The 255,694-nt window shown below is 47.5% G+C and overlaps 86 protein-coding genes and 2 non-coding genes across 88 annotated transcripts; 41 read left to right on the top strand and 47 right to left on the bottom strand.

Annotated features, from left to right (window-relative positions):
• Positions 1 to 6,098: 6,098 nt before the first annotated feature.
• F9C07_2086801 (putative transporter) lies at positions 6,099 to 7,924 on the top strand (the record flags this gene model as incomplete). Its single annotated transcript, XM_041294996.2, has 5 exons — positions 6,099 to 6,147; positions 6,202 to 6,651; positions 6,703 to 7,027; positions 7,078 to 7,375; positions 7,432 to 7,924. The coding sequence occupies 5 exons, from the start codon at positions 6,099 to 6,101 to the stop codon at positions 7,759 to 7,761; spliced, it is 1,452 nt and encodes a 483-aa protein (XP_041150686.1). The 3' UTR covers positions 7,762 to 7,924.
• Positions 7,925 to 8,272: 348 nt separating this feature from the next.
• F9C07_2281261 (putative beta-galactosidase) lies at positions 8,273 to 9,552 on the top strand (the record flags this gene model as incomplete). The annotated part of the gene is made up of 2 exons (XM_041294995.2): positions 8,273 to 9,005; positions 9,217 to 9,552. The coding sequence occupies exons 1-2, from the start codon at positions 8,583 to 8,585 to the stop codon at positions 9,550 to 9,552; spliced, it is 759 nt and encodes a 252-aa protein (XP_041150685.2). The 5' UTR covers positions 8,273 to 8,582.
• Positions 9,553 to 11,263: 1,711 nt separating this feature from the next.
• F9C07_2201210 (H+/oligopeptide symporter) lies at positions 11,264 to 13,235 on the bottom strand (the record flags this gene model as incomplete). Its single annotated transcript, XM_071509503.1, has 10 exons — positions 11,264 to 11,472; positions 11,559 to 11,593; positions 11,642 to 11,729; positions 11,757 to 11,911; positions 11,977 to 12,086; positions 12,114 to 12,163; positions 12,222 to 12,497; positions 12,528 to 12,739; positions 12,793 to 12,973; positions 13,016 to 13,235. 10 exons carry the CDS (start codon positions 13,233 to 13,235, stop codon positions 11,264 to 11,266), a joined length of 1,536 nt encoding a protein of 511 aa, XP_071367131.1.
• A 357-nt stretch (positions 13,236 to 13,592) lies between these two features.
• On the top strand, positions 13,593 to 15,981 carry F9C07_13383 (uncharacterized protein; the record flags this gene model as incomplete). The annotated part of the gene is made up of 5 exons (XM_071507991.1): positions 13,593 to 13,730; positions 13,817 to 14,630; positions 14,681 to 15,107; positions 15,165 to 15,450; positions 15,514 to 15,981. The coding sequence occupies 5 exons, from the start codon at positions 13,593 to 13,595 to the stop codon at positions 15,979 to 15,981; spliced, it is 2,133 nt and encodes a 710-aa protein (XP_071367130.1).
• A 566-nt stretch (positions 15,982 to 16,547) lies between these two features.
• Positions 16,548 to 18,973, top strand: F9C07_1908357 (putative ankyrin). Its single transcript, XM_071508473.1, has 3 exons — positions 16,548 to 17,689; positions 18,085 to 18,183; positions 18,238 to 18,973. Exons 1-3 carry the CDS (start codon positions 16,852 to 16,854, stop codon positions 18,735 to 18,737), a joined length of 1,437 nt encoding a protein of 478 aa, XP_071367129.1. The 5' UTR covers positions 16,548 to 16,851; the 3' UTR covers positions 18,738 to 18,973.
• Positions 18,974 to 20,620: 1,647 nt separating this feature from the next.
• On the top strand, positions 20,621 to 22,111 carry F9C07_2220235 (uncharacterized protein; the record flags this gene model as incomplete). Its single annotated transcript, XM_071509717.1, has 6 exons — positions 20,621 to 20,791; positions 20,872 to 21,010; positions 21,082 to 21,190; positions 21,256 to 21,362; positions 21,414 to 21,693; positions 21,775 to 22,111. 6 exons carry the CDS (start codon positions 20,621 to 20,623, stop codon positions 22,109 to 22,111), a joined length of 1,143 nt encoding a protein of 380 aa, XP_071367128.1.
• Positions 22,112 to 23,019: 908 nt separating this feature from the next.
• On the bottom strand, positions 23,020 to 23,740 carry F9C07_1908270 (uncharacterized protein). The gene is made up of 3 exons (XM_041294984.2): positions 23,421 to 23,740; positions 23,265 to 23,342; positions 23,020 to 23,207 (listed from the first exon to the last, which is right to left on the bottom strand). The coding sequence occupies exons 1-3, from the start codon at positions 23,516 to 23,518 to the stop codon at positions 23,078 to 23,080; spliced, it is 306 nt and encodes a 101-aa protein (XP_041150680.2). The 5' UTR covers positions 23,519 to 23,740; the 3' UTR covers positions 23,020 to 23,077.
• Positions 23,741 to 24,446: 706 nt separating this feature from the next.
• F9C07_2281253 (amino acid transporter) lies at positions 24,447 to 26,986 on the bottom strand. The gene is made up of 9 exons (XM_041294983.2): positions 26,652 to 26,986; positions 26,529 to 26,599; positions 26,361 to 26,474; positions 26,287 to 26,314; positions 26,178 to 26,232; positions 25,748 to 26,128; positions 25,658 to 25,681; positions 25,281 to 25,606; positions 24,447 to 25,209 (listed from the first exon to the last, which is right to left on the bottom strand). Exons 1-9 carry the CDS (start codon positions 26,820 to 26,822, stop codon positions 24,766 to 24,768), a joined length of 1,614 nt encoding a protein of 537 aa, XP_041150679.1. The 5' UTR covers positions 26,823 to 26,986; the 3' UTR covers positions 24,447 to 24,765.
• A 128-nt stretch (positions 26,987 to 27,114) lies between these two features.
• F9C07_2281252 (uncharacterized protein) lies at positions 27,115 to 29,371 on the top strand. Its single transcript, XM_041294991.2, has 5 exons — positions 27,115 to 28,028; positions 28,083 to 28,187; positions 28,250 to 28,477; positions 28,529 to 28,671; positions 28,716 to 29,371. Exons 1-5 carry the CDS (start codon positions 27,840 to 27,842, stop codon positions 29,221 to 29,223), a joined length of 1,173 nt encoding a protein of 390 aa, XP_041150678.1. The 5' UTR covers positions 27,115 to 27,839; the 3' UTR covers positions 29,224 to 29,371.
• Positions 29,372 to 30,674: 1,303 nt separating this feature from the next.
• F9C07_2281251 (uncharacterized protein) lies at positions 30,675 to 35,250 on the bottom strand. The gene is made up of 4 exons (XM_071510491.1): positions 33,444 to 35,250; positions 33,173 to 33,277; positions 32,108 to 32,890; positions 30,675 to 32,035 (listed from the first exon to the last, which is right to left on the bottom strand). The coding sequence occupies exons 1-4, from the start codon at positions 33,447 to 33,449 to the stop codon at positions 31,124 to 31,126; spliced, it is 1,806 nt and encodes a 601-aa protein (XP_071367127.1). The 5' UTR covers positions 33,450 to 35,250; the 3' UTR covers positions 30,675 to 31,123.
• A 2,529-nt stretch (positions 35,251 to 37,779) lies between these two features.
• Positions 37,780 to 39,842, bottom strand: F9C07_13391 (SAC3/GANP domain protein). Its single transcript, XM_041294981.2, has 3 exons — positions 39,537 to 39,842; positions 38,235 to 39,483; positions 37,780 to 38,179 (listed from the first exon to the last, which is right to left on the bottom strand). The coding sequence occupies exons 1-3, from the start codon at positions 39,607 to 39,609 to the stop codon at positions 37,963 to 37,965; spliced, it is 1,539 nt and encodes a 512-aa protein (XP_041150676.1). The 5' UTR covers positions 39,610 to 39,842; the 3' UTR covers positions 37,780 to 37,962.
• Positions 39,843 to 40,097: 255 nt separating this feature from the next.
• F9C07_13392 (putative vacuolar protein sorting protein) lies at positions 40,098 to 41,985 on the top strand (the record flags this gene model as incomplete). Its single annotated transcript, XM_041294990.1, has 3 exons — positions 40,098 to 40,198; positions 40,259 to 40,394; positions 40,459 to 41,985. The coding sequence occupies 3 exons, from the start codon at positions 40,098 to 40,100 to the stop codon at positions 41,983 to 41,985; spliced, it is 1,764 nt and encodes a 587-aa protein (XP_041150675.1).
• Positions 41,986 to 42,194: 209 nt separating this feature from the next.
• F9C07_1904523 (alpha-glucosidase) lies at positions 42,195 to 44,556 on the top strand. The gene is made up of 7 exons (XM_041294989.2): positions 42,195 to 42,675; positions 42,735 to 42,833; positions 42,886 to 42,959; positions 43,004 to 43,103; positions 43,160 to 43,581; positions 43,660 to 43,783; positions 43,886 to 44,556. Exons 1-7 carry the CDS (start codon positions 42,403 to 42,405, stop codon positions 44,435 to 44,437), a joined length of 1,644 nt encoding a protein of 547 aa, XP_041150674.1. The 5' UTR covers positions 42,195 to 42,402; the 3' UTR covers positions 44,438 to 44,556.
• Positions 44,557 to 44,596: 40 nt separating this feature from the next.
• Positions 44,597 to 51,133, bottom strand: F9C07_2147166 (chitin synthase A). The gene is made up of 8 exons (XM_041294980.2): positions 50,576 to 51,133; positions 50,302 to 50,515; positions 49,756 to 50,195; positions 48,567 to 49,696; positions 48,118 to 48,480; positions 45,847 to 47,764; positions 45,628 to 45,794; positions 44,597 to 45,576 (listed from the first exon to the last, which is right to left on the bottom strand). The coding sequence occupies exons 5-8, from the start codon at positions 48,351 to 48,353 to the stop codon at positions 44,676 to 44,678; spliced, it is 3,222 nt and encodes a 1,073-aa protein (XP_041150673.1). The 5' UTR covers positions 48,354 to 48,480; positions 48,567 to 49,696; positions 49,756 to 50,195; positions 50,302 to 50,515; positions 50,576 to 51,133; the 3' UTR covers positions 44,597 to 44,675.
• On the bottom strand, positions 49,126 to 50,720 carry F9C07_13396 (uncharacterized protein). The gene is made up of 4 exons (XM_041294979.2): positions 50,576 to 50,720; positions 50,302 to 50,515; positions 49,756 to 50,195; positions 49,126 to 49,696 (listed from the first exon to the last, which is right to left on the bottom strand). Exons 1-4 carry the CDS (start codon positions 50,583 to 50,585, stop codon positions 49,485 to 49,487), a joined length of 876 nt encoding a protein of 291 aa, XP_041150672.1. The 5' UTR covers positions 50,586 to 50,720; the 3' UTR covers positions 49,126 to 49,484.
• A 250-nt stretch (positions 51,134 to 51,383) lies between the features above and the next one.
• Positions 51,384 to 52,442, bottom strand: F9C07_13397 (3',5'-bisphosphate nucleotidase; the record flags this gene model as incomplete). The annotated part of the gene is made up of 1 exon (XM_041287321.1): positions 51,384 to 52,442. One exon carries the CDS (start codon positions 52,440 to 52,442, stop codon positions 51,384 to 51,386), a length of 1,059 nt encoding a protein of 352 aa, XP_041150671.1.
• Positions 52,443 to 52,580: 138 nt separating this feature from the next.
• On the bottom strand, positions 52,581 to 52,959 carry F9C07_13398 (uncharacterized protein; the record flags this gene model as incomplete). Its single annotated transcript, XM_071507992.1, has 3 exons — positions 52,581 to 52,603; positions 52,657 to 52,871; positions 52,925 to 52,959. 3 exons carry the CDS (start codon positions 52,957 to 52,959, stop codon positions 52,581 to 52,583), a joined length of 273 nt encoding a protein of 90 aa, XP_071367126.1.
• A 131-nt stretch (positions 52,960 to 53,090) lies between these two features.
• F9C07_13399 (cytochrome P450 monooxygenase) lies at positions 53,091 to 54,914 on the bottom strand (the record flags this gene model as incomplete). Its single annotated transcript, XM_071507993.1, has 6 exons — positions 53,091 to 53,225; positions 53,288 to 53,377; positions 53,432 to 53,879; positions 53,928 to 54,151; positions 54,206 to 54,571; positions 54,645 to 54,914. The coding sequence occupies 6 exons, from the start codon at positions 54,912 to 54,914 to the stop codon at positions 53,091 to 53,093; spliced, it is 1,533 nt and encodes a 510-aa protein (XP_071367125.1).
• A 1,437-nt stretch (positions 54,915 to 56,351) lies between these two features.
• Positions 56,352 to 62,624, top strand: F9C07_2147054 (polyketide synthase module). Its single transcript, XM_071509210.1, has 2 exons — positions 56,352 to 62,377; positions 62,436 to 62,624. Exon 1 carries the CDS (start codon positions 57,029 to 57,031, stop codon positions 62,327 to 62,329), a length of 5,301 nt encoding a protein of 1,766 aa, XP_071367124.1. The 5' UTR covers positions 56,352 to 57,028; the 3' UTR covers positions 62,330 to 62,377; positions 62,436 to 62,624.
• On the bottom strand, positions 62,625 to 65,274 carry F9C07_2281241 (putative aminopeptidase). The gene is made up of 3 exons (XM_041294977.2): positions 63,967 to 65,274; positions 63,164 to 63,910; positions 62,625 to 63,104 (listed from the first exon to the last, which is right to left on the bottom strand). The coding sequence occupies exons 1-3, from the start codon at positions 64,147 to 64,149 to the stop codon at positions 62,871 to 62,873; spliced, it is 1,164 nt and encodes a 387-aa protein (XP_041150668.1). The 5' UTR covers positions 64,150 to 65,274; the 3' UTR covers positions 62,625 to 62,870.
• An 832-nt stretch (positions 65,275 to 66,106) lies between these two features.
• Positions 66,107 to 67,437, top strand: F9C07_13402 (R3H-associated N-terminal domain-containing protein; the record flags this gene model as incomplete). Its single annotated transcript, XM_041294988.1, has 3 exons — positions 66,107 to 66,527; positions 66,647 to 67,163; positions 67,224 to 67,437. The coding sequence occupies 3 exons, from the start codon at positions 66,107 to 66,109 to the stop codon at positions 67,435 to 67,437; spliced, it is 1,152 nt and encodes a 383-aa protein (XP_041150667.1).
• Positions 67,438 to 68,539: 1,102 nt separating this feature from the next.
• F9C07_t80 lies at positions 68,540 to 68,612 on the top strand. The gene has a single exon. It is a non-coding gene; the product is annotated as a tRNA-Ala (tRNA).
• Positions 68,613 to 68,992: 380 nt separating this feature from the next.
• Positions 68,993 to 69,065, bottom strand: F9C07_t79. Its single transcript has one exon. It is a non-coding gene; the product is annotated as a tRNA-Ala (tRNA).
• A 2,719-nt stretch (positions 69,066 to 71,784) lies between these two features.
• On the bottom strand, positions 71,785 to 72,030 carry F9C07_13403 (uncharacterized protein; the record flags this gene model as incomplete). Its single annotated transcript, XM_071507994.1, has 2 exons — positions 71,785 to 71,838; positions 71,926 to 72,030. 2 exons carry the CDS (start codon positions 72,028 to 72,030, stop codon positions 71,785 to 71,787), a joined length of 159 nt encoding a protein of 52 aa, XP_071367123.1.
• Positions 72,031 to 72,908: 878 nt separating this feature from the next.
• Positions 72,909 to 74,186, top strand: F9C07_13404 (uncharacterized protein; the record flags this gene model as incomplete). Its single annotated transcript, XM_041294987.1, has 2 exons — positions 72,909 to 73,948; positions 74,009 to 74,186. The coding sequence occupies 2 exons, from the start codon at positions 72,909 to 72,911 to the stop codon at positions 74,184 to 74,186; spliced, it is 1,218 nt and encodes a 405-aa protein (XP_041150666.1).
• A 2,562-nt stretch (positions 74,187 to 76,748) lies between these two features.
• Positions 76,749 to 77,316, top strand: F9C07_13405 (uncharacterized protein; the record flags this gene model as incomplete). The annotated part of the gene is made up of 3 exons (XM_071507996.1): positions 76,749 to 76,803; positions 76,872 to 76,931; positions 77,123 to 77,316. 3 exons carry the CDS (start codon positions 76,749 to 76,751, stop codon positions 77,314 to 77,316), a joined length of 309 nt encoding a protein of 102 aa, XP_071367122.1.
• A 1,398-nt stretch (positions 77,317 to 78,714) lies between these two features.
• Positions 78,715 to 80,641, bottom strand: F9C07_2062115 (major facilitator superfamily domain-containing protein; the record flags this gene model as incomplete). Its single annotated transcript, XM_071508661.1, has 8 exons — positions 78,715 to 79,032; positions 79,088 to 79,155; positions 79,201 to 79,408; positions 79,461 to 79,879; positions 79,950 to 80,052; positions 80,106 to 80,228; positions 80,364 to 80,522; positions 80,579 to 80,641. The coding sequence occupies 8 exons, from the start codon at positions 80,639 to 80,641 to the stop codon at positions 78,715 to 78,717; spliced, it is 1,461 nt and encodes a 486-aa protein (XP_071367121.1).
• A 729-nt stretch (positions 80,642 to 81,370) lies between these two features.
• On the top strand, positions 81,371 to 83,195 carry F9C07_13407 (queuine tRNA-ribosyltransferase; the record flags this gene model as incomplete). The annotated part of the gene is made up of 8 exons (XM_041294975.2): positions 81,371 to 81,577; positions 81,655 to 81,905; positions 81,983 to 82,066; positions 82,133 to 82,453; positions 82,523 to 82,580; positions 82,628 to 82,705; positions 82,772 to 82,959; positions 83,009 to 83,195. The coding sequence occupies 8 exons, from the start codon at positions 81,371 to 81,373 to the stop codon at positions 83,193 to 83,195; spliced, it is 1,374 nt and encodes a 457-aa protein (XP_041150664.2).
• Positions 83,196 to 83,455: 260 nt separating this feature from the next.
• On the top strand, positions 83,456 to 84,457 carry F9C07_13408 (thymidylate synthase/dCMP hydroxymethylase domain-containing protein; the record flags this gene model as incomplete). The annotated part of the gene is made up of 1 exon (XM_041287318.1): positions 83,456 to 84,457. One exon carries the CDS (start codon positions 83,456 to 83,458, stop codon positions 84,455 to 84,457), a length of 1,002 nt encoding a protein of 333 aa, XP_041150663.1.
• Positions 84,458 to 84,547: 90 nt separating this feature from the next.
• On the bottom strand, positions 84,548 to 85,827 carry F9C07_2146959 (uncharacterized protein). Its single transcript, XM_041287312.2, has one exon. The coding sequence runs from the start codon at positions 85,737 to 85,739 to the stop codon at positions 84,807 to 84,809; it is 933 nt and encodes a 310-aa protein (XP_041150662.1). The 5' UTR covers positions 85,740 to 85,827; the 3' UTR covers positions 84,548 to 84,806.
• Positions 85,828 to 89,699, bottom strand: F9C07_2281232 (histone deacetylase HosB). The gene has a single exon (XM_041287311.2). It carries the CDS (start codon positions 89,569 to 89,571, stop codon positions 86,236 to 86,238), a length of 3,336 nt encoding a protein of 1,111 aa, XP_041150661.1. The 5' UTR covers positions 89,572 to 89,699; the 3' UTR covers positions 85,828 to 86,235.
• Positions 89,700 to 90,316: 617 nt separating this feature from the next.
• On the bottom strand, positions 90,317 to 91,389 carry F9C07_13411 (uncharacterized protein; the record flags this gene model as incomplete). The annotated part of the gene is made up of 3 exons (XM_071507997.1): positions 90,317 to 90,419; positions 90,840 to 90,927; positions 91,296 to 91,389. 3 exons carry the CDS (start codon positions 91,387 to 91,389, stop codon positions 90,317 to 90,319), a joined length of 285 nt encoding a protein of 94 aa, XP_071367120.1.
• Positions 91,390 to 94,158: 2,769 nt separating this feature from the next.
• On the top strand, positions 94,159 to 95,595 carry F9C07_1907894 (alanine racemase family protein). Its single transcript, XM_041287317.2, has 2 exons — positions 94,159 to 94,164; positions 94,419 to 95,595. Exon 2 carries the CDS (start codon positions 94,519 to 94,521, stop codon positions 95,365 to 95,367), a length of 849 nt encoding a protein of 282 aa, XP_041150660.1. The 5' UTR covers positions 94,159 to 94,164; positions 94,419 to 94,518; the 3' UTR covers positions 95,368 to 95,595.
• Positions 95,596 to 95,686: 91 nt separating this feature from the next.
• On the bottom strand, positions 95,687 to 98,739 carry F9C07_13413 (vesicle coat complex AP-2, alpha subunit; the record flags this gene model as incomplete). Its single annotated transcript, XM_041294964.1, has 4 exons — positions 95,687 to 95,794; positions 95,856 to 97,783; positions 97,840 to 98,174; positions 98,288 to 98,739. 4 exons carry the CDS (start codon positions 98,737 to 98,739, stop codon positions 95,687 to 95,689), a joined length of 2,823 nt encoding a protein of 940 aa, XP_041150659.1.
• Positions 98,740 to 99,865: 1,126 nt separating this feature from the next.
• Positions 99,866 to 100,321, bottom strand: F9C07_2229982 (copper resistance protein Crd2; the record flags this gene model as incomplete). The annotated part of the gene is made up of 3 exons (XM_071509853.1): positions 99,866 to 99,951; positions 100,013 to 100,108; positions 100,162 to 100,321. The coding sequence occupies 3 exons, from the start codon at positions 100,319 to 100,321 to the stop codon at positions 99,866 to 99,868; spliced, it is 342 nt and encodes a 113-aa protein (XP_071367119.1).
• A 1,276-nt stretch (positions 100,322 to 101,597) lies between these two features.
• On the bottom strand, positions 101,598 to 103,517 carry F9C07_2063677 (uncharacterized protein; the record flags this gene model as incomplete). Its single annotated transcript, XM_071508688.1, has 4 exons — positions 101,598 to 101,977; positions 102,036 to 102,682; positions 102,739 to 102,876; positions 102,937 to 103,517. 4 exons carry the CDS (start codon positions 103,515 to 103,517, stop codon positions 101,598 to 101,600), a joined length of 1,746 nt encoding a protein of 581 aa, XP_071367118.1.
• Positions 103,518 to 108,857: 5,340 nt separating this feature from the next.
• Positions 108,858 to 112,619, bottom strand: F9C07_2281228 (nuclear matrix protein; the record flags this gene model as incomplete). Its single annotated transcript, XM_071510490.1, has 8 exons — positions 108,858 to 109,465; positions 109,531 to 110,685; positions 110,747 to 111,060; positions 111,113 to 111,262; positions 111,317 to 112,000; positions 112,051 to 112,169; positions 112,224 to 112,302; positions 112,335 to 112,619. 7 exons carry the CDS (start codon positions 112,617 to 112,619, stop codon positions 110,259 to 110,261), a joined length of 2,058 nt encoding a protein of 685 aa, XP_071367117.1. The 3' UTR covers positions 108,858 to 109,465; positions 109,531 to 110,258.
• Positions 112,620 to 112,731: 112 nt separating this feature from the next.
• On the top strand, positions 112,732 to 119,031 carry F9C07_2146929 (DEAD helicase superfamily protein). Its single transcript, XM_071509209.1, has 12 exons — positions 112,732 to 113,098; positions 113,155 to 113,254; positions 113,316 to 116,796; positions 116,865 to 117,847; positions 117,910 to 117,988; positions 118,095 to 118,113; positions 118,197 to 118,243; positions 118,309 to 118,380; positions 118,456 to 118,498; positions 118,551 to 118,616; positions 118,752 to 118,764; positions 118,826 to 119,031. The coding sequence occupies exons 1-4, from the start codon at positions 112,863 to 112,865 to the stop codon at positions 117,314 to 117,316; spliced, it is 4,269 nt and encodes a 1,422-aa protein (XP_071367116.1). The 5' UTR covers positions 112,732 to 112,862; the 3' UTR covers positions 117,317 to 117,847; positions 117,910 to 117,988; positions 118,095 to 118,113; positions 118,197 to 118,243; positions 118,309 to 118,380; positions 118,456 to 118,498; positions 118,551 to 118,616; positions 118,752 to 118,764; positions 118,826 to 119,031.
• On the bottom strand, positions 117,781 to 118,952 carry F9C07_13418 (uncharacterized protein; the record flags this gene model as incomplete). The annotated part of the gene is made up of 8 exons (XM_071507998.1): positions 117,781 to 117,847; positions 117,910 to 117,988; positions 118,095 to 118,113; positions 118,197 to 118,243; positions 118,456 to 118,498; positions 118,551 to 118,616; positions 118,826 to 118,866; positions 118,922 to 118,952. 8 exons carry the CDS (start codon positions 118,950 to 118,952, stop codon positions 117,781 to 117,783), a joined length of 393 nt encoding a protein of 130 aa, XP_071367115.1.
• A 181-nt stretch (positions 119,032 to 119,212) lies between the features above and the next one.
• F9C07_13419 (RNA polymerase II transcription initiation protein) lies at positions 119,213 to 120,782 on the top strand (the record flags this gene model as incomplete). The annotated part of the gene is made up of 3 exons (XM_041294973.2): positions 119,213 to 119,342; positions 119,404 to 119,491; positions 119,558 to 120,782. 3 exons carry the CDS (start codon positions 119,213 to 119,215, stop codon positions 120,780 to 120,782), a joined length of 1,443 nt encoding a protein of 480 aa, XP_041150654.2.
• A 546-nt stretch (positions 120,783 to 121,328) lies between these two features.
• Positions 121,329 to 122,996, bottom strand: F9C07_2062373 (uncharacterized protein; the record flags this gene model as incomplete). The annotated part of the gene is made up of 1 exon (XM_041287313.1): positions 121,329 to 122,996. The coding sequence occupies one exon, from the start codon at positions 122,994 to 122,996 to the stop codon at positions 121,329 to 121,331; it is 1,668 nt and encodes a 555-aa protein (XP_041150653.1).
• Positions 122,997 to 124,440: 1,444 nt separating this feature from the next.
• F9C07_2229975 (DNA topoisomerase I-interacting protein) lies at positions 124,441 to 128,101 on the bottom strand (the record flags this gene model as incomplete). The annotated part of the gene is made up of 4 exons (XM_041294960.1): positions 124,441 to 125,492; positions 125,543 to 127,666; positions 127,719 to 127,956; positions 128,015 to 128,101. The coding sequence occupies 4 exons, from the start codon at positions 128,099 to 128,101 to the stop codon at positions 124,441 to 124,443; spliced, it is 3,501 nt and encodes a 1,166-aa protein (XP_041150652.1).
• A 326-nt stretch (positions 128,102 to 128,427) lies between these two features.
• Positions 128,428 to 129,542, top strand: F9C07_13422 (3-hydroxyacyl-CoA dehydrogenase; the record flags this gene model as incomplete). The annotated part of the gene is made up of 3 exons (XM_041294972.1): positions 128,428 to 128,556; positions 128,615 to 128,714; positions 128,812 to 129,542. 3 exons carry the CDS (start codon positions 128,428 to 128,430, stop codon positions 129,540 to 129,542), a joined length of 960 nt encoding a protein of 319 aa, XP_041150651.1.
• An 84-nt stretch (positions 129,543 to 129,626) lies between these two features.
• F9C07_1893998 (uncharacterized protein) lies at positions 129,627 to 131,075 on the bottom strand. The gene is made up of 3 exons (XM_071508469.1): positions 130,617 to 131,075; positions 130,032 to 130,559; positions 129,627 to 129,978 (listed from the first exon to the last, which is right to left on the bottom strand). Exons 1-3 carry the CDS (start codon positions 130,913 to 130,915, stop codon positions 129,711 to 129,713), a joined length of 1,095 nt encoding a protein of 364 aa, XP_071367114.1. The 5' UTR covers positions 130,916 to 131,075; the 3' UTR covers positions 129,627 to 129,710.
• Positions 131,076 to 132,116: 1,041 nt separating this feature from the next.
• On the bottom strand, positions 132,117 to 133,708 carry F9C07_13425 (actin-like protein arp6; the record flags this gene model as incomplete). The annotated part of the gene is made up of 4 exons (XM_041294958.2): positions 133,202 to 133,708; positions 132,430 to 133,138; positions 132,313 to 132,375; positions 132,117 to 132,255 (listed from the first exon to the last, which is right to left on the bottom strand). The coding sequence occupies exons 1-4, from the start codon at positions 133,692 to 133,694 to the stop codon at positions 132,117 to 132,119; spliced, it is 1,404 nt and encodes a 467-aa protein (XP_041150649.1). The 5' UTR covers positions 133,695 to 133,708.
• Positions 133,709 to 134,528: 820 nt separating this feature from the next.
• Positions 134,529 to 135,665, top strand: F9C07_13426 (uncharacterized protein; the record flags this gene model as incomplete). The annotated part of the gene is made up of 1 exon (XM_041287316.1): positions 134,529 to 135,665. The coding sequence occupies one exon, from the start codon at positions 134,529 to 134,531 to the stop codon at positions 135,663 to 135,665; it is 1,137 nt and encodes a 378-aa protein (XP_041150648.1).
• Positions 135,666 to 135,933: 268 nt separating this feature from the next.
• F9C07_2229970 (leucine-rich repeat protein) lies at positions 135,934 to 138,879 on the bottom strand (the record flags this gene model as incomplete). The annotated part of the gene is made up of 1 exon (XM_041287309.2): positions 135,934 to 138,879. One exon carries the CDS (start codon positions 138,877 to 138,879, stop codon positions 135,934 to 135,936), a length of 2,946 nt encoding a protein of 981 aa, XP_041150647.2.
• Positions 138,880 to 140,526: 1,647 nt separating this feature from the next.
• Positions 140,527 to 143,065, top strand: F9C07_2146910 (uncharacterized protein). Its single transcript, XM_041287315.2, has one exon. The coding sequence runs from the start codon at positions 141,089 to 141,091 to the stop codon at positions 142,526 to 142,528; it is 1,440 nt and encodes a 479-aa protein (XP_041150646.2). The 5' UTR covers positions 140,527 to 141,088; the 3' UTR covers positions 142,529 to 143,065.
• A 330-nt stretch (positions 143,066 to 143,395) lies between these two features.
• Positions 143,396 to 144,978, top strand: F9C07_2281217 (60S ribosomal protein eL13). Its single transcript, XM_041294971.2, has 5 exons — positions 143,396 to 143,462; positions 143,577 to 143,610; positions 143,706 to 143,752; positions 143,855 to 144,013; positions 144,129 to 144,978. Exons 1-5 carry the CDS (start codon positions 143,460 to 143,462, stop codon positions 144,564 to 144,566), a joined length of 681 nt encoding a protein of 226 aa, XP_041150645.1. The 5' UTR covers positions 143,396 to 143,459; the 3' UTR covers positions 144,567 to 144,978.
• On the bottom strand, positions 144,979 to 147,302 carry F9C07_2146907 (uncharacterized protein). Its single transcript, XM_071509208.1, has 2 exons — positions 146,194 to 147,302; positions 144,979 to 146,143 (listed from the first exon to the last, which is right to left on the bottom strand). The coding sequence occupies exons 1-2, from the start codon at positions 147,027 to 147,029 to the stop codon at positions 145,144 to 145,146; spliced, it is 1,836 nt and encodes a 611-aa protein (XP_071367113.1). The 5' UTR covers positions 147,030 to 147,302; the 3' UTR covers positions 144,979 to 145,143.
• Positions 147,303 to 147,345: 43 nt separating this feature from the next.
• Positions 147,346 to 148,161, top strand: F9C07_2063499 (oxidoreductase-like protein; the record flags this gene model as incomplete). The annotated part of the gene is made up of 1 exon (XM_071508685.1): positions 147,346 to 148,161. The coding sequence occupies one exon, from the start codon at positions 147,346 to 147,348 to the stop codon at positions 148,159 to 148,161; it is 816 nt and encodes a 271-aa protein (XP_071367112.1).
• An 855-nt stretch (positions 148,162 to 149,016) lies between these two features.
• On the top strand, positions 149,017 to 149,970 carry F9C07_2229965 (uncharacterized protein; the record flags this gene model as incomplete). The annotated part of the gene is made up of 3 exons (XM_071509852.1): positions 149,017 to 149,436; positions 149,491 to 149,773; positions 149,873 to 149,970. The coding sequence occupies 3 exons, from the start codon at positions 149,017 to 149,019 to the stop codon at positions 149,968 to 149,970; spliced, it is 801 nt and encodes a 266-aa protein (XP_071367111.1).
• A 742-nt stretch (positions 149,971 to 150,712) lies between these two features.
• Positions 150,713 to 152,367, top strand: F9C07_13431 (putative ATP-dependent RNA helicase; the record flags this gene model as incomplete). Its single annotated transcript, XM_041294970.2, has 3 exons — positions 150,713 to 150,937; positions 151,000 to 152,118; positions 152,182 to 152,367. 3 exons carry the CDS (start codon positions 150,713 to 150,715, stop codon positions 152,365 to 152,367), a joined length of 1,530 nt encoding a protein of 509 aa, XP_041150643.2.
• A 329-nt stretch (positions 152,368 to 152,696) lies between these two features.
• On the top strand, positions 152,697 to 153,526 carry F9C07_13432 (uncharacterized protein; the record flags this gene model as incomplete). Its single annotated transcript, XM_041294969.1, has 2 exons — positions 152,697 to 152,878; positions 153,016 to 153,526. 2 exons carry the CDS (start codon positions 152,697 to 152,699, stop codon positions 153,524 to 153,526), a joined length of 693 nt encoding a protein of 230 aa, XP_041150642.1.
• Positions 153,527 to 153,637: 111 nt separating this feature from the next.
• Positions 153,638 to 156,799, bottom strand: F9C07_2281213 (flocculation suppression protein). Its single transcript, XM_071510489.1, has 6 exons — positions 155,998 to 156,799; positions 155,805 to 155,903; positions 155,680 to 155,747; positions 155,272 to 155,615; positions 155,127 to 155,196; positions 153,638 to 155,059 (listed from the first exon to the last, which is right to left on the bottom strand). Exons 1-6 carry the CDS (start codon positions 156,354 to 156,356, stop codon positions 154,245 to 154,247), a joined length of 1,755 nt encoding a protein of 584 aa, XP_071367110.1. The 5' UTR covers positions 156,357 to 156,799; the 3' UTR covers positions 153,638 to 154,244.
• A 669-nt stretch (positions 156,800 to 157,468) lies between these two features.
• Positions 157,469 to 159,164, top strand: F9C07_2103972 (F-box domain protein; the record flags this gene model as incomplete). Its single annotated transcript, XM_041287314.1, has 4 exons — positions 157,469 to 157,539; positions 157,625 to 157,790; positions 157,851 to 158,230; positions 158,291 to 159,164. The coding sequence occupies 4 exons, from the start codon at positions 157,469 to 157,471 to the stop codon at positions 159,162 to 159,164; spliced, it is 1,491 nt and encodes a 496-aa protein (XP_041150640.1).
• Positions 159,165 to 159,691: 527 nt separating this feature from the next.
• F9C07_2146895 (uncharacterized protein) lies at positions 159,692 to 161,715 on the bottom strand. Its single transcript, XM_071509207.1, has 7 exons — positions 161,487 to 161,715; positions 161,329 to 161,412; positions 161,186 to 161,258; positions 161,029 to 161,128; positions 160,415 to 160,960; positions 159,966 to 160,356; positions 159,692 to 159,866 (listed from the first exon to the last, which is right to left on the bottom strand). Exons 1-7 carry the CDS (start codon positions 161,538 to 161,540, stop codon positions 159,732 to 159,734), a joined length of 1,383 nt encoding a protein of 460 aa, XP_071367109.1. The 5' UTR covers positions 161,541 to 161,715; the 3' UTR covers positions 159,692 to 159,731.
• Positions 161,716 to 162,240: 525 nt separating this feature from the next.
• Positions 162,241 to 163,457, bottom strand: F9C07_2103970 (short chain dehydrogenase/reductase; the record flags this gene model as incomplete). Its single annotated transcript, XM_071508964.1, has 5 exons — positions 162,241 to 162,610; positions 162,664 to 162,758; positions 162,812 to 163,137; position 163,414; positions 163,455 to 163,457. 5 exons carry the CDS (start codon positions 163,455 to 163,457, stop codon positions 162,241 to 162,243), a joined length of 795 nt encoding a protein of 264 aa, XP_071367108.1.
• A 2,794-nt stretch (positions 163,458 to 166,251) lies between these two features.
• F9C07_2062113 (C4-dicarboxylate/malic acid transporter) lies at positions 166,252 to 167,869 on the top strand (the record flags this gene model as incomplete). Its single annotated transcript, XM_041294968.1, has 4 exons — positions 166,252 to 166,618; positions 166,674 to 166,989; positions 167,048 to 167,458; positions 167,521 to 167,869. The coding sequence occupies 4 exons, from the start codon at positions 166,252 to 166,254 to the stop codon at positions 167,867 to 167,869; spliced, it is 1,443 nt and encodes a 480-aa protein (XP_041150637.1).
• Positions 167,870 to 168,397: 528 nt separating this feature from the next.
• Positions 168,398 to 169,734, top strand: F9C07_13438 (phosphoribosyltransferase-like protein). Its single transcript, XM_041294967.2, has 5 exons — positions 168,398 to 168,559; positions 168,780 to 168,886; positions 168,946 to 169,258; positions 169,330 to 169,442; positions 169,499 to 169,734. Exons 1-5 carry the CDS (start codon positions 168,527 to 168,529, stop codon positions 169,545 to 169,547), a joined length of 615 nt encoding a protein of 204 aa, XP_041150636.1. The 5' UTR covers positions 168,398 to 168,526; the 3' UTR covers positions 169,548 to 169,734.
• A 370-nt stretch (positions 169,735 to 170,104) lies between these two features.
• Positions 170,105 to 170,751, bottom strand: F9C07_2281208 (dolichol-phosphate mannosyltransferase subunit 3-like protein; the record flags this gene model as incomplete). Its single annotated transcript, XM_041294954.2, has 3 exons — positions 170,476 to 170,751; positions 170,336 to 170,404; positions 170,105 to 170,266 (listed from the first exon to the last, which is right to left on the bottom strand). The coding sequence occupies exons 1-3, from the start codon at positions 170,521 to 170,523 to the stop codon at positions 170,105 to 170,107; spliced, it is 279 nt and encodes a 92-aa protein (XP_041150635.1). The 5' UTR covers positions 170,524 to 170,751.
• A 642-nt stretch (positions 170,752 to 171,393) lies between these two features.
• Positions 171,394 to 173,741, top strand: F9C07_2229955 (GTP-binding protein; the record flags this gene model as incomplete). The annotated part of the gene is made up of 6 exons (XM_041294966.1): positions 171,394 to 171,805; positions 171,860 to 171,994; positions 172,059 to 172,178; positions 172,226 to 172,360; positions 172,415 to 173,589; positions 173,649 to 173,741. The coding sequence occupies 6 exons, from the start codon at positions 171,394 to 171,396 to the stop codon at positions 173,739 to 173,741; spliced, it is 2,070 nt and encodes a 689-aa protein (XP_041150634.1).
• Positions 173,742 to 173,841: 100 nt separating this feature from the next.
• F9C07_2063515 (uncharacterized protein) lies at positions 173,842 to 175,247 on the bottom strand (the record flags this gene model as incomplete). Its single annotated transcript, XM_071508686.1, has 3 exons — positions 173,842 to 173,923; positions 173,996 to 174,873; positions 174,930 to 175,247. 3 exons carry the CDS (start codon positions 175,245 to 175,247, stop codon positions 173,842 to 173,844), a joined length of 1,278 nt encoding a protein of 425 aa, XP_071367107.1.
• Positions 175,248 to 175,805: 558 nt separating this feature from the next.
• F9C07_13444 (putative ubiquinone biosynthesis protein) lies at positions 175,806 to 178,049 on the top strand (the record flags this gene model as incomplete). Its single annotated transcript, XM_041294965.1, has 3 exons — positions 175,806 to 176,348; positions 176,435 to 177,774; positions 177,872 to 178,049. 3 exons carry the CDS (start codon positions 175,806 to 175,808, stop codon positions 178,047 to 178,049), a joined length of 2,061 nt encoding a protein of 686 aa, XP_041150632.1.
• Positions 178,050 to 178,959: 910 nt separating this feature from the next.
• Positions 178,960 to 180,056, bottom strand: F9C07_13445 (holocytochrome c synthase/heme-lyase; the record flags this gene model as incomplete). The annotated part of the gene is made up of 3 exons (XM_041287307.1): positions 178,960 to 179,209; positions 179,278 to 179,918; positions 179,973 to 180,056. 3 exons carry the CDS (start codon positions 180,054 to 180,056, stop codon positions 178,960 to 178,962), a joined length of 975 nt encoding a protein of 324 aa, XP_041150631.1.
• A 118-nt stretch (positions 180,057 to 180,174) lies between these two features.
• On the bottom strand, positions 180,175 to 184,269 carry F9C07_2146829 (uncharacterized protein). The gene is made up of 4 exons (XM_041294953.2): positions 182,414 to 184,269; positions 181,937 to 182,265; positions 181,709 to 181,833; positions 180,175 to 181,655 (listed from the first exon to the last, which is right to left on the bottom strand). The coding sequence occupies exons 1-4, from the start codon at positions 182,778 to 182,780 to the stop codon at positions 180,920 to 180,922; spliced, it is 1,557 nt and encodes a 518-aa protein (XP_041150630.2). The 5' UTR covers positions 182,781 to 184,269; the 3' UTR covers positions 180,175 to 180,919.
• A 1,313-nt stretch (positions 184,270 to 185,582) lies between these two features.
• Positions 185,583 to 186,660, bottom strand: F9C07_13447 (ubiquitin-protein ligase; the record flags this gene model as incomplete). The annotated part of the gene is made up of 3 exons (XM_041294952.2): positions 186,504 to 186,660; positions 186,373 to 186,452; positions 185,583 to 186,312 (listed from the first exon to the last, which is right to left on the bottom strand). The coding sequence occupies exons 1-3, from the start codon at positions 186,528 to 186,530 to the stop codon at positions 185,583 to 185,585; spliced, it is 837 nt and encodes a 278-aa protein (XP_041150629.1). The 5' UTR covers positions 186,531 to 186,660.
• A 165-nt stretch (positions 186,661 to 186,825) lies between these two features.
• Positions 186,826 to 189,991, top strand: F9C07_2229949 (surface antigen-domain-containing protein; the record flags this gene model as incomplete). The annotated part of the gene is made up of 6 exons (XM_041287306.2): positions 186,826 to 186,858; positions 186,934 to 187,050; positions 187,179 to 187,365; positions 187,418 to 188,614; positions 188,957 to 189,336; positions 189,389 to 189,991. 6 exons carry the CDS (start codon positions 186,826 to 186,828, stop codon positions 189,989 to 189,991), a joined length of 2,517 nt encoding a protein of 838 aa, XP_041150628.2.
• A 195-nt stretch (positions 189,992 to 190,186) lies between these two features.
• F9C07_1893830 (ubiquitin fusion degradation protein UFD1-domain-containing protein) lies at positions 190,187 to 194,024 on the bottom strand. Its single transcript, XM_041287304.2, has one exon. The coding sequence runs from the start codon at positions 192,776 to 192,778 to the stop codon at positions 190,382 to 190,384; it is 2,397 nt and encodes a 798-aa protein (XP_041150626.1). The 5' UTR covers positions 192,779 to 194,024; the 3' UTR covers positions 190,187 to 190,381.
• A 465-nt stretch (positions 194,025 to 194,489) lies between these two features.
• Positions 194,490 to 197,281, bottom strand: F9C07_1895830 (uncharacterized protein). The gene is made up of 6 exons (XM_071508470.1): positions 197,205 to 197,281; positions 195,324 to 197,068; positions 195,213 to 195,260; positions 195,044 to 195,136; positions 194,924 to 194,981; positions 194,490 to 194,827 (listed from the first exon to the last, which is right to left on the bottom strand). Exons 2-5 carry the CDS (start codon positions 196,932 to 196,934, stop codon positions 194,931 to 194,933), a joined length of 1,803 nt encoding a protein of 600 aa, XP_071367106.1. The 5' UTR covers positions 196,935 to 197,068; positions 197,205 to 197,281; the 3' UTR covers positions 194,490 to 194,827; positions 194,924 to 194,930.
• Positions 197,282 to 198,458: 1,177 nt separating this feature from the next.
• On the bottom strand, positions 198,459 to 201,071 carry F9C07_2281198 (proteasome regulatory particle subunit Rpt6). Its single transcript, XM_041294950.2, has 3 exons — positions 200,596 to 201,071; positions 199,852 to 200,527; positions 198,459 to 199,757 (listed from the first exon to the last, which is right to left on the bottom strand). Exons 1-3 carry the CDS (start codon positions 200,828 to 200,830, stop codon positions 199,499 to 199,501), a joined length of 1,170 nt encoding a protein of 389 aa, XP_041150624.1. The 5' UTR covers positions 200,831 to 201,071; the 3' UTR covers positions 198,459 to 199,498.
• On the top strand, positions 201,072 to 209,068 carry F9C07_2281197 (calcium/ hydrogen exchanger). Its single transcript, XM_071510488.1, has 5 exons — positions 201,072 to 204,020; positions 204,075 to 205,010; positions 205,072 to 205,235; positions 205,308 to 207,707; positions 207,838 to 209,068. Exons 1-4 carry the CDS (start codon positions 201,975 to 201,977, stop codon positions 205,564 to 205,566), a joined length of 3,405 nt encoding a protein of 1,134 aa, XP_071367105.1. The 5' UTR covers positions 201,072 to 201,974; the 3' UTR covers positions 205,567 to 207,707; positions 207,838 to 209,068.
• Positions 204,658 to 209,068, bottom strand: F9C07_2281196 (ribulose kinase). The gene is made up of 3 exons (XM_041287303.2): positions 207,838 to 209,068; positions 207,147 to 207,707; positions 204,658 to 207,072 (listed from the first exon to the last, which is right to left on the bottom strand). The coding sequence occupies exons 1-3, from the start codon at positions 208,060 to 208,062 to the stop codon at positions 206,014 to 206,016; spliced, it is 1,845 nt and encodes a 614-aa protein (XP_041150622.1). The 5' UTR covers positions 208,063 to 209,068; the 3' UTR covers positions 204,658 to 206,013.
• Positions 209,069 to 209,180: 112 nt separating this feature from the next.
• On the top strand, positions 209,181 to 209,859 carry F9C07_13455 (uncharacterized protein; the record flags this gene model as incomplete). The annotated part of the gene is made up of 2 exons (XM_041294942.1): positions 209,181 to 209,725; positions 209,796 to 209,859. The coding sequence occupies 2 exons, from the start codon at positions 209,181 to 209,183 to the stop codon at positions 209,857 to 209,859; spliced, it is 609 nt and encodes a 202-aa protein (XP_041150621.1).
• An 802-nt stretch (positions 209,860 to 210,661) lies between these two features.
• Positions 210,662 to 215,272, bottom strand: F9C07_2201146 (uncharacterized protein; the record flags this gene model as incomplete). Its single annotated transcript, XM_041294949.2, has 5 exons — positions 210,662 to 211,548; positions 211,610 to 212,213; positions 213,828 to 214,055; positions 214,155 to 215,124; positions 215,217 to 215,272. 5 exons carry the CDS (start codon positions 215,270 to 215,272, stop codon positions 210,662 to 210,664), a joined length of 2,745 nt encoding a protein of 914 aa, XP_041150620.2.
• Positions 215,273 to 217,603: 2,331 nt separating this feature from the next.
• F9C07_13457 (cytochrome c oxidase assembly protein cox16, mitochondrial) lies at positions 217,604 to 218,067 on the bottom strand (the record flags this gene model as incomplete). The annotated part of the gene is made up of 2 exons (XM_041294948.1): positions 217,604 to 217,684; positions 217,744 to 218,067. 2 exons carry the CDS (start codon positions 218,065 to 218,067, stop codon positions 217,604 to 217,606), a joined length of 405 nt encoding a protein of 134 aa, XP_041150618.1.
• Positions 218,068 to 218,216: 149 nt separating this feature from the next.
• Positions 218,217 to 222,186, top strand: F9C07_2281192 (nuclear pore complex protein An-Nic96). Its single transcript, XM_041294941.2, has 5 exons — positions 218,217 to 218,943; positions 219,014 to 219,668; positions 219,715 to 220,696; positions 220,761 to 221,503; positions 221,602 to 222,186. The coding sequence occupies exons 1-5, from the start codon at positions 218,507 to 218,509 to the stop codon at positions 221,926 to 221,928; spliced, it is 3,144 nt and encodes a 1,047-aa protein (XP_041150617.1). The 5' UTR covers positions 218,217 to 218,506; the 3' UTR covers positions 221,929 to 222,186.
• Positions 222,187 to 225,792, top strand: F9C07_2146763 (riboflavin-specific deaminase). Its single transcript, XM_041287305.2, has one exon. It carries the CDS (start codon positions 222,422 to 222,424, stop codon positions 224,333 to 224,335), a length of 1,914 nt encoding a protein of 637 aa, XP_041150616.2. The 5' UTR covers positions 222,187 to 222,421; the 3' UTR covers positions 224,336 to 225,792.
• Positions 225,793 to 226,159: 367 nt separating this feature from the next.
• Positions 226,160 to 229,501, top strand: F9C07_2281190 (putative Ran exchange factor Prp20/Pim1). The gene is made up of 2 exons (XM_041294940.2): positions 226,160 to 227,107; positions 227,156 to 229,501. Exons 1-2 carry the CDS (start codon positions 226,361 to 226,363, stop codon positions 227,978 to 227,980), a joined length of 1,572 nt encoding a protein of 523 aa, XP_041150615.1. The 5' UTR covers positions 226,160 to 226,360; the 3' UTR covers positions 227,981 to 229,501.
• On the bottom strand, positions 228,377 to 229,338 carry F9C07_2062246 (chromosome segregation in meiosis protein 3; the record flags this gene model as incomplete). Its single annotated transcript, XM_041294947.1, has 3 exons — positions 228,377 to 228,916; positions 228,976 to 229,027; positions 229,118 to 229,338. The coding sequence occupies 3 exons, from the start codon at positions 229,336 to 229,338 to the stop codon at positions 228,377 to 228,379; spliced, it is 813 nt and encodes a 270-aa protein (XP_041150614.1).
• Positions 229,502 to 229,947: 446 nt separating the features above from the next.
• On the top strand, positions 229,948 to 230,742 carry F9C07_2229935 (putative NADH-ubiquinone oxidoreductase 21 kDa subunit; the record flags this gene model as incomplete). The annotated part of the gene is made up of 5 exons (XM_041294939.1): positions 229,948 to 230,007; positions 230,064 to 230,080; positions 230,131 to 230,336; positions 230,394 to 230,596; positions 230,659 to 230,742. The coding sequence occupies 5 exons, from the start codon at positions 229,948 to 229,950 to the stop codon at positions 230,740 to 230,742; spliced, it is 570 nt and encodes a 189-aa protein (XP_041150613.1).
• Positions 230,743 to 230,782: 40 nt separating this feature from the next.
• On the bottom strand, positions 230,783 to 231,926 carry F9C07_13463 (cytidine and deoxycytidylate deaminase zinc-binding domain protein). The gene is made up of 5 exons (XM_071508002.1): positions 231,778 to 231,926; positions 231,610 to 231,714; positions 231,230 to 231,438; positions 231,083 to 231,180; positions 230,783 to 231,028 (listed from the first exon to the last, which is right to left on the bottom strand). Exons 1-5 carry the CDS (start codon positions 231,826 to 231,828, stop codon positions 230,967 to 230,969), a joined length of 525 nt encoding a protein of 174 aa, XP_071367104.1. The 5' UTR covers positions 231,829 to 231,926; the 3' UTR covers positions 230,783 to 230,966.
• Positions 231,927 to 232,278: 352 nt separating this feature from the next.
• On the top strand, positions 232,279 to 245,747 carry F9C07_2281186 (protein kinase). Its single transcript, XM_071510487.1, has 26 exons — positions 232,279 to 232,961; positions 233,008 to 233,663; positions 233,728 to 234,035; positions 234,090 to 234,476; positions 234,528 to 234,680; positions 234,740 to 234,836; positions 234,942 to 235,421; positions 235,475 to 235,717; positions 235,781 to 237,010; positions 237,079 to 237,613; positions 237,669 to 238,143; positions 238,206 to 238,509; positions 238,568 to 238,665; positions 238,715 to 238,807; positions 238,870 to 239,031; positions 239,111 to 239,207; positions 239,260 to 239,454; positions 239,506 to 239,788; positions 239,855 to 240,052; positions 240,104 to 240,228; positions 240,291 to 240,373; positions 240,428 to 240,550; positions 240,611 to 240,698; positions 240,756 to 240,840; positions 240,899 to 241,017; positions 241,070 to 245,747. Exons 1-26 carry the CDS (start codon positions 232,388 to 232,390, stop codon positions 241,259 to 241,261), a joined length of 7,383 nt encoding a protein of 2,460 aa, XP_071367103.1. The 5' UTR covers positions 232,279 to 232,387; the 3' UTR covers positions 241,262 to 245,747.
• F9C07_1902515 (uncharacterized protein) lies at positions 241,378 to 243,217 on the bottom strand. Its single transcript, XM_071508471.1, has 3 exons — positions 242,279 to 243,217; positions 242,109 to 242,214; positions 241,378 to 242,051 (listed from the first exon to the last, which is right to left on the bottom strand). Exons 1-3 carry the CDS (start codon positions 242,609 to 242,611, stop codon positions 241,516 to 241,518), a joined length of 975 nt encoding a protein of 324 aa, XP_071367102.1. The 5' UTR covers positions 242,612 to 243,217; the 3' UTR covers positions 241,378 to 241,515.
• On the bottom strand, positions 243,086 to 245,395 carry F9C07_13469 (P-loop containing nucleoside triphosphate hydrolase protein; the record flags this gene model as incomplete). Its single annotated transcript, XM_041294945.1, has 2 exons — positions 243,086 to 243,814; positions 243,863 to 245,395. 2 exons carry the CDS (start codon positions 245,393 to 245,395, stop codon positions 243,086 to 243,088), a joined length of 2,262 nt encoding a protein of 753 aa, XP_041150610.1.
• A 474-nt stretch (positions 245,748 to 246,221) lies between the features above and the next one.
• On the top strand, positions 246,222 to 247,173 carry F9C07_2201138 (uncharacterized protein; the record flags this gene model as incomplete). The annotated part of the gene is made up of 2 exons (XM_071509502.1): positions 246,222 to 246,405; positions 246,464 to 247,173. 2 exons carry the CDS (start codon positions 246,222 to 246,224, stop codon positions 247,171 to 247,173), a joined length of 894 nt encoding a protein of 297 aa, XP_071367101.1.
• A 611-nt stretch (positions 247,174 to 247,784) lies between these two features.
• Positions 247,785 to 251,286, bottom strand: F9C07_13470 (putative rab GTPase SrgA; the record flags this gene model as incomplete). Its single annotated transcript, XM_071508003.1, has 5 exons — positions 247,785 to 248,107; positions 248,174 to 248,441; positions 250,053 to 250,185; positions 250,235 to 250,963; positions 251,252 to 251,286. The coding sequence occupies 5 exons, from the start codon at positions 251,284 to 251,286 to the stop codon at positions 247,785 to 247,787; spliced, it is 1,488 nt and encodes a 495-aa protein (XP_071367100.1).
• A 1,207-nt stretch (positions 251,287 to 252,493) lies between these two features.
• On the top strand, positions 252,494 to 254,196 carry F9C07_2281182 (C-4 sterol methyl oxidase). Its single transcript, XM_041294937.2, has 4 exons — positions 252,494 to 252,767; positions 252,822 to 253,068; positions 253,121 to 253,206; positions 253,264 to 254,196. Coding segments are annotated over exons 1-4 (900 nt in total). The 5' UTR covers positions 252,494 to 252,765; the 3' UTR covers positions 253,829 to 254,196.
• Positions 254,197 to 255,694: the final 1,498 nt, after the last annotated feature.

The raw sequence follows: 255,694 nt of genomic DNA, 5'->3' as shown, positions 1-255,694 counted from the left end.
AATAAGAGAAATTATCTTTCTCCTCTGTATTATATTTCGAGTTATCGCCCTACCGTGAAGAGAGATTTTTAGTATAAGAGCTCTAGTGTGTTACAGGTCAAGAGAAAGATAGTGGATCTGTGACGAATGTGACGTTCTGGCGAGAACAAGAGGAGATCGGAAGACATGGGACTAGCCTCAGACGTTGCCATTCACGGGTGTCTGCCTCAGTTGTCTTTTGGCTTGCTTTGAGGATGTTGTGTACTTAAATCCTCTCTCCCTGATCTGTTTTCCTTTCCTTCTTCTTTCTCTCTTCAGTATTGATACCTTCGCTGAATGGTACAGTTTGATTCTGATCTTGCTCTTGACCGTAACAGGATCGAGCCGTACCATTCAACGAGAGTATCAAGACTGAAGGGGGAAAGAGGGAGAAGATGGAAAGCAGGAATCTAAATACATACTGGCTCTTTCGTCAAACGCCTCAAAAATGCATCTAATGAAATCTCCTTCTTCCTTCATGCTTTTTTACCTGATCTTTCATATCTCTCATCGTCTCAATCGTCACATAGCTAGTTATCCACGATTACCGTCCAGTTATCATATATAAAGTTAACATAGTGGTATATCTCCTGTGTTACATTAGCGATTTAGATCATTTCGGAAGGAGACGGTATACCTCTAGACACTGTACTGATATCTATCCCCTTAGATATAATAGCTTAAGTAGTTCCCATAACCCTATGGATGGTAATAGTCTATTAAGGGTTCCTTGAACCCGCCTGGAATTCTTCTCTAAGCGGAGAAGCCCTTTTGCAGAATCTTCACTAGGTCTCCCTCTCTATTTCTGTTCTGCATCTATACCCCCTGTTACAGGTCAATCGACAAGAAATCAATTTCGGTACCAAGGACGAAAGTATCAAGACTGGGGAAAGAAGGAAGGAAAGATCTATCTAGTGGGGGATGTTGTTGATAAACCCAAACAAGCCAATCTGGCCATATTTGCTCCCGAAGCCGGTTTTGATATCAAACCGACCAACTCATCGATCCTTCCAATCCTATCGCCTTCAAGCGTCTTACGCGTAACACCCCCAAGCCTCTATTTTATTCGAATATACCGATAAATATCGATATCGCAGTACGGTCGAGCATTTCGATACTCCTCTCGAATGATCGCCTGTGCTTCACACTAGAGTCTTATTATGATGTAAGTACTAAGACGTCTGGCGCCTTCTGCAAGCTTTAGTTACCTTCACAGTAAAATTCGACCACCCACTATTTATCATGGGGAAATCCGTCTGCAGCAAGAAGGTGGTGTTTGCCGTGAAGGAAATTCAGCTCAAAGTTCTCCGGAAAATTAACGAAATGGAATCGTGACTGATTATGTAGTTCGGTTGGGTTAAGACCTTACTCAAAGGTCTATTAAATCACAGCTTTGCTAACCAAGGCCTTCACAAAATTATCAGCATTGAGGCGAATATAGCCTTTGGTTTTAAAAGTTTCGACCAGGGAGGCAATATGCTTCTCCCTGATAGTTCAAGGCCCAGAGCCACTCCAATCGAAATTTCTCAAGTTGACCTTAGCTCTTCATATGTAGAGGCGTTTCCTTTCCGAGTAAAACCGCTCATCTATCCCTACGGGAAAAATTATGGATAAGAGAGAGTTAGGACGGAAGGAAAATTAGAGGTGACTGAAATTAAAGCAAGGGAAAGTTAGGAAGGGATAAAAATTAGGATAAGAGGAAAACTAGAAGGGAGGGATAGAATAGCGGAGAAATTATCTACGAGGTAATATTTGATTAGAGGAAAATTTGAGTAGTTTGAATTTTAGAACTATGATAATTTTCAGTTTGGCTAAAATTAAGAGTAGTTAATCTTCCTCTTCACATAATTTTTATCTGTCGGGGAAAATTCTAGCTGCTCGGTTTTAACGAAGACAAGGCGAGCCAAAAGAAAAAAAAAAAATTATTGGCAGCATATGCCAAAGCCAGATGTGATAGCTAGTATAGGCGTTTTGCTAGAGTATAAAACGCAAAAGCACATTTCTCTGACGCAAAGCATAAAGGATGATTTAAGCGTTGTCGTTCCTTACCCCTACGACGTTCCTAGTTGGGAGACTCGCATTATTTATTCGATCTTTCCTTCCGATGATTAGTTAGCTGCTAAGTAAACTTTATTACGATTTGTGTAATAGGCTAATGCCTAGTAAAATGTACGGTGAGATTAGATCAGAGAGGAAGGAAGAGGATAGAAATTATTGTGGCTGGGCTGTGAGTTCACGTTAGTGGCGTTGGCTGCGATCGTCGCCTACGACCTGGCTGAAGGCGTTGGTAGTGGACTATTAAATTATACTTGTATGGCTTTGACTTCCTTGTGGAGCTTCCGGTTTTATTTATAAAGGATATTCTGGGCGTGTCTGATCTCCTGCAACTCAGCTTTAGTAGATTCGTTGAGTGCAATTTAGTGGTGGATAATATTCTTCAGCTTGTCGATAAGCTTCCGTACTTACCGGGTGGTGACCCATCCAGAGATCTCCCCAGGAGAATAGTTCTTATTATACTGTCCTCTCTTCCTTGTAACTCGCGTTGAGATGTCGTTCACCCTAAGCTAGAGACCCTGGACTGAGAAAACAGTAGTCTCATGCCGCAGGATACACACTATGATCGATAAGACTTTGCTCGAAGCTTGTGTCTCTAAATATTTATGGGCGAGGCCTCGGTAGGCCCCGCGGGTAGATCCGCCATACCATCGATCCGGGATTAGCTCCTGCTCGGTATACAGCAATTTTTATATCTCAATAGATAAACGACAATCGCCTCAATCCCAACAATATATCTCTTGGGGATCCTGGTGCCTCAGACCAAGCTGCAGTTTTTCCTCCAAATACAGCAGTGACCGCAATCGCCTTCTATATCGGCAATATATAGATAGAATTTCAAACCCTAACCACATAACCAGCTAACTCAGAAAGATTCGCAAGTAAATTACAGGTTTTATCTATATACAGTAATCACCACTCTTATATAAGGCTTCATGAAAGATACAGTGGGTATTCCATAAATTCAAAACCCTCGGGTCCTTATTACCTAGTTCTCCGTCTATACATTAACCCCGACTTACAAGAAATCTCGATACAATCAAAGCAATGTATTGTTGAAAATCTATTGAAATAGAATATAATTTAGGTATCGGGACGTATTCTCCTATCATGACAAACTTGCAGTGACTTACTGCTAACGACTGATGGATAATATCCCTTACTTAGTGTAAGAGTTCTAAGGCTGGGCTGCGGCTCCAGTGTTCTCCAACTAGACTGAGAAAGCATCGATCTACATAAATCAATTAATTTTTGCTTTGGAAGCGTAAACGCTGTTCATTTCACTGTATGCACGGTACCTAGCTAGTGATACCAACAATAGGTAACCATTTTCTTTTCGTAAAATCTATCAGTAGTTGAAATCCCGAAGATTGGGTGGTCGGCAGAAAATTATATCATTACTACAGGGTTTCAAACTTATGAAACCTCACTCGTATAAGGGCCTAGTCTTAAAGGTGAGTAAACTAGTCATTCACAATCGGGCAAGTTCTCGTCTCCGTCTCTCAGTTGAGCCCGACAAGCGAATATACATGAATTGTCAACCATTTTAGATCTGTGCAGTACCAGTACGAGTCTCCCGAGAATTCCGATCAGCGTGAAATAGACTCGATTTTGCTGCTTTGGGTAATACCTTGAAACTAGGTTCTACACGTCGCTTGATTTAGCGTTATTCTAGTAAATGTTCGATTGGCTCCTATCTGTACGCTGTGACCTCAAGTACGGTGGAGTTGGCAGTTTCTGGGCCCGATTATGCTCCGATGTGGCTGAAACAGTTTTGGCGCCGACAAAAGCGGTCGTGCGGAGTGAAAATCGGTTCAGCCCCGAGTAATGGCGAATTTATAGGTAGTACTCTCCCTCTGTGAGCTACGTAAAGAAACCTTTTAGACTTCATCTTCAAGCTGCACTTTCCTTTTGTCTTTACCACGCTTATATCTATATCCGCTCTATCATAGCGATGGTTGAGCTTGCTGGAGTGGTTGCAAGCGCTGTCACCTTCGGGACTGTTGTAGTATAGCTCACAACCTCTATCACTTGTCTAAAGGGGTTCTGTGAGCAAATTCGCAATTTGCCTAGTGATATTAATTAACTTCTGCGAGATATCGAGACAACTACTCGGTCTCGTCTTAAGTGATATTGACGCCAGCGCTTCAGGGATATTCAGGACGTTCAGGTGAAGGGGCCTGAAGGGGCTAAAGAATAAAACGGCAAGGGCATTCGTCCCAACGAATGGGAAAAAACTAATGAACACGGACATACAACAGGAGGGATTCGCTGGTGGTCACCCACCCAACTACTAACCTCCCGGCGTGTGGCTTAAGTACGGCTGAGCGGACGGGAAGCCCTGTTCTCCACACCCTATGGTCGTATGTATCTGTTACTTTTCAGTAGTAGATTATCTAGTAGCCATGCTATATTGTATTTAGTCATACAAGCAACAATCCCAAATGTCTGCGTGACTACTGGCTGCGCTTGGTATAATGAGATGCGCCTCTAGAAGCTCCTATTGCTGATGCATGGTTCAGAGAGAAACATGTTCATCAGGATTCAGAAGAAAGCAACGCGGCTATAATGCGTACTCGACATGAACAAGGTGGCATGGTTGGGACGTCTTGTATCGAATCTATATACGAGACCATCTAAGCTGTAGTCGAGCCTGAGACCATGAGGTAGAGAATAAATCAGAGTCGATGTGTCCAACCATCCGAGGCCAGAATCTGAGAATTTATCTAGCTGGTTTGACTACCGAACTCGATTTCTAAATTTGCCTGTCCTCGCCTGTGTCCCGCCGGCCCAGAAGGCTGGTGCGTGATAAGGGTGGCGTCGTTTTCACGCCGAGTTCTCTCTCGAAGCTCTGTCCAGTTTCTCTCAATTCTGAGTTTGGAACGGGGTTCCTCGGCATCGCCCACCAACGCACGGTCCTGCTGTGCACTTAGCAGGTCTAATTCCCTCAGACGGTCTTTTATATTGTTTCCTAGCAGCGTAAAATGGCATGTTACAGTCATTTAATGCGGATCTCTCCTTTCGCGGGTTATATTTCACGATATACGGCAATTCCGCTTATCAAAAGGATTCCTGTCCTTCACTGGATTCTGTCCCATTCAGGGGCTGTGGTCGAAATTGACACACTCATCTTCTGAAGGAAAACATGGCACGATAGTCTAGCAATGGAAGCATGTATTGTGCAGCAATATACCTAGATTATTTCGCCTTGTGGCTTATCGTAGATATTCTCCATTAGGAGGATTATAACCCGGATCGTAACCGCCATAAGCAATAATTTGCCAGCACACTAATATTCGAGGCCGCCAGTAGTAGGGCTATCTATCCATATGATCGCCCTCAAACATACGGAGGAACCACTGCACAAGACCTACTTATGTCCACTCCGGGTAAGGTGAGAAGTGTATCTTTGCTGGGGGACATGAATGCACAGAATGCAGCTTGCTTCTCCAGTGTATCAGAAACTTCTAGCATTTAGGAAAAACGGATTTCACTGTTATCAGTACCATGGGCTTCATAAAAGCCGTGAGTTCTGAAGTGCGTTTAGCTTCCATGCCGAGGGTGACTTCGTTGGGACAGGTGTAGGGTTAGAATCCGGGCTAATTTCAGAGCTAGAATTAAACTCTTTCCTTCGAGTGCTTCCAACTTCCTGTCGGCTTGTTATTTCCCGAGACCCTGTTGATGAACAGCAAAACGTGACTCCATCCACATGTCCATGAGGCAAGGTAACATCCCAAGCTCTCTTTCTCTCCACTCTCTGCTTCGAATCACTTCACCTTTACCGTAAAGGATAGCTCTGAGCCTGACATACTAGCTGAACTCTATAATGTGCTCGGGCTAACAATTTCCGTAAATCCCCGCATTTGTGCCCACGAGGCGTCAATTCATCAAAGCCATACTCCGCATACACCTTTGTGGGGACATAGCCTCGGTGGTATATAAGACCACTGAGTATGTTATGGATACCTTACGTTTTGTTTTAAGATAGCTCAACTATCTTGAGCCCCAGATATTATCATCTCGCCATGTTGCCTTTCAAGACCCTATTCTCCGCCATTTTCTTGGCTGTAGGAGGTTGGTCAAGCGTTCTTACAAAACCCCATTCGCCATACTTATGCTCGTCTTTAGGTTTTCTCTTCGGCTATGATAGCGGTATAATTACCTCCACGATCTCGCTACCCACATTCCAAGAGTACTTCACCAACCCCAGTGACACCGTCACTGGTGGTATTGTTTCAGCATTCCAGGGAGGCGCTATTCTCGGTACAATAGTGAACATGGTCTGGGCTGATTGGTTAGGTCGAAAGCGAACAATCCTGACAGGTTCCGTTATCTCCTGTCTCGGCTGCGCATTACAAGCTGGTTCCGTGAATATGGCGATGCTTATTATTGGCCGCTTCATTGCTGGAATGGCCGTGGGAATGCTCACAGCTACGATCCCTATGTACGCGGCTGAGTTATCTGAGCCAAAATGGCGTGCTACTCTTTCTGGGTTGCTTCAATGGATGTTGAGCTGGGGCTTTCTTGTTGCTCAGTGGCTTGGATACGGTTGCTCCTTCTCCTCTTCAGAATTTGCATGTAACGTCTCACCCCTTAATGAGATCAACGAAACATACTGATCAATTCTAGGGAGATTCCCTCTTGCCTTTCAGAATATACCCGGTCTAATTCTAATTACCGGCATTTGGTTCCTCGACGAGTCACCTCGTTGGCTGATGGAGAAGGACAGACATGACGAAGCCAAGGTGGTCCTTACACGGCTTCGAGGAAATTCCTCCCCTGACCTGATAGAGCTGGAATTCCGCGAGATTCGAGACGTCATCGAGGCCGACCGTGCTGCTGGAAATACCACTTGGAAGACAATTGTGACGAAACCATCCTGGCGCCGCAGGCTGATTCTTGGTTGTGGTGTGCAGGCATTTGGACCTCTCTCCGGCATTAATGTCATTAATTAGTACGTATCCAAGTTACTCGACATGGTGAGATCAGTGCTAACCATATCAGTTACGGTCCCCGGATTTACCAGATCTTGGGCATCGACAACAATCAGACTTCCCTCATGATCATTGGGATCAGTGGAGCGCTTTCCATCGTGTACTGCACCATCTGTCTCTACCTCGTGGACAAGGTTGGACGTGTTAAGCCGCTGATTGTTTCTGCTGCATTTCTCGGGGCGTCTTTGCTCGTCAACGCCGTCCAAGCCCAATACATGAACCCCAATAACCCACATCAGCTGCGGTCAATGGTCGCCATGAATTTCGTATTTAGTCTCTTCTACACTCCCTTGGGCATCATTTCCTGGGTAGGCATTCTCCCCTGCATTCAATGCCGGACCCATTCTGACTCACTATTTCCTAGGTCTACCCTGCAGAAATCTTCCCCGTTGAGGTCCGCGCGCTCGGCAATGCCCTCACCACATTCACTAATTGGACGGTCAACTTAATCTTCGCACAGTTCACACCAGGCGCTCTGTCCTCGGTAGGGTTCAAGTACTTTTACCTGTTCTTCGCGCTGAATCTCATCGCGATGCTCTGCTACTACTTCTTCTATCCAGAGACCAAAGGGCGCACTCTGGAGCAGATCGATGAACTGTTCGGCGACCAGCTCGTACCACACGCCCTGGAAGATCCGGAAGGTGCACAAGCAGCCATGGAAAAGGAGGCACAGGTGGCCCATGTGGAGAACTGAGGGGTGGAACTGACCACTGACCAGGCTGGAGGCTAGTGGGAGGTAGTATGCAGTTCAGTGGGTGAATATGGCGAGGGAACTAGATACTTAGTATATCGTTCGAGACAGAGAAGCCAATCATGCCACTCTCCTCTGTTGGCCGAGTATTGTATCTCATCTAGGGTAGGCCAGTGAGAGAGGAAGAAAAGAGTGCCAAGTCAGCTGTGCAGCCACTGAATATTAGCGGCGGCGATAGACCAATGGGCGTCCGAGAACGCCGCCGCCCAACCCTAAAGTGATATTGATACGATCACGAAGATCTTTCCTTGTAAAAAGTGTCCTCCCTCGGTAGATACATTGTGGGGATAATGTGGGGACCGACCCATGGGCAACCGTTTGCTCAATGATATTCTTATTCGAGCCGAAGAGAAGCTGTATGCATGGATACCCATGTACCCGGACCCCAGGGACGCCGGGGTAGTCTCAAATTGGCCTTCCTGTGAGTGTGGAGTGATCAACCCTGGCGACCCTGCTTGATTTGTTTGAACATTAACACAATGGTACTTTTTTATATGCATATTCTGTGAAGTAACCTGCAGAGGAAGAACTATTTGGAAGGCCAAACGCGCGTGATGGTAAGTTGATAACCAATTGCTGGCATGCACCATGCTAGTCATGAAGACTGCACATGAAGCTTCATCATTTACTGCATGCGCTCGCTCTAGCGTCCCCTGTTCTCTCTACCATCACTTTCCACCCCACGAGCTTCGAAACCTACTTCCCTACAGGATATTGTGACGTACGACGCAGACTCTCTCTTTGTCAAGTGCGAACGTATCTTTATGCTCGCGGGAGAGTATGCTCCATCTCGTGATCCTGTTCCTAGTGTGTGGCTAGACGCCGTTGAGAAAGTCGGTCTCCTTGGGTGGTTGCAGAGAGTAAAGGACATTTTGCGCACTACTGCTCCTAACCTTTTGTCTGCCATTGATAACTACATGTCTCACGTGTATAAGATCATTGCCGACGCACAAATAACAAACGGCGGGCTTGTGATACTTCTGCAGGCCGAGAATGAGTACTCCATGTTCGAGGGAGAGGCATTGGGTCTAGATAGACAGTACATGCAATACTTCATCGATAAAGCTCGCGATGCTGGTATCGTCGTCCCTATAACTAGTAACGACGCCAACAACAACGGTTACAATGCTCCGGGAACTGGCTTGGGCGTCATCGATATCTACGGTTATGACCAATACCCCATCGGAGTGGGGTGTTACAATTTATACGACTGGCCGGCTGGGTAGTTGAACGACAGCTACTGGAATGCACGCCTTACATTAAGCCCGAGCACTCCACACCTCATCACGGAATTCCAAGCTGGAACATCCAGTGGATGAGGCGATCCTGGGTACAAAAATTGTACCCCAGTTAATAACGCGTAGTCTTCAAGCATATCTATGCTTCTGGTGTCAAAAGCTTAGCCTCTACTCCATCGGAGGTGGCACGAACTGGGTAAACCTAGGATACCCAGACTTTTATGCTAGCTACGACCTTGGAGCTATAATTGCTGAGGAAGGCACTGTCACCCGCGAGAAGTATTCCGAAGCCAAATCGCAAGGCCAATTCTTCAAGGTGGCACTAGCTACTACCCTTCACGGCCTGTCAAATCAGATTCAACCACGGTGTTACCACCCAGCCTATGAATATGTCCACTCGCCGTATACCTCAGCCAAGCACCCGATGGAATTGAAACAAGCTCCTACAAAGGTGACGTTTCAAGCTTTATTCCATGACATACATGTCTATCGATGAGTTCGGTATTAACTGCGCGAATTTCTATGGTAGCCTGCCGATTCGGAATTTCACTTTTCAGCTTCTATCAGATCTACCCCCGAGCAATTACCTCATGCGTGGGGAGCACTTTGGGTTTTACCAGGCTGGGACATACGGACAGTCTCAGTTTTACATCAACTGTGCACAATTGACCGTCATAGGAGACGGCATTGGAGCTCCCAGTCCCACGGTCAAGATTCCAGGGGTTTATAATGGATATGAACTTGGTATCCTTGTAGATATTGGTAACCATGTTCCAACAAGCTATACTGCTCCTGGGCCTGCGAAGTGCCTCAGTAAATGTGAGGATGGAACACCTAATCTCGTCGGACAGGTCAGTGATGGTGACTGCAGAGCGTAATTCCACAATTTACACTACATCTTGCCATCCTTCAGCAAATGCCGAATCGAGTGTTATAGTTTTGTCTGATCCTGTTAGGAGGGCCTTGTTAGCTAAGAACTCAACTCATTCATTTTTAGATTAAACCTTTCCTCAATGCACCTTGTCCTGGAAGGCCTTGAGTGCCAATGTACCTACTCAGTCTACCCTTGAATGTGTTATGGGTTCAAGTAGTTGACCTCCCTCTGTATGGCTTACCTGTGCTACATCATCGCTCTTTATTAGAAGCACTCAACTCATTCTATGATTGTTCTGTGTTCGTATAAGCGAAGCACACTTATGAGCCTTGTTCGTATCCTCCGAAGTCTGGGTTGTCAGGCCCGAGCCCGAGCTATACAAGAATTTCTCACTATCCTCTATTGTTGTACACGCGAGTCTTGGCTTGTAGAGACTTTATACCCATTCTTTGTAACTTCAGAGAGAGAGGTGTCTATCGACTTCTGTGTACTGTATACGTCAAGGGAGCATATAATTGAAGTTCAAGAATCCCTCTTACGAATCTAGCAGCGCCAAATGACCGGGACTCATTCTTATATGCGATTGGGCAGAGATACAGACCATACTAGGTTGAGAATCAAATGATCTTATCCAGATTGTTATATCTGATGGTTCATCTTATTTTTCGGACACTCTGGGAAGCTAAGCAATGAACTCACAGACTCTTATGCGGATGCGGATATTAGAGGTGCGGGCTCTGTCAAGGAAAAGGGACTTATGAGCTTCAAGGTGATTGACAAGAGCAGGCCAGACTGGAACTTTTGCAAAACATCTCTCAGTGGAAGCAATGCTACATCCATTCATCTATGTTTCCCTCAGACTAACGTCATATCCTCCGACCTAGTATCTGGAACGAATATCTACGCTATAAACTAGCAATCGTGTGATGTTGATTCTTCTCATATTCAACCGTTGAACTATCCGGCGAATGGTTAATCCTACATACCTTGCTTATAAATCCATTGGTATGGGTGAGAGGATTCTTAGAGGATCATTTGTCTATGAATGGATCGGATATGTTATTTTTTAGTGCCGGGGTCTAAGATATCCGTCTTTAAATTACTCGCTCTTGACCTTAATGTTGAATAGGGACGGCAAATTTATTTAGCTTACCGATCACAGCATTCAATAGAGATTATCCTGAGTACGGTTGCATTGATTCCCGTGTATAATCGTGTCCCTCCCTGTCAAAGAGAGAAGGAACAAACACAACCACTACCTGCCTCCACTTTCTACCTTCATGTAAAGCTTCAGAATTCCCTCAATGTTTACCAACCGCTCGTGGGGCTTTAGTCATAGAAGGAGGGTCTTCTCCCTATCGTGCTTTCCAAAGAATGCCCCGAACAAAACCGTTGTCACGGCCATGACGCCCGCCAATGACGAATACATGATAACCAGATGAGGGTCCTTGGTTATTGGCGTAAAAGCCATGGCCAGGCAAGCTCCAACTCCAGCGGTGGCCATCCCCACCGATTGAACCATCGATTTCATCTTCTTTGGGGCTTGGTTGTAGGCGTATTCTGTCCCCGTGGTGAAACAGAAGATTTCCGCAATTGCACTGAGGACGTAGATTGGCGTTTGCAGGAACATGGAGATTTGATTGGGAATCTGGCCATGATCTGACTCCGGGCACGTCAGGGGATGGTTGTAACAAGGGCCCGTGGAGTAGACTAATTTCTGCAGGATCGCGGTGTAAACCATAGCGAGGGTGAGAAATAGGAATCCCATGGCAATCCGGGCCATGGGCCCGAATCGAATCCTGCGCCGGGTCAAGAAAGGTATAGACCCTTTGAGGCCACTGGAGTCAGGATAATGCTGGCAATAGGGTTGGGTGACTTGATGGTGTCGTTCGGAACTCCGGAATTAACCATCTGTCCGGCCTGGGAAATGAGGTTATTGAAGGTTTGATTCAGGCACAACCAATGAACGGGAAAGAGGAGACTGAAAGAGGATATCATGTCAGTTGTCCATGCCTTTAAGTTGACATATTCACACTGGGGGCGTACAAAACCCGACATGCGAGTAATCCACTCTTCAACTCGTCAATGAATGTATCGGTCCAGGGCACCTGTCGGTGGTGCTTCTCTTGTTGTTTTTCTGGCTTGGCCTCGTCCATCTAAACCCCTTCGCGTATACCATACACCATTGCTCTACTGGCTTGTGGCAGCACAGAGCCACTTGGTGGGCGTTGGACTGATCGCGGGAACAGTTGGCATCTATTTCTCTGGCGTCGGTGTAAGGCATCACTTACCCAGCGTATGTCGCCACGCCAGCAATGGCACAACCGATAGAGCCATCATGCACAAGGGCACCAGGTACGCGACCCAGTATCCAACATACTTCTCAAGAATTGTGGTCATCAGGGCCGACAGTCCACCCACATTCACCATCCTAGCCCGAGGTGTCAACAGTGCTAGATGTCGAAACGAGGCACGAGAACGAAATACCAGTAGTACACATTGTAGATATATTGAATTGTAAGCTCTCGATCTGTGATGAGCTTTTTTCCGTTCTTTAGTACCTTGACCTTGGGGTTTATTTCAGTGTACTGCTCCGCTATGGCCGGTCAGCTCGAAGAGGTTGTCAACTCCAGGCAACTGGTGCTTCCATTGTGACATACCGATAAATGAAGCGATGGAGGATCGCACGCCTCCTGAGCCTGGAGAGATGAGCACGATAGCGGTGGCTAATCCACCTTCTGCGGCACCGGCTTGAACGGCGCGAGGAAAGGAGGTCCCGAACAAAATCACAGAGCCGCAGAGTTGGAGGCTGTCTGATGATTAGCCTTGACGAGCGTGGTAGCAATTCAATCAAGATCATACAGAGCAGAGACCAGAATAGTTCTATAGCGACCCAACCACATATCAGCCATGACTGCTGCTGGGATCGTTGCGAGATAACCGGCAGCCATCATCGCGTTCACAATATTGGTTGCCATCGCTTCGCGCAGGCCCAGTACGCCGGGAATCTTGCTGGAAGGAGAATGCTGGATGTAATTCTTTGCTTGAGATTAGAATTCCTTGTCTAGCTTCAGAGTCAATCAACAGAAAGACTCGTGCAAAGGGGTGGTCGGCCCATACCAGGCGAAACGCTCGGCAGCTCCCACGAACGCGATCAACCATACTGGGAAGGATACGTCGTCTACCACAGGAAGTAAATCTTCTTCGTCATGCGCACTTACTACCGTTTGAAACTGCTGTGGATCCCCTTTACTTTCATTGGATGTGGCCACTTTCTGTCCTTCGATATCGTCTCCTGTGCTCATTGTGTCTGACGGAAGTCGCTATGCTTGCAGCTTGGTACCGGTGGAAAGTAGAAATCAAATCGAAAAGGACAGATGGAATCAGGAGGCATTTGGTTGAAAGAAATAAGCCAAAAGATTTTGGCCGCATATCCATAGACTTAAGAAGTAACTAGTATGAATCCGTGATGTATTTATTTCATTCCGATAGGGCTCGGAATACAACCCCAGATAACATATGGTTCGTCCCGAGAGCGGAGTAAATCTGCGATTAGTAACCGGCAGGAACTCCGACTCTTCTTCCACCTCCTTCACCATATTCACCACCGACAAGCTGGGAATACGAGAATAAGGCGATGCTGGATTATAGATCTAACCACCATGAAGAACATTTCTAGGGACATGGTCCGGAAAAATGGTAAGCTAGTCTCCTGTGAGCCGTGTCGCATCTCCAAAATCCGGTGTGACCATCAACAACCGACGTGTAGACGATGTGATATTAGGGGTTTAAGTTCTAAGGTATGTACAAACTCCTTTGATTTTCAAATCCGATCTGAATCTGGACACGAACCCAGAGCCTGTAAGTTGCGGACTGACAGTACCAGTGCTACTATCATCCGGCCCCTTTAACTCGACCACGGAAGAAGAGACAGGCACCTCGCAGCGTTTCTCCTGCCAACCCATCGCGCGAAGATGAGGTCTTCGATGTCTCTTCCAGCCGGGGTGACAGCATCGCACCAACTGGGCCTCAGATGGGCGTGACGTCTGCCTCCCAGCCAACTTACTTGGGATCCACCAGCTTTATATCTGCATTTGACCATGGTCAACAAGATATGTGCCTCTCAACACCGAAAACAGCACATGCATCCACCCTGCGCAAGGCATGGAGTGCCGACTTCACTCACGTGTTTCCCCGACTGGTGCAGCTTCTGCGTCCCCTGAGGCTCTATGAAGATTTAGTGACCGACAAATACTATCGAAGCTCGTTCACAGTCATCCCAGCTCCTCTTGTCCTTACTCCCTTAAGGCTGCTTCGAGATTACTGGGACAGGGAGAGATGGCCGCACGAGGGTTTAGGATCCCAGATCACTCAGAACACGGCTACCCAATCGATCAAGGTGGAAGCGAACATGACAACGGACCGGTTTTACAATTTGTTCACGGGTGCGAATCTGCGATGGGAGTTTGTCGGTATCATCTTCGCTATGGCGGGACTCGGTGCCAGCGTGTCGTCTTCCTCCCCGTTGTTATCTCTGAATGGCAAGGATGAAATCAGTTCAGACGCCTTTACCATGGAGATGGCAGCTGCAAGTCATGCATGTCTTGAAATCTGCAGGCAGTACGACAATGTGAATGACTTGGTGGTTTGGCTGAACTACGCGTATTTCGTATTGGCATCAAATATAATGGGAGAGACAAGTAATGCCAATGCACTCTATAGCGCAATGCACAAGGCTAATAGAGAATAGGTCATCAGATTTACACCCAATTTGGGGACCTTGTCTCCTGCATCCATGCCATGGGCCTACACCGTCCACATTCTCCTGAGTCCTCCATTCCCTTCTTTCTCTCGCAGACTCGCAAGAGGGTTTTTGCAGCATCATATCGCACCGACAAGAATCTTGCTACTTTCCTGGGAAGACCGCCTCGACTTCCCTACCATTACTGCGACGTGGGACTACCCTTGGATCTCGATGACTATAGTCTCGTCCTGGATAACCTTTCCCTCGACAAGGCTGTCAGGCAACTGACATCGGATGGGTGGGGCACGTGCAACGGTGGTCTTCGCCCTGCAACAGTCATCCGGCTGCGATACATGATTGCGAGGTTGCGAGAGCAGGTGATGGAACTGTCCTTGGGGCGGGACTCGGTTGGTTCTAGACAGAATGAACTTCAGTAAGATGAACGGCGTAGACTTCTCTCTCAATACGTGGAATACTAATATGCTTATAGCATTACTTATCAAGAGTGTAAGCGATTGTGGGATAAGGTTCCCAATGAGTTTCACTACAGCAAGCACACCTGGGAGGTTCTAGGCCCGCACCTGTCCATAGTAAGTCTGGTTATCCATCTGGAATACCTCTATACGGTGTTCCAAGTCGAGCGTATTCGTTGCAGTGAGAGTCTCGATGCCATGACCGATCTTCTAGACTCGGCCATGCAGATAGTCTCGGTAGTCACGGACTTTACAAGGCAACGCGATCAAGAAGGCAGCATTCGGGAGCAGTACACGTGGATTGTAAGTCATTGTAACCTGTTTCCATGTCTATCCCCTATCCTCTAACCTGTCGGGGTCAACTAGTTTCTCTTTTATGCTCTCCCGGCGGCAGGCGTTGTTGCTACCGAACTCCATCGCTGTACGGTGTCCAGGGTGCCACTACCATGTTCCATTCCCAGGTCCAGAATCATCCGTAATCTAAGCTTACTTGTTTCCTGGTTCGAAAGTGCTAACCCACCGAACAATAGCACACACCAGGCGTGTGTGGAAGTCACAAAGGCCATGATCAAGCTCTTAGATGATACTTTGGATTACCCGTCAGGTGGTCAGATGGCAGATGGACCACAACCCGGCACAGGCAATCGGCCTGCACCAAACAACAGTGATCGAGTCGGGGATAGTTCCCATTTGATCGGGATGTCCTTAAATGCCCACGAACAAGATGAGACAATACCGAACGTGGATACTCTTGAAACCAGTGAGGACTTCTTAAACTGGCTGGACGAGTTGGGGTTGGACACCAGCGTGCCTGAGTTCTTTCGGTGGCAGTAGATGCATTAGCCATCACCGAGTTCTACGTAAGCGCTGTACGACAGGATATGTAGGCACGTTGATTAGATATGTTCTTTCACTATTGTCCAATACAATAATGCTAGGTTCGACGGCTTCAGTCTCCGTGGGAAAGGTCCAAACGGTGTCGTGCTGTTGGTCAGCATGGGACTGCGACTGGCTGGGGCTGAGTATAACCCGTCCAGAGAAAAGGCATTGCTCTGATGAAATCACTGCGGATTCTATGTCTCTGTTAATTGACATTAAATTGAAATTGAGGCTATGATCAATTGTACCTCATCAAGTCAACCCTGCTCTAACCAACATATGGATAGCCCAACATCATGCAGCAGTCATTCAATCGTGTGACGCCAGTCCCGTCGAATAATAGCCATATTACGCAAATGACCTCCTCGTACCTTCTCCGAACGGATCAGAGAGAAATCCCATGGTTGGTGCGTCCGGACCCGGCACAAAGTCTCCTTTGGCAAACAGCTCTCGTCGCAAGAGGTTATCCATGATTCCGGATGCTCTTCCCTGAACGTCTCTGCAGGGAGATGTGAGGACTCCTCCTCGCTCCAGAATAACTAACATGAGTGCACTCTTGACGCCGCTATTGACCCCATGAATGTGGAATTACTTCTAAAAATCAAGAATATTTTATCTTTAGAATTAGCATATTACATATAGACTTCAAAGGTGCAATCCTCGTTATCTTGATATAGTAAGAGTCACTTAGCCTATCCTTTTAGCTCTCTATGGTAGTCATTTGAACACGTTGCTTGGTTGTGATACCTGGTTATGCACATAATGATAAGGCACAGCACCTTCGGCATAGTATGTATACTAGTCAGGTGATCGGGGAGAGTTCAGATGAGATCATTCCTCTCCTCTCTCCTTTCAAGTTTCATCTACCCTACGCTGGATAAATCTTTCGTTTTTCAATCAGGAAAGCGGACAATCCTTGTCAATAGATATTGCAAAAGCCTCTCGGTTGCTATACTACTTTGCGTCTTCGCAATGTCTCTCCTCAATCTTCCAAATGAAGTACTCCTTCTGATCATCGAAACCCTATCGAGTCAGAAGGACATTCTATACTTTTTGATGACGAGTCGCCGAATCTATCATATTCAACAAGTGGATCCGCTCTACAAATTTAATATCAAGTTTGGTGGAAGCTCATCCCTGCGATGGTACTCACGAAAGGGTTATACACTACCCATAGAGGCACTGCTCAAAAGGGGCGCTGATCTGGAGTGCACAAATGAGCGTGGTTGGACACCACTGATATATGCCGCTCTCTATGGGCACGAGGAGGTGGTGAGATTATTGCTTGAGAAGGGTGCTGTTCTAGAGTGCACAGATGAGCGTGGTTATACACCACTGATATATGCCGCTTCTTTAGGGCATAAGGATGTGGTTAGACTATTACTTGAAAATGGCGCTGATCTTGATAATGATGATCATCCGTATGGGCGCACACCAGTGATATGGGCTGCTATGAATGGGCACGAGGATGTGGTCGGACTACTGCTTGAAAAAGGTGCTCGTCTTGATCTTGTCGATAATGAATATCATCGCACACCAGTTATATGGGCAGCCAAAAAAGGAAACGAGGGTGTCGTTAGGCTGCTACTTGAAAGGGGTGTTGACCTTAGCCACGGAGATGGGCAAGGTTACACACCATTAGCATGGGCTGCTATAGAAGGACATGAGGGAGTGGTCAGAGTATTGCTTGAAAAAGGCGCTGATTTCAAGAACAAAATTGGAGGCAGCCGTACACCAGTGTTATGGGCTGCCAAAAGAGGACACGGGGGAGTGGTCAGAGTATTGCTTGAAAAAGGTGCTGATCCCGAGGAGAAAGATTCACTCGACCGTGCGCCACTAGCATGGGCTGTTATGAAAGGACATGAGGATGTGGTCAGACTATTGCTTGAAAAGGGTGCTGACCTCGAGACTGAAGAAAAGTTCAGTTATACACCACTAGCATGGGCTGTTCTAGAAGGACATGAGGGTCTGGTCAGACTATTGCTTGAAAAGGTGCTGATCCCAAGCACAGAAGCTTTGACGGCAGTACACCAGTGGTATATGCTGTCACAACAGGACATGAGGGTATACTTAGGCTGCTACTTGAGAACGGTGCTGAGCTGTGGTGTGTATCTAAACGGGGTCACACCATATTAGCAGAGGCTACTATTCATGGACGTGAGGATATGGTCAGACTATTACTTGGAAAGAGTGCTGATCTCGAGCACAAAGATATCGAAGGATGTACAGCAATGATGCGGGCTGCCGAACGAGGACACGAGGGTGTGGTCAGGCTACTACTTGAAAATGGTGCTGAACTTGAGCACAAAGATAACGAAGGATGTACAGCAGTGATGCTGGCTGCTAAAGAAGGACACGAGGGTATAGTCAGGCTACTACTTGAAGGGGGTGCTGATCTTGGGCACAAAGATGACGAAGGATCTACAGTAGTGATGTGCACTGTTCTACAGGGACATGAGGGTGCGGTTCATGTAATCAGGCTACTGCTGGAGGGGGGTGCTAATCTACACTGTGAGGATAAGGATGGCAACACACCACTGATAATCGCTGCTGAGGATGGATTCCAGGATACAGTTAGGCTCCTGCTTGAATATGGTGCTGATCTGGAGTGCAAAAACCAGCATCGCGAGACGGCACTTGCACGTGCTCAAGAGAAAGGGCATCAGGAGGTGGTCAGTCTGCTGCTTGAACATGGCGCTAAGCAAGAGTAATGTCTATAACTACACTTGCAAATATCATCATATTCTCCCTTATATATGTATCAAAAAGTTGTGAATCCCTCAAATGCATCATATCCCCTTGAACCGGCCCCCAGTTGAGCAGGACATAAATCTGTTGATCGCGGTAACACCTCCTCAGATCCTCAACCACCCAACGACAGATTTGCCAATATGCCACTGTTGCACCAGCTAATCACCTGCACCATGAAGCTTTCCAAGACGGGTTGTCTGTGACAATCGAACGGGCCAATGAACCCTGTTGCATGGGCACTGATGAACACCACAATACCATTTTAACCGTGGTGAAATCGAATGTTTCAAATACTGGGTTGGAGGTGCAGACACCTCATCGGCAGAGGACTGGGGGAGACTGAATCGGCGCTTCTAACAGTCGAGCATTTAGCGTTGTCGAGTGAGCAGTTCATACAGTTAAAATAGGAAACGCAGATACTGTCTCTCCGGCATGGAGTGGAACTCCGGTAAAGTCCCTTGGGAAGCCATGATATCGACGACGGTGCCCTTGCTTGTAGAATGGACTGTGGAGATGGATGAGAGCAAGTCTGGCTGCAATGTGAGTGAGACACGATGCCCAACCTCTCCGCAGGACTTGCTAAGAACGGAATTTGTTAGTGGCTATTTATATGCTATATTGGGGTTACATGGCGGACCGTGGCTGTCAGTACTCTAGATATGAATATTGGACATTCGGAATAGAATCCGATAACTTCCACTCCGCAACCAAGAACTACACGAAGTATACTAGTAAAGTAACGCCTAAACGAGACTCGCGAAGAGTGAAGAGTTATACAAGCGTCTGTTATTGAGCTACATTGGAGTTATGGGCATACGTCATGTTAGTTCGGTACTTTCGGTGGTTATAAGAAGACCGGCTGAGTGCATTATTCTAGGCAGCTCTGACAGATGACAGCAGTAGCCCTAACTAAGAAGGTTATTTTGATGAAAGAGCGCCTGATTCGGCAGGCCTCGGTCCAGCGTTACTAATACGGAGTGAGTAATTGATTGATACACAGTCATTCCGAGGGAAGACGGAATAGATACATCTTAGGGATAGATTCAAGCCTGTCGCGTTTGGTCGGAATTTGTATGACGAAGGTCAAACTCTGACCACCAGGATGCAGCCAACTGCTTGGCAACGTGGATCGATACCATTCACTGACTGCATGTTCGGTCATCAGAATGCTGCCATCTTATATGACTTCAGTAAACCTGATGTTGACCATGCTCAACGAACAACGATGTTCACGCATTTTCCTTGTGATTTTCAAGTAAGTCTACGCGCAGCACCATCAGGAGTCAACAGGCCGCCAAGGCATTAACCAAGTGCGCTTCCACTAACTCCACATGTAGGCCAGGATCTTCCCGTTGCCCCCACTGGGTTAAGACAAGAACGGATGTAACATTCCCTTGGAGACAAAGACTGGAACTGATCCCTGGAGTCGGCTGTTGGAGCATCTGTGTGTTGCTAGATTTCCGCAGTTTGTTCTAGTAGATCCCTCCCTTCCAGAGAAGAATCCGCGAGCGTCTGCGCTTCCTGTATGGCCAGAAGAGGTCATCGTACCGACGATGTGGGCATAGTAATATCGACGGAGGGTCGTAGATGAAATGAAACGGAAGAATTGAAGGTTATCTATGTGGTATTAACATACTCAGATGAAGTAAACACCAGTGCTTGAGATCACATGCCGCGGGCGAACTCTGGTCACATCCTAGGATTTTTACGGCCATTCAATGATCTTACTAACTATCGGTATAAATAGACTCTACTAGTAAATACTACCTGAAAGCCTTTGTTCTTTACTTGTTCTTTCTTGTTCCCACCCACATTCAACCATCCAACACTAAAACTTGACAAAATGTCCTCGAACAACTTCCGTATCACCGAGCATACCGTACCTGGTTGTCACATTCGGGAATATGCTGGCAGTACTGCTGGTCGCCAGGAAGACGTGCTGCGGCTACATGTCAAGCAGTATACGCCTCTAAACCCACCAGAGCCGCTCTCCCCAGAGGCCGTTACGATCACGGTGTTGGCCTTGCCAAGGTATATCCATGATTACTCGCCGTGGTCCCCTCCCAAGGTTAGCTAGTGCTAAACTGACTACAGGAATTGTATGAGCCGCTGTGGAATGAAATATTACAACGCGCCGAGCGAAATAGTTTCCAGATTCGCAGCATCTGGGTTGCAGAAGCGGCAAACATGGGAATGAGCGCTATTTTTAATGAAGACAAGCTTAGTATTGGTTGTAAGTTCCACAACATTCCCAGGCAGCTGTTGAGCTGGGATTTAACTCCTTTTTTTGGTCTGTTAATATAGTTTCCTGGATGGACCATTATTGTGATCTTCTCTTTATGATCAATTACTTTCGTGACGAGATGCCCCGGCCACTGGTTGGACTGGGCCACAGTTTCGGAGGAAACATCATGTACGTTTGAAATCCGTGTACTTGACTCGATGCGAGACAGTCTAACATGACTTCGACTGACCTAGAACTAATTTGGTCTTTCTATATCCGCGGCTCTTTACTACTCTTATCCTCTTGGATCCGGTGATCCAATTGAACCCTCTACCCATGGGTTTTGGATCCGACCCCCTAAGTGCTATTAATTTTACATTATACTGTTAGGACGTCTGGCTAAATTGTCAAGCTGCTACGGAAGTCTATAAAGAGATGTTCCCTAAGATGGACCCCCGCTGTGTGGATCGCACGACGAAGTTTGGATTTCGTGACCTCCCAACGGAACTGTATCCCGAGTCCTTGGAAGGGAGTAATCCTGCCAATCCACCTGTGACTCTAACTACTTCTAGGTACCAAGATATGATCGCTCAGATACGTGAAAACTTCTCTGCACGCACACTAGACGGTCGAATTCAGATTGACCGTTCAACTCATGCCGAGATGGACCCCATTGCTGCTTTTTTCCCTATGTATTGCCCGGAGCCACGCGCGACGTTCTTTCGTCTTCCAACCCTTCGACCGTCGATGATATAGGTTCTGGGAGAGAAAAGCTATCTTCGACTCGATGAGGTCCGTGAAGGGATCAAAATATGTGGTCACGGCATTGGAGGGAGTGGAGGAGACTCGCAGGGGAAGGTAAAAGAAGCCGTGATACCAAAGGGCAGCCATCTATTCCCTTTTGAAAATGTGGCCGAGGCCGCTGAAATTAGTTCCGCATGGCTGGGGAAAGAAGTCCAAAGCTTTGCCATTGCGGAGAGGGAGTGGGCTGAGAAGAGACAGTCAATGGATAAGCGCGATCACCTTGTCCTTGGTGAAGAGTGGTTCAAGACTATCAAGCCTCTCGGCGCGTTTCGCTCTGCTAGAAAGCCGGGCAAAGAGCGATTATAGCTTTCCCGTTAGCTCTAGTGGGGTGTACTTGAACCTGACTTCGTTTATTGTGTGGTAGATAGTGGTTAGTGCGGTAATCTCTTCTTCTATGATACATTGCTTCATACAGCTGAAGTTGGTAAGTTCACCTTAGGTTTCCTAAGACTGTTAAACATAGATTGAGAACAGTGGATCTTGCGGAAGAACTAGATAGAACCATAGAAACTAGTACTTCTCTCATTCTTCGTGTTCCCAAGCCCTAAAGCCACTTGTGATTATGTTGTATCGGTCCCTCATTGTCTACAGTGAAGTTATCCCAGATTTTGTCTCCGCCCTCAGGATGGAGTCCCATCTTATTCAGTTCCTGGAGCAAGTCAGTGCGTGGTCAGGAAAAGCACAGTATCTTAGAGCACAGTTCACTGCATGACTTTGGGTTATGCTGGTCTTCTAGCGATTCTCACCGGATACTACTTGTCGGCATATAAGAGGTGGGCATCATGGTAACCTACAATGATAAGACCAAGAGGAAGGCCTAGCAAAGCCTAGAAAGTTAAGACAGGGAGCATGAAGAAGAGCAAAATTCCTAATTCATATGTTAGAAATATCCAACCGGGGTTGGGTATCAAATGAACATGAAAAAGAACAGTTCCTTCATACTGAATCTCCCGTATATGCCAGTCCCATGGTGCTTTGTGTAGATATAATATAAGTTATTCTACTTCTTATATAAACCATACTGCACTGCAAGACAGCTCAGAATATTTAATATAGCTGTGGTAGCTATAGCAAATCCCTCCTGTTGCATATTATTTTATCTTTGTATTATCAGGTTAGACTTCCATTTTATTCGAGTAGTAGAAAAGTTTCCTTGAATTCTTCATGCGTCCTCGAGTACCAGGAATTCTAATCTATGATCCCACCAGCAGCATACCAGGGCCAACAGGAGAGCTGATAGATTAGCTGCAAATGGTATCCGGATGCACAGCACTATGTATCTCGCGATTGTCCGTAAATCCACCAAATTTCCCTCCCCAGCTGCTGGATGACATTGGTGTTTTCGCTAATAGGCCACTCGCGGCGAGGGGTGGCGATTGCACGTCCGAGAGAGCAGATTCCCCTATCGGAGTTTAGTCACAATGGTGAAGGCAGGCAGGATAAAGGACACCTTCCATACACTTGTAAGCCCTGTCTGTCAAGGATAACCTTACTGGGGTCCCCCAGGGTATACGCCCGGCCCCGTTGCCTCAGTTCCCTGCCGAAGCCTCCGGGATTAGCAATCCGATCCTCACGAACTAGGGCGCAACTGATAGGTTAGTTGGTCTTTACCTACCTAACTATCCGCAGCACTTCGCCTTTGGCATAATCCACCTCCCACGGCTCAAGCTGGCCTTGAAAGAGATCCAGCGGATAACCGGGAAGCCGGGTCATAGCCACGATGTCCAGCACTCCCCCAGGATACTCAAATTCCGGGCCTTGCACATCGCTGCAACGTTCGAGAATGTGTGGGAGGCCCTTCACATCTTCCCCTGCCTCGAGTGCTTTTATCTCAGCCTCGATGGCGGTACGTCCGAGCCGGCAGAAGATGCGCCGGCGTATGTCCACAGTGGCGAGAATGGGGTGTTGCCTACGGTTGTCTCTCGGTTAGCTTCAGCATGTTTTAAACCTTTGTTTTTCAAAGGAAATAGGGAAGATTCTGGAGCTGCACTCAATAAAGAACTTGATGATGGCCTCAAGGCTGTCACTGGCCCTAGTCGCCCAGAACACTGCGCGTCGCTGATTGTAAGAGACGTTCATGCTTTCTCCCACGAGACGGTCCAAACGATACTCTTTAGCACCGACGACATAAACCTTTCCTTCTATGTGCCGCAGTGTCTCTTCCTCCAGTTCGGGGTAGCCCTCAGGTTCAGAAGCCGGTTCATTCATGGTGTCAGGTTTACGGTAGTAGGTATATGAGGCTATGGAGAGAAAAGCGAAAAAGAAAAACGAGGATAATATGAAGGGAGAAGTGTAAGAAGGTAACAGGTGATGTCAGGTGATGGAATTGTGACGATCCAACTGGTTAAGCTGAGTCTATCATTCTCAACCCTAACCCGACAAACCCAGGGACCACCGGCAATGAAGGGCTTTTCAGCCTTCGTCAATTTAAGTGAGAAGGCAACTGGTACTAGCATACTATATCAGCGTCAACGGTATTCCAGAGGTGTACAGAGGTAGAGCAGACAACAATTGTTCAGGGTACAACCGTTGTAACTTTCCACCTATTGAAAAGCGGAGGCCCAGTACCTTGTGCCCGGTATGATAATAAAGGACACGCACTTGAACTCACGTTGAACCAGACCTGATAATCATATCGATGGACAAAGTCTCTATCAGGTAATTCACGGTAGTCATCCATAAAGGCTTAGAGGTGGTGCAATATCAATCTCAATGTTTGTTCAAGGTGCCATTGACCCTAGTCTAAGTGTGATCTTACAAAAGTAGCAAAACATTGAACCAGATTACAATATGATAAAATTCAAAGAAGAAGTGAAGAATAAGAAATAGAAAGGAAAGAAATGTGCATCATACATCCACCACCAAAAAACCTTTAATCAAGAGCATCGATATCAGTTCATGCACCCGTCAATATAGCCAGACCTCCGTAGTTGTGAGACTGGTCCTCACCATTAGAGAGACTACTGGAACTTCCTTCCCTCCACCTTAACCACCGGTCCATCATAATGCTTCCTCGCATATGTCCAATACACAATCGTTGAGATTCCCATCAGTCCCACGAACAACACCGACGCCCAATTAAAATTCTCAGCATTGACATCGTACGCATTGGGCCAGAAACTCCAGAAGAAAGACCAGCTGGCATACACCATGGCCAAGATGTTAACGGGCATGCCAAAACGTCCCAGCGTCCATCGGGAGGGTGGAAGTGGTGGGTTGCAGGAAATACGACGAGCAATAATGCAACCGATAGAGATGAGATAGGTGGCCATCAACGCAGTGGTTGATAAGGAGAGCATGGCGTTAAACGCGACGGTAGAGCCGATGTTGATGAGAGACATTGCCATTGAGAAGAGACAGGTGACAATGATAGAGTTGACCGGGATATGTAGTCGTGGGTTGACCTAGAGAATGCTACGTGTAAGTTATAACGAACAACAACCGGACATCGGACTAGGAACTTCATGGAGCCTACCTCTCCTAGCCAGTTTGAAAAAGGTAGGCCATTATCACGAGCAAAAGCAAATGTCTGCCGCGAAGCCGATGCCAGAGAGCTAATCGTGATCATGACAATCAATACAAGGACAATCACTACAAGTATAGTCGCACCGGCAGTATTGTTAACTGCCTCGCGGAAGACGTGGATAAAAGGGAAACCCGTGGGAGAGTCGAGAGCGCTTTGCACGTCGGGCATACAGAACAAGTAGGTAAGGAGCAGACCAAACGCGAAGGGGATGTTCAGGAGAAACGCCCAGATCATCGACTTTGGAACGATGACGCTGGCATTTTCAATCTCTTCCGCTACCGATATGTCAGTAAGAAGCTCTGTTTGATCTAACAATCCTCACTTACACATGTGTGCGACAGAGTCAGAACCTAGCAAGGTGGAACATGCGTATTAGCTACTACATAAACTCTGATACTCCAAGATGTAGGTCTCACCTAGCACGACAAACATGCAAGATACCTGGCCGACCATGACCGTCCATGAGACAGATGGCCATCCGGACCCATAATCTGTAAACCCAGTGAAAACATCTTCTGCCTTGGCCTTCGGAGCGAGCACAAGCAGGGTGACGATCACGGGAATGAAAGCGAAGAAATGACAAGTAACGAAGATTCCTTCCGCCAGGGGCAGATGCTTCGCACCGAAGATATTGAATAACGACATGCCGATTGCTGCAGCAAAGACAAGCAATGTTCCCTGCCAACGCGCCGGCGTGTAACCGTCGTCGTTCAATGAGATGAGGCCTTGCACTATCGTTCCAGCCAGGTAAGCATCAAGGGCGACGATGCTCTGCCAGGAGATCGTTGAGAGCCATCCTATCACACTCAGTATTGAACATAATGAGGAACATCTGCATGTACTTACCAGAGGCATAACTGAGGAACTTCTGATAGGCCCGAGGAGCGAATTCGGAAACCCACTGCCCAGCATGTCAACAAAGTCCAATGAGTTACTCTTTCTATACGTGACTTACATGGTACTGTCCTCCCGCTGTAGGTGCCCTAGACATGGTCAGATTACAATCCCAAGAGCAGCAACCATGCTTACATGGATGACATCTCTGCCATAGAGAGCACGATGAAGAACTGCCCGCAGTATGCCCATACTAGGGACCAAAACAGAGCAGGTCGTCCACCAGCTGTCAGACCAGGGGTGTTGGATCTGGCTTCGGGTTAGCCTTCGTACTAGATCAAACGTGTAAGACGGGTAGTATACGTCAATAAAATCTCCCATGTCCCCATGACGCAAGTCGTGAAACCGATAGTGCTGGCCATGCGGAAGTTCCTCTAGATGCTGAGTCAGTACTGTCGGAAAACCGTAGACCCCAGATATACAGACCCGTAACTCCTGCTTCTTGCCCATGCGCTGCATATCCCGCTGGTCATTCACGGTGAAGCCTGCCTTAACATCGTCGGACAAGTCGGGGTCAAGAGAACCATTTCTCTCTTCTACATGTGGAGAACGCGCCGAGCCGATATCCTTCAGTTCCAGCTGTCCACTGGATAGCATATTGACGAGAGAGAGAGAGAGAGAGGGCTACAACGAAGGTAAGGTAAAGGGGGGGAGTTGTAGAGAGAGGGTGTTGTTGAGTTTGCTCTTTTTCACATTCTTCTCTGACCGTTCTAGGTTCAAGTCACAACGGGGCTAGTAACATGTACGTAAATAGTGCAAGAGACTACAAGTAACGATGAAGGGTTTTGACAGGGGGCTATAGTGGACCTTTTCTGTTAAGGTTGCGCCAAAACGGTTTTAACAGTCTAGGCCGGCGAGTTAGGGCACGAATGGGCTCACTACCCGTATAACGTTGCATTTAACTACTAATAGATACAGGATCGCCCCGCCACGAATGGGATCTGCCGTGCAAACTCTTCCGAGCCAAGATCCTAGTGACAAATGTGTAACTTTCGTCAAGGTAAGTCTCTTTCTGGCATGGGGGCGATTTCGTTGTGGATTGTCTCTAGTTCCAACAGCCGTCGTTACGACTCCGTGTCGGCTTTTGCATATTGACATAATACCACTAAAGAACAAGAGGAAAGAGATCAGAAAGACAGGAACTTGTATAAAAATGGCATTGAAATGATGACAATCTAGTACAGTTTAAGGTAATGTCCATAGGCTAAGTTCATGCGCCTACTGCCGACGGGACTGGCAGTGTTAGGGGTATTGCAGCTATTACTATACAGATGCAGGGATTAATTCCTTCGGTGAGCATAAACCAAAAGAGTTACATCGAAAAAGGGTCCCTATTCACGTTAATTTCAATCCCACTCGACTAAAACCCAATTGGCACTTTAGTCGTGCGTTGGACCCAGTATCCAACAGTTAACACAGCCCGATGCCGGAGGACCGCACCAGAGAAACTTCACTAGTATAGTTCTCTTTTCCCTTATGGAATGTTGGACGATATCCCCTGGCTCAGAAGAGGCGGCCTTCATAGAAATAGATAATGCTTTCGTCTGGCTCTCCGGGTCTTCATTGCAAGATTGATCCTTTTGCTTGACTCGACTCCGGGAATGTGCGTTCCTGATGTCGTCCGGCAACCCAGATGGAGACTCCTACGTCCAAGTGACACCCGATGACCATAGCGCCTTCATCATTATTGCGGCTCTGATTGGCCTGAGCTGGTCAATTCTCATCATTGGCATCAGGGTGTATCTCCGCTTGAAGCTGAATCCCCCCTTTGGCTTAGACGATGTAGCCGCCGTATTCGGGACGGTAAACATCACATTCTGCAATCTAGTCATTGCCAGCTGACGAGATGATACTCAGATCATCGGGACCGTGCAAACAGCCGTGATTCTCCAAGCCGTACGAAACGGGATCGGTAAGAAAGAAGCTTTGCTCACCGATGATCAAGTCGAATCTGGACTAAAGGTAAGAAAGCCAAGTATCTGTGGACCAAGTTACTTGGACGACTGACTTTGGCGTTCTGTTAGGGCATCTACGTCGCCTGGCTCCTGTATCCCGTCGTCGTCTGTTCGTCCAAGGTCTCAATCTCCCTCCTCATCGCGCGTCTTACCAGAACGAAACTCCATCTAAAAGCGAGCCAACTTCTGACTGGATTCATCCTTCTCTGGGGAGTCATCTCGCTGTTCCTGATTGCATTTCAATGCAAACTTCCCATGCCATGGAACGTCGGGGCAGTAGATCATTGTGGCAGCATGGTATGATCATTGTCTTCACCGAACAAGGGCCATATCTAACAATGCTATCAGTTTGCCCAATGGACGGCAGTTGAGGCGGGAAACATCTTCATTGAGCTTCTCCTTCCATGCATGGTCATTCTAATGGTGTGGGATCTACGCGTGGCCTCAGCGACCAAGATAACCGTGGTGATGGCCTTTTCGCTTCAGTTGCTGTACGTATCCATGATCTATAACCTGTCACTACTAACCGTCATAGAGCAACAATCCCCATCATTGTGCGTCTCGTACTCCTCCAGCAAAGCACGACAGCAGACAATGCCGCCAACCCGACGTTCACAATCACCGACACCGTCGTGGTTACAGAAGTGGCAATGCACTTTTCCCTTATGTCGGCCACATTTCCGTGCCTTCGCAAGTTCCTCCAGGTATTCGACTTGAACATGGGTGCCACAACGCACATGGACTGTGAGCCAGGTGGCACTTACTACAGTCGGTCTCGCTCGGCAGGGAGCTATGCGCTCCAGTCGATGGAGCGAGGTTCCCGAGTGGGAAATGAGGAGCTGCCTGGTGCAAAATCTCGGTTTAATTCCAGAGGGCAATGTCAGACGGTCACAACAGTATCGGGGGGCTTGAGTGATGGGGTCAATACACAGAAGTCGCATCAGAATCGTGCCCTTGACGATGCTGAGATGAGGAGTATCGACAGTGATGGAAGTCAGCATGCGATTATCAGGCGGACGCAGTGGGAGGTTAAGGTGGAGTGATTTACTGCGTGTTTTGGTGGCTGGTGACTTCGATTTGGTAGAAGCGTTATGATATACTCTTAAGGCTCTTTATAACATATCAATTGCAGTGATGAACTTGTTCTCGAAGCTTGTGTATATGTAGACCGAGTGGAGTTTATCTAATCGTACAGCACCAACACATCTACAATCGAAGTAATAAGGTCTATAGCATAGAGAGATATCTGATTATGTTCATTTTTATATTTCCTGTCAATAAAGATGACCAATTGCTGTGAGAAGTATTTTGTCCTTTGGTACAATCGCCAAAATGGGTACTATACAACTCTCGACAAGCTGGGACGATATCACAAATGTTACCAAGTCTTCCAAAGCTGAATGATGTTGAGCTCATGTACTATATAATAGTGCACATGCCTTGGAACACGTTAATAAGCGGCAAGTCCGGATGTTAAGAAGAGAGTAAGTTAGCTTTCCTGGTTTATACCCGATTCTGCGATCGATATTCGACGGCGGTTAAATCGAACACATATAAACCATTCGATGCGGTTCATCTGAATACCGCACATGAAACGACTTTCAATGCTTCTGCACGCGAGGAGCAATACTCTATATAACGAGGCCTAACCCTTGTCGTCCCTTCGTTTCAAAGGGAAACATCCACGGCTTGAGAAGTATCAAGAATATATGGCAACTTGACTGGGCAGAAAACATATGCACTGGATGCGTCCAGAAATATGTGAGGTCTCTAGAGCCAGTAAGCCCTTCGTATGAATATTGACCTGCTCCATCCTTGTATCAATGGTAAGATGCATATCAGCAAAGACGAGAGAGTTCGCTCCGCCGTAGCCCGAGTCTAATTCAAGATCACCATGTGCAGATTGTGGTCTTAACAAGTCCTTTGAGTGAAGGACAAAAAGTAAACGCGTTACTTTCCGGCGGATCTTACTAGAAAGATGTATCTCTGTGAAGCGGGTAATGAGACTTTTAGTGCGTACAATTCTTGCCTTACCTTTACCTGCTTAGCTGGTCATGATTTAAGCCTTGCTGCAATTGTTGGTGATGGGACCCGACACCATTCCCAGCACACGAAGCGTTGGTGCCCGTGCTTGCCGATGTATATGAGACGCCAAGATGATATCTTGGTTCGACTGGTACGTCTATCGAGGCATGAGAGTAATGGAGTGATCCCGCGAAGGACAATTTGCCTCAGGCACGCCCAAAGGCGTGTATATGAAGTTGATCCATAACCGTTCAATGGCGCGGGAATCATTCGAAATCCCCTTCAATGTAGTGGCCTGGCCGTCTGGAACGCACCCTTGACCATGATGTCGTTTGGGCCTCGAGTTGAAAAGCGTTCGGTGACCATCAATCGAAGCGGATTTGCTGCTCCAGAGCTTGTCATTACCCTGATAAAGGAAACACATCGATCACTCACCGACCAAAATCACACGGAGCAAACTGAGCTGTCTGTGAGGTTAGCTTCATCCAAATGCCCATCACATGATGAGTCTACGTCGGCGCAAAGAAACGGAGTCAATGGATAAACAGTAGGTCATGAAGCCTACAATATGTATATGCAAAACACGTTATGTACAGGGGATCGACTGTGCATCAAAAGGGTATGAGAAAATCACAATCAACCATGGCCCAAAAACCAATGCAAGACAACAAACACGATAAGAGATACATAATGGCATAAACATGTCGGACATCACATTCTTATCATCCATCAGCCTCCGGGGGAATCGACAGATGGCTCATAAGAAAAAGGAACCATAACACCGTTGCACCGTGTCCACCAGGCACCTGGGGAGGTCGAAAAGAAGAAAACAGGCATGTCAATGCAGATAAAGCAACAAATCTATCGCAAAATGCCCACGGGAATCAAGTTTCTATGGTAAATCCGGAAAGGAGCTCCTCAAACGAGCTCAACGAATAGCGTCAGTTTGGAATTGCGTTGGATGGCCGTGTCGAGATCGCTGTCGCTGACCAGATCCACATAGGCGCCCGACGGCTCGTCCTTGTATTGCACCGCGATTTCATTGTTGATCTTCAGGCGATCCATGAGCTTCTCCCGCAGCTGCTGAAAGCTAATGTCGTTCGGGACCCGAATCGCGATGAGATCGCCCTGGAAGGATACCTTCACTTTCAATGCGCCGCTGCTCGAGCTGGAGACCTGCGTCAGAGAGCTGGCCTGTCGGTTCATCGGGGGAGGCATGCCGTTGCCCTGCGATATCGACGCCTGGGCGCGCTGGTGCGAGTTACGGTCGTGCGAAGGGTTGATCTGGGCCTGCGAGGACTGGCGGGAAGCGCTGCGGGGGGGCTCATGCGCGGAGTGGTGCGACCCACCGGAGAACCGCGCATCTTCTCCAAACGCGCTGGGGTCGATCTCGAAGTCGCCTGCACGAGGAGCAAACAATTCCCGGACCAGCTGACAACGAGAGATGTGAGGAGGCATGCTAAGCAGTTTCCGAATATACTCGTCCAAGTTCTGGCGGCGGCCGTTGGAGATCGCATCGGTAACGTGGGTAACGGGGCCGGGCATGAAGGGCAAGGTCCGTGGCTTGCCTCGGTTCCCAGCCTCTTCTTCAAACTGCGTCAAGAGCGCGATCTGAAAGTCATAAAAGTCATGATAGTATCGGGAGAGCTCCCAGCAGCGACCGTCCTCCATCTTCGCCTCGATGATGTACCAGTATTTATCGTTGTCGAAGCAGTAGCGCGGAATGGACGCGGCGACCGGGGCCACCAGGGGCTGGTGGTAGCTGTGCATCGATTGGTGAGACATATGCTGTGCGAGAGAACCCTTGCTGGGATTGCGATGATGGTAGCCCTAACCGGACGGGTTAGCACGGCGATCCCGGGGATCCCGAACGGGGTTGGCAGGGAAAGCGTTGCGACTCACATAGGAATTGCCGTTTTGGCTTAGATGGGAGGTACTCTGGTGGCTCATGGACATCTTTTCCATGCCGGAGGTCACCGAGTTCACATTATTCGCCGCCGCCGCAGCGGAGTCGATCTTGCCCAGCGTGATACTGCTATTCTTGTAGTCGGCGGTCATCTTCTTCCATTCCTCCACCTTGGGTACTCCGGCACGTCGCACGGCGTCCAGGGGATCCGTCACCGCTTGACCCGACTGCATGTCCCTTAGTTCAATGAACGAGACTGGAATGAGACCGGGGCCGCCCAGGCGACCGATGGGTTTGGCGACAAACCATTCCGGGTTGGACTGGGCGATGACGATGATGGCCTCGCCGGCTTTGGCATCTAACTCATCGGGCCGCTCGGCCTGAAAGTCGTATTGGACGACCCCATAGACCATGGGACTCGAGCCCTTGCCCAGTGTTGACATTCTCGGGAAGGCGGGGGGAGGGTTGTGTTTCGGCGAACCGTTGACAAAGTCGGGACCGGGGAAGGCAGCTGGAGCTCGATCAGAGAAACCGGAGTCGTGGGATTCCTTCTTCTTATGAAGGTCCAGCGAGCCGGCGCTATTTCTTTCGTTCTTGCCAATGACCTCGAAAAACGACACAGGTACCAACCCCCTAGCGGTAGGGATGAGGGGATTGCACGCTTCGTACCAATCTAAATCGTCCTCCCTGCTGATAACGTGAAAAAAGTCGCCCTTGCTGAAGGCCAATTCCTGCGTATTACCAGGATCTGGTTGGTAGTCGTAAAGAGCTTTGATGACCTGCGCGCCACCCAGGGGGGTGGTTGATCAATTAGTCGTCTTTTATTTATTTATTTATTTATTTTATTTTTTTGGGCCAAGGAGGGGGGGGGGCCGATCCGACTAGTAAAGCCGAGGGAAGGACGAAGAGGAGAGAGAAGGGGGGAAGAGAAAAAACAGAAAGGCAGGACTGGAAATGAATGGCAAGAACAGCGCAAACCAAATATGGCCATTACCGGAATGTAACGAAGAGTGTGAGAAAAAAAAAAAAAAAAACAGATAAGATTAGAACGAGATACACACCTTTTTCGGGGGCAGGATAGCGATGGCTGACTTGGGCGTAATGGAAAGATGGTGGTGGTGGTGGGGTTTGGGGTCTTTTTCCCCTTTGAGGGAGCGTCGGATGGCCTAATGAATGAATTAATTAATTAATAAATCGATCGGAGATTCCAATGACCGACCCAAAAATTGGGTGACAAGCGATAATCGAGATAAACGAGGGGCGGGAAAAGAAGAAGCGCGAGCGAGAAACTTGAAACAAGAAGGGGGGAATGTGAGATCCATCAATTCATACCTTCATGGCAGTCAGGCGGACCAACTAGTAAATCCGATGTGTAGGAGGTAAAGTTGGAACAACTTTAACCCAAATATTTCCCGTTCAAATAAAATAGAAGAAAATAAATATATAAATAAAAAAAAATACAATCGTCGTCCAGTAGTAGGGTTGAAGGCTGCAGAAGAGACGAAGATATACAACGGATCTGCCTGCTATAAAACCCAATCTGCGCCACCAGAGAAGGAAGGACGAGAGGCGATGGCGACAGACGGTCGAATACAAAGAAAAGGAATGTGTGGGGGGGCGAGAGTCGGAGACTCGGAGGAGGGAAACTCGAATGAATGAATGGAAAGAGTCAAAATAATGATAATGATCTGGAGAGGGAGAGTCGGAGATCAAGAGGGGAATGCGAATAATAAAAAAGAAGACTAAGAAAAGGCGAGTATCAATCAGTGAGCAAGAGAGAGAGAGAGAGAGAGGCACATGTACTGTAAGTATGGAGGTATGGATGTATGTATGCCTATCGTATGGTCTCTTTTTCCGTTCTATTTGGCGACTTTCTGCTCACTCAACACTGTGTCTGTCTCTCGCTCTTCGCCCGCTTGTCAGATCTTACAACCGCCGCTGGGTGAGCCAATCTGAATGGACGTTCTGGATTGCGACGACTCCGAAAAAGCAGCGAGGGCCCGCTTTGTGTCGCCCGCCCCTGATATTACGGAGTCGGAGGAATCTGGATGGGGCGAGTAACAATGAAGGATGGAGCTGACAATCCACGCGTGACAGCTGGGTTTGTCCTCGAAAGCCCCAGACTGGAACCACTTTTTGTTTGTCTTTTCGATTGTTATTCTTGGTATCCTGCGTTTCTCTGCATAACCCAAGGGAAAGGAACCTGGTGGCTGTAAATCGATTCAAGGTGGATGGGGGGGGAAGAGAAAGGGAAATGAATGGGACCGTGGGGTTCTCTGTTCTGTATGCTGTTTGAAAATTTCGTGGGTTCGTAGTGGCGGGAATTTTCAATCCTCCGGCTGGGTTGACAATCTGGATCCTCTTTCTGCAAGATGTATGTACGGGATGTATATAGATCGCAAGCAGGAAAGGGAGAAGCAGGGAGGGAGCTCTGAGACCTCCCAAAATAAGAGTCAAGCTAAAATCGAAATCAAGGAATAGGAAAAAGCAAAAGAAAAGAAGAAAAAAAGAAAGAGGGAAAAGCGAACAAAAAGTCTGTACGTCGACAGTCGACCACTACAGTACTACTGTTAACACATCTGCAATAGGTGGTACGGTACTGTATGGAATATGGATCGACTCTGTCGGGTACAGTCAGTGTGGGAGGGTGGAGACGTGGGATCCGTTTGGCAAAACTTACTGTACCGTATGGATGAGCAACTTTTTTTTTCTTCCAGAAGGAAATTCCATGAACTTTAAAAACTGGGAATCTTGGTTTCTTGAAATAAAAAATAAGTATAAAAAAAATCAAAGAGGCAAGAAATCGAAGAGAAATTCGAGGGAAGGCTAAGAGCAAATATCCTACAGGGGAATATCGACGGATCCCAAACCGAAAAAGAAAAAGTACATACTTCATCAATAATGCCTCAAAAATCCAACCGAGACCGTTGCATGCCTAAAATTACGGGAGAGACTCCCCGTGGCTCCTGCTGCATCAACTAAACCCACTAGTGTGATGTCGATACTCCCAATGCTGCCTTAGTCTGCTTCCCTCCAGCCCTGCTGGTTTCACTCGTCCTCGTACGGAGGACGCCTCTTTGAATTATTCTTTTTGTTTTGATTTTATTGCTTTCTCGGACAAGGGAAAGAAAAAGAGGAAAAAAAAAAAAAAAAAAAAAAAAAAAAAAAGGAAAGAAAAAGAAAAAGAAATAAAGACGGTAAACCCTGGGATCAACGCGGTTGGGCAGCGCTCCTTGTCCCCGATCATTCTTCCTTGGTTGGTTGACCGTCCAGAAGTTTACGCTTTTCTGGTGAAATGTTGGAACGGACGAATATACTAGAAAAGAAGGATCCGTACCAGAGTTGAAATCTCTGGACGCTAAGAGCAAAAGGCAGTTGCGTACCGCGTGTTCAGATGGAGATCCCATGTGGAATTGCCACACCCTCTTGGAGATGAACCAGACTTATGGCGGCGGGGGTCAACTTACCAAAGTTGTCTTTACTCCCATGGGTGACTTCTCCGAGTCGTCTGTGCTTTCCCTCCAATTCATTCATTCATTCATGTCAATGATCGAGGCTATCAATATAATCCCGATAGATGCCCGACAAAAGAACGATGCTCGCAAAAGTCAGCCCTGGTCAAGAGATGATATGATCGACACGTATCAATCTTCTGTGCCGACACTAGAGATTCTTATCTCTTTCTTTCAGCTTCATAGTCGCCAATTAAGCTCACTTAGCCTCAGCTTCTCCAACTCACCGTCTCTCCATCGTCCTTTCTTTGGGTCCAATCCCTTTTTTCCCACTTTAAAACATCCTCCCGCATCTTTTTAACTTTTAGACGATGTAAGAGGATAACCTAATTTGGTGAGAAAGAGAAAAAAAAAATGAAGAAAAAGGGAAACTAAGGTCCGGGATTGACGTTCGACTTGAAGCCGCACCATCTTCCCCGTGCAGCGTACAGCTGGAGATGCATACCGACTGGATCCCATCTAGATCTATCTTAGTCAGGAACCCTGGTCCAATCCCGTAGCCCAGAATAGTTCAACTGATGCAGGCCCAACTGGAACGACTCCATACGGTTCTCGTAGGTCGCATGCATAGCTCCCTCCCAGCGCAAGCTTCGTCTATGCTTCCGATGCAGGCCCTGACTCATTCCGGCGATCAGCGCCCTTGCAGGGCGACTGCAGACCGGCCAGTTGGGTTGTTGGTTATGAAGACTTTTGCCCATCGATCATGGACACAAGAGCTGAGGAACACAGCCCAGCCCAGCGGCCGTGGATCATGATTTACGTTTGGCAAAGCTACTCGCGACACACTGCCCATTTAATGATGTCAAGGCCCAATAGACTTTGTACTAGTGTGTCAAAAGCGATCGACTCTACCAATCTCGAGGGAGTTTACTGGTTTATCCCGGACCACCCAAGCTGAAAGGCAGGCGTTGGTCTCCTTCGACTGACCGCCAGGTGCGAATCACTGACAAAGTACCACACAGAAGAAAATCTCTACACAGGCCCCACTGGCTCCTTGTCCAGTACGCCGAGGAAGATGGAGGTACTGAATAGTAAATAGGTACACACTTGATAGGTCCAATTTGGGCGTCATTAAACTTATTGCCTCGTGCGGCTGTCAGACCCATCTATCTCGACTTTTTTCACTTGGCATGACTCATGGGAGATCAAGCATGTCAGGGCAATGGAATCGATGTATCAAATAAATGAAATCGGATCGGAAGCTCAGCCCTATCTTCACCAGCACATACCTTAAAATTCAACTAGATCAAGAGCAGAATAGACTCAACACTAGTCGTAGGTTCCTTGGTCGACGCCATTTCCCATGAAACGTGGTGATTCAACTCAGGAAGCACACACTCGGAGATGGTTAAGAGCAAAGCGACTGTACCGGGACTGTAATCCACCGATGTGAAATGATTCCAGAACAAAAATCAGACAATGTGTACATGCATCGACAAGGATCTGGCAGCTTACAGCCCACATATCCAGGTACGAACGTGCTGAGTCCTGACAGTGGACGAATGTTGACTCGTCATTCTCCAGAAGACGTCCTGGTAATTTCTGTTGACGGACTTTGTCCGACCATGTGGGCCGGACACGTTCGAGAACCTCGTTGCGGGTCCCTTGTGTACTCCTTATGTTTGAGCACAGTGTACACTGTTTGTGAAAAACCGGGCCTGCAGAAATCTGGCATGTAGAGCTAAGTGACCAGGATAACATGATTCGGTGTATGTATGTATATATATATGTATGTGTCTCACGACAAAGGTAATGAAACCACTCCTCCCGTACGGACAGAGATGAGCTTCCCGGCAAAAGGTCGATAGCGGCGTCTGCCGATGTTTCTCGGGGACCCGACGGACCAGACATTCGGCGGCCCACTCCCTCGCCCGGTGGGGCCGCCTCCACGGTCATCGACGAAAAGAGGGCATTTAATCGATCTTATCTTCTACCATCCTTGCTTACAGTACGCCCGGGAAGGTATACACGCCAATCGCCTTGCTATTTATTCTGATTGCTAAGGACTAATCGAATCCGGTGCCACATATCATCCGTGCCCTCCAGCTCCTGTCCAAAGATAAAACATCGCCTAGTCGAATTCAGCAACACTACCAACGCTTTTGCGGTCGAAATGGGTATAGATCTCCTGAAGCTGTAAAGATATAGACGCAGGGACGCTCCAAAAAGAAGAGCCGATCAAATGATGGATAGAAAAGAAAAGAAGGGGGAAAGAAAAGAAACCCAGAACGGGGAAAAGGAAAATGAGAACCACCAAGAGCAGATATAAAAAAGAAGTGGTTATAGGGTGATTGACATGCCGTCTCCCAATTGTGTGTCCTATGGGCTATTCAAGAGTTTCATATCTGACCCTTGATGTCGACTATCCGATGAGCATCAGCCTTGGCAGCCTCGAAAAGCTGTGCGGCTTTCGCTCCCGTAAGCAGCCTCACGGCTCCATCTTTTTCCTGGAGCAAGTCCTCCGAGGTGTGGTCCAGGATGAAGTGTGCGCTCTGCTCGTCAGACTCGAAACCAAGTTCTTCAGTAATGAAACGGATGTTTACATCGGGCTTGTAACTGTGATCAAATGGTCAGCGTGCATGTGGGAGAATGTCAACGGGCTAACACATACGCTTTACAAATGGCTGTCAGCGCAGACAGTCGCTCTCGGTCCACGAACATGTCCATCAGGTAAGCTCCCATATTCGGGGTGTCCAGGTAAAGTTGAAAGAAACGGTGGTAGTTTCCAAGCGCAAGAGCTGAGCGGACATCTAAGGCATGTTTGACAGCAGGGTCTCGCTTGTCTGCTGCTGCTAGATCGGCCAGGGCATCGTTCATGGCCGTCCAATTGCGGGTGTGGATGAAATACAGAATACGGTACGCCTTGAATTCCGTAGGGTGGCCCCCAAGTTGCTGTGCGTACAGCGCGCGCAGCTGAGTCTGACACTGATTATACTCACCAAGATCTCCTTTCTCCAGAGCAATGCGCGCGTGAATCTCGTAAACACTGACAGTAAACTCATTCCTAATGTGCTGCACAGTCAAATCTTGCCGCAGCGACTTGAACTGATCGCATATATAGTTATAGTTGTTGTCTCTCTTCCACTTCTTCTTCAACAGATCCAGTGTCTTGACCAGGACCGGCAGAGGGCGGACGGTATCCGGGTTCGGCGCTGAGGTCAAACGGAAATAGTTTTTCTCCAGATCCTGGCACCGTCCGACAACAGGGCCCTGGTTCGCACTAGGAGAGGGGGAATCATCGCGCGACGATGGCGAGGAACCATATCGAGCCCGTGGTTCCTCGAAGCGTTTTCTCCGCAGTTCCAGATTAGCTTTGGACTTACTTGTGTTCTTATGATCTATCCGTTGGCGTTTGTCTGTTGGGGAATAAGTGATTCGGTCTTCAAATGCATTGTGATTGTTAGTTTGTCTCCATGGTGGACAGCTGTTCGCGTCCCCGTTGTACTCAACCGACTTCCTTTTCCTCGACGAGGCGTCGGAGGAGCTCTCATACTTCTGAGTAGCAACAGCGCTCCAAGCCGGCACATTGGGGCTGGCCAGGATTCGGTTGCGCTCGTTCTGGACCATGACCTGGGGTAATGGCAGGCTTGCCCAGTCAATCTTATCCAGCTTGTTATTCTCTGCAGCCTCAGTAATGACGGCCTTTAACTTCGATTCCATTTCCTCTCTGCTAACTGAGGACATTTGATGTTCCGGAGCAAAACTTCGTTGTACATACAAGCGAACTGGGGCTGGCCATTCTACTCGTTTGCGAGCGGCTTCGGCATCCGACGGCTGCGACGCTGGGGTTGGGGTGGGACTCGCCACGGCTGTATGGGCAAGGCTACGGCGTGCTTGAACGGGGATGTACGCTGGGGTCGCTATCACACGGTTAACCAACCTTGGCCACATGACTGGTGAGAAGGAAGCATACCATGCGTGGGATATGTTTGAGCAGTTGCGGTGGCTGACGCAGAAACACGCCATGGTGGAATGCCCGAACTCATTATTGAGAGATAAGTCTAAGCAACGGGCAATAAAGAAGAGAAGAAAAGAAAAGTGATAGTTTGAGAGTGTATAAAACTACGGGATTCTGATGTGACAGGGATACGCTCAGAACACTCCTACACAAAGGGAAGATGGAAAAGGTAATAGAAGAGAGGAGGAAGGAAAGAAGAAAAGAAAGGTGACTAAAGAAGACGAGGGGTTTGCGTAGAGGTAGAGAGGCTAGAAAGGCAGCAAAGTACTCCGTACCGGGCGCCAGATGGAAGACGTCGTGATGGAATATGAGGAACGAAACGTTCCTTTTTTCGCTTACGTTTCGTGGCGGAGATGCTTGGCGCGGGTGGTCTTGACCGCCTTCCGCATCAGGACACTGACATCAATACCTACTGTAGAATCTCCTCCACCGACCAGATAAGAACATCCAAAGTCATTCGTTCCCCCTCTCCACAAGTTCTTTAAGCCATAAGAGAGATGCTGGTCGATCTACTAAATGCTCTTCAAGCCTTTGGATCTCAGTACCGCACTTCGTCCCTCGCTGTTGCCCGATGAGACTCTGCTCTTCGTCCAGGATGCGGTGGGGTTGTACGAGGGGTGAGTGACCGTGGGTTCCACCGGCCCTGTAGCTGTACTGATTGATATCTGTGCGAGTAGCAAATACAAGATCCCACATTATCAGGACGGCCATGCATACCTCACATCCCACCGTGTCTGTTATGTCGCGGTGGAGGAGCCACGCAAACACTCTGTCGCTATTGACTTGAAAGATATTGATAGAGCCGAATACCAAGTATGAAATATCTCACTCTTCATTTTCTAGTCCGGCCTCATACTTATCCATACCCAAAACTTAGGCAGGCTTCCTCAAATCTTCCCCCAAGATTACACTGCACCCCAAGCCACCCAAGAACAGCTCCAGATCGAAAGGCACTGGTCTATCAAGGTCGCAGTCTCCTCGGGTACAAAACTCTGCACCAGTAGTGAAACCATCAGCATCAGCATTGGTGAATGCCACATGGATCTGCCCGATCTGCACGTTCTCCAATCCCATACCGTCCAACTTCGACCCGTCCACGGCGACGGCGACAAACATACCGCCTTGTCTGACTTGCGGTATCAAGCCGCCGTTCACAACGGTGTTAAAGGCGGCCATTGCAGCTGCGGCATCCTCCCATGAGGGAACTTCCATAAATTCAACGCCTCTAGGTGGTGGTCAGGATACAGCACAGTCTCTGGTTTCATGTCCAAGGTGTACCTTTGTGAATCATCCGTCTCTCCACGAGTGTGAAATATGCGGTGCTTCATTGTCGGGCTTGTTAGAGACTCCCAATAGTAACCAGCATCGCGCCGAATCACCAGCGCCACTCATTCACCTGCAGGGCAGTATCAAAAACACTGAGATCTCGGACAACATCAAACTATCCTTCCGCGGGGGCGGCGAGAAGACCTTCTACGAGCGACTAAAAGGTGCATTGGTCCAGAGAAAGTGGCTGCTCTACAATGCCCCGCCCGTCCCACAACAGCCATCGCCGAATACGGCATTACCTACGAATGGGTCAGTGTCTACTCCAGCTCGATCCCCTGCTCCTGGGATTGCAGGCCTAGAGCAGCGGGGACTAGAAGCTCGCCGCAACAACGAGGTTGTGATCGGTAACGCATTCGAAGACCTCGAAGCACTTATGGCATCGGCGAAACAAATCGTCACGCTCGCGGAAACGCTGGCCAGAGAGTCCGGCATGGGCGATGAGACTTCGAGCGAAACCAGCGCGGTCCTTTCGGAGTCGGCCGCTGCCCTGGGCATGGTTACGACAAAGGATATGCTGAGCTCAGGATCGGAGAACTTGTACCTCTCGGAGCTATCTCGGAACCTCGCAGAGTATCTCACCGATGATACGAAAGGTATCCTGCAGAAGGAAGGCGGGATCATAAGCCTTATCGATCTCTGGGCCCTCTTCAATCGATCCCGAAACGGGGTCGAGCTGGTGAGCCCTGCTGATTTCCAAAAAGCAGCCGAGTTGTGGGAATCGTTACGACTACCAGTCCGTCTACGCCGGTTCAAGAGTGGTCTGCTCGTTGTCCAGCGGTACGATTGGAGCGACGAGAAAACCATCCAGCAGCTGCAAGACTGGCTCCTAGAACTTCAACAGATTCCGCCAGCTGAACCTGCACCGTGGGATTGGCGCCAGTTCGGGCGTGCGATTACTGCGCAGGAGACGGCACAGCGGTTTAAATGGAGCGTCGGTGTTGCGGCAGAAGAGCTTGAAATGGCAGAGGATCGCGGCATTCTGTGTCGAGAGGAGGGCATCGAAGGGCTGAGGTTCTGGGGCAACCACATTACATCTCACGATCTTGAATCGAGTATCACGAATCTTGTTATTTAGCATGCGTATATAGAATTGGACCAGCACACGCGAGGATAGAATTCGTTAGTCATGAAATGAAACCAAGGCTGCAGGGCGGAACCAATTCCGCCAGCAACCTACAGGACATTTCCGAATGGAATGGACTCGGTACAGGATTTGATCTCGAGTCTATCCCAGAGATAAGAAGCTTCTCCACCGTCATAGCAACTCTTATCGTCTGCGGGGATTCCCCTTCTATACCAACCACCTCCCCTTCTCATTGGACCATAATTCCGTCTCGGAGCAGAACAAGTTGCATATCTCCTTTAGCCCGCATAGACCTGGAATGAGGAGAAAGAGAGGAGTACCTATAAAGGGACATTCCTCCCTCGAATTCCATCCTCTCTCCCACCTCCATCTCCACACCGAGTAATCAATCCAACGACACTTGAAACCATGTCCACCTGGCAAACGGAAGCCCTCAAAGCCAAAACCATCCTGCACAACTCCATTCCGACACAATGGCTTCTCCCCGAAGACAAACTACCCCCATCGGACCAGAAGAATGTCGCTGACTTCCCCAGAGCCAGCGGACAGTTCACTGATAGAGAACTGTCGATCACGGAGATGTCCGCCACGGCCCTGGTGGCCGGGATGGGGGCTGGACTACTAAGTGCCGAGGAGGTGATGGTAGCATTCTTGAAGAGGGCTGTTCTGGGACATCAATTGGTACGCTTTATCTTTGTATTTGTCAGCCGAGCTTCTACAGAATGCGCTGATGAGTGCAGCTGAACTTCGCGACGGAGTTCATGGCAGACAAAGCCATTGCCCGGGCCAAAGAGCTGGACGCGTACTACCAGCGGACAGGGAAGTTAGTTGGACCCTTGGTAGGTTTACTCGTGTCAGATACTATAGTAGACTGAAGGTTAACATCCACAGCACGGAGTCCCCATCAGCGTGAAAGAGCACATCGGCATCAAGAATCTGACCTGCAATGGCGGCTACGTAGCATGGTGGGTTCACTACACATCGCAAAGAGATACGCTAACAAACCCAGGGTGAACGACATCGCACCAGAAGATGCCCTCATCCTACAATGTCTTCACAAAGCAGGCGCCATCTTTCATGTTCGGACAAACCAACCCCAGTCTCTCATGGTATGCACCCCACTTGCTCCGCAATTCAACAGCCATATCATGTCTGACTAAAATAGCACCTCTGCTGTAGTAACAACCTCACCGGCACGACGACGAACCCTTACAACCGCACTCTCACGCCGGGCGGCTCATCCGGTGGAGAAGGCGCATCAATGGGCTTCAAATGCGCCCCGCTAGGCATAGGCACGGATATTGGGGGGTCGATCCGAGCACCCGCTGCCTTCTGCAATGCATACGGATTTAGGCCGACAATGCGACGGAACCCCTGCTCGGGGATCAAGGCACCTGAGCCCGGTCAGGAGGCCATCCTGGGTGTTGTGGGACCACTGGCGGCGCAGAGTCTAGATGATCTGGAGCTGTTCCAGAGAGTGGTCCTTGATGCGGAGCCGTGGGACATTGAGACCTCCCTGGTACCTCTTCCGTGGAGAAGGGTGAAGGAGAACAGAAAGTTCACTGTGGGAATTATGTGGGATGACGGGTACACATCTTTCCTCTTCATTCTATCCTTGAAAGGCTTTAAATACGTGGAAATGACACCCTACTAACGAGAAAATAGAACGGTCCGTCCGCACCCACCCATCACTCGAGCACTCCAAGCCGCCAGATCCAAACTCCAAGCAGCCGGCATCAAAGTCGTAGACTGGGAGCCTTATAAGCACGCCCACGGCTGGGATATAATCGTACGTCTCTCTTTTTCTGTCTCCTTTCTCCTTCAACACTCCTCCATCTACACTTTACCCAAAACCACATAACTGAATCAAAAAAAAAAAAAAAAACACCAGTCAAAACTCTACTTCCCAGACGCAGCAACCTCCCAAAAAACCCTAATATCCCAAACCAACGAACCCATCCTGCCCCTTACAAAATGGGCCTTTTCCTACGCACACCCGACACCCTTATCCATCGCCGAAGCATGGGCATTGAATGTCGCCCGTGACGAATACAGAGATGAATACCATGCACGGATGAAAGACATGGGGGTGGATTTCATTCTGTGTCCTGCTTATGTGGGCGTTGCGCCTGTTTTGTATGAGGCGCAGTATTGGAATTATACGGCTGTGTGGAATGTTCTTGATCTGCCGGCGGTGGTGTTTCCTTCTGGCATGGTGGCTGAGGAAGGGGATGTAGGGGGGGAGAAGAAGGATGGCTGGGTGGCGAGGAATGAGGTGGAGGAGAGGGAATGGAAAAAGTGGTGGGTAGATCCTGGTCGGTTTGTAGGGGCTCCTGTGGGCTTGCAGGTAGTTGGGAAACATTTCAAGGATGAGGAGACTATTGCGGCGGCGAAGGTAGTTGAGGAGGTGATTCGGGGCTTGGAGGGAAGGGCTAGATTGTGAGTGATTCCGATGGTGGGATCTCATGTTTATCACAACTACTGAGAGCTTGATTGACCGGTGACCTTCTCCGGGCCATGCATACTGTTGTGATCCGGTGAATATTAAAGGCAAGCAACAAACGGATTCATAATTAGGAAATATCATGAACATCATTAGACCATGGTACCATCATCAGTACATACAAACCGAGCATGACAATATTTTCATCAAAAAGCAAAAGCATGGAAACAGAAAGGAATCATTTCCGCCAGAACATTACCTTCCCCACCTGCTGCTTCATCCCCCATTTCGCCTCGGTGAACTTATCTCTAAACGTGCCGCCGCCGCCATACTGCACTGTGCTGCCGTTGACCGCACTGGAAGTCGCGCTGCCTGTGCCATGGGCCAGATTGCCCGCGTCGAACTTGGCTTTTCCTTCCACCAGCTTCTGCACCACGTGCAAAATAGCGTACGTCGTCGAGCCGATCACACGGATCAACGCCAGTCCGGTCACGGACCACAGGATGATGGCGAGGTAGATGTTAGTGCCGCCCGAGTCCACTCCGTAGACCTCGGACACCGCCATGGCGAGGATCACGTTGGCAACCATCCAGATCGAGACCATGTAGGTACGGACCGCCCGGTAGTAGTCTTCTTGCAGCTGACTTTCCGAGACCGGGGGCTCGGGCACCTCCTCTCGATCCCGGAGATTGCGCAATGCTGCATCGTAGCCACTGTCAATATCGAGCTGCTCCGACGGCATTTCGACTTCGACAATGGACCCGTTGATTATGCGCGCCGCACCCAGGTCGGTGTTGATCACGTTGTCTCCCTTCGTACCCCATGTGACGTCGTGTGTGTTACAAAATGCATACACTTGTAGCGTGCAGATGTAACTGGGCAAGAGGGCGAAGTACTGTGCCGAAGACGTGAACATGTGCCACGGGTCCAGGTAGAGGAATGAGGAGAAGAAGTAGAGACCGACACTCGAAAGAAGTGACACCACGATGTTGATGAAGAGCCCGTCGCTTACGGCGAGTTCAGAATCCCCTCCAGTTTTCGCGATCAGCTCCAGGACAACCAGGTAGAGCGTACAGAAAATCGTATAGACCATGATGATGCCGTACACGATCATTCCCGAGAGATACAACTTCTTGGCTCTGCGGATAGTTAGCGAAGAACGGTCGTGCAATACGGATACGATCACTCACCCTTGCGGACGGTTACCCATAGAGATAATGAATTGCAAGCACATGACCAATACGCAGGCATATCGAAGGATGATGAAGATCCATTTGCCCATGCTATGGCCGAAGGGGTCGATCTTCGGGTCCGATAGCGATCCGGCGATGAAGAAGAACGCCAGGTAGAAGTTGGCCTGGAACATGTCAGTATGGATCCCAGTCTCACTCGAATCACAGGCAACTCACCAATCCAAAATACGTGAAAAGGAGCTGGACAAATTGGTAGACGGCTTCGATCTGGAGGAGAATCTTTCGTGGCAGGGAATGGTCGGTCTTCCACAGCTGCTTCCCGTTGACGATGGAGTACACAGCGGCGAAGAAAGCACCGTTCAGCCATCGTCTTCGTTGCGAGATGAACTCCGGAATATTGTCAGGAACGTCGGTTTCTCCCACCGCACTCTTGACGAATCGCAGGACCCATCTTTCTTCTCGCTTGGCCACCAGCTCCCAGCACAGGATACGATCTTCGGCGAGGTACATGTTTGCCGTGAACACATCCGCATCCTTTCCATGTAGCGTCTCGCCCTTGAAATACTGATTCAACGGCCCGTTGCCCTCGGCATCGTTCTGCAGCGCGAAAAAGCGATAAGCACTCAGCGCACCAGGCAGCACGGTAATGTATCCGAACACGGACTCCAGAGGCTTGTCCAGAATGTTCGACATCTTGTATTCGAAGTTTTGACTGGCAATCAAAGGGTTCAGAAGACCCAGCATGCCCTTGCCTTTTCCGGCTTTGATCTCACCAGCGGCTCCGGCAACGTTTGAATCCTGATCGAACGCTTTCCATAAGTGGTACAGGGCAGTAGATGAAGGCTTGGTACCAACATCCAGGAGGATACAGATGTTCGGCTGGAGGGCGCGACCAAAAGCGTTGAAGAACCAACGATGCGAGTTAAGTTTCTTCTTGTTATGCTCTTTCAGACAGAAGATGACCTGGCACGGCATGATGCCCTTCTCGGCTCCCTTGAACTTCAGGTCGGAATCGAGAGATACCTGGGTGGTGTACTCGTAGACGTGTGCATTCACTTGCTTCTGGTTTACGATGTTCTTGGCGATACCTTCCTGGTATACACCAAGCGCCGCCAGCGCATTAAGGGTCCTCGGGTGGACCTTTTTACGGCCGTCTGCAATAATACAGACAACGATCTTTTTCCATCCGTCTTTTCCCCATGTTCGCGACTTCGAGCGGGAGCAAAGATGACTGATGTTTCGCATCACGCCGTGCATGGTCCGAGTAAAACAGATCTCATCCTCGTTGTACATGGTCACACAGATAAACAGTTCCGTTTCACGCATGGTCGTGCCGATCTGCTGTCGTAATTTATATCCTCGCTGCGTGAAGTCGTCGGGATCGCAGGTCACGGCGGTGTAACGCATGTGGGTAAATTCTCGGTCGTCTCGACGCGGCAAAAAGCTGTGGAGGATGGTCGGAATCTTGCACTCCAGGATCAGTTCACCATTGACCAACTGGACTTCTTTCTTGGTCATCTGGGCTTCGCGAACGCCTCGACGACTCTGCTTTTCTGGGGCAGGCCCGTAATGCAGGTTCGGGTCCACCATTCCCGTCGCTTCGTCATCCTCATCGAGATCAATCTTATTCATCGCTTCTTTTTCGTCCGTGATCACAGTCGATTCGCTCATGAAGGAATGAACGCTGCCATGTTGGCCATGACGGTGAATCGTCCTTCCGCCGCCACCGAACACGTCGTCGTCCGGATCACCGATGTCAATGCTCGTATCCTGCTCGCCCATCATAGATCGTGGAGCCGTGAACAACGGGGCTGGTGGTAACGGTCGTCGTGGACTGCCCCCATATCTCGAACTCGGCGTACCTGGGCGCGGACTGCCATTGAGGTCGGCTCGCTCATACTGCGAGCTCAAAACTGACGGGGGTCTTGGAGCCCTAGCCCACTCGCCGACGCGGTTGGGAGACCAAGGTCGGTTGGGAGAACCAGGGCGTGATGCGTACTCGGGCACATCCACTACTGACGTCGCGGGTGGCGGGATGTTCGGGGCGTTCCGCATGCTGGAAGCCGGTCGTGAAGGCGCATCCTCCGTTGCATACTGATAGTACCGGTTCGAAAATTGTCTCGGATGGTCCGTCCTATTACGAGGGATGCGGGCGTTAAATCTCCTTCTTCTCTGTCGGGCCATTCTGGGGGACGCAGGTAAAATGTCCTCGGGATATAGTCCGATACTCGTGTATAGAGCTCTTAGACCTTTCCCAAGATGAAACACAACAGAGGGGCAATCCGTGCATATATCATCAACTTTGCGGGAACAAGGTAACCCAGTGGTTTTCCTTGTTTCCCCAGCGGACGACTTGCAATGATTGCACCCAGAGCCATCATTGGCTCAACACAAACAAGGGGGAGGGAACTGGGCAACCGAACCGTTGGGCCAGATTCCAATGGAGTCATCGGTATGCGGGCAGAACATGACAGGTGCATTACTTACCGAGAATCTTCGTCCTCTTCATACGCCTCGCCGTAGTGGTAGGCCGAGGTATTTCCCACGTTTTCCCTGAAGTCATCATCTACCGTGGTGGTGCTTGTGGGCAGCAGTCGCATGGTCGGCGCAGCATGACGAGGGGATTCGTTCTCGGAGAGGTACGAGCCTCCATAGCCGTAAGCTGGAGGCTCTTCCTCGTAGTTCGGCGCCGGCGGATACATGTGCGACGAGTTGGAATTCATGATTGCAGACGCTGCGGGATCAGTTTCTCATGATCAATCGATCCCGAGCGGGCACGTGGGGACTCGGAGCGTGCAGAGATAATGTCTGGATCACAGGGCAAGGTCAATTGGAGTCTGCAGCAATAATCTGGGATATGGGTAGCAACAAGTCGTTAGTTCCGCTGGCTCTGCAATGAGCTTTACTCCAAATAGGGGTTCAAGAATGCAACTCACAACGGGAGACTTTCTGTATCTTGTTCCAGGGTAGGTAAACAAACCCGGAATGTTCCAAGTCGCCACGACAAGACTTCCGGAATCACTGTGAGGTAAAGGCTATGTGCGAAGCTCTCTCCAGGATCTTAGATGGTGGTTCAGTCGGGTGGACGCTGACTTGTTCATAAACAAACCACGATCGCGGAGCAGACGTCAATATCACACGCGTCGAAGCAGGGAGAAATTTAGTAAATTAAATCCAGGCCCCGTACCTGGCGACCTCCCATGGATACCGACCTGTTAGTCCGATCGCAATGAATGGAGCAGCGTGGAGGCGCTGCCGTCGCCCCGGCAACGGGCGCTTAGAGGAGCCAACTCGTCAGCCGTCCTTGCAGTGGAGTTGCAAAACATCCGCGGTACCCTTCCTCATTCCGAGACATTTGAAGAGTACCGAGATTAACTCAAGTCACTGTGTCTCTGTTCCGTTGGCTCCTGTTTGAATGGCTCTGGTGCAGTTTCTCGATCAAAATAGACTTACGGAGCTGTACAAGACCCAAAACAATCACGGGTGGAGCACCTGATTAGATTGGACTTGATGCTTTAGCGGCGGCAGTGACCACAACTAAATAAATATAGTAGATAGATAACACAGCTTCATGCGAAATCCACGTAACCAATCAAATATCCACCTTCAATTATTACAATATTAAACATTTGGAGTCGATCAATTCCCAGCGCAAGACATGACAGAATACCTGAAATCAAGTGGAACAAAGAGTGGGGTCTCAAGACTCCGTGCATCGTCCAGATCCAGTTGCATCCACCCGGTTTAGAACGGACAGAAAAACTAAACAGGTCAATTTGGGGTACAGATGTAAGTGACTCCTGACGGCACCGTCGTGTACCTACTCCGTTAAGGGCTTGGTGGGCGACCCACCCTCAGGCCGCCGCTCCTGACTGCTCGTTGAGCAGCGGTTCTCGCTCCCGATCCGCCGTTTCGGGGTGGGTGAGTCTGCGGAGCAAAACATCGCGACCGGTATATTTAGTGCCAGTGATGTAGAGTGACTCTGCCAGGAAGACCGCGAAGATTACAAAGGCAAAAATCCACTGCAAGGCGATCGTTTTGACGGCAATTTGCTTCAGTGCCAATCCTGCATTAGGGTCAGCCGTTTATCCATATACCAATCCTACGGGACGATGTATTACTCACCGAGAAACAAGAAACTCAGGCAGTAGCCTAATAGATCGTCCTGTCTCACGGTAATATGGGTAGTCCCGATGAGGAAGATCACCCAGATGAAGATATTGGCGACGATCCGCGCCGGCAGCGAGCTACTATGCACGGCAACGGCACCGTTCCAGAACAGCGCCATCAACGTCCAGGCAAAGGGCCCCGCGATTGCAGATAGGTGTACCAGCGGGGGCAGCGCACGGTGTCTCCAGTAAGCCGTATGCTGGTTGATCAAATGGGCGATCAGGATAATCTCGGAACCCCAGAAGTGGCCCCGAGTCCAGAGGAGGATCCAGGCGAAGATGAACAGGTTGTTGAGAATAAAATGCGCACCCACATTGGCGGTCGCCGTCACGATCGAGGCATCTTTATGGAAAAGATGGTAAACATAGCTGAGTTGGGAGAGGAGGAGAAGGATCCTATGACCGATGTCAGTCAGTTTACGTATTTTATATTTCCGCAGAGTTGGAACATAGAACTGCTCTGAACCCCGCCGGGGGGAAAGTAGAACCGGATAAAACGTACCAGTAAATCCCAGTAACCGTTGTGCTCTGACTAAAAGGCGTTATATGGTGGTTGGCCTGGTTGAAGATGCCATGGCCATGTTTGACATCGGCGGGGGCATGGATGGTGTAGTAGATCCCGACCACCACCACCAATAACCACGACAAAGGCACCAGCAAACGGTAAGACCCCAGGGAATAGGATCCGTGCGACTCTTGTCGGGAAAATGGATTATCTTGACCAGTGATATGGTTAGCAGGGAAATTGCGGATGTTTTCTCCGAAACACGACTTACACGAAGCCATCACCGCACTACTAGTGGTATACTACTGTTATATTCCAATATAGTAGTAGTAGTAGATGTACGACTGCGGGGTATGAGCGATGAAAAAGGAGGTCGCTGAAGAAAGCCGGGGCCAAGGATTCGATATATACGAGAGAGGTCACTGACGGATACCAACCAGTACGTCGTCGTTGTACTTGTAGGAATTAAATACTCAATGGTCGTACCCCCGCATTTCATCGGATCTTCTGACGTCCACCCTCTCTCTCACCTTCTTAGGTTTGGAGTTAGTTCAACCTTCTCACAAGCACTTGAACCGTTCGGGTATAGTCCTTTGTCAGGTTCCTGCTCTTCCGTCCTTTCTTTCTTGTTTTGTTTCTTAGTTCTCTCCTTCCCTCTCACCCAGGATGGTATTGTATTTTACACCCTTTGGTGGGCTGGCATGGGTCATGACGTCATGGGCCTGGTCATGAAGAGATCATGCCATCATCAAAAGATCCAGGAAAAAAAAAAATAAAAATAAAAGGGAAACATCGATCAATAAATGGGAAAAAAAAAAAAAAATAGAAATAGGCATAAACCCAAAACCCCACGTCCGTCGATCCCACGGTGCACGGTCCTATTTGGTGATAGGCATCGGACTCGTCATGCTCTCCCGAATCTAGCAATTGATACTCGTACTAGCAGTTTCCTGCGCCTCCCAAAACCAATCAACCCTTTTCTTCTACACCGTCACGCAGTCAAATGATGTAATAAAAATAGAAAAAGAAGAAACCAAATAGCCCAACGTAAACTCCTTTGGGGAATCAAATAATTCTTTCTACATAATCTGCTTGACGGCTTCAACCAGCTGTCCATGGATGGAGGCCGGCGCCACTATCATTCCGTAACAACTGGCCAGGGTCCTGCCCAGACCGCAGTCCACCGGATTGCCGGCAAGGTCACTGACGATACAGCCTAGCTCCTGCACGATCAACATGCCCCCTGCATGATCCCACATCTTTGATCGATAGGACGCGTTGCGTGGGATCTTGATCAAGGTATTGCAGCCACCGACCGCAATGGCGACATATCGCAGTTGGGCCGCCCAGAGATCCGTCGTGTGTGGCCACGGCGCACCCAGGTGGGACGCAAGGCGTTCATGCGCCACAATGTCTGAGGAAGTGGCCGCGACGCAATCCACGAAGTCAAGATCCTTAGGGTCGGTGATCTGAGGCTTGGCATTAATGCGAGTAGCAGGCAGGAGGGTCCCGGTCCCCATCTTCCGCATGAATGCACCGTGACCGGCAACGGCGAAGAGTTGATATCCATACCCATCTCGGTCCACTATATCCTCGTGCATGCGGCCCGTTTCCAGGTTGAGATTCGGACTCCCCAAGACGCCGAGCTTCTGGACCCCGTTCTCTACGAGTGCCAAGCAAACCGCATACTGCTGGCCATTGATGAACGTTGCGGTGCCATCCACCGGGTCCAAAACCCACGAGCGGTTCTCTCGGCTACAGGTGCCGCGGGCGCCCAAGTCAATTAAGTCGAGCATCTCCTCCTTGTTCTTCGGGGAGTAAAGGAGCGCCTCGCTCGTCTCATCGTCAAGATGAATGGAGGAGACGAGTTCCCACGTACGCTCAAGCAAGGCCTCATTCCCCCGAAGAGCCTTGGAGTCTTCTTCTCCCACAATGTCATCGTCCGGGAAGGCCCGATGAATTGCCGCAATGATCAATGCTTGGGCAGCAAAGTCAGCAATGGTCACGGGGCTCGAGTCACTTTTGTCCAAAGCCCCTTTGTCGACCGCGTCGAGCACCTTCTTCGTCAAAAGAGTAGCTCTTTGCACCGTTAGACAAGCAATTTCGAGCTCCTTCACGTAAGGATGCGTTGGCTCCATAATAGTTGAGTCTTTACTGCGGTTGGTCCCTCAAAATGTAGGTCAAGCCTCAAAAACAACTGTCCAGCAGTTCGGAAATAGGCGAAGCATGTAGTGCCCGGGAACAATAGTTTCCGATGGGTATGGTGGATTGAAAACTCAGACACAACTGAGTGGCAACACTATTTTAAGGCTTAGCGAGTGGGAACGGTGGATATATTCTGGGAGCGTCTACCTAGTGATCCGTTTCTAAGCACAAGACTCAATCGAACCAACAAAATTAAGTTGCCAATTGGGTAAAAGCAACACAGTAGAAGAAGCCCAGGTTCCAATGGTACGTATGATGCCTCCGAGGAGGCTCGATGTTGAAATGTAGTAGTAGTGGCGAGGAATTGAGTCACTGGCTGAATCCGAAATACCCTGCGGTCGGCCAAGCTTGGTCTAGCGTGTCTGTTTTGGGAATAGCGCGATCAGGGCCCGATCTTTTTGTCTATGTATTGTACGGTACTGTATGATACATACATATCCATCTTCCCATAATGTGTACCTGTATATACTCCTTGCGCGACTTTCTTCTCGCCACTAAGAGTAGCGGTGTCTATCCAGCAGCTTCTCGACCCACGCTACTATCATCGATCCACAACCCCTCAAGCCCACCTAGTAGAAGATTCAATGAGGAACGGCATCATCCGGGTAAAGCTCTGGCGAACCTGCTGACCGTCTCTTGACCGCCGCGTATAACCCTTCTTGCTTGAAGAAAAAGAAATTCTGGGACTGGAACTTCTCAGGATTTACGATCTCCAACTGTACATAATTAGATAAATATATTTCGCAAATTGCCAAGGGAAACAAAAAGTATTGCAGACCTCGTAATGAAGCACAAGAGCGGAGGTGAGCTTCTTCAGCTCTAACAGCGCAATGTTTTTCCCAAGGCACACTCGCCTCCCAGCGCCAAACTAGACAGTTCACCGTTAATCTTTTTCGTGTCAAGAATAGCATTATGAACTCACGCTTAGAAGAGTGTTCTCCATTTGCCGCGTGCGAGCTGGATCCTCGAGCCATCTTTCAGGTCTCCAGGCGTCCGCGTCTTCGCCGAAAGTTGGCCGATGGCGGTTGATTACCCAAGGGTTCATACCAATCACTGTCCCACCGGGGAAGAAATGATCGCCAATAGTCATCCCTTCTGCGGGAACGATTCGTTCGAAGGGAAGGCAGAATGGTGGATGTATCCGGAGCGCTTCATTGACACAAGCATTGAGGTACGGTAATCCGGAAATCTCGTTCCATGCCGGGAACGGATGAGACAGCTTCGACTGCTGCTGGGCTTGGACAAGCTCCTTGCGCAGGCGATGCATGGTCGCTGGATGCAAGAGTAAGTTATACCACAGTGTTTTCATAGCCACAGCGGTCGTGTCAGAGCCCGCTATCACGTTAGAGAATGACCACGCTGTCACAGCCCTATTAGGTCAGTTCAAGCTGGAACATTTATTTCCACGACTCACTCACCATGGTGGAATAGTGTCGCTGTTCGACTGGATGTGCATAAACCGGGACAGAAAGTCCCTTTCATTTACCTTCTCCGGAGTACTCGTAGTACTGTAGAGCTCATTTCGTCGGTCGTTGATCCTTGACAGCACAACGTTCAAGATCGGCTGTGCTGGTGTAGCCCGAAATAGAGCGATGAAGGGGTTCTTATTCCACACCAAGTCAACCCATGGCATCTGCGTGACCTATTGCGAGTTAGCTAGACTTGTTCTATGGCTGCCATAGTAGCTCAGCCTTACCGGTGCAGCAGCCTTCATAAAGGCCCAGATAGCGGAAAGGAGACCCGTGTCGTCTCGCCCCTTCTCTAGGAAACCATAACGCCGAGAGAAGGACATAGTCCCCATCACGTCAAATGCAAAATACTGCAGCCAGTTTCCGAGGTTGAAGGGCGCCTGATCGGGAACAAATCGCTCCTCAAATTGGCGAAACAAGATCTCAAGAACCTGATCGACAAACGCCTCGAACGTCAGGATATTAGACAAGGAGTACAGGTGTGCAATCGGAGTCTTGAGTCTTTTATGAAGGTCTTCATCCCGCGTATTGAATACAAGCGGCAATGAACGGCCTTTCCTGGTGTATGGCATCATTGACCGATAAAAATCACTCTTGACAGACCAATTTAGGTCAGCACAGATCCGTCGCTTGATCCCATGAGCAAGGTGTCTGCATCTTGCTCACCTTTGGAACCCCCGGGCGAATCGGATATACCAGCGGAATGGCATCGGGGTCCGAGATAGATATCATATTAGGCCCTAGCCGAACATATTGGCCATAGCGACTGTGTAAACCCATATGGTGGTGGTGCGAGCGAGAGGTTTTGACCCACCAAAGCCTTCCTAGATCCGTAAACCGCGCTACGAGCGGGCCGGGAAAGTGCCTTAATCTCCAATACGTCCGGGCCACATAGAGGCCAGTGTAGAGGCATAGTAATCCGAGAAGTATTAACATAACGCTAGATCGGAAGGGTCTAATTGTTTAGAGTCAGTTAGCCCCTAGGGGCTTATTGGAGTCATCTTAAGGGGTCATTAAGAGTTCAGGAGGAAGACTCACTGTTTGTATTCAATAGATGCAATTCCTTCCTATTAAGGTAACGGTCGGGGAAAGCTCTGATGGCAAAATAGCCGTCGCTTTAGGATAGGTACGTCAATCTATGTATAGGCTATGGCGAGAGAAAGCTACAAGCAAAGTTTGAGGAGGCGAAACCAGACCAAAAAGAGAGCAAGCTCGACCGACACATAGCGCATGACCCATGCATAACCTAGCGGCTCCGTACTTCGTACTAGTGGTAGTGGTCTCCTTAGGTACAGGACAACTAGTAAAAGTCCCTCCTCCACATACTCCTCTCTTGGTCTAATTATTGATCTAGATGCCTGTACACGAGGCCTGCATTGCCCCTGTTCCACTGCGTAATCCGGTAAGAGTTTCCACGAATATTTGGCAAGGGAAGGTTCTCGACGTATGCTGCCAGGGTTCCTTGTGCATAGACGCAATTAACTATCAGTGGCTCACTTTGCAATAATATAGGTGGTCCGTGCTCTTTTCTTTGTTTCCTGTTGTCTTTTTTATCATCTGATTCTCCCTTCCTTCGTCGTTCTTTTTTTCTGTGTTTCGAGTTACACGATGAATACATCGTTGGTGGTCTTTTGCTGCCTGATCAAAAGCGATGGCCAGCATACGCAACAAAGAAAGGATTATGCAGCTTAGGCCTAGCATAAAGTTCGAATCTAAAGTACCCTGGAGGATTTGAAATTCCCTTCTCTTTTCACGTAATGATGCATACACTAGATTATCCCCACCGAATGCTCCACGCTGATGACTTGGAACCCATCTTAGCCCTTCCACCTTAGGTAGACGGCTGGACGGAGATCACGACAGATCGCATGGGTTGTTTGAAGTAACTAAAACAACTATCTGCACCCGAACTAGGTCGGTGGTATCCTTTCTTGAGTATACAGGAGCTACTAAGAGACCCTTTCGAGGATTATTATACTACTACTCCTCCTCCTCCTCCTCCTCCTCCTCCTCCTCCTTTTCCGTGGCCTTTAGTATGGATCTATGGCTGCCTGACACGTATCCGAGGAGCGTGGGTCTTGCAATCATATGAACCGTGTACTACAATGATGCACGACTGTCAGCTAGGCTGATCATGACCGAGACATACCGTGGCCAGTCCTCTTACTTGAGCTACATGGAGGGCACGTCGCATCTGTCAGACCTTCTTCTTTATTCCGTTTCTATCGCCCTGCATGATTGAAATTCGATCTATGCCTGGCCTCTTGTTCTCGGTGACTGCTTTGTTAGCCTGTGTAAGTATCGGAAAGGGATGACTCACTGTCGGTGAGGTACAATCAAGGAAATAAACTGGCTTAGTGCGGGTTTCACTTGGGTTCTGTTTGGTTTTTTTTTTTTTTTTTTTTTTTTTTTTTACCTTTTTTCTTCTGGTTCATATGACCTATATCACGAATGTTCCATTGGCCCTGTGTCAACTATAGTCTATGTCCTGGCAGTTCCAATTGGAGCCAGGGACAAAAGCAAAAGCCAAAGCCGCATGCATTCCAATGCATAGCGGTTTCTTGTTCATGCTAGGTAGATCCGCCCTGCTTCCAAGATTCTAGATCATGCGAACTTTAAGATAAACCTTAACTCGTGAGTAGTAAATGTTCTCGCGCCAGGTGGCAAGGAGGTAGCAGCTTAATGATGCTAGGAGACTCAGTTGGCACGAAACTCATTCCACTAGCTTGTTAAATCTCTTGCACCGCTGAGCTGTGTCCCACGACAAACAGTGGGGCTTTCAGACACACAACTCGGTCAAGGCTTACACCATATATATAATGTTGCAAGAATAGTTTCACGACCCTTATTCAGCATTCCTTGCGCTCATCAATACGCGGTCCATCACCTAGGAGCTTTACTTTTGAACAAACACTGGCACCAGCCCAGGGCATCACTGTATATATTAGGTTGGCCGATCATTGCAACGTTCCTTTTGTTTCCAAGTGCTATAACAGGAGTCAAGATGGAGGCCAACGTGAGAACTCTTCCTATCGGATAAACGGATCATTATGGATTGGTGTGCTAAAGTCTTTCAGGATAGTCCACACGATGTCGCGGTGGTGGGTATGGGATGTCGTCTACCCGGGAACAATAACACCCCTGAAGAATTGTGGCGGTCAATCCTCCAAAAAGTCGACGCCTCAAGTGAGATACCTAGAATGCGGTGGGAGCCATACCAGCAGAACGCACAGAACGCAAGGAGTATCGGTAAAGTGCCCCGTCGGGGCTATTTCGTGAAGAATTTAGAAAATTTTGACGCAGGCTTTTTTAATATTTCGCCCAAGGAGGCGGAGCAGATGGATCCCCAACAGCGCCTTGTATTAGAAGTGACGTGGGAAGCGTTAGAGAATGCAGGTATTCCTTTGAGTAGCCTGTCCGGGTCCGACGCTGCTGTCTTCATGGGCGTGAATTCTGATGATTATGGAAAGCTGCTCCTCGAAGACTTGCCCCACGTGGAGCCATGGATGGGGATAGGAACCGCTTATTGTGGCGTTGCCAACCGAATATCTTACCATTTGAACCTGATGGGTCCAAGTACTGCAGTAGATGCTGCTTGCGCATCTTCACTGGTCGCCATTCATTTGGGAAGACAGGCAATCCTGAGTGGGGAGTCCAAGGTCGCCATTGTAGGAGGAGTAAACGCGATTTTTGGCCCAGGTTTAACGAGTGTACTTGATAAAGCCGGTGCTTTATCATCCGATGGCCGTTGCCACTCGTTTGATGACGCAGCCAGCGGTTACGGTCGTGGTGAAGGAGCCGCAGTGGTTATTCTGAAAAACATGGCAGAAGCAGTCAAGGACGGTGACCACATCCTAGCTACCCTGAAAGGGACAGCAGTTGCTCAGGATGGGCGCACAAATGGAATCATGGCCCCAAATCAGAAGGCGCAAGAGCTGGTAGCGAGGAAGGCACTAGACGTAGCTCGAGTTGACGCGTCAACCATCGATTACGTGGAGGCCCATGCGACTTCGACACCAGTTGGAGATCCAACAGAAGTCTCCGCCATCTCGGCTGTTTATGGAAAGGGTAGAAGTCCGGATAAGCCATGTTACATTGGTTCAGTGAAGCCAAACGTTGGGCATCTTGAAGCAGGCGCAGGCGCTGTTGGCTTCATTAAGGCGGTCATGTCTGTACAGAAAGGCATCCTACCCCCTCAAGCCAATCTAAAGACACTAAACACCCGAGTGAACTGGAGCGAGGGGGTACAGGTTGTACAAGATATTGAAGACTGGCCTAGCTCGGGATATCCACGCCGTGCTGGCGTATGTTCCTATGGATACGGAGGTACGGTCTCTCACGCAATCATTGAGAAGTACATCCAAACAGGTCCAGCCATTTACTCAAAGGAACAATGGCCGAAGGGAACACAGGTTCTTCTTCTTTCATCACCGCAGAGAAGGTCACTTGAAACCCAGGCAGCCACACAAGCAGAGTGGATGTCCACCGTTGGAAAGCAAAATGATCTAAGGTGTGTGGCAGCCACCTTGGGAACACGTCGAAGCCACCATAAGTACCGGGCAGCGTTTGTCGTCGAAAGCCATGATGATGCAGCTGAGAAGCTGAATGCGTTTGCCTGCCAGACGCCTACAAAGTGGACCACGTCTGGTGGAAAACCAGAAGGTGATGACCGGCCTGTGGTGTGGGTGTTCTCAGGCCACGGCGCCCAATGGACTGATATGGCCAAGGACCTCCTTCAATATCGAGTCTTTCGGGATGTTATTGAATCAGTCGATATACTTGTACAGAAAGAGATGGGCTTCTCAGCCATTCAGGCCATGGAGATGGGAGTACTCAATGGCTCGGACCAAGTCCAAGTTTTGACCTACCTCATGCAAATAGGGCTGAGTGAGGTGCTGCGTTCCCTAGGTGTGAGTTGCGGTGCAGTCATAGGTCACTCGGTTGGTGAGATTGCAGCGTCAGTCGCTGCAGGGTGCATTACTCCAGCTGAAGGCACCCTCATTGTCACTCGGCGTGCGAAGCTCTACCGTCGTTTCATGGGAGCTGGCGGCATGGCTTTAGTTTGTGCCCCCCTTGAACAAATTACAATTGAGATCAGCACCCAGAATGTTAATAACCTTGTGGTGGCAATCAACTCGTCTCCATCTTCGTGCGTTGTCTCAGGACCAAAGGAAGAGATCGAGGCTTTCGCTCTGAATCTGAACAACAAAGGCATCAAAACAATCCACGTAGACACCGATATTGCGTTTCATCATCCAATGCTAGGTGAGCTTATGGAGCCTCTAGCAGAAGCCCTAGTTGGCTATGTTTCTCCCTCGCAGTCAAAGGTAGCAATCTATTCTACCTCAGCAAGTGATCCGCGCAGCACCATGGATCGCGGTATCCGCTATTGGTTGGATAATATGGTCAATCCAGTGCAGCTAACTTCAGCTATATCTGCGGCCGCAGAGGATGGTATGAGACTCTTCTTGGAGGTTTCCTCACACCGTATAGTCTCCCATTCAATTGAGGAGACCTTGCTCGATATTGGCGTTGGGGACTTTACCGTTACCAACACTATGTTGCGTGACACACCAGCTGAGAGAACCATCCTTTATAGCATGGCTCAACTTCATTGCCAAGGGGCTAAGATCGACTGGAATCAGCATATGCAAGGTGCCTGGGCCCCTAATGTACCTACAACGACCTGGAACCACCGGCCAATATGCAAGCAGGTCAATGCACGATCTGAACACACTACCAGAATGCATGACGTCGACAAACATAATTTGCTCGGCCATAGAACTATCATCGCGGGTGATAACACGGTCATCTACGAAACCAGGATTGACGAACAGACAAAGCCCTTTCCAGGCAACCATCCCGTGCATGGCTGTGAGATTATCCCGGCCGCAGTCCTGATGAACACCTTTCTTCAAGGGACTGGGGCTCAAGTGCTGTATAACTTTAGTTTGCGTGTGCCTGTTGCTACCAGTGAGCCCCGTGAGGTTCAATTTGTTGTCCAATCGAATCAGTCTCGGCTATGCTCCCGCCTTGTCGAAGGCAGCCGCACCGAAGGCGACAGTGGCTGGCTAACACATACTACCAGCTACTGGGCTGTAGAACAGGATGAACAACCGACCACCCAGAACATTGACATCGAAGCAGTCAAATCCCGTATCAACAACAAGTTAGAAGATAGCTTCAGCATCGACTACCTTGCTTCTGTCGGGGTCTCAGCCATGGGCTTCCCATGGGTCGTCACTGAGCATCACGGCGATTTGGACGAGATGGTCGCCCGGGTCGATGTGAGCCCCAACAATGACAGTGGCGAGATACCCTGGGATAAAGGTTCATGGGCACCAATTTTAGACTCAGCAACATCAGTGGCTTCAACACTATTCTTCGACAACCCCTGCCTTCGAATGCCTGCCCACGTCAAGGAGGTCAAAATCCTAGTCGAACAGCCACCTCCTAAGATAGCCTGGTTGTATGTCAAGAAAGCCACAGGCAGCGATTATGCGGCACATGTCAGCATCTGCAACGAGGGCGGGACTGTCCTGCTTCATGTAAACTCGATGAGATTTTCTGAAATTGGCGGCGCGCCCGAAGACACAGGCAGCCTGGAAGGCCTTGTGCATCAGTTGGCGTGGCCGCCAGCCACTTATAGCGAGAGCCCCCTGGCGATCAGCCATATTATTCTCATCTCAAGAGACGAGGGTCTGGCTAATGAGTATGCAGCTTCTATAGATCGGGAAACACAAACAGTCAGCATTTTAACCATTCCAGAAGAGCTGGCCAAAATTGCAGAGAGTGAAGACATCTTGCATCAGAAGGACACGATAGTTACCTATATCCCAGGGTGTGTATCCAATCCCGATGACATCTCTTCTGCCTCTCGGGAATATGCCTTTGATCTTGTGAATATCATGAAATATATCTCCTCTTCCTCACTTTCAGTCAGGGTCTTTGTACTCACGCAACGTGTGATAAAGGCCGACACCGCCACCTCATTAGCCCAGGCGCCTTTGCACGGGCTCTCACGCATCATTTCATCAGAGGTACCCGACAATTGGGGGGCCTTAATTGATTTGGAGATACCAGTACTCCCATTGGCAATTATGAAGTATGTTCGGAACGCGGACATCGTCCGGATCTCGGACGGTATTCCACGTGTTGCACGTCTACGTCCATTACCACGCACCAAAGCACTGCCACCTTCAGGACAAGATTCGCTTCTTCCTTGTCCTTCTGGGACCTATTTGATCACTGGCGGCCTGGGAGACTTAGGCCTAGCAACAGCAGACTTCCTCGTCCAGAAGGGAGCACGCCGAATCATTCTAGTCTCTCGTCGTGCACTCCCCCGCCGCAAGAACTGGGCCGCTCTTGTCCACTCAGCCTCCCCGTTGGCACCGATAATCAAAAAGATCCTTTCAATGGAGTCTCGCGGAGCCACTATTCAGGCAATTGCCATCGACATATCTTCTCATGACGCAGCCTCGCAACTATCCAGTCGCATCGATGACCTGTGCTTCCCTCCCATTCGGGGAGTCGTCCATGCGGCCGGGGTTCTACACAATGAGCATGTCCTGTCTGTCACTCCAGATTCCTTTGAACGTGTCCTCGCACCAAAGATTGCAGGTTCGCTCACCTTGAACATGCTCTTCCCGCCGAAAACAGTAGATTTCATGGTTCTATTCTCCTCATGTGGCCAATTCTTTGGTTTCCCTGGGCAAGCGTCGTATGCATCCGGCAATGCATTTCTCGATGCTCTTGCAACTTATCGTCGCTCTCAGGGAGATAACACTATCGCCATGCAGTGGACGAGCTGGCGCGAAATAGGCATGGCGGCCGGCTCTGAGTTCGTTAGGGCAGAGCTGGCCACCAAGGGAATTACAGACATTTCACAGGAAGAGGCATTCCAGGCTTGGATGCACGTCTCCAAATACGACGTTGATCACGCTGTGGTACTCCGGAGCCGTGCATTGGAGAAACACGAACCACTTCCCAGTCCGCTACTCGTCGACATTGCTATACATAAGATCTCCTCAATCCTCACACCTCCACCAACCCCCCCGTTGAGTGCTTCCAGCGATTTACTTCCTCTGCCTCGAAACCCTGCAGACCGGTTCGATTCTCTTAGTAGGCAAGTACGAGAATGTGTCGCGAACGTGCTGCAGATGGAGACCGACGAGGTGGCCAGCCAAGAGCCACTGAGCAATATGGGGATGGACAGCGTGATGACCGTCCATTTACGTGGGCGATTGCAAAAGAGTCTGGGGGTGTTAGTCCCGCCGAACCTTACCTGGAGTCATCCATCGATAGACCACATCGTGAAGTGGTTAATGGAGAAAACCAATGATAAAGAGTAATGAGATATCTGGTCTAACCATGATACAAAAGTTATCTGATATGGCATGCTGGGAGGACCTGTGAGATAATTGACTGCTCCAATAAATTTAGCACTGAGCCACATACCTCAGCTTTCACTTAGAAAATATATCCCCAGAAATGCCGAGAATGGTGTCTGTTATGCGATTATAGCGCTAGTGACGATGATGATGATGGTGAGAAATAATTTGACTGCAACGAAGACTCTCACGTTCATTCATGGAGTGGTACAGAGGGGAACGACATGAGACACGTGATAAAGCCTTGAATGAAATTGGCATCCAGTCGCATGTTAAAAAATTAGGACTACGTACGGTAGTAGTGTACCGAATGAGTATATTAGAGCATCAATCCATTCTTGAAAATCATACTCCTAACCATATATCTCAACAATCATTAACTAACCCTGAAAAGTAATTTAGTAGATGAAGTTCAATCTTCTAAGGCTATTGCACTCATTGGCTGTTAGGAATAAGTCGTGAATCATAACCCAAGATTAAGAATTAGAGAAATTGTCCAAAATTAAAACGAAGCGAACGCTAACTCATAAGCAAAGCCAAGAGTTAACTTCGCGTGTTCCAACATATGGTCAAAGCTTAGGTATTTAATCCGGTCATCGGTGGTGTGGATCCTCTTGTTGGTGTTCTCCATCTCCGCCTCGGTAGCCATGGCCGAGGGGTAGCCATATTTACTTGCTGATGTATGGTCGGAGCAAGCGTAGCCACATTTCGTCTCGAGATACCCAACATTGCAATACTGGGAGACATTGTCAGCGAGCCCGTATGAGTGGAAGTGGGGCGATTGGGAGGGCTTACTGCAGTAACCACATCTTTGAGGAATTGCGTCAGGCCCCGATCAACATAGTCAATCATGATACCCACGGCTTCTTTACGACCAGCATTCAAAGCCCCCTGGACGTAACCGGTCATGTCCTGCTGGAGCATAGCTTTGATGTCGCGTCTTTCTTGCTTGTATTGAGAAAAGATAGCCTGAGAGCCCAGCATGCCACCTTCCTCTGCCGAGTACCAGTGGAACTCAATCGTATTCGGCGCCTTACCTTGGGCCACGGTGTCTGACTGCAGCAGACCACGCAACGCCTCCAAGATCGTAACCGTTCCACTGCCGTCGTCATCAGCTCCCGGGGCAGCCAGAATAGACGGGAGGAACAAGTTGATACTGTCTTGGTGGGCGCCTAATACGACCGTCTTGTTCGATTTACCCGGAATGCGGGCTATAATGCTGAACTGACCCCACGAATGGGCAAACCGGTCCACGGTCGCGCCATGTTCCGCTGCCCCCGATTGTTCGATCACCGTCTGGACTTGATTGTAGAGCCACGTCGCCGATTCGATTCCGGTCTGGGACTTGTAGTAGCGCGTGTGGAAGGAGGTGAACTTTTCCAGATCCCGCTCCATGTTGGCCTTGGTGAGGCGGTGGGTCAAGCCGACAACCTCCTCGACATGTTCCATCTTCGTGGGATATCGGACGTTACTAGCCTGGTGCAGTGTGGGGTAAAACCCGGGGTTTCGTTCCTCGGTGATGTCAATGAAATTCACACCATCCTAAGCCAGTGTTAACCGAACCGTCCGCAACGCAGAACCGAATCGTGGAGATATACCAATTTCAAAGCCCATTTTTCTTCTTCCGTCACCCATCTTGTCTGATAAGGTGCCAATTCTATAAGGTATTTTTCATTTTCGTGATGGATTTGGGGGTTATTCAACAGTGCCTGCTGTGGAACTACGGCGGCCAGAACGCCCGATGCCGTTGCGCTCAGCGCAAGGGCTGCTCGGATCTTCATAGTTAATGCGAAGAGATTGTCACAGCAAAAGGACCGTCAAAAACAAGTGGGGGGGATTGATTGTTAGAGGATGAAAGACTGGGTCACCAGAGAAAGGGACAGGATGGGAGAGAATATGTGATCAGAGGAGTATTCGATGGACGGTGAAGGGGGTGCTGGAAGTACCCGCTCTCTCCAACGGTGATGTAAATGATCGAGTGCAGGAGTTGGAGAAATGGGGAAATGATAAGCAAGAGCAGAGTGCAAGTCACGCGCTGCTGACTACTACCCTATAACTAAGTGCCGATAAACAACAACAATGATACCGGAGATTTGAGGGATTTGATTGGGGTTTTATAGCTGAATCTTCGATCGATTAAATTGCAGCACGAGAGACGGATCTCGGATCTTTCATGCGTCAGAGACACGTTTGTGGGATGACATCGTAGAATACTTATAAGTTCCGGATCAGATGGACTAGCAGGTAAGGCAAGGCAGTATTTAGTAGCACAAAAAGTAGGGCACCTAAATTGAGAATCTCCAAACTTAATGACAGAAGGCGCAGGCACATTAGCCGCTCTGGTGGAGTCGAAAGAGCAGGGTCCAAAAGTATTATTTCTTTACCAACATGCTACCGCAAACTACATCTGTCGACGTAGTATCCATTCTTGACGCTCGTCACGGCATACAAACAAGAGACTGCAATGACGTTTTCGAAACGACTGGATGGTCAAGCCTCGTTTGCTAGTCAATTTTTGTCAGGTCCTCCTTTAACCACGTCGCGTAGTCCATACAAACACCAGCAGTTCCCTGGTCAATCAAAACCAAGGCCATCACAGGGTGAAGCCCGACTCCACCAGCCAAGACTTAAACGCTATTAATAATCTTTTGGTTCACCCCGCGTTGCGACCGTGTCGGAAATAACAGGAGCTTACAGTGGCTGTACACAGTCGGCCCCGTCATCTCCGCCGGAATGCCCACTATGCCTTGTCAGGTCTTGACTATGACATTTATTTCTTCTTCGGCTGAAGAAGCTCAGTCGCTCAAAGGAAAAGAATAAAAACGAGAGAGAAAGAAAGAAAGAAAGAAAGAAAAAGAGGGGGGGATTCTAGGATCTAGGTACTAGGTATCGATTCATTCAAAACTGCCTTTCAGAATCAGGCAACCGTATTAATGGAGCTTACACTCTCATTTGTCTCATGTTCTGAAGGAGCTGTTCCTGCAGCCTCCCAGCTTGGAAAAACGCCGAATAGCGCCCTGTAGTCCCACTTCAAATGACAGTAGGTACTAGTTCATGCCCGGTTGACAGGGTCGGATTCTACTTGGGAAGAGCATAAAACCGGGCATCATATCGGCATTCATCCGTCCAGTCAATATAATGCTAGCAGCAAGGGGATCTTATACTATGACCAGACCTGTCAGACCTGGCTACGTTGCACACCGCAATTGTGAAATTTATTGGATTGACTCTCGCATGAAGCCAGTATTGGTTTACCTCAAAAGGGCTGACCAGTATGAGATAACTGTACTGAAGGTACTAGTTAGTATTGTTGACTTCATAATACGACTCACATTCAATCCTGGATGAATCACACTGACTCGTGTAGTCTCATCAATCCTGATTGGGAAACCTTACCCCGGTTAAAGTTTCCTAGGGCTAGGGCTAGAGACTCCTTACCCAATTAGGTCCAGTTGTCAGGACTCGTGCCCCATCGTGACTCAACTCGTAATTGGAAGCCAGAATCGCCGGACGCGACCGGGACGCGAAACGATCCAGGACTCCGGTCCATATCTCTTATCTCCTTCTAGTCTTCACCACCCCCCGCCCTCTCCTCCTTTTCGCTTCTACTCAACTCCGCTTACAGCAGTTGTCTATACGGGAGGTAGACTCCATAGGAATCGCGACACCCTCTACGTGTTTTTCTCCGCCAACCTTTACACGACTCATCACCCCCAGACTCCGAGCGTGTCTTGCGCGATGGCCATCCACCCGACGTTGAGTCCTCAATCGAATGCCCAGGGAACTTTGTCCCCGCAGCAAGCCCGGGCGATATCGGCTTGGTCAGAACAGGCGGCTGCGCATCTGGGAAATCTGACCATCTCGGATTCCGTTCCTGCGGCCGACCAGCATCGTGCTGGTCCGGAGTCCCCTTCCACACGCGGTGCCTTGCGAGGGACCACGGTTACACTATCAATTCCACTGGATGACCCGGTCCCCAGCACGGGGAATACATCTGCTCCGAGGGTCAAACTCCTGGGTCAGCCTTCTGCCCAGACACAGCAGGTCCCTTCGGTCAGTTTCCGGCGCCGAGAACCACTCCGTCGTGATAGTTTGAAGAGGCGCGAGGCGCTGTTGAAGGGCAAGGATGGAAGTCGTCGCAGGCAACGCTGGGAGAACGGTACGTCTTGACCGACTGGTTGCGTTTACCAAAAAATGCTCTACGCGACTTTATGCACCTCGAATCCCGAGTGGCGAACATCTTCGACAGTGTTGTACTGACGGGCCCCTTCACAAAAGATCGCCTCCTGAACAACCCTTGGGCCGAACCTCCATCTTCCAGGGACTGGGCCGTTGAGCCAACGTACACTCGACACGACCCGATGCCTTACTACCTCGCTCCTCTCTGGGACGTCCATTACAAACACATCGATCACACCTCGTCAAGGCAGACCGCAAAGGGCACGAAGGGTGAGAAGCATCGTGTTCCGAAGGACCTCCGCCTCAAGCTGAAGCATGCGCGTGCTGCACGGGGTATGCTTCAGGATATCGAGGAGGATATCCGACAGTTCATCCAGAGATGGGGCGAAAAACAACTCTTGCTCGAGAGGGATGGCCTAGCAGACGCCCCAGGATCGTCTGACGAGGACTCCGAGGACGAAGTTGTGTTTGTGGGTAGAAATGGACAAATGCACGACTCTCCCGAACGCAAGAAAAAGCTGCAACAGATGCGGGAAGCAATGCATGCCAACAGAGAACGGGATGGGGAGAAGTTGGTCTTTGAGAGCCTAGTAGATGATCGGGCCTCTGGGTTTGGGTAAGATTTGCCTTTTGCTCTTGCATTTATGGTCCAACGCTTACCGGTTCATTTTGTTAGTCGCTGGCTCGTCCACTCCATTGCCTCATACTATGGCTTACATACTTGGTCCGTCACTGTGGGGGAACCCGCCCGCCGCGAGGCATACGTTGGATTCTATCCTCCGGCTCCGGGAAGTCGCGCTGGGCTTGTAACCACCCAGCCTACCTGCCGTCAGGAGGCGATGATTCAACCGGGCGATGCTCTCCCGCAGCCTCTGTGGACGCAGGTATGAGCTTGTAGGGTAGAAAGCCCTCTTCTTGTTGTAAATTTTTAGATCCCTGTTATTGGTAAATGATTGGCGTTGCCTTGGTTATTCCAGGCTTAGGGATTAGAGTTTGGGCTTGGTGGGTTGTATCTAAACGCGGTTTAGGCGTAAGATAGACAAATCGACGTCGATCTGTGATATGGGGATCAGTGCCTGCTCTGGAGTACATGCCTATCCCACATTACCCAGTAGCCATCACCAGCGCTCTCCCCATCCCATATGGCTGGGTGTTTGTAGTATCCTACATGCCTGGCCTAAGCTACTGCTTAGGGAGTCCTCATATCTAGAGCTCATACCATGAGGTGCCAGGATAATCCTTCGAGACGTTGCCGACACACTACAGGGCATTTGATGGCCCATCCCACTTCGCTGTGTGCTCTGTATTCGCATCATGTTTGGGTGTGACTGCTATGGTGCGCATCTGGATGTGCCTTTGCCTATGTCCAAGTCAAGGTGTTGTTGTCATGGGCACGAGTTGGTCATACACTCTATCCCGAGTACAGAGCTTATGCCCTGGAGGTTCAGTAGATTTCAGACATAGTTCTCAATAGCCGGTAACCCTATGTTCGGCTTGGATCTGTCTCTGTGGTAGTATAACATCTTCCAGTTACTTATGGGGTTTATCCCTCGGAGAGAACTGAAGCCTTGTGTTGTCTCGGTAAGAACTCTTATCATTTCCGATGTCTGTATGTTTGGGTAGGTATAATAGAGTTGCTCATGTTCGGATCCAATTTAATATTTCACCGATAACCATGTACTGCTTGGTTGATACAAACAGATTCCCCAGTTTAGTGAGCGATTTCCTGGGGTAAACCGGAAATATATCATCGCGCATACGGACTACACAGGACATACCGTCTCGATTACTAGCAAATTCATGACCTGACACCGGTGAACAGATTGCTGAAGAGATGATACCATTTGATACATACCACAGAATTATCAGACGACTTTGTCTGTACGAAAACGAGATGGGTATCTCCTAATTACAATGGAGATAGACGTGTGAAGAGTGCTTATATTATTAAGCCTTCACAGTTTCAACTTTGCCCTAAAAGAACCGTCAATAGGGCTTGTAGCTCAGTGGTAGTAGCGCTCGCTTTGCATGCGAGAGGTCAGGGGTTCAATCCCCCTCGAGTCCACATCTTTTTTTTGTCGTCCACCTCTTTCTCTGACCGAAGTGAGGACAATCAATGAGCGTGTCAACACAGCTCGCAAATCAGGTAGCCTACGGAGCATAAACGCATCATCGACACCGGTCATTCATTGCGCAAATTTTTTGGGATTTGAGGAGACGATCATTGTATAGAGTCACTCTACACGCTTTACTGTAAGAATGTCAATGTCTTTCCCTACACATATGCAGTAAGCGGCCCTATTGTGGATTCTAAATGGATGCCAGTGGAGGATACAGAAATGGAGAGAGAAAAGGCAGACAGAGTATTGCGGAAATAAACAAGAGAAGTACAAATGTCGGGTAGGATAAACAAACATGAAAAAATAAATACTTACAAAAAAATCGTGGACTCGAGGGGGATTGAACCCCTGACCTCTCGCATGCAAAGCGAGCGCTACTACCACTGAGCTACAAGCCCTTTGTGCTTATATAATTAAGCATAACTATGGTATAAGCAGACTACCACCTACCAGTATATCGTCCTACTATGTTGTTGGCATTGCATCGCATGTCTACTCCGTAAGTAGGGTATACATCATATTCATATGGTTCGAATGACATGCATCCCAGTACGCATTCCAATGCATCTTACAGCCATGTAACCTGTTGTATTCCTTGCGAAGCTGACCAGAACCTATTCTCTTTGCCTGCACACCAATCAACGTTCCCATTCTTTTTTCGAGTATTTCATGTTCAATGTTACTAGTCACTTCCTGTGAAAGACAGCTTGTAGATTGCATGATTGATGATGATCGACACACAGATGCATCCTGTACTAGGTACGTACCCATGCCTGGTGGTTCTGTTCTTTCTTCATTCGCACAAGAAAATTGACCCAGCAAAACAAGAACCCTTTGGACAATAGTGATCTCAAAAGACATGTACAACAACCGCATAGATCCCAAGCGCAAATGCCAGCCCTGCTTTCTCTCTACTTGGGCTGACCAGGTAGACCTTTTTTTAGGTGAATCATGATCTAGGTCCTTGCGTGAAGCCTGCCAAGGGATTGGTGTGAGGTAATAGTACTTAGATAGGTAGTCAAAGAACTACTACCCACCGGTTATGATATCCACTGCATGAACTTAAATTGAGGTTGTTATCGCACCCAAGGCGCTCATGCATCTCTAGACCGGTCTATTTGTTGCCACCATCTGCCAACCTCCCCTTGCCTCCTGAACTATATCCGATCTAGAAGCGGAAGTTGAAAGTGTTCACACCCACAGCAGACCTTGGCTGACAAGGGTATGCCTGCTGTCGTCACCTAGTGTGACAACCACTGTTCTTCTGTCTTTATTTTTGATTTTTTCCTAGTTCCCCGGATACTAGTATCGTCTGTCAGCCGCAGTCGACCAGGACTACAGAATTGTACATACGAGGGAAGTTGAACCTGACGTTGGACACTCTTCAAGTAGTATCCCATCCATCCTGTCAATGCCACTCGAGCTGTCGTGACTGTGACGATTGGATAAGTTATTCTTCGATAATGTAAATCAGAATGCTCCGTGTCTGGTTGCACACGGCTCGTGACCTCTCAAACCAGGAAATAATGTACAGTATTATCTACTATGGGGCTTCCAGAGCAGGCCTAGAATCTCCGTAGAGATCACAGGCTATCATTGGCGGGATGTGGCTCGTTCTATGGAGTATTTAAAAATCTCCGTCATTTTGCCGGAATAGCGTTTGTTCTTATATGAGCGCCAGGCTAGCCGTGGCATCCAGTTTACGAAAGATAAGGTAGAGATCAAAGGTCCCCCGGCAATTCTTATGAGACCAGGCGATCGGTCTCCTTACTAGCCAGCTACCGTAATGATATCAGTCAAGGTGGTTGGAAGTCTGTTGTAGTACATCTTCATTGCGTCATACGCACGAGCGGGTTCCATCAAACAGGATACTTCGCTCTGATCAGGAAAGTAGGTACTCTAGAGTCATAGTACATATGTACATACCTTGGACTTCTCGTCATTGAACCTAGGTTACTACCGGCACGAATGCCTTGTCAGGCCTGACTTGGACTAGGCAAGACGAGCGGCAACTTCAGGAAGAAACAGAAAGAACAAAAGATAGAACAAATCAATGAGGAGCTGTGATTGCCATCCAACACCGTGGTAACTATGGAGAGTTTGCCGTTACTAATGATGTAGAAGCACTGACTTGGCTTCGGTCCGATCCGAAAAGGCCCCAGTGGGTTTCCCTGGTACTGTAACTGCCCTAGTTGTAAGTTCCCCGGTATGGTTGTTGCGTGTCAGTATTTCCCAAGAGGCAATCTCCGTGGTAAGGTACAGTAATTTGAAAGGACAATGGTTATTATCCGATAGGAACGAGATGCATGACCGTGAAGGTTTCCCCAGTGATACGACAACGGTATCGCTTTCCCGTCCTGCACTGCATGTGAAACGGGTGGTCGGAGGCACAGGAGAGAACTGCAGGGGCGTCTTTCTGGTCAGAAGATCTCGAAACGCATCATGCAATCCATCATCCTGGCATTCTTATGAAGGGAGGAGAATATATGTGGTGGATATACAGCCGTGGCCAACAAGCGATCTCCCGGAATACTCCGTGTTAGGGTCTCTTCAGTTGGTGGGTCGGAGAATATCGCAAGCCACACGGCCATTGCCAATGGTCACGATCCCTTACATGGATTGAACCAATTTTACTGCCGTCTTACTCAGAATGATCTCAATTAGTGGTCGGTGAGAAAGGTCAATCAATAATTGTCGGCCTAAAGGTAGATCTGGGAAAGAATCGGTTGCAACCCATTTTCGTTCCCCGGTCAGGCTGGTGTTTTCCAACAGTAAATAGTGGGGGTTAGGCAGCGTTGTTATTATTGTGAGTTTTATTATTATTAGTATTAGTATTATTATTATTGTTATCGTTATCTATGGATTTGTTTCCATAGTACGGAGTTGATAGATCGGGTATTCGGGCGTCCAAGAGATCCAATTGTGCGGGGTTCATGTTTTCTTTTCTTTTTCTTTTTTTTATTTTATTACATGTTTCCATGTTCAGTGCAACATCGCCATGATTCATTGATAAGTCACTATATTTAGTCGCCATAAATGAGGGCTCTCGCAACCCTATCGAGTTCTGGTTGTAGTAAATAGAAAACTTCCATGGCTGAGTTTTGATCCTTGGAGAGTTTAACATTCCTTAGATGAGGCGATGAGATCATCCATCCAATAGACACATGCCATCTAGAATTCGATTTTCGTTTTCTTTGAATTTTTAAGGTACTGTACCGACTAAACAACTAAAAGATGTGCAGGATTAGTCATTAGTACAGTGAGGTAGACAATCAACCGTTCGTTTGCATCCGAGTGACCGTTGTGTCTCATTCTTTGTGACCGGTGAATTGTTCTCTTCCTCTTCTTCTCCCCATTTCTCATACTTTGGGAATCAAAAAGAAAGAGAGAGAAAGATTGAAATCAAATAAAAAATTAAGATTTTTTTATTCTCCGCTAGATGTAGCGTAAGTAAATAATTGAACAATAGTAAGGCATCATTGATCAACAGTGCTCTCCAACCTTGAGGAACTAAAAAGCGTCAGCAACGTGGCTCGCTCCGTTTCCACCACATCCAACCCTTTGATCCATTCTCTTTCGTTGCCCTCCCACTGTTTCAACTCAACTCCCTGCGCCACGCGCATACCTTGTCTCTAGGCCCCGCCTCGTCGTGTACGTTGCTAATTTCCCAGTCGTTCCTTGAATCGCAGACCCGGGCTTCTGGAGTGTCCGCTTGGCGTCATCTGCTATGTACACTGACCCCTCCCTTGACAATCCCCTCCTTCTGATCACCTTACTTGATGATGATATTATTCCTTCGTTGGGTTGCTTGATTCCGTGCCTCCTTTCCACCGAACTCCTTATCGTATGACCGCATCACCCTTCTCCTGTTGATCGTTGGGAAGTTAACGCTGCCTCGTGTTGTCGGTATTCGGTGTGAGCCCTAGGCGATCCCCCGTCTTTGATTGATAGGTCATATACCCAATCTGAGTAATAGCTATCAGCCACTGGAATGGGCCTTGCCATCTGGAGTACATATTGATGAATCATCTCGTTTCGTTTTGATCTAACCCGCTTTTTATTATCTTCTTCTTTATTTCATTCCCATCGCAACGACAAACCCTTCCCGACTACATTACTGCACACCCCCCCTGCCCTGACCTGACCGGACCTGCCGTGCAACTAAATTAAAGCGGCATTGTCCACCGGTGATATTTCTCATTCCACTACAGACTGTGTCTCCGCATTGACTCAACACCACCATGGGGTCTTACAGTGTATCGTCGCGACAGCACAGTGCGCGGACGGGAGGAAGTTCGAGCTCCACTTACAGTGATGCTTCCGATCGTTCGAAAAGCACTGCCCCTACGATCTATAGCGAGCGGCCCACATCAAAGCGGAGAGAGAACATGGACCCGAAAGATTCAGTATCGACCTACGCCTCGACGAACCACGACGACGAACTACCGAAGAAGCCGCGCTATGAGGTGGTTACTCGCGGGGCCGAGTCAGATATTTTCCCTTCGGATGCGATTCCCTCGAATTCCTCCACTTTTGGGAAGTTGTTCCCATCTTCGCGACGGCTGCTTATCGGGCATGATGATACGACCCTCGATGGGAACATGAACCTTTGTGTGCACACCCTGGCGCCACGGAGAGATGGCTATCAGCAGGCCGTTATACTTTTTCATCTCCGCATGTACGATTTGTACTCAAGAGACTTTTCGTTTCGCCGCTACTGTCGCAATTCCGAGCGCGAGGTGTGTCACTCAGCACGAAGACCGATATCGTCCGGAGGCCCAAACAAGCGGCCAGGATTCCAACGATCTTTGAGCAGTGCATTAGCCGGCTTACGCCCAGGCTCGAATGGCGACCATTCGACGCATAGTTCCAAGCGTAAGCGGCAGGACCTGGGTCAGAAGTCGGTTAAGGAGGACGACGAGGACTTTGATGGCCAGGACAGTCGCGACCAACCTCTGGCTGACACGATCATGCTGGAATTCTCAAATTACGCTCACGTCGAGATCAAAAGACGTGGTGCCGGCTTGTCTAAGCGATATGAGTTCGAATATTGGTGTACAAGATACCAGTGGCGGCGAGAACACCGAAGAGATGGAGACCTGCAGGAGGTCGCTTTTCATCTGATTGACCTGCGGACATCCAAGACCATCGCCCACCTGATACCTGAAATCTTGACTCCAATGGAAGCTGTAGAGGAGCAGGCCAAGGGTGGTTGGGTTCCGCCATCGTCCATGTGGATCAGCGAGGATTCTGTGTATGAAAAGATGCCAGATGTTGCCGAGTAAGTGATTCTTCGTGGAGCCAAAAATGAGCCGTGAACGGTTACTAACCCAAAGTCTAGTATGATCGTGGTTACAGGATTGATGGTCTTAGTTGATGACTCTATTCGTCGCCGGTGGCACTCCAGGAAACATGGCCAGCTCATGTCCCCCGTGCGCTCCTCACTCACCCGGAGTATGGAGTTCATGGGGCCTCGACGGCTCCTGAGTGAGGTGTTCCATCGACGAGGCTCAGCATAAGCCCCGAGTAACACATGGCCCCGGGGGAGGAGAGCCGTGGTGGTAGCCATGACGTGTTGGTGCCATGTCAGCCGGAAAGGAGGCACTTACTGTATTCGCTTTTTGATTGATGCCAATATTACTGATGATCTTGATGAGTTTGCATATGACACGAAAATAGTCCTTTTCGTTTTCCTTTTTCCTCTTTTGCCATGTTTCGCTTCTCCTCATTTTCTCTTCTTGGAATACTTGGTTTTGGGTTGATATCCCGGTGTATTTTTGTCATGAGCATGATTGGGCGGCAATGAAAACTCAAAGCGGCGTGATTTTAACTTGTAGTCTGCATTCCAAAGCGAATGGGAGGTTTCTGTGATTGGATTTGGGTTTTCAACCTCGCTTGTGCATTTCGTCTTTCTTTATGCTTGTTCCCTGTGATTAACTTACTTAAACTTTGATTCTTTCTTCTCCCGAAATAGCTATTCTTGGAATATCAACAGCATGTATGGCTATTATTCCCCCTTTGGTGGCTCCATCCCTAGCGTTCATGCGTGTCGGGGTTGGGAGATATGCATCTACACATGAACCTAACGGTTAGTCGTTTCGTACAAGTTGCTGCCATGGTCCTTTTAACGCTTCCTGACTTGTCCTCCTGTCTGTGCTGGAGCGAGTCAGGCCCCCATGGTGTTGGCCTCGGGACACAAGAGGAGGGGGCAATGAAGTACGATATTCTGAATTGGGCGATTGCTACGGGGACCGGATTGATTGGACCAGCATGGACGCCGCGGAAGACACGGAAGCTCGAGTTAGCGCTGGACTTGGGTGAAAGGAATTCTGGACGAGGGTTCTAGCCTTTCGCTACCCGTGGGAGTGGACAGAGATCAATTAAGCTTGTCGATGAGGCCGATGCGGGGCAGATCGAGGCTCGTCCCAAACATTGGTGCCGCGCGAATCAACGGCTTCCAGAGGATTCGTGGATGCGCTTCACCCTTCCCCGTTGACGCCGATTATCAATCGCGCCTCCTTTTCATGCAGGTTCCTGAGGTGCGGACGTGCCGCCTTGAGGAATTATTTATTCACGTCTGATTTCTATTTGTTGTTCCATAACTTCGTTCGGCTGCAACTTTCATGTCAATAGTGGACGCAACCGTGGGAAATGAACAGATGCACGTATGTATGCCCAACAACACGGTGCCAGAAGAATGCAGCGAATCATGGCCCTTTCTCCACCGGGATTGGACTGGTACATTCAGACCCAATTCCTTCTTCGCTGGCCGCTTGTGCTTCCCGCAGATAGACCATGTACGCGTTGGTCAACTGTTGAACCGGCTCTTGCTACCGTGATATTGATATCGCGAGTCGGTGGTCTCTTGTGAGCTCGCAACCCCCCTCCTGGAGAGCAATTGTTCATGCACAGCGGCCCGGTCTATGACTGTTTAGCGCAGGGCTGAGGAACGGACGGGATTTTTTTTTTCTTTCTTTTCCTGAGCCGTTTCCGATTCCTGATTAAGTCATTGATGAGCTGGCACTGTGGCCTGTGGTCCCGCCTTTAGCTCTATGAGTGGCTCAAATACCCAGTTGACATGAACTGATCCTGCTTTCAATTCGTTGCTTTTTTATCCTATGGGCCCCCCTCTCCGCTTTTGGGCAACGACCTGGGACCATACCCCTCCACCACCCATTCGTTCCAGAAAGAGGTTTTTTTGTCCCTCCCTTTCTGAGGGAGCTTTCATGAGGCAAACGGCTGGTTTGTACCCGATGGTAAAACACAGTTTACCGGACAAGGGAAACAAAAAAGGTAACAGATTCAATGGCCACCATGGCATAACCCGGGAACAGATGAAGGGCTCTGAGTTGTCCAACGTATCGGAAGTGGCACGTCGCTTTTGTACAACAAGTGTCTCGCTGGGCCTTTGCGTCAGTCCATGGATCTGGCGTGTGTGGAGACTAGTGGCCTTCTATCCTGGTATTCTGGCGTTTCTTCAAGGGTACATTCTCAGTCGGCGTGCGCCGGGCCGTTCCAGCTTGCAGCCTCAAGATGATCCGCATGTTCTCCATGCAACTGGCGCTTCTTAAGTGGAGGATAAGGAGGGGGGGAAATTTGCTGACGCTGTGCCATGCCCACAGCGACATGCATAAGCCTGCCTGTTAGGTTTATTGATTAGGTTCCGTGTTTGTCACGCCAAAAACTGTCTTGCACAGTGACGCTTTGGAGGGGGGATTTTTTTTTTTTCCTTTTTTTTTCCCTCCTAATTTTTTTTCTTAAAAAAAAGCATGGCCCACAGTTTATATGTCTCCCCGCCTCCCATATCTATTGAGACTGTTTGGATTGACAAGAAGATAAAAAAGGTCAACTGTTTAACAAGAGGGGAAAGCAGGAAAAAGTTTTCCAACAAGTCAATTGGTTTCATTCTTCCTTCACGTATCTCCGTTTCTTGCGCAAAGGCAACCCGCACTCCACCCTGACCCGTGACCTCTGATCAGCTTCTTGAGAGAGAACCAGTGTTTCGTTTCTTGGAGAAGAGCCCAAGAGTTCAACTCTGCAAAACGTGCTCCGTCCCTCTGACAAGAGAACCGCGATACAATATGTCAGCAAATAGTGCGAGTGCTCCTCGGACAAGTTGGCAGGACCAACTTAAAGGTATGCCCCACTTTGCAGCAATTCCCTCGAGAGGATATCATTTCCAGATGCTAATGGTCGCCGACAAGCCCACTGCAAGAACCATAAACTCGACGCACCCCTATTTAACATCTACACCGAACGACGAGGTATGATCCCTGTCCTTCCGTTTCCTTTCTCTTATACCCCTCTCCGCCGTTGTATTCTGCTAGTATGAGAAAGCCCTCTTTGTTGTCGAATACTGTCTCGGCACGCACAGAGTGGAGTCGACTTCACCGACTTTTGCAATCGAAACTCAGTGGTACCATACACTAACGGGGTTGTCACTTTTTCTCCTCAGGTGGTCGCACGGCTTGGACCTGCGTCGCCTCTGTCCAAGGGAGGCAGTATCCGGCTCAATTCTGGTACGACGGCAATTACGTCAATAATGCCAAAGAGGATGCTGCCGAAAAAGCCCTGAATGTACTCAGTCCACAGCCGTCCCGTAATAACACCAGTTACCCGGGCCAAATGTATGTTTGCCCGCCTCGCTGAGCGACACTCCTGGTTTTCTGGGTGGCTGTAACTTCCTTCTCTTTTGACGATGCTTCGATCTTGCCGTTAATTCCGGTTTTTGCTTCTCCTTCTCCCTTCCTTTTCCTCTTCGCTTCGAAAACGCTCTTCGAATTGCCGCCGTTTACTCGGGTTTCGCAGACGTGTACAACATTCCCAGCTGTCGACCTATGCGTCTCTGATTTTACAGTACAGACATTCTGGCAACACCGAGGTGGGGGGTACGATTAGGGACACAGAATCTATGGATGCAGATATTGCCTTTTCCCCTGTGGTGTTACGACTCTGGGCACAAGAATGCTTGCAAATTCAGTTGCCCTGTTGACTTTCGTTCTTTCTCTTTTTGGGTGCAAGCTTTCTCAGACGATGGTCCAGTTGACTGTCATGTTTGAGCGTGCTGGTATTATTTTTCTTCCTTCTTCCTCTTCCTCTTCTTCTTCTACTTCTTCTTTCTCCTTTTCTTCTTCTTCCTCCTCTTCTTACTCTGATTTAGCTCTTCCTTATCACTTTTTTCCCTTGTCTATTATACAAACGGTCCAGGTTGCGTACGGGTATTGTGGCACGATTATATTTAACGACAGACAGACAAACAGACAAACAGACAGACAGACAGACAGACAGATCAGATCAGATCAGATCAGGTTCTACATTATGACGAACAACAAACAAATTTGATTTTTTTTCTTCATTCGTCGTACTCTACAGATACGCGCTTTCTTTCCTCAATTTTTTTTTTTTTTTTTTTTGCATCCCAGCTTCCTCCGTGTCTGTTACTCGCGGAAAATAACCACAACGGCAGACTTGCTGCGTCTGTGAGAGTCCGCGCAGGGCAGGTAATAGATGCAGCTGGAGAACTGATATTTCTAGGGTTGAAAATTTGGCGTTCTGTCTTCTTTCCCCAAATTTGAGCTGTGCTCTCGTTTGGGAAGATACTTAGGGTGGCCCCTCAATTTATTATTATTATTATTATTATTTTTATTTTTTAGAATTCATCTGGTATCATTACTGGGTGTCTACTTCGCCTTAGATTTCGCAGCTTGACGAGATATACGATGTGTGAAGGTGGACTGTTGCTAAGGTACAAATCTAAGTCGGGACTGGTTGTATAGGTACAAGGTGAACCATCCATCCTTTTTTCCAGACCCAAATCGCTGGAACCAGTTTCAGGATCCCGCCGTGTCATGTCCTGAGCTTAACCTTATTTCTCTGCTCACGTGCCGCGTACCATGGTTCGTCCGACTTTAATTTCCCTCATCCGCTATACACTGCCGATCCAACGGTTCTAGCTTCCATTGTCTCGGTCGTCCCCCAAAACCACCAAGGAACAAAGAAAAGAAAGGCGAAAAGCAGGACCGAAAAAAAAAATCTTTTCTTTTCTTCCTAATACGCAAATTTATCCTCCATTCCTCTCCCTTTATTCCTCCATCCATAGTATACTCGCAACAACAGACAACCTACACAGACAAACAGAAGCAACGCCGCGTTGGTCCAGTGGCCGGTCGGATAACCCCTCTTCGCTTCGTTAGCTTTATAAATCCACACACCCACGATCTGCCCCGGAGCTCCGACCGATACGTTTAGGGCGATCGCGAGGCCCGTTCCGGCTGTTGAGCGGAGGTTGGAGGAGAGCCAGCCGAGAAGAGGGGGGATACAGGCGAAGGCACCGCTCGTGGCTACTATCAGACAGCCGTAGCGATGCTAGCATAAATTAGTACGAGCCACAGAAGCTGGCAAGATAGCGCGGTCAACGTACGAGGTATGCGTCCGGTGGAAGAACGGCAGATGCGAGGAATCCCATTGCCCCAATGAAGGAGAATGCTGCTGAATGAAGGCCGCGGCTAGAGACCAGTCGCATGAGTTAGACACAATTGAACTTGCCACGTCTAGGGCTGTACACGGCGTACCAATTGAAATGATCTGCGGACCAGGCTGCCGCTGTGGTAACTACGTATGCTACCGCCCATGGCGGAACTGTCATAAGCTGAGCGCGCAAACTGGTATACCCGAGCCCGCTCGTGATTGCGGGCGTGAAGAGCGAGAGGCTGGAAAAGGGGGTGGAGATGCCAAAATAAATCTATACAGGCCATGTTAGCTCAGATACTTGTCGGAAACATGGTTCAATACACAAACGACAGACGCACTATATAATGAGCGTATAACCGCCAATCCGTTAGAATCTCCTTAGCATCTGCCCAGGTCATTGCATGCGCAGCTCCCTTTGAGCCTTCATTCTGCAGTCGCTGCATCGCCAGCTCCTTTTCCTCTGCACTGAGCCATGATGCCGTTTCGGGGTAATCGGGAAGAAAGAACCAGACCAGGAAGGCAGAGGCACAGGAAGGAGCCCCTTCGATGATAAATAGCCATCGCCATGCAGATAGACCGTGAGCTTGATTCATGTGTCCGACGCCATAGGCAATTGCTCCGCCGAAGGCTCCCGCCAAGGTAGCTGATGCGAGGATGAGCGCCACGCGCATCGAGCGCTCTGAGTTCCGGTACCAGAAGGTCAGGTAGTAAACAAGTCCGGGGAAGAGACCCGCTTCCATAACTATGAGAGTACGAGTTAGGTTTCAACTATGAGGTAGGTTGGTTCAGGAGGGCTCTACGCATCTAGGTACCTCCCAGTAAGAAACGAATACCAGTCACCTGCGCGTAATTGTGTGCGCCACCCAAGCCCATGGTGGATGCTCCCCAGCCGAGCATCAAGAAAGCAATCCATTTCTAATTAATGTGAGTGCCTGTGCCCAGGTTTTTGTGACAGGTTCAGTGCCTACACTTGGTCTTAGCTTCTTCAGGAAGTAATTTGATGGAACCTCGAAGAGGGCGTAGGCGATCAGAAACACCATGAGCGCTATACTGTTGCCTTGCTTAGTGAGATAACGGGGTTGACCTGGAACCTGCATACGTGTATTGGTACGAAGTCATGCCAGTCTCCGTGAGGAGATCATTGCCCGTGTCTTCATTGAGAATTTTGGCATTTCCTGCACCTTTGATTAGTTACCCAACCACCTACATCATGTCGCCCAGCAGACAAGGAGCGTAAACAATTGAAGCACTTGCGACCTACCGATATTGGATCTATCTAGATAGCAGAGAAGGTAGATCGCGGCGCACAATGGAAGGATCCGTAGATCTTGCTTCCAGATTAAAGCTCTCTCTCTCGAGTTGTCAATTTCCCGACCGTGGGGATTCTAATGGTGGATCAATTAGTGTGACCACCCGGGCCGATCCTCTTGCGTTGTCATACCTCTGAATCCCTCTCTAGATCGGCATTCTCAGCAGCTTGGTGGTACTTCTCTTTCTCGTCCATGGTGCAAAACTCGGGTCCCCCTGCAACGGATGGTGAAGGCCAAGCTACCCCGAGTGACAAGACCTTTTAAGTTATGCGACGACTTCTCTGAATCAGGAAGGATTTGCAACCCCCGCATGAACCAAACCCAAATAGCCGGGAAAAACTTCGCTAGGGAAAAGTTACGGGCAGAGTACAACTGCCTCCAGAGTCGGTCAATCTCCGACTAGCGCATTAAGTGGACACAGATGAGAGCTTGTATATTAATCTGACTGGCTCCAGCTTCCATCGAGCCATTGGTGATGGCAATTAGTAAAATTGTCGGCCCTTTTCAGCTTGCTCGGTAAATTGGGTAGTTGCATGCATGGTCAGGCGGTGAATAGGAAAGATCTGGTCAGGATATGGGGATCATATAAGACCCGAAGGGTAGTTTCAGGAGGGAATGAGCTATTGAGTCTGTAGGCTAGTTGCCCTCCCAGCCATCAATCATCCTCAGTCGAGAGACAGGGAGATCTAAGATTCCTCCCCAGAGTAGTTTATTTAGTCGGGTATGGGGACGATATGTGGGGAGACGTTTTGTACGATACGATACGGTACGTACTTACCAAGCGCATCACCAGGGGCACTGCAAACAATACAAATAAGACAAACAGTCCTGATCGGCAGACATTGATTGCTCTATCGATAATGAATTGTTGCGGTTTGCGGTCTCGTGCCTCGAATTGACACTTTGACAGTGCGGTCTTCTTGATGACATGCCTTCGACTCTGTTTAACTAGACAAACGTTGTTGCATAGCATTTATAGCGCGACAATCCCTTCGCTACGCCATACGATTCCCTCCGTGACCCTGAGCGGGGCAAGAATCACAAAGATGTCAACGTCTGCACCGGCCACTTCTGCGCCGCGCAAGCCTATGCCTTCCGCATTGAAGTTCGATCTGCATACGAAATGCTCAGTAAGCTGCAGCTTGCATCTATCGCTGGGGCCGATCGTTTCTTGACCGGTACTGACAGTTGCCTCAATATGTTATAGACCACGAAAGCTCGTGCCAGTACTCTGCATCTTCCTCATGGCTCGGTCCCTCTTCCGATCTTTATGCCGGTTGCGACGCAGGCGTCCCTCAAGGGCTTGACGTATGACCAACTCAAACAGACCGGATGCATGCTTTGCTTGAATAACACCTACCATTTGGGGTTGAAACCTGGGCAGGCGGTCTTGGACGAGGTGGGCGGTGCGCATAAATTGCAAGGGTGGGATCGAAATATTCTTACCGATAGTGGCGGGTGCGTTGGTTGTGATATATCCTGGGGAGGAGAGGGTGATGTTATATGCGCGAAGCGAAATCTGACGTGAACCCTAGTTTCCAAATGGTTTCCTTGCTCAAACTTGCTACTGTCACGGAGGATGGTGTTCGATTCCTTAGTCCCCACGATGGCACACCTATGTACAGTGCTCCCTCACCATTTCCATCTCCAGATCATCGAGGATACACCTAACCACGGCGAATTAGGCTGCTCACCCCGGAACACTCCATCTCCCTGCAGAACTCGATAGGCTCAGATATTATCATGCAGCTCGATGATGTTATCGCGACCACATCGCCGGACCACGCGAGGATTGAGGAGGCCATGGAACGGTCGGTGCGATGGTTGGATCGGTGCATCGATGCGCACAAGTACCCCGAGAGACAAAATCTGTTCTGTATCATCCAAGGAGGATTAGATTTAGAATTACGGAGGAAGTGCTGCGCCGAGATGGTAGCGCGAGATACACCGGGCATTGCCATTGGAGGACTCTCCGGAGGAGAAGCCAAGGAGGAGTTCTGCAAAGTGTATGTCAATGCCTTTTCCTCCTCAACCACACGCTTTTCCCAAAGCCGGGTTCCGGCTAACGTTCATAGGGTCGATACTTGTACTGGGCTTCTTCCAGATCAGAAACCGAGATATGTGATGGGTGTCGTAAGTGATTCAAGGCTGACTTGAAGTGCTGTCTAACGTTATCCCAGGGCTACCCCGAGGATTTGATTGTAGGAGTTGCACTCGGTGCGGACATGTTTGATTGCGTTTGGCCCACGAGAACAGCTGTAGGATTCCCATTCCCATTATCGGTTACTAGAGAATTCGGCATTGATTGACAATTGACAATTTAGCGATTTGGAAACGCGGTGGTCCCGTCTGGCACTCTCAACCTTCGCAACCACACTTTTGCCCAGGACTTCAGGCCAGTGCAAGAAGGCTGCACTTGCACCATCTGTCGCCCCAAAGATCAGGGTGGCCTAGGAGTTACACGGGCTTACTTACATCATATAGCGGCCAAGGAAACGGTTGGCGCTCACCTGTAAGATTGCCTCATCCGCCTATAAGGATCTTATGCTAACCGTGAGCAGCCTTACAATTCATAATGTTCATTATCTACTTTCCCTGATGGGGGCTGCGCGACAGGCTATCCTGGAGGACCGATTCCCGGCATTCTTACGGGAGTTCTTCAGCAAGCTTTATGGAGAAAAGTCTAAGTATCCGGAATGGGTGGTGGGGGCATTACGGGGTGTTGGTGTTGATTTGATGGAAGACTAGTATATATCATGTCTTTGAGCATTATAGATAGCGTCTAATGCATATACCATGGCGTCGTGAATGATATGAATCTCTCGGCCCTAAAGCTAGTATGTAAACGGCAAACCACCCAAGCTATCCATCACGTGCTCACGTGCCGCGTCGCGGACGCGTTTGATGCGATAATGGAGAAGATCCGAAATCTCCCAATTGAACTTCACACCCTAGAGTCCCTAATACCAAAAGCTTTCCTACGATTTACATCAAAAGATACCAGCAAAATGTCACCCTCCGCTGAGACACCATCAACCGGCACAAGCAACGGCAGCACGCCGAGCCTAGCACACAACCCCAACCATGAAGAACACCAATATCTCAACCTCATCCGCACGATCCTCGCCTCAGGCGAATACAGACCCGACCGCACAGGTACCGGCACACGCTCCATCTTCGCACCCCCTCAGCTCCGCTTCTCGCTCTCAAAACCTGCTCCCAACCCCGCCGACGACCCCATCCCCGTCCTCCCCCTCCTGACCACCAAGCGCGTCTTCCTCCGCGCCGTCGTCGCCGAACTGCTCTGGTTCATCTCCGGCTGCACCTCATCCCTGCCGCTCTCCGACCAAGGCGTCAAGATCTGGGACGGCAACGGCAGCCGTGAGTTCCTCGACAAGGTCGGCCTGGACCACCGCGAGGTCGGCGATCTGGGTCCCGTGTACGGGTTCCAATGGCGCCACTTCGGGGCCGAGTACGTCGACGCCAAAACCGACTACACGGGACAAGGCGTTGACCAGCTCGCCGAGGTCGTGCACAAGCTGAAGAATAACCCCTTCGACCGCCGCATCATCATGAGCGCCTGGAACCCCGCCGATCTCAAGAAGATGGCCCTCCCGCCTTGTCATATGTTCGCCCAGTTCTACGTCTCCTACCCCAATGGCCAAGACCAGAAGGGTCATCTCCACTGCCAGCTCTACCAGCGCTCGTGTGACGTCGCCCTCGGCGTGCCGTTCAATATTGCCTCCTACGCCCTCTTGACCCATATGATTGCTCATGCTGTGGACCTGCATCCCGGTACCTTTGTTCATGCCATGGGTGATACCCATGTCTACCTGGACCATGTCGAGCCCTTGCAGGAGCAGCTGGTGAGGGAGCCCACCGAGTTCCCGGAGTTGAAGATTCGTCGGGATGACCGCGGTAGTGGGGTGGTCGATGGCTGGAAGCCGGAGGATTTTGAGGTCGTCGGGTATAACCCTCACAAGGCTATCAAAATGAAGATGAGCGTTTAGTTACGTTTAGTCTTTTTTGCTTCTCTTCTCGTGTCTCGTGCGTTATATACCTTTTCTTTTTTGTTTTCTTTTCTTACTCTCAGTCAAAAGATAGTCTATTTATGAACGTATGTATTTGATGTGATCGACAAATAAATAGAGTCAGTTATATAGATTACTCGACGAGCTGCCATTTAATCTTCATCTTTCCGTCTGAACCCGCTCCAAAACGCCTGCATACTGATGCATAATCCTAACGACAATCGCCAAGCAATGCGATGGTATCATAACTTCTCCTCAATCCAAGTATATATAAAATCAAAAAAGAGCAGAGGTCGTAAGATAAGAGCTCTTTTCCCCCAGCCTAGATCTACTTGCCCAGCATCACACCCGCGCCCCTCATCAAGACGATGGTGTGTCCAGACTGCACCTTCCCGGCTCCGATTGCGTCCGAGAACTCCAGGAACTCGCCCGACTCGACATGGAAGATCCGGAGTCGTTCCTTTTCGTCCGCACGATTGTTCACGTTCTCCACCCGCAGTCGCCGCGCCGCATCGTCCAGAACTCGCCCGACCTTCCACCGGCTATCGAAGTAGAAGTCGCCATTCGGTGGGTCCACCCTCTGCGTATCCGATGTGCCGACCACATGTAGATAGAGCCGTTTGTCGGCGGGAACATTGGCGTCGCCCTTGGCAGACTTCTTGAGTGTATTCAGCTGGACAGCCCGCGCCGCCGGACTATTCGGTTTCGGAGTCGGCGTGAGACTCTGGGTGGCCGCGTGACTCTTCTCTTTGCCCCATGTGCGCACCCGGGCGAACATGGAACGCAGCGTCTCGTTGGCGTTGGCGCCTGCGGCGGCCGGCCGACCGCCCAGCGGGGTGATCTTGGCGCAGTCGTGTTCCTCCCGGAGTCGGTGCTTCAGGCAGTATTGGCGGTTGCAGTTGGGGCATCGGACGCCCGGGTCCTTCATCGTGTTGATGAGAGTTTTGCAGTCGAGATGTGCGCATTGGTCCGAGTTGTAGATCGTGGGTTTCTGCGTAGGGAGACTGGTGTCGGGGCTTGCGTTCTGGGCGTTTCGTCGGCGAGCCCATTCACCGGCTTTGGGGCATTTATGAGAGGTTTCGGTGCGGTGGTCCAGACAGAACGTCCCGCGACAGGACTCGCAGCGGAATGGAAGGAAATCAAGTTGGTTGCAGTACTCGAATTGACAGTGTCGCCCGATGGATTCTAGATCTTTGTCGGCCATTTGCGTGAAAGATTCCTGTGGTGAGGGCCGATCTTTGGACATGGAAATGGGCGCCATGGCGGGAGGTGGATGGTGCGAGTAGCTGCTCTGAGCGAGAAGAGGGCTCTCTGCCTCCGGCGGACAAATAATTATAGAATATTTTCAAGGTTGGATTAGAAAAGCAAGAGAGAGAAGACAAGGCTAGAAGGCACCAGCACATGCGGAGAGGGCTTACTCATCAGGGCGGTGGCGCAGGCACGTGGAGAATGTTTATCAGATCTCGGAGATCGGAGATAAGGTTATTACTCGCCATTGAAAACATTTACAAGATGGATGAGTAATTCAATCCGCACTTAAATTCAAAAGACTCCAACAGCTAAAGGGGTATATCAACAAGATGTAATAGAAGTCCAGGGTTATGTAATCTTGCCTGCAAGGGGTCAGGGGTAGAAGTGAGTGAATTATCTAACAAAGAAATATTCGCAGAAAAGGAGGAAATCAGAACCGGTCAAAATTATTAAACAGTAAGGTCGACCAAAAGTCCGATAGACTAGAAGCATTGCTTCCGAGCGAGTTAAGGAGGTGACTCTCTGCTCGTGCTTGGAGCGGTCGCGTGGTGAGCACTTGCTGGTGCAAAAGGAATAGGGCTGTTAGATATAAACACCGGAATGCCTGCTTTGACAGAGGGCTCAGATATCGGTGGAGAGTACAAGGCATGTTGAGGGTGCGTACTATCATACGTGGCTCCCGGCGTAACAGGGGGTGAGATTGACGTCTGTAGAGGAAGTGCCTGTGATGGAACCGCCGTAGACATTACCGTGGATCTATCCAGGATAGCCCCACCATGGATGTCGGATCCTTCGGCCACCACACCGGTAGCCGTGGGTAACGATGTGATAGGATTCTCTGCATCGGGTCTTACAAGAGCCGTGTTTGAATGAGCTGCCATCTTATTCGCGGGAGCATTCAGTCCCTTCGTGCCCGAGGACTTTTTGGAGGGAATAGGTGTCTTGGACACCCTCTTAGAAGTTTGTCGCTCGCGTTCCCTTTCCCGGGCGGCATGTTCCTCAGGTGACGGTACTTTCAGTTTGATGTTGAGTTTTCGAACACCTGCTGTCAGACTATCCAAATCATCTTGCGGTGTATCTGGCGTGCCCCTCGATAACGAGCGTGATTCAACTGGTGTGATCACCGCTTCTTCACCTGCAGACAAATTGGTGTATACGGACGGGACCCGAGGCACAGGAGGTGCCGTTTTGGGGCTCGAGGCGCGCTTAGGAGTCGCAGACCGAGAGCTACCGGGCCTGCGCGTGCTGGCTGCTGACGCCGAGCGAACAGTTTTATCGCCTGGGGCTTTGTTTTCCGGGGTTGATGTTATCGTGGAAGCGGCACTCTTTCTACGGGTTGTGCTGCGTGTGTTAGGAGACTTATCGAAGGACGGATCGGGTAGGTCACTGGCACGTTCGATGGTAGTTCTTCGGTTGCTTTTGATGGCCTGCCGCTTTGAAGTTTCTTTGTTCGGGGTTTCGGGTAATGGAGTCTTGGGTTTCCTCGCACGGAGTTTCATCCGACTTTCTTCATTCCCAGCCGAGCGGACGCTGGTGTGCTGGGCGGCCGTTTGACGTTCCCGTCGCAAACGTGTGGCTTCTGCGTTGAGATCTTCTGGTCGACAGCTTGTGGTTTGCCGATGACTTGGGATAAGAATTCTTGAAAGTTCATGCGTTGCGGTAGCCCAACTAACAGGCGGCAATGGCGGCGCATCAGTTTCCACGCTGATCTGGGAGCCGGTAGATCGTCGATCACGAGGCGTAGTGACCACTTTAGCGGTAAATGACTGGGTCGGAGCAAAGTAGGTTGGTGTAGACTTCTCACGAGGTTTCACTGCTGGCGGTGGATATACTAATGCCTCTAGTTCCTCTAGCAGAGCTGGCGACCACCACCCGCTGTCATAAGCCGGCAGGCTTGATGCGTGTTGGACATTAGCTGAGATGTCAAGCAGGCCCAAGCGATTCGTCATCTCAGCAGTTAAACGATCGGCCGTGTCATCCACCCCGCCAGACACCAGACACGAGGTCGCATCCCCTAGCCCCGACAAATGGCTTAAAACACCCGTTGTCAGAGCGCGATTACTGTACCCTCCTTCCAAAACGCTAACGATCCTTCCACCAACACCCAGACCTTCTTCTTCTGCCATTCGTACGACATCTGCGGTAAACTTGGCGTAGAATTCGGTAGGCACATTCACCTTGTGCCTTTGCATTCCTGCCCCTTCCCATTCACTTGCGTCAAAGCCCGCAGAGATAAAGATAGCTGCAACAGGCGGAGGTCCATTGGGAGTACTAGCAAGGCGCTCAGTGTGAAAGCGTAGGAAGGCACGTGCCTTTTCGATCAGTACCGCATACTTGGATGCGTAAAGGTCCCAAAATTCCGCTTCGGTCTTCCACTGCTCCAGATGGACGTTCCAAACTGACTGACCATGTGCTTTATCAATACACACACTTGCATTGCGCACTTTTTCCGGCTCCCCCATTTCGCAAGGATACGAGTTGATATCATGAAGACTGAAGTACCCAATAGCGGTCTTCTTGTAGTTTGCTGCACTCCGGGGAGCTGCAGTAGCCTTGCGGTTCTGCTCCCATGCGATTTCCTGCGAACCGTCGCCGTGGTGTAGGTCAAAGTCCAGGATGGCGGCGTGAGTCAAACCGTGGGTCATAGCAGCATAGGAGATACCTACATGAACATTGTTAATCCAGCAAAACCCCGACGGATGGTCCGAAGAGCAATGGTGGCCGGGGGGGCGGATGCACACGAACGCGCGCTTTGTCGATCTGGGACCAAAGACGGCGTCCACGCCCTCGCAGACACCACCCAAGGCTCCCTCGAATGCGTTCAAGGACTCCGAGCACAGATAAAGGTCGCCTTCATGAAGTGAAGGCGCGGTTTCTGTGGCGCCGTCCTTACCTGCACTCGGGGGTCGGACCAACTCTTTGCCGTTCAATGCAAGTCGCGATTCCGCTGCGTCGCACATAGTTTTCAGATCGTCCATCCACCTGGAACCATGTACATGGGTCACTGCTGGGGAGCTGAGCGCCATCGACCGTGCCGTTCTGCAGATCTGAAACGGTGGTACGGGAAGCTCGTCCAAGTTCATATCTGGGTGGGGAGCGAACCTACCCCCTTCATACCGGTGAGTAAGACGCACATAAGCTGCAGACACGCCCAGGACACTAGCTTGGATACGCTCGGGTCTTTCGACGATCGAGCCGAGAGCTGCCCTGGAGGCGCGGGGACGTGAGAAGCGATGGCCATAACAGGCATCATGGATCACCACAAGAGTTTGAGACTGCAGGTCAGCGGAGTGGTGCAGCTCTACCTCTCTTTGGAAATGATCCGTCGCGATAGAGGCAGCTGTGGGTGTAGGAAGCTCATTTGCTTTGGTAAGACGCGACTTTTTTGACAGCATGTTGGGATTACTTAGAGTGGTTGGTGTGGTGGCGGTAGGAGAGCTTGAAAGTGACGACGATGAGTGTTGCGATACACTACGGTGAGGGGATGTTGAGGTTCTGCTGTCGTTGCGAACAGATCGCAGCGACGCGGTGGATGAGCGCTTCTTTAGGCTGGAGCTTCGATGTTCATCGCGCAGGGAGTTAGAACTGGAGATGCGCCGAGGGGCTGTATGCGCCTGAGGCGATGTAGAGCGCGCGGGGGCATCTGCCGGGGATAAGAGAGAAGAAGAGGAAAACCCGGAGGGAGAGACCGGGAGAGGTGTCGCCAGCATTGACACATTATTCAAGCGATGCGAACGGTCTACAGGATCGTTGGTGGTTGTTGGCGACGCGAGTGCGTCCGAGGTGGAAGTGGGAGTGAATGATGCAGCTGGAGGATCGTCGTCGCGCTTGGAGGGGTCCATGACGCAAATAGTAGGTTCATTTGGGGGGGAAAGTGGCTTTATTAGCGTTGTTTTTTTTTTTCTTTTCTTTTCTGGTGATATTATAGTAGACAATCGAGAGCCAGACAATAAGACCAGGATGAAATCAAAAAGAAAGAGAAGTAGCAGGTAGAAAACAAAAAAACAAAGAGTAGGGAGAACAAACAGGTGTTGTTTAGTTTCTCGTCGTGTTGGATCCCTTAAAACTTTCTTCCAATAGGGTAAGGGGCAGTCGATCCTCCATTCTTCTCTCAACCTCCCCTTTCATTCTTCACGAACAAATAAACATCCTAAACACATTACTTAAAGGCAACCTGGTTTTACTCTTTAGTATCTCTCGATCAATTTCTCCGCCACAATTTCTGTTGATGAACTGTTCATCTTACCGGTTCAGGGATGGCAGGCTTAAGAACACCAGTACAGGACGTCACCCCCTCAATTCCTAGGTAATCCTCCAAACACAGTAAACGAAGGAGGGATACAGGCAACTTTGTATCATACGCCCTATCAAAAAAAGATTTAATCTCTTAACCAGGGAACCATGTTGCCTTGGTCCCACCTCATCAACTAGCCCCTGAGAAGACCCAACCGCGGCAGCATCCCTGAACTCAGCCCTAATTGTCTCTCGAGGCAACAGATGGATGAGCCCTCGATCTTTGAGATTCTCGTTATACTGTGTTCCCCTTTGTGTGCTGCAATATCAGCACATTATGTAAATTCATGCAAATTAAGTTACAAGTAAAAAAGCACCGAATTGCGACTGTTCTGTATGGTTCTGGAGCAGATCAAGGGTTCCTAGCTGAGCGATGTTGACAATCTGCCAGTTAATCCTGGGAGATACTAGAACTCTGAGCAGGTGCTCTGATAAGTCTTATTATTTAGTAGGTAAATGATCATCTTAAGATTATGCTTAATTGTCCTTTTGTCCTCTTGACCTATTGGTGATTTCCGGGTTTTAGTAAGGTGACAGGTCTCTGGGTCCAGCAATCGCTCCTACTCTCCTGCTTTTCTTCTTCAACTCCGGTTATTAGTATTGTCAACGTACCTTGGAGAGTATGGTGATAGAATCGCCGAGACGCCTCATTTTCAAATAATCGATATGCGCTGTCTGATGTTGCAGGTGGTGAAACTCCGATCCCTTGCATCCGGTGACATTGCATATTCCCTAGATGTCAGGTACTGGTACTGAATAGGCCAAATGGGATTATAATACTCACTATCTAAGTCTTTAAAGCGTTCACAATACTCACATGGCTGACGTTGTTCTGGATTCGAAGAATTGCGGCCAAAGAAAAGAGACTAGTGAGTTGTTCGAAGGACCATACGCAAGAAAGTGGACTTCGGAAAAAATATATATATATATATATGTATCGAAAGGGGAAGGAAAGGACAGAGGTAGGCAGGTCCTTTAAAACGGTAGACCATAGCATACTAGACCCGGGTATGTAGGAGAAGTATGCCTGGTATATAACTAGGTTGGCTAATGGCTATACTGTCCTGATTACATACGATGCCAACACCCTTTGTTCTTACATCTGTTTCAAGATGGTGGACAGTCTGAGAGACCCCAATAGCCCAAATGCCGAATGAGAGACATAAGATATCATTATGTACTACATTACTGCCGATTCACAGTGATCCTGACTGTTGGTTGATCTACCATCAATCCCCAAGTAAATGGCACTGCAGGTTCAAGTGGCGTATACCGAGATTCGAATAATGTCGCCAGTTATTGCTGCCGTTGTCCGATTCAGAGGACCCCTTCTCGTGGACAATGAAGTGTAGAAGAAGATAAACCATTTTATTCCAGAACTTGACATAGATCTTATTAAATCACATTTACACACTAGGTTTAGGGTAAATAACAAGCCAGATATTACTCTGTAGAGAGTTCTACTACAGTGATGCTTTGGAGTCAATGAAATTTGCGAGGAAGACACTATAGATCTGGCTCTAGGAATGATTGATCCCAACTAGAATCAACTATAGTTGACTGTTTGCCAGTAGAATAGTGTACCCTAGGATGTGGTTTTTAGCAAGAGCCGTCTAAGGGAACAAAAGAAGCCAGAAGAGCTCAGTGTCCAGGAGTAGCGAACGAATGTCTACATTAAATCAGAAATATGACCTCGAATGGCTCGGAAGCGTAGCCAAGGCCCACAAGTCGATCAGTCAAGTTAATAATACGAAACGTCAATCTCTATTATCTGGTGTGGACTAAGTATTGCCCGCTTGAGGAAATCCCATGGTTGCGAAAAGATATTCGTAAAGGTTGAGGAGACCAAGTCCCTACCTATATCTACTATTGATTCGTGTAGTGACCCATCCAAAACAATAGCAACGATAGGCTTTTGTGTTACTATATTTATTCACTCAATATGAAGACTCAAGAAGACATGTCAACTGACCCACATTAGCCGGCTACAATTGACCCGAGTCGGCCACCCAGACCATTGTCTGTAGTTCTGACAGGTTTGATTCAAGAGACACACAGGTCTTCTCAGAGATATAGAAAAGAAAGAGGACAAAACACCCCCAATCATCACCTGAAGTAACGCCTAAGACCTAACCAAACACCGGACCCAATGTATCCATGAAACAATCCCCAAATAAAATTGAAACCCCAACCCCGACATGAGAATTCGATGATGCAAAACTAAAAGAAACCAGCCATTGATCTGCATATGATACCGTAAAGGGGGGAAGATCGAGACACCTCAGTACGTTCGTGACCGTCCGCCGCAGATCTGATACCATTTCCTCCGTGGAGTGAACGAGCCCTTCTCATCAATCGAAGAGCCGTTTGACTTCTGAGCTTTTTTCTCGGATTTGAACCCTTTGCTGGCATGTTGATTGCAGAAGCACTGCATATGGACGGTTTCAATCGACGTCCCCGGACACATGTCTCGTCTGCGGGCTGCGCAAAGCTCGTGACCGTTATCCTCTTCGCAATGGCACCATTCATAGATGGTGAAGAATTGGCGACACATGATGCTGTTGGCGTAGTTCTTTTCTTGATCTTTGTTACCCAATCTTGCTCTTTCTAATTATAGATTTCTGTCTAAGGGTAATAGCCGCCAGACAATCTAGAGGGCAGCTGGTTCTGAAGTTGGTGTAGATTTGCCAGTGTTGAATCGACTCCGCGGGCTTCCGGCAAAATTCGTGGTAAGAGATGTGAATTGAACAGTCCAGAGCTGTTTCGAGATGATGGCGTGGTAATTTTTAATTGGTATCCTTCCTTCCTTGGTCAATACCCTTAAAAAGTGCCCGTCAAGGGTGTGAATCCTCAATTTCAGTGGTCGTGAGTGTGATGGCTTCGTTGCTGTTCCGCCGTTGGGCTGAATGCCAGTTTAGAACCTTCAATGCGATAAACCCCGGATTACCGCAGCATATCTGGTATCAACCAGATGGATGATAGAACACAAACACTGCTTCCAGCGATAAGAAGGGAAGCAAGGGAAAAGAAATCAATCAAAGTGAGATAAACCACCAGGTGCAAGACTTGGAGTCGACGGAACGTGGGTGGGGAGGGGAAAAAGACCCTAAAACAAAACCAAATTGAAGGAAATAAGCAGCAGTAAGTAGTAGTTCTTGGCCAAGCCAAAGGAACAGCAAAACACAAAACGATGATGGCAACACTTTTTTGGGGGAAAATAATGCCAGATTAAGTCTTTGACGTCAGCACCCAAGCCGGTGGAGTCCGGCGTCAACAGAATAGGATCAGTACAACGCTACGAACGGTGATTGAATCATTGATTTGGGCCATCTAGCGCCGAGTCTTCTTTTCTTTGCTATGTATAGGAATCGAATAGGCGCTTCTGAGCCGCCGACATTTGCCGCTCAATCCTTCCTTCCTCTGGGGGCCGAGTGTTCTGCTCCAATTGCCTAGGATAGCCATGTGTCTGGGCGACTGGGAGGCACTCTATCGATAGGCTATTAAAAGGAGAATGAGGAACTCGTCGCCGAAGCGGCAGACGGTGGACAATGGTTCGGCCAACTGCGCCCCATTGCGCATCGCGACTCGGGTTCTGTCTTGGCTGTCAAGATGGGGGCAATTGGCTGAAAGACTTTCGGGACCAAAAAAAGGTACTGCCCCAGTGAGGTCTTACTAAGTTAGTGAAGGTCTAGGCTGCAACGATTGCACGGTCATCTTTTTCCTGGTTGGACTGGATTTTAATTCTGGTTTTAGTTTTGGTCTTCTTTTCGTTCTTGCCTGACAGGATTCCTTGCTAATGCAGGAACAAAATCCACAGAAAGAGAATATAATCAACTTGAATCTGATAGTGTCTGTAAGTGAAATTGGATGGAATGCCTGGTGGGTTCTGCAATTCGGTCCGCTGTCACAGGGTCCAACATGCCGGGCTGGCCTTTTTTTTTTTTTTCTCTCTCTCTGTTATTGCATTTTTTTTTATTTTTCCTTTTCTTCGTCCTACTATTCCCTTTCTCCTTCATCAAGAGGGGTTTAAATACCCAAAGGATGACGCACTATTTAAAGCTGAAGTCGTTAGATTTCAAATAGCCCTAGCATTCAAGCCCGAGTGGACCTGACTAGTCGTACTACCCGTACTAATCGAATTAGTGAGTGACCTCATAAATCGTCTGCAGAAATGGACGAAAACGGTGTGCGGCTTCCCCGGATAGGCTACACTAATCCCTAGAAAAGTTAAACCACCTGAGATCTTCTGGAACGGAATCTCTCGGAGCCGATCTCCCGTGTCACGTGTACACGCGCAGTCAGTCCCTACCTAGTTGGGGCTAGCGCTTCTTCAGTGCTCCTCGGGAAACTCCATTTTAGATCTGATATTGAGATATACCCATGTTGATACGCATAGTTCGTTCAGATCGCTATACACCCCCTTCGAAAATCGGCATCGTGAACCCCGAATTGATAGCAACACTCATAGTTGGATTCTATTTTACACAGACCCTGCAATGACCTCCCAACCACCACCACAAGATCAACAGCAACAACCGACCGTCATGCCCGCCTCCCCCGCCCGGACCGCCACTCTTCTCTCCAACCTAGGATCGGTGACGTCGCGCGTCACCGCAGCCGCAACCAAAGCCGCCACGGAATCAAGACCCATCCGGCTTATCGCCGTTTCCAAACTCAAGCCCGCCGCCGACGTCCTTGCCCTTCACCAGCCGCCCGCCTCCCACCTGCACTTCGGCGAAAACTATCTGCAAGAGCTGCAAGAGAAGTCCAAGCTGCTCCCGCCTACCATCAAATGGCATTTCATCGGCGGGCTGCAGTCAAATAAGTGCGTGACGCTGGCGCGGGACGTACGGGGTCTCTGGGCCGTCGAGAGTGTCGATTCCGAAAAGAAGGCTTCCCTCCTGGACAAAGGATGGGGGGAGCGATCGGAGGAGCTGCGCGCCACCGACCAAGAGTCTCAGTTGCGGGTGTTCGTACAGGTGAACACCTCCGGGGAGGAGAATAAGTCCGGAGTCGATCCTGTTTCTGGTGCGGTGTCGCTCTGTCGCTTCATTCGGGAGAAGTGTCCACGACTTAAGCTGCAGGGGGTAATGACGATTGGGGCGATTGCAAGGTCGAAGGCGACCACGCCTGAGACGGAGAATGAGGACTTCGTGTGCCTGCGAGAGACGCGCGATCGGATTGTGCGGGAGTTGAAGCTGGAGGGGGAGGATGCCCGGTTGGAGTTGAGTATGGGCATGAGTGAGGACTTTGAGGGCGCTATTGCCTTGGGAAGTGATGAGGTTCGGGTGGGAACAACCATCTTCGGGGAGAGGCCGCCCAAGGACCAGGCGAAGGTGATCTAAATATGGGTGTAGGATCTGGGCTGTGTTATGACTTATGAACCTTGCATTCAAGAGGGGGCCCCCGGTAATCAGACAATAGAAGCACATGAGGCCTTAAATGGAGCATCCTACTGGTGTATATAATAGGTGTCTGTGACAGTACATTGCGGATGTTAAAATATATACCTCTTTATATCAGTATTCAATAAATACAAGTCGCTACCTCGCGTTCCTGCCAAGGTGACGAATAATAGGAAAGACAGTGAGAAAGGATTTACATAATTAGATGCATTATAAACTTTACGTTTCAACCGGCAAGTCCCGACCCCAGTACCGTAGGCTATGCATAACGATCGGACGTACTTCCCTGCGCCAATTTCTGCTCCATCTGCTTGGCCAGCGCTTGTGGCACGGCTTCTTGTGTGGCTCGGATGGTGATGCGATACATCTACGGAAAGCATGTCAGTTCAGCTATCTTATATTTTCCCTCGGACGCTGAGAGAGCTCACCATCTTCTCATAGTTAGGCTCCAGTCGTAGAAGGCATCCTGTCTTCCCGGTGCCAAAATGGAACACAGCACAGCCCACAATGTTCTTCGGGTTGGGATCCACATTGTCAACGATTCTCCAGCCGAATCCTTCCACAGTCTGCCGCGTGAACGACTCGTTGATGTCCTTTGCTTTTGCTACTACCCCAAACGTATTCTGTGCTTCAAGGGGTGGCCCACCAATCTGTCTCCACCGTTTAAAGAATTCTTCAGCTGACAAGGTCGACGGCTCCATGTACCGGTGCATGAGGACGGGAAGTTGTAACGTATAGGCCTGAAGGGCACCTGCAAGATAAGAGATGCGAATGGTAGGTGCATCAGTGAATGGCCCATTAGCCTCAAAGAAAAACGTTTGCTGGGTTTGACCGGCAGCCGGAACCGAAGGCTCGGGCAAGCTTTTGGAGTCTATCTTGAGGTTGGGCGCTGCACGGTTGTCTAACGTCGTCGTTAATGATCCAATAGGAAAGGACGACTTGTTAGAGATGTAAATTTTCACCACGCCCATATGGCCACGGTACTCAGATCGCAGGCCAACCTGAATTTGAGCGTCCTCAAACAGCACACCTTGCTCCTTGAAATATAATCGGTTGTACCCAATATCCCAGTCCGGCGTAAGATGGGCTGCGCTGGCCATATTCGGGGGAGGCGGAGCAGATGAAGCGCTGAGGTCCAGTCCTGCTAGGTCCCCTGTTGCACTAGATGCTGGCGATGCCGCTGTGCCGTTTGTTCCAGTGCTCGTGCCATTGACAATCGTAGTGAATGTACGCTTAAGCCCGGTATTCTGCGCCATAAGGACCTCCTTCTGATCTTGATTGGCGTCCTTGCCACCCACAACCCAGGTCTTCTTATCGGTTGTGCCAGCCGTCTTCTGGTGAAGCCGAGAGAGGAGAATTGATGCTCTCTCCGAGAAAGGCGGCATCTCGTCGCAAACTGTCCGCAGAAGATCGTCGGTAGGAAGTGTCGCCAGCGACAGGTATTCAAAAGCTCGTTGTTGAAGTTCTGAGTCGGGAGAGTGACTATACAGCCGGAATATATGAAGCAGCTGGGGCTTGATCTCAGGAAAGAGGTTAACAAATTTGATGAAAGATGAGAGAATCATCGCGCGGGTATTGTCGGTGCTGGTAATCATCTTAGCCTGCAATGCCAGGAACTGTTCGATGGGGCTGGAGCCTTGGTTGTCCGCAATAAGATGTCCAAATTCGCCCAGGACGTAGCATCCGATCTTCACCAAGCTTTCGTGGCAGTCGGTCTTTAGATAATTGAGAAGTGTGTGCGCCGCATAGGCTTGTAGCTCCTCATTGTTCGTCACGATCTGGATCACTCGTTGCCACACCTCATCGTTGACATGGTCACCCGCTAAAGATAAGAGCTTCAAGGTCATGTCAATGTACCACTGAGCGTCAGTAGCATACTTTTCCGTAAGAATAGCAACCTTCAGTACCATTTCCTCCCTGATTCCGTAATCGGCTGTCTGAAGGTACCGTAGAAGCTCATTCACAATTGGGCCGGCGTTCGTCGTGTCACACATGCTGTAAACCAGGTCCAGACCCTTGCGACGAACGCTAATATCCCTGTCTCTAAGTGATCCAAGAATGATGTTCTGGTGTTTCTTTATAGGATCAAGAGTCTCTGCCCTGGCTGCAAAGTGCGTCATAGCCTCGAGGCCAAGATACCGAACATTCGTCTCTCGCGATTGGATATACTTGCCTAGGCGTGACGAGACTTGCATCATGAGGCTGTGCTCAGTATCAAGGTGGATGAGGAGGTTGATGGCCTCGAAGAGCACGGCATTTTGCGCATTGTTCTGCTGGACGTTCTTCGGTGTATCCATAGCGATGTTCATGATTTGCTGTAAAGACTCACGGATAATCTCGCGGACATGACTGTCCTCTGTGTTACATTAGTCAGGATAAGAAAAACGAGTCGTAGGGCAGAGCAGGTGATACCTGACGGTGGGTAATATTGCAGCAGCCGTAGCAGCTTGACCTGAATCCAAGGACACGGCACTCGATAATAGAGGTAGTCCGGAGCAATATCATTATCAACTATGATTCTCTTCAGTCGCTGAGCAGCCTTAACGTAGCTCCCTCTGTACTCTTCTGGTTTGTCCTGGACCAATGCCATGACCAAGGAGGTGACAGATAGGGTGACACCCATATCTGGGTCGTCCATCAAAGATATTATCCGCTCGGCCCACTCGATCTGCACGATACCTGGGTATTTGCGGTATAGACGGAGGAGTGTTAGAGCGGCCTTCTTTTTTACAAAGGCCTTGGATGTGCTGTAAGCTATGTGTCAGTTTAGTTCAACCCGGATGAGCATATCAAGCCAAGATACAAAAGTCAACCCAAAAGCGGGGAGATGAGGAAGTAAGTGAAGGGGACCATAACGTACGGAGAAATCAGCAACCGGTGAACATCAGTTGACAGCGCTTCACCCATTTCCCTACCACCGACGTTGGCAACGGCATGCAGCGCCAAACAATTGTTCAATTCATTATGATCCAACAAATCCTTCCGGATACTGTTAACAACAAGATGCAACAGCTCATGCTGCTCATGGAAAAACAAAGTCACGGCCAAGTACCCGATCTGCTTCTCCGAGTACTTGGTCGAAGAGATCAAGTTGACGGCTTCCAGATGACCAAAGTCAACATCGTACCCTTGGATGTAGACATAGAGTAATTTGCAGACGTATTTCTTTTTCTGATATCCATTGAGACTTCCGCCCTTGAACTTTTGTCGGATATTAGCCAATTCCTTGTTCACCCGTTTCTCTTCCAACTCGCGCGCTCTAGCATTTCGCAAGTCGGCAATAAATTGGACTAAGCCTCGCATAGACGACATGTTGACTGATCCAGCATAGATATTGCCAGCAGAACCGCCGAGAACTGTGCTAATAATGAGATACCAATTCGTCTCCGGCGGGAGAAAGGCCCGTTTTGCCGTCCTTCCTCACTATTTCGTATGTGGAAAAAGCAAAGACACCACGTTGGTGAATTCAGTCAGTGGGGCAGCGTCATAAAAGCATATCCTAACTGCCTCAATTAAACCCTGACTTATGTATTTTCCAGCGCTCTGTCAAATCTCTCTAAGGTGCATAAAGCATGGTGCAAAGCTTGGTGCAGTATGTCTCGGGTGCGGAGCGATCTAGAGGGGATCAGATAACGCGACAAGGGGCAAGACGGAGTTCAAGTCGGCGCGGGGTTATCGGTGGCCGTAGCAGCGTAACAAGAAAGAAAACGGAGGATAGCGTCGGGGAATCCAAGTCGAATGAAGGAGTTCGTACACCGGTAAAAGGCCCAGCATTCAGCTATTAGTTCACCAACAGCTGTCTCTCTTTTAAGGAGCGAAGCAACCACCTCTCTGGGTTGAGCCAGTTCCGCGGCCGAGCCGGCGGATATTCCGCCAGTGCGGGAAAACGTTGATGCGTTGTGGCGGTGTCTCCGTATATGTAAACAGCTGCAAGAATTAAGCCTCGGGAAAATGAACCCGTAATGGAAGCAATTTAGCAGTACAAACAAGATTTCGTTTTTCTTTTTCGGGAAGTGGCGGAGGAAACTGCTAAAACCACATGGTATGTGGGGAAATACCTGCATCCTGCTCCTGGGGCTGTCAAAAACACTTGGTTGGAGATTTGGCACGATTATGAGCGTTTATATTCTCTACCGTTAGCCTTCATAAGCTTTGAAGCATTGGGTGAAATTATATTCAGTGTGTAGAGCTACCCGCTATCCGGAGACGGTTTTCACTTGCCCTGGATGGGGCAAACATCCATTTTATTATTCTAATGAGTAAATTTGGCAGGACCATAACCACTGCTGATGCAAATCGTTCATAGCAATACAATCAATAAGTCATGATGCAGTTCCGAGCACCAACCCAACGCCCTATAAGAACTCTAGGAATGAATTCGATGATAAAAAACAAACAAGACAAAATAGCAACCGAGAAATAAAAGTGAAAAGAACAATTACGACCGGAAGCGGGACGTGAAATCTGTCTCAATGCTCTCGACGGCTGCGTCGATAGCTTCAACCTTCTCACAAGTGCAGGAAGCTAACAAAGTTTGACATCAGTGAAATAGCTACAGGTAGCCAATTTCTACAAGATAACTCACAAGAAGGCCTTTTGCCGCATGCGCAAGCCTCGCCCGATACGGGATGGTTCTCACTCGGTGCGCGTTCACAGGTACATTGTCCAGCGGGGCGGGCCCCTTGAAAAGCGTTAGGGATCATACACTGCTAAATTTGGTGAGGAAAAACATACTACATGAGCACCGAGCCCCAGAGATAGTGTTTTCGGTTGCGGCCTTGTTGCAGGTGCAATGAAGAGCGCTCTCCTTGCCGCAGGAGCACTTGGCTTGAGCTGCGCAAACGCAGGACCCGTCTCCTGAGGTTTTACAACAGGTGGAAGTAGGATGAACCATTGTGTATTCTCGTCGATTTGGTAACAATAGAACACTAAGAAAAGAAGTCTTTGCCTTGAAACTGGTAGTACTTGGTTCTAGATGTATGACGTAAAGCCGAGGCGGATGCTTAATCAAAATGAACAAGTCGAGCTCGAAGACTTAGTGCACAGAAAAAGACAATTGACGATTTTGATGATCAAGTCAAATAGATCCCAATGATTATATTGGTTGTCTGCTGATAGAGAAGGAGAAAGTGATAGGAAAGATCATAGAGAAACTGGATATTCTTTGAGTTTTATACTTCCTAACCCCGAATTATAGTACAAAAGCAATTAGCAATGTCTGCACGCTGATTGGTCGACTGGCTGGGATCCCGTGATACCGTCACCAATCATGCAACGCCTGTTGTTGGCCATCGGTCATCGTTGGCGCAGGATTACTTTCACTCAATGCTGATTTGACGGTTTTCTTCAGGCGATGCTTCGAAGCAATCAAGTCGTCGAGTAACCTGCAATCTTTCGATGCCTACTGGTTCGGCACCGACATAGTCCCAAGTTGAGTCATGGTCGGTGTTGGATGCCTTATAGACCTACCTAAGTCTGTCTCGCATATACATCGAGTACGGCTTGAAACCTTACGCCATTAACAGGTTTCCCTACTTTATAGCTTCACCTTAGTCTACATCCGAGTGACGTCTTCTATGCTGTATGTTTTACCTCTCTACTAGTAGCTCTACGTGGGTAATTGCAAAGCCTCAAATTAGCCTGAGTAGAATTCAAGAATCAGAAAGGTAATATACTATATACTGCAGACAAACCCTACGTCAAAGGTGATCAGTAGGTGCATTCCCCCGAACAACAAGTTGAACCTCTCGCTCACACCCCTCGTATCTGGAAGAAATATTTTTTGGGATTAAAAGGGAAAGTGTGAAAAGGCGCAGAGGTGAAAAGCAAAGAGGAAGGTTGAAGATAACCTTGTGGGGGGGAAAAGGATAATAAACGCCAATGTAACATCTCGTAGCACAACTGCTAGCGAGTCCTATGCAAACAGAATTTTTTCCCCTCCTTATAAACACAACAACAGTAATAGACCTAGACCAAAATTAGGTAAATATGTACTGGAATGAAGATGCGAACGCCAAGTAGCACACAATACTAGCGACAGATAAAAAAAACAAATATAAAAGTATTAACCGCCCAGGAAGATATAAACCAGGGGTGAAGGACTGATTAAAAGAAGTCGAGACCAGCAGGAGTAGAGGAGGGAGTAAAACTGCCACCAACAGGCTCTGGGATCAGAGATAGTTGGAGTACTCGAATGGTTGGTTGCTAAACTTGGTCCTCAAGGGGTCCAAGGCTTGCGGTGGATTATTAATTCGGTCTTCAGTAGAGCCGCCAACAGATCCGTGTGACGCACTACCCGTGTCAGAGGGAAACGATGCAGGAAGGCTCATACTGGATGCATTGGCTTGTGTGTATGGCATAGCAGTGCTCATGCTATATGGATGGTGACTGTATGAATAGTGTCGATAGTCTGGAGCTTCTGAAACCGGTAGGGATTGCAGTGCAGGTATGTGTCTTCCGTGCGGTTGCATATGGGAGTTCAAGTCGAGCCCACCAAATCCTTTCGAGGCAGGCATCGTGAGCGAATGTTGGTAGCTATGTAATTGCTGGCCTATCGGCAAGAAGTCAGTTTCAAGCACAGCTACAAAGGGTATAAAGGTAATCCATACTATGACCGTCCATACCATATGCCATGGGTTGATCTGTTTGTCCTGTTGGTGAGACGGAACCCTCCAACTGTCGATGGCCATCATATCCAACAACCATACTAGTGCCTGGCCGGTTGATTCCATAATCCACTGGTCGCCGACCGTATGGCATACCAGGGTGACTGACCGGCTCGCCTGGTCGAGAATACCGGCCAGGAAAGTGCAGGCTTGGGTTGAAGGACGGCTCGGAAAAACTGCTAGATCTTGAGAATGGGAAGGCACTACGGTTGTGTCTCTGGAGATCGGGGACGGGTGTTGGCGCAGCCCGATTTGCTAATGTGCCATTTGGCATATAGCCCTCCAAATTCCGATCAGCGGCAGTAGAGGGGAAGCCACTTCCTGTTGTTGTCGAAGCTGAGCTTAGTGGCGAGATCACATAGTCGTCGTCATTGAGCCGTTGAAGTCCGTCCGTCAGTAGCATCTTTGATGCATTAGCGCCCGAAATAGAAGTCATATGGTAAAAGGGAAACGGAACCGGTGTTTCTGACGCAGTCTTGTTATCGAAAGGAGTCCTTAGCACTTGAGTAGTATCAAAGTCTTCCGGCAGTGCTCTAGATTTCAACATTCGCTCCCGATCATTGCTGGTAAGCCGCTTGAGCTTAGCTCGTCTATAATAATGGCATTAGTGTGTTATTGTGGTGGTGATAGAGAGCTGCAAGTGTACCTGTTCTGAAACCAAACCTGAACTTGCCGCGGTGTCAACCCAGGTATCTCTCTTGACAATCGTTCTCGGTGCGCAGCGTCAGGGTGTGCTTGACGAGTGAACTCACTCATCAAGAAGCGAGTTTGATTGTGTGTGAGTCTTCCAGTTTCGTCAGCCGGATTCCATGGATTTTGGACTATATCATGCCCGATTACTCACCGGAATCTTTTCATCTTCTTCTTCTCTGTTTTAGGATCTAATGCTGTTCTCGGCGACCCTATTCCATCGTCCGAAGAAGCTCCTGCTTCCACATTGTCCTTCTCGTGATCGTGTTGTTCCTCTTGGTCTCCTGTTCTTGCTTCTGGTGTCAACTCTCTTGGGGCTTGGGGGCTAGACCCCCCTCGAGGAATAGAGAGAAGTGGTTCACTATGGTTCAGTCTTTCGAGTTTCATTCGGGACAACGAAGCGTCACCATCAGCTTGGACATTCCGATTTCCCGAGGAATCCGAGGGCATTTCTACCCCGGAGTATCGAACCGAATTTGATTGACCCACGGGCGCTCCAGCTGGGAAGGCATTTTCAGCCTTAATAACGGCAGACTGCATGTCGACAGGCGTCTTTGCTGAATTGCTTTCTTTCTCCAACGATCTGGGCAACTCAGGGGAGACTGCCTTTGTCCTTGATGTAGCCTGTTCAACGTTCCAAGAAGGCGTCGACCAAGAATTCGTAATTGCAGTCAAATGAGAACTAGACGGAGGTGGCAAAGAGGACAACCAGATACAAGGTCCACTGACTGACATGGTACTGGAGAGATAAACTTCCTTACTCCATATAGTAGCGAAAGGATTCAGTCGAACAAAGATCAGCAGCCCAAACTCGATGTATCAGATCACTGATATCGAGATAGCCGCGGTTAGGTAAATGGGAATGCTTAATGATACTGCCCGTCAAGACTAGAGTCTCCTGAGCCCTAAACTTCGAACCAAGAGCGTCAATAAACGGAAGACAGGACGTGGCGTAAGATTCTGAGGAATTTCAAGTTGTTCCAGTTGTTGAAGAACAAACGTTGACCCCTGGATGCCTCTTCAAGACAATGATGGAGATGCCCAGTGTGAGCTTGAACTGGGACTGCTGCACGGAATGGGGTTGATCCGTCTCTTGAGTGCCGGTGTTTGCTTAGATATAAGGAGGACAATATAGAAAAGATCCCACGATGTTCGGCCAAGTGGGTGAAGGACAAAGACAGACAAGGTAGTGGAAATAAGACGAGGAAAGAAGTCCTGAACGACGGCCCTGATCACGTTCAATAAGCGGTCCGCCGGATCTTCCACGTTGGCCACCTTGAGGTAGTGCTAAGAATGCAACAACGGGCACGAAGGAACTGTCACCAATTGATGCGGGACCGGCGGAGACAGGGGACGAATAGCTGTCTCTTTTTGATACAGGGAGTTAACCCAAACGTTAGACGAGATACTAACGCGTAGACTGAACTTTAGAAAATGGAAGATAATAATAATAGTAATAATAATAATGAAAAAGAACAAGAAAAAATAAAAGTAAGTGAAGAGAGGAAAGGGAAAAGAGAGAATAAGAGGCCAGCTGTTTAGAGGGCAAACGATTAAGAGACTTGAAAGGGCCACAGATTGATAGTTCGGCACACGGAGATCTCACACCAGGCTACGATTGTTAACTTATTCCCCGGTAGTAATTAAGGGTGGCAGCCAACGATCACAAGGAGTAGAAGAACAGACGCAATAGTGGGAATGGTGGGTGGAAAGAAGGTTGGGTAGTGACTGGGGATCTCCCTCGACGGGTTCAAGTCTAACGTCGTATCGTATGCGCTAGAACCAACAGTTGTAGCAACGCTGATGGTGGTCACCTAATCTTCTGACCGGTAAACTCTCCCAGAGATGACAGCACCAACAGAATTGTCAAGCTGATACTTTCAAGAGTTGTCCCGAGCGTATATCAAATTATCAAGAGCTTCAAGTGAAGTAACGAGTGTCTTCAGTGAGGGACAGTAACAAGGGAAATAAGAACAAAAAACGAATAAAAAAATTCCAAAAATAAAAAATAAAAATGAGAGAGGAGGGAGGGAGAGCTTGCCAGGATAAACGATATACACTATGGAGGGAAAGAAGCAACAAGAATGACTACGCCGAAGCTAAAGTGGCGATGGAGCACTCCACCTGCATCCAAACAGAGTCAGATGGACCGAGACGGCCGCAGCCCTGCGTAAAGGGACTAGATAAGGGGTAAGGAATGGTTCACGATCCAACTTGCAAGTATGTCCGACTAACTGCTCATTTCAACGCAGGTCGCCTGTCTTCTCAGCGGAGGTTTACAATTCACAGTCATGATTGCATGTAAATTTTCCGAAGTGGAACCTGCGACCAAAACCATCGCATCGCACCGTGCGGGTCAACGAGTCTGGGACACCCTAGTCCGACACCCACAGCCATCCTCCTGGCTAGCCAACCGTTGTTTGAAGGGTAAATAGACCCTTGCTGGCTGGAGCTCATCCGACACCAATGTCGTTTTAGTGAGCACTGGTGCACCATGTGGAAGGGCTACCGACAGCGCTAGTCGTGCGTTGGCTCCATAATCCGCCGGAGACCGGGTTAGATCAAGGACCAAGTCCTCAGCCTAAGAACCACTTAGTTTAGCTGCTACCCACCTCCCATCCGTCCATCCCAAGAGGATACACATGCAAGTAACTCTCTCGGGCAGAAGTTGTCCGCAGGGAGTCAGGGAAAAGCAGGATGCGGGTGAAAATCTGAAATAACCGTTGGTCTCAAGCTGGAGAAGTTCTTCATTCTCCTTCGCAGGATGGAATATAAGTCTATCAGAGTAATAGGACGAGTCCACCTACGAGGACGATCGATCGACCGTTACTAGCCGGGTCCGCTGTCAACCACGCTCGGGTGCACGCCCATCTCAGGGCGCGCGCAGTAAAGACAGAGCGACCGTATACGTAGCAGTGGTACGTACAGCTTCTCGTACTATGCTAGCCAGAGGGCCACCAGATGGAGCAGCAGGTAAGACCACCATGCCTATCTCAGAATAGTTTAAGAGATAGCCAGGGTTTGCGGAGGAAATGAAGAATGTTTCCGAGTTTCGAGCCTCCTGCGGCCGAAAAGAGAGTGCTATTGAAGACGAGTGCAGGAAAGACCAGAGAGCGGACCATGCACTGGCCGACCTGAACGGTCTTTGAACCGAGCGTGACGCTAAAAATCGTGCAGTCAACGGTTGACTCGGTTGAGTGGCGGCCTCATGTGCTCTCCACTTAGAAGAGGGGGACAAATTGGCCGGGACAGACTAGTAAACGCTTCCATTGGCTCCACCGAGACAACTTGCATGAAACAGTTCAGGGAAATGAGACTGGAGGAGGGAAGTGGATAGAGAAGAAGATGAGAACCAATGTATTGTTTTGACGGGCCAAAGCAAATTAAAGGTAACGTACGTGAATATTAGATAAGATGTTGGAAACCGAAATAAGATTTATGGAAGAACAGGTAAAAGGGAAAGGGACAGAAAGCTGGTAGAAGAAAAATAAAAAAATAAAAAAATAAAAAAACAAAAAGTAAAAGTAAAAGTAAAAGAATAGGAAAAAGGTTCTGAAGATAGGGGAACCGACAGGTGGAAACAACGACAGTGGGGCATTTATCCAGCAATGAGAGTCAGGAGCAGGACTTGACCTGTTTAGGTATTTAGGGCTAATGGACGTTGAAAGTTAGCCCAAGGTACAAAACTCACTGGGCGATGAAGGTAAGTGTACCTACAGATGAGCGTATGTATGTACTCACGTAAGTCTGTTTGTCTGTCGACTTATCTCTATATCCTGAATTGTATAAGAGGGGGGGGGAGGGTTAATGATATATACATTTAACTATGATCAATAATAAGCCGTAATATTATTACACGCTGTGATTAATCTTGCCACAACTACCGACGATGCAGAAGTGGCTGCAACTAATTGATTCATGTCAGTTGGCATGAATATAAATTTCATCATAAATTGCATGAGTCGTGTACTCCGAAAGTCGGTACCGTGCGGTACCTTAGTATTCCCTGGTGCCTACTACGTATACTACCTAGAGATACAGGTAGGGTATTTACTAGTATATGCCGGAGTCTTCAAGTTACGACGGGATCTTAATCGAATTGCCTTAGCATTGTACCTAGGCATTTCTGTGCCTTCACGCGAAAGGTATCCGTGTACTTAGAATACCCTCAAACACCAACACAAATCGTAGTAGAAAATAAGAGAGAGTAAGGAAATCAGGCTTCGGGTAGTTCCAGGACCACCTAGACCGGAGTTTAATCCCCATCCGATGCTGACCATAACGCTCAGCTAGTGAGAAACCTATGGAAAGGATCGAAACGGCGTAATGCAGTAGTTCCTCGGTTTATCTTGGCTTTCTTTCTGCCATGTCTTCTTCCTCTGTCAGGTTTTAGTTTTTACAATTTACTTTTTTTTTTTTTTTTTTTTCTCTTCTCTTTATTTTATTTTGTTGTATTCGATCCGATTTTTAATATTTTTTTCTTCTTTAATTATTATTTAATATTTCTGCCTTTTCAAAACAATAGACGCACCGGATGATTCCCGATTGAGGAATAAGGGGAGGTATCTCCGTACTCTGTATGGATTAGTGATTTGTAGTGATGATGGCTGAGTGCAATAGTTCCAGTCAACTCCTGACTGTCTTGGACTAAGGAAATACCCGACTGGATGTTCCAGGCAAAATCTCGGGACTGAGTAACTCTCAATTGAGATTCCGACGACTGCATTGGATGTGCCGTTTGAATATTTTTATTATTATTAATTTTCTTTTGCCTTTTTGCCTTTATACCTTTAAATTTTTTTTTTTTTTTTACGATTCCTACAGTACTTCGATTTCACCTCTTTTATCCCCTTAATCCCCCCCGCTCCTAACCCCACCCTTTCCACCGAAAAATCTGAAAACGGACTTTTCTCTAGGAAATACTTGTTCGGTATACCCGATAAGTTGGGGGGAGAGGATGGGAATCGCTTACATCGATGTGGATACATGGAGATGAGAAGTGGCATGACTCTCAGCTGGAATGCAAGAGCCACATTGTGAAAAAGCAAGCGTCGAGTGGATCATCCTCTGAGGGCTTGAGGACGATCACAGCTGAAGAGAGTAATCAACATTCATTCCCATCGTGTGGGTGCGGGGAAGGAGATCCCAGGAATCGCGGCCGATCGAAGGTGAGTGGGTGAGAAGGATGGGGAGGAGCAACTTTAATCTCTTTCAAGGCTTCTCGTGGATGCCAAGAATGCTGGCGGCCCCTTCTAATTTCATTCGGTCTCGACGGACTGCGGTTCGAATCGAAGAATAACTACATCATCATCTCAAGACTCTTACTGCTTCTGTTGGACGGTGGAAACAATTCCCGCTGATAAGTGGATACTGCTATCGATCCCATTACGCAAGCCAACAATTGGCGCTGCGGTTCGGGTGCCAGATTTCGGCCAAATTGTTCCGAATCCAATGAAGTTACTACCTAGAACTAGTAAACGAAATCGGGTAGAAGAAGAAGGGCGGGTAAAAAGGGGGGTGGAAAAAAGAAAAAGAAAAGGAAGCGAAAGGAGGAAAATAAGCACAACAAAAACAACAACAACAACAACAATAATAATAATAATAATAATAAAATGCATGTATACAATATACATGCATAGCACATACACACCACTCCAAAGTTTATCATGGTCAGGGCCTCATACTTATTTTTTCCATGGCGGCACCCCTGTCGGTATAAAATCAATTGCGCGATTGGTACGTATCATCTCCGATGCAGGTTCCTGCGGGAACCATTGTGGAAAAAGTGTCTGTGCGGGTCGGTTGGTAACAGTGAAACGTCGTTTAGCCCTGACATTCCATCCGTGGACCACGTTCCACTGTCTCCTTTAGGACGAATGAGGAACTGCCTGTATCCTCGATCTACGAATCAGAAGCTTCGCATCCAGACATCTACACTCCCGTAGGTTTCGGACCTAGGTACTTTACATACCGTGCCTAGGTAGGTACGTACAGAACCTGCGTGCTGCCCTCTGTTATGTTAATTTATTATCACTTGCACAGATTGATAGAATAGATTGAAGAGCCCCTGACGAAAAGAAGAAGAAGAAGAAGAAGAAGAAGAAGAAGAAGAAAAAGAATAATAATAAAAGGGCATTTCTCGAACAGGAACCGAACAATTGACCGAAAAGACATGCGAACACCATCAGTGGAGGACTTGCTTCCCTTCACTAAAATTATTCTTTAAACTTTTCAGCTGGGACCTCTCTCGCTTGGAGAGATACTATAAGATTTAGTCTATATACAGGTCAATTCCACCGTGGTTCGGACTTGAACGAGTCATGACCCTCCGACTGTGTAGTAATCATTACCCCAACGACGTGGGCAGAAGTGTAAGAGGTGAACCGGAACAGAACCAGCGCGAACCGAAAGATGATATACCCGGATATTGATACGAGATAGGCACTCCCCTAGCAAAGGAAATAGCCCTAAGTATGTATATACATCGTACTCCGTACATTTTTGCAGACCTAGCAACAACTGTTCCTTCAGGACCTAGGGTAGTCACTTAATTTTACTTAAAAGCTAACTATTAGGTTGACAGAGGGATCAAGCGTCTCCCGAGTTAGGATGGTGAAACGTGGCGTATCAGATCACCCGGATTCCATTGGACCCAGTGATCACACTGTAATCTCGCATGACAGCTATCAAGGGGCATTTCAAAGTAAGGAGGGAGAAATCATTCAGCAAGTTCGGGTGGTATACTTACGATTCTTACGTAGCAGATAGATAGATAGATAGATAGTACAACGGGATCCACGGTTATGCAGGTACGTCCATGTAATATTAGAGTTGTTGATCCCCGAGACATTCGGACCCTCGCCCGTAGCTTATCCGTCCGGCGGCGTGCTCCCTGAGCCGGTCTCAGCAACCGTGGCCACTGGCAAATTCATCCTCGCACCTCAGGCTACGAGGAATTAAACCCCTCCTTGAGGTCACGAAGTGGATTATCAGGAAACCTCCAATTTCCGGTCAGCGGTACCCTTACTATGTCCTTACCCCTCTCGTTATTCGGTTGTCGCCTCCCTGTTGGACCTCAGCTCCTAAGAGTTGCTCCTGCTTGCAGAGTATCTAATAGGGCGGGGAAAACTTCGGGTGTCGCCACGCTGAGGACTAAACTGCACGCCAGATGAGGGTCATCAGATGAGGCCAATCAAAAGGGCTAAAATCCCCCGCCGTAATCTCCCATCACGTCTCGTCATAAGGAACACGCCCCAACTCTTCCCAGAAAACTCAGTCCGCATACTAATGCCCCTTTCATATTTTACGGTACTGCAGGACTCCCGCATAGCGTTGTGACAGTGACGCATACAAGCACATGAAATCATCAATTGGTGTAGCGAATTCAGCATCGATCAGGATCGTAGGGGTTCGTTTTCCGGCGCCACAGAGAGCCAATCATGATAACGCGTTCTCTGGCCGCCTGCGTGGCGTTCTTCATGTGTCTGTTGTTGTTGCTGCTGCTGCTGCTGCGTCCTTCGAGTCCGCTGAACCTTTCTCGGTGGCAACAGTGACATTTCCTTGTTCGGAGCTATTAGACCCATGATCATGCCCCGAACCACCAGACTCGCCCTCGGTTGAGGCTTTCGTCATCGTCTCATGGGCCTGAGGGGTGCCTTCAAGAACTTGGGGAGTGCCTTCGGAAGGCTGTGGGGCCTCAAAAAGCAGCTTTAGATTTTTGCCATCCTCAATCTTGTCGAACGCCGCGAGCTTGCTTTTAGCCGAAAGTCTTAATACACGCCAAGTCTTGCTCGCTTTAGCGCGTGTGGCGTTCTCTTTATCCTCCTTCGTCTGGGCAGTATCCATATCTAACTCATCGTCCATTATGCCCATCATAAACGAATCAGAGGAAGGTACCGCGAACCTTCGGTATTGTCAGCTGGCAACTAATCAGGTTTCCGATGATGATCCGTGGGTGTGCTTACCTTTGAGGTTCCTTAAGCCTCTCAAGACCGGCCAGTGATTCGCCTTCGGAGAGGAAGTTCAAATTTAGCGAGCCCATAGGTGAAGACCGAAGGCGCTTGTTGGCGTAGACTTTAGTTGCATGCTCACGAGCACCGAGGTAGTCCGATACAGAAACAGGAGGTCTCTCAATCAGGGGACAGCCTTCGGCTTTCCAACGAACCCAATTTTTGTCCCTCGACAAAACAGTGTCCACCATTCGATAGTAGAATTTTCCGCCGACGCCTTCCTGCAGATACTCTTCTATCGCCTTTCTCATCTTGACTGCCCATTTAGCCTGCAACTGTTAACAGAATCCATGAATCCAAGTATCGGTGGGTGTCCCCTACATCGTCCTCATTCAACACAAAACCGTAGAGTACAGATTTGTTAGTCAATTCGGCTAGCTTTGCTTTGGCCTTAGGAGTAAGTGAGAGCATGAAATCCAAAAGAATAAGCGCCTGAACCAGAACATGCCTCCGAAACGCTGTGTCATTGACCTACATTTGGGAGTTAGCACAAGCTGCCGAAAGAAAGCCCGACAAAGAACCTACCTCAAGGTCAAACAAATCCCTGCTTGTCAGATACTTCGGGTTGAAACTGCTTGCAATTTCCTGGCCGTCTGAAGTTCTCTTCCGTTTGTTGGATTTTCGAAGCTCTTCGGACGTCTTGCTCGTGCCTGAACTTTCAAGATCTGTGTTAACTGATTTGAAGGCAGAAAGAGTGGCCTCAAGTCCCGTCCTGAATGTGGCGAAGTGTTGGGGGTCAAATATCCTTGTTGGAGCAGAGAAATATGCCTGGAGGCCCCAGAACGTAGGGTAGAGCTTGTTCAAGTCGTTTGCCTTCTCATCAACACCTTCCTCTTGCGAAATGATGACTTTCGGGGCTGCCGGTTGATCTTGAACAGGGGCCTGAGGATCCGCGATAGACGGCGCTTCAGTATCGTTGTTTTCTTGCTGGCCTTCAGTAGTCGTTGGCGGTCCCTGCTCGTCAGACATTACCACATCCGCCTCATCTGACACACTGGTGTCGAGTTCAGGGATTTCGTCGAAAGTAGTGACATTCTCGGTATGATATTCGCCCCGAAGGTTGACGGCGCTCTTGTCTCCTAGCGGAAAACTCTGGAAGAGGAAGATAAAGACACGTCCACAAAATACAGTATCTTCGGCTCGCGAAAGCCTCCGCAGCAACTCGTTGCAGGATCTCAAAATGATTAAACTTTTCTGCTTAAAGTGTTTCTTCGGCGGTGTCAAATAGCTGCGCTAGAGGGGTTTCGAGTTGTACATACTTTGGTATTTCGTTCTCTTCGAGACTCGAGATAGTCAAAAACTTTGCGACAGCCATCAATAGTTTGGCTATCAAGTAATTCCTCAATCAGCCAAAATATAAGACCGGGCTCACACTGTTCTGTGGACACGTCAGAATTTACCATCTCAACCGCGAGATCAAATTCCAACCAACCATTATCCGAAAAGATTGATATTATGTCGAGTAGATTCCATATTTGTATAAAGGACGGTTCATCAATGGATGTAGTGGCCTACATTAAGTGTCAATTAGCCATTACTGAACTCCATGAGTAGCCAGAAAGACAATCGCAACATTGAAGCCACTTACAAGCAGACTGTAAAACCTCTCCCTAAATGCAATCTCAACTGCAGCAAATTGCGTCTGTTGACTAAGCCGGCTCGCAACCTGCTCATCATCGCCTTCGACTTTCCAGATCGCTTCTCCTAGGTGTGTTTCTGTCAACGGAGGTTCGATTTGCTTATCCAGTTTGACTAGCTCGGCTCGAGTAAGAAGATTATCAACTAATCTCCTATAGACGTGTATCGATTCAACATCTTCGTCGGCCATCCTTGCGAGCGACAATTCCAAGTAAAGATGGGATGAAGGAGCCGCGGAGATTGTGTTGTAAGGAGCTTCCGCTACAATATAGGATCACGGGGCTATTGTTGCGGCTCTGCGGGTTCTAGCCGCTGGAAGCAACTTCCTTAGCCGCGCGCCAGGAGCTTTCCCATCCCGCCGCGACGGACCACTTGCGCAGATAAATCCGACTCGGGCGCGGAGTGCTTTTTTATACAAACCCAACGTCGAGGAATGGGCCTACAATCACGTCAGGCAATGGCGCACGGCCTTGATTCCAGGCCCAGCGTTGAAGATTTTCGCGAAGACAGCGTGTGGGTGCAGCTAGCCAAAACTCACTGGCTCGAGACACCCAAGGTCCGGAAAGTCAAGCAGGATGTCATTAAGAAGGATATATGGGACCCCCTCGAAGCGGACAATTTCAACTTTCGCTCACTTCTAACATTGGAAAATTTGAATATTTTAGAGAAGTGCGCATTCACTCAGTACGCTTCGTGATATAATGCCTCGACTAACCGGTCATTAGGTTTCTTTGGCCGACCTACACAGAAGATGCCTCGAACTACCATGTACTGCTGCTGGCGCTGATTGTCACTGTCAAGCAGCGGGAACACCTACCGATATGGGGTGCGTCTACCTTTTTCCTGGATATTGTCAATCTTGTGCGAGTTACTTACAGAACATCCAGACATCTTCTCCGACCGACCGGATGATTTTTCCAACCTTTTCCATCGAATTCTATCCATGAGTATCGACCAGTCCCTTCTTACATCGTCGCGCCTGTCCATCGTATCCTTCATAATTAGCTCTTTTCAATCCCTCGAGAATGTTTTGATACGGAAGGAATGTGCACCTCTGGTTTCAATTTCAATCTGGCACAATCTCTCGAGTGACGATGCACGAGAACAGGTGCTCGGAAAGGGCCCAACGTTGAAGAAAGCATGGAGAGCTGCCGCGAAGCGATATGACGCAGCAGACGAAGCGGCCAAAGCAAAGATGAGGTTTGACCGGTCATGGCTCTACACAATGCTTCTCGATTTTCTTCAGAGATTGAACGGCACGGAGAAAGACCAGGTAGATAACCTGCGTTACTGTGAGAGGTTTCTTGAATTCCTAGTGGATTTAGAAAGTCAACTTCCCACGAGACGATATGTCAACACTTTGCTGAAAGACCTCAACATTCTACCAGTCATTCGTTTATCAAAGCTCTACCGTTCTTCGGAGAATGCGCTATTCCGTGACTTGTATAATCTATTAAAACATTTCGCTACATTTTCAATTGATGATTATACAGGAGAGAGTCTGTCACCCCAGGCAGTGTATGATACTCACTGCCAGGAGCTAGCCCACTTGCAGCGAACTTCCATGAAATACTTTAAGGACAAATTGATGATTCTAGCTTTGTCAAATTACGGTTCAATTGAGCAGCGTCCGGAGCTGGAAGGGCAGCTATCTTCTTTAGACGACTCTGAGCTCCGAAGCCTTTGTTCACATCTCGGATTTCGGACAGACTATCCAAAACAATGTCAAATTACGCCCGATCGCCATCTGTATCTAGAAATACTCTTGTCCTTTTACGAGCGCAAGGCACCATTCCAGGATGCTGTATCACGCCTAAGTATTGTTCCGACGGAAGAAAATCTTTACGACCCAGCTTTACTGCGGAATGAAACCTATGACGGATCTAAGCCACTTGCAATTCCAAAATTGAATCTTCAGTACTTGAGCCTCGGGGATTTTCTATGGCGTTCGTTTCTCTTGTATCGATCCGAAGCCTTCTTCCAGATCCGCAAAGATATGGAGACGATTGTCAAGCGTATGCAGCCCCGAGCCAGTCGAGACGGCAAAAGTCTGACTTTTGATGGATTCTCCCGGATGGCTATCCCTATTTCGAAACCTGCTATCATCGAGGTTGCGCCCCCGAAGGTTGGCTTCTCAAATCCAGCTTTTGTCCGAGCTGAGATCGTGATTGAGGTTGGTAGGCTGGCAGACCACGTCCGGATGGAATGGGAGTCGCTCCGGCCCGACGACGTGGTTTTCCTTCTGGCTGTGCAGCCTGGCGCTGCAAACAAAATGGCGTTCCAGGACCCAACCCTAACTGATAGCCCCAGCCTAACGCACCTCAGGACAGCGGAAATTGTGCAGGTACTTGATGAAAACGGCCGTCCATTGCGCGAACCCGTCTCGGGGCAGACCAATGGGCATCGATCGAGGCCACGTATCAGGAGACTCTTGGTTAACCTTGACCCTGATGCCTTCAAAGTGGACAAAGATCGCAGCATGCAGGGAAAGCCAGATATCTATCCGTTGGTTAACGTAGTCGCAAGGAGAAAGGGGAGGGAAAATAATTTCAAGTCTATACTGGAGACTATGCAAAGGCTCATTGTCTCCGACATTGCTCTTCCTTCCTGGCTGCAGGACATCTTTTTGGGCTATGGGGACCCTGCAGGGGCTCGTTACACAGAATTGCCGAACAGACTTAAGTCAGTCGATTTTCGCGATACGTTCTTGGACTGGCAGCATCTGATAGAGAGCTTCCCGGGGACAACAATTGAGCCTTCTGGCGAGGAGACATCAAGCTTCGGTCCCCCATATGTGCTTGAATACGTCGAAGATTCCCAAAAAACGCCTTCGACGAATGCCTCCAAGAAGCGGCGGAGAGACCAAACTGAGAAGGACAAATCGTCCTACTCACTCCGCGTTTCAACATATAAGCCGCCTAATCCAGGCCCTTACCCTGTTGATGCGCCCAAACTAAACTCTGTCCGGTTTACACCAGCTCAGGTGGAAGCCATCGCATCTGGAACACAACCTGGGTTGACTATTATTGTCGGACCTCCCGGAACTGGAAAGACGGATGTTGCAACGCAAATCATTAATAACCTTTACCATAATTTTCCCAATGAGCGCACGCTGTTGGTTGCGCACAGCAACCAGGCATTAAACCAACTTTTCCAAAAGATAGTCGCACTGGATATCGACGAACGCCACCTTTTGCGCCTTGGTCACGGTGAAGAAGAGTTGGAGACTGAGTCAAGCTATAGCAAATATGGCCGGGTTGAATCATTCCTCGATAACCGTAACTTTTATCTCTCTGAAGTTACACGGTTAGCATCATCTATTGGAGCACAGGGCGCCCATGGAAACTCTTGCGAGACCGCCGGGTACTTCAACACCGTCTATATCCAGCCTGCATGGGCTAAGTTCTGGGACCAGGCCCGCACCGAAAATATCTCTCTTGAAGAGATCATTGCAGCCTTCCCATTTCATGCTTACTTTTCCAATGCCCCGCAGCCCGTATTCGACTCTTCGAGTCCTAAGGAAGCAGTGCTAGATGTAGCAGAAGGTTGCCAACGGCATATCGACAAGATATTCTCAGAGCTAGAAGATATCCGGCCGTTTGAGATCTTACGGCAACCGAAAGATAAGGCTAATTACCTCCTGGTGAAGGAGGCCAGGATCATTGCAATGACATCCACACATGCAGCAATGCGCCGTCAGGAGATCGCTGATCTTGGCTTTCACTATGACAATGTTGTGATGGAAGAAGCCGCACAGATCACAGAGATCGAAAGCTTCATTCCCTCCGCCTTGCAAACCATGAAGGATGGCCAGCTCCCATTGAAACGCGTGGTACTCTGCGGCGATCATCTTCAGAATTCCCCAATCATCCAAAACCTTGCATTCCGACAGTACGCGCATTTTGAACAAAGTCTTTTCCTTCGCCTGGTAAGACTGGGTGTCCCTGTAATTATACTGGATCAGCAGGGTCGTTCGAGACGGAGCATCGCGGAACTATTTCGGTGGCGTTACAAGCAACTGGGAGATTTACCAGTCGTTGAGACAGCCGATGAGTTCAAGCAGGCGAATGCTGGGTTTCAGTTCGATTACCAATTCATCAACGTTCCTGATTACCAGGGCGCAGGTGAACGGGAGCCTACTCCTCATTTCATTCAAAACCTGGGTGAAGCAGAATACGCCGTAGCCCTCTTTCAATACATGCGGTTGCTTGGCTACCCAGCGTCGAAGATATCCATCCTTGCTACCTATGCGGGTCAAACAGCGCTGATAAAGGATGTCTTGAACCACCGATGTGCCAAGAATGCCTTGTTCGGCATGCCCAAGATCGTGACTACCGTGGACAAGTATCAGGGCGAACAAAACGATTGTAAGTCGAATTTCGTTTATCTCTTCGTGAATTTGTTTGCGAAGCCCTTTACTGACTTGGAGCTACAGATGTAATTCTCTCGCTCACACGAACTCGCACTGTTGGTTACTTACGTGATGTCCGTCGTCTAACGGTTGCACTTTCTCGTGCCCGCCTGGGCCTTTACATACTAGGTCGGCGCGAGGTATTTGAGTCGTGCTATGAGCTTAAGCCAGCATTTGACCTATTATTTCAACGCCCTGACAAGCTAATGCTTGCCCCGGGCGAAATGTTTCCTACCACGCGATCGCTGGACGATGAGATTCAAGGCACACCGATGGAAGGGGTGGAACATCTTGGCCAATACGTGTTCGAAATGACCCAGGCTAAGCTCAAGGCAATAGGCGAGCAAGATATTATGGTTGAGGATGCGATGCCCAATGGTGAAGAAGGTCTAGTGGATGAGGACGAGATCATGCTTGGTGCAGGTGAAGAACCAGATGAAGACCCTCTGCACGAACACGTCTTCACCGGGGCGTAGATCTCTTGCGGTCCAAGTAGTACAAGTGCTTTTTTGTCTTGTGTAATGATTGAGGATCGTGAGACCATTGACTCGATATAGTTGTAAAATGCTCAATGATCGTGGCGTTGTGCCTTCGTGTTTTCATGATTGTTGGTATAAAAATAAAAATGGCGGGATTTTAAACTGAATAGGCTGGAAGACGACTGTTCGAGTTCTGATTTTTATTGGCTACATACTACAGTGAATTGGCCTTGCAATGTGTATCTGATAACGCTCTCGTTGTATGGGTAGCTTGCAAAAAGCCCCACGGCTAGCTTAATATAGTTATGCGAGATGACTGAAGAACTCGTAGCTTGCGCGTAATATCAACTAGTAGTTTCTATACTGTCTATAAATAACAGCGCTTGCGTCCCTAGCGGGGTCCAAGTATATATATAGGTGAATGACCTGATGTTTAGTCTTCACCATATAACACTTTCTGTTCATGACTGCCGCCCGCCAAGCTCCTCGACGATGTTCTGCGGGTCCTTCCAGGCGAGTGCAATATATCTATTGGGGGGTTAGCGCAGTTCTTATCCCCGATGTGGTTAAATCGCGTGAAGGATACATACTTGGTGTGACTACCGCGGGCAACAATTTCGCCTTTACTATTGATGAATTTGATAGATGTATATGCGAGCGTTTTGCCGACTGTTGAATGAGTTAGACATTGCGTTTAGTGACTGAAAGGGCGACTATGAATGTCTCTATACGACCCGCATAATTGGATTGATATATTGATGACTGAGGAACCTACATTTATCACAGCTAGCTTCCTGTAGCGATGTTAGCATGCGCGGACCCAGCAGCTAAATGTTGGGCCTGTTAATTTTCAGGCATCGGGTCTTGATTAACATACGGCCAAAATTTTATCTCCCACTTTACCTCCAGAGCTCAGATACGTCACTAAATCGACAGTCAGAGACTCATACTGCACGTTGGAGATCAATGTGGCTTGTATTGTAGCTTACCATTGAGATCGGTCGACACTCCCGTAGCAAACAGACCACGCGAGGCGACAGCTAGAGAACCGCCAAGGTCCACTGCAACATCAATGAAAGCCTGTAAGTGGGATGACCAGGATGAGACAAGAATAATATGTGGTCATGCTTGCATACCCATGCTAGCAATAGTACCGCCATGGAGAATGTTCAGACGATTCTGTCTCGAAGGTTAGTCGACTGGGTCGCCATACTCAAGATTGAACCCTTACCGTATGCTCTTTCTGTATATCTAGCTCAAAGTTCACCAGACCAGGCTTCGCGGCAGTCACACGAAGCTAGAACCGTTAGTAAAATCCCAGCTTGTGGTCAATGTTTACGAAAGCTAACGGAATGAACAATTCCCATTCTTCACCAAGATTGATGCCACTGTATCCTATCGAGATAGGCAGATGGGGTATGATAGACCTTACATTATCTAATAGTCTTTCACAGCGAACAAAGTTTCAGTAACAACATCTTCATAGCCATGGATTCTGTCACTTACCGAGGCTCCAGCCCCGATGTAGCCCGAAAGGACTCCCAGACCTAGGGGGAACGATAACATCAGTTGAAGGAATGAAGCAATAGCAGTTGTACTTACTCACCGATCTAACAAATCGCAAAGCCGTCATTTTACCAAGGAAGCTATAGGTGAAAAAGATTTGTACGTAGAAGGTTGCGGAGACAAGAATATAGTAGTTAAATTATACAGAACAAGTCCCGTGTGATGATCACCTCGGACTGCGCTCCGAAGCCGCTTTGGTCACCGGAGCAAATCTTATCCATTCCCATCAAGATTGATCTCTCGTATACGGAGTATCGCGCCTCAGCCAACCTTTGTGGCTCACATCATGTTGCTGAGGTGACAGCTTCTATTTTACCCGCAGGCAATATGGCCATGGCTGTCGCTCCCTCCCGTCCATTTGATTATCTGGAAAGCCTGCCTGGAACGACTTTCTACAAGCTCTACCAGCAGCCATCTACCGCCCTCGCCATCTTCAGGCGCATGTTACCTGACCTAGGTGCGCACTTGCTTCTACTCTTGACACACCTTGTGGTAATGGGAAATAACGGATAATCTAGCAAAATGTTTCGTCATGGCGCTTCTATATCTTAAAGACCCTCTCCCAGCAACAGATCTGGAGGCCTGGGTCAAGGCAGAAAGCTTGAAGTGAGTGGTGACTTTGAAAACCCTCGTGATTTACGGATTGAATGGCTGACGGGCCCTATCGCGAAGGGAGCGAGATAATGCATTGTCAATACTGGGTCGACTCCATATTCTATCCAACACCGTGATCACAGATAACGTTCGTGCGTACAAAGTCACCGATCCGTTTGCCTCATCGCTCCGTCAGGCTCTGACGGGCGCTGAAAAGACGCAGTCCTTTGGTGTACTCTGGCATATATCAGATGGAGCAGCCGTTTCCATAGCTGAACTGGACGAGTACGCCCGGCGTCAGTGGGAGGGGGTATTGGGATACATGGTCGGAACCAGCGGACTTGGTATTCAGCGCGATGCAAACCTGAGCAAAGGCGTGAAGCAACTTTTGCAGGCTGGGCATCTTGTCGAAATCCGGGATCGTCGCGTGGAGATCACACAAGATGGATTCGCTTTTGTTCTACAGGATGTCAGCACCCAAGTTTGGCACATCCTTATGCTCTATGTTGAAAGCGCGGACGCAATCGGAATGAGCAGTGTGGAGGTCCTCTCGTTCGTTTTCTTGCTGAGCAGCTTGGAGCTTGGAAAAGCATACGATAAGAAGCACCTGACATCAAACCAACTCCGTACTCTGACGGACCTGGCGGATTTTGGCATTGTCTACCAAGATTCCCCGGATGCCAGTCATTTCTACCCCACTCGCCTCGCCACTACTCTTACCTCCGACTCCAGCGCTTTGAGCAACCCCATTTCAGGTTCCCTCTCCGGTCCCTCTGGCACAGGCTCAAACAAGGCGGGATCTGGATTCATCATCGTCGAAACAAACTACCGACTGTATGCATATACCTCTTCGCCGTTGCAGATCTCTCTTATTGCACTTTTCACTACACTTAAATACCGCTTTCCCAACCTGATCACCGGCAAAATTACCCGCCAGTCGGTGCGCCGCGCCATAGAGATGGGTATCACTGCCGACCAAATTATCTCGTATCTGGCTACCCACGCTCACCCTCAGATGCGCAAACATAATGTCTCCCGATCTACGTCTAATCAGGCCGGAATACCGCCATCCGTTCTGCCCCCGACTGTCACTGATCAGATTCGGCTTTGGCAACTGGAACGAGATCGCGTCAAAGCAACCCCTGGCTTTTTGTTCAAGGACTTCGTTAGCTTGGCAGAATATGAGGCTCCATGTCGGTACGCTGAAGAGATCGGGGTTCTCGTCTGGAAATCAGATCGAAAGCGGATGTTCTTTGTAACGAGGCATGAGCAAGTTGCAGCTTTCTTGAGGAGTAGGAAATAGATTAGTGCAAAACACGGACTGGGACATGATTGGCATTAGCATTCTGAACAGATGGTGTTCTAAAAAAGGCGCAAAGAGGTTGGGTGTAAGTCTGGCGTTAATGGGAACTCTGCGAAAACGATTGAATTTAGCATGTTATACTGGGGTTCTCATCACATATGTAGTCTAGTTAGTGGTTCATTTAAATACAAACCCTGTCGAGCTTCCAGGAGCATTACAAACATACTTTCAGCAATTTGTAACTCTCGTTTCGTAAACAATTCGAAGCCTTTTCCCGTATACCATAAACAAGACCTCCAGCTCCTAGATGAACAAGTGCGTCTCATCAGCGTCCTAGTAATTCCGGGGCCGTCCATAGTGCTACAGCCAGAATATCTCTAGTCAGGCTATCCTCATTATATGCCAGCAGGACAGGTTTCATCATACTGGCGAGCAAGCGACAAGGCTTCACCAGGGATCGTAGATCGACATTCTGGACCATAGGCGGTGGCGATCCAAGTCAATGCCTGCGATCATCCGTCTTTTCGATACGCCGACGACAAGGCATCATACCATCCACCCATCTCCAAATTTGTTAATGTATTCGCATCGGAACTTTCGTAGACTCCCGCTCGCTTCATCGTTCATGCAAACATTTTCGAGGACCATGAAGGCCCGTTTGATCCGGTAACCCGCCTCGTTTGAATCCGGATGCCCTAACGGGCGAGAATAACTTGACAACATACCGAATCCCGTTGCGATGTCCGGCTCATGGAAGGAGTCCTCATAGTGGAAAGCATTGACGAGGGTGACGAATCTACCGAGCCAGTACTGTTGAGGCTGAGATTCACTGACCTGTGAAACCCAGTCGGCATGGATTGTTAGCCCTGGCTTCTTCAACTTCGAACGGAACCCAATGGGGTGGTTCCTCGACAATACCATTCTCCCAATTTGATCCCTATGCCGTTGATTCCCTGTATCTGGTAGGGGGCTTAGCCTTGTCGCACATCGGCTCGGGGCCTTAGGACGCTTAGCGGGTGAAAATGCATCGGCTTTTGCTCTGGTCTCAAGCTTTAGGTTCTCGAAGCCGCTGGTCCATCGGAGACTCTTCTTTACGTATTCCATTCTGTCACGTTTTTGGAGTGTGTTTCCTATCGCTTTTTGGTTCGCAAGTTGGAAATCCTCCAGCAATCGATGGTGTGTTGGCAACTTTCCTTTGGGAACGGTGTGGTATTCAACTCGCTCTTTCCTCAAAGGTAGCACCTTGACAGACCCGGAAATCGGGCCACTAACATTGAGGTGGCCATTCTTGACGCAGTCATTCCCCTGTGCTCCTGTTTCACGCCGTGAGATAAATGCTGATATAGGATCAAACAGTCGAGTGGCCGGTCGACTTCTGGCATCAGGAGATGCTAGCAGGCTGCTTGGACGGACGGTCCTTAGTACAGTGACACAGGAGACAGGAGTATCATTAGCCGGATGTATGCTGTTAGAGAATATTTTTGAGGATAACTCTGTTGTAGCTCTCCGGATGTGGTGACCATCGCTGGTTCTCTGGCAATGAGTCTGGATCTGAAACCCAGGGTTTGAAGTCGCGTCGGTGTCGAACATTTGTCTTTCAGAACCGAGTCTCTGTAGATCCGTACGGCGGATAAAATCTTTTCTTTCTTCTTCCTTATCCAAATTCGCTTTGTAAACCCTGCCTGCATCTTTGTCTATGTCCACACATTGTCTCCCTAAGGAAGATAGCACACTTCTTCTGCTTTCTTTTCGATACACTTCATGGGAGTACAGATCTCCTGCCGGGGACTTTGCAGGTGTAGGAATCCTTGAGAATATTTGTGTCGAAGAGTAACGTAAGCTTGTCTGACAGCGGGAGGTCGAGGCTCTATGCTGGGCCCTTAAGTTGGGCTCCTGTTCCTGTAACCTACTACTGATGTTAAGGCCTCTTGGGTCGTTGTTGACGGTGTTGTATCTCGATGAATTTTTCTCAGATAGTGGCATGAAACTTTGGCGGCAGGCATGGACGATTGGTTGCCATTGAGACGAATGGCAGACGCCGGTAGTGGTGGGTGGAAGCGGACTGCTCCTACGTGCTTCTCTGTTGGTGTTGCTCCCGGTAGTTATGTCTTTGTTGTCCTCGAGTCCCCATTGATCGTGTCGCACACCGAATGTGCTCTTGAGAATCTGTAGAGAGCCCATCAGGGACGATCTGCGGTTTCGCTTTTCCGTCATAGTTATTTCAGTATGCTTCTGAGGGGGGCCGAGATGATGAAATGGGGGGTGTGAGTAAGTGACAGATCAGATGTGGAACAAGGACTGCTGTGAGTTAGAGGGAAATAAACCCTTCTTTATGTTATGGGTAAAAGTCGTTGTTTTGATGCAGGGGAACCCAACGTATATTGAGTGGAAAGGGAGAAAGAAGCAACATGACTCTGTGTGTAAGCGGTTGCTAGGGCATGGGCTAGAGGACACCGGGAAAAAGCAATAAACTAGAGTGAATGGAATCCATTGTCTATTGCTCATCCGGTAGTACTTATATAGCTGTACTTATAAGGTCCTGTCGTTTTATTAACTCTTATTAGCTGGGACATTGTATGTCTTAGTTAACTGCCTTCCCTTCATACACTTCCTCCTACGGCATCGTTATGTCCCCTTCAGACAATCTTCACGGCCTCCTCTTCCAGACCAAGTGTCTCGTTCTGGTTTCTCTCATTAACTTCAATCATAACTCCAATTTGAGTGCGCCGTCTCATCTCCACTCCCTGTACAATGTTATAAACACATGTACTTCGCAGGTTTTCCCTGCGTCAGCGACAGATATACCGCCAATCTACTGGCCGCGCTCTCTGTATGTGCATTTCCGGTGATTCCTAGAACTGCCATTGTGCGGGTGACAATGGTAGCGAGGGTTCTTGACATCCTGTACATAGAAGTACGCCACAAGGTGACCAATTTACTACCCTTCTATCAAGATAGGTGCCGTCAATAGGTATGGATCACCACCAGTGGAGGGTTTTACAACAGCTAAGGCTCTGAAAGAAGGTAGTTCAGCATGGGGCCTGACTTATCTCATTGTCAATAGAGGATGCCGGGAAGGATACCCGCTGAAAGTCCGTCCTACAGACGGCTACCATGGCATCATCATTTGTTCCGGGCTGCCGCAAAATGGGTATTTCGCTTAGATCTGGTGATGGGCCGACGAACGCTCTTATCATCTTCGTTCGGAGAGTAATGCAGAAGCCACGAGGCTGCTCCGTTGCGAAGAAAATGTCTATATCGGTGGTGAGTATGTCAATCCTGAGTTTGTCAAGCTTCCCGGTGTGCATCGAGATAGTTTCCGACAAATCATCGAGGGTGATGAAGAGGAGTGGTTGGTCATTGTTCTTTTCTGTTCTTTTTTGCTTCTTCGGCGTGAAAGGTAGAGAGAGAGAGAGAGATTTGAGTATAACTATTCTCTGAAAGCCGTGGCACAAGTAAGTAGGATTCTATAGTCATTAACATCGATTTATGCACTTTTCCAGAACCCATCCAAAGGGCTGCTCTGTTTGCGCGGTAGTAGTGTATTATCACAAGTTTTGCATGCCATATACAATCTCCACTTTATCCCAGATCCATCTCCTAAACGCCAGGCATCATTAGGTCATTACAGGGCAGTAGTATCTCAAAGGACTAGAGCCTATTCAGAGTCGCTGTCAATCACAAACCCGGCACGCAATCGCCTTCGAGCCAATGTAGCCACCGGGGCGTTTTCGTCATTGTCTCTTAGCTCACGCGTATCGGTTGGTTGCATGTCTTCCGCGTGGCTAGGCAGTACCGGGTCCCTGTCTAGATCCCGGTCTCGACGGAAGGCTAAATTGTCGTCGAAATCAAACTCATCGTCTTCATCTGACGTGGCAGAAGTATTTTCGTCGTCTTCAGTTGCATGGTCAGACGAGCGAGCAACAGCACCATCCATGATAATGTCATCATCTTCGTCGAGTGCTTCTGTTGTTCGGCCGCGCCGTTGCCGTTTACTTTGCGTGTCAGACTTCCCAGAGTTGCTTAGTCGCTTGCGTTCGCTCTTTTTGTTCGCTTTACGGCCAATCTCGTCTACAACGCCAGTAAGCAATGCCTTTCTGACTCGCGCAGCTTGTTCTTTTCGCCGTTTCTCCTCGAGATCAAAGAATTCCTTGTCGGCCTCCTCGTCGGATTCGTCATCACTGGCATGGACGAACAATTCACTCTTTATCTTGGCTAGACGGGCTCTTGTGTTCTCCTGGCGCGCCTTACGACGCGCTTCCAGAGTATCTTCGTCTATCGGCTCGCGCTCGCCAACTGCTTCGCGATTCTTGCGCCGCGTTTTCGAATCATTGGGCGCGTTCGCTTTCGACCGGGGGTTTGGCGGGAAAAGTGGCCCATCCGGGACATCTTCACCCTCTGACTCAGATCCAAAGTCAACATCAAGTGTAGTTTGGCGATTGTGCTCCTTATCATCGGGTTTGTATTTGCGCCGAAGCATCTGACGAGGATCATGCTCAATGTCTCCCGTGTATGGATCTTCAAGACATTTATCGATCGTCAATTTAATGCCTTTTAGATCTTTTGACCCCTGCGAGGACGGCACAACCCAGGAAGCTCCGACAACATCTTCCATTCCCAGTCGCTCAAACCCTACTAAAGTCATAAGAAGACGCAGCTTAGCGTTGAAGTACATCGCCTGTTTACATGCATCGTCGTGAGGTAGGACGGCTTGTCAAAGTTAGGACATCGAGCATCAATAACAGGTCTTGTTCACATACCAATCATCGGATTAGGGGCTCTGGGTGCTCCCTGAGCCTCGTCTCTCTGAGCATCCTCATAGGCCTCCCATGACTCTCTTTCTTCCGCTGCAGTGCCTAAAACATTGCTAACCCATGCAACCAAATCGGCCTGCCCATCCATGACCAGGGCACCAATAACAATTTTTATCTTGTCCTCTTGCGTTGTTGCTTCACTGGGATTGACTTCAAGCTCAGCTGGCGCCCTTCTCACCGAGGGTAGGGTTTGTCTCTCATGGCCATATTCCAGGTAGAATAATGTCGAGTTCATTTTGCTGAAGAGTAACTCAGTAATAAGGGCAGGACGCTGGTCGATCTTCTTTATCATTCGTCTGATGACCTGTCGGACCAGCTCTTCCCACTCCTTGAAGATTGGTTTGCTTGAGTCCATGGCGCCAGGTCCTTTAATCATCGTGTAAAAAAGGTTAAGTATATCAACGCGGAACAACAGGACGCTCATTTCTTGTTTGAAGGCGATCCTGTAAAAATAGCGATGGGCACGTTTTAATTGGTCCGAGTTAAGTTCCCTAAAGAACTTCGTGAAAGCAACGAAAGTGTCAACACACTTTTGGTTGCAAAACTTGGCAGCAAAGCGCTTGAAGTCGAACTTACGCTCCCTACAAATTCGTTCGGCCTCCATGATGTCCTCATCATCGGATGCATGCTCTTCGTTGTTATCTTCGGGTGCAGCTACTTGAGTTTCCATGTTTTTGCGCCGAGATCGCCGTCGAGATCGCACTTGCATGTCGACATTCTCTTTAGAGTATCGCTCCAGCATACGTAGGAAAACATGCGAAAGCTCTGTGCATGCATCCAGGTAACCGAATCCTTGACCTTTGTACTCACGCATGATAGCAAGCACGCGGTCATGAGTTGTTTCTTCGTAGAATATACGGTTCTGAATGTTCTCGGCAATTTCCTGGTCCTCCTCAAGCAGAGACTGTGTCATCTCTTGCACAGTTAGCAAGATTTGAGTGAAGCAGCGCATTTCCGCATTTAGATCTTCCCAGTCTTTTTGGTCGAAACTAATTTGCATAGATCGGTTCAGAAATACGAGAGTTTCTTGGTCAAGTACACTAGCCACAAGGCCAAACCCATCCCGTTCCAATTCTTTCATGGGTTTTCCATTCTGTAAATGCATCTCCTGCTGGCGCGCACGGCGTGCGCGTTCGGCATCCAGAAACCAGGCGACGGTGTAGAAGAATTGACGAGAATTGATAGGTACGACACGGTCGGCTTCTCGTTCCAAGGCTTTCCGAACATGGGTGAATAAAGGATTGAATCCAGAGTCGAGGAATTCTTCAACAAACATCCGCAGGTTTCTTGATGCGGTGGAATTAAGATGGGCTGGCGTACTAAAGTCATTGTTGAGAACTGAGTCTTCATGTGTTTTGCGTGGCTGGGGCCTGTTCCACTTCTTGCTTTCATCCATTTTCTGGAGCGTTGCCTGGCTATCTTTGAGAACGTCTTGCCCTGATACAGTAGAAACCTTAGCATCATCACGTTTGACCCAAATCATAGTTCCGAACCGTCCGTGTCGAGTGGGTGCATTTTTGGCGTACTCCCGCCGCAGAGATGACTCTTGCTTTAGTAGGGTATCTAGCTCATCTGTGTGTTTTGCGCTTCGCTGGGCATCATCCATGAATAGTTTTTGGACATTGACACCCTTCACCAGGTGGAAGAGTATCTCGAGAAGAATCACATCTTGCATATTGAAGTCATCGCCAACGTTGGAACACATAGTAAGAAGAAGGGCAAATACGTCTTGAGCCTGAAAGGCATTGATAGTCGCAGATCTAGACGTCTCCTCCTCATCACCATCCGCCGCAAGACGAGCATTTGGGGCGATCACTACGATATTTCGTAACAAATAGAGCATAAGTTTGAGTATACCGTCGTCCCGTGTTGTTCGTTCAGACCGTGGAACGGCCATGCTAGGAAGGCCAATTCGGATAATAGTTCGAAGGAAGTTGAGATCGCCACGGCTCAGAAGACCTCGCTTATAAGAGACTTGAGCGTGCTGCAAGTATGGAAAGTGTCGGTGATGGTTGACAGTCATCTCGCCGTGGACTTCCAATGGCCAGGTCAACGGAACTAGCAATTCCACTTCATGTCATTAATACAATAGTCTAAGCTCAAAGTAAGGCCCTATACTTACAGCACGCTAATGCGATCCTAGACATATATTTACTCTTTTGACCAGTACTCCACCATAGCGAAAAGATCGGTAGTAAGTCTCCGTTGACCAAATTCGCTTCTCCAAGGCACCGAGCAACATCCATGCGGTGATACTTCTCGTCGTACAATTTCAGCCAGCGTCTAATGTCACGCAAGCAAGCCAGTGCATCGTCTCCAAGTACATATCGGTCCGCATCTTCGCCGTTAAATCCGCCTAACTGTAAATTGATTAGATTTCCTCGAATATAAAGCGTTCAATCAAATAGCTATCCTCACCGCAGTGACTAGACTATAAACGTGTGCGCGGACATCAGGGTCTACAACTTGAACAGCCTGACTAAAAGCCACAGCTTCGTCGTTCATGGTGGCCAGTTGTGCTTGCGGTCGTCGACCTCACCTTCTATCACCATCGCCGATGTTGACGGCTTTGGGCGCGCTGCAGGGACTAATAGTAACGCGCCGGTTCACGCGTTTTCGCGTCTCAGGTCTTCGGATGTCGGAGGAATGGATGTTCCTGACTGCCGAAGATAACCGATGACGTCGGATCACATGAGTCCCGCGGAAGGATGTCGGGTGCGATTTAAATAGAAGTATATCAATCGTCGCCGTTGTTGTCCTCGGCTTGTTCGTCTTTCTTCCTAGCGTCACAATTCCTTGTTAAGGTACTCGGTTCTTTCAACACTGCAACCATGCTGTCATCGTCCCTCCGGTCTCTCGGCCGCAACGGCCCTTCAATTGCCTCCCGCGCATTCAGCAGTTCCTCCTCGGCTTATGCTGCCGAGGTTAAATCATTAGGAGTAATTGGAGCAGGTCAAATGGTACGTAGGACATGAATTTTATATCGCAACGTCTTGGAGCTGATCTGATAGACAATAGGGTTTGGGAATCGCTCTTGTTGCTGCACAGAAGGCTCAAGTTCCTGTTACCTTAGTTGACAACTCCCAAGCATCTCTTGATAAGGGCCTCAAATTCGCCGGTATGTATGGTGCCACGCTCACCACCGATACCCCCTTTCCGTCATTGGAATTGTTACTTTAGATGGTTTTCTAGACTAACGAAACTACTATCTCCAGATAAACTCCTTGATAAGGATGTTTCCAAAGAACGTATTACCCGAGAGGTAGCCGATACCGTCCGCTCTCGCATCACAACTAGCCTGAAGATGGACGACCTTTCATCCGCGGACTTTGTTATTGAGGCTGTTCCAGAAATACCCGATCTCAAAAGCTCTATTTTCAAACAACTTGCTCAAATTGCACCCAAGCATGCCATTCTTGCAACCAATACCTCGTCAATCTCCATTACTAAGATTGCTGCGGCGACGACAACGAATCCGACAGACCTTCAAGCTCCTTCTCGAGTGATCTCGACGCATTTCATGAACCCAGTTCCTATACAGAAGGGCGTCGAGATTATCTCTGGTTTGCAAACGTCTCAAGAGACGATCGATACCGCTATCGCGTTTGTGCAGCGTATGGGCAAGATTGCTTCTGTCTCCGCTGACTCGCCCGGTTTCCTTGCTAATCGTATACTTATGCCTTACATCAACGAGGCAATCATCTGTCTTGAGACTGGAGTTGGTGCCCGCGAGGATATTGACAATATCATGAAGAATGGAACTAACGTTCCTATGGGACCTTTGACTTTGGCCGATTTCATTGGACTTGACACCTGTTTGGCTATCATGAATGTTTTGCATCAGGAAACTGGAGATAGCAAATACCGGCCATCCGGACTTTTGAAGAGAATGGTTGATGCCGGTTGGATGGGCAAGAAGACTGGAAAGGGCTTCTACGAATACTGATTGAGGGTTTGATCCTTGGTCACTAGTTACGTCCTGATATCCCTGTTACACTGCTATAAAAATAGATTACTATATCAACAGTTTATAGGCTTACAGTTGCACCTGTCGGGGTAAAAGGTGGTACGTGGATTTGATAATGCCATTATGATAAAACTTTCCTTGGTACCTTTAGGTTCCTAGGTCAACTTTTGAGATATTCCTATCTCGAACCAAGCAACCTTCTGCCCGACAACCTTGATTTCCCTTATTCCGCTTGTCAGTTAGAGACTCTTCCGATTCTCTTTCATGACACAGCATGGAAGCAAGAACTGCTGTAAGTCCGGCTTCTTCGTCACGGTTTAGCGCATTGCCATCAATCACAAATGCGAAAAAATCCACTGGCCTCTCTGCGGGTGTGACACAAATGCACGAAGACCACGGTTTACCACATTTATAACTGAGCATCGTTAGCATGGGCCATATCAAACTTATACACAGGGCTCGTCTTACCAGAACTGTGCGCTGCATCTGCATGTAATGTGATCACAGCCGAATATGAGTTCCACCACCGCACCACAATTGAAACACCTCTGCCATCGCTGAAGCCGAGCCACTTCAAGGACGGCAGACAGATCTGCATCAGAAGAGCAATCTCTTGACCTGTGGGAAATGCCGCGACACCCTGAGCAAATTCTCGTGCTACAATACGGACATATTTGTGTCTGAGTTTTCTCAGCATTTACAGCCGTTGGAGGTATCCATTTCCCGCAGGTTGATGCAGGACAGTACCAGCGATCTGCAACCGGCGTCGCATACTCGGTTGCTTTAGAGACAAATGATCCTCTTTCCTTTGGTGACAGTAAAGGGAGGACGGTCTCTGACGGGATCTTCCGTGAACAACACCTCGGTGGGAATAATTGCTCGTCCGTCATGCTTGTTGCCGCCATTCGCCTGATACACGTGTTGCAATACTTATGCTGACAAGGCAAGTTCACCAGCTCATCAGCTGGCATGCTTTCGAGGCAGCTCACGCAGGTCCTAGGCGTCATCAGCTTACACTACCAGGCCGATTTGTATGCGGCTGTAAGAACTTACTCCTTATGTGGCGTCCTCCTGAAAAAGCGCTGGATGAGTCGGCATCTCTCAATTCTCGCTGTAATACGGCTCCTCCTCGACACCGCCTTGCCCCTTTCGATCCGTGGATGGCACTCCATGCTTGAACAGTCACTAGCTTGATGAAGATAGATAGGTTTAGAGTCTACCAATGGAGACTCCGCGTTCAAGTGGCTTCTCGACAAACTTGCAACCCCCTTACACTGAGGCGAAGGATGTCTTTTTCGGCTGTGTTCCTTGATGGCACGCGAGGTCGCGGGGAACAGGTTGCATAGTAACATCTTTGACTTTGGGAGGAGAGGTGCTCTATGCTGATAGGATTCGGGAAACTTCGCTTTAGCCCGCTAGTTCTGAAGATTTACCAGCTCGTGGAAGGAGTGAGTCGACAGGTTGGCTCTCTGGGAGATTGTCAGGGGACTTGACGCCATAGTTCCTATTTAATTATTGTTGACACTCGGAGATGCTGCGCGTGCAAAGCTAAGAGATGAATATCATAATATTGAAATGGACAAAAATCGGCCTGGTTGCTTGATATGTTTGATTACGATTGTTGGTAGAGTGTAAAGATGTGATTTTGGCTCATTAGCTCGTCGGGCGAGGCGTCAACTATATAGGAAAGTCGGCATATCATGCTGATGGTGAGTCAGATGTGGATATATCACCACCACTTTGGTGAATATGCCATGGATAGGCCATTCGCGTGCCACATGTTCATGCCCCATTACCCGATTATGATCGTCGCATGCTTCGATAACCAACCATTTTTGAAGTGACCAAGCTACCACGGGTTCTCCACGTAGATGGGGATGTCTGCTAACAGTGTCGCCATGACTCTTGCAAGCACGCATCCAAAGAAAAAAAAATATGAGAACAATAATAAATGGGTTGATCTCTAAGGCGTATTTGTTTGTGGGTGTAGAGAAAATCAGCTGGATCGTGACGGGTCTGTGCGCCAAGTACTCTGGCTGGGTACTTGCAGTGCCTTACTGACGTGGACAGTTGGTTGGGTTGAAGGGCGACGAAAAAGAACACAAATCAAGAGAGAGGGAAAAGACCAAACACTGCGGGGTATTTCACTTACCAAGTCTCTACCCACTTATACATCTTCGTTGCTTGTGTCGGTCAATCGAAAGCTCTTCCCCCTTTATCAATAAGTTGGAGATCCCGTTATGACTGCGACCTCACCGCATGTTGAATCATTCCAAAATGGCATGACCGGGAATGGATCGGACTTAGCTCAACACTAACCTCAAACTCATAATGCCAAAGAGATTGAAAAGCACGTCTTAAGATTATACAGCAGCTAGTTTACCATCATCTCTTGTAATTAGAAACAGAAACATGCTCAAATTCAAGGGTATCACTAGCAAATGCTACTTAAACAGGTCATCAAGCCAAGTCGTCAACTTGTGCCAGATTTAATCAGACTCAATGTACTCCAAAGATCCCAATCCTGAACACCACGAGATAATGTACCCGATTTCATAAAGTGCCAGCAAATTTCCTCCCAGTCCAAACAGAGCCATTCTCTTGATATTCCTGGCGAGTGATAGCAACTTTCTTCATTTCATCTTTATTGGTGGCCAATCGACTTGCCCCAAGCCATGTGGAGCGAATTGAACTGTTTCCCAAGACCGTCAGCGCATAGTTAAGATCTACATTGTAATAACAAACTTACTCCTGAGGCTGTCGAACCCTCACAGCGCATTCTGCCGAAGCGACTTCACGCAATTCCTTCTCCCTACAGCGAATTAGCAATGTATGAAAGCGATGGATAGACGAGAATATCTCTCACAGTCTTTCCATAAATCCAGCAATCAAGGAGTTTCCTCCAACAACTAACACATTTGCCAGGAAGGCGGGGTGTAACCCCGTGGGCAGCACCGAAAGGCTCTGGAGAATCATATCCGTAATGCCAGCCTGCTTCATGCCGATGTCACTTGGGTTGAATAGAATCTCAGGGACTGTGAAACGCTCGTTGCTCAGGACCAAGACATCCTCAGATAAGGCCTCGGCGGTAGCACCTGAGAGTGCACTTTTCCTCTTCTTGGCATTCAATAGAGGATCATGAGGTCGCATAAACCCTTTTTTGCTCCCATTTGGGTCTGGCAGGACATAGTCGACCGTGACACCTTCGTCAGGATCGAATTGGCCACGCTTTCGGTTGCCCTTCCAAGTCTGTTCCATATCACGAGCAAAATCATCACTGACATAGCACACTGCTTCCTTCACTTCATTAATGATATATGCTTCATCCACCATGTTGTATTGCCTCATTGATACCATCTCCTTCAGATAGTTCGTTAGATGTTTGCCTCCAAGGTCAAGTCTGCGAATGGCACGCTGAAGAGGTTGGCCTTTGTACAGTGGTGTAACTGTGGTGTGAGAATAGCCCGAATCGACCACGAGGAGGCATTCTCTTGGCGAAACAGCCGAGTCATACTTCTGCACGATGGGGTCTCCAAATAAAGATTGGACTTCGTTCCAGGCGTTTAGCGACGGACCTAAAATGGCAATATTAGCCAGATAACCAAGCAGCAGTATAACAGTGTCATTTACTACCATACCCACGCATCTTAAATAGCCACCAAAGCCCCACTCCTCCATCACAATCTCGTCTGCGTTCTTCTGCAGCGCCGGTAACGCGTTTGGAGCCTCGGTAAGCACAAGAGTCGTTTCTTCCGGTTTGGCAATCCGCAGGTCCTTGCTTCGTACAGTCTTTTCGTCAAAGAATGAATGCTCCCAGATTTCCTTTTGCGCTTCCCAGTTCACAGTATATCCCTTCTCGACCGGACGTCGAAACATCAACTCGTTCCAATCCGTAACATGAGTACCAAGTTGCGAACCCACGTAAACGCGGTTGTCGCGAGTCTTAACGAGCGCATTAGAAATAACAGAACAGGCGGATAGTGCCTCTGTTTCATCTTCCGTGATAGAGTCGGGCGCATAGCCGGCTTTCATCGTATACGCGCCATTGTCGATTATGAAAGTCCTCTCGGGTAAAGTTTGGGCGGCTGCGAGGGAAGCTTTTCCAGAAGGGCGCGGTTTGGTGGTTCCCATGGTTTGGGACAGAAATCGTAATTATCTAGATAAATAGGTATTCAGCTCCGCATTGCACCACTAAACGTTCGAAGAAAAACCTACTGGTGTTGAAATACAAGTTGGAGATAGAAACGATCCGCAACATTCTGTCCGTCGACGGGACCGGGGACGCCGAGCGGTCAGCTTCACAGATTAGGAAATATAGGGCTCAGCTTTAGGGCTCAGCTCAAGCTTCCTGAGTATACTACATACATATGTACTTACTATTGCAATGCTTGTGACATTTACATGGAATTCCTTGAAATGGTCATAGATTAGTCTTCAATTGTCACTACTAGGTGCCTTAAGAATATACTAGGAGATAATAAACATGAAGCTACCACCCATGGTGATTCTGTAAGGTTGCTCAGTACGAGGATTTAGCTCACTTCATGAACTTTTGCTGGATATGACGGTTGGTAAGCTCGACGTATAGTTGATGTTAAACCATGCGGTTAGGAAAGTTCGCGAGGGTCTGTTATTCCTATATGCCTGCTAGTATCCACTAGCTAGGGTAATGTATCAATCAGTAAGGTTGTATGCACATGTTAGGGCACACATACTATTTTTGCTGGAATGGAATTCAGAAATACAAGCACATATAGAGTTATAACTGACAGAAATTGCACAAGTGCAGACCAACGAAGCCTTATGTATAAATGTACTGTACAGACGCTTTCCATCACCACCAAGGTCAGCCGCAGGTGACCCCGCAGAGCCCTAACAAACGGCCCCGCAGTTCCCTAATCGAAATTTCTCCCAACTTGTCTTGAGCTGCTCGAGTCCAAACCAAACACCCATTGTCCCGCCAGAATGTCAACAAAGCTTCACGTCACTCTTACAACTACTCTTACACTCGTGGAGCAATTCCACTTGACCTTGTCGTCGCCCTCTGGAAACCCAGCCTCTACAGAACTCTCAGGCAGAGATGCACTTCCCCTCCTTTCAGCATCGTCGACAGCCCTTAAGTCACAAGTCACTAAGCTTTCGCTCTTGGCCATCACCTCTCCATTTACGTCCTCCGCCGTCGGCTCCGTCCTCTCCAACTTGAACGGATCAGTACTCCCGTCGTTTGTGACAGCGGCTCTACTCATTACACCAACCGATCACACCAAAGCATTTCAAGCCGAGGCTCTGTCGCTAACGAAGACAGGGCTGAACGAACTGTCATCGCTTGTGAAAGAAGTTCAGTTAATCGCAGAGAGAAATGATGAAGTACAGGATCACATGGAAAAGAAGGGAATCGAACTGTCGCAGAATGAGAAAGACCTCGTTACGGTAGCTACAGGACGGGTTTGGGGTGCTTGCGATGCCTTGATTGACCTCGCTTCAAATGGTGTTGTTGGGTTTATAATACGGCGTGTGGAAGAATGGAGAGATTTGGTACGAGATGCAGTAGAAGAGATTGACGAATGGAATCCTGATGAAGAAGGGGATGAGTTCTTCGATGAACTTCTGAGCGACGATGGGAAACAGAGTCTTGGGAAAGATAGTGAGGGCGAATCATCTGAGGATAGCAGCGACAGCGAAGATACCGCTGTGCTTTATGAACTGAAAAGGACTTCTATTCGGTTGCTCAAACCAGTGGTCCAAATTTACCCCGCAATCATCACAAATCGCCTGAAGAAGGTCCCCGAATTCTCGCCCTCCCTTGCTAACCAGCTGGAATCCCTTATGACGAACCTCCACCGCATTCCGGAGCAGGTTGACGAAGTAGCGGGAGCACTTTATGAAGGGGATCTAGAACGGTCTATTCGGTACTTGAAAAGAACAAAGGACTGTGCTGTTGTAGCGGTCAAGTTAGTGGTTCTGCCTTGGGTTGAACAGAATGTGACCGACAGTCAGCAAAACGCCGAGGATAAATTTACTAACTGGTCGAAGACATGGTTGAAAGTGATTGATGAGGTCAGTAAACCTCTTGATGACATCAAGGAAGCGAAGTTACAGTGAATAAACATATGATTGTCTATAAAGTCAAAGCACGGTGTAATCTATTGTTTAAGTTGTCTGGTTATGTCTATAATGATTCGATATCTCAGGCTGTTCTTGTATCGAGCGAAAAAAGTGTCCACAGTTGACTATTCTGTTATTGCGCAACAACCGTTGGGGGAAAAAAGTCCACACTGGAATAAGATAAAAAGTAACCTATGTACACAAGTATCAAGATGGTGACAGAATTGATAGTATCATTAGGTTATTGCTTGGTACCCAATATGCTTTATATGCTCGATTCATCATCCGGCTCCCATTGACAAAGATCTTCAGCAGGTATCCGATCCTTCAACCATTCGAGGATAGCATCTGTTCCTTTGGCAATAATTTGCCAGCGAGGGACGCGGAAGCTATTACCCGCAACCTCGAATCTCTTCAGCGCCGATCCATTGCCCCAGTTCTTACTGCAACCCTCGGCTCTTAGAAGGCCCAGCTTTGGAGGTAGAAAACTGATATTGTTATTGCCTATATCCAGAACCTGAAGGCCTTGGATGGCGTCAAATTCCAGGCTATCAAATTGGTTATCGGCAGCGAGGAATGTCATCAGGCTTGGATAAGTTTGACGGACCGGTGGTAGAGACCCACAAATGCGGTTATTCGATACATCTAGAAATGTGAGCGAGGGGGCTTGAAGACTGGCTAATAGTGGCTCAAGAGTGGTTAAGCCGGTGGCACTCAAGTTGAGGATTTGGAGACTGGGTAAATCAAGAGATGTGGGAGAAAGCGAAGTGCTATCCAGTGGATTGTGTGAAAGATCAAGATCAGTCAAATTAAGCGCGAGCATACTGAGAGTCGGTGCCGGGATACAGCGTAATTCATTATGTTGCAGGTAAAGACATCTGACCTCATGCGGGTTTATACGTTCCAGATGATCCATATCCAGGTCTTGAAGATCAGCGTACGATCTGTCGAGGACTCCCCCAGGTTTGACTTGCCAAACGCCTGATTGAGCTGGGGCCTCAGGTGCGAGCGTAAATTGGGTTGCGACCGAGCCCTCTTCGTCATCGGTATCTTGTGGCTCTGGCTCGCACCGGTTTCGGAGCTCGCGCTTTAAGTCCTCAGGAGACATATTCAGATATTTTCGCTCCCTAAGAGGGTTGTTCGCGATTCGAAATATAACAAGGCTTTCCATCAACCCAATTCTTTCGTCCAGTTTTGAGATATTGTTCCCCGTCAAGTCAACGTTTCGAACGGCCTTCAAGTCAGTGAATCCTCGTGGTAGGTCTGCTATGCTATTATTCTCCGCTGACAAACTCAGGAGTGCCTGCCAAGAAGAAACATCTGGCAAACACTGGATGCGGTTCATGCTGATTGCTAGAGTGTGTAGATTGGGGAGTTCCAATGTGTCGTGGTTAGAAAGCTTTGTTAGGGAATTGCCAGTTACATTCAGATATTGTAAGGTCATAAGCGCCTGTACAGAAGCGGGTAACAAAGTATCCTTTAAACGATTGTTGGGAGCGCTGAGCTCTTTCAGTGAAAGCTTGCTTAGGCCCTCGAAAGGCAAAGTGGACAGATGATTATCACCCACGTTCAGAACTCGTAGGGAAGTCAGGTACGCAACTTCATTCGGTAGCTCTGTGAGAGAGTTGCTATGGAGGTCAAGAACTTCCAGGTTGCTCAGATTCTTTATATCGGCAGGGAATGATCCCTGCAGGTGATTCTTCGCTAGCTTGAGGTCCTTTACAGACTCCATCTCCATGATGATTTGTATGTCTTCCAAGTTTAGCTTATTATTTGAAAGATTGAGTGTATGAAGACGCTGTAATCGCCTGAAACCAATTGGCAGTGAGCGCAATAGGTTTCCGTGTAAGTCGAGAACTTCCAGCCCACCAAACTGGTTTCCCCTCTCATCAGCATCTTGATCCTCTGGGTCGGTGTCTGGGAAAGCGGAATCTGGAAGTTCGACGAACTCGTTATCTGCAGCAATGAACTTGACAATGTCTACACTCTCATACCACTCTGTGACCGAGTCAGGGTCGAAATCATACATAGTCATGACTTCCTCTGGTAATGCTGTCAAGGACATGGCCGCAATATTTAAATGACCTGAGGTGCGACCTGCTTCGAGACGTTTTCGAAGGAGCCCTTTGTTCGAATCCTTTGGTCGCTGGTTGAATGGGTCTTCAACACTTAGTTCATCCAAGGATGAGGACTGGGAATTATCGACGCTTTGCATCGCTGCTTTCCGTGCAGCTTTTGCTTTTGCGATGCTTTCCCTTAGTGCGCTCGATGACCTTGAAGTTCTTCTGGTTTCCATCTCAGATTGCTGCTCAAGCGTCAAGTCAAGGGTCGTGGCCTTAGTGGAAGGTGATTTTGGCATTTTTGTAGGCGCCCTTGAATTCTGGTGTGTTTTTGTCGGTGTCTTTCTCGTTTTCTTCACGTGAAGTCCTTCCTGCGTAATATTCGTATCAGGAATCTGTATAACGGCTGTACCTGAGCTTCCACGGAGAGTTGACAGGGTATGCTTCGTATCTCTAAAAGTACTTGTCCTTGAAGTAGGCAGCTTCAATTTTGAAGCACTATCCGAACTCGTCACGCTGTTTAGCTCGGCCGATGTGCCGCCCACATACAGTGACTGGCGTGACCTTGAAGGGAGCCGCATTGCAGACGATGGGCGAAAGAAGTCACCGCCGATTTGTTGACGCGACGACGATGACCTGGAAGGTGACCTCGAGCAACTTGACAGCGCTGAAGGTGGACGGGATGGAGAGCGCATGGGGCTAGTCCCATTAAAGAAACTAGAATGCCTCGAAGAACTCGGCGAAGGAGGGATTTGGGACAATGTCTCAATTGTTCGTTCTGACAGTGAAGGCCGCGCACGACCTCGAGTGTCTGCATCATCAACTGATACATCAGTCCCATGCCTAAACAATACACTATCTGTTTCCGACTTTCCGCCATCGCTCATTCTAGTCTGAGAGACATCCCTCCTTTGTGGCAGGCCATTCTGAGGCTTTTTTGGCACCGAGTATTTAGGGAGCGGCTTTTTGAATAATGGTTCCTCTGAAGGTCTTCGAAGTCTAGCTGTATCGACGCCAGTATCTGTCCGTAGCTTTTCGCGAGATGGGGAGGGCTTGATCGACTTTGAAGCGGTAGATGTCGGGAGCGGTAGTCTGGAGGCTAATCGAGGAATTCCACTCGGTCGGGCCGATAATTTCTGTTGTTTATCCATGTTCACATCACATACGCAGTAGTCGGTTCGGGTTGTCTATAAGCATGAAGCACGTTTCCGCTATTGGATGGTGTAATGGTTTCAAGAGCGGAAAAGGAGTCTCATGATAGTTTTTGTGGGTTTGGAGACTTGAAGAAAAAGACAGGACAGCAGAAATTCTCAGCTGACACAAATGGTAGTAGGTGTAATGAGGTGAGAACTTTAAGTAGATAGAACACAAAGTTATACTCAGCGCAACGTGTCTTTTTCAGGGTAACTCCTATTAATTATATGATAGATTATATGATTTAAATTATAACCATTGTTTACGAAGTAGTTGGTGCCTGGGGCCACGATCCATATAAACTAGCCAAAGCCATGTGATTGGTGAGATTTCTCCTTCGGCATCCCGCCGGCGGATGAACAGAATCAAGCCGCTAGGGTCCTCTTTCTGAAACAGGACCCGAGCTAGTGACTATGGACCAAGTTTACATGAGTACCATAGGTGCACTTGAGGCAAGATATTTGCATGCCTTTACGGAGCGAAAACAAACCACTGCTGCTGTTTGTTTTACAGTGTACTCACAGACTCAGCGCACAGAGCATTCTTACGGTTGCGTACGGAGTACATTGTAGAAAGTGGGCTTCACACAGGATATCGTGTTCTCTAACTGGCTGCGTCTATATTAGGCTTCTGTCAAACAAAATCTATGGAGTAAGGTACAGCCGAGCCAAAGACAGCCCTTAAATCATGACGACTACTCCGTATATACTGTGTACGAAGTGCTCTGTACCACTGCCACACAGACGGACGAATGTCAACCTCCACAGAAAGACTGTCCCATTCTGCGACTATTACAATGGCGGGCCTGATGTCTCACTACTCCGCGATACGGTTGACTGACAGCAAGTGTAATTTCTTATTCTGTGAGCACTGCGTTTTCATGCATATCAACTCACAATCTGATATCCTTCCTCAGACAAGCACCGGGCCCGCCATGAATTGATTGGTCTTCGCACGAGTGAGCCGTTGTTAAGATTACCTTGTTCATAGTTATTAAGGCCCTTCAAGGAGAAAAATAATAGACAAAAGAGGAAGGGCGGGGATAAGAAAAGGGGAAGGGGAAGGAAGAGCAGGGAAAAGTTTCTCGCTTCCTTTTTGTTGTTCAGACAAACGCTCATCTGAGATGCTAAGAGCATTCTTGTTATATTGTTTCCGGGCGAAATAGCCTGTAGTATTTTCAAGAATAATCTCTGTATAAACTCATGTAAATCCATAACGAGTGGGAAGGGCATAGGTCACTAGATATACAGTGAAATAGTATTAACCGTGTGTTGATTCGTGAGTTGATGGGGTTTTGGCGATATCTTGAAAATTCAGACACGGGCCGTCTGTTTGCATACAGTAACTTATACATCCTTGAATCGCAAAGTACTCCGTAGTAGTCCAGACCCAAGTCACTGTTGATGGTCCATCCGCAGCCCGTTGCCTCAGTTACAACCTTCTGGACCCATGGGGTACAACTTCTGTTTACTTGCCTGGAGTGCATGATCTCCACGCTAACTTTATCTGGAATGGTAAATTCTAGCGCGCGGCTGGGCTCACGTGGATGCTGAACATCGAGAATAATTGGTTGGAGCAGAGCCATCGCAAGCGACTTCCCAGCCTCCCGATGTGCGAAACACCCGCCGCTTGCAACATCCTTAAGGCATCAAACCCTCCACGGTGCTCCTTGCTCCTTGCATCACATCTACCCGTTGCTTTATTCACATTCTGTCTTGCTCCTTACTCCTGTCATATTGGTACGGGGACTCTCAAACCTTGCATTGTTGTTCTTACAAACAGGGCGCCTTTCTCAAATAATCCATTTGTATCCTCCTTGACTTGGACGTCACTGCACAGCCCTATCGCTGATAAGCGGACCGAGCCAGGTGCGAGTCGCATAGTGTCTGTGCGACAAACACATCCATACCCAAGTGCACTTGATTTCCCGAAAACTTTAGCTTCTACTATTGTTTACAAGGCCTGTATCAGCCGAGCTGAAAACAAGTATTCCCTCAATCGGTTTGATTGACGTATACACGGAATACCCTACCTCATTCCCGGTATGCGCTTGACCGCCCTACAGGGATTCCGTGCACTTTCTCAACCCAGTCATTGCTAATCAAGAAGCAGTGCGAGGATATATCCCGACGGTTTTACTTGACTTCTCTTATCGTTATTCCTATCATGCCACGAGACCCCGAACTCCAGCTCTCACAGTGTTCTCTAGCGCCTCCGGCAGAGATCTCTGGTCCAGTTAGTCCCACTCGGCGTACAAGTCTCTCTGCTTCTCCAGATATAAGTGTAAGAGCCGAAAGCCACACCTCGCGTTCTGAGAGAGGAAAGTTCTTTTCCCCTCCGTCACTATCATCATCAGATATGACTCCTCCCCCATCGTCGCAGATCACTGGAGCCCCTCTTCGACAATCAAGGTCCCGATCTAATTCATACCTTGCATCTCCGCCTGATATCGAGAAGACGCTATGTGTCGCTTATGGAGCTTCCGAGAACCTCCCCACTACTGAGGAAATTGATACTGCTGACGAATCCAAACTTCGTGCGATCGCCAAAGAGCTACTAAGCGTAGCTCAAGAGGCTCGTATGTCAGCGCTGCACTTCAAGTTGCAGAATAGTCTACTATCATTCACAAGCAACGAGGCCATTAAGCGTGCCGAGGTTGAGCATAAATTGGCTAGAAGAGAAGTCGAGATTATCCAGAGCTCTGAATATCGCCGTCGTCATTCAGAAAATAAGCCGCCACAAAAAATTGCCAATGTGGAATTAGAACTTGCTCACAAACGTAATCAAGAACTGGAGAGGGTCAATGCTACACTTGACCGGCGGCTTCGCCGAGCGAAGAAACTTATCGACCAGGAGAAAGTGAAGTCCGATCGACTCGGGGAAGAGAATTCTTTGTTGAAAGGCCGTATCAGAGATAACAGAAAACATCTTTCCTTGATGATTGAGCATGGTTCATTATCTCCCAGTCCACAAACCGAGATCCAGACTCCCCATAGAAAGTCTGTTCCTCACTTTGCCGATAATAGCCACCATATGGCCAGCGATGAAAACCATAATCCTTTCGCTGCTCTTCTGGCGGCGGACCGTGTTCTGAACAGAGAGTCTCCAAGTGCGATGTCCACATCAAATCAGAATGGCGCACAGCAACAGTTTGGCAATCACCATGTGCGTAGTGCACATACACTGCCTTCTCTTCCTATGACGCCGTCTCGGTCTCGGATAGCTCAACAAGAAAGTCAATACTTCACTCTAAACAAAGATTCTCAACCCCAGCGTCGGGATAGAGACAGCACTATATCAGCATCCGACACCGAGGAGGCCGAAAGTGAAGACGACGGTCCTTCTCACGCTGATTTAGTGACAACAAATATGTTTCGCCATAGTCGTTCAGACCATCAGAATGTTACGAGAGTGGCAAACGCCCCTAAATCGAGCACTTTACTTCAAACAACACTCTTTGGTCAGATTAGAAAAGCAGGAGTCGAGCGTCCCTCCAGCAGTCTCAAACGCAAGGCGAGTTTTGATAGTGTGACCTCGAAGAAATCGAAAGCGGAGGAACGAGTGGGTCTCGGTATTGACACATGGAACAATAACAGCCGTTCCTAAAGTCTACCAACAGGCTATATGTGCATCTGGCTGTATTTCCTGATTGCACATAATTTGGCAAGTTGCGGTCTCCCTGCCTACTAAGTAGGGCGGATTGCAGATCTTCTTGGTTTGAGACATCCTTCCATTATCTAGACGTTCTTTTATGTCCTGTTTGCCCCCCTGTCCAGGGACGGTTACGAATGATGACATGTAAATGATGGATCGGTGTTACTAGGCGCCCTTTTGTCTTCCTTTTTAATTCTCTTCTATTTCATTGTCAAATCTTCAAAATGTTGAAGTCCAGATCGATTCTATGATTCTTATTAATTAGTAGGCTTTCAGAAAATCTCGAGCTAGCTACCTAGCGATAGATAAGATTTAGTTCTACCCCCAATCAATAGCATTCTCGATACGAAACAACTAGAAGAATAAATTCATCCGACATCCCTCCCTTGCTCGTCAAATCCTTTTTTTTTTTTTGTGTTTTTCAGTCCTTTCCTGGTAGATGGAAAGCGAATATGAGTACTACTTAACAAAATGACCCAGATACTGTCTTAGTAAGCATCTAACGGGAACTGTAAATGTTCGTTCATTCACGAAGATTGACAAGATTACATGTTTAAAGAGGATCTTGGCATCTCGTGAAAGCCAAAGGACTTACGTGGACAGATATTCATTTAGGTAACTACTTACAAGTTCTGTGCAAATTCAGATACAACTTGAGTGCTACTAGTAATGGTGAAGTGAGTTATCAAGTGACAAGCCTGGTTTGGGACCCTTTCCAGATTTGGTAACCAGGGTAGGGCTTCTCGCTAAGCGAGACCGGCGCGGCTCTGCGCGGTTGGCCACACCAAAAAAAGTTCCACCCATTATTGAAGAGTCGTTCTGAGATCCGACCAGCAACCACCCACGACGACGACAATCTCGGCCTTGATCACCGTCCGTCACAATGGTGCGTTTATATGACCCCTCGCTGTCTTTAGTCTTTCTGCGATTCAACAAAATGATATCGAGTTCGCTCTTTTCGTGGGTGAGGGCAAGTTACTGATGAATTTTGGTGGTATAGGCGATCAAGCACAACAACCAGATTCTCAACCAGCGTGAGTGGACCTGAAGTGAACGAGTTTTCGGCATTCTCTGAGATGGGATGGAATTTTTTGTTCGATGGGACAACGAACTGACGAGTTCGTTATAGACTTCCGCAAGGACTGGCAGCGTCGTGTGCGCGTGCACTTCGACCAGGTACGAAATCGAAACTATACTTTCCCGAATCATATTTTGAACGACATGTTCTGGTCGTCTGGGGGATGATCCATGGTTGTCTAACAATTTACGGTTTTGTAGCCTGGCCGCAAGCACCGCCGTCGTGAGGCCCGTCTTGCGAAGGCCGCCGCTGTTGCCCCTCGTCCGGTTGACAAGCTGCGTCCCGTTGTGCGTTGCCCTACTGTCAAGTACAACCGCCGTGTCCGTGCCGGTCGTGGATTCACTCTCGCTGAGCTGAAGGTAAATTTTTCTCCTTTGCTGGATATAGAGCCGGGCCCTGGTGATGGTGCTGTGCCACTCGCTGGGTTTCAAAGTCAGATGAAGCTTACATGGGACTTGCTTCAAAACCATATAGGAAGCCGGAATCCCCAAGAAGCTCGCTTCTACCATCGGTATCGCCGTTGACCACCGCCGTGTCAACTACTCCAAGGAGTCGCTGGTCGCCAATGTTGATCGTCTCAAGGACTACAAGGCCCGCTTGATCCTCTTCCCCCGCAAGAGTGGTCAGTTCAAGAAGCTTGACTCTTCTGCTGAAGAGGTCAGCGCTGCCAAGGCTGCCTTCGCCGCTGAGGGCAAGACTGAGGGTTATGCCACTCGCGCCAATGCTACCCTTCCCATCAAGAACCTCACTGCTGAGGAGGCTGTCACTGAGATCAAGCGTGATGACCTGCCCAAGGGTGAGGAGGCTGCCTACCGCCGTTTGCGCGAGGCCCGCAGTGAAGCCCGCCACAAGGGTATCCGGGAGAAGCGTGCTAGGGCTAAGGCCGAGGAGGAGTCCGCCGCCAAGAAATAAATGTGATTCACAGTTAATGATGATCGGGTCTATTTTCAAGTCGGGGATTAGTGTACTGTGGCATGGCGTGGCGCCCCTTTTCTCAATTTACCTTTGTCCTTAAAAAAGCTCCGAACCTTCCGAAATGCAAATGCCCAAATTTTCACGTTTCAATAAAGAAAAAAAGGGTCTACTCCGAGTTATGGATGTATGGTATGAAGCTGCGTCTTGGTCCGTCAGTGCGTGGTCGCTGGGGTCGTATCAAGCCACATCCTTAGCGATTATTCGTTGCATTACACCCGTCTAGTCGTGTGGAGGCAGAGAGCACGCAAAATACTATGGAAGGGTAGCCTGATGCAGGCCCCGGTAAGCTAGTTCAATGACGGAGATGAATCTAAATACACTAGGTTACAACCTACGTAAACTTCTACTTTCGTAGTCATTCTAAGGTCTCGGGTCTAGTAGAAGCTGAAATGTATCTAAGATGCGATCTGCTGATTTACAAACGGGTAGACGCTATCGTTTTTAAGGTCAGCCAGTTGTTAGCTCAGCTGATTGATTGAAAACCAATCCAAGCCAGTTTCAATGGCATATGCAGTCACCGTTTTGCCTTGACTTTGAACACATGTTTTTCAGGCTCATCACAGAACAAAGCACCCAGGATATGCTCGGCAGCATGTACTATTGCATCTGCATCAATATCAACGTCTGCGCCTATTCTCCCGCCCTGTTTCTCGTTCAAAATTGTGTGAAACAGTCCTTTGACATCTTGTTCCACCTTGCTTCCCAACCTGCCATGCATCATGGACGGCGCAGACACACTGATCCCCGGCACCAACCTGGGTTCACATGCCCATTCATCGATTGTTAGTTCGCATGAAAAGTAGGCTCGAACAGACTCTCCATCTCCGGACTCGAATAGCATCGATGTACGCTCAAGGTGTGGTAGTATTTTGCGTAGACTCATATTCGAGAGAGAGAGCATATCGGGGTTTTGGAAGTCATCTAGCTTATCAGTAATCCTGGTTGTCCCACGACTTCTGATCAGTCCTGGATATTGGAATTCTAGCCGCGACCATAATTTGGCACGTGATATTGAGGCTTCCCAATACCGGTTTATGCCCCAGCATAGACCCGATAAATCCAACTTCAAGAGGGGGTTCGCTAGCCTTGATTCAATCCACTGGCGCAAATATACTGGTAGTTTGTTTTCAATGGCCATTGGTACCGATATAGAGAGTACAGACTGTGTTTCTGGATCCGTTTCGTAGTTGATGGATAAGTGAAATTGTCTAGAAGGAAAGGGCCACGGTGCAGACAGTTCCAGGGTATGTGTTTCCAAATGTATGTCTGAGTCCGAACCGCAGTAAGTATTTGAATATGCTTTGAGTTTCAATGGGGCGAATATTGTTAGATATGGTTCAGCATGAGAAAGTTTATCAAGAGCAAAAGGATTCAGCGGAGGATGCTCTTCTGAGGTTATTGGAGAACACTTCGTAGAAAACGGAAGCAACATCGAAATGAAAGAAGACATGGAAATATCATATGGGCCCAGCTTTGCAGTTTTTCCCTTGATGGGATCCTCACACAATATTGACCTGTTCACTAGTCAGGTCAATTTTCAAATAAATGGACATAATATACTTACACAAGTTTGCCCATGTCTAGATCTGAGTCGTCAGCATTGTATCTTGAGCCCTTCGACCAATTCTCCAATTCAAGGATGTCATCGCTAAGTTGTTTTATCTCGGTGGCAAGTTGCGTTGTCAATCGCCGTTTTTCCAAAACAGGCTCTGGAAATAGTACTTGTGCCATATTTGAGTTGGACTCAAGTAGATCTTCGTCGCCTTCTCCATAATGAACGTTCCGAAGTTTAGAGGGGCTCTGTTCTAGATGGTCAGTAGTTCGTCGTTTCCCCAGGCTACCATGCTGCATAGTCGGACTGCTGCTCAGTAGCCCTTTTGGCCGTGCGGGGGGTCTTTCTAGGCCTAATTGTGTTGGGGTTGGGGGTAGATCAGGTTCTTCAAGCCCTTCATGCAAGTCTGTATGTGAATTGGCTTCACCCGTCGCATTGCTCAATTCAGATGCTAATTGGTCGTCCGGACTATCGGGTGGTCCACGATCCAATTTATTCCCCCGTGTCACTATTGGAGACTTGAATGACAGGTCTGAAGGAAGAATTCTCCTCGAGACTCGCCTCGGAGGGGCTGCGAACGCTTGAAGACCACTTAGTCGTCTACTTGGTGAGATTTTGTCCAGCCTTAGGCCTGCATCTGAAACCAGCGAGGGCCGAAGAGCTTTTCTATCGCGTAACCCAAAAGCTCTCGTTTCAGCTTGGTCTATAGGTCTTTGTGAGCTCCTCTTCGATGAGCTGCTAGTTTCGCGCAGCGGACTTTCCGATTGCGATCGCGCTAAGCTTTCTCTGGTTGGTTCTTGAGGTGGTGCGCGATCAGGTGGGCGCTGTGCATGAGGTTGCGGGTTCATCGGCGACGTGTTAGGAACAGCGCGCTATACTTGTTTCGCACCGTCTGGTATGTTGATAGATGTCCGAAAAACGTATATATATCCTATATGTCAGTACCGATCCTTCATGACTACCTTGGCGGTTCCGTCTTTGTCAAGAAGTGATACTGGAGAACGACGCGATCTGCAGACCTTACGATAAGCATACATCGCATTCTGCGAGACGAAATGTTTGCATTGTTTGCAGAATGATATAATGTCTGCCTCGGAAGTCAAAGAACACTTTCTCCCACAGTGTTCTTCCCAGCAACCTTCCGACACTACTGAGTTTCTCTTCATGGGTAAAGGGCGATCGGTGTTCAAAATGGCCCCCTGCTTGTCGGGCATGGGTCATGTTCTACCTATAAATCAGGCGCGCTCTCTCCCTGCGTCAGCATTGTCTATCGGACGATATGCACAGTTTCCCTCGACCCGACGGACTGCTAGCCATGCGCATACCAAGTCCCAGGATACGACAGCATACTTGAACAATTCAGAAGCCCCTCAAGCACATCCATTATCGGGGTATTATCATGACATTCTCTCATCTCGCTCTCCTTACAGTCGTCAAGCAAGTTCCTCGCGTCCTATTTCTGAAGAACCGGATAATGAGCCGTCAATATCTTCGAAAATCGAGCCTCAGTCGCCGCAGGACAAGATGTCTATTGTGTTCGGCACTCGCCTTGCTGGCCCCGGTCGCTCTTCACGGTATAATCCCGGTGCGACGCCATCAGAGTCTACATGGAAAACTATAAATGGGGTTGCGATACCGCCTAGGCCAGAGGAACCTGACAATTGCTGCATGAGTGGCTGTGTACATTGTGTCTGGGATGATTTTCGTGATGAAATGGAAGATTGGGCGGCGAGGGTCGCGCAGGCTAAGGCCAAAGGCACTTCGGAAGGGCCGACTGGGGATTTGCTCCACACTCCAAGGGCCGAGGTTGCTTCTGCGAGCACTAGCATGGATGACGATGGAGGCGGGAGTGAGACAAAGTGGACTATTCCCGATCAGGCAGACGATCTGTTTGCCAGCATCCCGGTTGGGATTCGAGAGTTTATGAAGACGGAGAAAAAATTGAAACAAAAACACCAGCAACATGGAGAAGGATCATGAGGATTGGTTTATATTCTTTTATTTCTCTTTGTGTTCTTTTTTGTTTTGATTTTGATCCCCAGCACATACCTTATATTGCTCGGGCTGGGGGTCGCTTCTTTCATACCTGATGAGACCAATATATATTGAGGGAAAGGATAGACCTAGATGTACATACACACGCAATGACGCTACGAGCTCGCTAATACTAGAATCGGCCTGATTCAATCTATTATTTGCATATATGCGCTTTGAATATGCAGATAGAAGAGCGGAAACCCGCAGGATATTCGAGATTGTAGTAGGTAAAGTAGTAATTGAATGAATTTATGCCACGCCATGGCCAATCAGATTGATGATACTCACATTTTTAAAAATAACCTACTATTTCACCCTTTACCTCGTGTGTTCTTTTCTTTCCTTTTTCCCCACTCCCTCGAAAGGGATACTCTATCAAACACCACATAGACCAAGAAAATGACTATATACACCATTTTCATCTCATGATTAGATCTCCTCCATGCGGCGATCAATGCGTAGTAGTACCGCACCTTCACCCGACGTGCGGCAATGCAAAGCTATCCGGTACATTATTATCAACCTTCTACCTTTTATCATACATGCGTCACATAGTCAATGCTAACTACCACCTTGTCATAGAGCATCAGGCATTTTTTCTGTATCAAAGATGGCCCTCCATACATACGTCTCGCTCTTCTAAACGTGACGCGACCTTCCCAACATCGCAACATCGCAACTGGTCGCTACACCGCAGTGTTACCTAGCATTCAAACTAGAAACCTGGCCACGGAAGTATGTAGGTCACTCTTGGAGCCGAGACGCCCGTTACTTCGCAGTGCTCTAGTTCCCTACTGTATGACTAGGACGAGATCAACCGCAGCGTGTGCCTTTGAAGGAGAAGCTACAATAGCATCCTTGGAGCGCTCCATCGCACCATCCCGAAGCCAGGAAAAGGGCTCTGTAGCTGAGAATGGGTCAGCGTGCGACGACAGTGGTTTGTCTTCAAGAGCACCCGACGTCAATATATCTAGTGCCGTAGACGAATCACAAAATGTTAACGATGCTCTTCCTGGAGAGGAAGACTATAATGGTTTTGGACAGGTACTCTTGCGGTCTCCCAAGCCTGTCCTACACTCTGAATTTGTTCAGAAAGGGTTAATACGGCTCATTTCTCGATTTGTTAGCCGTGACAAAGGCAAGTTTGATTGCGCTGTAGATTGTGCCCTTCAGCATACATCTACAACTATAACCACGTCCGGAACAGGAAGCTCGAAGGTAGGGTATGATAAATGATAGCTCGAATTAGCTGTTTAAGCTAATGTGTGTCAGTCTTCAGCAGAATTACAGGCCTTGTTGGCCTTGATCTCAAGACTCCATACAAGTGGCTCATTGCAAGAGCTCAACGAATTAAGAAAAGAATTGCAACATATGAAGTTACATATAGACGAAGACATGTTTATTGTCATGCTTAGGGCCTTGAAGGATTTAAAACGTGCCCCCTCCTTTTCCACTGCAAAATGCAGTGGAGGGCCAACGGAGATTTCTATTTCTACTGACCAGGAGGCTTACCATGAGCTGAACAAAGTCGATAGCTCATTGGGCTTGCCTGTTGGTAGGCCGTGGAAACGTCATGGAAGGTTACCGATCAACAGAAGAAAGGATGACATACTTGACCTTATTTAAAAGAACACATATTCTCTCATTGTAGCAGATACTGGCTCCGGAAAGTCAACACAAGTGCCCCAGATGCTGCTCGACGATGCTATGGTCAAGGGCTCTGGAAGTCTGTGCAAAATACTTTGCGTCTAACTTTGCAGAATAGCAGCGACTTCACTAGCTAAGCGGGTTGCGAAAGAAAGAAGGGAATCACTTGGATACTCCATAGGGTATCAAATTAGATTCGATTCTCGGCGTCCCACAAGGTTGGACTCAATCACGTATTGCATCCTCACTATGCTACATTCCAAGTCCTACCTGGTGTCTTTCTCCCACATCATACTCGATGAAGTTCACGAACGAGCCCTTGACCTCGACTTACTCATGCTTTTTCTAAGAAACTTGTCGGTCAACGTCGTGGCCTAGGATTACATGCACCTAAGGTTATTGTGATGAGTGCAACACTTGACCTCGACCTCTTCGCTTCATACTTCAAAATGCCGTCGACGACGGAGGTCGCTTGCCTGCTCCACATCTCCGAATTCCCGGCCGCGCTTTCCCTGTTGGCAAACATTACCTAGATGAGGTCATCGAATCTTTATCTAGGTTCTACTCCCCGCGAGCGCTATCATTATTGATCGATGAGCCCCAGACAGCAAAGTATTTTAGAAGATATAACCTTCTGCCAGTGACAGACCGCCTGAATTTTGGTGAACAAGGGATCGATGGGGGCCAGCATTCGCATGATCCGAGCTTACCACAATCTTCTCCATCCATGCTTCGAGAAGAAGATCCTTTGATACCACTAGGCCTCATATGCGCCGTTATCTGTCATGTCTTGTCTAGTACCGAGGGTGGCTCTATCCTGGTCTTCCTCCCCGGCTTACGTCACATCATGGCTGTTGAAAGTGCCGTCCGAAAATATGGAAAGATGCTAGGCTGTGACTTCTCTGACTGTAGTCGTTACAAGATTTTGCAGCTCCATTCGAACCTTCCCGATGGTCAGAAAGAGCTTTTTAGTCCAGTTTCGCGAGCTTGTCGCCGAGTTATCTTGTCTACTGATGTGGCCGAAACCTCGATAACTATTTCAGATGTGAAGGTTGTCATTGATCCAGGAAAGGTAAATCAAAGAATTTACGTGCCACACTCAAGGACAACCCGGTTTGCATGTTGTTGGATTAGTCAATCCAGTGCTGCTCAGCGTGCAGGCAGGGCTGGCAGAGTCCAGCAGGAGAGTACTTTGCTCTTTTTACGAGGGATATGCACAAGTCTTTCCGCATCACCAGATTTCCAGGAATGATGCGGGAGGACTTGCAACAGGCTACTTTGCAAGTGAAGCGGACAGTATCGTCTGCCTCCATCCAGGACACCTTACGAGATTCCATTGAACCTCCGGACGCGGCCAAGTTGGACTTGGCAATTAGTAACCTACAACTTTTGAGAGCACTGGATGAGAAAGAGAGACTTACCCCCCTCGGAGTCCTTCTCTCAGAGCTGCCACTTGACCCTTGCCGCGCTAAGCTGATTCTGTTGGGGGTTATATTTCGCTGCCTCGATCAGCTTCTCATTATTGGGGTAATCGGGGGCGACCAATCTTTGTTCTACTCATCGCCGGTCCAGGAGACACGTAATGATGTGCACAGGACTCGTGTAGAATTTTCACGAAACACCTGGAGCGACCACCTCAGCGCGGCCAACGCATTCAAGGCGACCCGTGAGGTTTGGTATCGAAAGGGTCGTGCAGCCGCATTTGGGTTCGCAGTATCGAACCATATACACTTCGATCGCGTCTATGAAGTGCTACAGGCGGCCCGTCATACGCTTGAGTTCCTAGCTAAGAGAAAGATTATCTCCTGCCATGAACACCTGGATGAGCGCTTCCAGTTTGGAGGTGCCAGTTTGAATACCAATTCATGGCGTACCCCACTCATCAAAGCTCTGCTATTTCATGTCATGTATCCCAACCTTGCAGCCCCTTCGTCAGCTTCGCGCAGGCGTTACTATACTGAGACAAATGATATGACACACATGTCACCCTCTTCTGTCAATTCCACGGAGCGACCAAGGAGTCTGTTCATCTTTAATTCGACGACCAAGCCTTCTTCGGGGGACACGTATGTTCTAAAGCAAACTTCACATGTCACGCCGCTCGCCGCTTGCCTCCTGGGAGGGCGACTCCATGGAAGTGGCCGCAGAATATGCATGGACTCTTGGCTGGGCTTCCTAGTCCAGGCCAATGAGGGGTCGGGAGGCGATCGTGCAGCCAGATTATTGATTGAACTTCGAAAGACACTACAAATAGTACGCCAGCCATTATATCCCGCGTGTATCGTTTGGGAACATTAACTAACACCCGATCACTAGGCATTCGATGCAGCTTTCCATTCCTTAGGCCAACTAGAAAACCACCAGCCCACTAAAGAGCCTAAGTCTACCAGATCACACGACCTACTCTTCGATATGATATCTGAGATCATGATAGATATCCTTGTCAGGGACATTGATCCCGTGTACTCCAAGCGCGTCAAGACAGCGACACAGTGGGCATAATGTCAGTCACGATAATTGTCACGAGTTGTTTGGGCTCGTTTTCATGATTAAGGTCAGTGTTATTATATTGATAGTCTAAATACCATAATAAAACGTATATATACAAGGACTAGAGTACTAGTAGCCTACCGAGTTGACCGGTACAGGTAGAGCTTGCAATTGTATATACAAGTAGACCCATGTGAAGTACTGAGTAAGCGGTGAGCGTTATGCCGCGTCCTTCCGCCTCGCTATCGCAAAGAAAAAGGTGAGTGTAGAGTTAGATAGGACAAAACCAGGAAACACCAAAAAGAAAAGAAGAGCAAGGACGAGGCGGGATAATCGACATCATGTCTTTATCCAAGACGGAAACAGATGTTATACTAAACAAAGCCAATGTTGCTTTAGCACGCAGTCAGCGACTCGTCGCCTCATGGTTACCCCCGAAGACTCAGGAGGAACAAGCCAATACAAAGTCTGAAGAGGCGTTACAGCAAGAAGAGGATGAGGTTTTCACAGCTGTGCCAGAAACGTAGGTCTTACTCTATGCTATGCTATGGGAAATAACCTACCTCTCTTTCCCCCTTCTTATTCATTTTAATCTTATTTATTCCCCCTCCCCTTTCCCTATGCGATTCATGACTAGCACTGATTGGATGATGGCTACAGTTTAGGTGTTGGGGCACCCCTTCCCTCCAGGGCAGCCGATGGAAGTTGGAATCGCACGGAACTTGACTCCAACGATAAACTGCGGAGACAGCTTCTTGGGAAGAATTACAAGAAAATCATGTCGGAGAGGAGTGCAGCGGCGGGTCGACAGCCGAGCAACATGAAAAGCTTATCAGGTGCCAGCTCTGCTACGAATCAGTCCCAGACTACGGCGGGCAGAGCTGGTGACGATGATGACGAGGACGAAGGACGAACGGCCTCAGTCGGAAAGAAGGGCCCGACTAAGAAAAGAAAAGCGGAGTCTATTCCGAGGTCTCTTGACTATATCGTAACTGACAACGACGATCGTGGGGATCGGGTTGATGGCGGTGGAGATGGTGAGGTTGAGACATTGGTGAAGCAAGGAGAGTCTTTATCACAACAGCCATCTCGACTGCGAGGGAGGAGGAAAGCTACAAGCTTCTTAGACGAGATTCTTGCTGAGCGGTCAAGGAAGAGGAAGAAGAAATAGATTCGTCCCCTGCTCAGGCTCTCATGGCCGAGGATTGGATTTTCAATATACCCCTATATCTGCTTGAGATACTTTGACGATACATATACATTATACAACGATAGAATTATATACACGACTTGTAACCTCACATAACCGCTTATCTCCCTGATCTGGAAGGACCGGCCCCACGGTTAGATCTACGTATACACTCGAATATAAGCACCTAGATATCAACATGCATTCTCGGTTCTAAAGAATACCCAAGAACTTTTTGGCCCTACCAACTCGAGGGTGTGTGATATACGGCAAATGAAGCCTGGGATGCTGGCGTCAGCAACGCAGCCATAGTATGTCACATGCTAACATCCACCTTTGATGTTACACAGATATCTATGCTGGCAGAAGAGTAACAAGCGCCACCCTAAGTTTGAGTAAGAACGATTGGGGCATCCGTAGTCCCAATGAAGTAAGATCGCCAAAGGATTGTGTGATTGTCGATCCACCAAGTTTTAGACAATTAGAAGAATCCAGATGTACGACGAAACTCCCAGCATATGCAGCATTGAAAGTTTAGCTTTGCGCTTCTCTCTTTGATTCCAGAATGCACGCCACATGGGAAGGTCGAATCTGAACGAGTAGTTGATCCTTGATGTTATTTCCGTCGAAGGCCAAAGACCGTGACACACGCATCGTTCAGCGTGAAGAGCACAGCTCAAGAAGGTACACCAATGTTTATTTACTCCAGACGCTTTCGTTTTCGATCCTCGAGTGTGGCATGCTGTTCCTCGTCGGGTCTTTCGGCGGTATCAGCTGGATTTAGCAAGGAATGTACATTGCTAGCCATACTTGACCGTCTTGTTGCAGGCAAAGAGGTGTCATGCCGAGGGAATCTCGGACCCAATGTCCAACTACTATCGGCGGTAGGTCCTGAGTTTGTTTGGTCGGGATTCAGAGGAGGGGTAGCGTGACGCGAGGTATCCTGCAGGCGTCGTGGTGCTCCCATCTCATATTGGGCCAGAACTTCTCGAACCTGCTGGTCACTTGAAGTCGGGGTTCGATGCGGTGACGGAGACCAGGGGGCTGTTGCTGTACCAGGCTGATGAGCAGACTGGAATGGGGACACGCCAGGCGGGGGCCAGCCATGCTGCCGAATGTCTGCAGATGTATGTCGGCGAGCCAAGTTGGGACCCGGCGGGGAGGAGACGGATGAAAGGGGATGCGGCACCGGCTGCTGTGGGGGAATGACTGTCGGGACTTGCGGGCGGCTATAAGTTGGGGAAGAATTTGCCGCGCCAATTGAGCCATATCTACGAGGCGATACAGCTAGATGTGAAGGAACAGGTGGTCGTATCATATTAGGTCTAGTCGCATCCATCACCGAAGGCCGACGACTGTCTTCCTGTGGCATTTGACGCGGAGATAGAGGTGGACCTGGATCAATCGATACAGTTGGGACGTAGGGCTGTCGAATTGATAGATACGGATCAGGGGGATGCTCGAGGGCTCGCACACTGTCGAGGTGTTTCTCCAGTTCTGCCTGCATGCTGGATACTAGAGATTGTTAAAGACCATTTGAAGTCCCGGTAATTGTTTATGTGTATGTTGTATTACTACTCACCATCTCTGTACAGGAGACCTTCACGATCCGGAATCATACCTTGCAAAAAGCGCGATATTGAATGTGTCCACTGGGTTGCGTAAATAATCAATGATAAATTCAATTCAAAGGTACGGAGTGAAGGCATAGATGGCGTGAGACTTACATGATAGCACCTGCTCAGGCTCTCCGCCATGGCTAGGCATCTTGCATTGAGTGCCGCATTGCCTTCCTCCGCGCGACTCAAGCGGTTGTGCATGTCGTACAACGTATGCTCCAGATTCATCAAGCGAGCTTCAGTGGCATCAGGGACTGGTTCAGCCGGTGTGCCAGGCTGGGAGGCAGCGGCTTTGTGGCCCGGAAACGAGTCGCGATGGATCAACGCATGCCGAGAGGCTCGCCTTTTGATCTCCCGTAATCCAATCAGATCACCACGTTTGAAATTGCCATTCCCGTGCTTGAACTCCCAAAGTGCCGAGTCTGGCGATCCAGTGTGGAACACATCGCTCACTAAGGCGCTCCATATGAGCAACAGACAAGGGACGAAACTCATTAACCAAACGGGTAGACATACCTTTATGAAAGCCGTACATGTTCAATTGCCTTACGAACGACGAAATATTGGTATGTTTGAAGTATTGGCTAGTAGTAATTAGCTATAGGTGATCAAGTGTAGGGGGACACGAGCGAAGAACGAACGCAAGGACTTTAGAGAATTCGGGAGTAGGGGACATGACGAAGCTGTCGTTAGTCTGGGACCATGAAATTAGATGTTGGATACTTGGGTCCTCTAGCATACTGTCGGGTACTATCAGCACAAGCTCACTTGAGAGCATTTCTAGTAATGTATTTGAGGCAAGCAAACAAAGTCACAATTTGCGAGAAGACGTACTTATACAGCTTGTGAATAAAGGCAGTTTGCACGACCTTGGGCTGCTGGGCTGCAGCTGCAGCCCCAATGGCCTGGCTGGGCGCTACATGATTGTGCACATGTGCAGGTTCAGTAGAACCATTGGAAGTGGCTATAGTGCTTGCGCCCGCTCGATCATTGTCAGAATTGTTGTGGGCTGAGGGCCCAGCGCCCGTTGCCGCTGCTGAAGCAGGCGGAGTGACCTCCATAGGATCACCCATCGGTTGACCGGAAGCTGGAACGGAGGAAGAGAGGAGAGGAAGCTTTCGTGTCCTGCCTGGCACATCTGTAGCGCCAGATACTACGGTATTTCTAGACGCGGGATCGGCGAGACCGCTCATCTCGCGAGGCGGAACAGGGGGAGAGGGCTCCGGCCAAGGGCCGCAGCAGCGAGACGTAAAACAAGGTCGCGACTATTTCTGCGAAGAGTGGAATGGCGTGCCGATAGACCAGCGGCGTAAATGTTGGCCGGAGGGTAAGATTTGTCGGCTGATGATCGCTCGTGGACGACAGGTGAACGTGGGAAAGCTGATGGTTATCACGGAGTCTGGGCCAAGAAGGCGTTGATCAACACTTAGAGGGTCTCCGCTTCCCGAGTCATTGCGAGTTTGTCCTTTGATCTATTGGTGTCAATGGTGAAAAGTTTCCGTATCCCCAACACCTAATTGTCAAATGTCCTTTTTTTTTTCTCTCAAAAAAAGAAAAGAAAAGAAAAGAAAAGAAAACCCCTTCTCCGCGATTTTATTGGTTGATTTGTTTGGTTTCTTTTTCTTTTCTTCCTCTTCCCTCCTTTTTTAAGTTTCGTTTTCTGTCAACCAGAGATTAGAGGTTTGAGTTGAGCTCGCGATGGACAAAAAAAAAAAGGTTGGAAAATTCGATCGTAAAGACGTGGTAGCAACTTCGCGGCAATATAGATCTGCAGGGAACAGCTCGTTGTTGAATAGCTTCTTTTTTTCTCATGGGCCGGATTTTGTCCTCGGCGGAAAATGGCCAAACGGGGGCGGGAGCTGCCGATTGATTGTCTTTGTTCCTTTCTCGAAACTGCAAATCAATACTATCAAATATATAATAATGATAATTCCAACCCTATTGTAAAAGCGGGTCAGAAGAGAGGTACCTAGGATATGGTCGAAGGTGAGTCCCAAAGAGGTAGAGTGGAAGAAAAGGAAAAGAAAAGGAAAAGGGACCTAAAGGCGATGATTGAAGGAGAAGCATGCATGGATCACGGGAAGGCCTGGAACAAAATGCACAGAGCCGCAGCTGTAGGAGCACAACAACCAACGAACCTCCAGGCTCTCAATTTGGAATGCCACATACAGTTAAGTGAACAATGGCTTATTATTATTTCTTCTGCTTGTTATACGTTCCTTCATGACATCTTTGGAGCCTCTTAAACGTGTGACCCATACCGATATATATAACCCCTAAAACGCAGTGGCCCACGACTGCTACTATGGATCCCGCAGTACTCGATATCCTCACCCGGTTCAAGGATTTAAAGTCTACCTCTGCTCGCCGAGCTTTGTATGTAAAACAAAAGAAAGGAGAAATAACGAGGATCGCTTCTTAATCGTACTCTAGTAGACATAGCTAATTATTGCCACCATAGGTACCATCTTCTCCTGGAGCAGATGCACCCTTATGAATGGCGTGAGGTGCGTGATCGCATGAACCAAGTTTCCTTTCAAAAGGACATCCTGGGCACTTTACCTACCGAGGTCGCTGTACAAATTTCCAGGCATTTAGATTTATCAGAAATCCACATTTTCCGAAGAGTATGTCTATTTTGACGTATATTTAGTAACTCATCTCCCCGGACTAACATTGTATTGTAGGTCTCCAGACGATGGAATTGTCTTCTATCCTCTAGGCTATTCCGCGATGCTGTGTGCCATCAGTATGTCGGACACAACAGCAGATCCATTGCGCTGGAATCTCCAGATGCATTTACACAATATGCCAAGCAGCGTGTTCGTCTGGAACGTGGACAACCGATCTCTAAAGTCCTTAACCGACCGTATTCTCCAATACCAAATGCGACAGGCTTAGTTGGTCTTGACTTTTCGCATGGGAACTATGGATGGATTGAAGATGCGATAGTCTATGTCCATAACCTCCACTCGAATACGACGCAGAGTTTCTGCACCGAAAACCGAGATACATTCACTGCACTACGAATTTCTGAATCTATTGTAGCAGCAATAACACTGCACGGGTAAGCATAGATCCAACCGAATTGTGCCTCATCTTTGACATATGTTGGCTGATGCTGCAGGTCCAGATTCTGTCATGTCTGGAGCATCCAAACCAACGATTCGGCGTATTTCCGGTTGCCATCGTTAAACTGGAAATACTTCGTTGTTCGCGGTGTGAATGTCGCCATGGCATTCAGTGGCATAACAGCCAGCGGACCAGACAGTATTATACACTGGCAGCTTGACTGTCGCGTTACTCATACGTTTAATACCGCGAACAAAATAGCACATTTAGACGTGGACCCTACTTCAAGGACTTTGATCACAGTTCACCTCGAGAAAACTATGGATCCTGATACTCCCATGCACATCCGCTGTTGTCCCGCCATGTATGCGCAATTGCGTGTCAATAAATATCCATTCAAGGACACTGTTGCTATTCGGTCCCCATCTTGCACCGTGGCACTAAGCTCATTTGCAGACCCAGCTTGGCATGTGGAGATAGATGACTCTTTGTCCTTAGCATTGGGAAACGCAATGGGGATCTTAACATTCAGGCGAGGTGGTTATCTAGCAGAAACGCCCGGTGATATTGCCGCTATTACTTACAATAAAGGAACTGGCAGGGTCAGTGTAAATGTTGTGTCTGCAGAAAACACGCCATTCATCCCTTTATGCATGACACTTGTTGATAGTAACATCATTTACTATGTCAAGAACGACAATGGTAGACCCGAGATCTGGATTTCCAATCCAGATGCCAGAATCGCCCTGCGCCCTGCCAGGAGGATCAATCCTCAGTTACCTAGGGAGGCGTCAAACAGGGTCTATTCGCATGGGACTAATTTCACGCTTAGAGGAGATCGTGACTTCATTTTAATGGTTGATCAGAACGGACTGAAAGTTTGGTGTTTTAACGAAAACCTAAGTCTATCAAGCGCAGTTCCATTATGAAGGAGCTGAGAACACTACAAAACCGACAAGCCTGCTAGATTGCTGCTTGGCTTTTTGTTCCCAGACACCTAATTTGTCATCGTGCCTTACAAGTAGACAAATTCTCCAAAGTTACATTACAAATGTACAGCCTTGCCTACATAATTAGCGTCAAAGATCCAGTGCTTCCCAAAAGGGTGAGAACGTCTCGAGCTAAATGAGTAATGAATACATTAACAAAGGAAAAGAAATCTGGAAATAGACGATATACAGGACCATCAATGAATGCTCTATAAAAATGCCTCCCACGACTCTCTCCTGAATACCTGATATCAGTCCTTCACAAATAGACCTCCTCATTACCCAGGTTCAGCAGCCCATCTGCTGTGCAGAAAATCCAGTTAGCATACAGACTTAATCCGCATGATCGCCGAATCATCTTTGAATGACTGCTTGCTCTCTTCGCATAATCGAGTAAGCACCTTGACTGATGATTTCCCCTCTCCCATATAAAGCAATAAAATGCAAATTCAGAGCGGAACACCTACATGTGAAGAAAATTGTAAAGTTTTTAACACGACGCAGAGCTTAGATACCAAGAGTAAACTCAACACCCACGTCGATTTCACGGGCCATCTTTACAACTTTCGAGAATTGAACAGATTTCTCAGCGGCATTCTGAAGGTCCTCAATGGAAAAGATCTTCAGACCAGACTCGTTCAGCTATGAGAAGTATTAGTCTATGTGGAAGCTACCGCAAAAAGAAGAGACAAGAAGAGGGAGGAAAGGGGGGAAAAAATAGGCTCGGGATTGCATGCATACCAGTTTATGAGCCTGCTCCATGTTGGTACCCTGCAAACGCGCAACAATAGGAGTGCGCAGTCCCATCTCGTTCACAACATTGATCAAGCCCTGAGCGATGGCGTCACAGCGAACAATACCGCCAAAGATGTTGACAAAGATGGCCGACACCTTGGGATCGCTGGTAATAAGCTCGAAAGCAGACTTGATGGCAGCAGGGGTGGCACCACCACCAACATCGAGGAAGTTGGCGGGGTTACCACCGTTAAGCTTGATGATATCCATAGTAGCCATGGCGAGACCAGCACCGTTAACTAGATCTGTAATTAGCATAGAAGAGACGAGCAACCCATTGCCGTTCTTACCCAAGCAGCCGATATCACCATCGAGTTTGATGAAGTTCAATCCGTGCCTGTCGCACTGATTAGCACACATCAAAGTTCATGCGTAGGTTATAGCAAAAAGCATACTCAGCAGCCTTGACCTCATCAGCGTCTTCTTGGGTGGTGTCTCTCCACGAGAACACTTCCTTTTGTCTGAAGTCTGCGTTGTCATCAAAGCCCAACTTGGCATCCATGGCCATAACCTGGTGGTCGGAGGTCTCTGACAGAGGGTTGATCTCGATCTGAGTAGCATCCTTCTCCATGAAGACCTTGTAAAGCTTTTGAATAGTGTCCTTAGCCTCCGGGATGCACTGCTCGGAGAAACCGAGCTCAGTAGCAATCTTGCCAGCAATCTCATCAGTAACACCGACCTTAATGTCGATGGGAGTGGTGATGATAGCTTCGGGGGTTTCCTTGGCAACGGCCTCAATGTCCATACCGCCTTGTGAGGAGGCGACAATGACGGGGCTCTGTGACTGGCGATCCATGAGAACGGCTAGGTAGAACTCACGGCGAGCGAACTTGCGCTCGCAGATATACACAGCATTACAAAGACGGCCGGCAGCACCGGTCTGCTTCGTAATGAGTTTGTGTCCGATCATTTGGCCAGCGAACATCTTGGCTTCGGTAGGTCTAGGGAGATATTCTGTGTCAGATACCAGGAATCAAACAGACACACCTAAGAACTGGGCCAAACTCACGAGTAGATAACGCGTACACCGCCCTTGAGACCATTATCAAAACTACCCTTACCGCGACCACCAGCAAGAACTTGAGCCTTGATGACCATGTCATCATTGCCTGCCACCCTGTGTCTTAGCAAACCGCGATCTATAAGGACGAAGGATTAAACCATACCAAGGGACTTGGCAACAGCTTCGGCTTCCTCCGCAGAGTAAGCGACCTCGCCCTTGGGCATTCCTACACCATACTGTGTATCCGATCGGTTAGTTCTGCGAGACGGAGGGGGGGGGAAATCCAAGGCATCCGGTTGTTCGTACCGACTTGAGGAGCTTCGCGGACAAATGTTCATGGATCGACAGGTTTCTCTGTTGCTGGCAAATGCGAGATTGAACGGAAGACTCCTGTGAGCAAGTCCAATATCAATTAATGTGCTGTTGTAGGACTCGAAAGTCTGGGCGAAACTAAGGAATCTCACCGTCGCAGCTCTAAAAGCTGCCGCGATTGGCCTGCTGCGGGCGAGCTTGAACATGGTGAAAGTGAATAAAGAGGGGAGAGGGTTCAAGAGAAGCTCGTTGAAGGGTAAGAACGGAGGAAATGACTAGTAAAGTCCTGAATAGCGGCGTTTTGCCAGGTGGTGTTAGGGGCTGATGGGGGAACAGCTTTCTTTTTCACGGCCGCACTCCTCGGGATGATACTGTCTTTTGCCTTGAGTACGGTAGGATCGGGGTCACCTGATAAGCCAACCAGCTTTGCGTCTCGGGATGACTAATCGGGTCGGGACGCGAATATCACGGAACGATGCTCGACGCTATTTCTTTGGACTCGGGTACTGTGGCATACGGGAATACACTGGCAATTGGGAGAATACTGCCAAATTCAATTAAAGGATGAGCAACACACAGCAATAGCCAATGCGTATCTGTGCACGAATGATGAGCATGCCTTTTTAATCTCATCATCATAGTCATATCTGCTACAGCAGGTCAGCATTTTTTTATTAACCGGCAAATACTTTAAACGGCTATAAGCAACAACTAAAAACAAAGTATTAGTTAGCCACATTAGTTAGCAACATGAAATCAATGTATGAGTACTATCAAGGTGGGCACAAGGTAGCTCCGTATGATATTGTTATTGTCTAGAAAAAATGTAGTCTTCGACGTGAATATGTTATTAAACAAGTGAAAAGGAAGCCGTGGCAGAAAGTAAGTGGAATATCTTTGGTTTCCTTATTTCCCGCCCATCTTTTTCAGCTTATAAAGCTTGAACATCCTCGTCATGGCGTGATGGAAAATGCCAGTCCAAGCCCAGCCTCCAGAGAGGAACCAAATCAACCAGCTCTTGTTGCCTTCCCATATCCAGCTCTTACGGCCTTTAGCCCATGGCCACAACCAGCGCAACGGTGTTATCCCATACAAGATCTGTGTGACAACACTCCTTGCATATGCGGTGTGTGACATTGCACCGTCCTGGCTGTGTATCACACGACGATTATACTCATCTTCAATGGGGGCGTAGAGTGAATTCGGCGCTAAGGTACGTTTAACACGAGCAATGCGAGATTGCACACCCCCAGTGACAATGGTCGGGACATTTACACTACCTAGGTTATTGCCAGCTAAAATGTCTAGGGGGATGAGCTGGTTACGCACCCGAAGGGAGCTAGTTTCACTCTAAGAGTATCACTGAACGAATGCAACGCGGCCTTCGAGGCATTGTACACTGATCCAAACACATAGTGGATGACCTAGACAGGATTAGCTTCATTTTCTGTTGAAGCTATATATTGCATAAGTTTACCCCTGCGACAGAGCCAATCTGTATGATAGTACCCTGGGCTTTCTTGAGTAGCGGGAGGAATGTTTGGCACATGTTGATGCCCGCAAAGAAATTCGTTTCGAAGGTTGCACGAGCCTCCGCGAGGTCTACTTCCATGGCAGGAACAGTATAATCTATGATATATGAGCCATTTCCCTCTTCTTGGACGGCGCGCAAGCAGATCTTAAACAGACGTACTTCGGCCCCTAGAGATCCGGACCAGCCCCTGTTCTCGCTATAGTTGATGTGAACTGACGCATTGTTGACCAGATAATCCAGTCCTTTCTCTCCAAGCCTTTCTCGAACCTCTGCATAGCATCACTGGACACTCCTTTTGTCATCTGCTACGAGACTCAATGTTTCGATCCCGAGGGCTGCCAAACTCTGCAGTGCTCCCGTATCTCGCGCTGTCGCAAACACACGAAGGCCTCGCTAATGAAATTCCCGCGCAAGCGCATTTCCTATCCCACCAGGGGAGCAACTGTATAATAAGTAACAAGAAGTTCAAAGGTATCGCTACTGCCAATGTGATATGTGCTGTTTACACCACAGCATTTGGTGCAGGGTCACTTGTTGTGACTTACCCTGTGATCAGGACGGAGCTCCGCTTGTCTCCGATACTTACCATAACTCCTAAGCAGTCAATTGAGGCCTGTGGAGGCAGTATAGGCAAATAAGCCTGGTTTACATGATGAAAATTTGGTCTTCCTTGCGTATCCCACGATGATCTATGGAGGCGAATGGTTTCTTCTCATTGGCTACACCGGGCCTCGGCAATCTAACCCGCTTGTGAAATTGACCTCAACCGTCCACTTTCTGGCACAGAATACTTAGTAGGTACTTCTGAACCTAGCTGGAGACAGCATGCCTTATCGTTTGTAGTACCTCCATGCGTGTACTCCTGAAGCCCCTTCAAGGCCTCTTCGGCTTCTTACTAAATATCTTCCTGCTGCTCTTTTCTCTCGGCACGGCCCACTTCTGAACAAGTACTGTGTAACTGATGCTATACGCCGTCCTTTAACAATCCATACATACATCCTTTCCGTACGGAGGGCGGGACAGGCTGGATAAATGCTAGTGATCGCTGTTCAAGCCTTCAACGAATACCTTATAGCACTAGTAGCCTCTCCTACCTGGGGCGCAAAGGAGTGTTAGACCACAATGGTATACTACTATGTTATAAATAAGGTAAAACACGAGATACATGATAGTATATATACTGCTCGTGGGTAGTATCCATGCTTCTATTACTTTGATGATCTAATGAGTATGACAGAATAAGTTGTAAGGTATTGTACACCCCATACAAAAAAACGGTCATACCAGCAATGGTATGGAGTAGAAAATCGGCCACGGAGTACAGTTTTCAAATCTTACTCCGTACTTTATGGTGATATATGGCGGAATCACTCCGTACTCCGTAGACAAATGCCTCCTATCGATGGACCATCAGGCTGTTGGTTTATATTGATTTTGAAAGAGAAATACTAGCCGCCAATGTGGCCGAGGGGTTGAGGCGATAAGCTGGGACTTTATTACTAGATCAGAGAGAATGAAACCAGAGATAAGGTGACGTGGTGATGGTAAAAGACTTTATAAAGACGTCACAACCGTGATACGAAGCAGCAAGCAGCGAGGATGAAGAATCCGAAAGGAGACGCTTTTCCTGAATAGCAACGCTTAACCCTTTTTCAGTAATTCGCTCTCCATTGGTTGGGTAGTGACCAGGGTATAGCGTACAGGCAATATGACCTTATTGCAGAACACTAAATCATCCTAAAGTCTCCGAGGCACTCAGAAAGACATTATTGTACCCTAGTAGTCAAGAATGACATTTTCTTTTAAGTATATCCAAGAAAAATCAGCTGCCACCAGTCAACCTGGTCCCTTTGTGGTCTTGGCCGAAAGCGCTTGGCTTCTGAAAGAAAATCTTGCATGGACAAAGACAATGAAAAGATGAAAGTCGCTCTTAACTGCATTGCTGCCAAACGAGCTTCTGGGTGGACGTCTCTACTACCTACCAGTTCAATCTAGTGTAGAGAAACAGAAATGCTCCGGAGTAATATGACGCACTACTCTGGCCATTCAAACGCTCCCCCCAGGCTTTCGCCACAGCACATTGTATGTATCCGGTTACGGGAAGTAACCTTCAAGGTTGGTTTCCTTGTCTTTCCACATCCCTTTTCACTTGTCAGACTCTTCTGTTGACGTCCGGTTTACTTCAGATGGGAACTGATCAAAAAGCGAAAAATAAAAGATAAAAATCAAATAATATGATAACGAGAAGGATGGAGATAACACTACATTCATAGTTCCTCGATAAACGCGAGACGGTGTGAGGGGTTGAATAGCTATAGATTGGAACTAGAAATATGCTCTATGGCGGTTTTGAAAGGCACCTTAACATGGAAGTCAAGTAATTTTTAGAGCAAGCTAGAGTATCTACTACTGCATAGCTTCCTATAATACACTCATAGGTCTACTTTACGCGTCCCATTCATCTCCTATTTAGCTTTTCTACGTAGTAAGTGTACCTTTAACTGTCCAGCATTTCTCACGATGTTAGACAAACACCCATTTAAATCACAAATTGAAAATCCGTACTCGGTACCTTCTCAAGTCCATACTCCATACAGAGTAGTGGATGGAGTACCCAGATGTATTTTCGGGTGCTCGGCTGCACTGTAACTCCATCCTGAAGTTGCATGATGATTGGCCATAAACAATCCCCTATCAAAGAATTGGTGCCGATACCCGAGAAAGCCAAACGGATGTGTGATACTCAAACCCCAGCGGCCACAGATTTTCTCTCTTTGGATTAGGGGAGGCAACATTCCATTGAATCCATCTGTGCTTTCCTTTTTATCTAGAGCCGCTGGGCCCAAAGATCAGCATACCTACTTGGCTACTAGTAGAACCCCGCTATTCTCACCCCATGCTCTTACACTGGTTGCAGGTATGCTCGCTACGTATTACCCGAAGTTTCAATTCCTTGTTATAGTTAACAGGTGACTACGTAAAGCCAAAGCCATCAGAGTATACTCATTATACTGTCACTTTTTCCCTTCTTACAACACGCAAGGCATGAGCGAGCAGTCATTGTCGTCGAGTTTAAATTGTACAAAACTCGCAGTTGTTGAACGGGATTGTTTGTTATTCATCTATTCCCCTCGTATGTCTCATCCTAACCTGTATGAGATTCTCTATCTCTTCGCTTGAGCTTGAGATCTCTTATTCCGTGCCCCTGAGTGATTTCTTCTCCCTCGTTATAGGGTAGAGGTCCACTGCGGTAACCTCACCTTAGTGGGAGGTGCGACGAGGCTTGCTACTTAAGTTGAGTACAGGTAAAGTGGAGGGGAAAGGAGAAAGGCCGCAGAACCTCCTTGCTACAAATAGTGGCCTAGACATAGTGAGGCTTGTGGATGAATATGAATATCGAGCTTCTACATCCTAGACACATGCCGAAGCCCGGCAACGATGGCTACCGTACCCCCACAATTGAGGATGCCGAGAGTTTTATTGCAGTGCAAAGGAATGGTAACTCGCTTTATCCGTTCGCTGGGGCCTGGGCACGCCAGGCTCATTCCTCGGCGCTGGAAGCATTGCATAGCACCCCGTGCCGCAAGCCTGAAGATGATGCTGTCGCGAATGTAAATGGTGTGCATCCTCACAGCGAGACCGACTGTTCGGCCGTAAGTCTCAGCTGGAAACAACGGATACGTCACTTTACCTGGGCATTTTTCACATTGACAATGGCAACTGGCGGGATTGCCAATGTTCTGCATGCCAGTAAGTTCGGCCATACCTTTGGTTTGGGCCTGTAACCTTGCTTACCAAAAACTAGTACCCTATAGATTCCGAGGTCTGCAGATAATCGGTGTCATTTTCTTCCTATTCAATATCCTATTATATGTCATAATATGGAGCCTGCTAGTTATGCGGTTTTATCATTATCCTTATACATTCAAAGCATCATTCTTGCATCCAACAGAGTCCCTTTTTGTCCCAGCCTCGATAGTTTCGTTCGGAACAATTCTGATAAATATTTCGCAATACGGGCCAGACAATACAGGACCTTGGCTTGCACATGTTGTCGGGATATTATTCTGGATTGATGCCTGTCTGGCTATCATATTCTCGGCCGGCATATATCTCCTGCTGTAGGTCTAATCATTTTGGCTAAATGATGTTATGTGCTAGACCCTGATGATAAGCTAGGTGGTCAACGCAGACTTTCACCATCGCCCAAATGACACCAATTTGGATATTTCCTGCATACCCTTTGCTGATAATCGGTCCCCATGCTGGTATCCTAAGCTCAAAGCTGGAACCTTCCCGCTCATTGCCGATTATAATTGGTGGCGTAACTATTCAGGGAGTTGGTTTTCTAGTGTCCCTGATGGTGTATTCCGCCTTCATATATAGACTTATGTCGCAAAAACTCCCAAGGGAGAACGTTCGACCCGGCATGTTTGTTTCTATCGGCCCTAGTGCTTTCACAGTAGCTGGAGTCGTGAACATGGCTGCCAATGCTAAAAGGTGTTTTCCTGATGATTTCATGGACAATGGACCATTGGCCGCAGAGGTTATAAGAGTAGTTGTCAACTTTGCTGCCTTGTGGCTATGGGGGTAAGACTTCGCCACCAACCTGGTTGTTGTTACCATATAACTGTTGACTGATCCATACATAGCTTGGCTATTTTTTTCTTCTTCATAGCGAGTTTTGCTCATTGGTCAGCTATAGGGCCTGGTCGGATGGTCTTTAGTATGGGATGGTTCTCATTTGTTTTTCCAAACACGGCGCTGATCACAGCGACATTCGCTATTGGCCACGCATTTTCCTGCAAGCCAATTCTAATTATTGGATGTGTTATGGTCGTTCCCCTCATACTAATGTACATATTCGTTTGCTATATGATGATCCGTGCCATCGCGTTACGCCAAATTCTCTGGCCACAGAAAGGTGAGGATAAAGACGAGGGTGGATTTGAGATCAATGAGATCAAGCCGGAATCTCCAGGCAATCATAGTCCTGCTTGAGGTTGCGTGCTTATATCCACGAAGATAAGCATGGCCTATCGGTTTATAGCTCAGCTACAAGATCACCTAAGGGCGAATCGTTTCTTCATCGCCAAGAATAAGCTTGTCATACTTTGAAGTTCAACTTCAAGCATGCTAAATTCCTACATGTGATACATTAAGGTACGCGCCGCACAAAGTACATCGGTCGTACTTGTACTCCCTATTATTACTAGTAGCTGGATCAATTGAACTTTAGAATAGTACTTCGGAAGGTACCTTAGTACGTACGTACTGCCTGGCGTGGAGTAGTACTGTATGTATTAAAATTTAGCGCGCTAGCCCAGAAGAAGAATAGACCAACCGAGATGGTCATTTTCTCATAGGCTATTATCGATTATCACTAGCCCTATATAGTAAGTGTACATAACCGCCCGTGACGATGGGACCCTTTTCAATGTCTGTGGATGCGGGAACGTTAAACTGTGACGCAGGTTTAATTTTTTTTCTTTTTTTTTTTTTTCCCTCTCCTCTTTACCCCTCGTGTGCCAGGAATCTTATAAGTACTAAAATTTTCTTTAATATCCACGACCAATTCTCGGTCTGTTCGATTGTTTACCAGATATCTCTGATTGATACACTACGCCTGTACACTTGGTACAAGCCATCACTGCCAAAATGTCGCAAAAAGTTTATGTCACCTATAACCAGGTATGGTCTTTTGCTTCCAGGTTGTCTAGTCGGTTGTGTATCTGCCTCGATGTCCTAAAATAGCTACATCTTGGTGCTATATTTATCCATGATACAGTTTATAAGTGTACTGGATATGTTTCTGGTGTCGATGGCTTTTGGAAGGCGAGCGGCCATTTTCGCTACGTCGATACCCCGTCGATCCTTCAAAGCCTGACCCGCTAATACGTTGTTCTACCAGGTGCACAAGCTGTGCCAGTCTTCGGCTGATAATATCCTGACAACCTTTCATCCTAACCTTATGATTGCTATTGGCGGTGGCGGATATGTCCCTGCTCGTATTCTTCGGTATGTTAAGTTGAATTTACTGCCTGTTCGAGGCGTCTGTCTGACCTGACATTCAACAGATCCTTCCTCAAGCGCGCTGGTGAACCCAACATTCCCATTCAGGCCATCGGCCTATCTCTCTACGAAGATCTGGGCCGTGGTGACGCCGAGGAGGTTCCTGGGACCAAGGTGACTCGGACACAATGGTTGGATCTTAGTTCTTTGGAGATGGCAAACCTTATTGGCAAGAACATACTCATTGTGGATGAGGTTGACGACACTCGGACCACTTTGGAATATGCGGTTCGCGAGCTTCAGAAGGATGTTGAGCAGGCACAAAAGCAGCTTGGACGGGAAGGCGAAAAGACGAATTTCTTTGTCTTCGTGCTTCATGTACGTTATCCTTGGGTTTTCTTACAGTCAATCGACTTCTTTTGTTGGCTTCGATACTAATCCAGCAATAGAACAAGAACAAGTCCAAGAAGGGGGTACTTCCTGCGGATATGATGGAATCCGGTCGCTATCATGCTGCTGTCACAACTGACGATGTTTGGATCTGCTATCCATGGGAAGCCAAGTATGTGATTTGCTATACTAGTACTGGGCTTGCGGTAACTAACGGATCTTCAACAGGGATATTGATGAGCACGATGCGTTGGCCAAGGAGAACCCTCTCTTTTAAAGCCGTCGTTCAATTTCTTATGAACATTTCCTCCGTGCCTATGCATTTTGGCTTTCATTCGCTTGCGTATATTCTTATTATCATGACCAAAAGATGAGTGGGCATGTCACGATATAAACGGTGCCTTGACGACAATTGATAGAAATAAAATAAGAAAAATCCAGAATAACACGATACACTTAAAGGTGCAACTTCTTGAAAAAGCAAAAACGGGGAGACTGTTTCTGATGCTTCATGAAATTTGAAAAAGCTATGTTTGCGAATTCGTTTCTGGTCTGTCCTCCGGTATTTCCCCTATACTTGCTTAAAGATTAAGTAGCCAGACCACCACCCCTCTTGATACTCGCCCTGTATACAATAGCGTAACAATAATGGCATGTATAGCGTCAAATTGGCTCGCTCTAGAATCCGGAGTAAAACCGCAGAATAATATCTCGCCTATATTTGTATTAAAACCCCCCGACCGCTGCACAAGCGAAAGGCATCGAAGTCCCTTAATGGTACATGGTATAAGAGGAAGCTAGTATCTCACAACCGAACCGATCAGTCAAGGTGCTCTAGTCGACCTCAACGTTCTGCCTGCGCAACTCCGCCTTGGCTTGCTCGATCTCCTTTTGCAGCTCCTCATGCGCCTCAGGTACATCATTGAAAGTTAAGATTGCTACGCCTAGGCGGCCAAGTAGGTAGCATCCGAACGATATCAAAGCGTAGAAGGGAAGCTAGTGAGATTGTGCTAGTGTTAGTGGTGCGAAAATTAACCAGTGAGATTTCGAAGAGAACAGACGTACGACAGGAACGATCTCTTTCTGAACGGTTTCATTGAGGGGGACAAGATCCAAATAAAGAACAAGATATAGCTGTATAGGGAAAGCAATTTAGTAGTAGTGTTAGTAACAGCATGAGCAGAAGGGTGTGGTCCCTGACGTACCGAAGAAACAAGGAGGAGAACGGAGAGGGTCTGTTGAGCGCGTGTCATCGCGAATAAGAGCTGTAACTGAACCCCTAAAGAAGAAGAGTCGCAAATACAACGGAACTAATGTAGTGGAGATAGACAAAGCTGTCTAATGTATCAGGGTGCGCCAAAGAGCAAGGTAAGGGACTTTGAAGAAGAAGGAATGGCAGGTATGTTGCTAGGTAGTTTTGCGTTTACGATAGATACTCGTGGTGGTTCCCGATGCGCCCTTGGCAGCCGAGTTCACTGTACTAGTATTATTGATCGGAGCTGTTTATGATACCAACATCCAATATCGGCATATTGAGTACCTGAAAGTCTCGAGCATGGGTCGCGTAACAAAGTTCGGGTAAGTAAAAGGGTAACTAGAAGGAAAAGCAGATATAAACTGCAACTATATCACTAGGGACATAATGTGTCTGTTAACTCAATACAGTCCCATTGTATGTACAATAAATTTATTACGTGGCACAGAGTATGGGTGGTGTAAATTTCAGAGCTTTTAGTGCATCCGTTGTCCTTCCAAGTCCGCCTTCAGCCAACCGATGCTAAACTCGAGTTACTGTGCGCTTGAAGAAGGGCTCTTTCAGAGTACATTATTTATTTATTTTTCCTAGATCGCACGCCTTGTTTACTCTGGGAGTTCAAGAATATCTCACAAACACGATACTTTCCAATATTCCGCTCAAGGAGACGAACCTAATAAGCTAGTTTCTGCTCCTCATTATTTATCCACTAGACCATATCCCGCCTATATATTCTCTTTCCTTCTTGGGTTTCTTCTGGAAGCAAACAAATATACTCCCATCGCAATACTCATTACCATTAACTTAGAGCAACTGCCATACAACACTTGATCTCTTATATGCTTCCTGACCCAAAAGTTGAAGTGCCATGGACGAAGAAATGACCTCAAGAAATGAAGTGAACGTCATGCGGAATTCCATGGAGCAAAGTAGCCTACATGTCACACAACTACAAGGAAACGAACGCAAGGAGTGTCCGTCTCTGGACGAGATCATATCTAGTTTGGTCCCCATGCCCCCGGCATTAGCCCCAGGGGTATCCATGCCTTTGTCTCTTGAAGAACAACGGACTCTGTTTGACACCCTTCAAGAGGCTCTCAATATGGCAAAGACTAGATACCAAACCAGTCTAACAGCTGAAGCTGAAGGTGATTACCCTTCCTTCAAGCAAGTCAATGTTCTTTTCGAGGGCCTCCAAGATATTCTGTATCGACTCTGGACATGTAGGTCAAGCTTCATGGTGCAAGCTGCAGAGGCTTTGGCAAACGGAAGTAGGAACCGTAAGTGCAAACACAATATCAATGCGACTAGCCTCATTGCTGATATATCCATAGCATTGTGGCGACTTCCGTACGGACAGAGTGGTGTTTTAACTTTTTTTCTCCAACTTATTGCTTCAAAGGAGGATGTTGGTACTGGTCTGCTCCTTCATGCTTTGCGATTGATTGGGAACTCCTGTGCCGACACTGGTAAGTCCAATTCGTTCAGGGTTATAGATATAAGTTCTATGACAGCGCTCACGATGTTTTCTAGACGAAAACAGAACAATTGTTGTGAAAGGAAACTACACTTCTGCTATCATCCAACATCTTCTGAATCCCGAACTCATAAAGATAGTAATACCTGTTATTTACAACATTTGCATTGATTTTGGTGAGGTAAATTGAGTTTTGCTGCACTTGGTTACTAACCATTCTTAGAGCCTGCCCAGTCTCAACTGGCTGCAAGTAAAATAGTATACATACTCCTGAAATTACTAAGGGAGGACTCGTTCAAGGACAACGAAAGTTTACTTAATTTTGTCTATGAGCTAATAGAACTCACTGCGGAGCAAGGTATGATGTAGCCCTTCCCCTTCCCCTTTGCTTGGTTCTAATATATTTATGCAGAACAAGGGATAGAGGTATCACCTGATGAAACCATCTCGCTTCTTATTGATCTTGCAGTTAATAAGGGCATTGCCCATACACCTTCTCGATTCTCTTGCATTGCGACTTGCTCGATGGCGTATCTTGATAATGGACGGTTTCAGAAGATCTGCATAACAAGATACATGGTAGCTGACATATTATCGATGCTCAGCAAATCCTTGGCTTTCGACGCAGGATGGCCCTCCAATGATGATATTCAAGCACTGGCACAAGTTCAATTAAGGATTAACCAAACGCTAGCAGAGATATCTGGAACACCATTGTTCGCTGAACATTATCCCCTTGGCTCTGATCTTTCACTCATGCTGAGAAGCTGGTTACAGAGAACGGAGGATCAACTACAGATCTGTTCCTGTGTCATGTTAGGTAACTTGGCGCGCTCGGATGAAGTATGTCAAGCGATGGTTCAAGACCTGAATATTCACCGGGATTTGATATCAATCGTCAAGAGTGACGCTAAAGGGGCCGTCCTTTATGCTGCACTAGGATTCTTAAAGAATTTGGCAATCGCTGGAGATAATAGATTGCACCTGGGACGAGCTGGTATCATTCCTGCGGTCTCTCAACTCTGGGAATACGAAACGGTACCACAAGTTCAATTCGCAGCCACCAGCATCGTACGGCAGGTGATCATCGCTTCAGTTGAAAATGTATCCCACTTGCTAGAGAATTTTCCTGGGGACGAAGACCACAGAACTTATCTCTCGCAGTTACTTTTGCTGTTCGAGAAAACGGACTCCACCCCGATTAGAACTGAAATTGGACGCATCATAGCATCCATATGCCGTACTCTCATCCCAAAATCTCGTGAACAAGATGAAGAAGCAGATGCCATCCTCAAGCGTCTCTTTGGTATTCACAGTGGCATTGCCTTCCCATTAGGTGCTATGATTTCTCAAACACAGTGGCCCGTTGTTCGGAGTGAAGGTTGGTTTGCCCTCGCATTGATGGCATCTAGCCAGCCGGGCTCTGGGACAGCTTTGGAATGTCTAGAGAAGATGGATCTGTTCCCAACCCTTGAGCAAAGCTTGAGTGCGGAATCCCTCGGCTCAGCAGACGAAGCGAACAAGTTGCAATTGATCAAAGATCGTGACAACATAATCGTCCTTATCCAAGAAATATTGAAACAAGATGTAAGTTATGTGGTTCTTCTAGAATGACGCTTTGAGATTATACTAATTACACTTTGCAGCCTATTCAACTTTCAGACTCAGCCAAAAATACGCTACGAGGCCTGTTGAATAGCCAGGTCTTGCGGAACTTGGACAGCACCAGAGAACGTTGAATCTACACTTCAACACAGCCCCATTATCCTGTCACATAGGATTATGCAGAAAGCATTACAATTAGATTACTCAAGCTTACAGGTTATTTTTTATTTTATTTTATTTTTTTCTCAATAAGCAGTTAGAGAGAAGTATTATATATCTATGAAACGCCGAATTATCCTCAGACATAATCAATTCTCTATTATCGTTGGAAGCAGATGGGGTTTAGTAGGGTCACGAAGTATCTAGGCAAATCATTTCCTTAGCGTACGCTCGATACCGATGGAGGATATCAGTAGAATCCAACCCCCAAGAACTTGCCTCAATAGAGTAATGCGCAGCTAGCCCTTTCCCATCGATTATAGTGCCTCGATCGCTGCCCAGCACTTCCTGTGCCACCTCCAAGGATAGCTTATCTGTATCCTGTTGAATGATAGACTTCACAATGCTTGGGTCGCCTGCCCGTAAACAAAGGAAGTTGGGGCTAAGACTATCGGTGGGATCAACCCACATGGGAAACTTATATCGATATAGATCGCCGTCTTCGAGATGCTGCAGAAATGAATAGTGTTGCTGTGCATGGATCGTCCAGTCATCCAGTTCAGGCCCGTTGTCACCATACATGGACATGCCAATGGGTGTTCGGTCCCCATTCTCATCCGCTGACGGAAGCCAGCGATGGCTCTCGGAGGGAGGAGGATATCCTTTTGATACTTTGAAGTCGGCAGGGCCTTCCCAGGCTGGAAGATCTGTGGCCCGCCAATCCTGGGTAACAGGAATCTGAGGCTGGTCGGAGGAAGAAAGCTCGGGAAGATAGGGAAGGGCAACACCAGGATGGCTATGGAGGGCTTGAAGAGCAGCTTGATTAATAACATTTGCTGAGACTATTAAGGAATCAGGGTGATCAAGCTTGGTTTTGACAATCGTAGAGATCGTATGGTCCTCCAAAAATATGGTATCGCCATCTATTTTGATGAAAATCACATTCTCATCCATGCCGCCCCACTGGATATAATCACCGAACCCCGAGATTTGGTAGAGAGGAGTGCGTTTGACAGTAGACGTGAGCCAATCTAGACTTTGCGTGTTATTCGTCTGCGGGATAAATATTACTTGGTCGAGGAATCCATGGTTATCGAGGAGGTTCCTCTTTTTTAAAGTCAGGTTAGACATGGCCAATGATAAGCAACGCCGGCAGAACTCACTTGCAGGTAGCAATCCAGGATCTCCGTTCGCTCATGGCTACGAAAGGGCACTAGTGCAACGATCCTGATATTTTTTGGTTTCTCGAAAGATCCAAACTCTTTGAAGTAAACATGGAATGGTGCCGGATTCACTCTTTGTATAAGAGGCAAAAGACCCAGCTCGAAAAGCGAATACCGTGAGAAGTATACGCTGGCAAAAACCATAAAAATGCACGTACAGCTAATAACACACCAGGTCAATGCAGATAAGCAGAAATGGCGTGAATGATCGTTCCTGCCATGCAATTTTGCATCACAGATAGAGTCAAGGCGACCCATGACAGAGTTGCATACTCAAGCACCTATCCCACAGCGAGCAACTGATAGGCCTCCATATTCCTGGTATTTACTGTCACTAGGGAATTTATAGTAGATCTATTAAAGGTCGTCATCACACACCCGTTTTCGGACATTGTAGGGTTGTAGGGAATCATAGGAAGCGGTGACAGCAACTCCATGATAGATCCGGAATTAGTTAACTATAGGCGGCTGGTCATTTTTTTTTTGGGTCCGGAATGCGAATAGGAAAAGCACAATGCTGCCTGCATGCATTCCAGCAAGGGAGGTTTTTAAAATTGATTATGTTTAGCTTTCATTTTCGTCCCAATGGTTGGAAACAATTTGGAGTGGGGATTCGAAAACGTGTTTAATTGATCTACTCAGTACGGAGTACGTAGTGCTTTTTATGTATTAAATGACGTCGCCGACACGTGAAGCGGTTCTCCGAATGTCCGATGGGGTCCTCGCGGTTGGCCAAGTCCGACCCTCGCGATCGCCATCTCCCTGGCTGTCAAATGAAACAGTCAACAGTTGATAACCTGAACGTCGCATGAGAACATGAGGACGGCCGTTCTCTTTGGCCGTTTCTGTTCGAGCCGTAGTGGAACTCCGCAGCTGCTGTCCCGCTTCATCTTGCCGGTTCGATGGCGTTTCAGCCGGTCGCCGTCATGGCGGCAAGGGCTTGGGTGGAAATCTCACAGGCGGATGCATATGCCAGGGACGTTGTTACTCTCTTCCTTAACCCCCGGTGCATTTTTGAAGTTGGCCGAGGAAGGTGATGGAAATGAAAAGACGGGTGAGATGCAGATGCTGGAAGCATCACGCCAAGAGATCCAAAAGAGTGTCACTGAGGATGCACGGGGCTTATTGAAGCTTCAACAGTCTATCTTCGTCTTCTGGTACTATTACATCTATGATCCGATTGCCACGGGGCTCAGGTTTGCGCATCTGGTGGTTGTCTTCTTGCCTGTCATCCTTACAGTCCCAGTTGTATGGCTCGGCAAGCGCCTCAAGACCGGCAAAGAAGTACGGAGCGGGACACTATGGTGGTATAACTTCCTCGTCAGATCAATGGAACGTGCAGGACCGGCCTTCATTAAGGTAGGGCACCATCCCTGCCCACCTACAAGAAGTCCAGATTATCTGCAGCGTGCATACTGATATCTGTCATGGTTTTCTTTTAACAGCTCGGACAATGGGCGGCTTCACGCACTGATATCTTCCCTCCTGAACTGTGCAACATCATGTCATCACTCCATTCAAATGCCCCTTCGCACTCGTTGCAAGAAACTAAGAAAACTATTTGCAAGGCCTTCAACGGGCTACCATTTGAAGATATCTTCGAGGAGTTTTATGAGGAGCCTTTAGGGGTGGGGGCCATTGCACAAGTTTACAAAGCAAGATTGAAATCAAACCTAGCGGCATCCCAGGATCAGGAAGCCTTAGAGATACAGGGCTTACGAGATAAGGTCCGAAAGAACGTCGATATATTGATGAAGAGTACGCCCCAGCGGGTTCCTTCTTCATATGTAGCCGTCAAAGTGCTGCACCCTAAAGTCGAGCGTGTGATTCGGAGGGACTTAAAGATTATGTCTTTCTTCGCTTCACTAATTAATGCGATCCCTACTATGCACTGGTTATCTTTACCAGACGAGGTTCATCAATTTGGAGAGATGATGAGGCTGCAGTTGGACCTGCGCATCGAGGCGAGTAACCTGGTCATGTTTCGTGAAAAGTTCAAATCGCGCACCACCGCTTGGTTTCCATACCCCTACTTGGATTACACAACCCGCGAGGTGCTCGTGGAGGAATTTGCCCAGGGCATCCCTCTATCAACCTTCCTTGACGTTGGAGGGGGTGTCTTTCAGCAAGAAATTGCACACGAGGGCCTAGACGCATTCCTCCACATGCTATTAATTGACAATTTTGTTCACGCGGACTTACATCCAGGTAATATCATGGTTCGGTTTTACCAACCGAGTGAGTTGGATCTTTCACTCCGCAAACATACCAGGGCGTCCGATGCACCAACCGCGGCGGACGTTGATGTAACAGAAACGGTACTTGCACGACTACGACCTCATGCCCATAGTCCAGAAGATTGGGAGAGGATCCTGGAACAGCTTAATGCGGAAGGCTATCGTCCGCAACTCATCTTCATTGACACTGGCTTAGTAACCCAGCTCAACGATACTAATCGGCGAAACTTCCTTGACCTCTTCCGCGCTGTCGCAGAATTTGATGGGTATCGAGCGGGTCAGCTCATGGTCGAACGATGCCGTCAGCCAGGGGAGGTCACAGACCCAGAGGTTTTTGCGCTGAAAATGCAGCATCTAGTTCTTAGCGTCAAGTCACGAACCTTTGCGCTTGGCAACATTAGCATCGGAGACGTGCTAAGTGAGGTGCTATCCATGGTTCGAGGCTACCACGTTCGGCTCGAAGGAGATTTTGTTAACGTTGTTATATCGATCCTTCTTCTAGAAGGTATCGGACGGAGTCTTGACCCAAATCTCGACCTCTTCAAAAGGTGAGTAGATAAATGACTTCTCGAGAATCCTAGTGTCTGATATCCCCTTACATCTAATCATAAGCAACAATTAATAATTTTTTCTTTTTTGCTTTAGTGCCCTCCCTATTTTGCGGAAGCTTGGATCTAATACCACATTCTTGAAATCGGTTCGATCGGGCGATACTTCCATGCTCCGCGTTTGGGTTGGACTTGAAGCGCGAGGCTTGCTTCAGGCCAGCATTGAGACAGTTGAATTGTGCGTCAAGTCTGATATGCTATCCCCTAATATCTAAGAAAAAGAAACCGAAGAATCCGGGATAGCTTAATTTTTCGCTCCACTCGGAACGTTCATCGCATAGAGGTGGGGAATCCACGGAGAGGATTGATCTGTTACATAGTGAAACTTCGCCCCGGCTCTTGTGTACATTATCCCAATAGTTAAAAGTTGGATCAGTAGTAGATCATGTATTAAAACATACTCGATGAATTAACCTACAGTCTGTTTCCAAAGATCCATGAGCTGCGAGCACAATGCAGAACGTTCGAAAAGAATCCCTAATGTTGTGATTGATTTGGGAAGTAGAAATCCCTTAACATGGCGTAGCGTAGGACGTGTTGTGTTTCTTCATACGCAGGCCGTCCTCAATTCCTCATTTCTCCTGAAGATTACATCGTCTGAAACAGAATAGATGGTCTCCGGTGATCTAGACTATCGCCTCTAGGTAATTGGAAGGCCTCCACTAGCATTGAAAATCCTTTAGTAACAGTCTCCTGTCAATTAGGTTTGGAGGTAGGCGATGTCTTTATATCCAAAACTACACCTGCAAGGGCCATAAATGCTTCCCCAGACAAATTACTGTATCAATACATAGCCTGTCCGAGAAAAAAATGCTAGAAAGACATAGAAGTAAGTATGAGTCGCATGTGATTCGTCCAGAATAACAACTGTAGACGCCATTGTTTCATTACCACCATTATCTGCCTGACAGTCCGTATATCCGAGAGAAAGTCATTTCACCTTTAGACAAGGTGGAGCAAAGGATTAGGATGGGTGTATAGAGAAGCATGGAGGAAAGGAGAGAAAGATATAGAATGATGCGGCCCTATAGAGGACCATTAGACGCCCGCGCCTTGTTCAGTATACAGGTGAGTGGAGAGTCATCGTCGCTGAAGAATAATATCATCAGCAATCAAATTATGTCATTAGTTCCCGCCATTCTCTCGAACTGCAGCACCAGTAGCTCGCCACCAAACATCGCCTCCCCATCTCATCATCCGTTCGATAGCAGCGGTAGGCGTGTCCAAGGCAGGCCTGATGTCCAGATAGAAGACTGGCTCTCCTGTTGGCTCCGGAGGCCCTGAATAGTAATCAATCACATAACGAACTTCTTTCGGGCCAGACGGCGTCTGTCGCATCACAAACCAGTCGTGTCGATCGAACGGTGGAGGTGTTCTAGAAGATATCAGCAACGCAATACAACAGCATGCCAGGCACAAGGGGAGGGCAACTAGTATACTAACCCAAACTTTGCTGGATACAGCCAACCCAGGGTTTGCAGTACCTGCGCCTTTGGAGTAAGCTCCTGCGGCCGGCCCTTAAACCTGAGAAGGCGAGGCTGATTCTCTAGTGCACCTGCGTTTGTCAACTCTTCCCTGGCTGCATCTAATGCGATGTTTTCCTCGCCACGTCGACATTTTGCCCAGCCTTCTTTTAGACCTTTCGAGAATAAACGTTCCCATCCAACAATTTCCTCCCAAGCGCCTTCATTCAAAAAGTTATGCACTGCAACCATTGCCTCCACTGCATCTTGAGGGGTATCCGTGTGACCTTTGCGCAACATAGCATTGTACATTTGCTGAGGAGACGGATACTCCCAATTGCCATCCGTATCTCCGCGGGGTATAGAGGAAGGTTCACGCTCTAGCGACAAATCGACGGTTTGGTTCGGAGCTCGTTCCTGAGAGATGGAAGAGAACATATAGTTCAAAGGGTTCAGCTTTGATAGGGTTGACTTGTTTTCTGCTTTAGAAGGCAATGGCGTATCTGACTTAGGTGGCACATAGAAGGGAGAATCTTTAGACCGGACGGGGCAGGCAGTAGGTGGTTCAGGAACTGAGGATGGCACCGGAGGCGAGTTGCTCGTGTGCATTGGACATGCTGGCTATGGGGCAGTATTAGTGACCTGAGCATGTATACATGGAATACGGTGACTAACGGGGGGAGTGGTGCCCGAGGATGCCAATGGGCTCGGAGCCACAGGTGTTGGCTGCGATGGAGAGTCTGCCCAGAACCAGCCCATTTTGAAATAAAAGCTAGGAGAAATATGAGGGTAGGGAGAAAATTCCAGTAGAAAGTTACAGAGATATAAAGTATATAGGCGACGACTGGTAGGTAGGTAAGCTAAAGAGTGAAAGCGACTATCGCAAAAAGTGGAAGGGATCCCTTAAGTGGATTTTTTTTATCTCTTAAATTAAAAAAAAAAAAAAAAAAAGGGAAAGAACCGCAGAAGGTCCGTGAACTCCGTTGAGCTAGATTTAACGATATAAATGATCTCCGTTACCTCTTTGTTTCGTACAGCGATTAATTCCACTTCGCAAAACTAGAAGTCTTTCTCCTTATTGATTTTATGTCTTGATAAGAAATTTTACATATTAAATCAAATATGTCGAGTCTGTATACAGAACATCATTCAAAGATTTGAACATAAGTATTAGTTCAGCTTGGCGGTTATTAATACAGTAATTACCTTATCGTGACAGCAACATCCTCCCGAATAACTAGTTTTGGTACTCCGTACGGAGTACCACAGGTTCATTAACTGACAGCTTTTATTACTCAAAGGAACATATTAGTTGTGGGCACGTGCTTTTAGTGCCGCAAAATCGTTGTTTCGGTTCTCTAGTTATTCAACCCTCCAGAAGAACACCCGCGACTACGTAGTAGCTATCGATAACTGGAGCTTAGTCACCTGGCGGAGACCTTTCGGCCCTGCTAGTTGGCAGGATTAAGGTGCAGCTGTTGTTCATCAAGCATGTCTTGAGTGGATTTCGTCGCCATCGGCAGAGTGTTGTATCTATTATGGCACCAATTATTCAGCTAGAATAGTCCAAGAGCAGGCCAATAGAGCAACCCTCAATCTGTGTTTCTAGTGCGCATAATAGATCAAACCATGGCCTCATTCCAGATGGATTCCCAGTCCGCTTGGTTGGTACTAGGAAGATAAAAGTAATCAATTAACACGTCAGCCATCTGCCTCCAGGTGTGCCACCCACAAACTAGGGCGATGCGGGATAGACGCTCAACAAACCACGGGCGTTCAACCTGACCTGCCGAGCTTTGAGCACCAATGAATAACACCCATGCGAGCAAACCATGACCCTCCTTCGATAACGGTGGCCAAGGACAGTCAGCCAGAGCTTGCTTCAAATGTCTTGTGAGCGCACGACCCAGCCCAGAAGACGGGGGCGATACAATAAGAAAATGGTTCAGGTAACAGATCGAAGCGATCCTGGTGACCGCTTCCAGAGAACCAAGATATGAGGTTGCCTCAGAAATTGGCCTGCCTCGTGTAGTGGATTCAGAATAGACATAACTAAGGAGCTTATGCTCAACTTCACGATTGAGACTGCGAAAGAATTCGTGGTCATCAGTGCAAAGTACAGCGGGGTTTTGGTTGCAAGCCTGGCCGTAAAGTACAATATCACGCATAGCACGGAGAATACTTAGCAAACATGAGCTGAGTTGGAGGTCAGAGACGAATGCAGCGCCCAATCTCTGTAATTCTGACGTATCCGAGGGCGCTATACGCTCTTGAATACTGGCTGAAACCGGTTGCAAGTCCCGAGCCAAAGGGAAAACCGGCTGGGTCATGAGTCCCGACGCAGCCTTCACATCAGTACTATATTACTAGTCAATAAAATCCGGTAAGAAAGTGCACGGCGAAGCTCATACGTAAGAATAGCAGCTAGCATTGAAGACTGATGAATACTGTTGTCCGTAATGCCTCCTCGCAAGTCCACCATGCGCTTCAAGCCTCTGAGGTGCATACGAGCTTCTTCAAACAATCCGGCTATCAACTGGTAAGGGTTAGAAGCATGCCTTGGCAAGAATTGTGTCTTGAATCTCACCCACTGCCAATAACATGGAAGCGACCGGAGCAAAGAAAATAGGAATACATACCGCACCCGTAAGAAGATTAATGATTGTGCCAAACGCTTCGTTACTTAACGATAGAGCGGGGTTGCACAATTTGATATTCATCTCACGAATACACCTGGCTTTCATAACATAATAATCTGCATCGTGTAAAAAGCGATGGGAGGCTGCTGTAGTAGCTTGGAACTGTGAATGATGTCCAGCCAAAACAGCTCGGTGGGCAGCGCACATGCTCATTAAGCCAAAGAAACTGCCCTGATCTGTAAATGAAGATTGAACTGCCATTTCGGTTTTAGCCCGCTCATTGAAAGCATGCTCTTTCGGGAAAGTCATCGGCACAAAGACAGTCCCCCCTAGGTAATTTACCGGGTCAGTCGGAGTTTAGTGCTTGCTGACAGTGCACCTTATTTATCGACGTACAACTTGTGAAACAGGAAATCGCCAACGGATCCCTGGATCAAAAATAAAAAGATAACAGGTAGAAACAAGTGGTCGACTCACAATAAAAGACTAGTCGAGTAGTAATAATAGGCACATCACTGGCGCCTGGCAATGTACTGAATGGGTCGACAAGCCATGACGTAGGAAACTGAAGCGGAATTGAAATAGAGCCAGTTGATATTGAATGACTAGCATAGCGCCTATCTGGCTGCTGTCGGCGCTTTTCTTTGTTTTTGGTAATGTCACGAGGTGGTCCTCTTCCCATGAGTAATTTTGGCCCCGATGGATCAGCAAGCCTCGTGGGTGAGGCACGCTCTGAAGGCGAGTCTTCGAAATTTGACTGGACAACGGCTTTGCCTGCAAGTCCTTCACGCCTAGAGACACGCTTCAGTCCAGCTAGTCGCTCACGCCTACGTACATCACGCATAACGTGAGAGCGAATAGTCCTGCGAGCATTGACATCTTTGATTCGTTTGGAACTCAAATCATCATCATGGTCAACAAATGTGAATGTAGGTCGATCCGGCGATGTGATGATTGTTGGCCTCGGCCCTAGAAAGACGAATCAACACTCGAAATAATAGGTACTGAGGGTATTATGACGACATTGCACTGATACAGATGATTTGGTGTCAATCAGAAGTTGATAACAGGTTTCAAATTCTGGCGGGAGTCAGATACACAGGGCAAAAAGAAAGAAGTAGAGAGAAAGGAGAGGAAAAGAAAAAGCTATGAAGAGTGACAAGCACGTGCACTAAGGTAGTGCAGCCCAATCTTCAGGGAGATATGAGACACAGGAAAAGAGCCCATTTCGAGAGAAGACATAATCTAGCAAAAGGGGGCGGCCATGATACCGAAAGATTTCGAATATGACGATGGTGACAATAGTGATAATAGTGATGCTAATAAAGACAATACAAACCCAGACGGACCTGAATGAGAGTAATGCGTGGCAATAGACCCTGTCGCAGAGTCCATAATAGCAAATTGCTCAATAACAAATGGCTCAACGCCTTGACACTACTCAAAGAGTGAAAACGGGGAGGAGGAAGAATGAGTTACCAAGCAAACCCAGGAGCATTTCCGGGGTAAACGGTTGTTGCATGTACATACGGAGTACATTGCACAGGGGCCATACCGTACCCACCGCCGCGGGCAGAGCTGGACTACAACAAGAGAAACGGCATACGGAGTTAGTAACTAAAGTTATTTGAAATTACCGCGGAGAATACGCTAGCCTTGAAACTAGAGAATAGAAGAGATTGCCAGGTGGAATACTCCGTAGAAAAAGGCTATAACCTTTAGTCTAGCCGGCGTTCAATATCATACAGTACGGCGGACTAAATCAACTTTCTGGACAACCTGGACTTTTTAATCAACAGTAACGCACTATATACCAACCAATTAAATCTATCTATTAGGTTCCACTAGATTACCCAGTAAACTAGTCTAGCTAAAGGCTCAGGATATTGACTAATCCGGGTTCGAAGATATTTACTGTTTTTTAAAACTTCATTGGGTGCCATGGCCCTAGTGTCTCAGGAGTCAAAGTATCTATACTAGTAGTACGGAGTAGTGGAGTTATGTAAAATCCAGGGCTAGTTAAGCTACAACCTGGCATTCTATCAATAAGCTTAATACTCTACAGAATATTACTCTACTCCGTGGGGCAGGTAATAAAGAAACGCATTGCTTAAGACTACACAGTATAAGTGCGTGGCCGCCGTGGCACAATGCAAAACGCCAAGGTTTCGGTAAAATACAGAGTATTGTCCGTTACAGTGGGATGTACGGAGGCGTGCACGGAAAGTCCTTGCCAGGTGGGTCATTGTATCACGTGACTTGGGCCAATAGAATTTTGCAGCTCTACATCTTCATGTCAAACTATTGGCTATTAATCACGTGATAGATGACCCACCTGGTAAGGACTTTCCGTGCACGCCTCCGTAGAAAGTTTGAAATCATCCATTTATTGCCTGGTCTAACCGCCTTCCTAATTATATTCTGTTGCGCGGCAGAAACCTCGCAAAACTATACCTAGGCCTGGTTTACAGGTCACCTGACTTGATAACTGGTATCTATCTCCTTCCTAGGAGCTATAATTCAATGTGTAGATAGACTTGTGTAGGTTCAAATACTGAATTTGGTAAGGTTGGTATATGGCGGTATGTAGGGCGGTCAAGTGGATGGTTTTAGACCTCTTGCCACAGTAGCTCGATTTACAGAGTACATAGTCCGCTGTACTGTAATATCCACCGAATTAAACTACGTAGCCACACACGCCGTATGTGGACGATTAGGCAATGTTAACTACTAGTACTCTGTACTCGTAGTATGTATTCGCGCTACTTCTAGGTTGTTCTACGGAAGATTTTTAATCTAACATAGCTCATTAAATTCCCGAATAGACAGAGGGAAAAATGGTAAAGGAAAGATAATAGCAAATCACAATAATAGTAGAGATATCGAATGCCGCGAGTTCTATCCACTAACGCTGTTAAGATCCGGGATAATACCCACAACCCTCAAAAGCAGCAGCTGTTGTATTGTAAGTCATTTATGTAGGACTACTATCTCACCTTAGGACCCGCATGTATAAGGCCGCCATCAACCGGGGTATTCTTCAAAACCTCATTTAAAGTTAAGTAGCTCTTCGCTGTATGTATATAATTCATACACAGTTGCGAATATTGTTTTAGAAAATGGTGTGCACGTATGTACTTCTAATTCCCATACCCTGTGTGAAATCACCAGTAGATGACTAAAGCAAATTGGGTGTATACGCTGTAGGACAAATGCTGTATAGAGGTGCAGTGAAAGGGTGCAGTGACCTTAATTGCAGAGCACACTGGTGTTTAAATAGGTCCCGGACAACTGTAACTTCTCGAAATACCACCGTTCGAACGCCGCCCTGTTTCCCGACGCCTCTCGGTCTTTATAAAACCAATGAACATTACAAACCATGGAAAAAAAAAATACGGGAGGAAACTGCTGCTGTAGAAAAAGGGAGCGGCGGAAGAACGGAAGAAAAGAAAAGAAAAGAAGAGGAAACAGAATAACAATGGATAATAGAGGGAAATGGCGAATAACAGAAGAATAGAGTAAATAAGGGATGAATAGGAAGAGAACAAGGGGAATCGACAAAAAAACGACAAATAAAAGGACACCACGAATTGGATGCCAAATGCTTCCTGGGTACGAAAGGGTTCAAGAGTCAAGACATCGAATCTTAACCTTGAACATCATTTAGTAGTCTCGCGACAAGCGCGTATCCAAATAATAAGGCGAGACCAACCCAAACCCGATTCCGTCGAACCCAGCTTTGGCCCGCTTCTCGTGCGACGTGACCACCTTCTACCACAGCCCCGAGGCCATGGGCGCTTCCGTTCGGACGCCTACGTAGTGCACTGGTTTCTGGAGAACATTTCGTAGCAGCAGCAGCATTGGGGTCAGGTATGAGTTGGCCAGTCTTCGTGTCAATATGATTGTCCCTCATCCACTTCCAGTTCTCTTGATCTAACTCTGGCCATTCTGCGCGAAACTTCAGTCCACCGTCTCCTGCTTTCACATTGTTGATTCCCTTGGCTGTAGGGGTTACTCCTGGTGTGGAAATGACGTGAGAACCTCCACCGGTGGAGTTCCACCATCTCGATCGCGCAGCCAGCACTCTTCGTTCCGCTTCTGACGCACTGACGCTACCTGTAGTCATCTCTTCGCTAGTCATAAAGGAGAGTAGTCCGATAAGAATCGTCGAAACCTCCCAAGCTGGGTTGAAGGACTTGGGGTGAAAATCACTGATGCTGAGACATAATCGAGCAGATGGTTGAAATCGGCCGCTTGGGGTATGCATGCGGATGGCAGGTGGAGCAAACGGGTACTCTGGAGGAAACATCAAGGTACCCCAGTACTGTCCATTCTCGTACGGTGTCCCAGGGGGCCCAGTGAGGATGTAATGCCATCTATATCCTGCATCAATGCCGACTCGGGGGAAACAACGGTAAACGTGATCGACATCTTACTCAAGAATGTTGGACTCCGATGGATGAGCAATTATATAGGGCGGTGGGTTCTTTTGTATGTTCTGGTATTCACGAGTAAGCTGTACAGTGATTAGTAACAGCTCGAATACAATTTAAGTTACCAGACTCACCCGTTTGAAGGCTGCTTTCGTCGCCATCTTATATCGCAAGAATTATATGCTGCCTAGTTCGAGCACTAGTTTCAAGTGCGGATATTTAGGGAAAATCCCACGGAGATGATAAACCGGAGACAGGGCGACACGGCTCGTAAACTGCACAGGGTTTGTCTATTGGACGAAGTGATGATGGAAAGTCATTGAGTTGTAGGTGGAGTGAATCTAAGGAGCACCACTGGTCACGTGTCACCATGTAGACTTCATCTCAACTTCCGAGACAATCGAAGATAGCCGAGAAAGCCTTCCAGAGGCGTCGCTGGCCATTGTAGCCGCAACAATGTCTTCCCCACTTTCCACCGAAGATGGAGACGTACGTTCAATCTCTTGGAATCGATTAAATACGCTTATTCTTGTGATTGCTAACCACTTTGCTTTGTTTCCTCAGATCTTCGAGCGTCTTCAACAGCGTGCTGACCCGAAAGTGCTCGAGGAGCAACAGCAGGCCGTGAATGAGCGAATACACGCAATCTACCGGAAGGCGCAGAACCGTCTTGGGGAATTGGTGTGGCTTCACTTCCCCCTTATTCTTTTCCCCTATTCTTATCCTTTCCCCCTTCTCAATTATTGCATAGAGGCAAAAGACAAATTAATCTAATACAATGAGTACTGATCATATGCCTATGATATCAGATCGACCAAAATTCCACTCTCCCATGTGCCATTTCGTCTGTTCAAATCCTCAACGCACACCACACGCGCAGGGGCTTTCTTGAACGGATTTTCAACCCTCTCTTGAGTTCTAATCAGAAGAGGCCCTACACACTTTCTGAAGCTTTGCGGGAAGTCTCGGCACGTGCCGATAAATTAAGTAGATTCGGTTTGTAAATCATCGTTAATAGTCACTAAGACCTTGATTAACGCTACTGCAGACATTTTTCAGCAGCCAGTGTCTGTGTACTTGGATAAATCGCCGGAAGGAGACCCACAAACGGGACTCCCAACTCTTGACGTGTATGTATCGGTCAAAGAAAAGTCTCGTGTTCTACTGAAGACCGGGACCGACCTCGGCAATACGGAGGGATCCGCATATGGCAATCTTCTCTGGCGGAATGTGTTTGGCGGTGCCGAAAATCTAAATTTGAACGCTTCACTGGGAACTAGGACAAGGTCTGCCTACCAAGCGACATTTGAGACCCCTATTCTAAGTGACCCGGATTTCCGTTTGGAAATTGGCGGAATCGCTAGCTCTACTCAAAAGGCTTGGGCTAGTCACGAAGAGGCCTTGAAAGGTGGCTGGAGCAAGATCCGCTGGATGAGCCAGTCCGGCCATCGTCATGAAGTTGGGTATAATGGTTTCTGGCGGCAGATGACTGGCCTGGCGGAGAACGCATCCCCAACAGTCCGAGCAGACGCAGGTGATAGTGTGAAAAGTAGCATCTTTCATTCCTGGTCCAAAGACCGTAGGGACAATGGGCTTCTTCCATCTCGTGGCTACTATGCGAAGGCTTTCAATGAGCTAGCCGGTTGGGGTCCGCTAAAGGGAGATGTATCTTTTTGGAAATCCGAAATTGAAGCACAAAATGCAATTCCAATTCCTGTGCCGGGTATCGAAGGCAACAGTGGTATCAGCTTTACCACTGGATTCCGTGCAGGTCTCCTTTACCCCCTTGGAATGGATGCCGACCACAGACCCCAGCCCTCGCGTACTAATGACCGCTTCCTTGTTGGAGGCCCTACGGATGTTCGTGGTTTCCGCCTCTGCGGCCTTGGCCCTCACGATGGAGCTGATGCTGTTGGGGGAGACGTATATGCTGCAGGAAGTGCAAACTTGCTACTTCCACTCCCCCGGGTTGGTGCGGAAAAGCCCTTGCGACTCCAGGCGTTTGTAAATGGTGGTCGTCTGTTGCCTCTGCGTACCGCACAGAAGAGCACACCTACTACAGGCTCAGAAGTGAAGGATGCCATGGTTTCTACAATTTCTGAGTTGGGTAATGGAGTGCCTAGTATCGCGGCAGGAGTTGGACTCGTGTACGCCCATCCAGCTGCTAGGTTCGAGCTGAACTTCTCTTTACCACTGGTGCTAAGGAAAGGCGAAGAAGGCCGAAAAGGTTTGCAGCTTGGAATCGGTATTAATTTCCTGTAGAAAGTCGGAGTCTTGTTGTAATTAATAGAAGTCTTCTTTATGGTATTGAGATTATGTACGATGTACTGCGTGATTACTGTAATGTAAGTGATCTAAGCCCAAAATGGTAAACGGCCACATCTAGGTGCTGGGGCTCAGTTAGCCATTCAAGTCACGGGTCTCGTCGGACGTAGTACGGCAGCACCGACAACTGTCTACTGCTCTCCCGCTACAGCTTACCACTCCATACTGGCTGGTTTTTCTCTTATTTCTTTAACATCACCAGTAGACTACGATTCTACCGCCATCCGTGTACACTTTCATCTTTGAACCTTCTACTATCTAGACAACTTGTGCTTGCATCACTCGGCCCCAATGGCCCAGTACTACCCGCAACAACAGCCCTACGGATCCCAACCTTCTGCACAGAACCTTCAGTTCTATCCTTCTTCCTACGGTTCTGTGTCTGGTCATACGACTCCCTCTCAAGCTTCCTATGGTGGATTTAGTGCAGGCCCTAACCCGGCCGCTCAGGCGTATCCCATTGGAGGGGTTGGTGGTGGATATGGCGGCTTTGGTTCTCCAGCCACTGGCGTAAGTGGGCGGATGGGAGAACAGGGCGGATTGAGGACTGGGTGGCTTGCTGCATTTGGTACAGAGGGATATGAGGGGGAGCCGCCGTTGCTGGAGGAGCTGGGGGTGAATTTCGAACATATCAGGACTAAGGTTGGTTCCCCTTGTTGTTATCATTATAGTAGCATCAACTTATATTCTGCAGACTTTGACAGTGCTCAACCCTTTCGCTCGGATCGACCAGCATCTCATGGATGACAGCGATCTCTATGGAGCACTGCTTTACATCGTCCTCTACGGAACCTTCCTCCTCCTTTCTGGTAAAGTCTTTTATGGCTATATCTACGGCGTTGCAGTTTTCGGCACCGTAGCTTTACATTTGATTCTTAGTCTTATGTCTCCGGCCCTCGATACCTCCCCAACGCCGAATGCTGCGGACCCGGCCAACTACGATCCTCACCACAAACCTTCGTATTCCGAGGCCTCGGCTGCCGGTCATTTCTCGGCTACATTGACATTCCCTCGCTCTGCTAGTGTTTTGGGCTACTGTTTCCTACCGCTTGTGCTCACTAACCTCGTCGGGATAATGATCCCTATGGACACTATGTTCGGTTACCTGTTGACGACAGCTGCCGTAGGGTGGTGCACATATAGCTCCTCGGGAATGTTTTGCGCGGTTGCGCGGATGCGCGGGATGAGAGGCCTAGTAGCATATCCATTGGCGCTGTTTTACGTCGTCTTCGGGATCATGGGAATTTTCTCTTCACGCGGAAGTGGGACTTTGGCTGCAAAGACGGGTGCGAATTGATATTGAAGCTTTCTCTTAAATCCAACGGAATATGTCTTCTGAGCGGATGCTCCCTGGTCCTGACATGGGATTTCGGTCACAGTATATTAAAATATACGAATATCATGAATTAACGGTCTCTACACGTGTGTCTACAAGCATTGTGTCTGTCGATCCGATAAATGAGAGCTGCTTGCTTATGGCTAGGAAAGCAACAAAATAACCTTGAAGAATATGTCCCAGAGGGGATTAGTCTACATAAACTCCACCCCAGGCTGGGCGTGAATGGCGTTTTAAGATAAACAATTTACCCGAACAGATTTCCCTCGCCATACCTTTTGAATATCTACCTTATAGATATTCAGATAAAAGGTTCAGCATTAGTATGGAAATTGCCAATTTCTTCGGGCACTAACATAGAACACGAGCTTCCTCGTTCTTCGTAGGTGCCCAGTTCTCTAACCATTCCCGTGCTTTGATGAGATCCCCTCCCGTGGCTTCAACGGACGCCACACACCATGGTAAATCATACTCTTTGCCGCTAGCCACGGAACCTTCGGCCGCTATCATCTCCGCGAGTATGCGACGCTGCTGGCCCAATTGGTCGGTGCAAAAGTAAAACGGCGCAGTGTTTAGATTACCGCTCTGCAGACATATGGCGTCGACGACGGGTTTGATTGTGGCTAGAATATTTGCTACGCTCATCGATTCCAGCGGAGTGACATTCATTGGTATGGAGGAAGGCTGTCTGGCCCGTCTCCCATTCTTGCAGTACTCATTCTGACACCAGGGCTTCCCACACCCAGTCATCATTTGCGAAAGGTATCGACGCTCGATGCGACGGCGGAGTGCTTTTCCTTCAGGGTCATACGTATCCACATATAGTGAACCGAAGCAAAAACTGCAGAGGCCTAATGTATCAATGCCTGGCGTGGATGCACTTTGTACACTGCGCCCATCAAGTGTACGACCACAATTTCGGTTCAGGCAAACGCGGGGTGGGGGTTTGGACAAGCGTTCCAGGTCGTGATGACGCAAATGAGTCTTCATGTCGCGTAGTCGAACAATTTTGTTACACAGGTGACATTCCGTTGTTCGACCACCGTCAACCAGTTCATGCGGGGTGAGTCCAGAGACCAGGACTTCTGGGTCGTGCATATCGGGATCTGTCTCGCCTTTCTGGGGGACTACAAGATGACAAAATTGGCATAAGATTGGTTTTTCTGGACAGTCTGTTATGCGGTGATGAGCGAGTCGCGGAAGACCCTCCATCTCGAGCCCACAAGCGCGACATGACCGCTGGGAGTGGAAGATAGCATCATGTTTGTGCTTACTTAAAACACCATTGCCATAAGATGAGTCTTGAGTACAGTGCCAATGATTCTGCCATTCAGATGACCTCTTTTGGAATACATTATGGCACTGAGGGCAAAGTACATTGTTCCGAAGACAAAAGCTTTCGTGCAGCACTAGCGTTCGCTGAGGCACCCACTGTTGGCAATTGCCACATTGAATGTCATTCGGATTATCATGCGCTGATGTATTCTTCGAATATTCGTCGGAGTCAACAGACTGATTAGCTGAGATCTGCAACTTGTACTGCAGCGGTAGCTCTTGGTTCTGTGGATACTCATCGCTGTATTCACGATGGTCGAATGCATAAACCGATACATATAGAGCCTCTGCCGCCTCCAGCTCTACATTTGTGGACTCAATCCGAACTCGCTTTATTGGTTGTGTGGTGAAGTCACTCAAAAGGTGCTGGTCTTCTCTAGGACGGTTCCTCTGGCGAGGGGTAAGGGGGCTCACAAAGAGAGAGACGTCTGCATCACCCGCACATTCGACTGTGATAATAATAGGGTCTCTGCGATCCCACTCGCGGATTTCGTAGTCAACGTATGCACCTGGAACTACCAGGCCATACACTTTTTCTCCAATAGAAAGTACCCCGCCGGTTGACGAGTCTCCCTGGGTTCCAATGGCACGAGATGCCTTCTCCATCCGCCTCCGGTAGGTCTCTCTGGCTTGATCTTCGGTCAAGGCCACAATGTCTACCTCCAAGTCGGTATCAATAATGCAGATGCCATCACCCGCTGGCTCAATTTTGTCCACCAAGAACCTAAACGACTCGTGCTGACCCCCCGACACCTGCAAGACCTCCCCCGTACTTAATGTCGTGAAGTTATCTCGCAAGTATCGTTCAAGTAGAGCCTTCCAATCCTCTGGGTCATAGCCAGCCTCGAGAGGTCGGAGACGAACATAGGCTCCTTTGGGCAACTGTTCAACATGGACTGTGACTAAGGGAGCTAAGTCTGGCGCTAAAGAAGTAGGCTGCGATTCCGCAGTGCCGTCTATCGTTTCCGAGAGTTCCGAGGTCTGCCAGTACCCATACGTCTCCGACGGGAATTGGTCGTCTTCAATCCCTAAGGCGTCTCTCAAGAAAGCACTAAGACCTACTTCGTTCTCTTCGGCGGAGAACTCACGTATCCCGGCATATATCGCACGGCCATTCTTGGGGTTGACAATACGGAATGTTAGCGGATGAGGTAACTGATGTTGACGTTCTGAAACTCGTTCGTGTGGTCGCGACTCACCCGCATGGGTTCGCGGATTAAGTGGATCAAAGACCGCAGTATATGGGCGCGCAGGTCTATTTGGAAATACCTCCTGAAGCGGGGCAGCTGCGAGGAGCTGCTCGAGGGCGGACTGGGGCAAAGTAATTTTGTCGCCAGGCAGCTTGGGCGTACGGCGGGGCGCAGTGACCTTGAATGGCGAGGACCAACGCAAGAGATTTGATTCCTTAGACATGACTCTAACTGGCACTATAGCAGAGGCTATAGGGTAAGAGGAGCGAGATGCTCAGCAACATCTTATATGGGCGGGGCAAGCTTTATTGATAGCGGTGGAGGACGGAGTATACGAAGATAAAAGAGGCGTCGCGGCTGTTCTCGAAGTTACCCTCACCGCCCAAGTATTTTCAAACATTTGTCATAAATCTACGTGACTCCGGCGCCTCAATCGACTGGCCTACTAGTACACCGTAATTGCAGGACGTCAGGTCGGATTTATAAACCACCAGCTTAGCCGTTATCTACCAATTTTATCAATGCCAATATGCCATCCACCTACTAGAGCAGGGTTGGCCGGCTTAGTCAGGGCAGGACATACAGTATACAGAAACCTTTCTCTTAATCATATGACGAACCATCTTTATGTTGTAGCCCTCATTCTACGTCTCGCGTCCTAATACGGGTATGCCTATTTACTAGCCATAAAGATGGCCAGGTTTCAGCTGTATAATCCCCCAGAATTGAGGTTCGTATCACATCACTTTGGCTCAACAACTTGGCGCCGCCGCTTACCCCACCGTTGGCTCGTAGGAGAAGCACCACTATCAGCTTGACGATACACCTTCCACATAGCCCCAGTTCATGCAATGCGATACGCTTTTTGTCTAGGAATTCATAAGACGACCCTCTGGGGAGGGGGGTGTGCCGTCGGCGCTGAGGTCCTTGAACCACTCTTGGGGGACCTGATGTCTACCGCAGTTCGACCAAATCATCGAGATCGGGAAATTGTGCGTTCAATGACGCAGGCTTGTTAGAAATGTGTATATGACCTAGCAGCTTGGCTTTTATGGTCTTTGATGTGAGCCCGCTGACGCTGTCGGCCGGGGTATGATCACTGAGGTGGGTAATCTCCACGTGAACCCCAGCGGATGATCAAGGCTGTGTCCCTTCTAAATGGCATATGGCTGCGTGGCAAGGAGTTCTTCCCCCAGCCTAGCCTTCACCAGTAAGAGCAGCTCATGACCCGAAGAAGCTCGGTTACCCATCTGCCTCGAGCCAGTCGACACCCGATCGACAGTCCTCTCAGAGTCACTACGCGCGGAGCAAAAGGTGTGTGACGTGAGCTCTAGAGAGGCCGGTGATGCCAACCGTACTGTTGCTGCTGGAGGCCTCAGCTATATCCTTTGACCTTAATCCATCATTGATAGAAAGTGCCTACTCATACTAGATGTTGTAGCAACCGGTTGGCTAAATCTTCGATAATAATGTAATTCGTCATAAAACGAACGCCGTGGGAGCTCTAGAAGACTATACTCTGTATACCTATTGTTGTAGATCTCTGGCGGAAGCAGCTTGGTACCTTTTATTTGGGGTGCCTGAACCATTACTTTGGAGTCGCTCAGCACTCCACTTACTAGTTCTGTACTTACCCAACGCTCCGGTTCACTCTGCGACGACGCATGCCCTTGAACGGGGACGTGGAGCCCTAAACCTAAGGTTTCTACGGAGTAGTTCCCGAAATCGCTACGTGATTCTAGTTACGGCAAGCCAATAGGGCCACTCTGCCATATTATGACCACTCGGTTCTACCTGCTAACAGATTTGAATTCATTGGGTACTCAAGTCATATAGAAAGGTTATATCGTCTATTTCTATTATAGTCTATAGCTGTAGGAAGGGGATAGGTAGACAGACAGGGAAAAGAAAGCACTAGATATACAGCTATCTAGGCAAGTAAACTCATAGAGTAGCCCCAATGGCTTACCGTTTCTGATGGCTTTTTCATCATTTATCGAGGAAAAGGCAGAAGCACACAAAGAGCTTAAGAATAGAACTGCCTTTTGGTCTCACTTTAACTTGAAGCTAGTGGACAAGTCCTACAGAGTAGATCTGGTGGGTATAGCCGGCAACACCACATTAATTCATTGGCTCCATGTTTCCCAGGATGTAAATATCCCATAATTCAGACGCAAAGAAGCGTATCGACTGACTTCAAGCAAGTCTGCTTGTTCAGGTCAAGGAAGGACAATATTATCAAAGCTGTCGGAATCGGAAAAAGAACAAAGCCCTTAATGTACGTGAAAAGTCATGAACGATACTTCACTTCATAGTATCTCAAATAGGGTCTTCCCTGGGTAGATGGTGAAGTGCCCATTTAACTTACTCCCACGTCAATAGAGCTGTCTAAATTGATGACGTGCACTTGTGTTACACCAGTCACACTAGAATAGCATTTGTTAGTTCTTGTGACTTGAATGCCATATAAGTCGGTTCGGTAGTATACCATTGTAGGAGAGCAACCTTCATTATGATCAACACAATATTCTCCTTGGCAATTCTGACATGTTCGTTGGCATTCGGCTTTGCAGGTAGCGCACTGTAAGAGTCCATCAGATTATTATGAGACATCCATCATTCTGGTATAAAAAGTCCAAAAAAGAAAGAATACTTGCCGTTGGTCCGCATTCCCAGCAGTCTCTACTCACTCCAACTTGGAATCTCTGTCACATTCATGTTAGTGGTGGCTGTTCATATCGGGTTTTGTCAGTCATTGAGAAGCGTACCCTTCGCTCGTGAGACAAACTTGTATCCTGGCTAGCTCGCGGCCCCCTTACCGCAGTTTGATGGGGCGATAAGTTAGTCCTCACCCGTTCGGGACTCGGTAGGCAGTTCGTGCAGAACCATTTGTTGCATCGACGACACCAGCGATCAGTCAAGCACTCAGCGCAACGGGCAACCAGGATAGGGTGTACATCGGGAAAGAGCACTGGACGCTTCGCCACAGCTACAGATGACGAATGCAAAGGGAGCGGGGCAAGCAAAGGAAACTGCCTTTCAGGGGATTCACCCCAGACTGCCGGGCCTTCTGGTGAAGTACGACAGCCGTCGCACCCTCTGGGCCCTAGGGCGACTGTAGCGATTGCTGGTCCGAGTGGTTGACCTTCGGGTCGATACCCATCTTCATCATGTTCTAGCGAAGTGTAGAGGTCAACATTATGCCGGGGTCCACGACACAGTACGGCGTCGAAAGAAATGATACCCTGGCACTGTTGAATGGTATGAGCCCAGCCTTCGTCAATCGAGCGAGGTATGAGCTTTCCAGAGGGGCGATACCACGCATTCTGATAATACAATGCGCTCTCACGAGTGTCATCGGAGGATGGCGGCCCTTCTTTCGTCTCCAGAACTCCGTTGCTCGTTGGAGGAGTACATCTGGAACTCCACCAGTCACGGTAGCGGCTCCGCATCATGGCTCGAGGCTGGGTCATAGGGGTAAAGTAATAAATGCCTTTCACCCGAGGGGCCCCTTTGGGACGCGAAGGTCGGACAGCATGCTGAAGCACTTGTATCAGTTTACGCTCATTCAGATGACGACATTCCCTTATCGACAGTAGGTTTACATTGAAACGGTCTGTCAAGATAAGTTCCGCAACCAGCTCCGCGGGGACAGAAAGACCGTCCAAGATTAGAGTTCGCACATCCTGAAGGATAGAACTCCGCCCCAGACCAGCAATTATTCTTTGAAGAGGGACTGAATAGGGTGCATCCTCAGTCAAGGAGTTCTCCAGACTTTCATTGCTGCTAATCCCGGCTTCCGAGCTCCTTGATGAATTGCTAGGAAGCCAGTGCCCAGGACCTTGGGTCAGATCTAGATGCCGAAAAATATACGGAGTTTTCATAATCACGGTACGAAGAACGTGCGACGTTGAGGCTAGGGCAAACAGTGTTGGGACTGAGAGGTATGGAGCCATATGATCGAGAATCAAGCTGTTTGAGAGAACGTCCACGAGGGAAACTTGCTTGGGGGGCGTCTCAATAATAATATCATTAAGCTTTTGCCGTGACTCCTTATCCTCTTCTTCATCTGACTGTACCTCTTGAATGACAGGGACTAGTCCCACCTCCTTGGGAGACAGGCGGCGGGAGCCATAGTAGAAGTCTGAGGCTCGTGCAATGAGGTTTCGACGATAAGCTGCAATCGCCCCAGCGGCAAGTTCATCCCCGGGGATCAAGATGGGTGCAGTATCAGGTTGGATTTCTTTCAGTGCGGCCCTGGCCCTGGCCAGTTCCGTCTCTAATAGATCAATAGTTGACTGGAGGACGGCTGGCATGGCTCTGATGTTTCCCGGGTCAATTGCAGTGACTAGTGTAGACCACAACTCTCCCTGGGCCATAGTTCGATGCAAACGAAAAGCAAAGGGTTGGAAAGGTGGAGTGCGCCGTTTATTGAAGTAGACAGGAGGGTAGTGCAGGATAGCTGGCTGAGGCTTTACATATATGGATGTGGATAGGAGTATATCTAAAACATCTGGTGACAAGAAAGAGTCAACGAGAGTGTAACGGGGGTCCGATGGCGAGTAACCATCAAAAGTGTAAGCCGGGTAAATTGGGTCGAACGAACAAATTAAACCACACCGAGTATATGGTGTTAGCGGCAGTAATACCTAGAAAGCACACCGGGCAATAAACACAGTTGAATCGGAAATAACTAAAAGAGCAAGTCCGGGGAGTCCGCTCGGACTGGAAGCCGATGATTTTGTGGGCCAGGCAAATAGATAACCAAATTCTAGAAAATCGATAGAACAAGTTTAAAATATGTGGACGGATTGGCTGTTGACTTTGTAGGTCTAGATAGAGAGGAACATACAATCGAGGATTTGTGATTGAAAAATACAAAGCCTTCCCTTCAATTGGTACCGGTACCTGGGTCGATTTTATATTGAAGAATACATTATGAATGTGCTGGAATGGGGAAACGTGTCAATCAATCACCGACCAACCAATATCACAACCGCCGGTGTGGGCCAGGGAGGGAGACATGAGCCCATCCCGAAAAAGGTGGGTAATACAGCGCTGCAGGAGACATTAAACTATCGAACAAAAAACAAAGCAGCAGATAAAACAAAGTTGCTTTTGGTTATGAGCTGTATATACGTATCCGGGGTCCCAGATTTATCTTCTTCCCCTACCCCCCTGAGCATCCGGGATGGTTTGGCAGTTCCGAGAGTACCCACCGGAAACCCTCATAACCTGGTCCACTATGAAAGGATGAATTTTAGTCTCGATTCTGGGTATGGCAAGGATATCTAGTACGAAATAGCACCTTTCTGCTCGGATGTGATGAGGTCGTGGTTTGATACAAGCAAGTACTCTGTGCTGTAAATGGATATCCGCACAGTTTTGTCCCTCCCGATGTTTATACTCTGTGATTAGTATTTCCGTCTGGAGTATCCACCTTACTGAAGGTCATCAGATCTGGACTGCCCCACTTGAGCCGAGACCCTGAATGGGATACGTACTTGGAAAAATGGGATGGAGACAACAATCGGCTGATCCACACGGGGTAACTGATCTGCTAATCACGCGGACTTCAAACTTCTTCCAAGTTCCCACGACGCGTCAACCGAAGCACCCAAGAGAGCGATCATCCAGTTCTTAGATAGATAACTTAATTGGTTTGTGATTCGTACAATCTTCCCCCTTGCCCTAGTTTCCTATCTATTGAGTAGAATGATAACTAAGAAGTAATGGTGTTCTTGACTCGTACCTCGACCCCCAACTTGTCCCAACCCTTCAATAGGAGGCGTAGTTAACGTTATCTCGGACGATTAATAAGCACAAACATGACGATAACTAAGCAACTATAAGGCGCTGTGCTTATAGTATATACTATCCTCGCTGGTAGCAAACAATAGTCATCATGGAACGCTCTGCTCATCATACGCAATCTCCAGAGTATATGGTTAATGAGGATCCAATTACAGAGTACCATACATGAAATTAGCATTCCAAAAGGAAAGAAAGTAAGGACATCCCTTGCAGATCATCCTTGATATATCTCCCAACTGAATACGTAGCTATTCAGCTCGCCTGCGCTGTGTTGATATCTTGGCATTCCATTCAAAGGGTTTTGCCATTGTGCCAAGTCTCTGGTGTGGGATAAGTACGGTACAGCGAACTAAATCGAACACGGTCAAAATGGGATTTACTCTTGTTGAAGCCTTGGCGTTTATCCAGCGGCCACGCATACTTATTATTCTTATGTTTTACTAAAGCCTTCTAAAGTAATATACATAGTGTAATCTACAATATCACTTTATCAATGTGGCTTTCAGATATTTCAAGTATTTCGAGTACCTCGAGCATTTTGAGCCAATAATAAATGTTAATCAATCCGATAAGTCTGATTAGCCTAGGACTCAGTGTGTCGCTGTTGGTACCACATGTAAAAATTTCATTTTGACTGGGTGGCCTGTTTGTTTAGTCCGTCATAATAAGTCGCGAGGATTCATCCAGCCTTCCCGGAGTGACAACATTAGGCGGTGAACATAGCAATAGAAACGGAAAAGCTAGAAAACTACATCGCTAAAGGTGAGGTAAGGCTCCTTAATGTTTTTCTATTTTTCGCGTAGGGGGGTGCCATGACGCAGAAGACAATTACTTTGATGGGCTCAATCAGATATGGTGAGAGTTGGGAAGGCCATCCGGTTACTAGTACCTACTAGATACAAGGGTAGAGCGTTACTGGATGAGTCTCTATATTACTAATGATTGAGTAGAGCGTCATAGATCCCTTGTTCTCAGTATCTAAAACAGCCAGTGGAATTACTTTGCTGAATGAGTACTCGATAGAACCGGGATGGTAGCAATAGTGGCAGGTGGAATATAGTGTTACATGTTTTTTGCGATAAACTCAGATCCATTATCAAGCCGCTTCCATTCTTCACTCTTGCTATGTCTACTTAAAAAGCTTGGAAACAGCAACCTCCTTGTCATCATGCTTGTTGAGAATCTTGGCTGTAGCGAGATCAAAGTCTTCTTGCGTAACGTGCACCCGCCTCTCTCGAAGAGCGTACATGCCCGCCTCGGTGCATACACCCTTTAACTCTGCACCAGAACACCCGTTCATTTTTTCTGCGATCTTTGTTAGGTTGATACCACGCGTTAGGTTCATTGAGCGCGAGTGAATCCGCAAAATATCAGCGCGAGCTTCGACCCTATTGCCAACAAGAAGGGTCAGTTAGTCAATTACACATATACTAGCGTCATTATGCCGAAAACATGCTATAAAATCAGGGAAAGGATGCTTACGATGGCGGAGGGAATTCAATTTTCCGGTCGATCCGTCCAGGGCGCAACAAGGCCGGATCGAGAATATCCAGTCGGTTCGTAGCCATAATAATTTTAATATTCTTGGTAGGCTCGAATCCATCCAACTGATTGAGCAGTTCCAACATCGTACGCTGCACCTCCGAATCGCCTGAGCCTGCTGAGTCTATGCGGCTGGATCCAATGCTGTCGATCTCATCCATGAAGATGATGCTCGGCGCGTGCTCCCGAGCCATGACAAACAGCTCGCGCACCATACGGCTACCTTCACCAATATACTTTTGCACTAATTCCGAGCCACTGACCCTTATGAATCGGCAATCCGTATGGTGGGCAACTGCTCGAGCAAGCAGTGTTTTACCAGTTCCCGGTGGCCCATACAGAAGGACACCTTTCGGTTGCGCGATACCAAGAGATTCAAACAGCTCCGGATGTTTTAAACCAAGTTCGATGACTTCTTTGATTTCCTTGATTTGTTGATCGAGACCACCGATCATGTCGTACGTGCTATCAGGAACCTTCTCAACCATCATAAGAGACACAAGAGGGTCAACGGACGAAGGTAGCATCTTTTCCAATTTGTAGGAGTCGGAAAGTAGGGCGACTCGTTTGCCCACAGTCAGCTTGCTGATGTCGACACCATCTGCAATATCCACCACTGGATGCACGCCAAACGAGTCAGCCACAGGATGACAAATTCGAGGCAAAGGCGGTTATCAAACTCACCATATTTTCCTTCCGGATGTACTTTCACGAGTACCTTTTTGGTACTCATCACCTTGACCACCTCGCCGACGTAGGAGCCAGGCTGTTGCAGTAACCCCAGTTCCTCCCGAAGTAACCGCACCCTCGAGTTATAATCATTACGCTGTGCTTCCAATCTCCGTAGCACCGCTTGCCCTTGAATAATCTCGAGCTTCATGCTCTCGATTTTATTGTGATAGTAATTATCAAGCGCCATTATGGAGATAGAGTGATGACGCTCCTTAGGTACCAAACTGGTTTTACAAAACCAAAGGTCTTGGATATGTCGAACGCACTGTGGCACAAAGAGAATTTTATATGATATGGAAATCTCACCACGGGAAAAATTCTAGCGAGTACGCTGGATGGAAGGATGAAGAGCTGTCGCCCAACAGTTAGGTGGTGGATGTTGCCGGGGAGCAAGAGGCACGTAGCTTGAGCACTAGCCACGGCGCATGGGTCAGCCACATATTAATGCCTAAGGCTACAAGCCCACACAATACCAGTCAGTACCGGGGCAAGGTTACTACTGTACGGTACTTAGGCAGGCTACCTGCAGTGGGTGGTACATGGTACCTATTCCGTACTACTAGTACCTTACGGTGCTGGATACAAAAGAAAGCTTTAATTGGCGTTTGTGGGTCTTTCCTACCCGCTATCTAATGCTCATGCCGGCCTTTACAGTGTGGTACGTTTCGTAGGAGAATAAGTGAAGAGGGTCAAAACTTGGAAGTATAGGGCCTCGTCTTGAACTGTCAAAGCGCATCTTAACAGCTACACATTTGTGGAATAATCAATAGGGATCGTCCGACTGCTCTTCACCACCTAGACGAGGTCTGAGACCTATAGGTCGAAGCCTCAGCTGACTTGCGGGGATGAGACTCGGATTTCTTGTCTTATCTCATGATCGGAACTAGCTTCGTAGAGCTTCTCTCGAACGCCCATTTATCTTTGTGCTCTGTCCGGTGGTAGCCTACCTCTAAACCCATTTTCGGCACTGGTTGCAATATGTTATCTGGTTTCTCAACGGACATAGTATAATATTGTCTCTTTTTCTGTTGAATGCTGGACACTTGGTCGACTTCTTTTCTTCCTCTAGGATCTTTCTTCTTTCCTCTCTCCACGATTCTGTATTCGTGACCTGTTCTCCCTTCTCTTTCCTCCTCTTTTTCTACTATTCTTTTTTCTTTTTTTCTTTTTCGCTCTCCTCTTTTGTTTTTAACTTCTCCTTCTCTTCATTTCTGTCCTGCTTCTAGCAGGCTGCTGCCCTTCCTCTTTCCCCAGCCTCCTAATTATTACACCGGATAAATTTCAACAAAATCAACATTCCTATGAAAGAATAAAGGGCAATAAACGACACCATGTCTGGAAATCAAGGAGGAGATGGCAACCCCTCCCCTTCGTTTCAACCAGAAACGTCTGCGCGGTTGCCTTCAAATATAAGCAATGAAAATATGCTGTGTGGAACCGTCCGCCAGTCAAGGGTTACGGGACAACAACGAAGATCCTATGGTGCGTTCTTATGTTGGTCGCTGGGGCTACTAATTCGGACCACTTACGTGTTTCTTATAGGTACTTTAGAACCCTCAGAAAGGGAGGAGCCTGATTCACGCCTGGACGAAAGTCGACCGGAGAGTTCGAACCGCATCCCTCCGTCTCAATCGCCATCAACGGTAACCCAATCCGACAAACCAAGGAAACCATCCGTCACGCGTCGCATGTCCTCTAAGCGGACGATACCCCATAAGGGTCAGGAGTTCTCTACTGATGATGATGTACAAGAAGTTGAGGAAGACATCGCTAAGCAACAGGCTACGAATCCTCAGAATTCACCAAGGATGCGCCCTTTACGAAAGCAAAGCTCGAGCCTCAGGAGAAGAATCAATGCTCGCATCAATCCTCTGACACGAGCAGATCCTGCGGACAATGAAGATGAGAACACCGTTCTACCAGCATCTAGCTTGGAAGTAGCCGGAAATGGCACCTCTTCTCAGCACTCTGAGGGTGGAAGCCAAGATAGTAATGACAATAACGACGAGGACGTCAGCGATGCGGAAAGTTTTACACTGAAGGATCGGCAGCAGGCTATCAATGAAACGCATCCTTTTGGAATAAGGCTATGGAAACCTGCCCTATACAAAAAGAGTCGTTCAGTGGAGAAGACCGCTGAAGGTGATATTCATTCGTCACCTGGCGGTCGAGTAGGGACCATGCTGTTCCTAACAAACTTATTGTGGACGGCATTCTTCGGATGGTGGCTTGCTTTGGCTGCGCTTATTGGTTCTGTCGCCTGCTTCATCTTCGCGTACTCTCCAAGTGCTGTGGAATATGGGAAAGTCTTCTCCGGCCTCTCTTGGTACCTGATATACCCGTTCGGATCGTTTGTCCGTCTTGACACCGATGAGAATTACGCAGAGGAAGATGAAGGCGAAGGCCGCAGCATTAGCGAGTATGAACAATGGCAGAACGGTGACCTAGAACATGGAAGGCTGTTCTTTGGCCCTCGCCGTGGCCGATCCCTCGTGGGCAGAAGAAGAAATAGCATTGATTCGGCCAGTGAACAGGACAGTCTGCTGGGACGGACCCAAAGAGCCAGTTCACACGATAGTCCTCTAGGTCATCATAAACGACGTTTGTTTGGCCGTGGCGAGTGGACCCTTGGTCGTGTCGTGTTCTTTGTCTTTTTTTATTTCCTCGTGGGACCTTTGATGCTATTGGTATCTCTCCTCTGCTGGTTGCTGGTCTTCTGGATTCCAATGGGACGCGTGACCATTATATTATTTGATCATCTTCGTCGTCATCCCCTCGCTCTCTCATACCATTCTGATACCTCATATACACGGCTAAGCCCAAACTCCTCTTCATCTATTCTTTTATGCACCTATCGCGCCGCCGGGTTAAGGTACTGGAAATACACGGTTGGCGGCACCAACATCTTCTTGATCAATCTTCTCGGTGTTGTACTGTTTGTGATTTTTGACTACTTCTTTTTGGAAAAAACTCTAGGTGTTCAAAACTCCTTGACTCACCCGGGCTTAATTTTCACCCTGGCCCTTGTTTCCATCATCCCCCTGGCTTATTTCATTGGACAGGCCGTCGCTTCGATCTCCGCACAATCCTCAATGGGTATGGGTGCTGCAGTTAACGCTTTCTTTTCAACGGTGGTCGAGGTTTACCTGTACTGTGTTGCTTTAACCGAGGGTAAAGGCCAGCTTGTTGAAGGTAGTATCATAGGTAGTATCTTCGCAGGCATCCTGTTTCTCCCTGGATTATCTATGTGCTTTGGAGCCATCAAGCGTAAAACACAGAGGTTTAATGTTAAATCAGCCGGTGTCACCTCTACGATGCTTATGTTCGCTGTGATTGCTGCCTTCGGGCCCACACTGTTCTATCAAATTTATGGCAGCGTAAGTTTTCGCCTAACTCTCTTGATTGGATCCTGTTTCTCATTTGGCAATCAGCATGAATTAAACTGTCGCCCCTGCTTCAGCACGATAGATGCGGGCGGTAGTGATTGCCGTCGTTGTTACTTCTCTCAGGTCCCTGCTGTTAATGATAGCTTTTTTCGAAAGGCTGTAAAGCCTTATTCATGGTTTGCGGCTTTATTTCTGTTTCTATCGTATATCATTGGTTTATGGTTTACGCTTAGAACCCACGCTGCCCTCATATGGGCTACAGAAATTGAAGAGAAGAAAGCGGCGGCTGTCGTCCAGGAGCACGGCCCTTACGAGCCAAGGCACCTCCTCCAGAGCGGGCCACCAGCGGCTGCTGGTGCAAACGCTGGTCCAGGTCCAAAGGGTTCCGTTAGAGATTCTCAATTGTACAGACGTATCCTAGGACAGTCCCTGAAGCATATCGGCTTGTCCGAAAATTCATTCGAGTCCGGCGCAGAGCAGCTGGAGTCAAGCTCGACGCGTGATACAAACACGCCCTACCTTGTCCCTCCGCATGGGGAGGGCGATGAGGATTACTCGGGGTTTGGCCGTTTTAGGGGGTTGTCGGGTGAAGAGAATGAGCATCTGATGCGCCAGGTAACAGAAGTTGCAGCAACTGCTGCAGCAGTTGCTGCCCGCGATGCAGCACGAACCCGAAAATTATCCGTTCAACAGACCCCAGCACGCCATAGTAACAGAGGATCCACTGACCCAGTCAAGGCGGTAGTAGAGGAGCTTGATGATATTGGACTCGAGAACGGCCAAACCAGTGGCGGGCATGATGCACCAAACTGGAGCAAGGCTAGGAGCTCAATCATTCTTCTAGGAGCCACCGTTTTCTATGCAATCATTGCTGAAATTCTTGTGAACACCGTAGATGTGGTGCTGGAGAGTGTTGACATTGATGAAAAGTTCCTTGGAATCACACTATTTGCTCTAGTCCCCAACACGACGGAGTTCTTGGTATGTCTTATCTGTCAACCTCAATCTCAATAAATGTGATGGCTCACTTCTAATATTATAGAATGCCATCTCTTTCGCCATGAATGGGAACATAGCCTTGTCGATGGAGATCGGTTCAGCCTACGCCTTGCAGGTTTGCCTTCTCCAGATTCCAGCCCTGGTACTGTTCAGCGCTATTTATGAACGCTTGATTGATCCCGCAGAACTTCTAACTCACACCTTCAAGTATGTTCAAATCTATCCCTAAAGCTGCTCGGAGAGGATCAGAAATCTAACGGGAAACTTAATCGCTTTTAGCCTTATTTTCCCGCAATGGGACATGGTTTCAGTAATACTTTGTGTCTTTCTCCTATCCTATGTCTACGGTGAAGGGAAGAGCAACTACTTCAAAGGATCTATCCTTGTCCTCACATATCTTGTCGTTGTGATTGGTTTTTACTTGTCTGGCTACAGCAACATGGACGTCATGGGTGTCGATCGCCTCGACACATTGGCGCTTGGCACCTCCCAAACATTTCACACTCTCGGTAGGTCAAAGAGTGGCATGGCCTATTGATTGCAAATCCGGCAAGTGAATAGAGCGCGGTTTCGCAGGGCTCTAAGGGTTGCAGATATCCGTTTCATTGAACCTTGGCGCTTGAATTTTGTAAAGCATTTACCTTCAACGTAGATGTCCTGCGTTCATAGAAACCAGGAATTAATACTAAAGATTTCCAAGGACTCATTCTAGTCAACTACTTTATTAGACCATGCCCATTTACCTATGTGAAAGCAACTCGAGGGTTCATTTCAATCGCGCTTTGAATTGTAACTATAACCCAAAATAGCTATACTATTACCATACCCCGTTCATGTTCATCGATCGATCCCACTATGCAGTAAACCATTTGGAGGGACTTCGTACACCCTGAAAGAAGTTGGCTTAAGCAGTCGCTCCCGAAGATTCACCCGCCGGGAGAGGTAATAAATGCAACACAAGTGGCCATAGACTTCAAAGTCAACTTCAAGTAGACTTCCATGAGCTCACAGCATTGTCAACAAGACTCCGATACTCTTGCTGCTTATAACATTGCTCTAGAAATACCTTGTATTTGACATCAAGCAAAGCCTTCTCAGTCGCATTGTTTGTTGGGACAACCTTCTTCCCTGGCTTGCTCATCCGATCCATTATCTCCCATAGATCTTCTGTTTTGCCGTCAGCATCAGCACTGGCAGCCTTGGCACCCAACATGGCTGCGCCATGGCAGACGGCAGCGTGGATGTACCGGGGAATAAGAACAGGCATGCCGCAGGCTGACGCGATGAGGCCGACCAAGATCTCATTCTGACACTGAGATCCGGACATGAAGATAGAAGTAAGGCTATGACCAGCCTTGTTCATGGTCTCGACGATGTGGCGCGTCTGCAAAGCGATAAACTCGAGCGTAGCATAGTAATAGATAGCGAGCCCGTCCACAGACTTGTTACTTGTAAGGCCAATCACGGAGCCAGTCATTCCCGAGTCTGCAATCGGAGAACGGTTACCCCATAGATCGCCATAGAAGAAAAAGTGGCGAGCCAGGTAAGCCACACTTGGGGCTTGCTGTTCGTGTGCCATTTCTTTCAAGTGTTCGTTCAAGTACTCGTAAATATTGGCATTATAGGATTCAGCGATCGAGACCGCCTGATTGAAGGCTGGGTGAGTCTCAATGACGTATTTGAGGAGCTCCCCAGTCGCGGACTGCCCGCCTTCCGCCATCCAATATCCCGGTTGAATCGTGTCACGATAGGGGCCCCAAACACCAGGGACAAATACAGGGTTTGGAGACATTGCAAGATGGCAGGTCGAGGTACCGGCAACGGCTGCTAGGCGTGAAAAGGCTTGCGTCTTATCGTTCTTCGCGGCATTTGAGCTTAGCTGCTCGGATCCGAGGTCGACTTTAGCACCAACAGTACCAACCCAACCTGCATAAGCGTCGATGACTCCACTCCCTATAGCAATACCTGAGGGTAACCCCAATTCGGAGGCCGCCTTTTCACAAAGGGTTCCAGCCAGCTCTCCAGCACTTAGGTAATCGCCGTTCTGGAGCAGTCAGCGGTCAACATAAATAAAATGATATAATCCAGCAGAAACCTGAAGCAAAGAAAAAGGCTCACCACCCCATCAACACCTCCCATTCGCTTAAAGTCCTCTTGAGTGAGGTCCCCAAGGCCTATTTCGGCCAAGAAATCTTCTTGCCAACCTTTGACACTTCCATCCACCCCAACTGGGACGTATCCTTGCTTACAAACAACGCTACAGAAACTTCTCTTCTCATTGCCAGTTGCGATATGGGTCAGTGCATCCGCCAGATCATAGAACTTGCACTGGTCGAACAGATCTTTGGGCATATGATTTTTCAGCCACAGGACCTTGGGAATCTCCATTTCAATGGACATTTTCCCACCAACGTAACGAAGCAAGTTATGATTGGTAGAATTAACCTTTTCCGTCTCCTCCACCGGGCGATGATCTAGCCAAAGGATGACATTGCGATCCGAATCGAAATTGGGTCCCGTCACAGATATAGGTTCGTCGGTAACGTTGGAGAACACCGACAACGAACATGTTGCATCAAAGCCAATCCCACGTACGGTTTCTGGGTCGATGTTGTGCTGGCTAATAGCGCGCTGGACAGCTACACATATACACCGCCATATATCATTTGTAGATTGTTCCTGAGAAAAACCATCAGTCATAAGTTCAGCATCGATAGTATAAAGTACATGGCAAGAAAAATGAAAATGCAAGAAGGGGAACGGGGAGACAAAAACAAGGAAGATAAAGTGGGAAGGGGAAAGAGCTGACATAGTATCCCTGTTGTGGCTGCCAAAGGCCAATATTCTCTGATGCCAAACCAACAATATCCCCTTTGCCATCGATGATACAAGCACGGGCACTGCCGGTGCCAACATCGATACCGATGTAATGGTCTATGTGAAAATGGATGTCGTCTCTGCTATCTCTAGATGCCTGTCTAGAGCCCTGTCGCGACGGTCGGCGGTAGGGCATCGAAGGTGCTATGGATGACATGGTAAGAGAAGCAAGCGACGGTAAGGAAAGGAATAATATCGAGGTTGCAAAGACAAAAGTAATCCTCTAGTTAGACGCGTCAGATGAATCAGGTTGTAGAGGCTTGTTGAGCTCACCAGGAAAAGCTTCTACCCTTCTTTTCCCTCCTAGAATAAAAGAAGGAGTGGCGTTTCAGGGAGTGAACTAGGAGAGATAGAGGATGAAAGTAGGCCTGACAGCCTGTTTTGCTTTATTTTTACTTTACTTTATTTCCACTTTTTTTCTTTCTTTTTGGCGCCCTTTTTCTTCCTTCGGTTTCCTGTGGTTCAGTTTCGATATATATGCGTGTGCGTGGGAAGGAAGGTTGTAAAAGACCAGGGAAGCTTAAACGAGTGGAGATGTTAGTACCTAGTATGACAGCATACTTTGGAGTATACTGTACTGGGGATCATCCCAACCACGCACACAGTGTGGGGAATGAACCACAGGAGTTTTTAATCTGACCCTCACCCCTCCAGCCCAACTTAATGTGGAGAAACAGAACAATAGAGCCAATGAAGCTCTGAATCAGCTTGATACTGTCTTGGACCGAATATTCCTGATACGTATACTGCGTACTTGAAGTATGTATGTACAGGATTCTCTCCAAATGATGGACTTTACTGGGCCTAATTTCAAAGACACAGGACGGCGTGCTCCTTTCGAGGCAAAAGCGGTATGTACAGCCGGTATTGATATGCGACTACTAGTAGGAATGGTAGGATAGCACCCAGGTACCTATGATATTCCCGCTCTGACCGTGAAGTCAATTACATGCCAGCATCAAAAACTACTCAGTGGATGTACACGGTAACTAACTATACAAAGTACACTTAGGTAAGTAGGTAGCATGTACATATGTACATCCAAAAACATACCTTGAGCTGTACATACAGTACAGCATGTATCCCCTTAGAACTGGTATCACAGTAATATACTCCGTAGTACCTACCCACTTGTATTGTAGATACAGTACATGTATCGGATGGGCCCTTTTTCTGCAGGAGCGCATACATACTCGGAGTACTTCAACCACTTACACACAATTACGTCTACGACCTACTCTACTTCCGCCTCCTACCATCATTGATCTATTCAGCATGCGCCCGTCCACCGTCATAATCTCGATACTTTCTGCCGTCAACTCATACGCTCAGGCTACTACTCCATACCCTTCTCAACGCATCTCTACAGATATTCTCTATTGGCCCATAACATCTTCTGAACCTTCGGTCTTCGCCCGCGTCTCCTACGATCCAACTTCTTTAGAGTCCAACGTGATATCCTACTCACCTCCAAGTGCGGTACAACTTGAGTCACCAACCCTAGTGCGTATCGGCCTATATACCTCCAATGGGATCGACCCCGAACAATGGACCGGGACTCTCACGTCTTGGTCTGCCATCGCAGGAAGTGATGGACAAAGGCCAATGCTTCAGCTTTATCTCGATTCTTCTAATAAAGTTTACCAAGTGGCCCTGACATTATCATTACTCGAGTCTACCGTTGCATCAAACACTACAAGCCCCATTATGAAACTCATCCCTCTCGAAGCTGGACCTCGACCGCATCTTAATCGCCCTGTTGTTGTCAGTCCAGATGGCACAAACCCTGAAGATGTCGCTGAGAAAACATTCTTTCAGAAGTACGCGCTTTGTATATCTTAGATCCACCTTTCTATCAAGAATAGGCTGACATATCTTGCATCCTACCAGGTATTGGTGGGTTTTCCTCCTCATCACATTTCTGGCTATGTCTGGTAGCGGAGAAGAACAATGATTTTTTTTGGCCGGTCCTCCCCACTATTCACTCAGAGTTGCCATTATTTGTCCTGAGAACCTGCCATCAAAGAGGACGAGGGAGAGTGAGAAGAAGTGAGAATGACATACCAAAACTGTCAAAGCATATCAGGAAATACAACGTAAGGTTCTAAGACAAACCCATGTGCAATCTTTGGCACACGTACTGTCTTTAGTAGTAACTTCTATATTCTAGATCTCCGAGCGGTTAGTTGGCTAAGAGTTTCGGAATCTCGAATTTCTCGAAGCGGTCCCCTTAATTCATTGCCTTACACAACAATCTTTGCTGCTACATCATGAGACCGGAGATCAATTAGCCATGCGTTGATTGTAGGTAATCTCTCGTGTGAGAGCGATGGACTTGCGATCATGCATCCCAATATCGCTCCTTTGGCCCGTGACGCTTACATATTGAAAGTTTACCATGTAAATGGAAATAATACACTGCTGCTAGTATGGTGGTCCTTGCCATTATTATCTAAGTACCATAGTGTTTAGCAGGCACCGAAGGTTAGATATTTTTCTACCTCTTAAAGTAGACTGCTTGCCACGTACAGTGCATCGGGGACTAATGTACGGCAGTTGTATTATCTCATCGGGACATGGACTATAGAACTTTCTCTATACCCCAAATGGATATGTTCGATGATACCGCAGCTAACAAATGTGTGCCCTGCTCGTCGATACTCCTATTAGCACTGTAGGATCAGGTACATACAATAGCTTGTTAACCGAGAACTTCAAAAGCCGTGCTGCTTTCCCACAAACCTAGCGTGCTTAGATCACACCGAATCACCCCAAGCGGGTAGCTCTTCGGTATTTCTTTGGCCTCTTCCTAGCGGGCCAAGATTCCAATACATCAACCCTCGGTCTGTAATAGCCAACAATTCGTCCTCCACATCTGTAAAACGTAGTTTGAAGCATACTGCGTATAGTGGGATAACAAGTGGTCGCAGTTCAACCATTGCCGAGCCTGGGGACTGCAGCAAAGATGGGTAATATCCGTTGGAATTTTGTTCGATGAGTGCACTGGGTTGCAATGCCCAGATGTACAAGACATTCCAGTTAGCGACAGCAATCCGTGTGCCATGTTTCGAAGTGGCAACTTTACAGCCGAGGGAATTATTCGAATCCTGAAAGCCCCAAAGTCGTGCAACTACTGTCCAGTTAAGAAAGCGTCGCCCGCGTTCAAGGTTCAGAACATGCCCACAATGTTCAGATGAGCAGAATGCTTCGGATTTCAACAAGCATGCGACGGTCCAATCTTCCGTGCGATGAGTGGCTATTCCGAAGGCAAGGTATTTCCACTGACATCTGGAATGGCCGTTTTCCTCCACTCGCGTTGCATGTGTTCCGTAAAAGGGGATGGCGATTGAGAAGAGAAGACGCAAAGAATCTGAGAACTGCACCAGGGATGAGTTCTGATATAATGTAGGCTGGACCGGGAAAGAATTCATATTAATTCTTTCGATATTTTGGAATGACCTATATAAAGTTTGGGCTCGGTGGTAATAGAGTATTTGGGTTGATCTATCATTGAATGCGAGGTCTATCACAGGTCCTTTCTCACATTCGAAACGGGGACTGGCCAATCTTGCATGGAGGTGTACATCATCATTTTGACGCTGTTTGGTCCAGTCTACAAGGACACAGGAATCATAGGCAATATCTGGAACTTGGTCAAAATCTATCTCTCCTAATGTAGGTAGCAGCAGAACTGGGAAACGAACCTATTGCGCTTGACAGGCTGTGGGCACTAGATGCGCTCTGTGAATTATAAAGCACTACTTCATATTCTTCACTTTCACGGGAATGCTGCCAGGAGATTGCAAAAGTATCTCGGTGGGCAGCGGCAAGAGCCAGAGGCTCATACTCAGCATGGTCCGGAAACGTACAGACGCGAACAGGATCCTGGCGAGACTGGAGGGAATAGCGAATGAGATAGACCTGCCCCCTAGTATAGGTATTAAATGCTTGTTTGATGAACGGGTGCTCTGAGTCTGGGCTTTCTTCAGCTGTAGATGTAAAGCGTTGTAGGACATAGAGGCCATCATCTGCATCAAAGGCTGTCCTTAGAACCTCGACTACTCCTGGTTGAAGTCGTTGTGGTTTCAAGCAAGCTTTAAGCTGAAGCTGGCCATTCTCGGTGCGAAAAAGCTGAATGTCCTCGTGACCTTTATAGACAAGTGCAAAGGTCTGGTGTTCAGAGGGGGCCAGCGATGACGCTTTGACATCAAGGACCAATGACCCAAAGTGGAAACAAGTGCAACTTGCAGTGAACTGGGCACCATACAGTTGCTGGGAAGCGCGTTTTTGAAGCACCCGGAACAATTGCTTTGAGTCGGCAGGTAGAAGATCCTCATTCAGCCCGGGAGTTTGATACAGATGATGCAATAAAATCTCCCGGCAGTTGGAGGCAATGGCATAGAGCGTGCGACAAGAGAAAGCTGCCTGTAGAAAGGCTGTCGTAGTTGAGTATTGAAAAACAAGTTGTATCAATTCTGTAGGGAGTTGTAGAAGCATGGCACCGGTTTCAATGATTCGTTCAGAAGGACCCAAGTAATTGATGATGAAAGAACAAGCTGAAGAATATCTCTAGATTGAAGCTTGCTGGTGGAATCTGGCACTTGCAAATATACGAGCATCTAAGGATGCAGGTCTATTAGACCATGCAGTAAAAGCAGACTAATATGCCGCCTAGAAATGAAGAGGTTCTTTCACTATCAGCACGGATGTGAACAGGATCGAGTGGGCTGTCAGTCAGTCAGGCAGTCGCTGACCGCCAGATATGGCTGCCTGAGCATCCAGTGATTATAATGTTCCACTCCAAATTATCTTTATGGATGAGGGGGAGGCAGCCATTCAGAAGTTAATGATGCCTAGATATATCCAGACCCATACCGCCCTCTTTGTGGACACAAAAATCCAGTTTACCTTAACTTTCTTTTTATTTTTTTTTCTAAGTTATGGTCTTTGGCTTTTCGATTCCGGAGCCTATGTTCTAAATTTGCTCATACTGGGCTTTTCCGTAGTTATAGTTCATTTATCAGAAAAAATCCCATTGCTCTCAAAACAATTTCTACATCAGGTAGCCTTCGTTGTCATTCCATCCGCCTCAGAAATCTCTAGTTTGAACCTGGAAGAGAGTGGCGCGCCCTGTTTCTTCTGCGCACACTGTCGCGAAAGACCATGAATTTGCCATTGCCAGAGGTACAAGTAAATAGCTAAATTCTTTAGCGAATTCTATGATAGACCGAACAAAATTGATCCCTGGAGAAATAAGTAGAAGCGCAAGTCAAGATAACACCCAGGAATGCGTCTAAGTATACATATCATATATGAAGGGAGACCAGACAAGTGTAGATTCTGAACAGCGGGCATAACCAACAAGACCGTGCTTGGCGAGTCAAGTCTGACTCATGAGTGAGGCGACCAGCTGTATTACTAGCACTATGCCAAGCTTTTATTTTCCATCCGAGAGACGAACCACTCTAGAACGCTCTCGTAGCACAGGACGAACTGACTCAAGTTCTGGACCATACTAGGTCTTTGTGTACGAAAGTCAGCTACGGTTTTGGCAATGAGGTCCAGTTTCCCATCGTACACGCAGTCGTGGTCAGAATGATCAACCGTTGGAGAGTTCTGCGAGTGTGCTGTATTCTCTGCGGGTGTTCGCTTCAGCATGTCCAGCACACTATCAACGGTACAGAAGGTCCCCGTACGGCCACACCCCGCACTGCAGTGAACCAACACTGGCCTCCGCCCAGTTGCCCCTACGTCACGACTGGGAGATGCACTTGTGACTTTATCACACTGTTCAATCAGCTTAAGTAGATGGGCAGGTTGTGAGGTGGTGCCAAAATCTGGCCAACATGGATATTGCAACTGCGTTACTTCACGCAGTGGCTGAAATGGAAAAGCCGAATGCGACAAACCAAAATGCCGTACAATGATGTAAGGTTTAGCGGAATCCTCGCTTGTTTTGAATGGAGAACTGACTTCCTGCGAATCTGGAGAATCTATATCGAGGTATTTTTGGGAAAAATTGTTGACTTGAAGAGGCCCATATTTCCCAGACTCCCAATATGGGTGGCACTTAATCTGGCCTCTTTCGAACTCTGCAGTCAACGTAACGACGAGCCTGACATCTTGTTCCCAGATGACACGCCAGAAATCCTGAGACCTCGTAAGCCAAACTAATATCAGGGCTGGCAGAAGGGTTTGCAGAGAACGAGCATAAGAAAGACCGGATACTGGGGAATCGGTGGAACTCACAGTAAATGTATCAGGCACAGGGGCTTGAGTAGCTATGTAGCGTTTAGTGCCATACTCTGCTTTCATAAAGTTTGCATTTACGTAATCACACTCCCCAGGCGGCACATCCTGCAACTTCACTCGGGAGTGGTCAAAAGGATAAATGTCGTTATATCTGTTCTTTGTGCCTTTCTCGATACCTGCGACACGGAACTTCTCCGGGAAAACACCGCCTGCTGAAGTATCGGAAGACTTGTCATAAGTCAGGGCTTGTTTCATGCGTTCTAATTCTTTTTTCTCGAGTTCTAAGAATTTCTCTGAAACGCCACGGCCTTGGTCTGCTGGATCTGTCGCTTCCCGCAGCCAAGGTGGTAGTGACTGCCTCAACGATTCTGTCAGATTCTCGGGTAGCTGGAGAGGGATTTGTCCGACACCACCAAGAAGATCCATGTGCTGCCGGATGTTCCCAAAAAAGGGGATCGTAGGATGTGAGGAATCAGGCAAAGCACAGCCCCCAGCAATTGGGGCAACAGATGGTAGGTCTATATGCATTGAAGTTGGCTTTTTTGATGGTTTTGCAGGCGAACTTTGCTGTTGCAGGAGAGCGGGGAATCGGTTCGAAAATGAGTCGAACCCACCCCTAAGTATCAGCCCGTCCCCATCCCATCCTTCGGTCGTGAACTTTTTCAGCACATTAACTAGAGGCCCCGCATCATTCATGTCAGAAGTCCCTGCATCATAGACAATGATATAACGGCAATATTTCCACCTCGCAAAATTCATCTTGTCCACGTGATTTGTGAAAGTATTTGCCAACTTTTGTGTATCAAACGAAGGACGCTTCAATAAAGTCGTTGGTATGCAAAGATTCAATGATCCCTTAATGCTCCCTTTCGCAAAATGCGCATATGGCCGCACATCTAGCAGCATGACATCATTGGGTGAGGATTCTAGTAACTCAGCACAGCGTTCAACTGCAACGGCGCGACCACTTTCAGAAGTTAGGTTCGTAGAGGTATGAGATCGGTCAGGAATAAAATCCTTTTTCGGCAAGACACGACTTAAAGAGCGTCTGTAGATCACAGACGCTCTGCGTTCGTCAACGGTTGAGCCAGTTCCTGTGTGATTCGCATAATCATGGAGCACAGCCTTCGTGGGTAATAGGTGTGGTTTCGGACTAGGGATTGAAGATTGGGCATAAGAGAGCGTATCACCAGTCTTTCTAGGAGTGGTGGAACTCTCTACGCTGATAGAGAAATAATTAGGACCCGAACGTTCAGGGACTGTATTGCGAGGACTAAGGCTGGAGTTGAGTGGAGACTGATGAGGGTCACACAACGAAAAAATTGCTGCTGAGGTAGGGTGGCCTGTAATTTGTAGGTTTGGTGGCTCCTGAGGCCACGGAGAAGTAGGTGATCTCGGACCCGTCATAGCAGACATATTTCCTTCACATACACAACGTTCTTTCCCTTGCTTTTCCAATAACGCTCGGGTGCTCAAATTAGTTAGAAAGCCCGCTTGCCATCTCGAGATGACTCGAATTTTCTAGTGGGAACACCCAGCAGCCGGGCACTTTCCTGAGGACTTCTCCAACAGAACTAATCAGCCTAGAAGCAATGCACTCTAGTCCCTATCACATTTAACTAGCACCGTGTCCGAGTGCTGTTGATATTTGACAGTAAAGAACACGCTGAATTGCACAACCAGTCTATGCGCAAGGGTTGATATTCTCGATAGATCCAGCAAGTCTTTGATGGGGGCAACGTTGGATAAGGCCAGACGATCTTCCAAAAAAAAAGGTCGAATCACAAGTAGATAAAAACCATCAGTACGGTAAAAGAAAAGGAGAATCTTAGGTTTTCCGGGGCTTAGCAGTCTACCTCGAATACAAGGCGACAAAATTGGGTACTGAAGGTGGATGAAGTTCTGGCCACAGCGGCGGTTGTGGCTCGCATCTCACATAAGGGGGCCCAAAAAATGATCGCACGCTCAACTCCAGACGGAGTTCCTGAGCCAATCGACGTCCTAGAAATAAAAAGTGGGGGAAAGGAGGGGGTTTGGCTGATACACAGTGCCAATCACTGGTCCATTACCATCATTGAGCACGAAGGGGAAACGGGTCAATAAGCGAGAAATTTCAGGTAGGGCGAATGAGTGGTGAAGAAAACTGAAGGAACTAAGACGTTCTCTGGGTATGACGTAGATGGTGGGTAGAAAGAGGGCCGCGAAGCGGCGAAATTGTGCAGAAAAGCCAAAACTCATGAGGCAGGAGGCCGGTCTGGATCTTCTCATCAAGGAACCTGACGAAGGTGGAAGAAAGCGCGGTGGCAACATTATAAACTGTTTTCATTCTTAAATCTGCTCCCTATTATGATTTATCTTGGATCAGTCACCACGGCCATCCGTTAGTTGACTAGTCATAGCAACCAAAATACGAGGAGCATAGGGTTAATTCCCAAATATCTGTCTTCTAATATATTTCTGATGTAGTTAAGAGTTAGGTCGCGTCGGCCATAACTGACGATGTTGTTATTATACAGTATATAGCTGAAAGTATCCTATTATAAATTTTACTGGTCATCATTGTACATACTCCGGAGTACGGTGGCATACTCAGTTGCTCAGGCTGCCGCAGTACAAACATTAACAAATCCCATACCAACCACACAGCGGATAATAAATGAAGTTGAGAAAGGTTGTATTTTTAAATCGTCCAACTTCTTAGAGAAGATCACCGAAGAAGAAAAGAAAAAAAGTTCATATAATGAAGATAATTTGTTTTTGGTTATAAAGTATAGTAGTACGTAGGGACCTAGAATAATATACGCTTTGCAGTTAAATCTACCACAGTTGTGTGGCTTGTGGTTGTTGCAATTTGTTTATTTTCCAAGTCCTCTTTGGATGTGACAACGACATACCAGCCTACTCAATCCTATCTACGCTGATAGTTCTGCAGTCTGGGCATATGTATATATAATAGTGATGAATATTATAAATGAGTGTCATCTTTATTTCTTGGCTTTAGGGGTGGGGAAGACGAGGGGGACAAAATAAAGTGTCAAGGCAATTCAACCCATTAGGTTCACTTTTATGATGTTTTAGTTGTCACCTCTTACAACTACTGGGTAGGTACATAGGGTGGGGGGCTTCCAATTTCAAATAATGCTACGGAGAGAGGCTGCTGACACACGGAGATGCTATAAAAGAAGCGGCAGACTTTTATGTATGGAAACCACCAAATGAGTGCATGCGAAACGGTTGTTATGTGTACATGATAGTTAGGCCCACAAAGGCTGTTTGGCAAGTACAAGAGCAAGTGGGAGAGAGGAAAGAGGGGACTGTATCTATATAGAAACAGAAGCAAACTGATCAGCTGCAGAGCTCTTGTGATGAACAAATGCGGAAACAGCCAACAGGCGAGATAATCAGAATGCTGAATATGTAGTATGATAGTACTCAACAAGGTTAATTCACAATTTCCCATCAGGTTCACCCTTAAATCTTTGCACCCTTTTCTGCTCCCAGTTGTCCAAATCTTTGGCCATGAGCCTCTGCAGAAGTTTGTTAATGGCGTGCCCTTCAATAATGATAGGTTAATAGTTCAACTTACATAGTACTCTTCCCTCTCATCTCCAATTATCCGTCTTCGAGGGTTCCTTTTGATTCCCTCTTCCCCATCTGGCCCTCTCAGCCCTAAATTCATTGCTTCCTCTTGGCTTAATTGCTGCACCTTGCGATCGTACCGTTCATATCTCAGGGCAGCAGCAGGGGTCAAAGCAAATGACCCGGCGACTATTATCATAACAAAGGGGAACCCAAAGAGAAGAAACGGATGCTTGGGCAATCTAGCGCGGTAGGTCTCGCCGATCCGCTCCCCGAGTGAAGACGAAGCTGTTGTAGCACGACGGAACGTTTTGCTTTGGAATACGGGCATTGCCGAAACTAATATGAGAATGTAGGGAAGTCTAGGGACAAGAAGATAGGAAGTGTTGTACTACTCTGCTCTTAATTAAACCTGGATTGTGTTGCTGTAGAAAGAGCTTTTCTTTTTCTTTTTTTAGTGAGCCTAAGGCACACACCATCTGTGGACTTGAGAACTGAGCATTCGGTGAAATAGAAATTCCGGGATAAGCTGGTTTTGGAAATACAGTTCGCGGCAGAGCTGTTTCTAAACATCAAGTGCAAAGGCCTACAACAGAACTACCAAGTCCGATGTCCAAGATTGTCTGGTGTGACTAGAACAGTGAGCATTTTCCTCCATCCACTGGCTTTTGTATAATTCTACCCCACTTTCTTATGAAACAGGGTTCATTCACTAACACCAACACTGTTATGATTGCTAAAAGGTCCTTTTTCTCTATTTTTATTGCTCAATGGCATCCACAAGCTCAAATTCATTATTTGGAGGGGGTGCACTGGGAGCCACCACACAGCCATCGGCCCTCTTTACGACGAATAGCCCTATGAATTCTGTAGGGAATACATTCACTCAGGGTCAATCAACTGGATCACTTTTTAGCGGACAGCCGCAACCCCAGCAACAGTCTAACCCATCTTCAAATCTTGGGCAGAGCCAGATGCAGGCTAATGTAACCCAATCCTCACGGCCTCCTAATCAATCCACGCAGCCAGCGTTTTTCAACAGCTTGTTGGAGCGTGGTAAAAAACGACCACTTTCTACAATAGGGCGAAGCAGCAATTACGAAGAGCTACCTAGTCTTCAATTAGGCCTCGATGATATCCGAAGAAAAGCAAGAGAACTTGGTAATGGTGGAACAAAGGGTCCACAACATATACAGAACAGTAAAGCGTATGTATATTCATCAGATTTAGTATCCCTTCCATGGCTTTACAAAATAACTAATTGTGAATCATAACAGTCACTATCTCCTTGCTGCATCTGGAGTTTCACCAGGACATACTTTGCGGGATCTTAGATCTTTAGACCACCAAGCCTTGGTATCAGGCCCTACGAAAGAACAGGAGAGTTTTGACCCCGACAATCAAAAGTTTTTGCGCAATATACAACAACGCGGCCGCCATGCAATGATTGCAGAGAGTCTTACTCGTATCCATAGAGATTTCGATATATTCTTGGAGGAAAAGGTCGATTTAGATTGGGAAGAGCAACGACGGAGAATTTTCCAGCATTTCGGTCTGGCACAGAAGGATGATAATACCGGTGATGGAAGAGGCGCGTTCGGTCGTTCTATGCGACAGTCGAAACAACAACTTGGTGCCACATCAAGCGACACCGCCCCAGGCGTCACCCATAGGAGTGTCTTTGGGCGCTCTGGTATGGAGAAATCAGTTATTGGTGTACCCGGCACTGGAACGGCGAGCCGTCGATTCTTTGAAGCCCCGATAGAACGAAGCGAGGCATCCGGGACTCAGTCTTCAGATCTTCATTTCTTACGGGAAAAGATGGGCCGCTATGCGGATAAGGTTCAATTGTTAAACTCCGCTAGACTCCAAGCACATACTTTCCCTATCCTCCACGAATTCTCCGAAGTTGAAAGCCATGTCGGAGGCGATGTAAGTTGACTTGATTGGAATTTATATTCTCAGCTGACAGCATAAGGTTCCCCGGCAACTCTTTGACGCTTACCATGCGCTGATAAGCATTGTCCAAGAAACTCCAAACATTGTAAACACGTCAGATCCGGGTGCATTGAAGGAACGCCAATTTTCTGAGGATTATCTGGAAGAAGCACCGGCCTCGCGCCGTGCTATTAGCTTGAGGAAGAGGATTGTGGATGGGTCCAGGACGTTTCTCGAGAATCTATTCTATAATGAAGTTGAAAGTGTGATTGCTAAAAACCCTCGAGAAGCGCAGCTTGGTGGAATACCAACTGTGATCAATAAGATTCGCGCCTATATTCGACTTAGAGCGGTGAGGAAGGATCTCGCTCCCGACGGGACAGAGTTGCAAATGGTTGGTCAAGATTATTGCTGGATCCTCATATTCTATCTTCTCCGGTGTGGGTTCATTACTGAGGCTGCAGAATATGTTAGCCAAGATCCTGGGTTCCGGTCATTGGATCATAAATTCGTGACTTATATGACAACTTACGCACAGAATAGACGTTTACCAAGGGACCTACAGCAAAAAATCAACGGTGAGTATCAACAACGATCACGCAATGCTCCTGATAATACTGTCGATCCTTATCGGATGGCTTGTTACAAGATTATCGGACGCTGTGACCTTAGTCGCCGACGCTTGGAAGGTGTAAACCAAAGTGTTGAAGACTGGATGTGGTTGCAGTTCAGCTTGGCTAGAGAAGATGATCGTGTTGAAGAGGTTGCAGGAGATGTTTTTGGGCTGGAGGATATACAGACAGATATTGCTGAAATCGGGCAGCGAGTTTTCGGGAAGGGCCAAGAGGGACCTGGCGGCTATGGAACTTTTTTCCTCCTACAAATCCTGGGAGGAATGTTTGAACAAGCTGTCTCCTACCTCGGTTCTTACGCCCCAGTCAGCGCTGTGCACTTTGCAATTGCTTTGGCCTACTATGGCCTTTTGCGCGTATCTGATTTTTACACTTCAGGTGAAGAAATTCGTAAGTAACATTGGCCTTCGCTTTTCTCTGCCCTGGCTGCATATGGATTTTCTAACAGAAGCAGTATCATTCACTGTGAAACAATATCCACAGATCAACTTCGGCTATCTCGTCATACAATACACAAAGGAATTCCGTACCGGACTCGTGGAGGCAGCAATTGATTACTTCTCCTTGCTTTGCCTTAACGCCGACCTTCCAGGATCCTTAGGAAAGTCTCAAGCCTCGGTGTGTCACGAAGCATTGCGCGAATATATCTTGGAGACCCGGGAATTCGCCAGGTTGCTTGGGGATGTACGTTCCGATGGAACCAGAGTCAAGGGGCTAATCGAACAACGGATTGGCTTGATCAAGTTGGTAGATCAAGAGGAGTTTTTGAAAACCATAACTGTGCAAGCGGCAGCTGTGGCTGATGACAAGGGCTTAATCACGGATGCCGTCCTCTTGTACCATCTCGCTGAAGACTACGATCGTGTGATTGATATCATCAACAGAGCACTGTCTGATTCTGTGGCTGTCGAACTGGGGGGTCCTTCCTTGAAGCTGCAGCCATTACAACCACGGACAAAACAGCAGGATGCCCAAGCCTCTGGGCAAGAGGCTCTTAGGGAACCTGGCAGTAGCCTCAGCTTGACGGCAGTGGAAGACCCAGTGGCTCTGGCAAGAAACATTATAAGTATTTACAATATGAATGCTCTGTACTACCAACGAATCCGCCCAGTCAATCGTGATGCATGTGGTTTGTTGCTTCAAATGATGGAAGCCAAAGCTGAGGTTGAAGCAGGAAAATGGACTCCAGCTCTGGATGTAAGTACCATCATCCATGACAAATTGAAGGACTCTTGCTCTTTTCTACTTTCTTTCCTTTGCCCTCTAGGCTTTTGTCTCTAACAGTGTTGTTGCAGGCCATCAATGCCTTGAATATCCTTCCTCTTCGGGCTAGAGGCTCGGTGCCCTATATCCGAAGCGCAGCTCAAGCATTCTCATCATTTCCCACAATGATCTCTCGCAACATTGGGCATGTGGTAATGTGGAGCATCACATGTATTGGCCATGAAAGAGAACGACTGCGCTCTGGAACATACGAAAATGAAATCAGACAAAGCCTAGCTGATGAGTTACTGGTAATGGCCAAAGATCTTATGATCTTTTCTGGCATGGTGAAGTATAAATTGCCACCCAGAGTCTACGAGACGCTTGCCCGTGCTGGCGCAGAAATCGGGGCATATTAAATGTTTTCCACTAGGTAGTTGTTATGCAGAGTATGCTTGGTGTTACCTAACTTACTACTATCGTTCCTCGTACGAGCTGTGTGCGGATTGGTCAGAATCATGATGTGTGCAAATTGTAGGTAGTGTTGGTGCTATATAGACATCTACTCGGATGGACCTCGGAGGGTAAACTTATAGGCGGACTTTTTCCGCGCCGGGGTCGTCGAGGTTGCGCCAAGGATTCCTTGGGCGGATAGGTCAATGCGATGCAGACCGACACCTAACGTTTAGCATAGAAGATCGCTGAACGGGGCAATTGCAAACTAAGAAGAAACGTCGAGCCTACCTATATTTCTCCAGTTCTTAAACCTACCACTGATGTATGTATCTATACCATTGATTAATCATGAATTGAAATCATTGCCAACCGATGTGGGACCCTCCAAACCGAGGTTTTGTACATGCACCTCAGGACAGTCTTTGACTACTAGGGACCAATTTCTAAGCACCCGACATGGGCCATGACTATTCGGACGTGTCAACCACGAGCGCAAATTCATTATCCTCCAAATCTGACGCATATCCCTTACAAAATGAAACTACTGTACTGGCAACGCCTACCCTGGAGTCAATATCGGAAAAAACGATGGAGGCGAGCAATCACCATCACACTGCAACGCACAATCCCGGCAGTCAAACAAGCTCACTAGAGTCTGGAGATGGCTCAAGGCCCCACGTTGCTTCAAATTTTCATGAAACTATGGCAGCTGAGAATGAGACCACTTTACGACACGCTGGATCAAGTGAGTCGAATGGCAATTGTGCCACTGCTGGCCCCTCGGAGGATGCGGGCACTCCAACTAGTTACAACCTTATAAACAACCCGCCAAACCTCGCAAGAATACGACAAGTGATGTTTGAGTGCAAAGATCCAATCGAGATTAGCCTCGAGGAATTTGAAACATACTGGCCATACATCGATAATGTGTGGGTTAAGCAAAGGTCCAACTCCAGCAAAGAAGGCCACTGCACAACGGACTACTATATGTGTCGTCTACGACGCCCAACACATCGCACATCCGAGACTCGACCTCTACCAGAGGGTAAGCGTCCTCGGAAAAAGAGGGTACGTGAGGGTGGTATCTGCAACTTTCAGATTAAAGTTGTGCGCTTCGAAGGAGCCTATTCCACGGTGACTATCGCAAGAACACCTGGAAGCAGCCCTATACACTCGCATGACCTTGATTACATTGACAAAGTAAAGCGTAATTCGGGGCTTATGGAATTTGCTCGCAAAGAGGCCATTAAAGGGTATTTGCCTTCGTCTATATACACGAAGTTCCAGGAAGAACCTGAGAAGCTTATCGAAGCAGGGGGGAAATTCTGCACTGTCACGGACGTCCGCAATGTCTCTGCGAAATGGAGAATACAAAACCCGGAAGTTAAACTCATATCCCATGATGGATATGAATACCAGAAGGGCCATGGCATTGTGAGGATAAGGGTTACTGATGGTAACTGTAAAGCACCAACCAATCCAACACCACCAAAAACGTATCAGGATTCTCCCCTACCGCCAGACACGCTCCTGTTCCCTCAGTTTCCTTTAGATTTTCTCGAACCCTATCTCCCAAAATATGACGAGAGACGTCAGTTTCCGCACGTTACTTTGTCATATGCATCATCCATGGATTCCAAAATATCACTGCTCCCAGGAATGCAGACAGTGCTTTCTGGGCCGGAGGCAAAATTGATGACGCATTACCTAAGGTCACGCCATGATGCTATTTTGATAGGTGTCGGGACTGTGCTGGCTGATAACCCGGGCTTGAATTGTAGGCTGGAAGGTGCAGGAGGGTTTGGCGGTCTTGGGCGAATGTGGCAACCGCGGCCGGTCATAATCGACCCGACAGGGCGATGGCCCGTTCATCCCGAATGCAGAATGCTGCGGACAGCGGTTGAAGGGAAAGGCAAGGCACCATGGGTGGTTGTATCACCAGGGGCCCAAATCCACCCTCAGAAATTGATGATGCTGAAAGGGTACGGAGGTGACTTTCTCCGAATTGTGGAGTATAATCAAAATTGGCGTTTGCGCTGGGAAGCCATTTTACGCGCCTTGGCGTCGGAGGGGGTCAAAAGTGTGATGATTGAAGGTGGTGGGACTGTGTTGAGCGAGCTGTTGAACCCCGAATATACGGAATTTATTGACTCTATCATTGTAACTGTCGCGCCGACATATCTGGGCAGTGGCGGGGTGCCAGTAAGTCCGGATTCAAAGCGTGATGAACAAGGAAAGCCCAATGCTGCCCTCAACCCGAGGGAGGTGAAATGGGTGCCGCTCGGGCAAAATGTTATAATGTGTGGAAGAATCCGTGCTGTGACCACTATCCAAGCTGTTGAATCCAATACTCACAGCCCAGGGTCGTGACACCTATGGACCTATGCTTGCATGGGATCACCCTAAAGAAAGACTTACCTCGGGTGTTAATACAACTACTGGCTACCTATAGTCGTTTAGAACACTTGTACAGTAATAGATGTTAGGAGCAAGGTTTCAACCTCATGGGATAATGATTATGATACTAATGATTAACTATGTTTGTACGAACTCATGAGCTATGCACAATTTTCCAAGTCTCCATGAAACTTGCTACCAATATATGGATGAGTCAACGCCCCAAGCTTATATAGACTACTCAGTGGTTTGCTGGGAACTGCTCACGTCTATGTAGGTACAGACTAATAGATACAAGATCCCTGCTCGAAAAAAAAAAGGCCCTGATGGGTAATTGGTTAAACTGGGTTAGGTCAAAGAAGCAGGGGTTTTAGTTGAGGTATCGAATTTATATTTAAGCCAGGTGCATGCTAGGCAACGTTCTGACAAAAGGATTTATTGTTAGGAAGACCGGAAATCATTAGTTTAGATGTTCACCGAATAGAACCCATGAGCTAGCCAATAGTTGCGAGACTGATTATATAGATCTCGTCGAAAGTCTTCGCTGCCTAGAAACTCAAGTATCAAATGTTAGAGTCTGAGCGTATAGAAATAGAGATTATCTTAGTCGTTAATCTGAAACTACTTTTTAATCTGGTACTGGGATCAGATATGGCACACTATAGTAGCTGGGGACTTTCTAGGGAGGTTACCTTATGTGTTCTTCATGCATTGCTTATGTGGATTGAGAGCGACAGCTACATACAGTCTATCTGGAAAAGAAGACCTTTTTAGCCCAATACCCTTGAGAATACTATCTGCCAGGTAGCCGATACACAATGGCGACGAATGACTCGAAATATAAGTAGAGATATTCCCTGGTGCAGCTTGTTAAATGAGGTGGGTTTCTAAACTAGCCAAGATCTACTGTGTAGTGGCTCCGTGTTACATCATAATATTTTGATGGACTTACACTTCTCAAGAAATCTAATATACGTATCCTATAAGATTATAGTATGTTCTAATAGTGAAGTATCATGATTTTTTCCCCCTCTCTCTTCTTTTCTTTTCTCTTTTCTCCCTTTTCTCTTGAAAATATACAATGCTTGCTACGTTTCTATTCGCTGGGCAATTAGAGAAAAGGGGGAAAAAAAAAAAGAAGAACCTAAAATTATATACAAACAATTGCCTACCATCACTTGACTTTATCCAGTAATAGTAGTCAGTCTATTATTACAAAATTACATAAACCCAGATCGAAGTTAGACTTGCTGAGTAGACCATCAATGTGGAAACATTGTACTGTAAGCACAGTATCTGTAGTAGTTGTACATTCCTAGCATGGGAACTATCCTCAGCGCTGAATAGGAGTGGCTTACTCGATGGCAATAGTACTTTTATCACATATACACATGCATATATATATCTTCATTATTCCTTAAGTTTTCCCTTTTAAGGGGGGGGGGGGGGGGGGGGGGGGGAGAGAGAGAGGAAAAAAGCGAGTAAAACGGAAAGAGAAGCAACCACTGGACAGCCCTTCCAAAGAACATATGGGGATCTGTTCATCGAGGATGGGAAAAAGGGGTCAAAGTGGAACAACCTTCTTGAATTTTTGAACTGTTGCCCGCATCGTACAATTTAATGAATTTCAGTGGCAGTCAACCCACACAGTCAACCGCAATGAGAACCGAGCCAAATCCCTCATGAGTGGTGTGGTTCAGAGTAAACAAGAAATTCCCGATCATCGGAATAACAACAACTCGGGTTTAGCGCATAGATGGCATTTTTCTCTTTTCTGTTTTTACCCTAAGTAGCAGTAGCAACAATAACAACAACAAGAGTAAACTTAGGGTCCTGTCGCGTTTCTATTTTTCTCTAGTGCCGGCTCTACTTTTGTACCTATACTTTACCTTCCCCCCAATTAAGACATTTCTCTCTTCCTTCGCCATATATTACCTTGGTTATATATTCTCTTCTCCCCTTACATATTCACTCATTTTCCTCACCTAAACTCAAAGGATGCCGCCTAAAAAGAGCACGTCCAAAGCTTCTGCGAAGCCATCCAAAAGCACCACAAATACAAATAAGGCTTCTGCCACAAAAACTGCAGCAAAGGAACGGCCTGCGAAAGCTAGCGCATCCAAGTCTAAAGGCGGCGATGCGCGCACAAAGACTACTAAAGCTGCGCGCACAACAGCCCCCAAACGTAAAGCTGAAGCTGTTGAGGAGCCTATTCGCGAAATCAAAAAGGCACGCGTTGTCGAACCTCGTGTTACAAAGCAAAAGCCGAAAGTGGTTATCAACCATGCCCCGACGACTCGACTTAATGTTTACGTTTGTGGTGAAGGCAGCTCAGGTGAACTTGGCCTTGGACCGGAAAGGAATGCCGTCGATGTAAAGCGGCCACGTCTTAATCCTTACCTGTCAGCAGATAAGGTTGGTGTAGTGCAGGTCGCTGTTGGTGGTATGCATTGCGTCGCTCTCACCCATGATAACAAGATCCTTACCTGGGGTGTGAATGACCAAGGTGCGCTTGGAAGGGATACTACGTGGGATGGAGGCTACAAAGAGGTTGAAGATAACAAGAGTGATGCCGACTCAGACTCAGATGATGATCCGGCTCTCAACCCATACGAGTCAACCCCAACTGCTATTCCCTCTGATACTTTCCCTGAAAGTACTGTTTTCGTTGAAGTTGCTGCCGGGGATAGCTCGAGTTTCGCCCTCACAGAAGACGGCCAAGTATACGGCTGGGGCACGTTCAGAGTAAGTTATTTGCTCATTTTTGTAGACCTTAACTGACTTGGAGCTTAGAGTAACGATGGTATCTTGGGATTCGATAGTACTCATACAGTCCAACCGACTCCAACTTTAATTCCCTCGCTGAAGAAGATAAAGCATCTGGTATGCGGCGATAACCATGCCCTCGCCTTGGATGAGAGGGGTGCTGTCTTCTCCTGGGGGTCCGGTCAACAGAACCAGTTAGGACGTCGCATTATCGAGCGAAATCGATTGAACGGCCTTCAGCCACGTGAATTTGGCCTGCCCAAGAACATTATACATGTCGGGAGTGGCGCGTTCCATTCATTTGCTGTCCATCAATCCGGGAAGGTTTATGCTTGGGGCCTGAATAGTTTTGGAGAGACGGGTATTCAGGCGGGTGCTGGTGGTGACGAGGCTGCTATTGTTCATCCTACTATTGTTGACTCATTGTCAGGGAAAAATATTAGTCAAGTTTGTGGTGGTGCTCATCACTCGATTGCTGTTGCTGATGGCGAGCAATGCCTCGTATGGGGTCGGTTAGATGGTTTCCAGACAGGTTTGAAAGTCGATACACTTCCTGAGGAAGCCGTTATCAAAGATGAACGTGGGCGACCCCGGATCTTGATCGAACCTACCCCTGTTCCAGGAATTAAAGCAAGCACTGTCGCAGCTGGATCGGATCATTCGATCGCTATTGATACTGATGGCCGTCCTTGGTCTTGGGGCTTCTCCGCCACCTATCAGACAGGCCAAGGCACTTCGGATGATATTGAGGTGGCAACAATTGTCGAAAACACTGCTGTTCGTGGAAAAAAGCTCAACTGGGCCGGCGCAGGTGGACAGTTTTCAGTATTCACTGAGCCAGTGGCCCTGTGAGATAGTCGATTGTGCCCATAACCCCCGAGAGGTGCTAAACGTCTACCCATTGAGTCATACACACAGCATGTAGTGATATCGGGAAGCTATGGCGTCTTGCGTAACCAACCCCTTTGCTCTATATCACCGTCTCTTCCCCGCATCCCCAGCCAAACTCTTCGGTGCTCTCTTTTCAAGTCGTGTCTAATAAGCAACTCTTTACTACTGTCAAATCTCAGATTCTTTATATTCTCCTTTTATTAGTTACCTGTAGCACGTTAAGAATTGTGGCATATCCTATGTGCGCATGAATTTACCGGCCTCCATGACACGAAGCGCTATTCCTAGATAGAGATTCAATATCGCTAGGACCCTGTTGTGCAGTTTTGTCGCTTGACGATTAAAGAACGGTGCAGCTCATGTCGGAGTTAAGATGTTGAATTCTTCCATGGCCTCCATTCCATCAAGGTCGGCGTCCAAATCAGTAAAGGTCGAGAGACTCTTAGCTGTAGCTTCATCGCACTGCTGCTCCCTCAAAAGGATTTCTAATTCGTCACCGTCTTCAGGAACGTCTCGTGTGATCGCACGGTGGTTGTTGCTATCATGAGGCATGAATAACCCCTGAGCAGGGACATCTGATTGCTCGGTCGATAGTTCCTTATCGATTTTGCCATGCCCAACGCTATGAGATGAAAATACGTGCGCATCGACAGCATGATGACTTTTAGTAGTTACCGCAACCGGCAAGCTCGACCCGTCTGCTTGTAAATCTTGTCCTGTGTCATCCATCCGGGCTCTTGGCTTCTCCTCTTCTATCCATTCTCTGCGCATAACCTGTAGGCGTTTATGATGGCCGAGTTTTTCGATGATAGTTAGACCATCAGCGAACTTTGCACGAGGGAAGAGATCATCAAGCCACAATTGATAGAACTGTAATAAGCGGGCCACGTCAGAAAACTAGTAGTAAGAAGATTAGCTCGTGCAAATATGATAGCAAGAGCCGATATGTATCAAACCTCATGACCCTTTCCTTTGAACTTCAACTTCTGTTTGGCCGTGCGACGTAACCTAGGTATCCCAGCTTGGGACAGTAACCTTATAGTGGAGTGCAGTTAGATCACTTCTAGTTGCCATTTTTGACTGAGTGGCCCAACTCACCGTGTTTCGTCTAGTTTAGCGACTGGCTGTCGTTTTCTAGCAACCTTGACTTCCTCATCAAGCCCAAGACCTAACCCAGAATCGCCTGTGGGTGCATTTATACTTGACGCGGTTGGCGCGCGCTGTAATAACTCATCCAAGCCGACATCGTAGTCAAAGAGATCGTTCGCAGTTTGCGACTGCAAGCCTTGTTGTATATCCAAATGACTGTCTTGTTCCATTGTATAAGTTTAGCGGAAACAATTTTTTTTCTTCAGTCGAAGAGGTATTAGCATGCCGTGATGCATTCCCACGCGCGTGGACATCGAGACGCGTTCAATGGCCAGGCTGTTCAACGGCGTATGTACGCACTTAATTAGCCATGTGAACAATACTGTATGTAACGGTACAAAGGTACTGAAAATAACACCCTGGTGGATCTTAGGTATACCTAGACATACATAACTTTACATTATACGGGCAATAGCTGGGAGTTCAAATGTGTATAGCCTTACGCTATTCGGGTTTTACTATGACCCTAATCCTAGATAATGGAATATTATAGCAGTACTCCGTAGGTCCAGCCCACCTCAACTACGTACACCCAAGGCTTCGAAGTTTCGAAGTAGAGTAGTAATCAGCTATGCTAATTGGTGACACGGACTGACCGATGATTTGTCCCAAGTTATCAATGCTTTTCCTTAGTAAGCCAAAGCAGTATCACTAGTCTAAAAGCGGAAAAGCCCCATTCTTGGCACAACTTGTGCTCTCCGAGTTCACCTCCGTCGTAACCAAAGCCGTCTTTAACAGTACGACCACTACAGGCTTGCTTCACATTCGACTTGGTCACAATGGCCACTGATTTCAAGACGGTTCTTGCCCCTCCAAAACGGGCTAATTCCGACTATCCGGTGCGAGAGCTCCCCCAATGTAGGATGAATGAACGATTGCTAACTATGGTTTGCAGTTGATTGATTCCGACCCGTAGGATTGCTGAAATCATAGAATAATTAACAAGTGCTCACTGCTTCCAGGCACCTGCGACGAGTTTTTGGATATGCGAGACCTTCTGATTATGCTATTGCTGGCGGAGCAGCTGCCGCTTCGCCACTAGCATTCTGGGCCATGGAAAGGGTGAGCCCATCTCATGTTGGTAGAGGAGGTTTCGCCCCTGTGATGCGGCTAGCAACAGCAATCGGCCTTATTGGAGGTCTCCATGTGCTCTACCAAAGATCTTGCAGTATGTCAATTGCCGCGTTCATCTACGGTGGGGAGCATTGGCTTACATGACTATCAGATCGCTTCTATGGTTTCACCGAGAATTCGAGGGAAGTTGAGATGGATACAAGAGAAATGGTTGACAAGGTCAAGAGAGGTGAATCTCTGTATGGCACCTCGAAGGTGTCTGCTTATCTGCAAGGAGTCGCGGCCAGGAACTCGCGGTATTCAGAGTTATTCATTCATGTTCTTCCCTGGTTCAACATTGTAAATCATGATCAGGTAGGGCTTTCCCATTCCTGTTCTGCCATATTCCTTTTGTTCACGGGCTAACTTCTATAAAGCATGGCGTGGACACAGCTAAGTACTATCAGCAAGCTGAGCGTGAGCTCGAAGCCGAGCGTTTGGCGAAGGCTGGTTCTGCGTGAAAATATGATTGGTATGGATCATCAAGTTGAGCCGTAACTTGCGGGATCTGGTATATTTATTCTTTAGGTTTGATGTGGATAACATAAGCATACGAGAACTTTCTCATTTTACCTCTAAACCACATGGTAGTGATAGGTTTTTCCACAGTGCCGGTGGCATCCCCATAGTGATTTCGATGGCCTTCCGAGTCCTGTTGCCTCTTAAGGCCATAAAGTTGTAGCCCTCAGGCGTCATCCTCAAATCTTGTATTTAGCTCTCTGTTTTTCTTGGGGCGAGGCTTGGGTGCTACCATATAGTCAATAAATGCTCGAGTTCTTAACAACGCAGACAATCACTTGCCTTTCTCGTTCTCTTGAATATAAAACCTTCGAAGTAGCATTACGGCTTCTTTACTGAACAACCCACCATAGACTGGGTAAGGTGGGTCTATTGAGAAACTAATGTGTGTTAGGAATTCAGTAGAGTCAAGACTGGAGAGTGACGAACTCGGTGTGTAGTGAGAGAATGCTTCCCGTGCCTCCAAAACGTTCATTACTGCAGCCAAAATACACAGCCTGTATTCGGTACTGTCTCAAAGCAGAAGCACACATAACGCATGGTTCGACCGTGACATAGAGTTTTGTTGAACGAAGTAAGGACTTGGGATAATTCCTGAGCATCCGCTCGAGAGCAATAAACTCTGCATGTCTTGTACCCTGATGAGATAAGTCAGGACACTCAGTTCTACATTTGACTTTCACAATAATGTTGAAAGGCCCGTCTCCCTATGGTTGGAAAATAAAGGCGAGGTTCGCTTTGCTAGTACAGTGCACACTCAAATCTGCTTCCTCGCACGAATGTACTTTCATGACAGTTGGGCAACATACATTCATCGACCTGTTTGTGTCGTTCATTCCAGAACTGACTATTTGGTTGTCATACACTAAGACACATCCAACCGGAGTTTCACCTGTCTCAAGAGCTTTTTCTCCCTAAAGAATGTGAGCCCCGCTTGACTTGCTTAGTATTATGTACAAAGCCGGGGCCGGCATTACCATCAACAAAGCTTGCTTCATGAAGTAAGCGTGTCTCGAGTCTTCCTCCATAGCCGGCAGACTATTATCCGCTGTCGAGCTCAATGAAGCTGAGTTTTCGTGAGTACCTGAGATCCCAGCTCACGAGTCCCTGGGTCCACAGTTTCTGCTCCAGGTAACGGGAATAATAAATGCGCTAATTTGATATTTATTGTACAGGGCCGCTCCCTGATAGATAACGTCAGTCTCCCGAGGAGCGAACATATACCAAATATCAATAAATGTATGCTTGACGTTGTCGTGGATGTAACTCTAACCTACTTCTAGGATTGCATTGAGAAACGTTGTGGCTTAGTGCACTCGAAGTTGCTTTCAAGAAGATAAAGGTAAATCAGTATATAGAAGGAGACGTAAGTGCATACTCTGTAGAAGTTTGTGAGGTTCCATTCCAAGGCTGTCAGGAAATTTTGCAATACGTGTATTACGTATAAAATACATATATCGTAAGTTTCAGCTCAGATATCGGGTCAACACCCACAAGCAGGTAGAGATCCATCCTTCATCAGCGTCAAAGTTCAATATTAACTCGGGGTTCTCCATCAATCTAAAAAGATGATTAGGCGTGCCCCAGATGGCGACTGATGATATCGAGACGTCTCGATATTCAGCTCCAGGGAATGGCAGCTGGCAACCCCCAACTACCTTGGCAGCACAGTTAGCACCGCGCCTCCCTTCCCAAGGGAATCAGACACATAGCCTGAGCAAAGAGACATTCTCCCTACTCCGTCAAGAACTTGCAGGAGGGAAACATAACCAACTCCGTTTCAATGACAAAGTTACCGATATCAGCAAATTGATATGCATCGTTTTGAAAGCAGGCTTGGAACCGTGCATCAAGGATCCAAACCCTGACTCTCAAGGCCAAGTCTTGGATTGTCTGGATATTGTATTGGTATCGATTGATAAGGCACCTCAAACCCTAACGGAATATCCTGATCCAGCTGTTTTGGGGGAAAGTACGTATGCGCCGCTGTACGCCTGGTTGGTCGTACGGTTACTCCAATTGCTCGGTATTTGGAACAATGAAGTCATCAGTTCGAAAGCTGGGAGTATCCTTACGAGCATAGTCCGCGCTCAGAATAGGCACTCTAGATTGTGGCCCTCTTGTCATTCTACTGCCGGACTTCTACGAGCGTGCACAACGGGTACGTTAGTGACCGTCGGTAAGGATGTTGGGCTAACGAACCTCAGAGGTCCTGCTTTCTCTCGAGAATCTCAATAGCCTCAGTCTGCGAGCTGATTCGGAAGTTAAGATGATTCTACCGACCCTAAAAGGAAATCTCCTTGTAGATCTAGACAGACTCGGCTTACCTCGCAGTCTTTTCGAAAAGAGATTCAAGTTCGTATCATCATCGCACGCTTTCAATCTAACTTTTCGCCTGCTCGACTCATTCAGAGCAGGAAATGACAACCCTCCTTTTGTGGCAAGCAAGAACTCCGTTACTCGACAGAATGTAGCCTGGGTTTTGAATGGGTACCAACGTCTCTGGACCCTCATCTTTCACTGGTTCCAGAGCCCGCAGCCAGATCTCATAGAGAACAAAATAAGCGCAAGTTTGCAGTTTGTGATATGTATTCGATCATGTTGTGACCAGGGCGTATCCTCACCATCGGAAATCGAGCTAATGTACGGCTTGCTGCGAATCCTGGAGGACATTTTTGCAATGGACAAACTTTATCAATTCTCGAGTTTGCAGAGTGAGTTAAGCCAGCTTTTGGACACCTTCACTAATCGCATCAAGTATACCAGAGCGCTTTTCCACTGCCTCAGAACTACCATTTTCCCAGCACTTAGCGGTCTTACCAAGATGCCATGTCGTTTTCAGACACTCGAGACACAGCTTCAGGTAAATCGTCCCGTTGCAGTTAGACAGACCCATCATAGTGTGACCTAGGCTTATTGTACAGAAGATTACGATTCATGGATTTCTCCATAATATCTCCCGTATAAGTCTAGAATGTGATGGCGCAAAAACCGTCTCCGTCGAGCCATTCAAAGTCTTTGTATCGAAATCGGGCTCCCGGTTTCAGCAACATGAACTCTCGAGCTCAGCTATCCAGGATGATGAGATTATTCAGGTGTCGAAACGCCGCTGTATACCTCAACTCAGCCCACAGTCAGAGTCCGAAGATACAGTCCTGCAGCTTATAACAGTTTCACTTGCATTGATAGGTTTCACATCCCCCGGTGGCTTGAGTGACCTGTATCCGGCTGTTGTGTAGGTTGGCATAGCAAGTCATAGCACTCGAAAGGTTAGCTCACGTTGTAGCAGGAATGCCTTTGTTAGCCTTGATGAGCAAAAGAAATGTGATCTTCTTAGCACACTCGGCAAAATCCCGTGTGCTATGGCTGGGGAAGTAGAACATTTGACTGGCATAGCACCCAATGGTGCCCTACTCTGCCATGTGTGTGATGGTGAAAATGGTGTAAGGTCGAGCAGAGAATGTCCTAACATTGAAGAACTTTGCAAAATCCTGGCCTATATTATTCCTAGACTCCCACGTACTACAAGCCTCAGAATCGCCGCAATGGTCACGCTGAGACGAACACTGCTGCATACGTCGAATTCAACTTATTCGCAGCTAGCCTCTTCTGTGTTCGGCGAATTCTGCCTCCATTCCCTTCGGAGCTCCGTCAGAGAACTGCGGATTGTCACTGGGTACGGTTTGTCTGCTGCTGTTCTGAACATGCGGTACTAACATATATTTAGACACTCAATAATCGCTTTCATCTGCAATGGCCTTGATAATAAAACACGTCGCGGCAATTTTGTTGTCATCTTAGAATGGCTAAAAAGCCTCTCAGAAAAACAAGAATCGTCATTGCATGAAACATGTATATTGACACTCTGTCGCCTTGCAACGTATGTACTAAACTTCTCAGCAGTTTTGTCGTATGGGCTAACATCCATGTGTTGCTAAGACTTTCCAATGATGAAGAGATGAACATTATCCTTCTTCGCCTGGTTGAATACCTGGGCCATCCCAATCCTTTCGTTTGTGCGGTAGCTTATTCTGAAGTATGTGAATCTGATCTACACTATCTTCCTAGTTTCGGTCATTTGTGGGAAAGCTCTACTGTCGACTATTACATAGGCAGTACTCTAACAAAAATCTATAACTAGATTTCAAAGCTTGCACAACGCCTCTCGGTCACTCCCGCAGGCTTGTTCAGGCCATTTTGGAGGACTCTTTCCGTGACAATAATGAAAAACTTCCCATCACGTCCATACATGGCAGAACACCTCTGTGATCTGCTGGGAATGAAAGTGGACGATTTCCTCAGGTTGACTGAGTTATATGTATTACCACATCTAGTGCTAACACGGAAGCGAGACATTATTGCTAGGATAGGGGCGACTTATAAGGATGTTAAAACCCCCTTCGATATCTGTTCAGAGAAAAATAACCTTGCAGCAATCCTGGCATTCTTGTTGAGTCAAGCGTCGTCAAATCCACAGGATTTGGCAATGTCCGCTTTGTCAGAAATAGATAATGCCTTTGAAGGCCGTACCTTGGCGGAGCTTGTACGGATCGAACCGATTCTGATTGCATGTCATTTATTCAAGGGTCTTGGGGATTCTGGGGATGAGAAGAGAGCAAGGGTAGGTATATTTCTGCTTTTACCCATTTGGGTGTTCATAACTGATAAAGGCAGTTCTATCGTGCGCTTCAACTCCTAGCAGCCCTCGTCCCGCGGAAGTCAGGGCATGCATCAAGGAGAACGAATTTGATAGGCTACTTCATCGAGGAGCATATTCTTGGTATAATTACCGAATTTGCCCATGCTATCAACGACTTCCAAATCAGACAACCCTTGGTTGAAAAAAGAAGGAATATCATAGCTATTGGAGAGATGGTCAAGGTCGCGAAAGGGCATGTGAGTAGCGCGATACCCCAGGTCAGTATATTAGGAAATGTCACTACAGCTCTTTCAATGCGATATATGTGCTAACTTTGGAAGATATGTGCCTGCCTGCGGTCCGCCCTCGAAATCGGGGAGTTGTGCAACGATGCCTTTACAGTATGGGCAGTACTGGTCAACTCTTTGCATGACGAAGACATTGAACCACTTCTTGACCAGACCTTATCAATTGTGATCAGGTATTGGGACATGTTTACAGAGGATACGAGAAATTGTGCCTATGAACTTGTCGAGAACATTCTGAGAAGCCACAGTGAACTAGTACAAGATGTCTACAACACCATGCCATCCCTTGCTTCTATTCCAGAGATGTCCAAATTTGAATCCGAGCTTGTGGATCTGAAGGGGAAAATGGACGTTCGAAGTCAGTTCTTGGCATTTGTCCGACGTTGTCAAAGTGAGAACGCTACTGTCGTCGAACAAGCTCTGACGGAGCTAGTACCGTACCTCTTAGAGCACGATGAGTTCCTTCATCGCACTGTTCTTGGCGAACAACCAGATCCTGTTGTTGCTCAGTTAATTCGGTCTTTGCTCGATTGCTGTGTAAAGTTCAACACAAGTTCGGATGTCATAACTCTTCTATCAGCTCGGTGCATAGGCCTTATCGGCTGCTTGGATCCAAATCGTGTTGATTCGATCAAAGAAAAGAGAGATATACTGGTCTTATCAAACTTTGATAGCATGGAAGAGACATTTGACTTCATACTCTTTTTTCTTCAACACGTGCTTGTCGAGGCGTTTTTGTCGGCATCCAATACCAGGGCCCAGGGATTTCTTGCGTACGCTATGCAAAACCTACTCAGATTTTGTGGTCTTGATTCTGCTGTTACTCAGCGCTCTCGCGATGTCCAGGCAGATGAAAAGTATCGACGTTGGTCAGAGCTTCCTGAGACGGTTCGCAACACTTTGACCCCATTTCTCACGTCCAAGTATACGGTCACTGTCGGCGCTGTCAATTCAAGCTGCACTTACCCATTATTCTCGGCCACTCTAACGCATGGTGAGTGGCTGCGGACTTTTGTGCAGGATCTGCTGCAAAAGGGGAGTGGTGACAATGCGAGGCTTGTGTTCAGTGTATCTAGTCGCATTGTAAAAGGCCAGGACGTATCTATAGCATCCTTTCTTCTGCCATTTGCAGTGCTGAACCGTATAGTTGGAGGCACTCAAAAAGAAAAGGAAGATTTGCTTTACGAACTGACAAGCGTTTTATCTCACCCACTTCCAGACTCCACTAACCATATATACGAAGCTATCCTATTATGCAGTCAGGTAAGTGCTCTGTGCGGAACATCAGAGAGGTCTAAAGGCACTGAATTAAGTTCTCACTTTGTGTATAGAGCATTTTCGAAATCCTCGACTACCTTTCAAGATGGCTACAAGGCAAGAAAAAGCAGCTCAATAGTCTTAGGAGCCACAACTATCACGCAGGCCGCTCCCACAGGGAGGCGTGCCCGGATTCACGTTTGGATACAGATGCATCCCAAGTTAAGGCTGTTGAATCGCTGCTAGCTTCTATACCACCCGAGGTCATTTCTAAAAGGGCTGTTGAATGTAGATCATTCTCAAGAGCACTTTTCCACTGGGAACAATATATTCGTCAGTCTAGTAACAAACAGACAGACTCTAAGGGTTTCGAACCTCTTTTCCAGCGTCTTCAAGATATCTATAGTCAAATCGATGAGCCAGACGGCATTGAGGGCATATCAAATCACCTGCACGCACTTAACATTGACCAACAGGTTCTTGAACATCGCAAGGCCGGAAGATGGGCTACTGCACAAAGTTGGTATGAGCTACAACTCGAGAAGGAGCCCAACAATGTCGATGCCCAATGGAACCTTCTTACATGTCTCAAAGAATCAGGACAACAAGGTATTTTCCTTGGCGAAACATTATTAACTCAGCAGCGTGCTCACCCTAGACACAGATGCCATTCTTACACGATTTGAGATCCTCCAAACGACCGACCCGGGCTCTAGGTTTGTCCCGTTTGCAATCGAGGCATCATGGATCACAGGGAAATGGGAGAAGTTGCGTAATTACCTTCAGCTTTACTCACAACAAGGAACAGGAGATTTTAACATCGGGGTCGGCCTGGCGCTTGATGCCATTCGTCAGGGAAGTTATAGTAGATTTGGGGACATTATCTGTGGCCTGCGACTCAGTGTTGCAAAGTCACTCAATGCCAATTCCGTGGCATCGTTGCAGTCGTGTCATGACAGCATCCTTAGGTTGCACGCCTTAGCAGAGATGGAATCTATAGCTGGCTTGGACTCACGAAGTGAGAAGGATGCGCTTCCCAAAATACGCGCTGCTTTGAGCCGCCGTTTAGATATTCTAGGAGGGCATATATCTGACAAGCAATACCTTCTTGGTCTAAGACGAGCTATGATGGAACTGACGTATGTTGCTCTCGTTATACTTTTGCTGAAGGGGCAAAGCCTAACACTAACGCATGTACAAGGTGCAACTTCCCCAATTCAGACATAGCTGATGCCTGGCTTGCCAGTACTCGCCTTTTGCGCAAGGGCAATTTCACTAACCAAGCATATCAGTCAATGCTCCATGCTGCTCGTTTGAAAAATAGATCAGCCACTATTGAACACGCTAGGCTTCTGTGGAAGGATGGTTACCATCGTAAAGCAATACAAACGTTGGAAGGCGCAATAGCTGCCAATGAGTTTGCTCCAGACAATGCTTCCGATGGCTCTGACTCTGTCTATCTGGCATCGAATCGTGAAAAACACCAAAATCTACTTGCCGCCAGGGTATTATTCCAGCCTCTTCTTACATTGTGGAATGTCGTCACTAATTTAAGGGGCTCAGGCCCATCTTTTGCTAGCGAAATGGACAGACAGAGCCGGGCAGACACAGTCAGATGTCATAGTACAGAGGTACCGAGAGGCTATCTACCTACATTCAAGGTACTCCCACAATATTTCCTAAGGCCAACCCCGTTCTAACTAGTATCAGGTGGGAAAAGGCCCATTATTACCTAGGGAAGCACTACAACAAGATATTAGATTCGGAGAAAGCCAAGCCACTAGGAAAAGAAGCTCAGATATAGTGAGTCCCTCTGCTCTCCCATGTCTCATCTGACTTCTTTACTATATACTAACTAATCTTAGTCTGAGCGGTGAGGCTTCTAAACTGGTGATTGACAATTATCTCCGATCGCTAGCACACGGGAATAAATACGTTTTTCAGTCATTACCCAAAGTTCTTACACTTTGGCTGGAGCATGCGTCTACTGTGGATCAGCCCTTTGATCCAAAGAGGGGTAATAACGAGTAAGTGGAGTAAATGTCCTTCATTTAGGGGCATGTTTTATTCTGTTGGTGAAGAGCCGCTAAATAAACTGTGGCACAGAGACTTTAAAACACACACTTTGAATCAAAGGAGAAAAATTCTGGATGATATGCATTCACAGTTAAAAAAATACGTCAACCGGATGCCGGCTGCACTGGTGAGCATTCCCTGGTGGTTTAGTGCTTGTGGAAATCCACTAATAATTCCAGTTGTTCACAATTCTTCCTCAGGTGGTTGCAAGGATCTGCCACCCGAACAACACCGTCTATGACTTGTTAACGAAGATAGTCGCCAAAGCGGTAAACTTCTTTCCTCAGCAAGGTCTATGGATAGTGCTTGCCGTGGTCAAGTCGTCTTCCAAGGAAAGGGCATCCAGGGGTATCAACTGTCTTCAAAAAATCACGGTATAGTTTCCTATGCAACGAGTGGTTCGTTGGGCACTAACAAGGTACAAGGAAGTAAACAAGAAGTTAAAGACCGAAACACCGTCAGATATGCGCGCGATGATAAACCAGGGGCAAAGGTTCTCTGAAGAGATGCTAAAGCTATGTGTAGCGCGCGTCGAAAAAGTCTCTAGAATCAACCTAGCTCGGGCTCTGGGATTCAATCACAAAATTGCCCCTTGTCGACTTGTTGTACCATTTCAAGCAATGTTGACTCCGACTCTACCGACAAGCCATGATGCAGAGTACCTCAAGGGATTTAGGGCTTTCCCTAGAGACCCAACCACTATTGAAGGTATATTGTCATGTTTTTTTGTTTCCCTGGTACATATGTGCGACGTGCATGTCTAACTTTATTTAGCTGTTCTTGACGATGCGCAAGTCCTGAACTCGCTCCAGAAACCACGGAAGATTGGCGTTCGAGGGTCGGATGGAAAGATTTACAATATCCTCTGCAAGCCCAAAGATGATCTCCGCAAAGACCAGCGCCTCATGGAGTTCAACAACATGATCAATAGGTTCCTTAAAAGGGATGTTGAATCAAGTAAACGACGCATGTGTAAGTGGCCACCTCAGCTGTGAAGGCGCCGTGAAGCTGATTGGAAAAAAGATATCAAAACATACGCCGTTACACCTTTGAATGAAGAATGTGGATTGATTGAATGGGTTGATAATCTCCGAACATTGAGGGATATTGTTATCAAGCTGCTGAGAGAACGGGGCATCGCGCCAAATGTAGGAGATATCATGAAGCCCCTTACCATCTCTACCTGGTTAAATAGCTTACTTTTCCACAGTACACAGAAATCGGACATTATCTCGAAGAAGCATGTTCTGAGATCTCGAAATTACCTCTGTTTACCACCAAAATTCTACCAAAGTAAGTCCCCAGTATGACCTGCAATTGCAAGTAGTAAGGCTAATGCAAGCATAGGTTTCCCCCAGTCCTACATGAGTGGTTTATCGAGATGTTTCCAGAGTCTGGAACATGGTTTGCAGCAAGGCTTCGCTATACTCGGTCTTGTGCAGTCATGTCAATGGTTGGATACGTTCTAGGGTATGCCTGTACTCCGTAACCGTTATGTATATGTTCTCCTCTAACTTCTATTCATCGAAGGCTTGGAGATCGACATGGCGAAAATATCCTATTTGAGGAGGGCACTGGAGGTATTTTACATGTTGATTTCAATTGCCTCTTTGACAAGGTGAGAACTTGAATTCCTTAATTCTTTCCGCCCCGCGTTAAGAGAGGATTCATATAGGGCTTGACGTTCGATAAACCTGAACTTGTTCCGTTTCGTCTCACTCAAAATATGGTGGACGCATTTGGAGCTTATGGGTATGACGGTATGTGTAGACCGAGTCCATGGCTAACAGATATCATCATGGTTAACACTGTAAGCAGGACCGTTCCGGAAGACGTGCGAAATAACCCTAGGTTTGCTCCGGCAAAATGAGGATGCGCTGATGACTGTACTTGAAACATTTCTGCATGATCCAACGACAGACTTCATTGGGAAGAAAGTAAGCACAGTTATTCTGCAAGTGCCTCCGCTATGCTAATCTGTTAATGAAGCGACGCACCCATGTTAGTGTTCCAGAGACGCCTGCAGGTGTCCTCGAAAATGTTCGCAACAAACTCCGTGGTCTTCTACCTGGGGAATCTGTTCCCTTGTCAGTAGATGGCCATGTAGACGAGTTGATAGTGCAAGCAACCGATGAAAAGAACCTCGCCGCGATGTACATTGGTTGGTGCGCATTCTTCTAGAGCTACTGAGCCTAACAAGCATACCGCATTTCCGATTTCCTACCTACCTCTTCGTATAGTGCTATTTTAGTGTGTAAGGAGTAAAACCACATTGGTAAAGCAGGCAATTTCTCTAACGATGCCCTGCACAAAGCCCTTAAACCGACTGACTCTTTCTAATATTACATGAATACAATGTTGGCAATACTTGCTCAACCCCCTAGAACCCGTGGAGAATCCAATGAGTGGAAACGTCGTTGTTTGCTCCATGCTATTCACCGCCTTTGCGGACCATATCGACCAGGGCCTCTGCTCCTGCTGGGACTTCTACTTCTGTCACTGTGGCTGCTGTAGTCATAACTGCTGTAACTAGGACTACGGCGCCTACCACGTCGCGGGCTACTAGAGCGCAGCTGTCCCCTCCTCCTCGGAGGGGACGTTGACCTGAGCTCCGACGATCGAGAGCGACGTGGCGATCGTGATCGAGATAAAGTCCGTGGGCGATAAAGGTCATGTCTCTCCATGGGCCTAGTGCGACCAAACCTCCTCTGGTGGGGAGGCGATCTGGGAGGATAGGGAGAAGGGCGAGAATAACGAGAGTCTGATGGCTGCCCACGGCTGTGCCTTTGACGGCCGAAACTTACCCTGCCGCTCTGAGGTGGTGGTGATTGGGAAAATGCTCTTCGGGGAAGAACAATAGAAACATTAAGCACAGCCCCATCGAGTTGGGCCTCGTGCATGTGTGCAATAGCCGCTTCTGCATCCGCGGGATCGTTAAAAAGTATATATGCTGTGCCTCGGTTTGTCATAACTTGAAAGAGTGCGTTAGGCGGCTGATAGAGTGATAAGGATATCTGCCCATACATACAAGCTTTGTTCATGGGAAGATCCAGGCTCTCTATACCCCCGAAACTCCCGAATATTTCTCGAAGGTGTGACTCCGTTACATTCTTTGTCAGTTTTTCAACAACAATCTATGATATGTAAGCTTCAGATGTAGAGGGCGCAGATGGGGCAACAGTGAGCAATAGCACAGACTTTTGAGCTTCTTGGCAGGTTATCTGAAGGGCTAGGAGTTTCACTGTAACTTCTGTCCCTACACCGTCGGGAGCCTCGACTGCGGCTGCGACTCCGACTACTCCAGCTTCGGCTTCGGCTTCGCGACAGCATTCTCGATCGCGAAGCGGAGCGAGACCGGCTTCTGGAGCGGTAACCGTTGCGACGAACATGATCGGAGGATGGGCTTCGCTCGCTCCCGGGTCTGGACTCTGAACGAGGTGACATCGTGCGCCTCATTGGGGTTGAAGCTTGCTCGGGACCTGGGTCAAGTGGTGAGCGGTTTGGCGAGCGACCTCGAGCCGTTGCAGACATAGATGTAGCTTCACAAAAATGTGTTAATCACCCCGTTTGCTTCAGGGTTAAAGGTTGAGGGGTAGTAAATATGTAGTACAAGAGTTCAAGGTGTGTCGATGTTTAAGTAATTATTACAGGAACCTAATGGATAGATGTGATGTCTAAAACTAGCTGCTCCTGGCTAGACTAACAATTAAGCTCTAATTGGCCCGGGACTTATTCCCCACTTTACATAGGCATCAAGTTTGGTGAGAATATGGAAGTTGGGGCCAGACTTCTGTCCTTCGATGAAATCGACGGATGTTTGTCCATCAATACCCCAGAAAAACATTCAATTTACAAATTCTCACCCCCGTTTTAATGACTTTAGTATCGGCTAATAGTGATACAGCAGTTGCGTCTTCTTTCTTTCTTTCCTTTTTTTATTGCTTTCACGCACTCAACATTGCCCATGAATCTGGCCAAATCATGGTGTAATGAGGTAACCATAATCTAAATATCAACTGAATTCCCCCACTGCTCGTACTGCTGGATAACGTTGTCTGTGATCTGCCTCTTGACTTGCTTAAGTGCGAGTTCGAAGTGTTCCCACCGAATGTCTTGTGCTTGACCAGTCTCCTCTTCCTCGTCCAATGCGGCATCTCCGGCAGTCTCGCAAATGCTCACAATTTCCGCTCCTGAGTAGCCTTCAGTCTTCCAGGCCAGCTCTTCCAAACTTACGCCGGGATGAACAATGGATTTACGACACCAGATATTCAATATCTCTTTCCGTGCCTCAAAGTCCGGTGGTCCAATGTAAAGGATATTGTCCAAACGGCCCGGGCGCATCAAAGCCGGGTCAATTACCTCTGGTTTATTTGTCGCGGCGACGACCAGAACACTCTTCAACTCCTCAATTCCATCCATCTCGTTCAATAAAGTTGTGAGCACATTGACACCCCCTTGGGACGTACTGCTGCGCTTTGAGGCAATTGCATCGATTTCATCAAAAAAGATAATACTAGGCTTCGCAGATCGTGCCTTTCGAAAAATATCCCGTAGGGCCCGTTCCGACTCCCCAACATACATACTTAGAATTTCAGCACCTTTTACGGCCATAAAGTTCAGGCCCGCTTCTGTAGCGAGTGCTTTGACAGTCAAGGTCTTAGAGCAACCCGGCGGCCCGTACAGCAGAATGCCTTTCTTACTGTTTACATTGAGCCTTCTCATTCGTTCGGGATGCTACAGTCGTCAGTTCCATTGTTGTAAACCATCAATGTAGACACTCACTTTCAAAGGTCTCTCCACTGCCTTCTGAAGACGCCGTTTGATATCATGCTGCCCACCAATGTCCGACCATCTCACTTTCGGTGTCTCCAGAAATACTTCCCGCATCGCAGTGGGACGGGTTTCCTGTAGAGCCGTTAATACGTCGGCCTCCTGGACTTCTAAAGGCACGGTTTCCTTGGTGGCCAAGTCATCGCTTGAGCCGCTGGTAAACTTAGAAGTTTGGTGTAAAGCCCAACTATTCGAGTCAGCTTTTTCGATCTGTCTCTGGCGCGCCTTGCGACAAACGAGCTGAAGTAAAGCAAACAAGTCAGCTCCGACATAGCCGTGAGTCTTCTCCGCCATCATATCTATGAGGCTATCACTTAGTACGGGAGACTGATATCCGCATATAGCGCGCAGAATTTCGGCTCGGTCATAGGCTGTAGGAACATGCAATTCAATCTCAGTCGCCAATCGATGTGGAGTTCTCAAAGCATCGTCGACTTCGTTGGGGTGTCGAGTTGCAGCTACAACAAGAACCATAGCACCTCTCACAAGGTCCAAACATTCACAAAGGACAGATGTCAAAGACTGAGAATCCAGCGATGTCCGTTTGGGAGCTATGAAGTCCACTTGATCGATGACCACAACACTCGGCTGACAACGAATTGCATCTTGAAACAGATTGCGTAGCTTAGCTTCGCTCTCGCCAATATTCCTGCCGAATGTGGAAGACCCAATGTTGAATGCTTTCCGCCAACCAGCAGCTTGTATTTGGCGAAGAAGTGCAGTTTTGCCTGTCCCCTTTGGTCCATAAAGAAGAACGCCCCGGGTGTGCTCATAGAAAGAAGGCATTGCCACAATCTCTGAGCCAATGTTGAAATCAGCAAGGCTTTCATTTATACTCTCAATCTGGCGGCCCATTCCACCCAGGCCAGATGACTGTACTTGTATATCAAAGCCGTGGACTCCTCTCTCTTCATCTGAATCATCTCCAATCAAGGTTTTGGAATTCTCAGTGAACCGCAGTAACGTGCTATGGGTGGTTTGGTTCAAGGCCCGCATAGTTGCTACTTTGAAGCTTCTTCGTTGACCCTTAAGCTCCAAGTCAAAGATCAATCCAACAGCGAGAGCATCACATCTGGCAAGAGGGAACTCCAAAGCCCAGGCCCAGTGGTGTCTTTCCAATGCCGGGATGGGGCCATATCTGGTCATTCGTTCGATATCAGAGCATTCCACAAAAGAGATTGATTCAATCTCTCCCAAAGGCCCATCGGTTTTGGAAATAGATACCTTCTCGCCAATCTTGACGCCGTAGCAGTCCTGGAGTGTCCTTGAAGTCTGCACGACCGTAGTTTGTATGTTTTCGGTTGCGCTCCAAGCTATTGCAGTCTTCGCACATTCGCCAGAGTAGTTCAGGGTACAAGCATCCCCCGCCCGAAGCTTAAGGGCAGCCAACGACGACGATGATAAATAAACGCGAAATGCATCTTTATGGTCATTTCTCGCTTGTTTAGAAAGCGGTCGAACTGTGAAAAGGCGGGGTTCCGACATTTGGTGCGGGCTTGGCCAGACAATGTCCGTAAGAGAAATATCAGATTATATACAATGTTGCGAGATGTAAACTGCAGCCAACACCTGTATCTGGTATTCTAGTGGCGAGTATGGCTGGACACTCTATACTGCAGGCATTGCAGTACGTCCTTGCTACACAACGATGTTGATTTGAAGTTTGAGGAGGAAGCAATGAGAGGACTAAATAAATGAGAATAGGAGGAGTAGGAGGAAGGTTTTCGGCGCAAAATCTAAAGGGGAAGGGAAATGTAAAAAAAAAAATAAAATAAAAAATAAAAAATGAGTCGCTCATTAAATTTGCCCTCTTTTTTTATCTAACATATGGATGCGGATTTAGATCAGACCCCCGCACTGACCCGTACCCTTCCTTATACACAGTACGTAGATCCTTAAGAGGCCAGGATAATCCATTTAATCATAGACTTTCGAGCTCTAAATTATCTTAGCATCCACCACCTCGTACAGCATCCATCGATCCAAACAAGACCAGCCCCGTCCCCTTACCTAATGTCGGTCCTACCGCTCTCTTTCCCTCCTGCTTAGAACAACATAACCCTTATCAAATTCCACCTTGTGTTGGAAGCGAATCGTTATGTTCTATAGCCCCCGAAGGCATTTATGGGCATCCGCAACACGCCGACCAATGTCACAATTTTTGGAGCCAATGAAGCCGTCTCTAACATTCACTTGCCTTCTTGGCACACGAGTACCTACAACAAATATTTTCACCCCCACGAAACCAGAAAAATTTCAAGATGTCTCGGGAACAAAGCCGCCGAGTACGCCACGCATCGCGGACATTGTAATGGGAACAGAGGACTGTGGTGTTACCATTGATCGTGGAAGGCTGGAAATAACATCAAGCGAGCGCAGTCGCCGAGGCCATAGAACAGCGCTCGTACTTTCGGGAGCGAGTCAATCATTGACTCCCTATGACTTTCGTAGGATGCTAGAATCTAAAGACTATAGCTTGAAGGGGCTAGAAGAAGGTGTACCCATACATACGAGGATAGAACTCGCGAATTGCTTTTACTAATAAGAATTCAGTCCTACCTATACGGAACCGTCAAACGCTCCAACGCTCCGATTCTTGGCTCCTAATTTTTACCTCTCCGGCCTCTGCCGTTGAATACCAACAAAGGGTCATAGAGTTGCAAGAACTCCATCTTAGGCAAGTGGCTCCTACTGCCACGGCAACGTTGGATATGCCGGCCGAAACATCCACCACGGATGGTAGGGTCAAACATAGCGAGCACTCTAACTTTGCACTCGGTTCATCACTACGTAATGTTTCCGTAGCAGCGCAGCTATTCCCGTTCGATTTCAAGTTGCAGCGCACAATTGGAATTCACAGAGGACTGCGCCAATCAGAATCCTCTGGAAACAAGCTCTTCCCTGTGAAACTACAGTTAGATTGCGTCTCTTTTCCTTCTTTGGACTCGCATTATATCAGGAAGCTTCTTCAGCTAGATGGTATTATGAGAGGTCGAAGATGGGCTTTACCAGAAACAGACGATGCCGTTATTCAAATAGAACCGACAACTGTGTTGGGATTATCCCAATTAAATCTCGAGCGTACGGGCAGTCTGAGTCAGTCATCCACCAAGTTCATAAGAATGTGGCGCATAAATTTTCTCACTTCCTTTGAGGCTGCTCATTTCGCTCGTGTCTGGCACCAGAAGCCGCTTCCAAAGCTTGGAAATGAAGATCTCCATGAACCTAGTCCACACGTGAAAGCGGAGTGCATTTTCCGATAAAGATGCTATGCTATATTGCGGGGCCTTGTCATTGTTGCATAACGTTCCCTCGAAGCCAGCATTGGACTTGAGGCAAATTACTTCGTAAGGTATACTATAGATAATTATTCTCTTCACATCATCATGATTATCTATCTTAACTGAAGAGAGAGGACTGGTGGCTACTTTGTTCCCTCTTTTCTCCGCTATTTATCAGACAATAAGCTATACGCAGCAAAGGCGGCTTTCATTATCAGCGCACATTCTTGCAACTTCTGCCAAATCAAAATACTTGATGTATTATGCTGATACTTGATGGCAACACGCAAGTCACTTCCCGTAACACAAATACCAAGTATAGCGTAACACAAGATTAAACAACGCCACCAAACATACTTCGAACGACTGTAACAGAACGGCGGCCTGCCCCACGGCCGCAATTTATGGACATACATGAAGGGTGTTCCGCAAAAAGATTAGGCATCTCAGCGTCCACTGGAGCGTGAAAGCCCTAACTTGTTCTTGTTCGCGTCCATGGCAGAATAGCTGTTTGTCGGAGTTAAGAAAGAAGGGGGGTAGGGTTGTAAGGTGGATCAAGAAGGTTAAAGCAGGAGAATATACTAACAAGCCCATCAGCAACACTTGCCTCCTGTACTGCCATTCGGTCCCGGGCCTTGCTGATCTATGCTGACACCTTGCGAACCAGGCTGTTCAGATTTAGATGTGTCCATGCCTTTCTTAATTTCCGAGGCAAGATTGTAGAAGGCTTTCTCGATATTGATATTGTTCTTTGCTGACACTTCAAGGAAGGGTATGCCAAGCTCATCAGCTAGCTGCTGGCCCTGTTCAGTTGACACGGCTCTTTTCTCTTCCCAGTCACATTTATTTCCGATGAGAATCTTATGGACGCCTTCACTTGCATGCTGCTCGACGTTTGAGAACCATGTGCGGATGTCTGGGAAACGAGGTCAGCGCCATTGCCAAAATGTTCCAACCTAGAATCAGAAGAGTAAGCCCTTACTTTGAAATGACCTTTCATCCGTGACATCATAGACCAGAAGTATACCCATTGCCCCTCTATAGTAAGCCGTTGTAATCGTTCTAAAGCGCTCCTGTCCAGCCGTATCCCATATTTGAAGCTTTACACGCTTTCCGTCAAGTTCGATTGTACGAATCTTGAAGTCAATTCCAATGGTCGTGATGAAGGATGGAGTAAATGAATCTTCGCTGAATCGTAACAAACAACATGATTTTCCCACTCCGGAATCACCAATCAACAGAAGTTTGATCTAAATGCCATCTATTAGTCTGCTGCCCACCAAGAGAATGGCGGTACTCTCACCAGGAAATCATAGTTTCTTGTACCAGCCATGATGAAGTAGACGCAAGTGGCGTTAGTTTGAGCTACGCAGATCAAGGGAACGATGGAATAAGTCAAGTACGCCAAAAAAAAAAAAAATATGTCTCGAGATAGTAGCTCTTGACAGAAGGTCCGGTAATATTGTCGGGAAACTCAGTTTCTCGGGCACCACCGCAGTATCTTTCCTCCTGTCCTTTATCCTTTTTTCGCCCTTCGAGAGAGAAAAGAGAAGGTTATCGATCGATGCTCTGATTCCCTGCCCACTTCAGTGATTCTTCTGCAGGAGAGCTGCAGCCACCGAATGGTGGTAAAGTAGGCTTGCTGGCTAGAAAGGACTCAAGGGACTCGGGACGCTATACGAGGAATCAGGGGAAAGGGCGGGTGGATATGATCACGTCTCGCGGGAAAGAAAGCGGTCTGTTTATGGTAATGCAACCTTGAAATATTGGAATACTGGGGTCGGGGTCTTGAGTATCGGTCGTTCTGGCATTTATCAGAAAGGATAGAGAGTGGCGGCACAAATTGGTGCCTAGATGGATGAATTGATGGGAGATTTACGGAGTAAAGTAAGCAGGTAGGGATATAACAATAATATGGGTATGTATAGGCGGAGCGATCGGTACTTTCACTGTAACTTTGCCTTGGGTCTGGTACTGTATTAATGGCTCCTACAAGCCGCATACCCCCACACATCCGTCTCATTTATGAGAATACGTACTTTGGCCCTGACCTTTATAATCTATCACAGCATTTGCATGGCTACTGATTTGTAGGTTGGGGCATTTGGAGGTCTAGAGATAGTTCTCTTGAGGGAAGATCTTACTAATAGATACGGACGGCAAGGCGCTAATTCAATACTCTTTTTTCCGTTGCATCCCCATTAAGCGCCAGTGTAACTAGTAACAAGCAGTATCAAAGCCAGTACTCCGTACTCTCTCCAGGTCTCCTTGCTAGGAAGTGCTGATAGGATGCCATTCAACTTAGAGTGTTAAACATCAACTTGTAAAGGTCTGTATGCTAATCATTCCCCTGATCAATCACGATCTACCTCAAATTTAGTTTATACTCAAGTTAAACCTACATGTTGGTATACTGGATTAATGGTTATGAATTTCTTCAATTAAATATGCTCTTTGGCCTAAAATCATAAATGGTCTACTCGCCCCTTAAATAATAGCAATTAGCGGCCTATAACTCTTGACTATTCGGGGGGGCGCAACGCCAACAATGTAGCTACTGTGTCCCCAGAACTCCATCATTTCATCCATTTCGAGTAGACCCAACCCATTCTGCCAACAATTTCAAGCTGCCGGACAACCATTCTCTGGTTGATAAGGTCAGCGACATCTTCTCGAAAGGCGCGGAGCTCTGCCCCACTCAGAAGAGTTTCTGCTTTCTTAAGCAAAATCTCAGCGTCACAGATCAGAAGACCATGATCCCTGTATGCGAGCACGCCGGTAGGTGCAGGGTTAGGCGATATCAACGTTCGATGAGCAGCCCTATCCAAGGTCAGCATATCCCACATTTCACCATTACATACTACATACCGCAGTGCATGTCTTAATTCATCCTGCCGTCTACCCATCCTCAGACCCTTTCTATTGCCAAACAGACCCAAGAACCATCGAAGAGACGCGTACGAGACCAGGATACCAGGTGTAAGGCCAACGAATCTGCGACCGTTAGCTCATTCTACTACAATATATTGAAGAAAGTATATACCCAAAAACAAGTTCCTGGCTCTTCAGTAGAGCGTCAATACCGCCAATTGCGATCTCAACATCTACCTTCGTCTTCTGGATTTGGATCAAGAGTGCTCGTACAAGGTCACCTCGTACAGTTCCGACAAAGGGAGTCCGTAGATCTTTTTCGTACGCTCTCAGAACTGGTGTTAAATCTCCCTCCCTAACCTTGTTTGTGATAGAATTGATATCAAGCGCATAATCTTCGGGCTTCGGTTCGCCACGATCAAGGATGAAGTCGACTACCATCCGCTCTAAGCTTGCCCGGTCGGCCTCTAGGCTGTTCTTGCTCATCAAGGCAATCTCGCTTTTCTCATCATGCCTTATAGTTCCAATGAGCCTTTGAATTGGGTCAAAAACCCAATTGCTCCAAAACTCAACTGTAGTTTCCGCGGCACTGGCAACCCATCTGATTAGCTGATGGCGACGATTCTTCAGGACCTTAAAAGAGGTGCTCGCTGTTAGGAGCATCATCGATAATGGCAGCCAGTATCGCACCAGACGCGATGGGCGCCGGTGCTTGTCAACAGTTGCCAATACAAGGGTGTTGTGGGCAGGAAGGAGTCTAAGCAGTATATCATGGAGTTGCTTAGCGACTAGTTCAGGTGCTCGAATGGAGTGATTGCCATCAGAGTCTGTTTGGAGACACGCAAACTCCTTGTTAGCAGCCGAAAGGATGTCTTCACCAAGATCAACAAAACCACGGTCACTCGGCAATTTCTGCAGGAATGTCTCCATCAAGATCACACTTCTACATACCGTCTTACGCCAGTGATCATCGGCAGAAATGAACCTTGTCCATTTACACTTATCGTCATTTTCTTGAGCAGGGAAACACTCTCTCATGAGGAGGCCGATACCGTGGGCATTGAGGTCCTTCATCACTTTAAGCCTTTCGCGCTTCCGCCTTATCTCAGATTTCGCTGCTACAAACGGTGACAGTACGTTTGCCTGTAGAGCATGCAAGTTTCCTGCACAAAAACATCTCTGTATGGACTCGTAAAAATGAGTCCATTGGACTGAGACAGACATGGGAAACCTTGCCTTGACACCGCTATCATTCTTGCTAGGGCGAGGCTTGGCCAACCTGCGCCATATCCGAAAAGGTAATGTTTGCAGTGTATAAACACCGATGTGCCAATAAGACCCCAGAATTGTGTCCCAGTAAGAGATTTCATCGCTGAGGAGCAAACTCCGGTCTAGGAGAGACCTCAAGATCACCCCTAAAGTCTGTACAGTGGCTTTCGTAACTGCCAGCCACGTGAGTTCTTCTAGGCCATGGTCTGTGGACGAAAGCAGCCCATGTGGTTCACATGGGGACCGGAAGAGCTTCAAAGTCAATTCCACAATATGCTCGGGGGGGAGCACCGGTCGGGACTTGGAGGGCACAGAGAGAGAGGTGATAACATCTGCTAGGTCAGATGTGCGCTCTGTATTGGCGTCCAAATCATGCGTATGTTTTTGGGTCTCCAGTGAGGCAAATTGTAGGTCATTGATTTCTTGCTTAATTTGATCCAGTTGCGTATCTAAGCGGCAGATGTCACTTTCAGTTCGTTAGCGTGGATAGATAGTCCTTGGAACAATATACATCTTTTGACTTACTCGTTAATAACTGACATTGTCTCTGTGGTTATGATTCCGCGTGTTCTGCGGAGATAAGAAGGGGTTTTCTAGGAAAAGGAAATATTTATGATTGTATTGTGAATGGCGTCACTATGTCAGCATATCTGACCTAAGCACTACTAGTATGGACCAAACAATGTAAGAAATAATACTCCGTATACAAAGTATGTTAATTAACATCAGTTCTTGGTATAGTTCTACTCTTTTTTTTTCCAATTTTGGGACCTGCTAAGGGGCTGCATCAGTCCAGGGATTGGCAAGCTAACTCCAGTCGTGTTTTGGTAGACTACCGAGAGATCGACATAGATGGGTAATGGTTATCTGATATCGTTTCGCATTGGGCACGGGTAGTAGGGAGGTGAGACCACCAAGGCCACTAAGAATCGTAGTCCCTGTGTTTACTTTGGAGCCTAGGTGCAAGATACTGAACTTCGAGCCGGAGAGGGGATAGATTGTGGATGAGCCTGGAGTAGCAAAGTACGCTTAATTGAATAACAACAATCATGATATTAGTGGACAACAGCCAACATCAGTGGAGACTCGTTTTGTGGAGCACACCATCGGTCCGAATCGGCTAGGCGGTGGCGCCAGAAAAAGCCAAGGGCTGGGTAAGGGGTACAGCAAAAAAAAAAGGTCTCGCCACCTCGGGACTGGAGGTCCTTGATCGTGCAGCTTTATCCACCACCGGCTTGTCCCTGAAATACCGCACACACTCTCTTAAGTTTTTCAGACAAAGTCTCTCGCCGGCGCTCCCTCCCTCACAACAAATCCTCTCCTTTCTACTTTATTTCTTCTCTTTCCACCCGATAAGGCCCTACACATCGGTATCTATTGGTAAGACAATTGCAAGCGAGCCAGTCGCCCTTTGAGCACAAGTCTGTAAACACTATGTAAGCTTCTGTCATTGCAATGGTTGTTTTTATATATAAACTGACCCGGCGAAGGAATTCGACGCTACTGTCGGCTCCCCCGGAGACTTACTGGGGCCAGTTTGAAGAGATATCTAAATACAATACCCATTTAAATGTCCTCGAGAGGCTTTGGACAGCATGGTATGCATGGATGCAAAACGATGTCCTGGCGACTGGCATCATGTCTTTTGTTATGCACGAGATAGTTTATTTTGGGCGCTCCCTGCCCTGGATCTTCATAGACAGTTTGGGCCTACTCAAGGGTTATAAAATCCAGAGTGTAGGTTCATGTTGCTTCCAGCTCAAGAGACCTTTCGCTAACTGCTTGGCAGAATAAAATTCCTTCATTGCGCGAGCAATGGGATTGCGCGAAATTTGTACTACTGAGCCATTTTACAGTTGAACTACCTCAGATCTGGTGTGTATCTTTCTGGATGCTTTGCTTCGATATATAGCCTAACGATATTATCGACAGGCTATTCCATCCCATGGCTCAATTCTTTGGCCTTTCGACGTCGGTTCCTTTCCCCACTTTTTGGACAATGGCCTACCAAATTGCAATATTCTTCGTGCTTGAGGATACATGGCACTACTTCTCGCACCGAGCACTTCATTGGGGTCCCCTCTACAAGGCTATTCACAAAATTCACCATCAGTATTCAGCCCCCTTTGGCATGGCAGCTGAATATGCTTCTCCGATCGAGGTCATGATTCTCGGTTTCGGTACTGTTGGCTGTCCGATCCTCTGGTGCGCAGTAACCGGCGATCTGCACATTTTCACCATGTACGTTTGGATTGTACTACGGCTGTTCCAAGCTATCGATGCACACAGCGGTTATGAGTTTCCTTGGAGTCTCCATCATTTCCTTCCATTCTGGGCGGGCGCTGACCACCATGATCTCCACCACGAGAAATTTGTCGGTAACTACTCTAGCAGCTTCAGGTGGTGGGATTACCTTCTAGATACCGAGTACAGCCCAGAGGCAATCAAACGACGGAGGGAGAACAAGGCTGGAGGAGACGCTCGGAAAGACCAGTGATATTCCTCTCGCAATTACTGGCGACCTCCTCGATCTTGTTTTTTGTTTATTTTTATTTTGATCTGTCCTCCACTTCATCATCCCTTTCTTTGAGTTCATGGATGGCTTATCCCGGAATTTGATATCGAGCAACCTTGTCTATACATCCTCAACCACCTGCCTGATGTACAGCAGGCTTTCGGTCCTGTTGAGGGAAAGGCGGAGGTATCTATTTTATTGCCATTGGATTATGGCTATGGTGTGGTTCCATGTATTAATTTGAGTAATAACATTGCCTAATTTATAGAATATTGATACACATGACATAATTGTGCACTTGGGAAGGCTTGCATGAGACCCTACTGAATAATAAGAAAAGTAAAAAGTTAGTTTCTCGAAAACACTATTTAAATTTAGTAGTTATCTATATATTTTAAAAAACTTGATATTTTATTATTAAAAAATAATTAAATATAGTCTTATAAAATATATAATATATATTTTAATAGATTTAAAATAAATTATGTCTTCTTTATTATAAAAATTAATAAAATAAGATTCTTAATTATAAAGATAGATTAAGATATTATTAAAAATAGAGTTTTTAAATAAAAGATTATTTACAGATTTATAATATTATAGTTTATTTTTAAAATCAAAAATATTAATTAATGATTTAATTAATATTCTATAAGTTTATTTTTAAAAAGCTTAAAAAATATTTATAGCTATATATAAGCGCTCTGCCGGTATACTATTATCTATAGATAGTAGATCTATAGAGCGCGGTTAGCTAATAAACTTTAGAAATATAATATTAAAAGATTTAAGATTATTTAGAATTATATAATAATTTTTTTATCTAGTATAATAAAATAAATTATTTAAAAATTAGAATTCTCTATATAATTTTAATATAAATATATTTATATATTATATAAGTTAGTAATTTATTAGTAATTTATTTATATAGAATTTAATTATTTAAAATAATTACTATTATAACTATCTTTTTTTTAAAAAAATAAACTATTTTAATTTATATTTAAATTCTAAAATATTTAATATTTTACTTTAATAGATTATATAATTATAAAAATATATTTTATTTATAATATTTAATAATAGAATTATAAAGATCTAATATATTATTTTATAATAATTTTAAATAATTAGAATATTAATAAAATATTTTTAAAATAATATTATAGAATTTTTTATTTTTATAAATTATAATATTTTTTATAGCTATATTTTTTTAAATTATTTTAAAAATATAAATAATATAATAAATTGAATTTTTTTTATAGAAATATTACTAGAATTATAAATTAATAATATCTCTATTATTTTAAAAATAATTAAATATAATATTATTTATAGAGTTACTAAAATCTTTTAAAAAATAAAATAGATTTAATTAATTTTATAGAATTTTATAAATATTTTTTTAAATATTTTTATTTTTTATAAAGCTATTAATATATTTTTATAAAAAAATTAATATATTTATTAAATTTTATATTTTTATTTATATTTTTTTCTTTAATTTTTATTCTATTAATTTTTTTTTATAAAAATAAATATTTTTTTATTTAATAGAAATATATTTTAATTAATTTAAATAATTTAGAATATATTATTTTAGTCTTTTTATAAAAATCTAGATAATTTTTTATTTTTAATTTTTAAAAAAAACTTTTTTTATTTTTTTAAAAATTATTTTTATTATTATTATAATTTTTATTACTTTCTCTAGTATTTTTTAATTTTTTTAATAAATAGATAATCTAATTTTAAATATAATATAATAGAGTAATATTAATAATTTATAAATATTTTATAAATACTATACTAAATTATTATTTATTATTATTTTTATTAATA

This window comes from Aspergillus flavus, chromosome 7 (assembly GCF_009017415.1).
Source record: "Aspergillus flavus chromosome 7, complete sequence".
NCBI lineage: Eukaryota > Fungi > Ascomycota > Eurotiomycetes > Eurotiales > Aspergillaceae > Aspergillus > Aspergillus flavus.
This window is presented reverse-complemented; position numbering and strand designations above follow the sequence as displayed.

What these genes read in the sequence shown, in the direction of transcription:
- F9C07_2281217 (XM_041294971.2), top strand. An exon ending in CAACCAGATTCTCAACCAGC is followed by an intron (nt 143,611 to 143,705) that starts GTGAGTGGACCT and finishes AGTTCGTTATAG; the next exon opens with ACTTCCGCAAGGACTGGCAG. An exon ending in TCACTCTCGCTGAGCTGAAG is followed by an intron (nt 144,014 to 144,128) that starts GTAAATTTTTCT and finishes AAAACCATATAG; the next exon opens with GAAGCCGGAATCCCCAAGAA.
- F9C07_2281241 (XM_041294977.2), bottom strand. Translation starts at nt 64,149, where the DNA reads ATGAAGATCCGAGCAGCCCTTGCGCTGAGCGCAACGGCATCGGGCGTT. An exon ending in AAAAATGGGCTTTGAAATTG is followed by an intron (nt 63,911 to 63,966) that starts GTATATCTCCAC and finishes ACACTGGCTTAG; the next exon opens with GATGGTGTGAATTTCATTGA. An exon ending in TCAAAGATGTGGTTACTGCA is followed by an intron (nt 63,105 to 63,163) that starts GTAAGCCCTCCC and finishes AATGTCTCCCAG; the next exon opens with TATTGCAATGTTGGGTATCT.
- F9C07_13391 (XM_041294981.2), bottom strand. Translation starts at nt 39,609, where the DNA reads ATGAGTTCGGGCATTCCACCATGGCGTGTTTCTGCGTCAGCCACCGCA. An exon ending in TCAAACATATCCCACGCATG is followed by an intron (nt 39,484 to 39,536) that starts GTATGCTTCCTT and finishes ACCGTGTGATAG; the next exon opens with CGACCCCAGCGTACATCCCC. An exon ending in CTGACAGCCATTTGTAAAGC is followed by an intron (nt 38,180 to 38,234) that starts GTATGTGTTAGC and finishes ATTTGATCACAG; the next exon opens with TTACAAGCCCGATGTAAACA.
- F9C07_2146829 (XM_041294953.2), bottom strand. Translation starts at nt 182,780, where the DNA reads ATGCGTGATGTACGTAGGCGTGAGCGACTAGCTGGACTGAAGCGTGTC. An exon ending in TTAATCTTCTTACGGGTGCG is followed by an intron (nt 181,834 to 181,936) that starts GTATGTATTCCT and finishes AACCCTTACCAG; the next exon opens with TTGATAGCCGGATTGTTTGA. An exon ending in ATGCTAGCTGCTATTCTTAC is followed by an intron (nt 181,656 to 181,708) that starts GTATGAGCTTCG and finishes CTAGTAATATAG; the next exon opens with TACTGATGTGAAGGCTGCGT.
- F9C07_2146895 (XM_071509207.1), bottom strand. Translation starts at nt 161,540, where the DNA reads ATGTTCAAGCTCGCCCGCAGCAGGCCAATCGCGGCAGCTTTTAGAGCT. An exon ending in CAGCTTTTAGAGCTGCGACG is followed by an intron (nt 161,413 to 161,486) that starts GTGAGATTCCTT and finishes ACTTGCTCACAG; the next exon opens with GAGTCTTCCGTTCAATCTCG. An exon ending in GATGAGGTCAAGGCTGCTGA is followed by an intron (nt 160,357 to 160,414) that starts GTATGCTTTTTG and finishes TCAGTGCGACAG; the next exon opens with GCACGGATTGAACTTCATCA.
- F9C07_2146959 (XM_041287312.2), bottom strand. Translation starts at nt 85,739, where the DNA reads ATGGCGCCCATTTCCATGTCCAAAGATCGGCCCTCACCACAGGAATCT.
- F9C07_13463 (XM_071508002.1), bottom strand. Translation starts at nt 231,828, where the DNA reads ATGGAGGAAGACTCGAGACACGCTTACTTCATGAAGCAAGCTTTGTTG. An exon ending in TGAAGCAAGCTTTGTTGATG is followed by an intron (nt 231,715 to 231,777) that starts GTAATGCCGGCC and finishes CACATTCTTTAG; the next exon opens with GGAGAAAAAGCTCTTGAGAC. An exon ending in ATTCTCTCACTACACACCGA is followed by an intron (nt 231,181 to 231,229) that starts GTTCGTCACTCT and finishes AACACACATTAG; the next exon opens with TTTCTCAATAGACCCACCTT.
- F9C07_2281182 (XM_041294937.2), top strand. An exon ending in AGGGTTATAAAATCCAGAGT is followed by an intron (nt 253,069 to 253,120) that starts GTAGGTTCATGT and finishes ACTGCTTGGCAG; the next exon opens with AATAAAATTCCTTCATTGCG. An exon ending in GTTGAACTACCTCAGATCTG is followed by an intron (nt 253,207 to 253,263) that starts GTGTGTATCTTT and finishes TATTATCGACAG; the next exon opens with GCTATTCCATCCCATGGCTC.
- F9C07_2281197 (XM_071510488.1), top strand. Translation starts at nt 201,975, where the DNA reads ATGTCTGGAAATCAAGGAGGAGATGGCAACCCCTCCCCTTCGTTTCAA. An exon ending in CCAACACGACGGAGTTCTTG is followed by an intron (nt 205,011 to 205,071) that starts GTATGTCTTATC and finishes CTAATATTATAG; the next exon opens with AATGCCATCTCTTTCGCCAT. An exon ending in CTTCTAACTCACACCTTCAA is followed by an intron (nt 205,236 to 205,307) that starts GTATGTTCAAAT and finishes AATCGCTTTTAG; the next exon opens with CCTTATTTTCCCGCAATGGG.
- F9C07_2281192 (XM_041294941.2), top strand. Translation starts at nt 218,507, where the DNA reads ATGGCATCCACAAGCTCAAATTCATTATTTGGAGGGGGTGCACTGGGA. An exon ending in CATATACAGAACAGTAAAGC is followed by an intron (nt 218,944 to 219,013) that starts GTATGTATATTC and finishes GAATCATAACAG; the next exon opens with TCACTATCTCCTTGCTGCAT. An exon ending in CACTTCAGGTGAAGAAATTC is followed by an intron (nt 220,697 to 220,760) that starts GTAAGTAACATT and finishes TAACAGAAGCAG; the next exon opens with TATCATTCACTGTGAAACAA.
- F9C07_2146929 (XM_071509209.1), top strand. Translation starts at nt 112,863, where the DNA reads ATGGGCCTACAATCACGTCAGGCAATGGCGCACGGCCTTGATTCCAGG. An exon ending in GGGAACACCTACCGATATGG is followed by an intron (nt 113,255 to 113,315) that starts GGTGCGTCTACC and finishes ACAGAACATCCA; the next exon opens with GACATCTTCTCCGACCGACC. An exon ending in TCAGGGCGAACAAAACGATT is followed by an intron (nt 116,797 to 116,864) that starts GTAAGTCGAATT and finishes TTGGAGCTACAG; the next exon opens with ATGTAATTCTCTCGCTCACA.
- F9C07_2146763 (XM_041287305.2), top strand. Translation starts at nt 222,422, where the DNA reads ATGGGCCATGACTATTCGGACGTGTCAACCACGAGCGCAAATTCATTA.
- F9C07_1904523 (XM_041294989.2), top strand. Translation starts at nt 42,403, where the DNA reads ATGTCCACCTGGCAAACGGAAGCCCTCAAAGCCAAAACCATCCTGCAC. An exon ending in GGAAGTTAGTTGGACCCTTG is followed by an intron (nt 42,834 to 42,885) that starts GTAGGTTTACTC and finishes TAACATCCACAG; the next exon opens with CACGGAGTCCCCATCAGCGT. An exon ending in AATGGCGGCTACGTAGCATG is followed by an intron (nt 42,960 to 43,003) that starts GTGGGTTCACTA and finishes TAACAAACCCAG; the next exon opens with GGTGAACGACATCGCACCAG.
- F9C07_2147054 (XM_071509210.1), top strand. Translation starts at nt 57,029, where the DNA reads ATGGATTGGTGTGCTAAAGTCTTTCAGGATAGTCCACACGATGTCGCG.
- F9C07_1907894 (XM_041287317.2), top strand. Translation starts at nt 94,519, where the DNA reads ATGACCTCCCAACCACCACCACAAGATCAACAGCAACAACCGACCGTC.
- F9C07_2146907 (XM_071509208.1), bottom strand. Translation starts at nt 147,029, where the DNA reads ATGAACCCGCAACCTCATGCACAGCGCCCACCTGATCGCGCACCACCT. An exon ending in CTAGACATGGGCAAACTTGT is followed by an intron (nt 146,144 to 146,193) that starts GTAAGTATATTA and finishes ACTAGTGAACAG; the next exon opens with GTCAATATTGTGTGAGGATC.
- F9C07_1895830 (XM_071508470.1), bottom strand. Translation starts at nt 196,934, where the DNA reads ATGGCCCAGGGAGAGTTGTGGTCTACACTAGTCACTGCAATTGACCCG. An exon ending in GTTTGTCTCACGAGCGAAGG is followed by an intron (nt 195,261 to 195,323) that starts GTACGCTTCTCA and finishes TGAATGTGACAG; the next exon opens with AGATTCCAAGTTGGAGTGAG. An exon ending in AAGGTTGCTCTCCTACAATG is followed by an intron (nt 194,982 to 195,043) that starts GTATACTACCGA and finishes ATGCTATTCTAG; the next exon opens with TGTGACTGGTGTAACACAAG.
- F9C07_2281253 (XM_041294983.2), bottom strand. Translation starts at nt 26,822, where the DNA reads ATGCTATCCAGTGGACAGCTGGAACTGAAGGATATCGGCTCGGCGCGT. An exon ending in GCAAGAAGCAGGAGTTACGG is followed by an intron (nt 26,600 to 26,651) that starts GTCTGTATATCT and finishes CTCAGCATCTAG; the next exon opens with AGGAACTTCCGCATGGCCAG. An exon ending in ACATGGGAGATTTTATTGAC is followed by an intron (nt 26,475 to 26,528) that starts GTATACTACCCG and finishes ACCCGAAGCCAG; the next exon opens with ATCCAACACCCCTGGTCTGA.
- F9C07_1902515 (XM_071508471.1), bottom strand. Translation starts at nt 242,611, where the DNA reads ATGTCTGCAACGGCTCGAGGTCGCTCGCCAAACCGCTCACCACTTGAC. An exon ending in ACCTGCCAAGAAGCTCAAAA is followed by an intron (nt 242,215 to 242,278) that starts GTCTGTGCTATT and finishes TACATATCATAG; the next exon opens with ATTGTTGTTGAAAAACTGAC. An exon ending in TCTTCCCATGAACAAAGCTT is followed by an intron (nt 242,052 to 242,108) that starts GTATGTATGGGC and finishes CACTCTTTCAAG; the next exon opens with TTATGACAAACCGAGGCACA.
- F9C07_1893830 (XM_041287304.2), bottom strand. Translation starts at nt 192,778, where the DNA reads ATGTCTAAGGAATCAAATCTCTTGCGTTGGTCCTCGCCATTCAAGGTC.
- F9C07_2281213 (XM_071510489.1), bottom strand. Translation starts at nt 156,356, where the DNA reads ATGAGCGGTCTCGCCGATCCCGCGTCTAGAAATACCGTAGTATCTGGC. An exon ending in TTTATTCACAAGCTGTATAA is followed by an intron (nt 155,904 to 155,997) that starts GTACGTCTTCTC and finishes AGTACCCGACAG; the next exon opens with TATGCTAGAGGACCCAAGTA. An exon ending in CATGTACGGCTTTCATAAAG is followed by an intron (nt 155,616 to 155,679) that starts GTATGTCTACCC and finishes GGAGCGCCTTAG; the next exon opens with TGAGCGATGTGTTCCACACT.
- F9C07_13438 (XM_041294967.2), top strand. Translation starts at nt 168,527, where the DNA reads ATGTCGCAAAAAGTTTATGTCACCTATAACCAG. An exon ending in GTCCCTGCTCGTATTCTTCG is followed by an intron (nt 168,887 to 168,945) that starts GTATGTTAAGTT and finishes GACATTCAACAG; the next exon opens with ATCCTTCCTCAAGCGCGCTG. An exon ending in TCTTTGTCTTCGTGCTTCAT is followed by an intron (nt 169,259 to 169,329) that starts GTACGTTATCCT and finishes ATCCAGCAATAG; the next exon opens with AACAAGAACAAGTCCAAGAA.
- F9C07_2281190 (XM_041294940.2), top strand. Translation starts at nt 226,361, where the DNA reads ATGCCGCCTAAAAAGAGCACGTCCAAAGCTTCTGCGAAGCCATCCAAA. An exon ending in ACGGCTGGGGCACGTTCAGA is followed by an intron (nt 227,108 to 227,155) that starts GTAAGTTATTTG and finishes CTTGGAGCTTAG; the next exon opens with AGTAACGATGGTATCTTGGG.
- F9C07_1893998 (XM_071508469.1), bottom strand. Translation starts at nt 130,915, where the DNA reads ATGTTACTATGCAACCTGTTCCCCGCGACCTCGCGTGCCATCAAGGAA. An exon ending in AGGAGGACGCCACATAAGGA is followed by an intron (nt 130,560 to 130,616) that starts GTAAGTTCTTAC and finishes GATGACGCCTAG; the next exon opens with GACCTGCGTGAGCTGCCTCG. An exon ending in AGATGCAGCGCACAGTTCTG is followed by an intron (nt 129,979 to 130,031) that starts GTAAGACGAGCC and finishes AACGATGCTCAG; the next exon opens with TTATAAATGTGGTAAACCGT.
- F9C07_1908270 (XM_041294984.2), bottom strand. Translation starts at nt 23,518, where the DNA reads ATGACCCGGCTTCCCGGTTATCCGCTGGATCTCTTTCAAGGCCAGCTT. An exon ending in GAAGTGCTGCGGATAGTTAG is followed by an intron (nt 23,343 to 23,420) that starts GTAGGTAAAGAC and finishes AGGCTTCGGCAG; the next exon opens with GGAACTGAGGCAACGGGGCC. An exon ending in GACAGACAGGGCTTACAAGT is followed by an intron (nt 23,208 to 23,264) that starts GTATGGAAGGTG and finishes AAACTCCGATAG; the next exon opens with GGGAATCTGCTCTCTCGGAC.
- F9C07_1908357 (XM_071508473.1), top strand. Translation starts at nt 16,852, where the DNA reads ATGAGATCATTCCTCTCCTCTCTCCTTTCAAGTTTCATCTACCCTACG. An exon ending in ATGGGCTGCTATAGAAGGAC is followed by an intron (nt 17,690 to 18,084) that starts ATGAGGGAGTGG and finishes TCACAACAGGAC; the next exon opens with ATGAGGGTATACTTAGGCTG. An exon ending in AGAGGCTACTATTCATGGAC is followed by an intron (nt 18,184 to 18,237) that starts GTGAGGATATGG and finishes TCGAGCACAAAG; the next exon opens with ATATCGAAGGATGTACAGCA.
- F9C07_2146910 (XM_041287315.2), top strand. Translation starts at nt 141,089, where the DNA reads ATGCCACGAGACCCCGAACTCCAGCTCTCACAGTGTTCTCTAGCGCCT.
- F9C07_2281251 (XM_071510491.1), bottom strand. An exon ending in CTATCCTGCCCCCGAAAAAG is followed by an intron (nt 32,891 to 33,172) that starts GTGTGTATCTCG and finishes GGTGGCGCGCAG; the next exon opens with GTCATCAAAGCTCTTTACGA. An exon ending in GCCAAAACGGCAATTCCTAT is followed by an intron (nt 32,036 to 32,107) that starts GTGAGTCGCAAC and finishes CCGTCCGGTTAG; the next exon opens with GGCTACCATCATCGCAATCC.
- F9C07_2281252 (XM_041294991.2), top strand. Translation starts at nt 27,840, where the DNA reads ATGTCGTCCGGCAACCCAGATGGAGACTCCTACGTCCAAGTGACACCC. An exon ending in TAGCCGCCGTATTCGGGACG is followed by an intron (nt 28,029 to 28,082) that starts GTAAACATCACA and finishes GATGATACTCAG; the next exon opens with ATCATCGGGACCGTGCAAAC. An exon ending in TAGATCATTGTGGCAGCATG is followed by an intron (nt 28,478 to 28,528) that starts GTATGATCATTG and finishes CAATGCTATCAG; the next exon opens with TTTGCCCAATGGACGGCAGT.
- F9C07_2281196 (XM_041287303.2), bottom strand. Translation starts at nt 208,062, where the DNA reads ATGTCATCCATAGCACCTTCGATGCCCTACCGCCGACCGTCGCGACAG. An exon ending in AGCCACAACAGGGATACTAT is followed by an intron (nt 207,708 to 207,837) that starts GTCAGCTCTTTC and finishes GGTTTTTCTCAG; the next exon opens with GAACAATCTACAAATGATAT. An exon ending in TGGGAGGTGTTGATGGGGTG is followed by an intron (nt 207,073 to 207,146) that starts GTGAGCCTTTTT and finishes TGACTGCTCCAG; the next exon opens with AACGGCGATTACCTAAGTGC.
- F9C07_2281198 (XM_041294950.2), bottom strand. Translation starts at nt 200,830, where the DNA reads ATGGCGCTTGATAATTACTATCACAATAAAATCGAGAGCATGAAGCTC. An exon ending in ACATCCGGAAGGAAAATATG is followed by an intron (nt 200,528 to 200,595) that starts GTGAGTTTGATA and finishes GCGTGCATCCAG; the next exon opens with TGGTGGATATTGCAGATGGT. An exon ending in ATTGAATTCCCTCCGCCATC is followed by an intron (nt 199,758 to 199,851) that starts GTAAGCATCCTT and finishes TGTTGGCAATAG; the next exon opens with GGTCGAAGCTCGCGCTGATA.
- F9C07_13396 (XM_041294979.2), bottom strand. An exon ending in ACGGTTACTGGGATTTACTG is followed by an intron (nt 50,196 to 50,301) that starts GTACGTTTTATC and finishes CATCGGTCATAG; the next exon opens with GATCCTTCTCCTCCTCTCCC. An exon ending in CCTGAGTTTCTTGTTTCTCG is followed by an intron (nt 49,697 to 49,755) that starts GTGAGTAATACA and finishes ACCCTAATGCAG; the next exon opens with GATTGGCACTGAAGCAAATT.
- F9C07_2147166 (XM_041294980.2), bottom strand. Translation starts at nt 48,353, where the DNA reads ATGAATTCCAACTCGTCGCACATGTATCCGCCGGCGCCGAACTACGAG. An exon ending in GAAGAGGACGAAGATTCTCG is followed by an intron (nt 47,765 to 48,117) that starts GTAAGTAATGCA and finishes CCCTCGTAATAG; the next exon opens with GACGGACCATCCGAGACAAT. An exon ending in ATGGGTAACCGTCCGCAAGG is followed by an intron (nt 45,577 to 45,627) that starts GTGAGTGATCGT and finishes AACTATCCGCAG; the next exon opens with AGCCAAGAAGTTGTATCTCT.
- F9C07_2281232 (XM_041287311.2), bottom strand. Translation starts at nt 89,571, where the DNA reads ATGGACCCCTCCAAGCGCGACGACGATCCTCCAGCTGCATCATTCACT.
- F9C07_2281186 (XM_071510487.1), top strand. Translation starts at nt 232,388, where the DNA reads ATGGCGACTGATGATATCGAGACGTCTCGATATTCAGCTCCAGGGAAT. An exon ending in AAAATCTACTTGCCGCCAGG is followed by an intron (nt 238,510 to 238,567) that starts GTATTATTCCAG and finishes TAAGGGGCTCAG; the next exon opens with GCCCATCTTTTGCTAGCGAA. An exon ending in TGGAGCTTATGGGTATGACG is followed by an intron (nt 240,841 to 240,898) that starts GTATGTGTAGAC and finishes CACTGTAAGCAG; the next exon opens with GACCGTTCCGGAAGACGTGC.